Source organism: Carettochelys insculpta, chromosome 10 (assembly GCF_033958435.1).
Source record: "Carettochelys insculpta isolate YL-2023 chromosome 10, ASM3395843v1, whole genome shotgun sequence".
Classification (NCBI taxonomy): Eukaryota; Metazoa; Chordata; order Testudines; family Carettochelyidae; genus Carettochelys; species Carettochelys insculpta.
In genome coordinates this window covers 18,446,289-18,734,646 of record NC_134146.1, presented here as the reverse complement: position 1 = coordinate 18,734,646, position 288,358 = coordinate 18,446,289, and the positions used below count along the sequence as shown (strand labels likewise).

General features: G+C 42.5%; 1 protein-coding gene across 1 annotated transcript; it reads right to left on the bottom strand.

Moving 5' to 3' along the window:
* Window positions 1–70,325: 70,325 nt before the first annotated feature.
* Window positions 70,326–267,188, bottom strand: NYAP2 (neuronal tyrosine-phosphorylated phosphoinositide-3-kinase adaptor 2). Its single transcript, XM_075004545.1, has 7 exons — window positions 266,983–267,188; window positions 174,317–174,615; window positions 140,469–141,563; window positions 121,979–122,191; window positions 108,662–108,765; window positions 78,903–79,004; window positions 70,326–70,553 (listed from the first exon to the last, which is right to left on the bottom strand). The coding sequence occupies exons 1-7, from the start codon at window positions 267,186–267,188 to the stop codon at window positions 70,326–70,328; spliced, it is 2,247 nt and encodes a 748-aa protein (XP_074860646.1).
* Window positions 267,189–288,358: the final 21,170 nt, after the last annotated feature.

The window sequence follows — 288,358 nt, the reverse complement described above, 5'->3', positions numbered from 1 at the left end:
CTTCAGTAAAACACAGACTTTCAGGTCATTAGCAGAATGGCCCACTCCATTAAAATGCTGGCTGACAGGTTTGTGAATCAGGAGTGTTTTTAATGTCTGTTTTATGCCCATTAATTCTAGCCTAAGAGAGTTTGAAGTCTAACCAATATGCAAAGCATGTGGCATTGTTGGGACATGATGGCATATATGATGATAGTTGAGGAACATGAGAATGTGCCTGTGATTCTGTGAATAACCTGGTTAGGTCCAGTGACGGTAAACAATGTACATCTAGTTGTATGTGCAGGATGGAAGCTAGAAACATGTAGGTAAGTATAGCGATCAGTGTGTTTCTGGTAGAGTGTGGTAGTGATCAGGCCATCCTTGATTTGTACTGTAATGTCCAGAAAAGGTATCTCTTGTGTGGAGTAGTCACGGCATAAGTTGATGGTGGGGTGCAGATTGTTAACATCTCTGTGGAATTCTTCTAGAGTCTCTATACCATGCGTCCAAATCATAAAGCTGTCATGGATGTATTAGCATATATTTATGGCTGACCTGGAACAACGATTCCTCAGCTCTCGTCCCCTATTACCCCTCCTCTACTTACGATACATCAATGACATCTTTATGATTTGGATGCGTGGTATAGAGCCTCTAGAAGAATTCCACAGAGAGTTTAACAATCTGCACCCCACCATCAACTTATACCTCGACTACTGCACACGAGAGATATGTTTCCTGGACACTACAGTACAAATCAGGGATGGCCTGATTAGTACCACACTCTACCAGAAACGCACTGATCGCTATACTTACCTATATGATTCTAGCTTCCATCCTGCACACACAACTAGATCCATTGTTTATAGTCAAGCCCTTAGGTGAAATTGCATTTGCTCTGATCCTACTGACAGAGACCGAAAACTACAAGATCTCTGCCAAATATTCATAAACCTGAATCACTCACCAGGAGAAATACAAAAAAAAAAAAAAAAATCAACAGGGCTAGATGAATACCCAGAGACCAGCTACTCCAAGATAGGCACAAAAAATCCAAGAACTGAACACCACTGGTCATTACCTTCAGCTCCAAACTCAAACCACTGCAACGCATGATTAAAGACCTACAACCTATCCTTAATCAGGATGCCACACGCCAGAAGGCCCTAGGTGACAGGTCTGTTCTCTCCGACAGGCAACCTCCCAACCTTGTGAAGATTATCACCAACAACCACAGTCTGCACCACAGCAACACCAATCCTGGAACTTTTCCTTGCAACAAGGTCCATTGCCAACTTTGGCTAAGTACAGTGATGGGATCTCCAGAATAGATATGTGAACAGTTATTCACAAAATCATGTTCCTCAACTAACATCATATATGCCATCATATGCCAACAATGCCCACATGCTTTGTATATTGGACAGACTTCAAATTCTCTTAGACAAAGAATTAATGGGCATAAAACAGACATAAAAACACTCCTGATTCACAAAACTGTCAGCCAGCACTTTAAGTGAGTGGGCCATTCTGTTAATGACCTGAAAATCTGTGTTTTACTGAAGAGGAGTTTTCACAGCATTTTGGAAAGAGAGGCTGCTGAGCTCTCTTTTATATTCAAATTTGACATATTAAACCAGGTTTGAACTGGGATAGGAATTTTCTAGCTCATTATAGGGGCTCTTTTACATACTTTCTTATATCTAATTCTTGACTCCCTGCCCCACTCCCTTCTGCCCCTCTGCTCTCTGATTCGCTCACCTTGATAATATTTTTCTGATTTGTCAACCTTGATTACTACTTTTGGTTCTCTGTGCCTTAAATATTGAGCCTGCTCTGGTATGGTTATGGTCTGAAGAAGTGGGTCTGTCCCACGAAAGCTCATCACCTAATAAATTATTTTGTTAGTATTTAAAGTACTACTGGACTGCTTTTTTGTTTTGATAGCACAAGTTGTATGTTCTTTGTCACTATATGTTCTTTGTCCGTGTTCTAACTTGGTTCTTGGTGGTTTTATACAGGAGCTGGGACATGCTAATTTAAACCCCTGTAACATGTCTTTTTAAAGAATATAGCTTCTATGATACAGAAAAGTAGAAAAAAATATAGGTCAGGAATCTGTGCACTTCTTTGGGCAGTCTAATCAGGCTTTAGCCATTGTGTTCACTTTTTTAAGACTATTTTTGGGACAAATTCTTGGTTCCCATGAATATTTGAGAAGGCACTGTTAGTCATGCAAATACAGATATTTGTAAGTGACAAAGAGAATGGAAGGTGAATAAGCATGAATATGTTAGGAAATTAGGAAACTGAAAAAGAAAAAGAAAACCAAATGTAGAATAAATCTGGTTTACACCTTTCCCTCACTCTCTGAAGGGAAGGAACCCAGCTATTTTAAAATTATATTTAGCCATGTCTATACCAAATATAATGCTCTCTTCCATGGAATAAGATTTTGTTTAGATGTTTGGAGGCCTGTTTTATACTTTAGGTCTCACCACACTCTCCCTGAGTTTTTCAGGTCACGCAATCAGGGAACAAGACCTAGGATGGTAATATTTGTTGACTTAGATGACCAATCACACAAAGGAGCATTTGCTTTGAACAGTCTCATTTTTCAATATTACAGCAGCTTACATATTGGGTTAGATAACAAACAGAGTCATCGTTTCTGACCCAAAAAGGTGATTGGCTTTAGCTCTAATTCCGCAAAGGCCGATGAGAATGCACAGAAGTGGACTTTGTTTACACACCCTATGTTAACTCATCTAACTTCAAAGGTGTGTGTGGGAAGTCAGAATAGAATCTGGGCTACATTTTAAATAGAGACTATTAGAAGGCCTAACAAGAGGGTGGGGGCCACAAAGAAAATGGAACTGTCTCAAGGTTTATGAATACTGTGACTGGTTAACTGTTTAGCTTCATTTTGCTATAGTGTGCACAATAGGGTTTTTTTTTTTGTTTTTTTTTGTAAAAATGGTCCAAGTGAAAAAGGCTGTATTGTGATTGACTAAAGTGTAGGTCTTGGACAGTTTGTTCCCTGCCAATATGCGGATTTTCTTAGAATTTTATCTAAATGTCTGTGTGATAGGGCTGTCCGTGGCTGGCTGGCCTAGTGTCTAGATTTCTGATCTTTTGGTGCAGAAGTTCAGAGGGGGTGGTAGGAAGAGTTGATCCCTTCCTCTCTACAATGTCCCAGCCCCGGGCTCTGCATATATCAATCCCGAAACAGGAGTGATGGGTCTTCTTTCAAGAGGGGTGTTAAGAGCCATTTCCCTGGACTGTTTCCTAAAGGTCTCTTCAGTTTGTGGCAGGGTTCCATTAATTCAGTTGTCCCTAGTGCTGGCCTTATATGCGCTCCCACTTTGACAGGGAAGCTCTTATTTGCCTCAGAAGGCTGCGTTGGCTCACAAGTCACAGACTGTCTCTTTGGGTAGGCAGACAAAGACAGCCTGTTTCCTCACCGGTCTGTCCCCAGCTGAGCCAAGCTCCGTTCTTTTCTCTGCCATCCCAGCAGACATAGTGGGGCAGTGTACTTTGGGTTTTCTTTAACCCCTGTTGTGCCAGATGGCTGTTTCTCTGCTCCCTCACAGACTGAATGAATACCATGAATCAGATTTTATCATCTGCCCAACTCATGTGTATTATAATTGAAAAAGAAGTGTACATTTAGCTTTTGATTGCTGGATACATTACACACTGGTAGGAAATTCCAAATACGTTATACAGAATGTGATGTCTGATAGCTGTTATTTTATCGTATTATAATTAGGTATGAGATCAAGGGCGGCGCCGAGGGGCCTCAGACATGCAGAGGAGAGGAAGGATGCACACTACCAGAGCAGATGTGGCTTGAGACATTATTTGTGTATGAGAACACAGCCAACAGGACATGCTACATTTTAGCTGAACTATCTGGAGAAGGGGGATTTCAGAGAGTAATACCAACGGCTTCCCCATCTCTGCGCTCCTCTCTACCTGAAGGCGAAAAAGTTAAAAAGACAGACTTCCCATCAGATCTTACCAATCAGTGCAGCCTCTCCACACATCATTCATAAAGGTAGCCTGATTTCTGCATATGTATTTATTATTCACAACTACTCAGTTTGTGAACAAAATCCAGCCTATTTGCTATATGTCGTACATAAACTACACAGTTTGGCATGCTTTTGTTCTTTGTTTTGAGTCCTGCATTTTTAAAACTGGAGAATAATGAACGTCAACCAACCAACAAGTACTATGTAGTGAATGACATATGATAAACAGAAACATTTTTGTTTTTGGGACACTGCTGATGGTATTGGCTCGGAGAAAGACTCTTCATATGTTTGAATGAGACAGATGCTGTGCACAAATCCGTTCATTAGTTTGCGATGATAATCTCTATATTTCTATATTTTTAAAAACTACATTTATTTTTGTGATCAAATTCAAGTGAACTCAGTTTTGGCTGTAGACTAATATACGCAGGAAATCACAGGTGAACGCTTGCCTTTTGCCATCAGCTTACTCACTCACAAAATGTGCATTGTAGACTGTTCAAGACAAGCCTTTGGCATAGGCAAAGTAGCCACCTGCCTTGGGGGGAAATAAGCATAAAGTCAACAGATGCCTAGGGACCTGTTGGAAATGCTGTAAAGTAATTTTAAGATACAACTGTTACCTAGTGATTTTTTCCTTAAGTTCTAGTTTATAATCTGCTCAACATATTTATATACCCTTTTCTATGTACATTTAGAAATTATTGATGTCTAACCCAGTATGGTAGACATATGAACATTTCAAGCATTAAGCAAAAAATCACCTTGGCCAATGCAGGAACAAGCCAAAGACATAGCAGTTCAAATTACTTGCATGAGAAGATGTAACCTGTAGAACTTCATTGCCTCATAAGAGGTTTCAATTTGGCTATCTTCTACCAAAACATTGTCCTACTAGTGTATAAAGTCATCACTGGTTTTTTGGTGGGAATAGAGGTCAAAATTCCAACTATGTCTACACTAGAAGCATCTGTCGACAGGGTAATCGACAGAACTTGTCAACAGATTGCATCTCTACACAACTTGCTCTGTCGACAGAGAACTGCCAGACTGCACTGCCCTCTGGTGCCAGAAAGCAGAATGGCAGCTCTGCAATGAGGGCTGCCGGGCAACCAGAAGCCCCCTCTGTCAACAGAAATGGCTACACTGCACTTTTGTCAATAGTACTCTATCCAGAGATTGTTATGCCTCAATTTTTGAGGGATAATACTGTCGAGGCAAATGCAGAGTTCTGTGGAGACTTTGTTGACCAAATGGTTTAAGGGTGTAGACATGCCGAGTTATGTCGATACGAGGCCCCTTCTGTCGACAAAACTCTGTAGCGTAGCCCCAACCCTTATGTTTTCTGTTGCAGGTGTTCCTGCCATAAGATAGGCAACCTAACCGAATAAAAGTGCCTAGAAAAGATGAGGCGGGGAGTTGATTACAAGACAATTGCAATCATTCCTCTCCTCTGCTTTTTCATCATTTCATTGAATTTGTTAAATTATACTAAAAACCATAGAAAAGAATGGCATGAGTTGATTCATATAAGGTATATATAGATAAATACAATAGATAAAAATCTAAGAATTATTATAAGATGTATTCTCCTACTGCCTTCTTTCATGGAAGAGACATACATAAACATAATACCATCTACTGCAAATTTTCTAATTACAGCAACAACTCTGTCATAATTCCAGCTGCGTGGTTGGGGCACCGGCTACCTCCCAGAAGTGCACAGCCAGAGCTGCACTGCTGCAGCAATTCAAAGGCACCATTAGCTCTGGCTGCCCATCGCTGCTAGCTTGGTGATGGTGGTGGCTGGAGTTCCAGGCAACTCTGAAAGGGTGGGTCCCTGGGGCAACTGTTCTCTTTACCCCCACATGGTGGGCTTGAGCTCAAATATTTATGTTCTATGCAAGTAGAGTCCACAGAATCTATGGCTACGTCTACACGTGAAGCCTACATCGAAATAGCTTATTTCGATGTAGCAACATCGAAATAGGCTATTTCGATGAGTAACGTCTACACGTCCTCCAGGGCTGGCAACATCGATGTTCAACTTCGACGTTGCGCAGCACCACATCGAAATCGGCGCTGCGAGGGAACGTCTACACGCCCAAGTAGCACACATCGAAATAAGGGTGCCAGGCACAGCTGCAGACAGGGTCACAGGGCGGACTCAACAGCAAGCCGCTCCCTTAAAGGGCCCCTCCCAGACACACTTGCACTAAACAGCACAAGATCCACAGAGCCAACAACTGGTTGCAGACCCTGTGCCTGCAGCATGGACCCCCAGCTGCAGCAGCAGCAGCCAGAAGCCCTGGGCTAAGGGCTGCTGCCCACGGTGATCATAGAGCCCCGCAGGGGCTGGAGAGAGAGCGTCTCTCAACCTCTCAGCTGATGGCCGCCATGGAGGACCCCGCTATTTCAAAGTTGCGGGACGCGCAACAACTACACGGTCCCTACTTCGACATTGAACATCGAAGTAGGGCGCTATCCCCATCCCCTCATGGGGTTAGCGGCTTCTACGTCTCACCGCCTAACGTTGATGTTAACATCGAAATAGCGCCCAACACGTGTAGCCGTGACGGGCGCTATTTCGAAGTTAGTGCCGCTACTTCGAAGTAGCGTGCACGTGTAGACACGGCTTATAAGGTGAAAGTTAACCCCCAGCATCAGGATTTAGACAAAAGCCTACTATGTCAATGCCATCCATGGTTATTATTCCAGCTAATGGAATGAAATAGAATAGCAGCACTAGCCTCTATGCTAGCTGAGTGAGTTACTGGAATTATCTGTGTCCCTGCCCCATCCATGCCTCCAGCCCCTCTCCAGTGTGAGCTTCCATGTCTTTTTACTCTGTGTGGTGTACTTGTCCACCTAACACAGTTGATATGACAGGTGAGCTCTAGCAAAAACCCTTGGTGCTATTTAAGTGCTGCATTTCACCCTAACTGAATGCAATGTAGTGCAAGAGAATGAAAGTCACAGAACAGAGACTAGGGAGGGCGGGATAGCTCAGTGGTTAGAGCATTTGGCTTTGTAAATCCAGCATTGGGCATTCAGTCCTCAAGATGCATTTCAAGGGTCTGGGCAGGTTAGATTTTTTTCGAAAAAATCTCTTGGGGATGGTGGTAGGTCCTGCAGTGAGTGCAGGGGACTGGCCTTAATGACCTCTCAAGGTCCTTTCCCATTCAATGATATGAAAAAAAAATCTGTAGAAGGAAGAGGTGTACAGTAAAATCAGCTAACAGAATGGGATAAAAGATGTAAGAAAAAATGTGCTTCATTTTTATTCCTTCTCATTGGTTTTCCTAACGTTGCTCACTTTCACTCCCTTGGACTGTAAATTACACCATTTTATACTCCCTTATACTAATTTACGGATGCAATATGTAACTGAGCACCCGTCTACAGTGGTGCATGTCAGCTTTTCCCCTAGAGCTGATTGAAAAATCCAGAAATAGATTTGTGATATATTTACTCTGCAATATTTGAAACAGTGCCAATTTGAAAACTTTTTTTCCAGAACATCCGGAATAATCAGTGCCTTTACCCATTGAACAATCTCCATTTAGTTCTTGACCTAGCATCCTTTTAGCTCCTCTCTTTGCAACTGAACATATATGGCAAAGGTGCCAAGAATGCAAAAGATTCTGTGAAAACAAAAGAGTAGAAGGAACCTCAACCTTTATCTTTGATCTTTAAAAGACATATATGCCTTCCCTGAATATACTCATTTAACTAAACCATTAAAATTATGATACTTCTCTTATAATGAGAAGTTAACACCTAATGCTATAGAATATGAAGTTCTGTGAGTTAATAGCTTAGAAAAGATGACAAGTATCAGAGAGGTAGCCGAGTTAGTCTGTATCTTCAAAAACAAAAAGAAGTCCTGTGGCACCTTATAGACTAATCGATTATTTTGAAGCATAAACTTTTGTGGTCAAAGTCCCACAAAAGCTTATGCTCCCCCCCTCCCCCCCCAAAAAAAAAGCTTATGCTTCAAAATGTCTGTTAGTCTGTAAGTTGCCACAGGACTTCTTGTTGTTTTAGAAAAGATGGATTATGTTTTCTCTCAAAGTACTAGCACAGTAGCCAAAGTCTGGAAACCTGGATGCCTAAGTTCAGCTCCCCTATTTAGACATTGATTCTGAGCCATGCTGAGAAGCCCATATCCTACAGTGCTCAAAGGGAAGCAAAAGATTTTCATCAGATTTGAAGAACAGATCACTTATATTTAAGTGCCTACATATCTGAGCTATTAGCATTTTTCTGGATGCCCCTTTTCCTTAGTAAACATTGATTTGATGTAGTCAAACCATTATATAAGATAGGTTGTTTTTAAAATGTTTCTTTTTTGGCTTTATTTTTCAACCATATAATAAAAATGGAAAAATAAAAATGAAATGTTTTGATAAGTTTATTTTGATGTTTTCAAAATGAAATACTCCTGAAATTACGTTAGTAGAAAAATTTCAAAATTTCCACATTTGTTCCAATTCAGGACAAAAGGAATTTCAAATGCTAAAAGTTTTTACAAAGCAGACAGACATTCTATTTTCCGAGCAGGTCTACTAAATAGGGATGGAGGAACTCAAATTTAGGCACCCAAATGTGAAAGCTTTGGTCCTTTTTGAAATGACCCCCAGGAACTTCAAAATCCCCTTATTCCTATCAGTTTATAGGAATAAGGGGATTTTGAAGGTCCCGGAGGCCTTTCGAAAAGAAGCCCCATCTGGATGAGCTGTGTGGCAGCAAAAAGTGACAATTTTGAAGAGCCGCGGCTGCCAGCATGCTAATGAGGCGCTGAATATGCATTTCAGTGCCTCATTATTAACCTTCGAAATGGCCATTTGCCCGTCCATTTGCCTGGCCATTTCGAAGATTTGGGCTCGTGTAGACGTAGCCCATGAGTCATGCCCTATAATGACTTTTTCTGAATGCAAAAGTCATTACCATCCCAGGCCAGAGAGGCAACGTGCTGGAATATCTCATGAACAAACTCTTCTGCTGAATTTTTGGCAATGAACAAATCTTGAAGACTGGGAGTGATGTAAACTGCTAGAAATTTAAATGAGTTAGTCCAGGGGTCTGCAACCAAAATAGCGAGAAGGGCCATTTTTTCAAATTCAGTTACAAAAATCAGTACTTCAAGAGCCGCCATGCATGTGAATACAAGACTGTCCTTAATAAATAACGTCAAACCATAGTTTTTATAACCCCTATTTTAAGAAAAGCGCACACAAAATGATTTGTACCAGTTAGAAAGTTTAAGTTACTTTCAACCCTGCATTGGAAAGCAAATGAGGACAAGGAAAATGCTGCGCCTGGGGACAGGCTCTTAAGCAGGAAGGAGCAATGTGCATCAACCCTCCATTCTCTCCCCCATTCCCAGATTCTATACCCTCAGTCCACAAACCTACCCCCACCCCCAGGCTTTACCCACCCCAGCCACCAAATCTGCGGCCCGTCCCCCGCCCCCCGCCCCAAGCTTTACCGAACATCCTGCAACCTGTTCCCCATCCCCTGGCTTAACCAATGAGCTCCACAAGCTGTGTGCACTGATACTGCTCCTCTGCAGCTGCCTCCTTCTCAGTACAGCTGCATGGCTCTAGCCGGGGCAGATTTGGCTACCCCTCCTCCCAGCTCTCCTGTGGGCCTGGCACTTCCTGCACCTGCAGCGTGGGTGGCTCCCTGCCCTCCCGTGATGAAATAATGGAACGAAATTTAATTGGCTTAACATTTGGATCCCTCCCACTGCCCTGATAGCCATTAAACCAATTAAACATAGTTCCATTATTTTCTTAAAGAGCCTCGTGCAGCTCCAGAGCCACAGGCTGCCAACCCCTGGGATAATCATATTTTGAGCTCTTTGCAAGCCTTTTTTGCTTCACACAAGACATTAGGTTACACATCTGGGGTCTGTTTGGTAAATATGTTTCATGCAGTTGAATGTCTAATCAGTATGACTGCATGGAGAACTCAGGTAGCTATACATGCAAATAATCACAGTTATCTTCCAGCACAAACCAAAACACTTGAAAATTGTGTCATGTGTACCTGCACAGTTTTCTTCATAACTTGACTAAAGTGAAGGTCAACAGAATTTCTTTTTATGTATGAACAAAGTTTCATGGATATTTAAGGCAAATTTATGAGCATATGTCTGATTCCACTGCATATTAACGTACCGAACATGAACACATCACAAAACAATAAATTACTTTGCTGCTCTTCTATATGAAAGAACCATGCCTCAGTGTGCTTTATCATGGCGGAAAGACACTATTCAAGAGCAATCAAAACCTTGCCATTTTTAAGTGATAGATGACAACTAGTTGTGAGAGCTCTTTGAACACCGAGGTTGTACTCCTCTAGTATTAATGACCCATTTTAGAGTTCAGTACTTCTCACAAAAAAGTGAGACTCTCTCAAGAACATGGAGAAACTGGCCAAATTCTCCTCTCGCACAGGTTTTATACTGGTGTAACTCTTGTCTTCACTTGGGTTACTCCTCGCTAATAAAAATGATGTTAACATGAATGCCAGATGGCCAAGCTGTTTTCGATGTCTAGCAGACACATTTCTACATTTCACAATCTGACCAAGAGCAACATAATATATCCAATTCCACATCTGCTTACAGCATTAAACTGTCATAATTATATTATGATTTGAAAATCCTCTCTGTGAGTTTCATAGAGTATCTGCTCTTTTCCTGCTTTTATGCAGCCCACATTTTTCATTATCTTTTTATCTTGGTAAATATGAAAAGTCAATTATGTTAGGATTGCTACCACCAGATTACTTACCTATATCATCTTGTTCAGACCTGGTTCATTCCCTAAATAATTTTTAATGATTTGTATTCATCATCCTCCTCCTCAACAGCCATGGGCTCAGCACCTGTTGGTGTCCGATGCCTCCTTCACTATTTCCTTCCTTTTTCCCTGTCCAGTGCAGAGTGGCTTAGTTTCTGTAGACTAGCTCTGCACCAATCTGCTATATCATTTACCTATTCTCTGTGGAATCTGCCTCTCTTATTCGAGCCATCCATTATGCCAAATACCAGGGTCTTGACTTTTTGCTCATCCATTCTGCAGATATGCCTGAATAGCTGTTAACTTCCATTGTATAACCTTCTGCAGTAGGTTCTTTTTCAGCTGTATCTTCCTATATAATTCCTCAGTGGTGACCTTCTGCATCCATCCTGTTCTCAGGATCTTTCTATAACAACACCACCTTTTGAAAGCTAATACCCTTCTCTTCTAATCTTCCATTATCACCCATGTCTCACATCCATACAACATGCTGCTGAATACACACATTTTTAAGATGCTCCACTTCTTTCCTAAGCTAATTGCTTTGCTTTCCCAGATCTTATCCATAACCTTCAAACTCACCCTTGCTTTCGTTATTCTAATCACTATTTCCTTCATATGATGTCAACAGTAATTGAAAAGGAATACAGTTCCATGGCATCTTTATTTAGTCATTCTATAATGCTTTCTCCAGCCAGTGTGAAACTAATGGACCTCTCCCAAAATCATTGTTCAAATCTCCTTTATCAAGCTGATCTTTCTTTCCTGGCTTGCAGATCTCCAACAACTTACAGGAACTATTGTTTTTGTATTTCTATTTTAAATTTCAGTATAAACAGTTTGCACTGTTGAATTCAGTCAATATGTGCGTGTCATTTGGATTTCTGAGTATTTCACCACTTTCACCACTATTTCCAGCCATTATCCCTATTATCCTTTGGAGCCTCTTCATCCTGTGGTCTTTCAATTCTGATATCCAATCTGTTGTCCTGATGTAGCCAAGTTTCAGTATAATTAATTACACCCTATTTCTTTTTAATATGTTTCCCTTAGATTACACTCCCCCATTGCCTGTGCACCACTTTTTTTTTTCAGAAGACCAAGAACTCAGTTTCCATTTCCTTTGTTTTCGATGTGATACCTTTAGCTTACTACTTAATTTCTGATGGAAAGAATGTGCATGCCAGTTGTTTCCTTTGCCATTCTCATATATATCCCTCTATAGTTTAATCATACTTGCTAATTTGACTAAATTCTTTCCTCTCATGTCTGCAGTAGGAATTCATAGACATATCCAAGGACTGAATTTGGCTTTTAATATTCACTCCTAGTCTTCCTGATCCCGGCTATGTTTGGAATACATCACCTCTATTTTTCTTATATAAATTTTCCAAAAGCTCAAACATTTCTCTTGTATCCTTTCACTTAGTCACCATTTAATGCACATACAACTGACAGAGCCTTTATCCAACTTAAATGTAGTCATTAATAATGCTCTGAAGTTCAGCTTTAAGGAAAATATATCACTGGTAGATTCCTCCCCACCCTGCATTCCTTTTTGGGAGGGAGGTCGGTCGGTCAACAATTGGGTTGAAACAGGGACTGGTTCTTCTCTCGTAACTGAAACTGAGGTAAACATCAATTACATGAATAACACTATTACTAATGAGAAGAGAAACAGTCTGATAGTCTGTAAGAACAACATCAGTTATGAGGACTTTCAACATTGGCACCATGGTGCCACAGAATCTTACCTTTAGATATCACCATATCACTAGATCTTTCCTCTTTCAGTTTCCTTGGCATTACCACTACCTGCTCTCACAAAACTAGATTTGAGGGGTGTTAGTCCAGTATAACTTGGATATCATGATTTGCTTTTGTTAACTTTGTCAGCCCATTATTTGAAAAAGTATTATATTAAAGTATTTTAGATAACACGCCTGTTTACAACAGCAAAGGGAACAACTTAAGAAGTTTGTTTAAAATCAGTCTTTTAGCCTTTAAAAATAATTAGTCTTTCAAATCTCTTATGTTTATCACCCTTCATGTTATAGACAGGCAGGAACTTATTCAGAGAAAAAGATGGAGAACAACGTTGCTTGTAAGTTGTGTGTGTGTGCAGCCCCTCAGGAGAAATTCAAATTCTTCTTAGCATATTAATAGAGTCCCCAGGGTTAGGTTTTTGTTACTACTGATGGTGCACATGGAAAAGATTAGAGGGAACATTGATGGAGACCCACTAGTTTGTATTTCACTATCCTGAAAAATGTTTACTAAGCTGACAGCAAAAAAATTAATCTAAGATCCGAGTTCTGGTTATGACTAATTCAATGAACTCACATTACAAACTCAAAAATCAGTCAAGTTGACATGGCCTTTGGATTAGGTCCAATACTTCTGGCACAGCCCAGCGCCTGGTTCACTTGCCTTTTAAAATCCATCTTCACATTGTTAGCCATAAAAATGTCCAAATATTTGGTAACAATAACACATTGTAATTGTCCTGTTATGTCTTTGAGTGTTTTAATAACAGCAGGACATAAGCATTTGGTATGGAAGGCATGCATTTTTATAATAAATCCTCCTTTGTTTTTGCTGCTGTTCTGAAAGCATTACAGTAGTTCTTAAGTAGACTGTTCACAAAAACTCTGGGGATTTGCATTCCTCCACACCATCGACTTTTTAATTCCCCATGTCTTCTATTTCACCTTAAAGAAAGTACAGCGCAATACTTCTTTACTGGCTGAAAACATCAGTACATTTAGCTACAAGGTATTGATCCTCAGAATTAGAAACACCATGGCAAACCCCAAAAGAAGATATATTTCTCTCTGTTGGGTCTTCTGTGTTTTTCTAATCATTCAGAAAGTTACCATCATCGTATTGTGAACTACTTCAAAAGAAAAATCAAAAAGCACAGTAGCTTGACTCTTGAGTTCAAGGATAAGTAACGTAGACCCAAAGGAAACTGCACAGTGTGAATTATCTTTCATGAAGAGTTGTATCATGAGACTTTATAAAGCCAATACTCGAGTAGTAAGCCATTTCCCTGACCAGGACAAATAGTTACAAATTTAGCTTGTCACTAGTTAAAGGCGTAGTCAAAGATAAATAATAATCATAGAAGCATAGAACTGGAAAGAATCTGCACCCTCTATAGGCAAGTTATTGCGATGCTTAACTGCCCTGACAGATTTTTTGTTTTTTAATGTTCAACCTTAACCTCCCTGGTTCCAATTTATGTCCATTGCCTCTTGTCCTATCCTCAGAGGTTAAGAAAATAATTTGATCTGTCCTCCTTGTAATAGCCTTTTAGATACTTGAAAGCTGTAACCATGTCCTCGCTCAGTCTTCTCCATTCCAGACTAAACAAACCCAATTTTTTCAATCTTCTCTCATAGGTCATGTTTTCTAGACTTTTAATTATTTTTGTTGCTCTTCTCTGGACTTCCACCTATTGCCCGCAGCTTTCCTGAAATGTTGCTGTACCCAGAGCTGGACACAATACTCCAGCTGAAGCCTAATTAGCACATAGAGTGGAAGAATCATTTTTCATTTTTTCTTTGTAACACTCCTGCTAATACATCACAGAATGCTGCTTGTTTTTCCCCCCCTCAAGTGCATCACACTTTTGACTAATTGTTCCTTCCATGGTGAATAGTCCGAGTTTCGACACTTTGTGACTTGGTCTTCATAGAGGTAACAATTCCCTCATGCATTACAAAGATGGCTTCCCCATCTTTGATATTCATAGTAATCTCAGGCATATCACTTTACTTAACAGACGGCTGCAGTAAATAATTTTCTTCCCCAACTTTCACCCCTCTTCTTCTGTAACTGATTTGTCAGTTTTCATTTCATTTTTTCTATCTCTCTGTTATACTTTCATTGTGCCAGTGTACTTCCATCAGATTTTCCAGATTTGAAGACGTGGGTCTGTCCCACAAAAGCTCATCATCTAATAAATTATTTAATTAGTCTTTAAAGTCTTACGCGACTGCAGTTTTGTTTTGTAATTGTTCTTTCCTAAGTGGAGTGTTTGGCGTTTGTCCCTGTTGCAACGTTCATTTTGAGGTTTATAAAAAGTCCAAATTAGGGTCAATCAAAAATCTTCCATCAAAACTTTTTGATGAAAAATTGGGTTTTAAATTAAACTATTTTTTCACAAAAAAAGTGTCCACTTTCCACAGAGCTTTTTGTCTTTGTCAAAAACAAACAAACCCATTAAATCCCCAAAACACTTTTGGCTGAAACCAAGAAAACAAAAAAAATCTATTCAGAAATGCCACCGTGATGTCATGTAGTACATGTGCCTTGTGCTTGTGTTCTTTATGGGCTGTGTTTCTTACCCAGACTGGATCTCCCATGCTGAGCTGTGGTGCTGCGGCTAAGCAGGGATTTTGATATAGGAGGAAAAAAAACCATGATGCATCCAAACTATCAACTCCACAAGCTTCCAGCATACCGCGGACAGCTACAAATAGGGTGTTCTGCTGGAGCAGCCATTCTTCAAACATTTTTTAAAAATTTGAAGGGTCATTAAGATGTAGCTGTCAGTTACACAATCATGTGGGTGAAGAAATACAATTCCCCAAACTATGTATAAAGCCTCTTACATTCATAGGAAATGATCACAAATATTGACGGATCTTGGTAAGCATGGCCCTATAATAATAAGTCCATTTTATGATTAATTATAACTTTGTTATTTTTGTCATTGCCCAGGGCTGTTAAATATGCCCAAGGTCCCTCTGTCTTAAGTGCTATAAAAAACCCTCGCTCTGGTGAGTTTGTAAACCAAAGATCACCTCATAGTTATACCCAACGTAAGGTATCAAAAGCTGGCTTCCATATTATATAATATGCAAAGATTTTTTTCCATCTAAGATAGTGAGAAATTTACTTTTTAAAATTAAAAATACGCAGCCGGTTAATCCATTTCCACATAAAGTGGCCAAGTTCACGTCAAGTGTAATTCCATTTACTTCAGTTGAGTTTATATCCAACATGAATTTGGCCATGAAGCTTTGTTTGGTTGCATCATTAAATGTTCCCATTTGGCATTCTGGACAACTGCCACACAACCCATAAAAGTTCATGTGAGTTATTTGAACACATATCCAATTCACATTTGCCACAGATTTTCGAATCTTAATTCAGCCTTTTGACTTAAAATGTCCAAAGAATTACAGGGCTAAGATTTCAAAAAACAAAAACAAAAAGTCCCACAGGAGATGCTGCATTTGTATTACTCAGAAAAAAAATGTGGGGAAATCTTGATATCAGTACTGAACATTACAGATTAGTCAAATTCCTATTTGACTGACTTGAGAATATTGATCAACCATGTTCTATAGCAAAAGTACTTGTCAGTAGTACAGGTAATTTTTTACTATTGCTATAAATTGCTAATACAGCAAGTTTGGCACTGATAAACGGCACTTCAGAGTGTTTCTAGACATTGAAAGTCAGCTAGAAACAGACAATCACAACCTAAGGTAAGTATTCGTAGTTGGATGCAAGTTAAGAAGCTTCTTTTTATACGATGGTGGTCTCAGAGATCAAGTGTTGCTTACCACCAGCAGTTAGTAATATAATAAAAAAAAAATCACATGCAATCCAAGAATATACTGTTCTTTTGAGTAAGAGCCTCTTGGCTAAAGTCTAACATTACTGTAAGTTTTAAGGATAGATTGAGTTTCCCAAATGGCAGGGGCTCGAGCAAGGGAGCTCTTCTCCTTTCATTATCAGTAGGTAACTAGACTGTATTTGCAAGTACACTCAAGAGGTAAGGCATCTAGTACGCCCAGCTGTGCTTAGTGCCATGTGTGGTTAGGGGCCTGCAGATCCACCCCCATATCTCCTGCTACCATTAGCAAGCAGTACTAGAGGGAATATCCACTACACCTGTTTTCAACACACTTCTTCTGCCTCCCAAGTCATTCCTACCCAACAGCTATGGCAGCTCAGGCCTTCATTCCCATCTCACATATACTAGTGAGACTCAAGAGTAACTCCATTGAAGTCAGCGGAGGTAAACTGCTCATAAATCTATCTTCATATCACAACTGTTAAGGTGAGCAAGGCAGTTGCCTTGGGTCCCACACCTTCAGGACCACTTGCTCCAAATGACTATAGCACCCACTGGCCACCAGCTGGGCCCTGCTGTCAGTGTGCTGACTTGGGCCCTGCCAACTGGCCAGGCCTCGTTGGGCCACTCTGACAATCATAATAGTTTGTACAAAGCATCATGTCTTTGTCTACTATACATACTTAGCCTACTGAGCACAGATAACCTTTATAACCATTCCACATGTATCTTTGAATGTGGAACTTCAACGTAAATTAGGGCATAGCGTGCTGCCTCTGTTAGATAACAGCATAGACCCAAATGGAGTTTCAGGGGATTTTTAACACCACATAGCAGGATTGCAGTGGGCTCTGCTGAGTTTTAAAATCTGCGGAGAGAGCTCAACCTCCCCTATTTCCAAGATAATATCTCTTAGGGACGTCATGTACCTAACTGAAACAAATAAAGTGTTTTAATTACAGCTAATACGAATCAGATTTTGCTTTCGAGTTCCATAATGTCAAATCTGGCATCTGGCACTAAGGAATCTGTACAGAGAGCACAATAGACTTTTCTATAACTCATTTAGTCTGTTTTGTTCATGTCAGTCTGACCCTGTAAAGAACTTGTTGTCCTCAGAGATTCTAAAATCACAGTCTGTAATCAAAAGTGTTGGCCTAGATAGAAAGACTTCTTCTGCAGCTTTAACTGCCATAATCTATTATACTATAGGACTAAGAGAGGCAGCACTATGTACTTTTATACTTAAGTTGTCCTGGTAAATCTAAAATACATCTTAGAAATTGTGGAGCTCCGTATTCATCAGCATTGCTGCATTTACTGAAGGATCACTGTCAATAGGTATCAAAATGTGAGATAGTAAGACTCCTAAACACCATCATTGTACAGTAAAGTGAGATTATGTCATAAGAATATTCAGGGGCTGATATTGCAAGAAGTCATATTTAAAGATTGTATTTGCCTTTTTATCTACAGCACCACTTTAGGAGCTCATGTTCAACTGACCAGCTACCATGATAGATAAGTCCTTTTCAGAATCACTCTTGTTTCACCTACCACCCTGTACTTATGACCTACATTCTTCTGATTTTACAAGGTACAGCATGTGGCAGCCTAAAGATGCAGTTTGAAGCTTTTGAAAATGTCATTGGGTATGTAGGTATCTGATGCACAGTGATTTCAACTCAGCTAGTTATGTTCATAATCTGGATGCAAGACACACGTTTAAGAACCTCCTCAGATATTGATGGAATAGACATGTCATTACTGCTGTAAAATATTAATAACTTCTGTCTTTTCTACATCATAAATATTAATTTTACCTCCTTTTTCTGTGCTATTGCTATGAGTTCATGTATTCTCAGCACAGTTAAGTATTCCTTCCTATTGTTAACTGAAATGGCTGTAATTTATTATTAATACGTTTAGTTTCTCTTTTCACTACCCTGCATATTCTAAATGTTGATTTGTACTCACTGCTATTAGTTTCCTCATTTTTCTTTGCCACATATACTTGAGTGTGAGTGTGTTTTATTTTTATTGATGCCTTCACCTCTATCAGTATTATTTTTAACCAATAAAACCTTCTTTCATAAGCAAGGATTTGTTGATTGGGTGTGCGTCTACTGCAATGATGAACATAGAATATAAGTTTAAGTTAGACTGCAAATCTACTAACTGCATCCAGATTCACCAACAATATGGTACAAAATATCCAGAGCAAAGAGACTGCTTTGTGTCATATTGTTGGTTAATCTGTCCCTAGCATGGATGAACCTGGCCCTGGAAAGCTTGAAGAATTTTCTAGTATTAGGGCACTGGGTGAGGTTTCTATGCCAGCTTTCTTTTCCAAGGCTTGAGAAAGTGTTTTCTTTCCACAAAACAAGCCACCAAAATAAAAACAAAAAACAAAAAAAAAAACTACAAACCACCTTGGAAATGAGATCGAGAGATTTCCTCAAACATGACATTTTAGCTTATCAAGAAAGGGAAAAATGGCAACTCCCAAAAATTCATTTTGAAGAAAACACCAAATTTTGATAGATGTTTTACACCAAAAAGTCTGTTTTGAAAAAAAAAAATCTATTTTTCATCTAACTACTTGGATGAAAAATTTTCAGTCAGATCTACTCAGAGTTGTTAGCTCCTAGCACAAGCTGAACTAGCCCTAAGGCCAATGAAATCTATCCCTGGGGAACAACCCTGCACACAGCAGGTGTAACAATTCTAGAATAATTGAATCAAATAACCCTCCTCTTTTCTGGATGGAGACTGGGAGGGAGAGGAGGGGAGATGAACCCAAGGGCTTTGGGGCTATGAGTAGAAAGCTCCACTTTCTGCTTTTACTTCTTCTTTGATTTGTTGCGTAGGAGATAACTGTTGAACTCACCAGTTTACAGAGAAGGCAGCACTTTGTGATCTCTCTACATGCTACAGCACACAGGACACACTTTCTGGTTCCACACATGCAGAGCTCACTGTGGCTATTGCAGAGAGAGCAGTGGGGGTGCTCATAATACCCAACATACCGAAATGGTTGAACAAACATTCATCGCTGGAATGACACCAAGTCCAATTTTTTGTGGTTTGTGTGGAAGGGGGTTAGGGGTGGGAGACAATATAAAGTTGTATGAAACCAGCTGGTTGGGACCTCAAACTACTGTGTTTATGGTTTTTTGAAAGAGGAGACAGACTTACTGAGACCCACTGAGGGTGTGTCAACTAACAAAGCTGTTAGGTACATTTGCTGCGTGCTTCAGCTCCTAACAGTCATTTAGGCATGGCCTCTCATTGCCTTTGGTATAGCTTTAACACATCCCATCATCGAGATTGATGGACACCCAAGCTGTTTGTGTGTCTGAGCTTTCCAGTCTGAGACAATAGGAGATCAAGATATTGGGCAGCTAGGTTCGCACAGCAAGGCTTTCATTACAAGTCTGGATAAATTAATTACCAGCATAACCAACTAGAGCTCTGCACACTGTGAAGATTATATGTTTAATAAAGCCTATGCGAGGGCCACTGAGTTCTGACAAGGCGCTTTTTCCACACATGCCCTGCACTGCACAGCTGAATGCCTCCTGGAGAATCTGGGCCTTCTGGTGACCATCAGTCACTGCAAACACAGGACTGTGAAAGATACGGAGCAAATATCTGTTCCCACAGCAGGTGCCAAGGTGTGACTGACAGGGGTTCAACACTACATCTTGAATACTACTGTTCAGTACTACTGGTTGCTCAGGTGTGGCTAGTGACAGACCCCAGAAAAGAGCTCAAACACTAAGTTCCCACTGAAATCTGAGCTAAAATCTACATGCATCAATAGTAGGTGAGGTCTCACACCACTGATCTTTCACTTTGATCCTGTCTCTTCCCTTGTTTTAGTTCCAGTTGTTCCTGATAAAGACACACAAGCATAATCCACTTAATTTCCATATTTGTAATAATAGCAGTATTAGCAAAATGGTGAGTGATTGTACATCAGATTGACACTACAGGCCTGCCGCTTGCTTCATTTTACTTCTCTGTTGTCGCTTTTTAGTTTGCCTTTCAGATTTGTGCCCCCTGTTATATTGTTTACCAACACAAAGTGAAAAACACCGAGCAGTCACTGAGTAGCCCTCACACCTACTTCATGCTAGAGGGCTGCAGGGTCAATGTAACCCATATGCTCCAAGTGCTTGGTGCCGTTCTGACACGAATTGGCCAGGAATTGGTTTAACTGACCAGACAGACCAAATGTGCAGCTGGTTTTGTAGCTCTAGCATAGCATAAAGCACTCAGAGCATATTGGTGTAAACCTATTTATTGGACATATGAAAACAACTGATGGGCCACTCTTCCCTAATGGCTGTTTTCTTCCTGGTTGGCTTGGCTAACTCTTAGGATTGTTCACTTTCTTTTTCTGCTTGCATTCTCTAGGACAAAATCTGAGCTCCTTTTAGGATCCATTTCCTGGTCCTTCTCCCCAGGAAACATCACAGACAAGTCCCTGTCCACCCTATGTATGTAAAAATGCAATACAAACATGAATAAATACAGGCCTGTACATAGCCGTAATTATGGGTTCTATACTGGGGAATTATTTATATGTGAAAGGCATACATACAACCAGGACGTGTCTTAGGAGTGGCATTGATTCACTAAACAAAGAAGCATCTTAGCAGCACCTTCACTATTTTCATGCCTTTGCCTACTAAAATCTACTTCATTCCAAATACATCATCCTTTCGAGATCAATTTAGGGTGCATTTCTACCATTAAAGTACAATTCTCAGAGCTACCCTATGTACAAAACACTCTGAATGAAAGCCTGGTTCTAGGGCAAATCAAAAGCATTAGTGGCTTTTTCACCTGTTGCAGAAAGGTGATTCTGAGTAACAGAATAGTTAGCCTCTGATGCTGGCTGAAGTCCCATAAGCAGTAGTCAGATGTATCTGATAATGCACCACCAGCAGTGAGTTGTGGCATAAGAACTTAAGAATGGCCATACTGGGTCAGACCAAAGGTCCATCCAGCCCAGCATCCCATCTGCCGACGGTGGCCAATGCCAGGTGCCCCAGAGAAGGAGAGTGGCAGTGTCATTTGTCACCAGATCATCCCTCTCATTTGCCCGCCAGATATAAAAAGCTGTGCAGCACATAAAAGTACTTTGAAGTGAGGGTGACCATCATGCTAGCCACAATGAAAGAGAGTACTTGTAAGAAGTACATGATGGGGTTACAGGAAAAACAAACACTCTCACTCCTTGTTTTATGTCTCTAGTTCAAATAGGCCAAGCCTGGTTCTCTCCCATGGGGGAAGACAGACTTAGACCACAACACACAGATTGTCACAGCTCAAGTAGGCCAAGAATGTGTCAAGGAAGGAGCAAAATATAATTCTGAAGGGGGCAGGCAGAACATAAAGTGAAATAAATCAAGCTTTTATCAGCATCCCCTTCATCTTTGACCTTTTGCAATATTCAGAAACAGTTAATTAAAGTGGGGGGGAACCAAACCAAACCTCTTTTGTTACTAAATATTACAGCTGGGTTTATGGAAATTATAGCTAGGGCCTCTGGAAAATTGCTAGGGTGATAAAACTGCATGTTTCATAAGCACCGTTTTCTTTCTGCCCTGTGGCTTTAGAAACTCATCTCACTCTAGTGTTTGGCTTGTCTGAAAAATGTTACTACACGATGCTCAATGGTTAAGACTGTGGCCGAACTATTCTGCCCTGCCACCACCGCTTTGGAAAGCCGGCTCACATTGAAGCATTGCAAGATGGACTGTCTTTTATAGGGCTGGCCCATGAAAGGAGAATTTGAATGTTAGCAGCTTGGAGTCATGGAAGAAGTTCTTTAAAAAATTAGGAACTAGAGGAAGAAATGCACACAGGAGACACTGTTTCCCAGTGGTGCTGACTGCCACTGAGGGCCGTTGAATAAGTTGGTAGGGGGGCCCAACTATGAGCCCCAGAAGGGGTGAGTCCAAGAGGAAGGGGTGGGACCAAGGGCAGTCAGCCCTCAGAGCTGCCTGGACTACCGCGCCGGAACCCCTCACCACTGCCTGACAGCCACGCACATATGGAGCAACACTGTCATGGCATTTCAAAGGGGCTCAAGAACAACTGTCTCCTTTGCCCTGTCTCTCACCCATATTGGCTGGACTGCTCTTTCTTAATACAAGAACAATGAGGGAAAAGTGGGTCACTACCTTTCCCATGCTGTGATCCCGGGATAGCCAGGAAAAGATTTTGGCATATGACCCTTCTACATGATATGAAAGGTCTCAAGGGGTTATGGCCTACTAGATCAGGAAGTTAATTGTCTAGAAATGCATTATAGAGATGAAAACCATGATAAAGAAAGCAGGAGGAAAAAAAGATTACAAAGGGAGAGGGTAGAGAAAGGAAAGATGAGCAAAGGAGTGGAGGTGAGTGTTATTCCTCCAAGAAGTCTCACTGAAATCAAGATCTTCTTTCCCCTTCTTTCTACCTCTGTTGACAATTGTGCTCCCTCACCCATGCAAAATTGTGAATCCTGGATTCTCTGAAACCACCATGCTCCCTTCATAATATCACTTCTTACAGCTGAACAAATTGTAAGCACCAGGGATAATCCAAATACATCTGCAAGTGTCTGTCTGGTTTCACTGCGTACTGCTACACACTTATCGAGGGCTTGATTTGCAGTTTGTCTTCTTTGATGCAAGTTTCTGCCCAGTAAACCAAACAAAGCTTTTAAAACCATGTAACATGTTATACCTTGTCTTTTTCCTCCCTCTGCAGCATCTGTCTCAATGACTGTTTAGCATCTGTTTATTTACCATAAGTTGTTTCAGCAGATGCTGACTAGTTAGTGTTGGGCAAATGAAACTACTATCTGAAAAATACATGTTTCTTCAAACAGTTGTATGATCAACACTTTTACTTGGTTCTCATCCAAAGTATGAGAAGTCCACTTTTAATGAAGGGTTAAAAGAGCATAACAGAGCAAACAATCAACACAAAAGCCTTTACCAACTGTGAGTGACTACCATTCAGAAAGGTTACAGTAGTATCACTTGTAGCATGCTTAATAAGGCCCCCCAGAAGTGCATATTTAAAGGATGGATTTTGCCTTGTGAATTCTATATAATTAAGGGGCTTGAGTCTTTTCTTAAGCCACTTTTCTTTCTACCGATTTAAATTGAGTCACCTCTGATTTACACTAGTGTTAGAGGAAAATCAGACACAAAGCATGTAAAGAGAAAGTGCACCAATCTGCACTAATTACCCGCTTATTATAATTGTAGAGCCAGAGCCTACATTGTATTAGGAAACCTTTGTGATGGTCCTTTGCAGCAAAGCTTCTGTAAGGCAAATAAATCTAGCCACAGGAGGATACTGCTTCAGAAGAGAATCCCCAAGTGCTGTAGTGAATATGACCAAGGGAAAGGAGCAAGAACCTGTGCTGCCTGTGATCCTTTGCTGATGGAATAATCTCTGAGGGTCAGAGGCCATCACAGCACAATTTAGAGCAAATTAGCTCTGAATCAATACCTCCAGGATTAGAATGGCACAAAAGTGGCATAGGAGTATCTTGTCTCCATGCCTCCTCCTTAGCTGTGTGAGGGACCAACTCAACTATCTGGCTCCTAATGATAACAAAGCTTTAAAAATCTGTCATCTCTGAACACACAAATGCATCTTGAGCAGTAGACTACACTAAGAAGCATATTGCTACAATGGGGAATAGACTATATAGGATAAATCTATTACACAGTCAACATTTGTCAACTGTTACCAACCACTGGCCATCAATATTTCCCTTTCTAAGTACAGGGGGAAACTGTGTTAATATTAGACACTTCTGTGATACACTTCCCTTAATCTCTATGTAAAATGTATTCATCAAGCCAAAATGATTTGTTAGCCAAGCAGAAAGATAAAGGAAACCTACAGTTGAATTAATCACAAATTGTTAAAATGTCATATAGCTGAAAATTGGATATGCTTTCTATAAATAGATTTTTTACAGAAACAAATTTCATTCAGATTAACCAAATATTTTGGTTGTCACCCACAATATTTGCACAATCGGAAGTCACACACACATATTTCGATAGATAGATAGATAGGACTACAGATGCATGCCATCTGAGTAGAGAAAGACTCTAATGACAGCAATAAAATTAGTAAAGGGTCATATAATTTAAAGGTTATACAGTAACAAAAAAGAAAGGAGGGCACATTTAAAGCTGAGCATGAAAATTTAATAATCATTTCCTGATTTCTGAGTGTATAATCACACAGAAGTACATTTTTTTCTAATGTAAGTTAGGTTTATTTTTAAATGATAGGTCTCTAAGATTTGGAGATAAATCACGATTTTTTCGTGACTAGCACTTGCACCAGTAAAAGCTCATTGACAAATAGTTACACCTGCGTATTTTGCTTATGAAAGATTTTTCCAAATCCTAAAGTCAAAATACTTCCTAAAATCTGTATTAAAGTTTAAAAACAAACAGAAAAAAATCCACACATTCAGAGAGACAGCTTAGAGTAGCAAAACTCACTTCATAAAAGATGAATGAGTGCTCACTTATTCTTCAGGGAAGTTTACCTTTGTAAGATTTTATCAGAGCAAATCTAACCATGGTTTCTCTTCAGTGGCTGAGAGTTGAGCTTCATGTCATGTTAGCTATGTGGCATAACAAGGTACAGAAATGTGATTTTCAGATAAACTACAAAGCAGAAGTAGCTAATGTTATTGTAGATTTACTATTTTAGACCCAGAAAAAGATTCCTTAAGGGAAAGGAATTATGGAATATTTTCCTTACATGATACTTGTTTAATATTTATGTTAACTAATCCCTCAAATGTTGGAATATGTGTATGGTCTAAGGAGAGAATGAAAATTAGTCACACCATACATCATAGAATTCTAAAACTGGAAGGGACCTTGAGAGCTCATGGAGTCTATTTCCCTGCCCTTACCACAGGACAAAGCACCATCTAGACCATTACCTGATAAGTGTCCATCTAACCTGCTCTTAAATGTCTCCAGTGATGGAGATTCCACAACCTCCCTAAGCAATTTATTTCTGTGTTTAACCACCCTCCCAGTTACCAGTTTTCCTAATGTCCAACCTAAATCTCCCTTGCTTCAGTTAAAGCCCATTGCTCCTTGTCCTACCCTCAGAGACCAAGGAGAACAACTTTTTTCCCTCCTCTTTCTAACGCTCTTTTGGGTACTTGAAAACCACTATCATGTCCTGTCTAAGTCTCGGCTTTTCTAAACTAAACAAGCCCAGTTCTTTCAGTCTTCCCTTATACTCAAAATAGGTTGTTATTGCTTATAGTTGGACAATAAACGCTAATGTTTCTAAATCTTTCTAACCTGGACTCTACACAATTTTGTTTACTGCAATAATCCCAGAGATGTCAGTTTTCCCTTCTTAATCAGTCCCTAGATGCTATATAGTTGGTACATATCTCTGACCTAAATTGTCCCTGGCTGTACTTTCACCTAGAAAGTTTATCTTAGATGCACTTTGTACACATACCACTTCCTGTGTCTATTTCAGTGATTGTTTTTGCACAGCCACTGATTGCACAATATCTTAATGGGTGAACTGCTCATTCAACATGAATCATTGGCTTATTAACCACATCATCTTGGGTGATGGGTTTCTATAGATTTGGCAAAGAGCACACCATACATTTCAGTAGCAAAACAGTCTGAGTTTTCCCTTTGAAACTAAATGGAATTATAGCTCATTGCTTCCATATAGCATTCAAGCCCTGTTTAAAGTTTCACAGACCTTTCTCAGGCCTGTTTTGGCAGGTTACTTGGGGCTGATGGGGGTATCTGAACCCTACAGTTCAGAAAAAGTTGGGGAAAAGCCCTACAGGCCATTTGGTGGGGTTCACTGGGTTTTCAACCCTGCTGGAAAAGTATAACTAGTGGGGTTCTGCAGGGGTCTGTTTTAGGACCGGTTCTGTTCAATATCTTCATTAACGATTTAGATATTGACATAGAAAGTACACTTATTAAGTTTGCACATGATACCAAGCTGGGAGGGGTTGCAACTGCTTTGGAGGATAGGGTCATAATTCAGAAGGATCTGGATAAACTGGAGAAATGGGCTGAGGTAAACAGGATGAAGTTTAATAAGGACAAATGCAAAGTGCTCCACTTAGGAAGGAACAATCAGTGTCACACATACAGAATGGGAAAGGACTACCTAGGAATGAGTACAGCAGAAAGGGATCTAGGGGTTATAGTGGACCACAAGCTAAATGCGAGTCAACAGTGTGATGCTGTTGCAAAAAAAGCAAACATGATTCTAGGATGCATTAACAGGTGTGTTGTGAACAAAACATGAGAAGTCATTCTCCCGCTCTACTCTGTGCTGGTTAGGCCTCAGCTGGAGTATTGTGTCCAGTTCTGGGCACCGCAGTTCAGGAAGGATGTGGAGAAATTGGGGAGGGTCCAGAGGAGAGTGACGAGAATGATCAAAGGTCTAGAGAACATGACCTATGAAGAAAGGCTGAAAGAATTGGGCTTGTTTAGTTTGGAAAAGAGAAGACTGAGGGGGGACATGATAGCAGTTTTCAGGTATCTAAAAGGGTGTCATAAGGCAGAGGGAGGGAACTTGTTCTTCCTTGCCTCTGAGGATAGAACCAGTGGCAATGGTCTGAAACTGCAGCAGGGGAGGTTCAGGTTGGACATTAGGAAAAAGTTCCTAACTGTCAGGGTGATCAAACACTGGAACGAATTGCCAAGGGAGGTGGTAGAATCTCCATCACTGGAGCTATTTAAGAAGAGGTTAGATAGATGGCTTTCAGGGATGGTCTAGAAAATGCTTGGTCCTGCCATGAGGGCAGGGGGCTGGACTCAATGGCCTCTCGAGGTCTCTTCCAGTCCTACTCTTCTACAATTCTATGATTAGCTCATCACTGAGGTAAACTGTACCTCGATTAAGTAACTCAAAAGGCAGTCAGCAATTTGCATACTTCTTGTTGTGGGAATGTCAATCATAGTGTGCAATCAATATCACCAAGAACCTGTGTCTGAGCAGTGAGCACATAAACTATGTGCCATGGACTGTTCCCATGAACTGAGCAAAGCAATTTGGAGCACACTTGAGGTGTTCATGCAAACAGCATAATTCCTCATTTCCTGTTCAAAGAAAGGTATGTTTAATAATGTTAGCAAAGTTGCCAAAACTTGTTGGAAACCAAATAAAATTGACAAGTGGATTAACAATAAATCAGTGGACTTGAATCACATTACCCTGTAGGTGTGATTGGAATGGCACGTTCTGTAGAACCCATACCCCCAGCATAGCTCTTATTCACCTGAGGGTAAATCTCTCATTGTAATTGCAGTCAGTTCTTCTCCCCATTGTTCCTACAAGAGAGAGGTATCTGTGTTTAGTTCAAATATTTTTCCATAGAAGGGAGAAAAAAATGTGATTTTTGTTGTTGTTGTTGCAGAGGGTCAAATTGTTCAACCTGCTCTCAAAGTAGCATTTACTTATATATGTAGTCCCATTGGCTGTGTCTACACTAGCCCTCTTCTTTCAGAGGGGGCATGCTAATAAGGGATTTTGCCAGATGCTAATGAGGCACCTCCATGAATATGCAGTGCTTCATTAGCATAATAGCAGCCATGCATGATTTGAAAGTGCTGCTTTCAAAACACACGCTGCCCATGTAGATGGGGGCCTTTCGAAAGGACTTTTTGAAAGCCCTTCCTCCCCTTTGGTTTCACCATGAATATACAGCACCTCATTAGCATCTGCCAAAATCCCTCATTAACAGGTTCAGAGGGGGCCAGTGTAGACACGGCCTTTGTCTTTTATAGGAATACTATTTAATGTGAAAAAGGGTCACAGAATCACTCCTCAAGTGAAAAAAAGGTCTTCTTTACACTTAAGCAACTAAAGAAGAAGTAGAGTTTCACCACATCCAAGTTTACGAGAGGCAGCTTTGAGTGAGTTCCCCCTCTTTTAACAGAATGTTCTTTTCTAATAGATGTTAGCTAATTGGAGAGGCAGACATTTCCACTGTGAGTAGTTACCAGTATTGAGTGCTGCAGTCACCCTCATATTATGTGGCTACTGCACAGTTTGTCTTTTTTATGATGCTCCATTTAATAATCATTTTAATCTTTCAATCTGTAACCATTTTCAGTACTGATATAAAACACATTTGGTAAAAAAATATTGTTCTGATTTACAGCCTTGGGCTAGTTCCACATAATACAATCACTTTAGGGAGAAGGGGAATTCACATATTATATTTAATTTCAATACATTTTTTTAAATGTAGGAAACAACATTTTTTCTCTGATTATATTCATATTTCAGTGTAGCCAGACGGCTTTAGCTTAAGCCCATACAAATCCTGGCATTTTGTTCCATTGTGTAAGAATCCAGCAAAAGTATTTGTATTGATTAAAGTTTGCAGAGGAAGCACATTTATTTTGATTGATTCTTGAACTTGGTCATAGTAATGGAATACAGTATTGTTTATTTCTGTATTACATCATGAAAATCCATTAGAGGACATGGTAAGAGCTATTATGCACTGACTAACAAGCTTTCCACACCTCATTGTTAAATCACTAGAAGTCTAACAAAGAAGCAGAAAATATTCCATAGCCAAGACTTAAATCACATGGGGAAGGGGTGGAGACCAGGAAGAGGAACTCCCTGTGTTTACAACAATTGAAAGTCAATCCTTGCGTCTTGTAACAAGGGCTGAGACAAGCTTTTGCCTGATCTTCAAACTCTGGCACCAGATAATACTCTAAGCATCTATGATCACTTCAAAATATTCTAGGTCCTACACTCCATTTGCAAATGGAGTATTGTGCAGGGGGAAGACAGGCTGAGAATTAATGAGTCCAAGACTAAAATAAATATTCCCATGTGCTGAGCTCACTAGGCAAAAATGGTAAAGTTTCTCGTTATGGTCACGGTCATTCCTCAGTGCAGAGAAATGGGCACAGGGCCACCAGGACTGAGGACTGAATGAGATGAATGTGAGAGAGATATAACTGAAGAGGAAAAATTACAATGAACAGGAGCAGAGAATGGGTGAGAGAAAAATAAATCTGTCAACAAATATTCAAAATGATTCCTACTGCTGAGGAGCAGGAGGAGGTCAGGACAAAGGCTGTTCCCAGCTGATCAACTCCACAGAAAGCCACAGGAAGTGACCAATAAAAGCTTGAATATTTACAGCATATTGCTCCTTAGCAGGGATGGTTGGAATTTCTATCCCACAGGAAATTCTAGCATTTCAGTATTTATTTTCCCTGAAATGGAAAACAAAAAGTCAAATTCTCAAACTATGTCTTGAAGAAAAATTCCAAAATATTTCATTTTGAAACTTCCTAATGAATTAACCAAACATTTTGTTTATATAATACCAAAACAATGTGCAAATTAATTGCAAGTTAAGAAATCTGAAAAGAACCATTCAAAAAAATAAATTGGGAATGTAATGGAGTAAGATAGGCTAAATAAACAACATACTTGGTTTGAATTTAGAATTGTTTCAAAGTGTTTCTGCAAAATAGACATGTTCACACACCTTTCAATAGCAATGAAACAGTGTTTTCTGACACAAATCTGTTCCATTGGAAATGTTTGGATCAGCTCTATTCCTTGGCCAGTTCCTCCACTCAGGGTGGAATATCCTGACAATGTGTATTTAGTCATTCCTTAGCAGTCTATCTTCCTTTGGGTAGAGGGAGGCAGAAAGTAAGCATTTCCTCCACCCCTCATCAAACTGAAAACGAAGTTTGTGAGAGTTTGGGCTGGGTAAGAAGTAAGGCTCTCAGGAACAGGCTGAATGAGAGCTTTGCCTGAGCATGAACTTCAGAATCTGTTTGTATATTTTTATTTAAGTTTGTGTTGAACAGGCATCTCTAGGCAAGGCATTAGAGCAGCGAGTACTACACCAGTGTCATCTTCACAGTCAGTGTATTGCTATATATACAAATGTGCTGACTTTCTGTTGATCTCAGGGAAAGATTCATGTGTAGATCAAAGATAGTAGACAATATAGCATCATTCATCCTGATGGAGTCCATAGGACTTTACAGACAAAAGCCCTCACACCACAGCACAGACGGACCCCGTGATGACTTGGAGTTCCATTTGGTCAAAGGGTTCTGGAGGGGTATAAAGCTCATTTCAGGATGTGTATAGGTGCTTTCTTAGTTTGTACCTTGCAAACTGCCAAAGAAGTTAGTAGGAGTAAAAACAAAGTCAGGATTAGTTCTTACACACATTGTATGCGATGGGGGTTATTGGCAACCGATTAGCTTTTATAACACACCTATGTTCTTGATATCTTAAGTCTTAGATTGACTGGGGAGGCGACTAGACACTCATCACTGAATAACAACATTTTGGGAAGAAGGAAGAGTTCTCCCCCAGCCCTCAACAGTGGTGAGGACAAAGCTGTAATCCAGTGAAAATCTCTGCAGACTGTTCAGTCTTCATGCAGAGGAAACAGTACTTTGTTATTTAACAAATGATATGAAAGATTCCTTCACAGTAAATGGCAGGGTACATAGCTGATCTGCCTCAGTGTAAGGGATGACAGGCCGAAGAACTACCCTGCAAGGAACTGCTCTTCTGGCCCCACAGAATGGGATATTTCAATACAGGAGGTGTAGAAGTTTTCATATCCTCTCCAGTCTAACACACACACTATGTTATATAAAATTCTTATGAAATTAACATCGGTATTAAGGAATGATTCCAATGCCTAATTTACAGTGGTCACAATAAACACATGGACAATTAGCAGGGGTTACCACTCTGGTATCTAAGACTCTATATAAGTCTCGTATAGAGGAGTTTAGACCATGAGCTGGCTGTGACCACTCTATTACACTTACTGGCACATAATGGTTTTATATGTAACCCTTCTGATAGAAGGAGTCAGCAGCAAACAGGGCTGGGTTCAACATCTAGGGGTTCCTTTTCATCCATCCCACACAGAACCAGCTCGAGCCCTCACCCAGTAGCCTGAGAAATTCATACGCCCCTGGGCACCTCGGCGAGGCAATGCTTCCCCACTCGCAAGCACAAAGTTTCAGTGTAGAAAAGAAACTTTTAATGAAAGACGCAGAAAAGTCAATTGGAATAAGCTTTGGAAAATACCGCACCCAGAGGTCACAACCAACCCTCAAGTAACTATCCGAGTTCAAATGGATTGAGCAGGATCCTTGGCTTTTCAGGCTCACCAATCCAATACTGTAAACAACCAATCCACGCACCCAAATTTTCTTCATACTCCCACTTCAAATCCCCCACTTACAACTCGGCCCAGTCTGTGCAGGCCCTGACACAACACCCCGATGCATTCCTTCATTCAACCTGAGGCAATGCCCCCCTTATACTGGTCCAGCGTTCTCTTTGCTCCTTGCCAGCTGCCCCACTGGCCGGCCACTGGTCACACCATCCGTCCATCTGCTGCTGCTCCTACCAGCCATTCACCAGTCATGCCTGCCCACTGATCCTCCTACTATCTGCCGGTCACACTGTCCATCCGTCTGCTGCTCCTCCTACCAGCCAGCCACATCATCCATCCATCCATCCACTGCACCTGCTGCCAGTCACACTGTCCATCTACTGCTTTCATGTGGTTTTTGTTGTTGGCAAAACCCCAGAACTTCAGCTCATGATGGCATTTTGCTCTGGACCTAGCCACAGCATCTCAGTATCCACCAGGGTGGATTCTCACAGAATAACTATAGACCCATCTTTAAGCTTACCTGTGAGCAGGAAGAACTAGTCAAACCAGTCTTACAACTATAGAGGCAAAAGACCTCCAGCCAGCTGATTCATCCAACATACCTGCCACTTTCCTCACACATGCTTTGAGGAGAGGAAGCCCTCTGTAATCCATATCTTCCACAGTAGTGATGACTGCCCTGTACCCCCACAACTTCAAGCATTGTTGAGATTGGACAATTCTTACATTGGCTGATAGCATGAATTGTGACTTTACAACAACATGGTGTTTACAATAGACAAAACCTCAATTGCTTCGCCTGCTCCCATGAGGCTTTGTTTACAAGGCATTACACATGCACACCATTGTATTTTTATGCAAATGTTCTCTGCACAACACATTCCCCAACTCCTTCAGCAGTATTGAGCGCCTGCTGGCACATTCTTTACATATGTGTCATTCACTCTTGTCCAATATGCTGCATTCTGATCAGCCAGTAACCAAGCTGGGAAAACCAGTAAAGCTGTATTATAGGGAAGACTTCATTTAGCTAACCAGTGAATATTTAGAATACTGAAGTATAAAAGCAGTACATTAAGCTATACCTGATGCTGGATTTTGGAGACAGACATGAATTCAGCTATTCTAATGAGCAAAGCTAAAACAAAACCAAATCAATTGTAAGGTTTGATCTTGAACTTTCCCAGCATTTGGGAGTGTTTGGATCAGGAGCTTAAGCTTTGACCCGTATCAAGTGTTGCATATAGTTTATCCATCCTGTTGGCAAAATGCACAAGACATAAAAGATATAAACTGTTTATTATTATAATTTTCAGATATCAATTTAGCAATTCAATTCAGATTTCGTAACTAGGGCTGCTATATATTTACAGTCCTTCCCAAGACCATTATATCCCAGAGGAAGAGTGTTTCTGCCATCTCATGGATTTTTTTGATAAATGACTGCAGGGAGACTGGAGAAGTTCATGTCAGTTGGTAGCCTAAACATAGCCCTTAGAAAAAGCTCCTACATGCAGAAGCAATCATATGGGTGAGTGCCCTGGAAAGATAACAACTGCTGTAATAAGTATATCCTTATCTATAGCTTTACAGGGAAATGAAGAGATACAGAGCTATAATCATAGTCCTGGCTTTCTTGGGAAAATAAAGGGGTTTGAGTGTCTGCATCAGACTATTCACTGGGAAGGGATCAAAGGAGGTGAGGCCTCATTCATAACCAAACTCTCCTGACTTTAGAACCTCTTGACCTACAGAAACCTAAATCCCCCAAAGACTAAATTTTGTGTTTCAGAATGCCATATGGCTGCTCTCCTAACGTAAATAAGACTAGGCTTCGTGTAGCTGTGGTTTTATGGTACGTTTGAGGACAAAGACAAAATAAATGCACAAACAAAACATGAGATGCCACAAGGTTTTGTGAAAGGAAGATGGATTTGACTTCAAAATGTGCTGGTAAACCACAGGGAGATCTAAGCATTTAAAAATATAGGAGCACCAGTGGGTCACTGCAACTGTACAACACTATCACTGTGCAGGTGTCCAGAGTTGTACCTTTCCCCAAAAATGTTGCTTTCAAATGTTGCTGAGAGGATACGTTTAGTTCACAGCTAAATTTTTCTATGTCAGATAATATGAATTTTAGATATGGTGTCAGCCCATCATGGCATGAACTCAATTTTTGTTGTTACTTGTGTGTATGTACCTAATATAGCAGGGCTGGGACCTGTAGGTAGTACTGTAATAGAGGTCCATATATCATGAAAAGCTTCCCCCGTAAATATCATTTAGGTAAGCGTGTTCTTTGCAAAATTTACGAACCTCCTAAAGAAATGTCACCCTGTTCACTGTGAAAATAGTTCTTGGTAACAAAAGAAAAAAAAATCCAATAATCCTCAAATTCAAAAAAAAAGGCAAAAAAGGGATTTTATAGGGAAATAAGTACTTACCAAATAAATGAATAAGGGCTAGATTCCAATATTCATACTCATGATGAATCCCTTACTCCAGTAGAACTATTCACGGGACTAATAATCACCAGAGTGACTCCTCTCTGGTCCACAGTCAAAGAAGACGCAGAGGAGGACAGGAAGACAGCTTGTCAGATCATGGACTCTGTTACATCAGTGAGAGCAGGATGGGGCCCACATATATTCTACAAAACCTGTCGCTCCCCATCAGTTTTGCTAATGGGAGTACGCACACACGGACGTTCCAGTGGCAGATATTTTTGGGGTCTCTGCTACCCACGTATATTTAAGGTGATGATCTGGATGATGAAAGCCTCAGCTGAGTTCAGGGTGTGCCTGTATTAAATACATTTTTCAGAAAGTCTCTACAAGGATTTTTTTTTAACCTGGAAGAAAAATAGTGTCATCTTATCTTTGTGACTAATGGAATAGTACAGGATGTACTTCTAAATGTTATATTATGTTTTGACAGCAAGTATAAAGGAAGCAGCAATGTTTTAGATTAATAAAATAGAGATGAACTAAGGGAAACCAAATTTAAATGACCTACTGACAATTTATGGGTGTATTCAAAAGTTGAACTAGAATCCCAGTCAAAATTAAGCATACATCTTCTTTCTATAGAATGGGCCCAAACCCACAATTCTGCATTGAAAACCCTTTAAGTTGGAGGTACTCCATATCTGGATCCAAATTTCGTATCTAATTTCTAAACTAACTTGATTTTGGCTAAGTAGCTAGCCTCTACCCAGAAAAACACTTTAAGCACCTGGATCATACCACTGAAATCAATAGGACTACAAGCATAATTAAAATTAATTATGGGTGTGTCTACACTAGCCATCTTCTTTGAAGTAGCTGTCACAACGTTGAAATAGCACGCGTTGCGTCTACATGCACCGTGCGCTATCTCGACATTGAAATCAATGTTAAGTGGCGAGACGTTGAAATCGCTATTCCTATCCAAAGATGGAAATAGTGCCCTACTTTGATGTTCAACGTCAAAGTAGGGTGTGTGTAGACTGATCTGCGTCCTGCTACATCAAAATAGCTGGGTCTTCCAGGGTGGCCATCAGCTGAGGGGTTAAGAGATTCTCTGTCCAGCCCATTCAGGGCTCTATGGTCGCCACGTGCAGCAACCCTTAGCCCAGGGCTTCTGGCTGCTGCTGCTGCTGCTGCTGCAGCAGCAGCAGCTGGGGGTCCATGCTGTGTGCACGGGGTCTGCAACCAGTTGTCGGTTCTGTGGACCTTGTGCTGTGCAGGCTGAGTGTGGCTGGGAGGGGCCCTTTAAGGGAGCAGCTTGCTCTTGCCCCAGAAGGGCTAGTCCAGCCTGTGACCCAGTCTGCAGGCTTTGCTGACTCCTTATTTTGATGGAGAGTGCTCTTGTGTATGGACGCTCCACTTTTCCTTCCGGGGCGGCTCCTTTCAGTGTTCCCCTTTGCTACTTTGACATTGAACGTCGACGGCACCAGCCCCAGAGGATATGTAGATGTTACGCGTCAAAGTAGCCTATTTTGATGTTCTTACTTCGAAATAGGATACTTCGACGTAGAGTGCTAGTGTAGACGTAGCCTATATGTTTAAGGAGCAGATTTCCCATAAAGCATACACCCAATGTCCTGAACTCTAGAAAATCAAGTCACTCATTATGAGGCTCAAGTGGGCACTAACTTCCTTTGAAAATCTCGTTCCTAGTGCTTTGCCAGGACCGGTGAAATGATGTCATCATAGCAGCAAGTACTTATTGGCTTAGTACCCAAAGCCAACACAGAAGACTTTTAGTCTAAGAGAAACAGTATTTTAGTGTTCCCATGGCACCAATTATTAATGTTAGTGTCTTGTGTATTGCTTTGCATATGTACAGTGTCCCTGAATGAGGCTGATGCTCGTATCATATCTATAAATGCTCTCTATGTCAACTTTACTTTATTGTGGTGCTTTGTATTATGAAAATGGGTGTTCAATTATAGTCAGTCTTTTGGGACAAAGATTATTTAGATAAACTAGCATCTGTTATAGTTTTCCCGAAAAAGTAAATACATTATTTTTGTTGATTAGTTAAAGTATTTTCCATTTAATCCTATCCTGTAGTGGCAAGTTTCAAATGGACTAATTAAGAGTCCAGCAAATAAAAATCCCAAATTTCTCTGTGGTATTAAAGTTGAAAGAGGGTTTAATATTTGTTTCAGGAAATCCATGTCTTTTTAGCACATTATAGGCTAGAGAACATAAAATGAAGTCGAGCCATTGAGGCATTTAAATGGAGGAAAAAGATAATTTGTCAACAACTCAGTAGTTCCTCATATTGCTGCTAAAATTGATTGAATAGTTAGAGTATAGCATATTGTAAAATGTTTCATGTGAGAATACAGTTGTCTATTTTTGATGGGATACTGAAATGTTTAATTTAGACTTGTTATAATATGCTCAACATTTTTGACTATACTATAAATCACAAAATTAAAGTTATAATGAAATATTGACCTTGTTCAGTCTTCTAACTCTTATAGTATTTTTGAATATTTCATGTTTAAAAATGTTAAGTTATCTTTGTCTCATTTCAAGATTAAACCAAATTTTTGGTGTCTCAGAATTTCCAGCAGCACAGCAATTCGGTTTTTGACCAGTTCTAATTAGATTGGATAGGGAATACTTTGAAGAAGCTGCAACTTGCATATTAGCCCCATATCAGGGTTTGTTTGTTTTTTTTGAAGCAGGACAGGAGAGGTGTAAAAAGACAGAAAAATCAGCTGATAAACTTCTCAAGTGCTACCTCTTAATGTAGTGCTTGAGAAATGTATCTCTTGTGGCCTGACCCAGTGTCCATGGAAATTAAATGGGAATCTTCTCATCAGTGCTTATTGGGCTTTTGAGCAAGATCACTAGAAACAGCCCTCTGCTTCCTGACGTGGTTTGATAGCTGAGAAATCATCACTGGGCACCTGAATTAAGAGGAAGAGGGGCAATTCCTGCTTCTCACAGGCATTATTTCAGGCTCTGTGCAAATCCAGGAACATACCACTGAAGAGTTTACAACTTGGTTCGCACCTTGAAGGTTTTTTTCGTATCCATAAAGGCCCAGAGGCTTGACTAGATCTTCAGATGATGCCAGGGATCTTACATTAATTTATACCAGGCTTGTAGTGTTTGAGCTTTGTAAGACTGCAGCCCGAAAGTAGGAAGTAGCTGCGTGTTCAGCAATTTATGCCACTACTCCCAGAATAGGGTGCCATTCTTCATGAGTAAGGAGGGCCAGAGTTACGTCTTTACACATAGAAACAGACAACTGTCACATAGCTGTTTTAATATGAATATCTTACCGCAGCATTCTCAATTTCTTTACCCTGTAATCCCATCTTCCAAAAAAGATTACTACATGACCTCTGGATCGGGGACCAAAGCTTGAACCTGCATGAGCCCCACCACCCTGGGTGGGGTGTGTGTGAAGACCAGGTCTTCAGCCTCTCAGGGGACAGAGGGCTGTAACCTAATCCTGCCATTCCCAGAGATGAAACTGAAGTTTGAGTCTCCCTGGTCAAAGCTGAAACCCTCGGGTTTCTGCTTTGGCCCCAAGCTGTGAGGCTCAGGCTTTGACTTTAGTCCTGGGTTCTAACTGTCTTATATCAGCCTAAGCAACCCGTTGAAACAGGGTCAATACCCACTTTTGTATCCCGATCCACAGTTTGAGAACCCATGCCTTACTAAATAGGGAAGGGAAGGATGTCAATGTAATGCTATTATTCTAATTCCCACTGGGATTGGCCTTGGAACTGATGGCATTTTGTTTGTATTGTGCTGGGGAGAGGAGGGTTACCAGGTGTCCTTGTCTCCCTCTTCTCAGGTGACGTATCCTGCCAATTGCCTTCGTCTGTAAAGGGATATAAATGTGTATTAGAAAAGAAGAAATAAGCTTAAGAATGATGTTTCAGTCACACAACTTTCTTGTTTAGTCCTCCCAAAGAAGGAAAAGGTGGGAAGGGAACCACCTGAATTTTGATGAATGAGCTGGTGCAGTGTAGATGGAAATAGCTGAAGTTGGCTAAAATAAAAGAGGAGTTTGCAATAGAGCTCTTAAAACTCAACAGTATATTTCATAGTTGCATTGCTCACTATCGGGATGTTTCTGCAACTCTCTGTCATGCTGAAGAGTATTTAGCCTCAATGGAATTATCCACGTGATTAATGAGACTGCACCTGCATCAGTATCAAATGTCTCTTACTGACCTTCAAACTTTGTGCATTTGGTGGTTATGTCAAGTACAACAGAAGACAAAATTCCCCTTTTAATGACTGGGAACAGGAGAATAACACACATACACACATCACCCCTTTTTCAGGCTTCACAACACTCAGATTTTAAATGTTAACTGTTCCCACTTTTCCTTTCCATAATGGATATGCCCAAAACTTTTTATTTATATTTTTTGAAGTTTCCTAGGAGGACTTTTCAAGAAATTTTTATTTGCCCAGTCTGTAATCCATTTCCATTACACTACTGTACTCAGGATTCTATGGTCTTGTTGCTCTCTTTGACTGAGAATGACTGAAGTCTCATTCAGATGGTGAAATGTTTAAAGCATCTTAATGTGAAATCTACAGATTAAAATTCCCATAGAAATCCCTGGGAAAAGATTGATTTATCAAGTGGGTGATTACAGCTATCAAGCACTTTTTAGCCGTGTCTACATGTGCACGCTACTTCGAAGTAGCGGCACTAACTTTCTAAATAGCGCCCCTCGCGGCTACACGCGTCGGGTGCTATTTCGAAGTTAACTTTGACGTTAGGCGGCGAGACGTCGAAGTCGCTAACCCCATGAGGGGATAGGAATAGCGCCCTACTTCGACGTTCAACGTCGAAGTAGGGACCGTGTAGTCGTTGCGCGTCCCGCAAATTCGAAATAGCGGGGTCCGCCATGGCGGCCATCAGCTGAGGGGTTGAGAGATGCTCTCTCTCCAGCCCCTGCGGGGCTCTATGGTCACCGTGTGCAGCAGCCCTTAGCCCAGGGCTTCTGGCTGCTGCTGCTGCAGCTGGGGATTCATGCTGCATGCACAGGGTCTGCAACCAGTTGTCGGCTCTGTGGATCTTGTGTTGTTTAGTGCAACTGTGTCTGGGAGGGGCCCTTTAAGGGAGCAGCTTGCTGTTGAGTCCGCCCTGTGACCCTGTCGGCAGCTGTGCCTGGCACCCTTATTTCGATGTGTGCTACATTGGCGTGTAGACGTTCCCTCGCAGTGCCTATTTCGATGTGGTGCTGCACAACGTCGATGTTGAACATCGACGTTGCCAGCCCTGGAGGACGTGTAGACGTTATTCATCAAAATAGCCTATTTCGATGTTGCCACATCGAAATAGGCTACTTCGATGTAGGCTTCACGTGTAGACGTAGCCTATATGTCCTGAGATTAAATTCTTCACAATTTCCATCCTATTCTAGGGAATACAGATCTTCCAATACATGAACACCTAACCAATATACTGAGATTCTGACAAATCCAGAAGACTGTTTTCAGCTTGCAGTTTAAGGGGGCCAGGGCTCTAAAATTCAAGGTCCTCCCTCCACTCCAAAGATTAATGGTGCAATGTGGACAGATGCCGGCATTCCAAATGAAGCGCTCATCAAGGACACAACCAAAGAACTTATTCATCTTTCACCTCCTTGAGGATATGATCTACTTGAATTGCTGCTAGACATCATGTGGTGGATGTGCCTACCTTCTCCATAAATGAGGACTGACATAATCTTGTTGTGCCTGCAGAAGCAGGCTTTAAACTATAGAAAACCTTATCAGTGTCATAAGCGGTATTTTTGCTGTCCACTTTGTGTCATCTAGGGTGCGTCTACACTAGCCGGCTACTTCGAAGTATATGGTACAACGTTGAAATACTACACATCGCGTCTACATGTGCCGTGAGCTATTTCGATGTGGAAATCGATGTTAGGTGGTGAGATGTCAAAATCAATGTTCCTATCTGAAGATGGGAATAGTGCCCTACTTCGATGTTCAACATAGAAATAGGGCGCGTGTAGACGATCTGTGTCCCGCTACATCGAAATAGCGGGGTCCTCCATGATGGCCATCAGCTAAGAGGTTGAGAGATACTCTGTCCAGCCCCTGCAGGGCTCTATGGTTGCTGTGTGCAGCAGCCGTTAGCCCAGGGCTTCTGGCTGCTGCTGCTGCTGGTGCTGCAGCTGGGGGTCCATGCTGTGTGCATGGGGTCTGCAACTGGTTGTCAGCTCTGTGGATCTCATGCTGTGCAGGCTGAGTGTGTTTAGGAGGGGCTCTTTAAGGGAGCGGCTTGGGGCTTTACTGGCCCCTTATTTCGATGGGGAGCGCTTGTGTGTGTGGATGCTCCGCATTCCTTCCGGAGTGGCTCCTTTCGATGTTCTCCATTGCTACTTTGACGTTGAATGTCGATGGCACCAGCCCTGCAGGATGTGTAGACGATACGCATCGAAGTATCCTATTTTGATGTTCTTACGTTGAAATAGGCTACTTTGACATAGTGTGCTAGTGTAGACATAACCCTGGGGTGTGTCTACACTAGCCGGCTACTTTGAAGTAGCCGGCACAACGTTGAAATAGCACGCATCATGTGTACACGTGCCGTGTGCTATTTCAACATTGAAATCGACATTAGGTGGCGAGACATCGAAATTACTATTCCCATCCGAAGATCAGAATAGCACCCTACTTTGATATTCAACGTCGAAGTACGGCGTGTGTAGACGATCCACATCCCGCTACTTCGAAATAGTGGAGTCCTCCATGGTGGCCATCAGCTGAGGGGTTGAGAGATGCTCTGTCCAGCCACTGTGGGGCTCTATGGTCACTGCGTGCAGCAGCCTTAGCCCAGGGCTTCTGGCTGCTGCTGCTGCTACTGCTGCAGCTGGGGGTCCATGCTGCGTGCACAGGGTCTGCAACTGGGTGTTGGCTCTGTGGATCTCGTGCTGTGCAGGGTGAGCACGTCTGGGAGGGGCCCTTTAAGGGAGCGGCTTGGGGCTTTGCTGGCCCCTTATTTTGACGGGGAGCACTTGTGTATATGTGGACGCTCCGCATTTCCTTCCGGGGCGGCTCCTTTCGATGTTCTCCGTCGCTACTTTGACATTGAACGTCGACGGCACCAGCCCTGGAGGATGTGTAGACGGTACGTGTCAAAGTAGCCTATTTCGATGTTCTTATGTCGAAATAGGCTACTTCGACGTAGTGTGCTAGTGTAAACGTAGCCCTGATGTAGTCAAGTGGATTGCCAACCTAGACTTGGACATTTAACATTTGTATTCATAAAAACATCAGCAAAATACTAGAAGCAGCTCCTTGCACTAGTTTGCTTTCTCATACTAGCCAACAGCTATCTAAGAAGCAGCAGTTCTCTGTAAGCTGATGTTGTCGCTGTTGCAAATTCTCTTCTTCAGCAGGAGATAAGCTCTAAATGCAAAGCCACTCTGGTCTCCTATATTCTGTAACAGATCTAATAAGCCTTGTGAATGAGTTGCCCTCGGAGCCTACTCCAGAACAGTCAGCCCATGCTGTGTTAGTTCAAAATTCAATTTCTTCTTGGAGTTTAGCTTTACTATCCTGTCACCCAAGACCATCCCTCAGACAGGGTTAGCTCTAGGCTATCTTCCTGTGAAGCTACTCAGCCTCCACACTAGAATCCTGTGACCAGAGGGCCCACTCATGCTCTCCGTATATCCAGGATAGGTTAGTGGAGTGCACTTGTCACAGTGAGCCATCAACTGGCATCTCATTTCAGGGTTCCAATGTCTGCTAACAGGTTGGGACAACATTAGGGTTACCACCTCTTAGGGAACAAAAGAAAATCCTCAAGACATCCAGTATGGGCCCAAGTGCCTAATACGGGAGAGCTGGCAGTGTGTACTGAGTACACTTACAGGTTTTCTGGCATAGCTAGCTCAAAAGATGGATAATCCTGGGAAAACCCCAACAGGTAGCAACCATAGGTCAAGAGAAGAACTTAGCCATGTCCACTATGTTATGCTGCCCTCTCCATTTAACCCTGTACTAGCAATCCAGACATGTGAGTACTGAAACTGCCACAGAAGATAAATGTCTATATAAACCAATAACAACCACCCCTATTTCCCAGTACATCCCTTCTGTCTGGTGCTATTTGTCTTCCTGTAAAGCAGATTTCTACTCTTTTGGTACTCATCTGCTTCTTCCCTTCCTAATCAAACTAAAGGTGCTTCCTGTTGACCTTGCATCCATGTCCCTTCCTGTATGTCACTTGTGATGGTTAAAATAATCCCTTCTATTTAGGCAAAACCTATGTCTCCATTATAGCTTAGGATAGTTACCACATGTCATATTTATGTAGTATGAGTGAAAAGGTGTTAAGAACCATCTGTTATTTTAACAAAGGAAAATATCTATCAGACTACTATATTTAAGATTGCCTACTAAATGCTCCTTAGGAATGGATGGTGTTAGCATGAGACTACCCAAATGAAAGTATATCTACTGGGGAATGCAATGAGACCATCCAGTCATTCCAAAGAGCGTTATTCAACATTCATCAAGAAGTGTCCATAACACTATTCTGGAATAATTGTCCAAGAACCTTAGTCACCCAGCCCACAGCCTGAAACAAACACTATCTTAAGTAAAAGTTATCATATTGATTTGCTCATTTTTAGAATAACCATGCAGTATGTTCTCTAATTTATGCAATTCTGTTTCTTCAGCCGTGAGTTTTTACTTGCCTTCTACTACCTTTCATGAGAAATTAAATGTGTGCTGAAGAATCCATTGGGGAAAAAGTTCCTGCCTATTGATTGAGTTTTATATTGTATTATTGCCTATTTGAGCTTTTGTAAAATATCTAAATTCAGGCATTTATAATGAAGGTTTTCCTCAAGTATCTCTCATAAGCTGGTGCCATTGTGTCTGTACAGAAAATTAGTATTTCTGGATGTTTACGTTGCATCTCAGGTCTGCAAATTATTCAAGTGTTGGTGATGGATGCATTTTATTGTCAGTCTCCTGAGCATTAGCAGATTTCAGGGCTTTGCTATCTATCTTCTTTTTGGAGAAATCAATAACAAAATCTGAGTATATTCTTTGAGTAACTTGTACGCGTGTGTAATGTAACTCAAACATCCTGGAACATAGGTATAACGTAATGCTTTATTTCAGGAATCTCAGTCAGTACATCAATGCATGTATTATCACCCTCATCCCCTTCATATCTGAACACCTTCTGGAAGGTGCATTCGGTGAGGTTTGTTCACTCTCACCAGTGAACTGGGAGAAACGTGTGTGCAGGGGAGTGCTTTCTTTCAGCAGGAAGTTAAACTTAGAGGTGACTGCACGCTTACATTGAAGAAGCCAACTTCAAAGAAATGCACCCTGTAGCGAATGGACTGTGACGAGGTTTGCGATGTTCTTTAGCTCCCAGGTAAGATCATTTCAGGCCAAAGAAAGCTGTCTCTTGCACAGATGAACTTTACCTTTGTCGTAATAAATTCCATTGTGCTTCTGAGCTGTTTACCACAGTTTTCGTCTGGGGGATTCAATCTCCCTTTAGGTACATAGGGCACAGGCCATGAAAGACCAAGACTGAAAACTGGCGCTTCAGTTGATATTTTAGCAAAAAACACTGTAGAGAGCTGATGATGGGCATGATGTCTTTGCAGTACCCAATATTGCTGAGGAGACTAGTTGGAGTTTCCTAAGGATTGATATCTTCATGCCCAGGTATATGGGACTGGTTCTAAGGACCATCTCTACTTCAGGAATTCACTCTATTTAGAGTGATTAAGACAGAATGATGCTTGCAAAAGGAGCACTAAAAAGACACTGCAGCACAAGAGTAACAAAGCAGCATTTCTTCAGACTATGGTGCTTCATGCTAAAAATAAAGACTTGCAGACTAGGACAATATCTGTATTTGGAGCAAGAAGTATGACTGTCACCCCATCTAACCAGTTATGCTTGTGCTCATCTGGACAAGCATGCTGAAACAAGCTGGGTATCTGACTGGCAGTGACTAGATGTCCTGAGATCAAGCACACTTGAATCCCATGTGTACATACATGGCACACCTAGCCCATGCTGCCTCTGTCCAAGCTACTGTGGTTAGACTAGGAGTTTTAGCATGCTAGGTTAGATGAGTGCAAGCATGAGTACATCCATGTAAGCTGGGAAACACACCCTTCACTCCAAGTGTAGAGCTATCCTAAGGTAACCTACATTTGGAGTGACTAGTCTGTGTTGTTGCTGTGGCTACATTATTTCTACAGTGTTAGCTCCTAAGCTGGGAACCACACATACAGCTCAGAGTACACCTTTAGGGAGTTAAACTGTCCTGGAGCTCATGCAGCCCTCACAAACTTCTGAGTTTAGAGTGTTAGAATGAGTATGTCTTTTTGAGCTGGGAGTCACATCCAGCTCAAAGTGTAGACAGACCTCATGGGCAAGAGAGCCATCTGGTGACTTACACATTAGCAATGGAATAAAACCTGTAGGAAGCTACTAATACTGACCTTTGAGCCAATAATCTTTGCCACAGCTAACTAATCCAGGCACAATAAAACTCTTTCTATTTCATGTTGCTTTTACATGGTTAGGTAATCCCCAAATAAGGTGTGTTACATATTCAAGTTTCCATATAGCCATCATTTTTATACTCCACTTTAAAAAATTGATTGCCTAACATTAGGTAGCTACATATGGCTTTAGACACACACTTAATATTTTCAATGTTAGAATTCAGCAAAATATCAGGATATATAGTCCACCATATCAGGATATATGGTCCAATGACATAGACAGAGTATTTACTATTTTTCACATATCACACTGTTTAAAGATGGCCATTTATCTGAGTTGAAAAAATGAAATATTTAGAAGTCAGGAAAAGGAAAAAAAGGCTTTAGAAAATAGACAACTGCCACTGTCTGTAAAAACAACAATAATAAAATACCCCCACACAGGAGAATTACAAAGAACAGGAGCCATTATTTTAAAAGTGGCTGAGATATTCGAGTTTCAAAGTACAGAACTGAATTAATGTTCCAAAATACTGCCAAGGAACATATTAAAAACTTACATATTGAAAACAAATTTTCACCCTCTCCTTGTGGCAAAGATAGAAAAATAGACAAATTTCAGTCAAGTTATAACTGGTCCAAATAAAGAAGAGATGAAATTGTGAGGCATTCATAACATTTAATGTAACAGAACTTAATGCTCTTGGAAAACATAGCATAAGGTTCCAAGCACACAACAGATTGTTTATTTCAATCAAGTATAGATTTATTATACACTCCATTAACTCCGGTACAAGCTATACATTGTAGTGAACACCTAGAGGCACATATAAATGGTCATTTCCTAAATGTCCTTAAGCAGTCCCAATGAAGTGCTTAATATCTTGTGTGGTAAACCCGGTGGTAGACCCTTACCTGAAAGCTTCCGGAGCCTTCTAGAAGGACAGTATACTGGGTGGTGGGCCAATGCATTTCTGTTCCCTGTGTAGACCCAGACCTTTTTTTTCTTTTTTTTCAGGGTGGAGGGTGGGTTTGGACTCCCCCCACCCTTCCCCCGAGGGATCACTTTACTGGAGCAGGTGAGGGCCTGCAAGGGGACTGGTATTATTCTCCCTGTACTGGTCCTGCCTATGATGAGGATGGCTCGCTAAGCGGAGACCCCTGCCTTTGGAAGGGCCTGGGCAAAAGGGGGGCCTCCATGAGTCTCTGAGGCAGCTCAGATCTGCCAGGAAGCATAGGGACCCAAAGAGGCTGACAAGGGACTTTGTCACACTTGATATAAGTGGATACAAAATGAAATGATAGATATCAGTTTTGTTTCATAAGAATCAACCTTGAAATATTTCAAATCTACATAAAAGCAGGGATATGAAGATGAGTATTCATGCATGAGAGTAATATGTGCACAATACTCTACCTAATGCTTTATTTTTAGCATGAGCATAGATCATGAGCTCAAATCAAATACTAATTAGCATGTTCTGGGCGAACTGGGAGTAAGGGAATTTTCCGAGTGTGGGGTTTATTTTGAAGTGCCCACATCTATACAGCCAGCCTGCATTCCGAAAGCAGCACTTTCAAAGTGTGATGGGCTGTCATTATGCTAATGAAGTGCTGAATATACATGTCAGCACCACATTAACCTGTTCTAAAGTGCCTCATTAACATGCCCCTTCCAAAAGGCAGGGGCATGTGTAGACAGGGCTCCTGTTTATATAGCCCTTATTCTGAAATATCTGTTTCAGAATAGGCAGTGTTCCTCGTAGAATGAGGTTTACCAAAGTCAAAATAAGCCATCTGCTTTTTCAAAATTACTCCAAACTAGCAGTTGCATTGCTGTTATTACAAAGCAACTTCCCTGTATAGACATACCCTAAGACGGGCTGTCTACCTCCTTGAGCACCTGGGCATGAACAGCCAGAACTGGGTCTTTGATACATTTTTAGACTAGCTGAAAAGACACCTTGCCCCAAATCCCTCTGACCACTTTTACCCTGCAACGCTGGCAGATTCTCACCCTCCATCTGGCATAACCAGCCCTGGGATTCTCAGCCTACTGCGCTGGAGCACCTCAAAAAGATATCTGTAGTGCAGACTTCTAAGCAACTTTCTCCCAGCTGGCTATGTAGAAACAAGAGACCATCACTAGCTGGTATGTACACTGCACCCGTTGGTCACTGTAGTTTCAGAACCGGGAGATTCATTATCTAGAGTAGGCTTAAAGTGTCTGTTGATTCTAACAAGCTATCCTTGCATATAGCCCAAGTTCCAGGAAATGCAAAGGTAAGCTTTGTGTCCTTGGACTGAGATACGTCATCACCAGTGTATTCAAAGATCTGACTCTCTGTATGTGGTTACCGCTATTGCTGGAGAATGTACAGCTGGATTCCCTCCCCAGTGAAAAAAAAAAAAAAACTTCTATGTATTTTCCAACTGAGATTGTTTCCTTCCCTTGTACTTGGAGACTAAACACCTGGATCCCTCTAGCAGGTGCTATGACACACCCTAAACTGTTTTCATCTCTCGCAGCTACTCATGCTAAACTGGGAAGAGTGTGTACAACTCTACTGAGCCTGATGTGAACTCCAGAAGGGACCTGAATGTACACCAGGGTCTCTCAGTGCCCGGCAGGTGAAGTACACCCATGAGTTCGACTCAGCAGACCTGTGCAATTAATTCACAATGACAGCATTGCCCAGGACCATTTTCAGAGATGCACTCATGCTGTCTTCATGATCCAAGAGATTTTGGACTTACATAGCAAGCTGCATTGACAGACACCTTAATGACAAACTGCTGCAAGGGGAAGAAAACTGAATGAGAATAAGGCTCTTAGGAAGAGGATCATAGCTTCTTTCACTGATGGCACTGATTATATTTTATCAACTCTTAATTTCCCCTTTTATCACTTACTCTATAGATGCCCTATGTATATTCTGTCTGATGAATTAGCATGTCTTTATATTTTGCTGTGGGGGTCTACTCTGTGTGTGCTGTAGCTGAAGGTGAGGCAGGTTAGTAAGATACTTTGCAGATTTATGATCTTGTCAGTATCATGTGTCATTTATTATTAGATTGAAGTCCCACCAGAGGGCAGCATAACAGCAGATCAGAACAGCTAAAATGTATAACTGAAAAAATATTACACATACAAAAAGGAGAGAGAGAGAGAGAAAGAGAGAATATTCTATCTTGTAATAAACATTTAGAGAGACTTTTGTTGAGCTGGAGTTCTGGAGAATTATTGAAACAGGTGGTTGCACCCTAGAAATTGTACAAATTATAATAATTCTCAGAGTATTTAATGTGCTTCACTAATAATGTTTTTAAATAACAGGCTCACACCAACCACTGGTTGAGTCATAGATGATGCAATTAATTAGTACCTGGGAATTTTGAACAACTTTTCCATGACACTTTTGTTGTTTGCCTTACAAGGGAACCTTCATTTTAAATTATGCAGTATAATACTGCTGATAATAATATTTTAATGTTTTGTTGTCAAAGACATTTTTACACTGCAGGTTGAACCTCTCTCATCCGGCACCCTTAAGACCTGACTGGTGCTGGATGAGAGAATTTGTCAGACAATGGAAGGTCCAATATTTTCTAGCACATAGCAACACTTCCACTGCTTACTGGGCTCTTAGAAGACATTAAGGGGTAAATTACAGCTAAATAACAGCAGAGAACACTGAGAGCCAGGCCTGGGGGCTGTGAACAAACTTTATGGGACCACAGGAAACATGGACACACACCCATGATAAGGGGTCATTTGGCTAACTAAAATCATGCTGGATTATGGAGTTTGCCAGATGAAAGCGTTCTGTGTTAGAAGGGTTCAGCCTGTATTCGAACGTGTTCAAAGTGCTCCATAATACTCCCACAAAAGAAAAATTGGGATCCCTGTGATTGCTTATTAAAGTGGAAAAAGTACAAATCCAGTCCCTGAGAACATCTATGAGCACACAGAATTGCTGATGTGGTGCAGTGCAGGAGCAGATTTGGGGTAGTCCATGCATGAGCAAGGATGCTGGAACAATGAGGATTCTGAGAGCCATTATGCCAAACTGCAAACCCTGCATATAACGGAAACCACTTAAAGCTGGGGTGTGCACCTGTACGAGGGTGGAATACAACAAACAGGTGGATTTTACAGAACCCCACATTGCAGAACTCATGGAATTAATATGTTTGCTTTAGGAGTGACCTACTGGTCACTGAGCAGTGGAATTGGTGGAGAGTATTCTGTGTTCTAACCGCCAGGATGCTCTGGATCACCTTATCATTAACCTTTGTTTGAATCCAGTTTTCCAAAGTGTTGCATGCTTCAGAAAAAATCATGGTTATAGTATATAATTATGGGTTACAACATTTAACTTTGTTCTATAGTTAGAGAGTTTTTAAAGTTTTACTTGGTTTAATTAGGTTATTTTTCATGGTATTCATTTTCTAGCAAATGCCATGTATGTTCAGTTTCAATGAGGCTGCTGCTGCTTTCTTCATTGTATAGGTGTGAAGGAAACTGATGCCCCATTTCATGTCGAATCATAAAACTGACAGGTGTTTGTCTAACCTCCTTGCCACAGAGATGATACATCCCGTCACCTTTTGGGGCAGGCAAGAGATGGATTACAGCCATGCCACCATGTCCAAAAGGATCTCCAACATCAGGCCCATCCTCTCCACCAAGTTCTAACCCATTTCTCCAATTTGTCCAGATCATTTTAAATGTATTCTCCAAAGCACTTGCAACCCTTCCCAGCTTGTTATCCTCTGCAAATTTTACAAGCATGCCCTCTATCCCATTATCTAAATCACTGATGAGGATGTTGAACTGAACCAGACCCAGAAATGATCCTTGTGGAGCCCAGTTCATTATGGTTTTCCAACATGACAGTGAACCACTGATATCTACACTCTGGGAATGGTTATCCAACCAGTTATAGTAGTTCCATCTAGGCTGAATTTCCTTAGTTTGTTAATGAGAAGGTAATGCAAAAATAGATCAAAACCTTTACTAAAACTGAGGTATACCAAATCTACCAACTGGCCCTCTCCACAAGCTATAATGTTGTTTTGACAAGATGTATTTTTGACAAATTTATGCTTTTACTTATCTCCTTATTATTTTCCAGAGGTTTGCAAATTGATCCCTTATTTATTTGGTCCATTATCTTTCCTGGTACAAAGCTAACTGGTCTGTAATTCCCTGGGTTTCCCTTATTTCCCTTTTTTATAGGTGGGCACAACATATGAACTTTTCCAGTCTTCTGCAGTCTCTCCTGTCTTCCATAACTTTTCAAAGATACTAGTTAGTGAATCACATAGCTCCTCAATCAGCTCCTTGAGAATTCTAGGATGCATTCCATCAGGCCCTGTCACGTGAAGACATCTAACTTGTCTAAGTAATTTTAACATGTTTTTTTTTTCTATTTTAGCTTCTGAATCTACCCCATTTTCACTGCATTAACCATGTTAGGCATCCAATCATCACCAATTTTCTTGGTCAAAACCAAAACAAAGTCATTAAGCACCTCTGCCATTTCCACACTATCTGTTATTGTTTCTCCCTGTTTGCTGAGTGAACTGCTTTGAAAAATATTGAACAAAGCATCTGAATAACAAGTATCTACAATGTAGCTAAAAGGTCCAGCAAGTGGAATGTTGAAGTAAGGAAATAATGATGACTGAGACCTCTGACTTTTCACATTTCATTGTTCTGTAAAATATTGGACACAGAATGCTACCGAACACTCATTAAAGCCTTGATTTATGTCTGACAATTAGAGTCAGCCAACACAGACCCATCGAGAGATAAATCAAACCTTTTATAAAATATTATCTGTCTAGAGTAAATCCAAAAGGGTGTTCTTCAGAGGTAGCATACCAGAAAACACACCATTAATTATTCTTCCCTGTTGTATTATCTAGTGCTCTTCCCTTGTATTTGATGGGCAGAGGACACCTTGTTGAAACCAAATTTCAGAGTCAGCAGTCTATCTTATTTTTAGTGTATCATGGAAACACTGCTGAATTTTACTAGGATACAACTTTTAAAAATATTAATTTAATAAAATAGTCCATGACATCATTAAATAATTAACCTCTCTTTAAAGGACAATAATATATGATTATAAAAAGAAAGCTAGTATAAAATGCATACATGTTCCTTCTTTCTTTCTCTCCCTGATAGATGGGTAGATAATTAGATACTGACCACAGTTTACAGAGCCAGTTATTAGCCTTTTTGAAAAGGCAATATGAAAGAACTCACTAGTAAGAAATGACATTATCACAGCAAAAGCCTGGAACTAAGCTTTAATGCCCTGTAGTTGAGATCATGCTCATAATCAGATTGGGGATTATGATGTCAGAAATCTAAAGCTTCAGAGGAAATAACACATTACCATTATATGGCCATGGGAGGTATTAGTCAGTGGGCATTCGTTTCACTTTTTAGACAACCACAGAATGAATTCGGGTATATTACTTCACCTCTGTGCATCTCTCTATTTCCACTGTCATCTTTATAAATATTGCATGAGAGGTGAACTTCCTAGGAGAAGTAAACTATCGTGTGTGTGTGTGTGTGATATATATGTTTGAAAGTTTGTGCATCTGTCTTTCCATCTGTCCATGTGTGTGTCCTTTTGTTCAAGAACTCCTTCTAAACGGTAAGAGCTAGGACCACCAAATTTGGTATTCAGCTTCCTCTTATCCTAACTTAAAGTAACGTTGGGGTTTGGTTATGCCAGGGAAACAGGATGCATCTGGAATCTGATTGTTTTCCATAACACAGAGAGGGAGGGGCTAAGGCTACAGACAGTTATTCTCTGCAATGACCACAGGGGGCAGCGAGCAAGGGGATAGTTTTACCACAGAGTGACTACAATAAGGGCTCTCCAGTGTTGCCAGCCACTGGCCTGGGTAAGTGGCTCCCCTGTCCCAAAGTCTTAGGTCAAAACACTGTCCCCTGGCCCTTGGCCACAATGCTGGATGGGGAGTGGAATTTGCCCTCCGCAGAACTGCCAGCAGCGGCTAGGCAGTGAGTCCCACCCCCTGCCCGTGCTCCCAGAGATGCAACAAATCAGGTCAGCCAGTGCAGCCTCAGCTCCCTTCCCCAGAGGAGCCACCCATGTCACCCCATTTCGATCCTTTGGACTCTAGACATAACTCCTGCACTCCCACCCTTTGCCCTGAGCCCCCCCCAAGGACCTCTGCAATGCTGGGTAAATACTGTAGTAAATAATTAAACAAACAAAAAATTAATAACTTGTCTCTGTAGGTTCATGACCCAGCCTGTACTGACAGTCCAGTTAATTATCCTCTTGAGGGATTATGGTCAATTTATGATACACAGTTAGTGTAACAAGTCGATGTTTGTCTCCACAACCTAGCCCCACCTATGAGCCAACACAGCCCAAAAAGTGAGTTTTGCTGGCCAAGGAGGCCTCCTCTAAACAGGACACACATTGGAACTCTGTGTTCCCACCACCACACTGAAAATCCAGATGCAGGGCATTGGCAATCCTGCTGGCTGCTTTTCTTCTCTGATTCCACCATGAGATGCAGGAGACCAGAAAAATGTAATTTACCCCTTCGTATGTCAGCTTCAGTAGACCTGAACCTTCAGCTAAAATGTGTACCATCATGCGTTTTCCTGCTGGCTTACTGCAATGCAGTGAGCACAGAGCTACCCTCTCAAACTAGTCAGAAATGGTACCTAATGCAGCATGCCGCCTTATAAAAACAGGCAGTCTTGCAGGAGCACGTTGTTCCACCTGGGATCTCAGATCTGCATTGGCAAATCCTTAAAGTGTTGATTTTGAGCTTTAATGTCCTGGAAGATTTGGATTACAGCTATTTGAAAGACTTTCTTCTCTCTTCACAGCATTAGAGATTATCACAGATGCATAAACTGGTGGCCTCATCTTAGTACAACAGCAACAAGGCTGCAGGCAAAATGTTCTCAGCGAGACCTGGGCTTCTCCCACTTTTCCGCCAAAGCCTAGATACTGTGGCCTTCAGGACATGCTGCCAGATGTACCTTTATTCCTAGGCTTTTCCCAGGTAACAGGAGAGGTGATTGGGGAAATGGCCTGGGATGTGGGGAGCGGGGAAAAGGATTATTTGTCATACTGGGTTAGGAAGTAGTATCCAGTGTTGGGGAGATGCCAGGGGAGGTTAAGCACCATAACATTTTATATGTTTATAACAAGTTGCAGGAGTAACATACGTGTGGTATTCTTGACTTTCTGAATTGGTTTTACTTTTTGTACAATCTCCAAAGGATTGGAGTGTGCTTTGGAAACATGCATTGACTATATAAATATATCCAAAATATTCCTCTGCTCTGCCCTACTGAAGTCTTTTCCCCTCTCAGTTAACAATATGCTGTTATTACTCGAGTATGTTTAAGCAAGAGTCTAGAAAAATAGGTGCATTTCCCTGTCATTTTCCTGTAATAATTCCACTTTTATCAGAGGTAGGCAAGGTCTTGTGCAGAAGCAGCTTTACAGCCAATTCATTAATCAGCCGAGACAAAGGTCTGAACCAATGTATGATAATGACACCCTTTCACAAATACATCATCTTTGTTATTGTGAGTGCCAGCTCCCATTTGTTCTAGGTCACTGGAACTATGTCTGGGTGGATGCAGAGGTAAATGAGTGCTGCTGTCCTTGCAGGTGCTCAGCGCTGTACAAATGAACAAGCTGATAGCATTTAGTCGCAATAGATTCAGCCAAGAGTAATGCATCCAGTAAATCTCTTATTCTGTATGTACAAGGTGTCACAGCATAATTAAGCTTCTGATGAGTTGGAAAAGACAGGCAGGGAACATCTTTATGTAAATAATTGCACCTCACACTTGTAGAAGTGCCATATTTTTCATAGAAATTGCATGACACAATCTAGACAAATTGTGAGGGAGCCTAGAAAACTGGTTAGGTCCCGGAGACCTGGGCTACATCTACACTAGAGAGTTTTTTTGAAAAGCCAGGCCTTTTTTGAAAAAACCTGTGGTGCATCCACACACAAAGTGTGTCCTTTCAGTATCAAATCAAAAGAATGAGGCACTTTTTCTGACAGTCCCCTTCTGCTCCCAGATGAAGAAGAGTGCCTTTTCCAAAAGACTCTTTCAGGAAAAAAAAAAAGAGGTTGTAGATGCTCCAGGGGCCTTTTTTTTTTTTTCAAAAGAGGAGTCCTCCATGGCGCTGGCCAGCTGGAGCTCAGAGATGCCCTGGGCAGCACTATTGAAGCTCTGTGCGCCCTTGCATCCAGCTGCTTTAAAGGCATAGGGAGCCCCAGAGACCCTGTGGCAGGAAGCTGAGAGCATGGAGGCGGCAAGGAGCTGAGCCGAGCGGCACCACATTCTCACAGCCATCCCCTGCAGTGCACATTTGCACAATGGCTGACAGCCAGCCACTCAGTGAATCCCAGGGGACCCCCCAGGAAGCTGGCTGAGGGGTCCCAGGAGCCCGGTCTGGTTACCAAATGGAGGGCCCCCTCATGGGCAGAACCTGAGCTGAGGGACGTCCTGGGCCTCTGATGTGATGAGGACAGCTTGAGGGAGACAACTGGGAAGAGGTGGAAGACACCTGCCTATAGCCAGCTGGCCACTAGCCTGGCAGCCCAGGCACACCCCACCTGGACCCTGGAGCAGGGGTGCTCCAAGGTCAAGGAGCTGCAGTGGTGGTACACCCAGGCCAGGGTTGCAGCCAGGCACTTGGGGGCAGGACTGTCCACATCCCCTTCTATCAAGAGTTCCACAGCCTCCTTGGGGGTGAGGACAGCTTCCCCACTTGGACCCCACTGGACACTGTGCTGGAGGAGCTCTCTGCAATGACCGAGGAGGCACCAGGGCTGGAGGAGAACCAGCTCAGGACCCTGCAGCACCTGGAGCCAGAGGCAGAGCTGTCCTTGGATACTGAGTCGAACAAAGGAACCTTGGTGATTGCTATGCCCTTCGGATCCTGGAGCTGAGCAACATCAAGCACAGTGTCCCCAGACCTCTCTGATGGACCCTCCAGTAAGTACCCAGCATGTCATACACCCTGAGGCATGTGGGAGATGCCCACTCCTGCCACAGCTGGAAGTGGGCCAGCCCCATGGCTGCTGGCCCCAGCCCAGAAACACCCAGCAGGCTGCAGCTCCAGGCTCGCTGACACGTCCACAGGTGACAGTCAGCACCCACTTCCAAAGATAGTTCTGCAGGCCACACATGCAGGGAGGGAGTTGGGGGTGCCTGGACTGCACTCAGCATGTGCCCCACTCATGCAGGGACCCCTCAGTGCTTGGGATCTACAGGGCTGCTGTGCCGTTGGACAGGGGCAGTGCTGCCCACAGAGGGTAGCAGGAATAGCCATTGGGGCTTGGGTATGGGACTGACCTGCTGTCTCTGTTTCCCCTTCCACCTTCCACCTGCACTGTCCAAGCATGGGTTAAGCCCCAACCTCATCTCTGGGGCTGACCAGACCTGTCCAGCTTGTCAGGCTGGGAAGGCCAGGAGTGGCAAAGGAGAGGGCCAGGGCCGGAGCAACCCCACCACCATTGCCCTGTCAAGCCCACACCCAGAGGGCCCATCAGTGAGCTGCAGATGATTCTTCTACCTACACAGCCATCCTCTGCCACCAGAATGACATGTTGGAGCGGCGGATGCTGGTGGAGGAGGTGGACCTGCCATGGCAGCGAGAGGCTTTGGCCGAGCTCACGGTCAGCCTCAGGACCATCACCAACACTGGAATCCTCAGGGATCAGGCAGCCCAGCCTCCTGCCCCTGCCGCTGCCCTGCTCCCACCCAAATGCCATCTGGCCGTCATGCTGAGCCTTGCCTGGTGACTCATGACCATGGTGAGCTTTTGTGGGAAGGACCCACTTCTTCAGATATGGAAAATCCTGATGAATGATAATTATCTCTTGACAAAAATTATACCAATGAAACATAAGACAGAGTAGTCTTCAATAGGTAAATGGTTTGTGAGGGATCGTAAAGTTGGGTCACACATATCTAGCTATTTTTCAATGCACATTAACCCATTGATGACCCACATACTTGGTAGCTATACTTTGATGGAGGCTTGGCTGCTGTCTACTGATTCATAACGCTGGTGTGTTATGCTCTAGAGGCACTATCATGGTATACTCTGTGGTCCACCAAATTCAATTCCTAGCTATCCAAGCTTGTATTAATTGAATGTTTGTGTAATTGTTTATAAGCTCCCAGATACACATTGATAAAGGTTGATTCAACAAAAAATAGTAAAGTTTGTTAGAACATTTTTCTGAACAAATGGAACTTTACTCTTCAACAATTTAAATGTTGGTGACATTTCCTACCCTCAAAAGATATGTCCACAGGGCCAAGACCATTGTATTATAAATTAGGAGTAGATGGGCTGTTCCTCCAACCCTCCATGCCAAGAGCAGTCAGGCAGCCCTACTGTTGTATCCCCTTGTTGGACAAACAGGGGAAACAAGCTATTATTTTGGAGATTTCATAAATAAAAGAACTTTACAGCTAAACTTAAGCTTTGAGAAAAGAGTGAATGGGGAGTCAACGTGAGACATAGGTAATGTAGCCAGAATTGCTAAATGAACTAATAGTTCCAACCAAGCACAACCTGTAGCTTGGTGAAGAGACACACCCCTTTAGATTTTAAATTTGGTTTAAAAGCAGAGTAACTACAAGCATTTACTGCACTGTTGCTTACAATATTTACTCCAGTGCTTCCATGGCTTCTTTTTATTAATCACTAAATTCTACATTCTAGGTCACCTGATTCAGCAGCTAAACTTGACAAGAACAACTTCTCATTTTCAAACCTTCACCCATAATCCTGCCACAAGAACGGCCCTTCATATATTCCATTCAAACGTTTAAAACAAAGACATGTCCTGTATGCCGCAGGAACCAGTGGATTGGGTAGATACTGAGCTGTATCATGAGAGGAGCTCTATTAAACTGAGGCAAGTCAGTTCTCTAGGCTCAACAAGGATTCCTGTGTGTCATGTCTCTGTCACAAGGTCTGGTTGTTGCTTCTTCTGTCCCCTGTCCTGACACAGGAGCAATTCTCTGCCATAAAACTGCTGGTCCATCTGTGTGGTGGTCCCCAAAAAAGGCTAGGTCACGCTGCTTTAACCCCAGGGATACACCTTTAATTTTCCTCTTCCCTTTGAATGTATTGATCCATTTGTCCCATGGTTTAAAAACAAATTTTGGGAAAGGAGAATTAAAATGAAATCAGTTAACCAAACAAAACTTAACAAAACCAAAAAGCTCCAACACAAATAAAAATGCAGAGGATTTTCATTATTCAATGCTTCCTTTGTTATTAGCAGTTATTAGTACTATAAAAACTACAACCTCCATCTGAGACCGGGGCCTCCTGGCACTAGGCCATAGAGACACTGTCTGAGGTACGAAAAGAGGTTGCAATCTAACCAGACAACACAGAGATGGGGTAGAAGAAATGAGCTATTACTGTCCAATGTATCTGCTGGAGAACTGAGATACAAAGAGAAGAAGGTCCTACTCCTGCAGAGATAAACCCACATCCTTAACTACACAAATGTAAGTAGTCACAATGACTTCAAGCTTAGGGATTCTTCTGTCTGGAGGTGTAATTTCAGCAGCTCAGGGAGAGACCTAAGTTATTCCTGAATGAATTTGCACACTAAAAAGATGTGGTAGCTGTGATAGTGTGAGTGGTGGGAAGGGCTAGCTGCCCTGTGCATGCAACCATCTGAGACTTTAGGTTCATATCCAGAGAAGCTAGCCCTTTCCTTCTCTTATGTTGCCATGGCTACACTCTGTCTTTTGTAGCTGATACATTATAATCATTATTCATTTTTTGTAACACATCTACTGGTGTAACCTAGTCAAATATCCTCGCAGGACTTTGGTCATTCTGTCGAAGGACCAGCCACGCTAACCCAAACTCTAACCCAAGTAGGAATTTCCAGGATGTCGATTCTAAATCCAAGGCTCAAAGCATGACTAATATTTTCTTAGTTTGATTTTGCTGTGCACACACTGTGCACTGCCACCTCCCATATTGTGAAACCAGCGCAGAGCTGAGTTCAGTGTTCATGGGCTTCTCCATACACATTCAGATGGCAGCCACACAGTGCAAGGAGGGAGCAGCAGGGAATGTAAAAAGCAAGGAAATGCAGAGCCATGACATTTAACTGGCCATAGGGGAATGGGATAGACATATGTGTATCCCAGGAGTGAGAATGACTTCGTAGAAGCCTCAGGAGACAGACAATCCTCATGCAATTTTCAGACCAGTTTTGAGATTTCCGAGAAGGATCCTGAGGACAATTGGATGGGAAATCAAAAAATTTGAGCACTGCTCCCAGCTCTGCCATTGACTTACTGTAGCCTGGGGGAAGGTAATTAAACTTCTGTGTCTGAATTTTCCCACCTATAAATATAAATATAAATATAAATATAGGTGGGAAAATTCAGAATTTATTACAATTGTTATCCCCCCACCACCTCCTCTCTGTCCTATCACTTCCAATTAGTATTTTCTTTTTCCTTGCGGAAAGATAGTATAAGAGCAGGAGGAAGCTGGTCACAGGAAAAATTAAAAACTAATTGGGAGTGATAGGGCAGAGAGGAAGTGGTGGGGGGATAATAATTATAATAAATTAAATATACAGAACAAATCCATTACCAAACAACATTAAAAATGAGACAGAAAAGTAAAGAGAAAAATGGACAGAGATCAAGAAATAAACAGAGGTGGGAAAAGTATCCAAAAAGCTACTTGATTAAAAGTGCAGCTGCTTTTGGCATGGGGGAATGTACTTAAGCGCAAGTCATTGGTGTCCCTCTGCAACTTTTTGGGTCCTTTTTCCACCTCTGGAAAGGAAGAGAGAGAAAAAAAATCCACACATGAAGAAAAGAGGAACACAAATGTCACAGAAAGAAAAAAATTCAATTTAAAAGAGCCAGGTGTGTAATTTTCTTTCCGAGAAAAACTCTAGCCCATAAAAGAGGTGTCTTTACATTTAAAAAGTAATTGCCAAATGTTTTCAGTGGTGCCTTTGAGCAGTGTTTCTTTTCAGTTCTCTTTAGTTTTTGTAAATTTTATTTAGCTTCATGCTGTTTCACGCCAACACCCTGTCAGCTATCACCACAGTACTGAATAATGTTGGCCCATTGCTGCTCTACTGGCTATTCAATTTTTTGCCTTGCTGGGGGCAGTTTACTTATTTCTAAGCAAGACAGAGCACAATATATTTTAATTGATATGTAGGCATTTTGGTGACAAGCTAACCTAAGCCACACTGATTTGTATCACATTGATGACCAGTTCTCTACCCAGGGTTACACAGATCATATTTAAAATGCAAAAGCAATGTCATTGCCCAGGCAGCAATATAATGAGAACATCCTGTAGAACCTGAGTGATGGAAAAATTCATCAAACTCCAGCCACTGTGTTTAACAGTCTATTTCCCAGTTAATTTATTTTAAACTTCATTAAGTTATACACACTTCTATAGGAAAAAGAACACTTCTGGGAACTTGGAAAGGGGACATTCATAAAACTAGTCTACTGAGCTAAAAAAAATTCTCAGGTGAGAATAAATAAGGTACTCTATTGCATTTGGGATTAAATATTCCTCTTACCAGCTCCATACCCAACATAAGTGCTGAGATTTCTAAATTCAGTAGAAAAGGTGCAATTCTGATGAAAATGTTGGGGCAAGCTAGGAGGACCCCCACTCCCTTTATGGCAAAATCCTACAGAACTGAACCAAAGAAAGGCATTATATTCAAGGGAAGACTGTTCTAGGAAAAGGAACAGAGAGTGCTTTCCTCTCTGTAGGGTGGTTCTAAAACCAGAGTTCATTACAATTTCAATTCTGTAATTTTCAGAATAAAGTCTGTGGAAACTTATTGGTTTAATCTGTTTTCAGTTCTGCAGGGCTTTTCAGCTAGGGCCTGCGCACGTGCTGTGCACCCTCCGCTGTTCTGCTGTGGTGCTTAGCTCCGCATGGGCTCACTGAATATCACTGAAGAGAAGTCACTAGGGTTATTTTGAGGTGAGAGAGCCCAGTGTGACAATTTCCCCTGTCAGCCCCTGTGGGTCCCCATGCTTTTCTGTTGTGCCTCAGAGACTCATGGAGATTCCTTATCTGCCCAGGTCTTTCCAGAGGCAGGCATCTCCGCTTAGTGAGCCACCGTCATCCTAGGCAAGTTCAGAACGGGGAGAATAAAGCCAGTCCCCTTGTAGGCCTGCATCTGCTCAAGTGGAGTAACCCTCTGGGGAAGGACGGGGGGGAGTCCAGACCCACCTTCTCCCCTGGACTCTAGCCCAGGGTCCCTTAGAGGATAAGAGGAAGCTGGCAGTGCCTTCACCCCTGCCCCAATGTAGCAACCTCACCCTGGGCCACTTCACCCACTGCTTCCCCGTGGTACTGTCTCATTTCATTTCACTTCGCTGTGCTTTGCACCTTCCAAGACCCTCACCCCTGCTACCAGGCAGGGAGCCTTTTATAGGGAGTCAAGGGCCTTAGCTGGCCATAAGTGCTGATTAGACTCAGCTGTGGCTGATTCCTAGCAAGGCCCCAGCTGCCTGCCCTAATTAGGCTCACTCAGGGAACAGGAAAGCATTAGCCCACCCCCTGGCATACCTGCCTTCTAGCAGGCTCCTGCAGCCTACAGGCAGCAGTCTGCCACAGTGGATATACTCCACTACAGCTGTGTCTACACGTGCATGCTACTTCGAAGTAGCGGCACTAACTTCGAAATAGCGCCCGTCGTGGCTACACGCGTCGGGCGCTATTTCAAAGTTAACTTCGACGTTAGGCGGCGAGACGTCGAAGTCGCTAACCTCATGAGGGGATCGGAATAGCGCCCTACTTCGACGTTCAACGTCGAAGTAGGGACCATGTAGACGATCCGCGTCCCACAACGTCGAAATTGTGGGGTCCTCCATGGCAGCCATCAGCTGGGGGGTTGAGAGACGCTGTATCTCCAGCCCGTGCGGGGCTCTATGGTCACCGTGGGCAGCAGCCCTTAGCCCAGGGCTTCTGGCTGCTGCTGCTGCAGCGGGGGATTCATGCTGCATGCACAGGGTCTGCAACTCGTTGTCGGCTCTGTGGATCTTGTGGTGTTTAGTGCAAGTGTGTCTGGGAGGGGCCCTTTAAGGGAGCAGCTGGCTGTTGAGTCCTCCGTGTGACCCTGTCTGCAGCTGTGCCTGGCACCCTTATTTCGATGTGTGCTACTGTGGCGTGTAGACGTTCCCTCGCTGCGCCTATTTCGATGTGGTGTTGCGCAACGTCGATGTTGAACATCGACGTTGCCAGCCCTGGAGGACGTGTAGATGTTATTCATCGAAATAGCCTATTTCGATGTCGCCACATCGAAATAGGCTACTTCGATGTAGGCTTCACGTGTAGACGTAGCCTACATGGGCTCAGGTCATTGGCTATGTCTACACTAGAGTGATCTGTCAACAGAAGTTACTGTCAGAAGATATCTTTCGATGAAACTTCTGTCAACTGATTGTGGCCACCCATGAACGCGGATCACTCCGTTGATCAATCTGTTGGTAGAGAGCAACCAGGCTGTCCGGCTGCTCTCTTGACAGAATGGCCAACTTGAAGCTCGGCAAACAAGGCTACCCAGTGACCTGGAGTCCCTGCCTGTTGACAGAGGCCCCCTGAAGCATCCACATGGCTTTTTTGCCAACAGATTCTGTCGAGAAAGGCGTTCTGCCTCAAGAGGAAAGGCAGACGTCTGTCAACAAAAGTGCTGCATTCTGTTGATTTACTGCTGACAGAATGCAGTTTTAGTGTGGATGCTCTGTGAGTTTTGTCAACAAAATTGGTGTAGACAAAACTTGCTAGCGTAGACATAACTATTGAGTCTACCCCCGCTAGAGATGGGGTAGAGAGAGCTAATGAAACTTCAGTACAGAAGTTATGCCCACGTAGTAGCTCTGTTGCAATTCTGTAACCTGGGAGGAGATAAATGGCTTAGTCTGGGGCCTAATGTATATATATAACTCCTGGAGCAAACCTGCTTCTGTATCTTCTATATCCTGGGTGTACTCTAGCTCATAGAGAAATCAATGGAAACACTTTTGTTTGATCAGGTTCTTTGTGTAAAGCAAAGCTGAGCTGACAAACCTGGATAGTATATTAACTGTATACTTGATACTAATGAGTTGCCCATTATTACTGTAAACTCTAAAATCTTGCTTTCAGTAATTTTTTTGTTTAAAATGAAGCACTACTTTAACAAGGACACTGCTACCTCCCTTTGTCAATTTAAGATTTGGGGGGAGATTTGGACCAACAAAGAAGTGCTAATTCGTGTTCCCTGTAATAGGAGGATAATGGGTTTGTCTCTACTGTGGGGTGGATCGATGCTGCAGCAATCAGTCCACCAGCAACTGACTTAGAGAGGCTAGTAAAGACCCACTAAATCAACTGCTGATCACTCTACTGTCGATGCTGGTAGTCCAGAAGAATGGGATGAGTAAAAAGAGGTTTTTTTTTTTCCTGTCAACCTCCTGCATTGTGGACTCCCTGGAAATAGATCTAAGCTACATCCACAAAAAATAACCGACATCTGTATGAGTTATGCTACTAAAGTAACTCAAACTGGGTAGCTTAGATCAACCTGTCCTTGTAGTGTAGCCCTGCCAAGCCTTTGACAACAAATATTTTAAAATAAAGTCATAGCCTTGTGGTGGTTCCACCAGATTTCTGCTTGTGGATGGTAGCAGGAAGGACATGGTTAACCTGCTTGTGGAATGAACAGCTCCCAAAGCCTGCAAAGCCTCGGAGAGTATCACTATTGCCAAACCCAAACGTTCAAACATTATAGCTACATCTACATTATAGAGATCTTTTGAAAGAAGCCCTTCCAGAAGATCTTTTCTGAAAGAACTTCTTTCAAATGGGTGCATCCACACACAGAAAAGTGGATCAAAAGAGTGATCTGCTCTTTCAAAAGAGAGTGTCCACACAGCCCCTACTCTTTCAAGAGAAAGGGCTGGGGATCAAAAAATCAGGCCCCAAGAGGACTGCTCTTTTGCAAGAAAGGGTCTGCACAGCATCTACACAAGCTTTCGAAAAGAGGTGCTCTTCCTGAAATGGGAAAGGAAGAGCAATTTTGAAAGAAGCACCACATTCTTTCAATTTACTTTCAAACAAACACTTATAGGCCGTGTCTATACTAGCCAAAAACTTCAAAATGGCCATGCAAATGGCCATCTGCTCATAGGAATAACGGGACTTTGAAGTAGCTGGGGTCCTTTCGAAAAGGAGCCCCGTCTGGACGAGTCGTGCGGCGGCAAGCCATGTCAATTTTGAAGTGCCACAGCCGCCCACATGCTAATGAGGCGCTGAATATATATTTCAGCGCTTCATTTGTAAATTTTGAAATGGCCATTTGCATGGCCATTTCAAAGTTTTTGTCTAGTGTAGACATAGCCATAGTGTGTAGATGCTCTGTGGGATCTTTAGAAAGAGCTCCCTTCTTTTGAAAAATCTTTTGAAAAATCTTGCTAGTGTCGAGTCATGAGACTGGCTTAAAATTTAAAAGAGTTTAAAAAATAACTAAATTTACTTCTTTTTGTTTGTTGTCTGTTATCGGAGTGGTTACTTTTATATTTTCAAGTTGTGAGATGAGGTTTAGAAATATTTTTCTTTTTCCCATAAAATGGAAGATACTCTCAGTCACAGGACGTCAGAATCTGGAGCTTTAATAGAGTATGTCAAGAATTAGCAGTAGCAAGCAGGGCCATTCACATAGAGGCCATGGAGTTCTGCATCAGCTTAGGAGCACACAGGACCCTCCCTCTCCATCACCTTTGCAGCATGATGAGCCTCCCCACAACTGTTAATATGGAATTCTCCTGCAGATGCTCTGTTTCACATTCACTAGAGCCTAAAGCTGACAGCAGGGTGGGATCAGTTGAGACTGCCTTGACTTTTAATTTAAGATTCCTAACACTGTTGAGGGGCCCAAGATGCATTCTTGTCCTGCCTCACTTGTGGATTCTGCAGAATATGGCATCATAGAGACTTGGTGGGGTAATACACGACTGGAATATTGGTACAGAAGGGCACAACTTACTCAGGAAGGATAGGCAGGGTAAACAGGGAAGAGGTGTTGCCTTATATGTTAAAAATGTACACACCTGGATTGAGATGGGGATGGACATAGGAGATGGATGCAGTGAGAGTCTTTGGGTTTATTTAAAAGGGATAAAAAAAACCAGGGTGATGTTACAGTAGGAGTCTACTACAGACCACCTACCGAGGTGGATGAGGCTTTTTCTAAACAACTAACAAAATCATCCAAAGCACAGGATTTGGTGGTGATGGAGGACTTTAACCATCCAGACATATGTTGGGAAACTAACACAGTGACGCACAGACTATCCAATATGTTCTTGGGCTGCATCGAAGACAGCTTTTTATTTCAGAAGGTTGAAAAAGCTACTAAGGGTGAAACTGTTCTAGATTTGATTTTAACAACTAGGAACTGAGTGAAAATTTGGAAGTGAAAGGCAGCTTGGGAGAAAGTGATCATGAAACCAGAGTTCATGATTCTAAGGAACGGTTGAACGGAGAACAGCAAAATTGAGACAATGGATTTCAGGAAGGCAGATTTTGGTGAACCCACAGAGTTGGTAGGTAAGGTCCCATGGGGAGCAAGACTAAGAGGAAAAGCAACCAAAGAGAGTTGGCAGTTTTTCAAAGGGACATTATTAAGAGCCCAAAAGCAAGCTATACTCCTGCATAGCAAGATAGAAAGTATGGCAAAAGAGAGCCTTGATTTAGCCAGGAGATCTTGCATGATCTCAAAATCAAAAAGGAGTCATGTGAAAAGTTTGAAACTGTGACAAATTACAAATGAGGATTATAAGCAAACAATATGTATATGCAGTGGGAAGATTAGAAATACAAAGGCACAAAATGAGCTCAAAGTAGCTAGAGACTTAAAGGGTAACAAGAAGATATTCTATAAATATATTCAAAGCAAGAGGAAGACCAAGGACAGGGTAGGCCTTCTGCTCAGTGAGGAGGGAGAAACAATATCAGAAAACTTGGAAATAACTTCTTTCTTTTGGTTTTCACCAAGAAGTTAGATCAAGGGATGCCTAAAATACCGAATGCTAGTGGGAAGGGGGGTAGGTTTAAAAGATAAAATAAAATAGATGTGTGCAAGTCACCAGGGCCTGGTGATATGCATACTAGAATACACAAGAAGCTGATACAGGAGTTATCCGAGCCTTTAGCTATCATCTCTGAAAAGTCAGGGAAGCTGGGGGGAGATTCCAGAAGACTGGGAGTAAGTTTTGGGACTAAGGGAACTTCAAAGTTGAGCTTGCACTTGGAAGTGCCTGTGGCTATACTGCCTGTCAGTGCTTCGTAGTTCCTGTGGAGGCCATTATGCTAACGAGGTGCTGCATATACATCACAGCACCTCATTAGCCTCTTCTGACCTGCCTGCTTAGCATGCCCCCTTCAAAGAAGGGGGCTAGTGTAGACGCACACACAGAATGGGAAGTGACTGTCTAGCAAGGAGTATTGCAGAAAGGGATGTAGCGGTCATAGTAGCCCACAAGCTAAATATGAGTCAACAGTGTGATGCTGTTGCAGAAAAAGCAAACATGATTTTGGGATGCACTAGCAGGAGTTTCTGTGAGCAAGATATGAGAAATAATTCTTCTGCTCCTCTGCACTGATTAGGCCTCAGTTGCAGTACGGTGTCTAGTTTTGAGCATGACATTTCAAGAAAGATATTGAGAAACTGGAGGAGGTCCAGAGAAGAGCAACGAGAATGATTAAAGGGCACCTGAACTATGAAGGAAGACTGAAAGAATTGGGCTTGTTTAGTTTAGAAAGGAGAAGACTGAGTGGGGACAAAATAGTGGTTTACAAGCACCTAAAAGAGTGTTATAAGGAGGAAGGAGAAAAATTGTTCTCCTTGGCCTCTGAGGATAGGACAAGAAGCAATGGGCTTAAACTGCGGTAAGAAAGGTTTAGGTTGGACATTAGGAATAAAACTTTCTAACTGTGAGGGTGGCTAAACATTGGAATAAATTTCCAAGGCAGGTTGTGGAGGTCCCTTCCAGTTCTAGTTCTATGATTCAATAAGTCTATGAAACCCCTCCTTCCACCTAGAAAGGATGAGAGCAGGAGATAAAGAATCTTTCCATTTGCAAATTCATACGGTAAATTCTTGCCTTTGGCTCAGAAGAATATTGCTCTAGTGATTGCCCAAGTTCAGAATGAAACTAATGGCATTCCATGAAGCCAGGTTTGGCCAGATACTATTAAAATAATCAATTCATTGCTCTCTAATAAAATGGACAATAAAAAGGGATCACAATAAATCAAGAGCCCATGATTTCACTTTTCCTCAAGAGAGTGTTTCATGCAAATCCATGATAAACAAGGAGGTTTAAATTAGATACCAACAAACAGAAATAAAAGGCAGGGTATTTTAAACTATTGCTTTTATTATAATTACACTGGAGCACAAATAAATAAGCACTGAATTATTGTAAAATATTGTCAATGCACTAAAGAAAGCGGAATCTCCATACAACATCTTATTACTTCAGAAGTATCAAAGTACATTTAATTACATCATACTTAAAAAAATCAAGTACAAAAATGAAAAGAAAATTAGTATGTATTTATACCGTGTATATAGAAATGGCTAATAATATATGATTACAGTTATCCTCTAGCTACTCCTTACTCCTACACAATCTCAGGCACATACCTGACATTTCTAATAAAATATGAAAAAAGCAATATGACATTCAGTTTTAAGATATTGGTAAACATATTACATTGGAATGAACACAGAATGGTTTCTTCTTATTTAAAAACCCTGTAATTTAATAACATAATGCCATATTCCACTTAAAGAAAAAAATACTATTTTATACCATTTGCTTTAATTGGTTAAAAAGAGCAATAAAAGTAAGCATACATTTGCTAATATACGTAAACACATTTTTAGTGCAAGAATAACAAGACCTGTGACTTTACTGTGCTTTCTTGAAATCACAGTGCACTTTACACAAATTGCTACACTATAATGTTTAACGTTAGGAATTTAAAGCAAAGTAAGTGCATACCCAACAATTTCATATATACAGTCTTCATAAGTGTGTGTGTTTATATGTGGCCTGTATGTATATACAGATTGCATATTTATATAACTGCAACTTGAATGAGCATATGTTACGAAACACACAGAAACTGCTGAGACAATAAAGGGTGTAGAAAATGTTTAGACAGCATTTTGATGGTATATTCTCTGCAATACATACGCACCTTTTATTCTCTGGTTGTGCACTCTTGCAAACGATAGACAGGGACCCACTCTGAGCTCTGGTTTTGATTCTGCTTAGGCAAGTCACTTAATATCTCTGCTTCAGTCTCACCTTCTACAAAATAAAATGTATCTTTCCTCACATAGGTGTGCAGCTTAATTCAGGTTTCTAAAGTGCTTTGAAGATAAGTGCTAAATTTTATTTTATTTTTATGTGGCATTAAACAATAATAAACATAAGTTATTGTTTGCAGGGGACATAATGGTGGTCTGCAGGCATTTGAGCAAATTAGGAGATGATGGTTATGGTGCTGAACTATATAAGCAAAGCAGTTGGAGGTTTTTGTGGTAGTTAAATGGCCAAGCAAATCTGTTTATAAACAGAAGGCTTCAATGCCATGATAATTATTCCTATAATAACTGACTACGAAAATAATACTGTAACTGTAATTTGTGCCTCTTTAGAAGGTTTTCCACAATGTTCCCACTGGAGGCATCAGTGTCGGCGATGAACAACTGCTCTTGAGGAATGTTTCCAAAGTGAATATTAATTTTTTTTCAAATGATGAAGTGCTTGAGTAAGAGGTCAGTGTCTACGAGAAGTATCTGGTGCAGTTTGTGAAATGGATCAAGCAAAAAAATATTACAAACCGATTATGTGAAAGTCTTTTCTTGGCACGCAAATGCCTATTAACAAGGAAGATGCTGCATCTCACCATGACAATAATTTTCAGGGTAATGAACCTGTTATCTCAACACATTCTGCATTACAGTAAGTCTTTCTCTTTCCAGCAGATTCTAGAACACTGCAAGATCTCTTGAGCTTTTCTTCTGCCATTTTTGTCTTTGTAGAATAAAAAGAGTAAGCAGCATATACCATTGGTGCCCGTTGTGTACAATATTTATATAAAGATTCCCTTAGGATTTGCAGTTTTTGTATTTTTTATCATTTGCTTGGTGGAGGTCTTTTTTTAATTTTCAACTGTACTTTGCACCCATTCCTGTCACTGTATATCCACCAACACATACACCATGTACATATAAGCTACAACTACACTACAGAGATCTTTCGAAAGAAGCCCTTATGGAAGATCTTTTCTGAAAGAACTTCTTTCGTAAGAGTGTGTCCACATGCAAAAAAGTGGACCAAAAGAGTGATCTGCTCTTTTAAAAGAGACTGTCCATACAGCCCCTGCTTTCTCAAATGGACAGGTGGAGGATAAAAAAATCAGGCCCCTTGAGGATTGCTCTTTTGAAAGAAGTGCCCTGAGGACCATCTACACACATTTTCGTTTAGAAGAAGCTTTCGAAAGGGGGCGCTCTTCCTGAACTGGAAAAGGAAGAGCAATTTCGAAAGGAGCACCACATTCCTTTGATTTACTTTCCAAAGAATGCTTTCTGTGTGTAGACACTCTGCCGGATCTTTCGAAAGAGCCCCATTCTTTCGAAAAATCTTTCAAAAGAGCTTGCTAGTGTAGACGCATTCATACAGTACACACAAGCACCCACCCACATATATCTATTGAAAATGAGTGTGTATGGGTGTCTATATGTTCCTACATATACACACACATATCATAATGCTTATAGACATATAAACACACACACTTCTTAGTTTATCTTCTACAGAAATCCTCAATTTGGACATCAAAATATACATTAGCTCATTAGTTATAAAATATTTAAAAACTTTATTATTTCAGAGGTTGAAAAGAAACTACAACCAATAAAGCCTTACTCAAACTTCAGCAATATAGATTACAAAAAAATCTCCTAAAATTGGTTATTTTTGGCTTTTTTGGATCAGCAGAGATGCCACAGGGCATTGCTGCAATATAATTTCAAAGAAATGCCAAAATGACAATAAGTTCAAACAACACATCTTTTCTTCTCAGAGAATATAATTTTCAAAGACTATTAAAGAGGAATTTTCATGCTGCGAAATTTCAGGAGCATAGATAGAATTTTTAATATACAAAATATATGTGATAGCATGATTTTTATCCCTCCACGGCAATACGGATATTGTTTACCCTTTTGGAAGATATTTTAATACACAGCTCTCACCCTCGTATGCAGTATAAGCCATCTTTCTCCTATTAAAACCAAGAGGTCATAATTCTTTGGTCATGACAAAGCATTCTGGTAGGGTGGGTGTGATGTCACAGAGGACTATATGATCAGACAGGAATAGGAAATGGATTACTTCAGAGAAAGGTGCTCTATGGGTCTGATCCTAAGCCAAGTGAAGCCAATGGGAGTCTTTCCATTGATGTCAATTGAGTTTGGATCACGCCTCTGTAAAGAACACTTTCCAGTCTACTACAGATCCCACTAGGAATGTTTGGTGTACTTACAAATAATGTAAACAGATCTTGCTATTTTTCTTTCTGGACCAAAGACAAATGTAGACAGGAATTACGGGTGTGTTGCCACTGTTTTAACCTGCTAAACAATGGGTTAACTCATTATCATGTGATGTACAATTCTTAGTCACAGTGAACCATGGTCTCCTCTATTCAGCTGAACAAAAGAAGGAAGAGTGTCTATTTTAGACCATTCAGCATTAAATTTTGTTATCTTGGTTAACCAATTGTAGCCTAGGAACTATCACTGGAGACTTTAATAACTGATTGACATGAAAAGAAGGGCAATTTATAGCAGTAAATTTACCAAAAATCTGATGCAGAACAGAACTTTTTGAATGCAATTTGGACATCCAAATTAAGCATTTTTATTTGCATTGTTCACAGTTTTTATGACTTCCTGCCGAAACCTTTCCCAGACGAAGAAAAGCAACGGATGTCTCTAATGAACATGATTCTAGTGAACTTCTACAGCCCTAGCACCAAGTCGATTTGTACATTGTTCTTGTTAAACATAAGTACAACCACATGCAGGGGCCAAATCTAGGCAGGGAAGATAATTAAAAATGACAACAACAAAAAAGAGCTTTAGGATACCACATATAAAATACTTAATAAAACAATATAACAGTGATTGTATTATATAGTAAAATTCTTCATAAATTTTTGAATTATATATTTTAAACAGTGTATTATGTCAGGTGTTTTCAATAGATTGGCAAAATATTTACATTTAAATATCTTATGGATCCAAAAAAATCCTTAATAAATACGTATGCCTTAACCAGCTGGAAATTTAGATTTTTCTTTAGACTGACAGGCTGACAGGTGAGCACCACATTGGTATGTTTTTCACGAGGCAGTTCACCTGCAGATTAAGCTTTATGTCACAGGAATTGCCTTATTAAGAAAGGAGGCTACTTGTGTATTTTGCAACATTGTGGCGATGGCATCAGGAACAATCCCCGTCATATAGCTGTGTCCCAGAAAACAGTTTGTTGCTTGGAATAAGGAGGGGGGCTGTACTTCTTGGTCCCAGTGTTCTTCTTCCAACTTGGCAAAATAGGCATGCTGTCCTGTTTGCAAAGTCCTTTCTCCGATTTCTGCCGAGCCTTTATTTCTTTGCACAAACAACGCTTCTTCTCAATCATTTCCAGCATTGTGTGGTCCCCATGCAACCACTGCATACATGTCACCTACCAAAAACAATGCAAACAAATAACTGCTTAGCCATAGATAGTATTTCAAGCGTTGGTGCCTTGTGGTTACCATAACATTTGTGAAGCATTACCAATGGTTGTATGGACACAAAAGCTTTATGTACTAAAAGGAATAATAAACACAAAAGTTCACTCACTTATATTCAAGAAAGCCATAAGAGGAAAATCAAAATAATCCTTGTTAACATTGCAAACCTAAGGCAAGTTTATAGGCTATGGTTACATTAGCAAGTTTTGCTGACCAACCCCTGGTTTTGTCAAAAAAACTGGTGGAACGTCCACACACAAAATATGTTTGGTAGACAGTTTGTTGACAAAACTCAGCACTTTTCGTCGGCAGTGTTCTGCCTCTCGGCCATGAGCATAACGCTGCTGTCAACAGAGTCTGTCAACAAAAAAGCTGTGTGGATGCTCTGGGGGGCCTGTTCTTGACAGACAAGGCATTCAGAACAATGAGCAGCCCTGTCTGCTGTGCTGCTGGGTGTCTGTTTTGTCGAGAGAGCAGCCAATTGGCTTTTGTATGTGGCCACACTGTCGGCAGAAGTTTTGTCAGGAAATCTCTTCCAACAGTGATTTCTGTTGACAGATTGCTGTAGTATAATCATAGCCAAAAGGTCAATGTTTTTGCCAAATGACAGCTATTTATTTCTGGAATTTAAATCACACAGTAGATCTTTAAAAGACATACTGAACTTTCCAATATCATGCAATATTGAAGGTAAAAATTCTATCCACTCAAAACCATGGTTTATAATGCGTGCCAAATCCAATTTGTCATGATAGAACTGTAGTGTTAATGTTTCCCAATGTAAAGCTAAACGAGTTGTGGGGGTTTATATGATTTAACAAATCCTACTCCAATCAGATTGTTTAACCTATACTGTTTTTTGTAGCATAGAAAGTTGTTTTAAAACTGAACATCTTCATTGATATTGTTTCAGGAAGAAGGGTTCTTTTGAAAACGAGGTTTTATTCCAAAGGAACGTGCTCTACCCAGCTGTTTTTGCTTTTGGAAAAGTCTCTTCCGCAAATGCAATCATGTGAGATCATGCAAATGGAGCATGAGATTTGTAAATCAGTACTTCATTTGCATTTTCAATCTCCCTCATTTGTGTTCCTCCTTTGAAAGGGGAATGGCATGTAGATGCAGCCTAAGAGAAAACAGGAGTGAGAAAGGGAGAATTTAAAAAATGCTGCACCTGCTTCTGAGTTCATCAAATGGGAAAATGGCAGACTTAGCAGCAATATTTATTATGCATCAAGAGCTCTCTGTCACACAAAGTAAGCAAACCAAGAAAAAAAAAACAGAGACCCATCTATTTTGATTTTCTCCATAAGAGTATTGTTACTTGCAGTACTGGCTTAAAGTATTTTCGAAAACCAACTTTCCTTTAAATTGACACAACAAAGTCTTCATCACGACTTTTAGCTAGGAAAAGATTTTGTGCAGTGCTATTTCTGGAAGAGCTAATGATAATGCCATCCTAAACCAGATGAGAGAGGAGATGTGGCATTGAACATTCTTGCAAACCTAGAACAACTTTTACAGAATACCTTTGGGGAACTGACAGAAGTTAAAAGTCAACTATGAGCTGGAGCTGTGTTACAGTTTCTATATAAGTTTATGGTTCTCACTTTAGATATGTTTGTCATTTATGGCAGACTTTGTGTGGGAGATGTCATGGCAATTCAATAGTTATTAGACTCATTATAAGACTTTGGGGTCTGATCTAAAGCCTGTTGAAATCAGTGGAGAGATTCCCATTGGCTTCAATAGACTTTGGATCAGAACCTGTGCGATTAAGAGATTTCCTGCTATTACGCTAAGGGCAATGCTTTAAAACTTACACAGGAGTGTCTTCTTTTTTGGTGGACCCCTCTATATGGCAGGCCAAGGTGCATAGTCTCCATGCAATTAATTGAACAGACTACCCAGTACACAGGCATTTACCCATCCAATAAGGAAAATGGGCAAGTTTCAATATGTAACAAATACTTTACACTGCCCTCATTAGCTGTCATGCACAAGAAAGCCATCAGCAGCACATAGTCACATGCTCTCTCCATTGTGCTGCGTTAGAGTTTTCCTGTTTCTCTATCTTTTAATGGCGAAAGACTTTCAGTTGCTTTGAAGGAACAGAAACTGACTCTCTACATCCTCACAGGTGGTATTCCAGAATTTGTCTGCATGTTAGTGGCTATACAACAGTTCTGGAATTCCCTGTAGCACTGGAGCTAAACTCAAGAATAGAGAATGCAACATTCTTTTGTAATGGTTAAAGCTAAATGAATAGTTTTTGAGAGCAATTTACTGAAGGTCCAATCTATGAGATGGTTGAGTGCCTTCCTTCAGAGGATGCTGCTCTGTAAAGAAGAGTTCTTCTCTAGGATAAATCATGTGTTTGGAAGCCAAGAAAGAAAAGAGGGGGTCCTCTACAGTCAGCCATACATCATTATTTGACAAAAGAAATCTGCCAGTAACGTAAGTTTTTCTAAAACAATCTAAGTCATGCAAGTATCCTTTTATTTAAACAAGATCATTTACCACAAGTTGTGTCATCCCTTAAGCAACACATATTTGCGTATACAGCATTTGTAAAGAAACACATTGCACAACTTGCATTACACAACAAAAATAGATGATCAATACTAATGTGTGAGTGTTTATATAAAAATAAGTCACAGATGTCTGAAACAATGGGGCAGGAAAGAATTAAAAACTAAGGTGCATGCCAGTTTAGTTTGGTTTAGGGCCAAGTTGTCAAAATGAGGCCTCTAATTTTGTGCACATACTCATTTCTATGCAGGCCTCCATTCATAGTAATTTGCGAGCACACAACATTAAAGCATACAAATGATATGGAAATAATACATGGGTATGTGAATAGCAAAATATATAAGAAAAATGATGTGTACAGATGATTGTTTGAATGGATTGCCAGAGCAAAATTGTAAAATATGGTCTCAGATTTCACCATTACCGTAAGAATGCCACACCATTTTCAAGGGCCTGATCCTGCACCCATGGAAGTCAGGAGGAATTTTTCTATCGATTTATACTTGAGCAAGTTCAGCTCCTTCATGTGACCATATGCCCTATAGAATGCCCTGAAATGGTGACTAAAAAGAGCTACATAAGAGGCTTTTTGAAAATGAGAGGAAGAAGATCACATTTTCGGCCCTTTGATTCCAAGAACTTTTTCTGAAGGGGTCAAAGTATCATGAAAGTTTTGAAAAAATAAATCACTTTCTGAACATGTAGCCACATGGCAGAAGAGGCTAAGTTCTAATGAAATCTCTTCTCATTAACATAAATCTGGTCACTTGCAGCTTTAAACTAGTATAAATGGTGAATTCCATTTAACATGAAATCTTTAATTGTTTTTCGAGAACTTCAGTTACTCAGCCAGAGGTTAGATGTCTGTGTTTAGGAGCAGGTGAGATTCTATGGCCTGTTATGTGCAGGAGGTCAAAGTAGATGATCATGATATAGTCTTCTGACTTTCAAGTCCATGAATCAATACATTTTGACAAGAACTGTACCAGCGTACCTCATTGGAGAAAAAAAAAGTGACAAAAGCAGAACCCTCCATCAACTTCATATAAGGGCAAAGCTATGGATAGAAGTACAGGTTTGAGTGAATGGGCTGGAGCCATTTTTCAATTAAACATGGCCAAAGTGAAACAATTTTCTTTCCAAAGTAAGAAGTGTGGGCCAGTAGATAAGGGTTAGGGACTGGGAATGCAGAGGATTTGGATCTGTCTCCCAAGGTGCCATTTTTTTTTTGCAACATAACCCTGTTCAGCACTATTTGGCACTGGTGAGGCCACATCTGGAATATTGTGTCCAGTTTTGGGCCCCCCCAGTATAAAAAGGATGTGGATATGCTGGAGCAGGTTCAGCGGAGGGCAACAAAAATGATTAAGGGGCTGGAGCACGTGACCTATGAGGAGAGGCTGAGGGATTTGGGCTTGTTTAGTTTACAGAAGAGAAGACTGAGGGGTGATTTAATAGCAGCTTTCAACTTCCTGAAGGGAAGCTCTAAAGAGGATGGTGAGAAACTGTTCTCAGTGTGACAGATGGCAGAACAAGGAGAAATGGCCTGAAATTACAGAAGGAGAGAAGTAGGTTGGATATTAGGAAAAACTACTTCACCAGGAGGGTGGTGAAGCACTGGAATGCATTGCCTAGACAGGTGGCGGATTCTCCATCCCTAGAGGTTTTTAAGTCCTGGCTTGACAAGGTCCTGGCTGGGATGACCTAGTGGGGGTTGATCCTGCTTGAAGCAGGGGGCTGGACTAGATGACCTCCTGAAGTCCCTTCCAGCCCTGTGATTCTATGACCTTCAAGAAGCTACTCTGTGACTCAGTTTTCTTTGTTTGTAAGTAAGATGGTAACAATACTTACCCTCCTTTGAAAAGTGCTTTGAGATGCATGAGTTTAAAGCTTTACATAAAAGCTAAATATTATTGTTATTGATGTGTTGGGTATTTGGATATCCTATTTCCTCTGTATTCACAATACTCCATCTTGCTTTTACTGTAACGGTTTACTGCATTATAATGCATCTCATTAAACAGATGCACTCAAAACGTTTGATTTCTAAAAGAACAGCAATGCAATCTAGTGGTTAAAAGGAACAGCTTGTGAGTCAAGTCCCATAGGTTCTATTTTAGCTGTGTTACCATATTTCCATATGAGCTTGTGAAACTCAAATAACCATAATGCCTCAGACTCCCCAACTGTAAAAATTTACCTCATAATAATATATTGGTGTTTACTCATTTCATTGATATTTGCAAAAGCTACAAAAGTGAAATAATAACTTTTTTCAGCTGAGAAAAAAACATACTTCCAATATTAAACTCTAATTGGTTTTTGGAATTAAGTTTTAAAACTACCATGTTGCATTAAACATATTATTCATGGGAGAAGCTTGATGAATTGAAGATTTATCCCTTTCTCAGAACAAATGTCTTTTTCTCTTTTATCTTTTTCTTTTCCTGACAGAAACTAGTCATGTGGCTAAATTCTGCCTCACTGATATGGAATGTGGAGGAGATCATTAACCTTCCTACAGAACTGCAGTAAATTGTCATCAAATCTGGTTCATAAGCCCTGCAAAGCTTTGGGTGATATCCAAGCCCCATTTAAGTCAATGGCAAAACTCCCATCAATTCAGTGAAGCCAGGATTTCTCCATATGTCACTAGGCAGATTCTCCATTATGAATGTATTTGTAAGGATATTGGACCCGATCCAATGGCCCTCGAAGTCAACAGGAGACTTTCTGTTAATTTGAGGGGACTTTGGACCAGGACCATGATGAAATGAGATTTAAAAATCTATGTTAATGCAGAAATCACATGCGGGAAAGCCAAACTCTAGGCTGATATGGGAGGCAATTGCCAGGGTGCCTGAGGCTCTCATTTTGAACAGGAATTTTATTGTTGTTTTATTTGGTGTCTGTAACTTAGTCATTAGCTAAGGAGGTGATTGCATCAAAGAGAAAGAGAGGGAGAGATGTAGTTCCCCAAAACTACAGTACAGAAGTCGTATTTATTTCTCACACATATGCAACAGTTGTAAAGAATTACACTTTATGTGGCCATGCAGACTGAGGAGGGTTGTCTACACCTCGCAAGCAAAGGAAAGATCACAGGCCAAATACCCCAAACAAATGTATTCACATTCATTGTGAAGCCTTGCTTATGAGGCTTCCCGTGCCTATATGTCATCAATAAGGCGATGACACAGCTCTGTTGTTCACATCCCTTGATATCACCATTGTTGCCCAGTTTTCTCTGAATTTAGCTACAGTAGGTCATGGGGAAGTAAGAGCTGGCTGAAATTAAACCATGCTGAGATAAAAGTTATGTATGTTGATGGCTAAAAGAAACTCTTCACCCAGCTTGCTCACACAGCGCTGCATCAGGCAGTCAAAGATGTGTGTCCGCAATGCATCAACAAAGACCAAAGTTTGGTGGTTGTTTTTTTCAACTTCTCACGGCCGTAGCTAATACTGGACATGCCAGCTTCTGTGAGAAATGCTCCCCTTTCAAGAATGCGGGTTTATAGATGTGAAAGCATCAGCCCTGAAGAAACTCTAACTGGTACAGAACGCACCTCCTCAAAAATGTGGCATACTGAGGGTAGATTTCCTGTGCTCTACACTGTCTCCCTTGGGACAGAACATCATATCACGCAGCCCCATTCTTTATTTTAGAGGTACAACATGGCCAGGGACTCAAGATGCCTAAACATTTACCTTTCTATTCTGGAATTCGATCCTCTTGGCAAACAATTTCCCTTAACAAAACTGCTTCCATCAAGACAAACTCTAATGAGCAGGAGACAGGCCTTCCTGGGAGGTGGGCTTAAAAATGTAGAATTCACTCCCACCAAAACTAAGAATGACAAAAAAGCAACACTTTTCAGAACAAGTGCAACACTCACAGTTTGACCTTGCTATGTTTTGTTTTGCTTCGTTTTGTTTTAAATATGATCTACTGAAAGAAAAAGGAAGGAAGGGAAGCAAAAGGCATCCCCACGATTATTCTTGGGGAGAAGGAAGCATAGGGAACGGCATCAGACTGTTGTCTAACTGGTTATCCACAACTTGAGAAAGACCTCTGAGTGATGGGGAAAGTTCAATCATCTTAGCAGAAGGAAATTCTAAAGGAAAACATGAGGAATATTTTCCTAGTAGTGGCTGTTGCAGCAGATATAAACTGTAAATAACTGGGGCAGAGTGTCAGCCACCATTAATGGGCATAGTGCTTATGAATCCTGTGGAGCTGCTTACACCCATGCCAACTAAAGACTTGGACCCTACAGTTCAGAGTGATAGGCAAATTGGACAGATGAATAAGAAAAGCAGGTACAGGGGTGTGTGGCATTAATTACTACAAAGAAAGATTTTAAAGCAAGATAAATAAATAAATAGATGCAGCAATTCTTTTCCTTTGTTAAACTAAGCAGGTTAATTTTGTTTTGATAGAGGGAGTAATAATTACGCATGGAATAAGGTCAGAAGGAAGTATTTTTGACATTCTGGCTGGTAATATCAATGAGTTTCTGCTACAGACAGCCCACATCGCCCATTTGCTATAGCCACTAGAAATAGTTATTCCTCCCTGTCTATTCTTGGTAAATAATACAAAGTCTTTTATTTTAATATGAGACATTTCTCTGCTGCCTTTTCAGTCTGGACATTCAACATGTATCACAAGGCAATTTGGGTTAGCACACAAAACAAACACTTATTTAGTACTTAGCAAATACCGACACATAACTGAAAAAATATGGAAAAAATATGGAAACACCTTCAAGTTACATACATACAAAACCATATCCAGCAAAAGCAAAAGCAAAAGCATGAGGAAAAGTATAGATGTGTGTGAGAGAGAGAGAGAGAGAGAGGAAGGTGGGACTGAACATATAACACGGAAAACTCTCAGTATATGGCCTTCCAAAATTTGTCTAATCATGTAATCTCTGTTGGTGAATTTCACCCTTATAGGAAGGCCTCTGTGCCTCCTAAGTCCCACAGAAGTTCTGTTTTGAGGATTCAATGATGTGTAAAGTAGGCTCATGCTCATTCTCTGCACAGGGTTCACACTATGTACCATATTTTCCTCGCTCCCTGAAAAATGGGATATAATTTCCACAAAAATGATCATGAGAACCAGATTTAATTTTCATTGAAAATTCATGATTTAAAAAAAAAAAAAAATTTACAACCAGCTTTACTGTAGATCACCAACAGTGCTCACTGTAAGCTGAGGGCTCGGGCGGCTCCTCAAGAGAGATTCAGGTACCATCCAACTGATTAGCAGAGCACCCACAGCCCCTCACAGCCAGCAGTATGCATTTCTATTGGTGGTGCACAACCGCACATGGCCTGGTGCACATAACAAAATTTATTCTGCCCCGGATGGTAAAAATAGAGGGAACCCTGGTCATAAATCAGGACAAAAATGTTGACATTATTTTAACTATTAAAATTTTGATGAAAAGTATTGCAAACATTTTCAACCAACTCTAGACCTCATACTTTGAACCTTTTTTACCTCGTGTGGACCATGTCCATGATTCAAACAGAGCATTCATTACTTATATTGTGGCATTGTGAAGAACAGAATAGATTGTGTAATTTTCCAATTTCTTATTTTCTTAGAAGAGAAGTCTTTGCTGGCGGGAAGCTTGATTATTTTAAATATGGTGGGATTATTAGGTGATATTTGAAGCTCTAGCCAAAAAGTCATGCCCACACTGCAGTGGGTGTTTCCATATTTTTCCCCAGTTCTGCATAATCACACTTACTTTGCTGTAACTGTACAAGTTATTAGGCTGAGGAAGAGGTTGTTGTCTTGTGGTCCTTGGGGTTTTCTTCCCTCTCCTGTTGGATGGGCAGAGGGGCTGACTCTTCATTTATGGAATTATGGGGGAAACCAAACAATGCTTATGTGATCACCAATGTCATGCAGAGATAGGCTCTTTTTTCATCATGATTACTGTATATCAAATTAAAAATGACAGCCCAGCATCTCATGTAAGGATATGGAATGAATGAAATTAAAAAACAACTACAACGTTTGTTCTGAAGTGATTAGAAATGGCTCCAGCATTTGAAACAAAGCAACTTACCTATGCAATGTAGTATGTGAACAGTGCAACAAATGATTTCAGCACGGTAAAGCATCTTCCTATTTCCATCATACTAATGATGGGGGAAGAAGAAAGGCTGACTGAAAGCCACTTACCATCCTGTATGAGGAACTGTGAATGGACTTAGCACTGGTCCCTCCCCATTTGCTTGTTCTGACATGGCACTCTCCACATGCTCTTTCCTGCTGATAATCTAGGTGATGGTTTCTTGTGCTTTCCAGCCATGTTGTCAACTGACGTATTTCCATTTGGAAAGGTGTGGAATCACATGACCACTGATATTGTCTGGGTCCCATAGGTGGGTGGGGCTATGCTATGACACAGCGGTTATTTCTCATTCTATGATCTGACACAGTTGGCTTGACATAACACAGATTTCCTAACCTATTCACAAGCAGGGTTAATTTTCTACTGCAATTCAGCAGCCATCCCCTTTCATGAAGAGAGGAGGTGACACCTTGACACTTCAGGAGTCAGTGAGTTTGGTCATTAACTTCACCTGGGCCAGGATGTCACCCATAGTTTGCTAAAATAAATATTAATAAAAGCAAATGTTTCAGCAGGTTTCCTGATGATCTTTTTGAACATTTATATTATGTTCTGTTTTGTCTGGTTAATCTACTAGAATGACTGCACTGTATTAGTTTACTCCCATTAGTTATAAATCCAGGCTAAGGAGGATCAGACTCTTCTCACACTTCTGCATCTATAAAATCAGAAAAGTATTGTTGCCATTGATGGAGTTACTCTGATTACTCTTACATAAAGGAGCATATGCAATTATGTGCTTGGCTTTGGGTTTGTTAAGTAGTCATCCCACAGCTGTTATATTTAAACATTAATTGGTTATTAGCACAATGTGACTCAATAGTGACAACATATGCAGTGATGCACAAAGAACACCAAGTGAATAAGGAAAGCACGTAGTCTCCACACAATAGCTACTGCATGTGAAAAAGTTCCCTCAGGAGCTGAAGGCTCCCCTACTTGAACGTCTCTAGGACGCATTCTGAGTGAGCGCTTGGTTAAATCAGAGAGGAAGCCGTGCTAGTCTATACGCTATCAAAACAAAAAGCAGTCAAGTAGCACTTTAAAGACTAGCAACTATTTTGCTAGTCTTTAAAGTGCTACTTGACCGCTTTTTGTTTTGGTTAAATCAGCGTTCGTGTTACAATGTTACCTATGCTTCCACAGACTGACATAGCATTCACAAACACAAAGAATGCATTATGCAAAACCAGAGAAAAGTCTTTGGCTCCAGTATTCACAAATAGTCCTTTCTTAAACAAGCCCAGTGAATAATCTCTCCATTGATATTTGACTTGTGTAATCCAAACATGGAGGGATGTGGGGCCATAATAGCTGAAAAGGAACTGATTTCTGCAGAGAACCAAATGAAGCTTTATGAATAGATGATAGTAAGCAGCTGTTATATGGATTTTGATAGCAGCATATGTCTGATTAACATTTGGGAGTAATTAGACATTAGAAGTTTAAAAAAAAATTCTCCTTCTCTTAAGGCTTTTGTCTTTTGCTGTCTGGCCTTCTCATAGAATACAAGCCAGCATAACCCTGTTTGGTGGTTTTGTTTATGAACCAGAATCTTCTATGTTGCTAGCATAGATCTGCAAATAAAATTTTGCTAGCTAACCTGATCAACAAAGCACACAAACCTGTGACAATGGTATCTCTTTGTTTCTCGTACCTGGGTGATAGAAGGTATATATTTTACAGCAGATTCATGCATTCTGGAGGTGATTCTCCGAGCACACCAGCCAAAATTTTAACACCTCGATGAAAAAAAAATTATGAGATTTTTTTTGTTTTCTGTTTTTCGTCCCCCTCTCACTCCCCATCAAGTACTGCAAAAATTATGTATGTATGTCAAACTTTCTGCTACAGGGATATTTTACAGTGACTTATATGAATCATTCTTCAGGGCTTGTTCAGATCATGGCATGGGCCCTAATTCAGCAAGATACTTAGGTGCAAGTATAACTTTAAGCAAATAAGTAAGTATATCAACTTCTGTGGAAATAATTATGTGATTAAGACTATGACATAAAAATTAAACTTTAAATAAACCCTAAATATCTTGCTTGAACCAGAGCCATTGAGATTAAAGGAAATTTAACCTACATGTAATTTTACACAGTTGGTTGTGTACTTTCTTGTTTGCCTTTCTCTGAAGTGTTTGATTGTGGTCTGTGATCCAGGAGGGCAGTCAACAGACCAACGGTCTTTTCTGATATGGTAAATCCTGCCGCCTTAAAATGCTGCAAATTGGTTTTTAAAATAAACGATATTGCCAGAAAAGATATGCAATGTCCCTATACAACAACTGCTGCACCATTTGCTGTAAATCCTGACTTATAATTTGATAAACATGCCTTTTATAACCTTTTATGTAAAAAGGAGCCTCTTGGTGTACTGTATATTACCAAAAATATGAATGTTACCAAAAATAAAGAAGTTAAATAGTCTTGTTTTTAATTGTTGAATTAATGAGAGTAGACAAAAGTCTTTGTATCTTCCTGAATTCCAGTAGATAGTGTCATATACAAATAATTTTTATTCTCAAATGTAATTATCCAGTGGCTAAATCATTTAGCATATCTGATCTCAGTCTTCCAGTTTCATGATTCAGATTTCCAATTGCTAACTGTCACAGTTACTTCATACAAAGTATAGTCCGTTATCCCTAATTAGCTCTTCTTTCATCTTTAAGATCAAATTAACTAGTTACCCTCAGATTGTAACTATGCTTTTCAATAAAACAAACATTTTATCGATAAATGAACATTCCTTCGTTCCATTGCCATGATACATTAAATATACTTTTGTGACACGGATCTTCTTGATATGGTATTAACGTATTTAGAAACATGACTTTTCCTTATGAAAGCTAATCTTGCTACCAAACAAATAGCTTGAAATATATTATCTGGCATAGTGTTATTTCACACAGCATGGACTGCAATTACTACATATGTGCAAAGTAAGAATCTATAGAATAGCAAATGTTAAGAAAATTATGTAAAGTCATCTCATGATATATAATTTATGTGACCAAGAAACTTACAGTAGAGTCCTATTGAGGCCCCTCATGAAACCCAAAGCTTAGTCTGTGCCTTTCTACACAGAGCTAAGAAATAAACACAGGATTCAAGCTTACTGTGTCATACACATTACTATTAACCTTAAAAATTAAAAAGGAAATATGTTGGGACCACCAAAGGGAAGGGAAGGGAAGGGAAGGGTCAGACTACCCAGACTTTACTGAATTTGAATGAGATACAGCCTTTTTATATGATCGCACAGCATTTTGGCCTAGAAACAAAACTACTTCAAAATTGTAGAGCTTGGAAAAGAAGCAATATAGAAAAAAAAGTTAACATTTCTGAATCTAATTAATTAGAGGTTCAGAATAAGTGCCTGAGCCTTTAGCTTTTACTCACACAAGCAATTCTTACTCATGCATCTAGTATGATGTGAATTAGTAGGTTCCATTTATGAGTAAGGGTTGCCTAAGGCAGGCCTTTTATATTCCTAGAAACTACTCCCCCTGTATTTTGGGAAGATGCTAACATAACAACGAGTTACTCAACAAAAGGGAGCTTGAGTGTATGTTAGCTGATTGCTGCCTCTCACCCACTGGCAGTCAGTGAGGGACCCAGATCCCAATATGTAGCATTGAAGTGCACGGGAGTTTTGTCATTGACTTACAGTGAGCAAGAACAAGCCAGTGGGACTTGGAAGAAATGGATACTGTTGCATCTTGATCTTTCACATCGTGTTACCACCTGAGCCAAGATCTTGGCTATAGAGTAGGTGAGAGTTCCAGAGCACTGTGCTGATGTTGTAAATTGTCCAGAAAAAAACTCCTGATTTCTAAGGAAGAGTCATATTTTGTGGACCTCAGCCCATTTTAATTGTACTCTATCCTGAAAACTGTTAAGAGCCTCCACAACTGCTCCTATTGGCCTCAGTGGCAAAGTTTACATTGCCTTCTGTGAGAAAAGATTCATTCCCGGGAGCAATAATTTCTTTCTTGAGGCCTGGAATTAGAATTATAGTAAGTCACTATCCAGAGTGATACTGATAAACAGCATGGAAATCCCAGCCTTTTTTAAAATGATGCATAATAACCTCTTTGTAATTTACACCTTGAAAAGTACCAGGCGATTGAGCTAAACCTGATTATTGTTTCGGCCCTCTTAATTGAGGGTAAAAGCCTCTTTTCCCTTTAAATCTTTACGTTTGCATAAAATATTCTCAAAAACGGACACAAAAGGTTCTCCCTTGTCTAACACAATCATTTAAAGAGTGATGGAAGTGATACAAGTTAGCATACTGAGCCCATGGAGCAAATGCCTCCACACATAAATTCCTGGTAAGTTAGAATTCCCTGGCAGTGTGCTCATGTAGCTTGGCAAATTTACAAAGTCAATGAAGCCATGCACCTGTACAAGTACTGGCAGGGCTGGGGTCTCACATTCTAAAGTTGTCTTACATGTCGGTAATCTAGCACTGGCTTCAGTTACATTTCTTCTGTTCTTATGGCCAAATCAAGTTAATTATCATTTTTTTTAAATGAACATCATTTGTCAAAGGTGGTAACATTACATCAGGGGAAAAATTTATCTAGAATAGTAACACATTTAAATGAATCAGTCTGTGTGAGTGGAAAATAACACTGAGCTATTCAGAGATGGCAAAGTTTTGGCATGTGGGAGCATCATCCTTCTTTCTACATGCTTAGAAGTGTCCTTAAAAAGCAAAGGTATCCCATGGCTTATTAGTTATGAAGACACATTTTAATCATAAAAATGCTGAATGGAAGATATTCCTACCCAACATTGGTATAGTACTTTTCATTCTGAAGGATCCCACAGAACACTTCTAACTACAGTGTACAGGAGTTAGTTCACCATTATCTTTAGAATGTGACTCAGGGCAACGTTATAAAACCATTTAGATCAGGAACTGTTAAATAATGTAGTAGCCAAATATAATACATGGGTGATTTATCTCAGTCCATAAGCACCAAGTACCATTATGGAATGTGTTCTTTATAAATGATTAGATTTTCTCCTGTTGTTGAGGGAAAAAAAACCAAACATTCCTTGATAATCTTCTGGGGCCTCTCAATTATAGTCTATGGGCGAAATGGGACTTTTGCTATTGAGTTCAACAGTCACGATTTCGCCCTCTGACTTTAAAAATGAAAGGGTTTTTTTTACATGTGACTTCATTTGAAAGGAAGGCCTCTCTCAGTGGTGCCTATGTCACTGCCAGTAAAACATTCTAAAAACTCCTCAGTATTTCCTCTGTAAAGATTTGTCTTCCTTCTAACAGCTTTCTAAGTAGCTGCTGACACTATGCTGCAAAAACTTATTATTCACTGTGGCCAATACAGCTGGACAAAAATCCCTGAAGAGAAATAACAAAACTAGCATTAAAGGGAAACAAAGTTACCACACTTAAAAATAAATATGGCTTATATAAGCATACATAATTCTTCATAGAAGGTTTATCCAGTAACCACATGCTCCACTTTAAGTATATTAGCACAGTGTTTCCCAAAGGTTAATTTCTGACCCAGCAGTGGGTTGTGAGAAGGTTCTCGACAGGTTGCATTTCCTAGTGCAATACTTCTCATGGCTTGGTGTGGTTGGGAGAAAGGATTACATACTCCCCCCATACTCTCCTCACAGCAGGGGTTCCTGGGTTCCTCTCCCTGCTCTAAGCAGTGTGCTCTGGCAGATGGTTTGGAGCTGGTCACAACAGTTTGACTGAGGCTGTGACACCAAGTGCTGGATTACAACTCCTGGAGGGGGGAACCTACCCCAGCTCCCCATATCAGGAGCCACCACTACAGGGTGGTTGCAGGGGTGTGAACGCCACCCCCTTACTGGGCTCTCCCTTATGCATTGAGCTGGGACTGGAGTCACAGTGCTGTGACAGTGAGCATTTACGTAATAGTGTGTCACAAAGAAAGAACAAAATGCAGTTGGTGGGTTGCCTTTTTAAAACATTTAGGAACCCCTGGCTTATAATTATCTATAACCCCCAACATGCTTTAACCTCTCCTCATCATTTGTTAACACTTTGTAAATTATGTATAGATATATTTTTACTATAAAGTGCAACTGACATTTTCACCTGATCCTAAAATTCCATTTAATTGGAAATGAGCTTCTTTCAAATGAAGAATACAAAAACATTAATCAGAACAATGTCTTGTTGCATATAAAAGCAGTGTAATTAATTCACTAAGGCCCTGATCCTACAAACATTTATGCATGTGGGTGACTTTATGCATAAGCTGCTTTTTGAGTTCATTGGAATGCCACACAAGTTAGCATTTGCAGCGTTGGCACCCAATTGTCCGAAAGCATTAGTTGAAAAACTGGAAACTCGTGATGAATGCAAGATGAAAAGAATTGAAAAGGGACAGAATGTTTTCAAACACTGTGACCTTTCAATCACAAATGGCCATACAAAGATGAAAAACAGTAAGCATTGCAAACTCAGGTTCAATAAAATACCTTTTAAAGAGCAGTAACGTGTAAAGCAACAGCAAAATAATCATTTTAAAAGTTCTCAGTTAAAATACAAGACATTTTTATTTCTGTAGTTCAACAAGACAAAATGAAGGTTATCAAAAGTGGTCACTGGCATTCATACTTCTTAGCAATCAACATACACTTAATGTATATGAATAGCCATATATTTCTAATGAAAGACTATGAACAAACACACATACATATACATAGATATATAAACATACTATACATACATACATGGGTGAATATACATATTTATGTGCATACAGTATACAGAAGAGATACTATACAGCTACAGTAAGTGCAATATACTGTATAAGACTATACAAACATTGAGGGACTCTGATGAAATCATGACAACCATGAGGGCCAATTTGAGTGATTTATGTCATTCAGAGATGGAATTCCTGTCCTGTGGCATGTTTTATGCAACACACAATTTGAACAGAAAAACATGGTACAGTACATTCAATTCATATACAAAAAGGCAAGACAACAGAGTGTGGGGGGAGAGCTGAAATGTACATGGTCAGACAAATAAGTGCTTTCTTAAAATACATGATCTTCATGTTCATTTACAGAGGGGCCTATATATACATCCATGCTTTCATGAATACTCTCTTCATGCTGTTGTTTGTAACTTCTATTTGTTTTCTTTATCACTACTACAAAATTCTTGCCCTGAGTTGAACATAAATATAGAAAGGGAAAAGAGGAAATTGCATGCTTTTTATTTTAAGATGTTTTTTGTTTAAAACCAAGGCACAGTGTCTTCAATAGTGATCGTAGTGCCATTTCAAATAAACACCACAATGGTTATTGTCCCAACACTACTTCTTTTATTAACATGACTGAATGAATTGTTTTGCACTCAACAGTCTCAGAACAAGTTTTGGAACTGATTTACATGGTTTTAATGTAAGTAAATTATAAGAGGGTGCCTTAAAGAGATGTTCCCTAAAGAGTCCAGGAGTGTTACAAGATAAAATTCAATTATAGCTAATTTACTGATGCTTAAACATAACATATTATTTTACTCTCTTATTAGCATACATTACAGTATAATGAAATGAAATTTTGAATGTAAGTTATTTCCATTTTTAATAGATCCACATACAAAGACCAGTTCAATATGAGATGAAGCACGTCTAGTAAATTTTTAGTTTCTCTGTGTAGGCGGGACAAAAAAGTGGTCTCATAAATACATTTCATAAACCTCAAGAGATTTAGCCTAACAGCATTAGCCCAAAGGAAACAATACTAATTTGAGGCTGCTCAGCAGCAATAATTGTATCCCTCTCCCATCTCAGCAATCTGGATGTTTTCCATTGATGAGGTCCTTTATTCTCATCTATGCCTTTGTGTCCATTAAATTAACAAGGTGACTAGCTAATTATACATGTGGTTATGTGAATGAATAGACATGAGTCACAGATCTTTCTACCATCCAAGTGGTGCATCTGAAGGCCCAGGGCCAGATCTTGAGCTGAGAAGGACTTGGTGTAGTTAGGGCTGAAGTTGTGGGGCGCACAAAGATGGCTTTACACCACCCCTGACCTTCGGTATGCCTTGCACTGGGCTGATCATTCCAGTTATTCTGATCTGTATTGGCTTTGGTTGGCCCCAAATGTCTTTGATGGCGGCCTGGAAGGATATCGCCGTTCCCATCTTTCTTCCAGTCACATGGTTTACTTACCCATGACAGGGACATCAGGGCTAGGGTCATATTACACTAGCTAAGGGATTTCCCCATGCAGGAAAGTCCTCCTTTGATTGCATCCAACAGTTCTGGGGCTGATTTGCACAGCTGGAGAAGCTCAGTCCCAAAGCCCCAGAACCCTGCTATGCAGAAGAGGTGAAGGAGCAGGGTGCATTACTCTTAAAGGTTCCCTGGAAACTGGGCTGCTCAGAGAGAAGTACATCATCACCCAGAGATCTTTCTGGACTGAAATTTTCCCCTTTGCAAAGGACCCCAATCAGACTTGTAGCCATCTGTATGAGTTATTTGTTGCTCGGGTTTCTGCAACATGAAAATAAGGGCTAGACCTCACAATTTTGGGGTAGTTTTCTTCACAAGAGCTGGTAAGCTAGGGCTGTACCATTACCTGCAGTTTACTGATTGGGAACTGAGAAGCTGAGTGACTTGGCCAAGGCCACATGTGGAGCCTAAGGTAAAGACAGGACTTAAACCAAGGCCTCCTTGTCCTAGGTTGGCACCCTGACTGCTGGACCAGTCCTCCACTTTGTTTTGGGGATGAAATGGGTCTTCTGCAATATAAAGTCTTTGCGCTGGCCCCCTGCACAAGTACCTCTTCCGATTTAGGCTGTACACTAGGAAGTGACCATTTATACACCGTAAAGAGTGATCCTCTGGTCATCAAATCCAGCCACTCACATGCACAAAACCACTACACAATAACCAACATTGGAGTGCCCCTGGCAAAGATCACACCTGCTACATGCCACCAAACACAGCCCTCCTCACCTCCTGCTTGCTTCCTCCCCAGCCCCCAGACCTCTGTGTTTTCAGCTCTCAGCCTTTCCTGATGACCTTTGAGGTCATCTGCAACCACCAGACAAGGCTGATTTGCTGATCATGTAACTGTGGTGAGGTCTGTGCCCATTTTGGGAAGCTGTGCTTCTTGCAAAGCTGCTTTCCTGTGGGCTGTATTTTGGCAACTGAATTTCCCTGCCCCTTTGGGTGGAAAGAAGCCCCATTGCTAGGTCATGGTGACTGTAGTGGCCTCACCAGTGCTGGCACAGCAGGCCAAACTGTGCTGCATCAATGCCCACCACATGTATCATTGGTCAACATCTACAAGGACCAGTGCAGTCACACAGGTCTCCTTAGCTGTCCAATTTAGACAATTTTCCCTGGGTCCCAGCAAAACATTGCCCTACTGAAGACACATTCAGCATTTCAAGTGAATCGCAACAAGCTGTGTAAACCCTCCTTGGCTGCGTCTACACGTGCACGCTACTTCGAAGTAGCGGCAGTAACTTCGAAATAGCGCCCGTCACGTCTACACGTGTTGGGCGCTATTTCGAAGTTGAAATCGACGTTAGGCGGCGAGACGTCGAAGTCGCTAACCCCATGAGCGGATGGGAATAGCGCCCTACTTCGACGTTCAACATCGAAGTAGGGACGTGTAGACGATCCGCGTCCCGCAACATCGAAATAGCGGGGTCCTCCATGGCGGCCATCAGCTGGGGGGTTGAGAGATACTCTCTCTCCAGCCCTTGCGGGGCTCTGTGGTCACCGTGGGCAGCAGCCCTTAGCCCAGGGCTTCTGGCTGCTGCTGCTGCAGCTGGGGGTCCGTGCTGCATATACAGGGTCTGCAACTAGTTGTTGGCTCTGTGTATCTTGCACTGTTTAATGAAAGTGTGTCTGGGAGGGGCCCTTTAAGGGAGCGGCTTGCTGTTGAGTCCGCCCCGTGACCCTGTCTGCAGCTGTGCCTGGCTCCCTTATTTCGATGTGTGCTACTTTGCCGTGTAGACGTTCCCTCGCTGTGCCTATTTCGATGTTGGGCTGAGCAACGTCGAAGTTGAACATCGACGTTGCCAGCCCTGGAGGACGTGTAGACGTTATTCATCGAAATAGCCTATTTCGATGTCGCAACATCGAAATAAGCTATTTCGAAGTTGGGTGCACGTGTAGACGTAGCCCTTGTCTGCAATGACTAATGGAATTCAACAGCTGGGCAATGCAACCCTCTCCAGAAGATCATTGCAAGCCCTGCTCCATCTCTTGTGAAAGTACAGTGGATTAGCTCCATCACACAGCTAGCAGAGCTGGTCAAAAGCAAGGACACATTTGTCCTGAAAAAGGAAACAGTTATAAAAATGCGTCCATGTCTTGGTGAAAATATTGTTACATTTGAAAAGTTTTGAGCCACTCTACTGCTGGGCAGCAAACATACTGCAGGTATCATGGCAGTGCTGGCTTTCAACTTTTCAAACTTCAGGCCTTGTCGACAAAACTTGTGTCGTTCCCTCTATGCCTTGTTGGGAAATGGATAGTAGGAAGTTTGAAATAGGCCAGCACCAAGTGCAAAATAACTTACCTTAAAATAACTTGTGCAATTTGCACAATGCAAATTGCATACATTATTTTGAGATAGGGCTACAGCGTCACGCTAGGCTCAATGTTTTATTGCCAAAAGGCAGTTTTTGGTGATAAAACTCGATAGCATAGACAAGGCCTGAGAAACACAAATGAGAAACTTTACAGAATAAATCAATTGTCACCTGCCCCATCTTCATTCCCAAATAGCAATTTTTTTCTTGAATGCCACTACCCATGTCGAGCATGTGGGGAAGGAGGAGCAGCAAAAAGTTGGAGGGGTGCCTCACATGGTTACTGAGGGACACTATGCAGAAGGGCTGAGGAGTGCAAGATTTTATCTTTCAGCACCATTCATTGATTCCCCTTCCTAGAGAAAAACCTTAAAGTCCACTTGATTGGTCAGATCTCCCTTTCCACAGTCACCACCTGCTCCAAAACCAGGCCCAGAGACTTTGGGTCATATTTTCAAAGGCGTCTCAGGATGTCATAGTCATTTGCATGTACAAATAATAAAATATGCACAAAGAAATCAGAAGATTGGATGTGAGACCACTCTATTCATGCCTGCCAAGGTAAGGTGAACTTTGAAAAAGTGGCCCGAGGTACACAGCAAACCAGCTGCTCAATATCCAAAAGTAATCCGTCTGATACAGGCCTACTTCTCACTTTGTTATCCCAGGTTTATGCCACTGTAATTGCATAAATAGACCCACAATCTATACGTTTTGAAGTAGTGGCCCTGAACCCTTCTTAGAGCATCTGGTACATCCAGAGTGTCCATGTGCCTTTGATCTGACCTTGCACCTACCGTAAACAGTGGCAAGACTCATGGTGCCTTCAGTAACAGTGAGGGCCTCACAGCGTATGTGGTCTCATGCTTTGAATCAGAGCCTCAGCAAAGCATAACAGAGCGGTGCGGCAACCTGCTTCTGCTTCATGACCATAACCGTACAGCACTGAAAGAAAAGTACTGTGTGCCAGCAGGAGATAACTGTGACCAATGACAAAGGCAGACGTTGTAGATGAAGGATGCTGGACTCTGGTGAGACTGGATTCCTTCTATTTCAAATTTTCAATACTTCCACTATGTTTATAGCTGTTTTTTGTTCGTTTTTTGTAACAATCTGTATCACTTCAGTCTAATTCTGTGCTTACATAAGGCCACATTTCGAGCTGAAACTCAGCACAGTGCAGTGTGGGGCCTTTCCTCCCTGTGCTCTTCCAAAATGTTGACAAGAGTATTTAGTTGGACAGCCCAGAGTAGAATTTTTCCTTAATGTGTGCAAAATAGTTGTCCATAGAAGAATTTTTTTTAAATAGTCCAGTGGCTCCCTCTTGTGCTCACAGTAAGGAAAGACATTGTAGTCACAGAACTTGTGTTGCACATATCTAGAGCTATGCAAAACTTACCCTGTGAATCCCAAGGTTTCATTAGAAATCCCAGGCCCATCTCAGATTTGTGAACCTTCTATGAGGGATGGGCCCAAGCCATTGCTCATAATTTGAGTGGCAACAGTGTATTTGTTGACTTGGGTCTGAATGTTGTTATTGGGGTCTGTCTACATTACACCAGACTAGAATCCCAAAGCCACACACTCCCAAAATCTGAATCCTGAGGCCCTCCCAAACCTGCACTGTTAAGCATACACAGGCCCATCTCCTCCCATGTATCACCAGCAGCTCCCCCTATGGCCCTATCCTTCTGCCATGTACCACAAGCTGCTCCCCTTATGCCCCATCCCTGTCTCATGAAACACTCTCCTCTCACCCTCTTTCCCCAAACCAGACCATAACTCTCTTCTAGTCCTTTCTCTCACAAATGTCCAGCAAAGCCCATCACCCACAGATCACCAGCCCAGAAACCAGAAGCTGACTTCCAGCAAACCCAAAAGAAATATGTCTCCTGTGAGCCAACCTAAAGGGATGAGTCTTCAGTTCACTGGATGAGGGCAGGGAATCTGAGGTTGTTGCTCAGTTTCTTAGTAGGGAGAGAGACACACAGGTGGAAGGGTGCGTGTAATGGGGAAGAGGATAGAGCAAGTGAGTAGATGGCATCTTAAACACCCAGGAGAGGAGGGAACATTTGGAAACACACCTCCTTTGATGTGTCTCTCACTTGCAGCACAGCATTGCAATCTAATCAGCCTGCTGCTGAGGTTTCCAGATTGCCCAGCAGCTCAGACATGGGCTGCTGGAAAGACTGCAGGGCTCCCTCAGTCCTGTTGGTGATTAGATAGGAACTAGCCTACAGTTGTAAAGGTTAAGTGACAGAGTGACAACCTCCCTAAGCCATTTTCTCTTGCAGCATTGCACTAACTATTACACAGTGGCTCAACGTGAGGCCCATCTGTGTGCTTTTCTCTCTGATATCCTGCTCTGTCCTCCCCAACCTCCAATTTCTATTCCATGGGATCAGCCAGAAACAGCCGCTTACAATTTGGAGCTGTTCTAGCTCCATCTAGTGGCAATCATGTGGCATGAGGGAACGTAATGTCTACTAGCTTCAGTAACAAATTCAACACATTTTTTTGTCATAATTGGTTTGCATGGGATCACAGCCCTGGCCACTCCACAGTCCACCACTGAACAAATACAGTTTTCCAGCAACCAGATCTCAAAGCCTTTGTAGGTGAAGCTTAGACTGGAAATCCTATACCCAGTGGTTTGGATTCCCTTTGGTTTGGCTGTGTCAGGGATCACTGAGCTGGAGTCTCCTTACCCAGCTCACTCCATTGGCTTCAGTGGGGTTCCTTCCGCCTCACTCCTGTGACAGCGCAAAGATGCTCTGGCTCACTACCATGCATGTAGTGCAAACAGCAGCCTCTCAAAAGCCCTACAAGGCAAAACCAGTTTGAAAGGACCCCTTGAGCCCCTTTGCTCTATGTTCCTTCCAGGAGAAGCTGGCAAGATCAACGTGAATTTCAGTCTAGCCCTTTTTGCAGAGCAAGGACTGTGATTGTATGGCTCCTGGCACAATATGGGCCTAATCTATGACTGGGCTCCTCAGAGCTACAGCAAACAAACTATTAATAATAATAACAGGTTCCCCCTCCCAAGCTTTATTCAAATAGCTTTTATCCCTTGTTATTGCCATTGAAAGTAAAAGCACCATGGCATTCCTAGTCAGAAGCAGCACGGCAGAGTGGAAAGTTTTCAAGATACTGCACTCAAGATGCAGTACTCTGCTCTTTAACACACCCACAATGAATATTTCACATGGACTCTAAGGCTAGACAAGTCCATGGTGAAATTCATGGTTGCTAAGGCCCAAATATTAGGAGTATTAGATGGAAGTTTTGACACTGACTGAAATTCACAGTAGCTGGAGGCACCTCTGGAAAAGATTAATTAAAATCACAGAATCATAGAATCACAGAACACTAGGACTGGAAGGGACCTCGAGAGGCCATTGAGTCCAGCCCCCCTGCCCAATGACAGGACCAAGTACTGCCTAAACCATCCCTGATAGACATCTGAACAACCTGTTCTTAAATATCTCCAGCGATGGAGATTCCACAACATCTCTTGGCAATTTATTCCATTGTTTGACCACCCTGACAGTTAGGAACTTTTTCCTAATGTCCAACCTAAACCTCCCTTGCTGCACTTTAAGCCCATTGCCTCTTGTTCTCTCCTCAGAGGCCAAGAAGAACAAGTTTTCTCCCTCCTCCTTATGACACCCTTTCAGATACCTGAAAACCGCTATCATGTCTCCCCTCAATCTTCTCTTTTCCAAACTGAACAAGCCCAATTCTTTCAGCCTTTCTTCATAGGTCACATTCTCTAGACCTTTAATCATTCTTGTCGCTCTTCTCTGGACCCTCTCTAGTTTCTCCCCATCTTTTTTGAAGTGCGGTGCCCAGAACTGGACACAATACTCCAGCTGAGGCCTAACCAGCGCAGAGTAAAGCGGAAGAATGACTTCTTGTGTCTTGTTCACAACACACCTGTTAATGCATCCCAGAATCATGCTTGCTTTTTTTGCAACAGCATCACACCATTGCCTCTTACTTTGCCTCCAGATCATTTTGGGTTATGCTGGGCTTGGAGGTATGAGAGGGAATGGGAAAACCTTCTGTGAACCTTGCATCCAAGTACATAGGAGTATGGGGGTGCTGTGTGTCATTTATCTATCTACCCTTGGTACTTGTTTGCCCTGCCCCCACATTTAGAGTAGTGCCTGAGAACTGTGCTGAACCCTGTGACCGAGGGCAGTGCTGTTAATCCCATTGTAAAGATGAGGAACTGAGGCACAGAGACGTCCTAAGTCACACAGAAAATCAGTGTCAGAGCCTGGGGTTTGAACTCAAGTATCAAGTACTACACTGTTGCTCCAACCACTGGTCAGTCCTTTCTCCTTCTAATCCCCACTGCTGCGCCTGTGGAGCAGGAGGTCAAGGAGGAATGATCAGGGAAAATGGGCATAGCCAAGACCCCTCAGTGCATCTGCCATGACAGCTGACTCAGGATGGGGATGGTGGGGGGATGCAGACCAGCAACAAATTGCGAACAGCCCCAGAGGAAAGGGGAAACAGGAAAGAGATCTGGCCTTTCAACACCATCCCACACACAGGGCTTCAGGCAAAGCCCTAGACTACTGAAGTATACAGCCTAAAGAATTTCTTAGTAGTCCTTAGGGATTGTAAAATCACCATTTTAAGTCTCAATCACATACAAAAAGAAACACACAAACCAAGGGCGCTCACAATACGCACTATTTGTTCTCTTCTACATAGATATTGAAGCAGTCTCCAAACACAGCACAACATGGACAGTAAAGGAATGAACCATAATACACAATGCCATGGTAGAGTACAGTGCATGTGGGTTTGTATTTTCAGTTGTTTAGAACATGCAAAACTAGAAAATATTTGCATGTGATTGTGTTAGCAGAGTATAAAATAGAATTAAAATAATCGTACAAGAAGGTGGGTTAACCTGAACGCTGAATTTCTTTGCATGTGTTGTTTAAGTCAGGATGTATAACACATCAAGGCTTTCATAGTGCCTCTGTGCCTTGCAATCCCTACCCACCAAGTCCCCTCTGTATCCACCTATATTGTCTCTCGCATTGTATTTAGACTGTGAGGTCTTTGATGTTTTTGAACAGCCCAAGCAGAATGAAGGCTTGGTTCGGGAGTGGGACTCTCAGGAACTACAAATAATAAATATTGCGATGTTGTGAGTTGTGAATTGTTGCTAATAAGTTGTCTTTGATCTATAGACAGACATAGATCTGATTAAAGCTGATGACTGCACTAATTTAGGCTAAATGCAAGCAGCAATTAAGGCTCTTTGTGGCGTGAGATAGCTGGAAACAATGGAGGCCACTGCTAATGGGAATAAATGCACAACAAGGTCTGATCAGAAGCTACCTTGTGTAGGTTGTAGGGTTTCCTGATTACAAACACAAGGACTTAGCAGCAGCGTGTGGTAAGTTGGAGAGAGAAAACGAGCAAACTCAAGAGGCACAGTCACAAGCATGGCCTGGCAAGGGAGCAGAGCCTGGGCGTTCCGGGGAGCAAAGGACTGATTAGCAGCACAGACTTGAAACTTGTGAACAAGAAAACTGCATGAAGGCTTTTGTTCCTACTGTGTTTATGGTGACAGAACTTTGTGCAGCAGCTTGTACCAAAGGATACTTCAGTATAGACACCACTTCTCTCATTACGCCATCTTACTTTTTCCTCCCAACATAAGGCTGTTCATAGAAGGGCTTACACATTGCCTAACTGCTTGGCCCAAAGGAGTAACAACAACAAATAATACCCCAGTCTGCTGAAGTTTATGGACAATCTTGACTTCGTAGCCAATTACTCTGTTGACACAACGGCCAGGCAGAAGCATGGCAGACAGGGCTGCCTGGTGTCCCAGAAGCCCTGTCTGTCGATAGAGGCCTCCTGGACCGTGCACACCAGCTTTCTGTTGACAGATCTCTGTCGACAGAGGACCTATGCCTCATGCGGAGTGGAATAATGCTATCAACAAAATTGCGTGTTCTGTCAATTTACTGTTTAGAGAACACCTTGGGATCTGGATGCTCCCTGTGTTTTGTCGACAAAATTCCAGTTTTGTTGACAAAATGCTCTAGTATTGACATAGCTGCACAGAGGTATTAAACTTCAATATCATTATGTCTTATTTTTCACTCCTTATCCCCCAAAGGACTTATGAGATCATTTGATGACTTAATTAAAATAATTTAAAATAATAAATGCACAACAAAAATACTTTAAAAAGTATAACACTCAATATTCTTTTGATTTAAAATTGACTACAGAATTGTTATTTTTATTAGGTAAATCATAGGTGCTCTAAGACTGTGAGCTTATGTGCTATTTGGCGCTAGAATTGGTTTGGTTTTCTTAACCTTTAAAATTTTTGAGTTTAAATTCTGTTTGGCAGAAAAAATAAATTAAAATAAAACGTCAAAAAGATAATTAAATATTTTTCTAATTTCAAAAGTTATGAACAACAGTTCAGGTGACATTCTTACATTCTCCAAAGAGGGCCGGCCATGCCTTAATTTGCATAGTTGGTTCTGAGTTACAGTCATTTACAAATAAGAGGTTACAGTGGAAACACCCACAGCTGGACAGTATGGATATGAACCAAATGGTCTCCAAAGGGCTGTAGGCTTTTGGAGGTAGGACCATCTTCTTGTTATAGGTAGCAAAGGGCTTAGAATAACAGGGACCTCATGGCCGAGTGGGGGCTTCTAATTGCTACAGACATAAAACATCACTCTTCGGGAAAGTATTTATAGTTAGAATATTCCTCCTTGAAGAATTTTAATTATTAACTGAATTCAGAGTGTTTTGTCTTTATTAGGCTGTGTCTACACTTTCCCCCTTCTTCAAAGGGGGCATGGTAATGGGAGATTATTAATGAAGTCCTGCAATGAATATGCAACACTTCATTAGGCAAATTCCATCCCCTGTCCCCCAGTGGCAACTTTGAAGTGCTGGCATGCGTGTAGCCACGGGTACTTAGATAGAAGTGTCCATGCGACTTGAAAGTGCCTTTACTCTTCAAAATTCATTTTAGCCCTTCATTAGTGATCTCCCATCACCCAGATTACCATGCTCCCTTCGAAGGGGGAAGTGTAGACACAGCCTTAGAGTGGCAAGATCAGATGCGCTGTGTGCAACATTCATTTATTTGGTATGTGTACGGCACAACCATAAAAATAAACAGAAAAATGCACAAAGACTCAACTAGTTTTATAACTGCCACTAGATGGAGCAATCAACCCACTCATAATTTTAAAGGCCTCTATTTCTTTATTTTTTTATACATAGAGACAAGATGAGTATGGCATTTTTGGACCAATTTCTGTTGGTGGAAGAGGCAAACTTTCAAGCTACATAGAACTCTTCCTGAGGTCGCTGTTATTATGTAGTGTTTTAGTTTACTTCAAGAGTAAACTGCCCTGCTCTGTGAGGGCAGGGGACTGGACTCAATGGCCTGTCAAGGTCCCTTTCAGTTGTAGTGATCTGTGGATTGAAGAGGAGCTACAGAACGCTCAAAACGTTTGGGAACAAAGTCACTCAGGAGCCTAACCTTGGTTTTGAAAAGTTTGTCCATGAACCCTCACAAAGTCATACTACAGGTGACGTGAACATTGCACTTTCTTCCCAGGCATCCTGGAATAGGGGTCAGCAACAAGCAAACAGCAAAAAGAGCCATTTTAAAAAAAAAGTTGGTAAAAAAATCAATAATTCAAATGTCGCAATGCATGTAAATACGAGATGGTCCTTAATAAATAATGCCGAGCCATACTTTCGTAACCCCTATTTTAAGAGCAGAGCATACAAAATGATCTATAATGTATTACATGTTTACTGCAGGATGTTCACAGACTTTTTACGTGTTCTATTTCGTCACACTTTGTGTGTGTTTGTACCACTGTCTTCCTGACTTTCACTCCCAAACCTACTTTAATTATGCCAATTTTACTTCACATTTAATTTCAGTTTTTTTCTTAAAATGTGTGTTGTCCTTCACAGCAGGAATGCCTCAAGGTTTCTTTTCCTTTTCAAAATCAAGACATGATTAGTAACATGATCAAAACACAGCTACAGTATCATATCCCACAATGCACTGCACATATTAAAGGGGGAGTTATCCAGTGTTTCAAGATCACATATTGTTTTCTATTTAGATATGACTTGTTCATTGGAGAGGTTTTTTGTTGTTTTTGTTTTTTGTTTTTTCTTTTTTTACTTTGCAAGTATAGTGTCAGGAGCCACAAAGAAGTCCTTAAAAACCACATGTGGCTCCAGAGCAGCAGGTTGAAGACCCCTGTCCTAGAAAGGGAACAGACTCCAAGACAACATCTACCACAAAATGTCTTTGGATAGGGAGGGTCCCCTACAATATTCAGATAATCTAATGTTCTTCCAGCTCATTAGCTGTATCCAGTCAGTCTAGATATGGTAGGACCTAGTATGTACAAATTTATGTAACCAAAGAATGAGGACTTTCAGATCTGTTCTGCTTAGCTGTAAACCCCAAACCTTATCTTACCACACAGAGGGCTCATCTAAACTAGCCCCTCCTTCAAAGGGGCATGTAAACGGCCTGATCAGAGAATAGCAATGAGGTGCTGCTCTGCATATGCAGCACCTCATTAGCATAATTCCTGCCACTTCGAGGTTGCTAACTTTGAAGCAGCAGCAAGCAGTGTAGCTGTGGGCACTTCAAAGTACCCTTACTCACAAAACGTTCACTTGAGAGTCAGTGAGAGAATCCTTCCCCTACCTGGGACATTGGGAAATGGGGGTCATTCTCTCCCCCAGGACTCAAAGATACATAAACATTCTCTGCATTTCATGCTCTTGGAGAAGCTATAAGGGTCACTTGATGGAGCTTTATGCAGAAGAAAATAAGGGATGAACTTCAGTTAGATAAGCATTTCTTCAGACAACTAAGAGAAGCTTCCAAATCATAGACCCTGTTTCCCAGGGGAGACTTTAATTACCCTGAAATTTGTTGGGAGACCAATACAGCAGCACACAGACAATCCAGGAAGATGTTGGAGAATACTGGAAAAACTTCTTGGATCAAGTGCTGAAGGAAGCAACCAGGGGCTGCACACAGCTTGACCTGCTGCTCACAAATAGGGAAGAACTAGTAGGGCAAATAGAAGTAGGTGGCAACCTAGACTACAACGATAATGAGATGGTGGATTTCAAGATCCGGACAAAAGGAAGGAAGGTTAGCAGTCAAATACAGACCCTTGATTTCAAAAAAGCAGACTTTGACTCCTTCAGAAAACCACTGTGCAGGATCCCTTCAGACGCTATTATGAAAGGGAAAGGAGTTCAGGAGAACTGGCATTATTTTCGAAAAAAAAAAAGAAAAAGCCTTGTTGAAGGCACAGGAAAAAAACATCCCAATGTGCAGTAAGAAAAGCAAATGTGGTAGGCAACCTTGCCAAGCTTAAACTCAAAAAGGATGAACAGAAGAAGTGGAAACTAAGACAGATGACTAAGAAGGAGCATAAATATATTGCTGGAAAATGCAGGGGAGTAATCAGGAAGGTGAAAGCACAATTGGAACTGCAGCTAGGAAGGGATGTGAAGGGTAACAAGAATGTTTTTTATAGACATGTTAACAATAAGTGGGTGATTAGGGAGGGTGTGGGACCATTACTGGATGAGGGAGGTAACCTGGTGACAGATGATGAGGGAAAAGATGAAGTACTCAATGCCTTTTTTGCCTCTGTCTTCACAGACAAGGTCAGCTCCCAGACTACTACATTAGGCAATGCAGTATGGGAGGGAGGGAGGCAGACCTCAGTGAGGAAAGAACAGATTAAGGGCTATTTAGAAAAGCTAGACAGACAAATACATGGGTATGGATTTAATGCATCCTAAGGTACTGAGGGAATTGGTAAAAGTCATTGCAGAGCCTTTATCCATTATCTCTGAAAACTCATGGAGATCAGGCGATGTCCCAGATGACTGGAAAATGGCAAATATAGTGCCCATCTTTAAAAAAAGTAAAGAAAGACAATCCAGGGAACTATAGACCAGTCAGCCTTACCTCAGGCCCTGGAAAAATCATGGAGGGGATCCTCAAGGATTTGATTTTGAACCACTTGAAAGAGAGGAAAGTGATCAAGAATAGTCAACATGGATCCACCAAGGGCAAGTCATGCCTTATCAATCTGATTAGCTTCTATGATGAGGTAGCTCACTCTGTGGATATGGGGAAGTCAATGGATGTGATATACTTTGACTTTAGCAAAGCTATTGATGGAGTTTCCCACAACATTATTGCCCATAAGTTAAAGAAGTATGGATTGGATAAATGGATTGTAAGGTGCATAGAAAGCTGGCTAGATGAGCCGAATGGTTAGTAATCAATGGCTCAAAGTCTGGTTGATGGTCAGTTTCAAGTGCAGTACCCAAGGAAACAGTTATGGAGCTGGTACCATTCAATATCTTTATTAATGACCTGCATGAGGGGATGGATTGCATCCTCAGCAAATTTGTGGATGACACTTAGCTAGGGGGACAGGTAGATATATTGGAGAGTAGGGATATCTAGAGTGACCTAGATAAAATAGAGGATTGGGCCAAAAGTAATCTGATGAAGTTCAACAAGAACGAGTGCAGAGTCCTGCACTTGGGACAGAAGAATCCCAAGTCTTGTTACAGGCTGGGAACCGACTGGTTAAGTAGCAGTGCAGCAGAAAAGGACCTGGGGATTACAGTGGATGAGAAGCTGTATATGAGTCAACAATGTGCCCTTGTAGGAAGAAAACTAATGGCATATTGGGGTGTATTATGAGGAGCATTTCCAGCAGACCTAGAGAAGTTATTTCTCTCTATTCAGTACTGATGAGGCCACATCTGGATTATTGTGTCCAGTTCTGCCCCCACCCCCCATAGTATAGAAAGGATGTGGATGCATTGGAGCAGGTCCAGTGGAGGGCAACGAAAATGATTAGTGGTCTGGAGCACATGAGTTATGAGGAGAGGCTGAGGGATCTGGGCTTATTTAGTTTGCAGAAGAGAAGGGTGAGGGGTGATTTGATAGTAGCCTTCAACTTCCTGAAGTGGGGCTCTAAAGAGGATGGAGAAGGCTGTTCTCAGTAGTGACTGATGGCAGAACAAGGAACAATGGTTTGAAGTTCCAGAGGAAGAGGTGTAGGTTGGATATTAGGAAAAATTACTTCACCAAGAGATGACTTAGGGTGGGTTCTGCTTTGGGCAGGGGGCTGGACTCAGTGACCTCCTGAGGTCCCTTTCATCCCTATGATAACTGAAAGTCATTCAACCTGTTGTAGACATCATCATCATGGCAGGAAGACTGCTTATTTGCACTACTGCCTTTTTATCTATTTACCATGACTATTCTGAGCTGAGGAAAGAGCCATGAAGAATTCAGAGCAAGACTGTTTCCTGAATGTTGTGCAGTTTTCTAGTGCTTTCTTCATTCTTGTTTTAAATGGAAGTTGAGGCTCCTGTAGTCAAAGGTAGCCTGGGACCTTCATTTCCTCTCATTATAACCCTAGTAAGGGATTTGATTTCTATTATGATCAGTACTGAAACATTTAAAGCTTCCTTCTCCATTTATATGGAATTTATTTGTCACCAACCCCATTCATAAAGAGACCAAAATTTAGGAGCCCTACACACCAACTGCAGATTGGAGACAATGATATGGGAGCTATGCTTTTGGCTTCCGACTAAGCAAACCAAAACAAACAGAGCAAAGAGTAAAATGGCAGTACGACAGATGCTGTACATTTGCAGATAAGCTACAAACTTACAAAAGTAGGCCTGCAAGAAAGCTCTGCTTTGCAGATGGGATGAAATACAGGAATCAAAATTTTAAAATGATTTTTTCTTCAAGGTTTTCTGCTCCTTCAGACGATGAGCTTTCTATATAATTATATGCTAAAAGAACTGCTAGAGTTATGCAACACAGTACAAGGAATTTTGTTGTAATAGCCCTAGTCTAACAAAGAGAACAACCAGAAAAAAATCAGTTCACCGAATCAATTTGCAGCAACAAATTAGCAATAGATGAGCTTCCTATTTTTAAACTGCTACATGAAATTCTTTTCTTCTTCACAAAAAGGACTGCGGACATTATTATGTTTTTTAACTAAACTGTTTCTATTGGGAACCCAGTAGTATACTAGAGGAGGCGTCTTATGTAAATTGAAAATATGACTGGAAATAACCAACCCTCCTACGCAGCAATGTGACATCTACTGTGCAGTTCACTTTAAGTTCATCGCTTTGTACATAAAATAATACATTATGTGTGTATGTGTATGACACAGAAGATGGCTCTTGTGATGCCATTAATCTTTCTTTATCCTGAGACAAATGTGGGGCATGGATTTTTATAGTCCCTTAAATGAAAAAGAGTGAGATGAGTCTGGGGAGCATAGTTACACTGTATCATCTACTTATTTCCCTTTATATCTGAATCCTGCTGGCTTTATATATGTAAGAAGCCCCATTCATTTACCATGAATCTGGCAGAGAACTTGAGAAAAAGATTCAAGAGGCAGTGTGGTGTAGTACGCAGCCTGCTAGACTGGGACCTGTACACAGGAGAGCTAACAAACTTGCTGGGCCCCTGGGCAATGGTGGGGGGAGGGGTTGTTCTGTGCTCCTGGAAGGGGTGTGGCCTTCGTCTGAAGAGATGAGGTGAGGGACAGCCAGCCTTCCTCATTGCCCGTAGTGTGCCGCACTAAACCCACCCCCAACCCTCAATCTTCCTGGAGCACAGTGCTCTGCCAGCGATTTAAAGGGCCCAGGGCTCTGACAGTCAATACCTCTGCAGTAGCATCAGTAGCCAGGAATCATGGGGCCTTTTGAAGCACTGGACCCCAGGGCAATTCCCGATCCCATCCTGCCCCATCAGAGGGCCTGCCTGTATTATTTTCTATTCCCAGCAGTACCCTGACTTGTCACTAATGGTTTGTATTCCATCACACTTTTGAAAACTGCACCTTTCCTATACTGAAGCTTGACTTCTCTTGTAAGATGGTCAGCTGATGCTGAGATGCATTTTGTGATGTAGACTAGGAACTGAAGTCACTATGCAGTCAGCATAGTAGTCCTCACACCGCATGGTCATTTGTCCACTTCCAATCTAGGCTGTATTTCAGGTGTCAGTTTAACAGCAATAGGTTTAGAACCCCTGAACTACCAGCTATTTGCCAGCATCCATCTATCTTTGCTGCATTTTCTGTCCCACAAAAGCTCATCACCTTGTAAATTATTTTGTTAGTCTTTAAAGTGCTACTTGACTGCTTTTTTGTTTTGATATTCCGTAAAATGTTACACCTGAATCACTGAGCTGAGGTCCAGGGCTCTTGCTTTGGGCCTCTGAGAATTCTGGTTACTGGACTTCTATCTTTTGTGCCAAACTTCCTGCTTCTTTAACTGCTGTTGCCTACTGCACTAGATAATTTATAGATGTTCTCCATCAGAGGACGGGCTCTTAATTCCTCTCCGTCTGTACAGAAATTCCTAGTTTTCCTTTTAATGCTCTAACCACTAGACATGCCCTCCCCATCTTGTGCCAAAAAGACTGTATTATAATGTAGGTAGGGTTTTGTGAAATATTTAACTACAATGTGAACCTACCTGAAATCAGGTACTGGGTTTAGGATCTACTTCCACTGAAGATCATCAGTACAAATCTATAGCTGTATGGGATAATTGGGCTAATGCAGTAATCTGTCCCTTTCCCTGTTTGTTCTTCCAGCTTGGGGTCTGGTTTGTAAAGGGCACTGGGTGGTGCTCATACCACCTCTCACTTTTCTGACGTGCATGCCACGCAAAGCTCCGTGCTTCGTAGTCCTGAATCATCTTTGGGAAAACCTGTTTCTGCCAGTGCTATGGTGAAGTTAAAGAACATCAGTCTCACTACTCTAAGCCAGCTGTAGCCTAGGATTATAACATCACCTAGTACAAAATTCTTCTGACTCCCTGTGGACTTGACCACCCCCTAGCCTTCTTCACATATATTTCACCTGATCCAGGCTGTTGCATACCAGGTAATAAGGGAACATGACTCTCGGGAAGGGATTGAGTTATACCAGGGATTGAGTTATACCAAAAAATCTCAGTGATGTCTGTCTGCATATTAGAATTGCTTTGCTTCCTCTCCTCTGGCTTCTCATTGTAACAGCTCAGTGGGATTTTTCCTCCTCTACCCAATTCCAGCTGGATTTGACACCACTAAGCTCAGAGTGAGTTTGACAATTAACTCTCTGGGAACTAAGTTAGGTTAAGGCTCCTTGTATCATCATTGCTTTCTTGGCTTTGCATTTCACTCAGGCAATGACAAGGGATTTAAGTGCTGATTGAAACTGATTTTGGAGTTCTGTGTGGATATTTATCAAACATAACCTTATAAGAAACCTGCCAATAAGGTCACTCACCCAGCAGGGCTGCCATATTTTCTATTCTCACAGGAACCCAAGCAGCATATCCCTACCTGACCGTGTTCCCATACAGCATTACAAACTAGCATTGTTAAGTATTATTTTCTGCTGCCTCTGGGCCCTGCTTTATCTCACTTTTTTTTCAACCCTCCTGTTCATTGCTGATCCTTGATGCACTCCTGCCTCCCTGCTTCATCAATGTATAAGTTATACAAGAGCAGCTGATGCCTGTTTATGTTCATTCATCCCACTGTTTGTCACCTCTGAATTTGGCTCATGGTCTCTAAAATTTCCCTGCAATCACATCATGAAAGCTGATGACCTACGAAATGAGTTAGTCTTAAAGGTGCTACAGGACTTCTCGTTAGGGTCGAAGATATTTCACTGTCATTTCTTTACAAGGGTTGAATGAGGTTCTAACATCTCATTGGATAAAGAATTTCACATGGAACAAAACAGAGGGCCAAAAAGAAGTGGACTATAAGGTCTGATCCAAGAACTAACAGAAATGAATAGAAAAATAGTTTAGTAAGCTTTGTGTCACAGCCACAGAAAGCAGTTCCCTCTACCTCTTTGCCTTTCATAAATGAGGAATGGGTGTTAATGTCAGATGACAATATTTGCAACAAAGTTGCAAAGTTCATTTTCCTTTCTCTATTTGCAGGGTGTGATTTAATATGTAGTTAACTTCTTTTGGCTACTCTGGGCCTGATCCTGTTCCCTTGTACATCCAGGGGTGTTTTGACAGTCAATAAGAGTAGGTCTAAGCCCTCTCATTTATAATTGTACCATCATCAGAGATTATTGTGACACACCAGTACTTTACTTGTTATTTATTTTGCAACCACTCAGTTGAGAGGGAACATTAATATTGAGTGAAGGCTATTAGGATGGTGGTAGGGGTTTATTTGGGGAGAGCCACACTATACATTACACTATTAGCAAAAATATTTTCTGTTGTTTACTTGATATTTTTTCCCTCTCATCTTTACTCCCTTCTTCTCTCTGGAGTGAAGTGAATTCTTTCTCCACAGTTCTAATCAACCCTGGCTACAGCTTCTGGAAATCTCCTTACCTCTTTTATCGTACTAAGTTCCATTTTCAGGGTTTTCTGTTATTTTTTTTTTAATCCAAACCAAAATACTAAAAATCCTTCATAACATTCAAGGTGTCTTTGTGACTGAATAATTAGCAACATGTCTCATTGGCCATGCACTGGATCAGTCATAAATCATGTTCTGTATTTCGGGTACATTGAACCATGCAAAAATATTCAGAAATGCAGTTGTTTTGATTTTTTCCCATAGATGAAAGAACACTCTACCACTATTTAATTCGCCTGTCATTGTGAGTCACTACTAAGGGTTTAATTTACTTATCTAAAATTATTTTTGGTAATCTGAAAGGGTATTTTTAGGCATTATGTCCAACAGGATGCAAAATATAGTAGACACTCAGTAGCTGTGTCTACACGTGCACGCTACTTCGAAGTAGCGGCACTAACTTCGAAATAGCGCCCGTCACGGCTACACGCGCCGGGCGCTATTTCAAAGTTAACTTTGACGTTAGGCGGCGGGACGTCGAAGTCGCTAACCCCATGAGGGGATAGGAATAGCGCCCTACTTCGACGTTCAACGTCGAAGTAGGGACCGTGTAGTCGTTGCGCGTCCCGCAACTTCGAAATAGCGGGGTCCGCCATGGTGACCATCAGCTGAGGGGTTGAGAGACGCTCTCTCTCGAGCCCCTGCGGGGCTCTATGGTCACCGTGGGCAGCAGCCCTTAGCCCAGGGCTTCTGGCTGCTGCTGCGGCAGCTGGGGATCCATGCTGCAGGCACAGGGTCTGCAACCAGTTGTCAGCTCTGTGTATTTTGTGTTGTTTAGTGCAACTGTGTCTGGGAGGGGCCCTTTAAGGGAGTGGCTTGCTGTTGAGTCCGCCCTGTGACCCTGTCTGCAGCTGTGCCTGGCACCCTTATTTCGATGTGTGCTACTTTGGCATGTAGACGTTCCCTCGCAGCACCTATTTCGATGTGGTGCCACGCAACGTCGAAGTTGAACATCGGCGTTGCCAGCCCTGGAGGATGTGTAGACGTTATTCATCGAAATAGCCTATTTCGATGTCGCTACATCGAAATAAGCTATTTCGATGTAGGCTTCACGTGTAGACATAGCCAGTGTTACTAACGCACTGGGAAAAGAGGTTGCTCATAACTCTGAAGTGTCTGTAAGAAAATGTTATGGTTGTTCTTTCAAACATTTACAACTGAACATTGACTGAATACAGGTTTGAAACATTACTATGCAGATACATCTGCTTTTAAGTATCAGAAGAATTTTAAATGATACAAGCACAGAAACTTTCCTTACCTGGTCAAACCTTTCTTTTTTAACTTTCCCTTTATTTTCAGTACTTTACATGTAACACTTTGCTGTACAGTGTTTGCTTTGTGTGTGTGTGTGTGTTTCTGATGTTGCCTGATCGAGTACTTCCAGTTCCAAATGCCATGTGTGGTTGACCAGTCAGTTCATAACTTGAGGTTCATAACTCTGCAGTTCTACTGTAGGAGAACCACTCTTAAGCAAAGTTAGAAAAGTTCAAACAATATGGATTCACTTGCCCAAATACAAGGTTACAGGAAAATAGGCTGAGTAGATTGGCATTACTTCATTAGTTGTGCCAGTTTTCACTAGCACAGGCTTTGGAGCTGAGCTCCTTGCAGAAACTCATGAAGCTGCAATGCAATTAGGTATGGGAATTGCAAAAGGGCCCTAAAGGGATTAGCCCCCAAATTTCATTGAAATTTAATGATATTTAGGAACCCCATTCCTTTAAGGTCATTTGGAAAATCACAGCAAGGTGAACACAAATGAAATACATAAGTATAAAAGAAAACCATCCAATATCAAAATAATTCATTTCTGATAGAAGACATGAACAGTATGGCTGCATCTACACTTGCATTCCTCTTTCGAAAGAGGCACGCAAACAAGGGAAATCGAAAATGCAAATAAGACATTGATTTATTTATCTGGTACCTCATTTGCATAATCTTTTTTTGGAAGAATTTCTTTCGAAAGGAAAAAAAAAACAGTGTAGATGGGGCTTTTTCGAAATAAACCCCATCTTTGAAAGAACCCTTCTTCCTGAAACAAAATAGGAAGAAGGGTTCTTTCAAAGATGGGGTTTATTTTCGAAAGAGCCCTGTCTACACTGCTTTTTTTCTTTTGAAAGAAGCTCTTTCAAAAAGAGGTTATGCAAATGAGGCGCCAAACATATAAATCAGTGCCTCATTTGCATTTATTTCCTTCATTTGCATCTTTTGAAAGAGGAACGCAAGTGTAGACACACCTTATATTTGAATATTGTCATTGCCCCTGTAACTAATCTTTGTAGTTAGTTCTGAAAATTAGTAAAACACCACATCATATGTGTGCACCAACATGAATGAGCCCTCCACATTAGCATATGAAACACAGTTACTTGTGAATTTGGCCATGTCTTTATTCCTTATCTCTTTTCTCCAGGTACTAACGTAAGTCTCATTTGGCCCAATCAGACACCAAGTTTCTTTTGTCAAGTTTCCTTCTGGTATATTTTGTTATTGTTGAGAAAAGTAGCTTCATATAAAGTAGGTAGGTTTTTTGTTTGTTTTTTTGTTGAATACCCGCCCCCACCCCCAACCTTGCCTTTTTTGTACAATTTACAATGAATGTAACTATAAAAGGCTGCTTAATAGTCCCATTTTGCTCTGTATGACCTTAGGTTGCGGAGAGGCTAGCTGCCATATTTAAACAAAATAACTCACTGTGTGGGCAATTTTAAGGACAATGATAATTCACAGTGTATATAATCATGCACCAAGCTCAAAACACATGTAAGATTGGCACAATTATTACAGTACAGCAGGGCAGAAGTTAAAAGGTATGCACAGGTCTTTTCACAAACATTGGTGCAAGTGCTTTAGACAAGACATTTAAAAGAAACATACACTAAAACAACATAGATTAAATTTATCAAAGTTTGATAAATTTTAAAGACAGTAAAAAAGTACACAATGCATGAAAAAAGAAAAGAAAACCCAGCCTATACATATAGTGCAGCTTTACTACATCTGTATTCCAGAATGAAGGAAATAGGAGACAAAAAAAGATCTAAGAATTCTTAGCAAAGAAAGTTCTACCAGCCTTGAAGGATAGAATTTCATTGCCAGTGAGAAAGACACACGGGCACACACACCCACAAAAGCAAAAAGAAACACAAAAGATCATTTGCTGTAACACATGACAGACACAGAGGTGTGAAACATTTGGCATGTTGCATCACATGAAGTCATTCACGATTGGCTAACGATGGTACCTGGCTCGGCTGGAGATCACTGGCTTGCCTGAGAGGGGTAACTGATGGTGGAGGCACACCTGATGTGGATGCAGATCGGCCTAATCTGCAGCTTGCTTTAGGCTCTGGGAAGAAAAAGAAATGAACACATATGCCCAGTTAAAGGGATTGTGGATGTGGGAGCAGTAAATTTAAATGTGAAGTTACATAGAGAACTAAAGGTCCAGTGAGTGCCTGTGAGATGCCTGCCAGCCACCCCAGCACTTTCCCATGGTATGGAATCCAGGTACAGATTCCTGGACAATACCTTGAGCAGTTAGCTGACTCGTGAAAAATAGTTGTCTTCTAGGCACTAGCCACCAGTATCACAACAGAGAGGCCCAGAACTGACTTTTCCCATGCCTCACTGTCACAGCCTCTTTCATTTTCAGTAACATCTCTGCAGCTGAAGAATAGAGCAGTGAGCTGCAGAGATAGGAAACATGTCCAATTTCCCTTCTGCTCTCCACCCATCCTTGTTAGCATCCTCCATATACAACTCTCTCATCTGCATCATGTGGCAGTGATTGCTGAGGGGAGACTCAGAGACGTAGCTTGTGGCCCAATACCCTCGCTCAGTGGCTGAATGGGATAAATACGGAAGAGGACAACCGCCTTGCTCACCTTGCCCTAAGGCCAGCCTGGCCCCCATGAGTACGGTCTTCCATGTGTAGTTTTGATATATGTCTCTTACAGATATTAGCTGCCTGTGTCTAACTGAGAGAAACATGTCCTTTCACATCTGGTTAAGAACTCCTTCCCCACAACACCACGCAATCTATGCTTATAATCTCTGTCTATATCACCAGAACACCAGGCCACAGGCCTTTAGGAATCTGCAGTAGCTGGCTGCCAGGGCCATTTCCTGCGTTTGATATTTTGAGTGAGTCAGCAGGACACTGTCCTTCCATCTCTATCACCTGCTGTTATTCACACATCTCTTCCTGGAAGCTCCAGAATAGCTGGCAGCCTGAACCAGTACATAATCTGATGTTTTGCCTTTCTGGGCTAGCACTGTACACTGATTCGTTGATATAGATTGGTTTTGAAATTATTTGTTATTATAGATCTGAAACTGCCTGATTTTTCGTCATGTTGTCTGTCTGCAAGGCACCTGCATTTTTTTTCTTTCACTGGAGTTTTTGTATTGATTTCTATGAGAGCAAAATTGGGGCTTATTGTTATTTTTTATCTGTTAAGGACAGACACTACACTGTCTCCACACTAAGCAAAACCAGATTTCCAGCCAGCATAATTTTGGTTAGCTTTGTTGATGTCAAAAACTCTAAGGCATTGTCTCCCGTTGCTACTGAGTTGTTTTCTTTGCTTTGAGAAAGTAGAGGAAAATGTCATAATTTCTAATTTGGATATATGTGCTGCAATGAGAGACCATCACTTCCTTGCCAAAGACAATCCTTTCATCTGGCATCAAAGAAAAAAAATCCATCCTACTCTGATGAAATATTAGTTTCTTCTTTATCTCCCCAGCAATATATTCAAGTGTCAGAAAATATTGCAGATTCCAGGGTGGTTGTTACTATGGGAACCACCAATGGCCATCTAGCTTTAACATACAGAAGTTTAATTGAATAAACATTTTAAGGGGCAGTTTTACTGAGATCAATAGGATTATTTTATGCTGAATGAACTGGGAGCATGCAATAGAAATTTTTGCTAGGGGTAACCTCTTCATGCTGTGGCATGGAATGGAATTTTTCCCCTAAGTAATCTGTCGGGTATGGGCTGTGTAGTTATGTCCATTGCATCTAGTTCTATGTCTTAACATTGTTTGTCTACTGTGCACTTCATATTCCCTGTACTCTGCTAACCAGACATGGAGTACAATGACCATTTTTATTGGATAAGGAACTCTGAATAGGGCCCCATAACAACTATAAAAGGACTCTAGACTAACAAAATGATTTATTTGGTGATGAGCTTTCGTGGGACAGACCCACTTCATCCGATCAATTTCATTTCCAATACAGACTGTGATATATAAGCATAGAGGACAAAAAAAAATTGCAGTGAAAACTGACACATCAAATAGAATTGGAGGAAGCGGGTGAAGTTTGGGGGGGATGTTAATTGTCCTGACTGAGATAATTTTGAGCTTCAAAGGAAGGGACAGGACAATTAACACCACCGACTCCACACCTCCTTCCTTCAATCCTATTCAATTTGTCAGTTTTTATTGCAATTTTTTTTGTCCTCTGTACTTATAAATGTCAGTCTGTATTGGAAATTAAATTTATCTGATGAAGTGGGTCTGTCCCACGAAAGCTCATCACTGAATAAATCATTTTGTTAGTCTTTAAAGTGCTACATTTCTGCTGCTTTCTTTCATTGGAGTACAGACTAACATGGCTCCCCCTGTTACTATTCTGTGTATAATGACGGCCAGCATCCTCTCCTCTTCAATACATAGTGCTCTGTGATTCTGGGAGGATACAGGCAGCGTTTGTCTGAAAACTTCCCCATTGATGTTCCTAAGGGGATCTCAAATGGTTTGCCAGCAAAGCAGAGGCTGGCATCCAAAGAAAGCATGATGGGGAACCGGAAGTGGAGAAAGGCCAGTGTCAAGTGTTAACATAACCTTGTTAAGTTCCAAATGTGTCCCTAAAGCAGGGGTGGGGAACCCACAGTCTGTGGGCCAGATCCAGACCATGACTTGACTGCATCTGGCTCCCAAGGCTGAGAGCTCTTCTCCCCAGCACCCAGCCCACGGCAGGTAGGGGCTTTGGAACCCTGAGCCTAGCAGGTGGAAGTCAGACAAGCCAGGGCCAGATCCAGCCCATGGGCCTGGTGGGGGCAGGAAGTGGCTCTGGGCTCTGAATGCTGTTCCTCCTCCTGGACCCCAGCTAGGGAGCAACAGCACACAGCTGCCTGGAGAAAGGGTTGTGCACTGCTCTGATTGGCCAGGATTCCAACCAAGCAGAACAGCTGGGGAGTGGGTTGGCAGTGGTGGCAGCACATTCAGAGGTAAGACCCCATCTCCCAGATCCCCAACTTTTATCCTGCACCCCCTCCTGCTCAGACTTCCCATCCTGCTCCTGCACCCCCTTCTGCCCACAGCCCCACCTTCACACTGTTACTGCACCCTCCCTTCAGCCCAGACTCCACACCAGCTCCCCCTCAGTTCTGGCCCACACACTGAACACCAATCCCTCATTTCTAGGTCTACCCTGAGCTTCTAGAAAAGTTAATCAGGCCTGGAGGAAACCCTAGACCTCAGTCTCCCCGTCGCTATGCTCCTGCCCATGATGCTCAGAACTTGGAGGCCTCTCCAGTTCTAAATAACTTTGTCCCAAAGGATGCACCCCATTCCATGTGCAAAAGTCCTGTCAGCGTGCAGAGCCAGTGGCCGTGTGACACTGCTGCTAGCCAATCAGCTCCTGACAAGGCCTGAGGGTCTCCTGCTAGGCTAGAGAAATCCCAAGCATACAGGTAAGTGCTTTGCTGGATTGGAGCCAAATTATGCCATGTACGAGATGCCCGTTGTAATCAATGGGCACCTCATGGCTTGAAGTCAGCAGGTCAGGTCAAAAATGTAGAGTTGTTTTCAAGACTTGGGCTATACCTACACTAGCCAAAAACTTCGAAATGGCCATACAAATGGCCATTTCGAAGTTTACTAATGAAGCTCTGAAATACATATTCAGCGCCTCATTAGCATGAGGGCGGCCGCGGCACTTTGAAATTGATGCGGCTCACCGCCACGTGGCTCGTTTAGACGGGGCTCCTTTTCGAAAGGACCCTGGCTACTTTGAAGTCCCCTTATTCCTGTGAGCAGATAGGAATAAGGGGACTTCGAAGTAGCCTAGCCGGGGTCCTTTCGAAAAGCAGCCCCGTCTGGACGAGTAGCGCGGCGGCGAGCTGCATCAATTTCGAAGTGCTGCGGCCGCCTGCATGCTAATGAGGCGCTGAATATGTATTTCAGAACTTCATTAGTAAACTTCGAAATGGCCATTTGCATGGCCATTTCGAAGTTTTTGGCTAGTGTAGACGTGGCCTTTACGTCAAACACAAATATTTTTAAAAAGATTTAGTTGCTCTTTTTGTTAATTCAACATTTGTGGTGATAGTTTTCTCAGTTGGAAAAGCTACTTCCTTCACATTGTGTCACTCATAAGGTGTGAAATGAAGCCTTCACTAAGGGCCATACGCACTGAGTGAATTAGAGTAAGACTCCTATTCAGTGGTTTTAATCAGACCCTGATCCTGCAATGGGATCCAAGCAGGCAGACCCTTAAGCTTGAACAGGGTTCCAGTGGTGCTCATGGAACATCACATGGACATAAGTGACCATGTTGTCGGACCAAAGTCTGAGGCGCAAACACTGATTTCTCATACAAATATAAGGCATACATTGGCAAATATTGGCACCTAAAAGTAAGCAACTAAATCTATATTTATGTTATTTATAAGTGGCCTCAGCTTCAAAGATGCTGAGTACCTGCATGATTCATTGCTCTCCATTAAAGGTGTACTTTTTGCTAACATACCAGTCATCTCTGTGCTAAGGCCAGAATTTTTTCTGAAATAGTTCAGATTTGTTTATAACAACATGAGGTGGTTTCCTGCATTCATCAGTTACACAACCGTTCAGCAGAATTTTTATTTCTGGATTTTACCAGAAGAGATCTCTTTTACGCATCCCAGTGTGTCATCATTCTGCCTGTCCTAAACTTAATTTAAAAAAAAAAATTCTGGCTGTCACTTACACTAGAGACACTTCTTATCATGCCACAGTCTATCCTTTTGCACACAAAAATAGAAATATTACTTATGCATTGCCAAGAAGCACATCTTGAATTAAACAATAAGACATGACAGGGTGTATATATTTTGCAAAATATTGAATATGCACATTTAAAATGAATTGTATCACTTATATTGACCTAACATCACTAGTTTCCTGACAAATATAAATATTCTGAAATATAACTCAAAGTTGCCTAATACCATAGGGAAGAAATCATTCAATATTTTTCTTTCTTAAAATTACTTGACATGATACTGCCTTCAGGAGGCACTCTGTTGAAACTGAAGATGTAAAAAAAAATGTTTGTACTGCATACATGATAAACCCCTGGAACTCACTGTCACTGGATATAACTCAGGGCAGTATACTAGAATTGAGATACAGGATTAGACATTTATACAGAGCTAACAAAAACTCCATTATATAGATTTTAAAATTTAGATGGGGGTATAAACCCACACATTCCAGGACATATACCAGCTACTAACTGATAGGGACAATGAAAAGACAGCCCGTACTGGCTAGTTATTCTATAACAGCTCACTAAAGGTTTCTTTCAGCTTCCTGTCAAGTATCTGGTGCTGGCCAAGTCAGAGGACTAGATGGCTGCTTCTACACTAGACCCCTCCCTTTCAGAAGGGTGGCGGTAATGAGGCATTTCAGCAGATGCTAATGAGGCACCTCCATGAATATGCTGCACTTTATTAGCATAGTGACAGCCATGCATGATTTGAAAGTGCCGCTTTGAAAATGCATGCCGCCCGTATAGCCGGGGGCCTTTCGAAAGGATCCCCTGATTTCGAAAGCCCCTTCTTCCCAAAACCAAATTTCAAACAAATAAAAAAACATGTAGATGCTCCACGGCCTGCTCTTTCAAAAGAGGAGTCCGCCATGGTGGCAGCCACTTGAAGTGCAAAGATGCTCCTGTCTGCAGCAGTAGGGCTCTATGATCCCCTGCATCTGGCTACCCTTGAAATAATAAGGACTCGGAAACATCTTGGCAGGAAGCTGAGACCATGCCAACAGCAAAGCCATGAGCTGAGTGCAGCACGCCCCCGGCACCTGCCCTCCAACTTTGAAAGAAGAAAAATGACCAGCAGCCATCTGCCACCGGGGCCCCAGTTCCTCCTCAGAGCCCTCGCAGGGCTTGCGGGGGCCCAGGACAGAAAAGAAAAAGACGTTCCTGGATGGAGCGAGAGCTGAGAGACCTCCTTGGCTTCTGGAAGGAGGAGGGGGTCCTTAGGGAAGGGTCAAGAGGTGCAATGCTGCTGCCTTCGCCCACCTGGCCTAGGGCCTCTTCATCCAGGGGTACCCGGAGCACACTGCAGACCAAGCCCGCAGTAAAGCCAAGGAGCTCCGGCAGGGCTATTCCCAGGCTTAGGATGAGGCTGGCCACTCTGGGGCAGCTCCATCCACCTACCCCTAGTACAGGGAGCTATGGGCCATCCCTGGACAGCTCCCCACCACCAGCTGTCCTTGACATATCTGTAGATGACCTGGAGAAAGAGGCAGAGGAGCAGCCCAGACCAGGGAGCCAGGAGCCAGACCTGACCATGGAATGGTTGAGCAAGGAGGGGGAACTTCACCATCCATGTGCACTCCTGCTCATCCAACCGGGTGACCAGGAACAGGGCATCGCCGGATGTCATTAAGGGACCCGCAGATATGTACATGGTGGGGCATGTACCCTGGCCTGTGGGGTGGGGGCGATGCACCTGCTAGCCAGCCATACACAGGACCAGCTGTCCCAGCCTGGACACTTCCTGGCCCAGCATGGCACATGGCACCCGTGACAGATGCCAGCAATGGCCAGCACCTGCCCCTGGTGGACAGCACCATGAGTGATGGGTAGTTGGGGCTGGACGGCACCCAGGGACCATTCCAAGTGGGCTGGGAACCCCCCACCTGCCTGAGATGCCCCATGGCTGCCATGCCATTGGATGGGACACAAGGCCCCTGCATCGTCTGAGGGTGAGGAGAGCCCTGCACCCTCCATCACCCCAGAGAGCCACACGGTGGAGGTGGAGAGCTCCCAGGCATGCCTCCCCATGCAGCATGCTGTTGGGGCTGTGGCTGGAGAGACCCTTGGCAGGCAGAAGAAGACCTGGCGAGCTGCCACCAAGCCAAGGTGGCTGAATGATGCTTATGCCTCACCAAGGCTGACACGGAGTGGTGGAGGGCAGCCTGGGTCAGGCTCCTGGCCAATCTTGAGAATATTGGTGACAACCTGCGGGAGCATGTGGCCAATGTTGCCCACCACCTTGTCCCCCTTGCTGCCCCCTGTTGCTCTCCCCTGCTGCCTCCCACCACTCCCTTTGCTGCACTCCGTGACAAACACCTGCCAAGCCCCTCCCACAGCCATACCTCCCAATGCTCCCCACCCCATCCCCATCCTGCCAAGAACCCTGGATCTGGGGTGTGGTACAGGGGATCCTGGGGCTGACAGGGCTTGTGGCCTTCCACCTCAGCCCTGGACTGATACCTCCCACTCCTCTCCCTCCATGTTGACATCCCCCCACCCCTCCTGGGTATATTGTTGGCCCCGTCCTTCCATACATAGGTTTTTGTTCTCAGTTAACAGTTTAAGTAGTGCGTAGATAAATGGTTTATTTGCAAACACCCCCCCGTGTGTCATGCTCTTTGGGGAGGGCTGGTGAGTGGTGGATGTGGGTGTGGGATGGTAAGGGGTGGATGTGTGTGGGGGTCACTGGAGCCCATCGGTGGAGCTCTGTCAGAGGGCCTCCCTGAGGCAGGGGCCAACTTGGTGGGTCTGGTGAATGGGGGCGGTGCCCAACTGCCCGTACCCAGGGCAGGCCTCAGTCACCCACCCCTGGATGCAGGTATCCTTCTCTCCCTCCCCGATGTTGTGGAGGACGCAGCAGGTGCCCATCACCGGGGGCACATTCAGCATCCCAACCTCCAGCCATGAGAGGAGGCATTGCCACTGCCCCTTAAGTCGCCCAAAGGCCCACTAAACCACGTTGCAGGCCTGGTTGAGGTGGATGTTGAATGGCCTGTATAGGGCTGCATTAACCACAGATGCAATGGGTAGGCGGCATTCGCCACCATGCAGAGCAGCATGGTGACATCCCTGACTGGAATCTCACACTGGGGGAAGAAGGTGCTGGCCCCCATGCACTGGCAGAGGCTGGAGTTCTGGAAAACACGGGCATCATGTGTCCAGCCAGCCCAGCCCACATAAACATCTGTGAACCAGCCCCTGGAGTCCACCTGAGCATGGAGGAATCCTGCATGGTAGCCCTTGTGGTTCACATACTGGCCAGCACTGTGTACCGGGGCAGGGATGGGGATGTGCATCCCATCTAGGGTGCCGAAACAGTTTGGGAAGCCCAGTGAAATGAATCCTGCAATGGCAGCATCTGGATGCCCCAGGTGGATGACCCTATGCAGCAGCATGGCGTTTATGGCTTGAACAGCCTACATAGGAGGGAGGATGTTGTAGAATGGAAATTTCTGAGGCAGGTTATGGTATTCTGCTAAAGATCCCCTATTCGAATCCTAAAGTCTGGAGTAGGCCTATAATCCTATCGTTCAGAAACCCAGTTAGCATGAGTGGAAGGTTATCCCTGCTGGCCCCCCCTCCTCCCCGCCCCTCTTCTCACTCACAAGACCCAGGGAAGGCTGTCCCAACTTGGACAGGGCCTTGGAGTTGGGAGGGAGGGATAGTTGCCCCGGCAATGACATTCCAAGAAAAGGCCATACAAGTGAGAGCCAGGATATAGCACCATTCCATTTGCCGAGACACCTGGGGGGCTGGACCAGTGGGGTCCTGGGTGGGGGGACTCCATGGCCGCAGGAGGGGTGCTCAGACACCTGAGTAGATGGGGAGTGGCCGTGATGACTGTGCACAGCCGTGTGAGCATCGTCTCCATGAGCAACATGTCCTCAGCCAGGAGCACCAGCTGTGACTCCATGCTGATGCACGCTGAGCTCTGCTTGGCTGAGGGCAGCTGGGCAGCACTCAGCTCATGCAAACCAGAGGTGTTGGGGAGGAACCCTTTAAGGGAGTGGCTGGCTGCAGACCCAGAAGGGCTTGTTGGCCATGAGACCCTGTCCATGGGGTTTCTGGCTCCCTTCTTTCAAAAGAGTGCCTGGATCCATGTAGACGATTCATTTTGAAAGAACACAGTGGTCTTTCGAAAGAATGGATCGATGTTTTGATCCGCTTTTTATGTGTGTGGACGCTATCCTTCAAAATCCACACTTTTGAATGCTCTCTTTTGATTTACAGTCTTTTGAAAGGGTGCTTATGTGTAGATACAGCTTATTTATTTGTTTTGGCCAGAGTTTAAGAGATTAAGAGTTGATTATACTTCGAAATCCAAACGACAGAAGGTGGTTAAGTACAGTATACTCATGCCTTTCCTGATCATCTGCAGAGTATTCCGCCCGAATGATAAATGTGTTGGCTGAGTGTCTAATAGATGGTGATTATAAAACAACACCCCCTCTGCACCCAACAACCAGTTCTATATTTAAAATGCAATGCAGTGCTTCTCTGTCACAGCAGGTGGCAATGCAAAATACCACATAGTAGCAATGAGAGAGCAACATTCCAGAAAATGCTTTTTAAAGCTCCTGGAATTAAATTATATGTGCCTCCCATTTTGTAAATGTCTGGTAGCTCTGCACTGAAATCACAAGGACATGTTTTGAATGCTGGTGAGCATAAAAAAAATCACTGACGCTGCTTTCCAAAAGGGACCATCTGGTAGAGCTGACAGAAACCATATCATGCAGATCAGATGCAAGTGTCCCTGCAAAATTACCTGAGAGTTGAGAAAATGACCCAGTGCTGTGAAAAATGGTATTCAGGTGGACTTAGTGACTAAGGTCATTTAAACTATGCATGTTCACCAAACGGGCCCATGATCTTTTCTGGAGGGGACCAGGCTCTGATTCCAATCTTACTAGCACCATTGGAGCTCAGGAGTATCCCACCATAATAATCAACAGTGTTACACTGTGTAAAACTGGTATAAACGAAATTGGAATCAAGTGCAAGATTGTAATTAATCTGAGTCCCAGATTCCCAGCACAGATCCAACAGTAAATGCAATAAATTACATTGCCTTGCTCATGTATCTGTACCTATTCAGATACAGATGAACCTTACAGTGTTTTTCATTGGACTGCAATTCTATTTTGTTTGCAACAGTTGCAAACCACATGAACAGTACACAGCACTTGGGATTAAGTGCCACAATGGGGGGCAGCGGGGAAGGTAAATTATTTCTGGGGCAAGAGCTACGGAGTCCACCCAGGGGAAAGTGTACATGGCTAACTGGGGTGTGCACCTCAAAGGAACTGCACTAAATACCACATTTCAGAAAACCACAAAGGTATTTTCTTGGGAGGAGAAAGAAGCTTAATTCAGCCAATAAGGTATTTGTATAATACTAACAAATGCACTTGCCCTCTGAAGCTTTGATGGGCTTTGCAATAAAACACAAGACACAACACAGGTACTGTAAGGCCTGCTCTGACACCCTTTGAAGTCCAGGGAGCTACCCTGATTTATACCAACAAAGGAATGGGTTTAGCTTGATTTCACTGAGTGATGAATCAAGTCTGGACACTTTGGTATCTGCGTAAGGGCAGGATGGAAGTGAAATATTTTGTTTTATGCTTTCTTCGTATTGAAGGATGGACAGTGACTAGGGTTCTCTGTTTAATTTTCCCTTTTCTTTTTTCTGACCATTATTATTGTCCTGCATGAGGAAAGGGTTTGGCATGTACCTTGGGTCTGAGCCTTTGTCGTCTTGCTATTCTGATCTGGTAGCATTTTGCTCTGGTCTAAGTGATACCATACCGTGCAGGATGAAGTCCCGTGAATTTATTTCGAACATTCAGGCCGTTTCTACACGGGCCACTTCCTTTGGACGTGGCATGCTAATACACAGAGCGAAAGATGCTAATGAGGTGTAGATGCAAATTCCCCGCAGCTCATTAGCATAATGTCACTTGTTTTGGAGTCTGGAAGACCGTTCTTCCAGATGCCAAAATGCTGTGTGGAAGCATGGCCCTGGGGGCGCTTCTGGAAGGAAGTCCTTCTTCTGGAGGTCCCTTCTTCCTGAAAATTTTTGGGAAGAAGGGGCCTCCGGAAGGAGGACTTCCCCCGGAAGCCCCCCAGGGGTCATGCTTCTACACAGCATTTTGGAGTCCAGAAGAACGGTATTCCGGACTCCAAATCATGTGACGTTATGCTAATGAGGCATGGGGAATTTGCATCCACGCCTCATTAGCATCTTTTGCTCAGTGTATTAACATGCCACTTCCGAAGGAGGTGGCCTGTGTAGAAATGGCCTCAGAGTTTCTCGTCCTTGTTACTTGACAGAGTACTGGGCAGGCACATTTTAAAAAAAATCCTCATAAATGTAAACAAATAAATAAATACTTCTGCACACTGAGGAGGGATGTGCATGACTGGATCCATAAAGAAGAAATTTTTCCCCCAGTGGGAGAAATGGTCTGCAGAACATATAATTTTAAATGTATAATTTAAAAAGTGCATGAAAGATTGTTGCAAACCTCTTGTCATCTCAGCAAACTTGTTACCATTCTACATTGAGTTCTTGTTGTCAGAGCAACAAGCGAGAGTTCTCTGGGAAGCAAGACACATGTTGAAGCTGTGTTTTAAGTGAGAAGAGAGATCATATTCCTATTGTTATGACAGTACCTAGACACCTATGTCTGCTACCGATCACTCAAAAACATCTCTTCTGCAGAAATGCTTTGCTATCGCTTTCAGTATGAGAATCTATCCACAGTCTTTACTCTTGTAATGATTGTAACTGAGATTACTGAACTCTTCATGTCAATTGCTATGAAAGTGGATATTTTTGGCAGAAAAACAAGCCATGAAACTTCATTTTTAGTGATGTGTAAAATTTCAAAAGAATAACACTATTGATTATTTGTAGTGTTATATATCTAGCAGCTATATTCATCTTTCATAGACATTTTACAAAACATAGGCTTTTTATTTCACTGGATTATATCAAGTCACTTATGTATATAATAGTTTATGTGATAACATTGATGAACTCTAATTTTGACTTTGAAATCTATCATCAGTTTTGGACATATTTACAAGTAGGCATAAAACAATGGACCTTGTTTTCATCTGCTGTGACTTGCAATATGGCAGTTTTGTTTGTGCTGTAATAGATTCTGCTCATTCCTTCATGTGACATTTGAACTCATTACAGTCACTCCTCAAAGTGAAACCTGGGGGATTATTAGCCTCAGTCTCTCTCATAATTAAGTGTAATTTACAAATTTTGGTCAAATATTTTAAAGTTACCACATCATTTGCTATCATTAGCTACTAACGACCTAATCATGGCTAAATAAAGAAAACAACTTTCGGGAATTTAAGGCCTGAACCTGCAGGCTGCTCAGGGCCAGATTTCTAAAGATATCTGAGTGCCTAAAGATACAAATAAGTGGCTAATGGGATTTTCCAAAGCAGCTCAACATCTAGTTCCTATTGACTTCAATAAAAATACAGCGCTATAGAGGAAAGGCTGATATGAATGGGGGTTTGGGGCATATATGCATCTTTTGGCAACTAAATATCTCAAAGAACTTAGATTTTTCAGAACTTAGTCCTTAAGAAACTTCTTTAGTAAGGAAAAATCAGTTTCACGCATGCAAAATGGGAAATGACTGTCTAGAATATAGTACTGCAAAAAGTAAAGTTGAGGCCATAGTGGAACACAGATTAAATAGGAGTCAATACTGTAACACTGTTGGGGGGTTGGGGAGGAAGCAAACCTCATTCTGGAGCCTATGAAAGGGAATGTTATAAGGAAGACAAGAAAATCAATTATTCTGCTGTATTCTGTGCTGATTAGGCCTTGGTGTAGTGTGTTAAGTTCTGGGTACCACATTTCAAGAAAGACATGGACAAATTGGAAACAGTTCAGAGAAGAGCAACAAAAATGAATAAAGGTCTAGAAAACATGACCTTTGAGAGAATATTGAAAGAATTAGGTTGGTTTATTCTGGTAAAGAGAAGACTGGGGGGGGGGCATGATAATAGTTTTCAAGAACCTAAAAGGTTGTTACAAGAAGAAAAGAGAAAAAATATTCTCCTTAACCTCAGAGGATAGGACAATAGGCAATGGGCATAAACTGCAGCAAAGGGAGGTTTAGGTTGGACACCAAGAAAATCTTCCTAACGGTCAGGGTGGTTAAGCACTGCAACAAATTGCCTAGAGAGACTGTGGAATCTCCATCCTTAGAGATTTTTGAGAGGAGGTTAGGTAAACATCTGTTAAGGATGGTGAAGAAATTTGTGCTTGGTCCTGCCATGAGTGCAGGGGACTGGACCTGATGATCTCTTGAGGGTCTTTCAGTTCCAGTATTCTGTGATTAAGAAGTTCACACTAAGAACCCTCAACTTGCAATTTTTTTAGCTCAGCTCTTTGCAGGATTGGGCCCTATAATTGGAATGGTATCATGAGATTTCTTCCCTGGCACTGCTTGTGAACCAAACTTCCACATACCTGAGCTGTTGTTTCCTGCCAACATCGTTGGACTAACAGAGGATCTTCCCAGTCTACTGGACACAACTGGTGGTCCTGGTGTTCCATCCCATTCCTGAGCTTTTATTGGCTCCCTGGAGGAAGTTGTCCCATGGTGACCTCCTCTCTCTTTGCTTTCCAACTTTGGTAGTGGCTCAGTACTGTGGCTCCTGATCTTCACCTCATCTAGTGGTTCTACAAAATATGCAAAGTCCACATTCCATTATCTGGTGTATTTCAATTAAATTCATACGACGGCATTTTCTCCCATACATATACCATTTTCAGTCACCATCCAGTACTGTGATGGTATATAATCAACAGAGTAATATACACCAGGATTTTACTTAGAGAGAAGTATAAAAAAGTGATGATTCCTAATTATACTTCTCATTTAGTGATGAACACCACAGTGTGAGAGGTGGGTAAAACAGTCATTTTTAATTCACTTATTTTTGTTGAACTATCATATGAAAATACTTATTGTGCCAAAATGTACGTCCTAATCAAAGCTCTTTAAATTACATTTTAAACATTAACATTTAAGGAACTGATCTGCATTTTTTATGGCTGCCTTGCCCCTGCTAATTGGGGCTTCTAGAACTCTCCCTCACTCTTTCTATGTGAGTTGTTTTCAAAGGTTTATATTGTTTAGTTGATGAGCTTGTGACTCCCAGAAGAATTAATGCAAGCTACAAACAATGTAACATGCCCAACTAATTGAAGTATTTCTAGTATGCCCAGCAGCATAATATATGAGCTAAATCCTGCTCATAAAACGTGCTTAAATAATCCCCCTGACGTCAAATGACTGGCTGCTCCATTTGCAACCACGAGAGTTGGTGCAGGATTCAGAAGGCAGACAAATGAATGAACAGGTTTCCTGCAGTGAAGTCAGGGTTTCACCAGTTTATTCCATGCTCGGTGAATTATCTTTTCCTTCCAGAGCTCCCTCTTGCAACTCGCTCACCTCTTCTACGACAGACCATGAACACGGTGGGGTACAGTATTTCAAAACTAACTCACCTCTAATGGAATTGAAAGGTCATTTCCATTTCTAATTTTCTATGACCTATGAACAAATTATATTAAAACACACAAAGGGAAAGCTTTTAAAAAGACTTAAAATGACAATGGTTAATTACTCTTCTGTCCACTTACTCAAAGCCTGATGATTCCCACCTGCCCCCCGTCCGCACACATACCTTATTTAATGCAAAAATCCCTCTGGAATTCTACGCTACAGATGCATTCCCAAAGGTATTCCTATGCCATATTCCTGATTTATAAACATTCAGGATTATAATGGAAATTGTAGTGCTTCTGTATTTCAACACTACTGTGTTAACGAGCTATACAATATGGAGAAGAGAGAGATTTGCCAAATGCCTATACGCAAGTCTACACCAAATTGTTTATTGTACCTTGAACAACAATACCTGGTTAGATTTTTGGGTCCCTTAATATTTTAATCTACTGATGAACTTCTTTATGAGAAAAACAACATTTTCTTTGTAAAATCCATCAAGAAAACATCAATGAGAAAATAAATTTCTAATGAGCAGGTACACTGTACTTTGTGGAGTCATTAAGATACTGTATGAATTAGTGTCAGTTTACAATCTTGCTACTGAAAAGTGAAGGGAGTAAAAGGAGATTAATGATGTTTCAGACAGGCACATTTTTCATCCTCAAGCATTAAGATTTTCTGAAGTCCCAGTAATAAAAAAGGCAATAGACTATCATAAAATAATTCCAAGCTGCCTGTTCCAATACAGAATATTTGGAGTTGCCTCAGAAGCATCATAATCTCAAAATCTCATGACTATTTAAGGCCCTTCCTTGAACTTTTAGACTGCCTGCTTTAATGAAGAACTCTTGTAACCTGAAAGGCTATATCAGGAAAACAATGAAGAACAGCTTGCTTCAATATTACATGACACAGGCTTTTCATGGACTTTCAGCATGGGATGTCTGCCGCCAAGCCTTGTTTATGCATTCTTAGAAGTCCAGGGTGATGCAAGGTGCCATGTAAAAAAAAGTAATGATGCAGGGCTTTATTAATTTAACATTTACACATAATTATACCAGAAATACATCTACTAACTGATAACATATGCGTCCTGCGATGGCACGTTACTGGGAAAGTGGAACAGGAGAACAACTATCAGAAATTCACTGAAAATATAAAACACTGAATAAGGGTCCAGTCCTGGGAGGAGCTAACCACCTTCTTCAAGGTTTGTAACACTACTTTACAACAAAACGAACAGAAATTGAGAGAGGCCCATGTACTCTCATAGGTTCAGGTCCTAACTAATGGCAAATGTACACAGTGAAACTATGTAACTTTACCAAAACTCCACTATGTTACCGCAACTTTCAAAAGAATTAGTTCATAGTATCTTTCAATACTTTGATTGTGTTAGCCTGTAGCTTCACAAAAAAAAAAAGAAAATAGGTTGCCCTGTAGAACCTTTGAGACTAACACACTTACTTATTAGGTAATGAGCAAAGTGTGCATTACCCACAAAAGCTCATTACTTACTACATAAATTCGTTAGTCTTTAAGATGCTACAGGACTGCTTGTTTTCTGATTATTTTAGTGAGTGCCTTTTATATTAGCAACTTCATTTTGTGAATTGAATACAGCCACTTGAAATTTCACACACGATAAAGTCATAGCAGAAGCACTCGGGTTGCATGTGAAACAATGGGGATCAAAACACTTGAGTTCACTTTACAGAGCAGCATTTGTGCTTATTATTTGACGCAAACAATTCCTCTGAATGCCACCTCTTATTTCAATTATCAGTTGACTCAAATGGCAGCAATTTTCTGCAAACAAACTGAGTTGTGGAAATACTCAAAGGCCATTTAAAACAGATTGATTAAGCAATGAGACCCAACAGGCAATCCATTTTGCATGATGTTATAAGGGAACCTGATAAAAGAGTGAAAGAGGTGCAATGCAATGCTCTACTCCTGCAAATACTTGCTACTGCGTAGCCTCAGTGAAACTGCTTACTTCAGTGGCACCACTTCTGGTCAAAAACATCACAGAAAGTAGCATTTCCAGAGTCAGGTTCTTCCTGTTAAGTTGGAGAGGCAGACCTAAGGGACACTGTTCTATTTATTTGGAACACGAGGGGTGCGCCTACACTAGGAATTAACTTCTAAGTTAACTTCCAAGTTAGACACTACTTCGAAGTAGCCAGTAGCCAGCCACACATTTTCCCTTACTTTGAAGTTAACTTCCAAGTAGGGAGCCCAACTTCGGAGTCCTTACTCCATTCCCGAAAATGAAGTAGTGCCCTACTTCAAATTTTAACTTCGAAGTAAGGTGTGTGTAGATGCTCAGCTTCGAAGTTGCTTACTTCACAGTTGTACTTCAAAGTAAGTAACTTCAACATTATTTTTGTAGTGTAGACACAGCCTAGAAGTAGGGTAATGGGACTGTATCATCATTGGTATTAATCAGTGTTGTTGCCTTAGAATTGGAGGAGCTATGCCATTTTACTCCATCTGAAGAGCTAATCTCAGTTTATTTCTTTGGGTTTTATAGAAAAATCAGTTTTCACTTTTCAGCCTAAATTTCATCTTTCCACTCCCCTATCCTTTCCTTGAGAGCTTCAGCTCTAAGATTATCTAAAAACTAATAAATCCTAAAAATGAAAAGTAGATTGGATCAGACTATAACCTCATGCTGCCCAATAAAGGGCCCAAAACATTGTTATTGGATGATCTTTATCACTAATGCTGATGCACAACCAGAAAAGCAATATGCTGATATTTTCCATGGCCCTTTGGAATATTGGGTTTCACCTGGTTTTGCAAAATATAAGGCAAAATTAATTTTCAGTAACTTCACCTTGAAGATGGTCCTATTTTAGCTACATAAAAACCGGAGATAATTTCAGCTTCAAAATTTTGCCACTATATTATTAACATATACGTTTATTTTACATGTAACACCAAAGGCATCCTGATTCCATACTCTTATTTATAAACATTCAGGATTATAATATCTATATACAGATTTAATGTATATAGTTCTAACACCTTTTTTTCTTTTTTAAGGTTACCGTACTACTTCCTGTAAGAGGTGAAAAATAACTTATTTTTGCAGGTCCCATGAACGCCTGAGAGGGACAGAATGCTTCTCTTCCAGGCCATAATTGAAACCATTCCATGGTTACTATAACAGCTCTACAGTTATCTGACCTGTTTCATGCCACCTACTGTACTATGCTATTCTACACCACTGCAAATGGAACTCCATGGACCATAGCTCGGTGGCCCACATACTAGTTAATAACTTGCTCAATGCATTGTATAAATGCCTCAGGCACAGATCCTGCACTGTATGGAAAGCTGCACTCATGTGGAGCCATGAAGAAGTATCCATATGGAGATAACATTATTTTAGCTAAGGCAAAACACATGCTTTTATGGTTGTCTTGAATACTGTAGTTGCGACAAGGCAAGATTTAAAGGAAAAGTTGTGCAATCCTGCACAAAAACAGTGGCAGGAATTAAATGCTCAGTTTACCCAACTTGACAACAGACCATATACAGAGGGCTCATCATCTATTATTTAGAAGTCACAGTATTATGCTACTGTTCTCTCTTTGAGATGCCTGGAGTTAGGAAGAGCCATAGAAGCTCTGTGTTGCATGAGTTCTTTGCATCACATGGCTGAAGGTAAATCTTTTCACAGTGAAATACTGAATTTTGAAAGTTGAACATCATTATGCCTTTATTGGTCAATAATTCTTAACCCATAATGGTGCATATGCTGTAAATTTCACAAAGTCATTTGAGGCTTTAAATATTTATGGATGTCCCTTTAGTGAGAGTCCCAAAAAGGAGTTCAAAGGCTTGAAGAACTTCCATATGCCATTGCATTTCAATATTCAGAAATTTGTACTTTCCATGTTTATTTCATCTTCTGCTTTGATGAGAAATATGGCAGCTAAAATCTCTGCAGGAGCACACATTTTCTAAGTAATGACATGCATGATGTGAACAGTACGAAAGATTTCTTAATGGGTGCATGGAGCAGACAAGGTTTTGATGTGATTTGTGGTTCTGGAAGACTGGTAAACTCTAAACAATCTGAGAAATACAGCTAGTCAGCCATAGCTGAGACCAAACTGATCTGGCACTCAGAGCTAGGGAAAACATTTTATCTAAAAATCTATTATTGCAACAAATATACTTTATGTGGTCAGCCTGCCACAAGCTGCTTAAACACATATTAATTCCAGGTCATGATGCCTTCTTATTGCAATGCTAACTGACAAACAGCAGCGTTATTTTTAAGGAGGCAAACAAGCAGTAGCGTGAAGAAACTGCAAATAAGGGCTGCTCTGCTAACCTTTTCTCTCTGTAATGAAATGTAATAATCCGTGTTGTATTCATTCTTTGGTTTTTGTCTGTTATAAAACTAAAATATAAAAAAAACAAACATCGCAAGCATAGAGCTCTGTTATACTGGGAAAATACATTTTTCTTTTCACAGTACTTTAAGAAGCAAATATGCTAAGTCTTTGAAGGAATTGGAGTGTTGACATGTAAACCAGGTGAATCACTAGCCGATGGATGTCAAAAACGTTAACTTTGGCTTTACTTTTCTCCCTTTGAAATCAATGAGAGCTTTACTAAGGACTCCAGAGACAACAGAGTTAAGACTTTCACAGGGGCTGGGCACCGGCCCACCTCTTTCTTTTGTGTCTCAATTTATTTAGCTGTACATTGGGTATACAACTGTACTCATTCTTAGAAGGCACTTTAAAATCTTGGCATAGATGCTTCTTTGTAATGTCAAAGTATTATACTTACTTCTTGATGCATAGCTATTTGTCTGATTGGCACAGATCATTGTATACAAAGACATATTCAAAAACGCCACAAAGGAAAAAAACAGGATAAACATTTCAAAAGGAAATATTCTATTCTCTAAGAAACGATATTTTTAACAAACAATCATGAATATATTGCACTGCCAATGAAAGCCTTTTTCCTGATCATCATTAGGCTTGTGGCTTGTCTAGTCTCTCTTTATCCGGTTGCTAATTAAGCAGAAGTTTGCTTTTCATATCAATTTTTAATATTCATTTCTTGCAGTTAAGTGAGAATTGGTGTATCCAGCTTGCTCAATTAAAAGCAGTTTTGACCTACTTCCATAAAAAATCAATAGAGAGCCTTAAAAAGACTCAAGAACCACCCAACACTCAAGGAGACAAGACTGAAATGCATCTAAATATTAACTGAGTACATGCAGCCATGGAAGAAAGCATAGCAGAGCTAATGGGGAGGCAAACCTTTCCTTTCCCTCTGACTCCTGGAGTCTTTAGCCATTGCATTTTCCCTAGCCACTAGGTACAACTGAATGCGGTATCAGCAAGGACCCATGCACATGGCTGGCTCTGCCACTGCTCAAATTCTAGCTCTGTTTCAGGAATGAGGCTTTACTCCTATATACCTGTATTGGAGAGGTACTCTGCCCATGCCAGCTGACAGCCACTCTGGGCACCAGGGCGGAACAAACAATGGACACCCTATCATTGTGTAGGGGCCAATTTCATTACATGGACCTGCAGTGCCAACAGGTAGACACACCCTTTTTTCTTTCTTCTTCATCTTCTCCTACCTCCTCAGGCCTCTCCCTGGCCTCACAAGCAGCTCCCCAGCCCTTGCTCTGCTATTGGTGATGGAGGTGAGGTGCGGCCCAGACCGGGCAGCTCTCTGTGCAGGCACCTGACCTGCATGGAGGCACCATCCCTGCAGCTCCCATTGGCCAGAGTCAATGCCTGGGGGTAGGAAGAGGAGGCAACGTGTCCCCACATGCTGTCATTGGATGAACGTCCCTTTTGCCACCGCCCTGCTTGTTTCCCACCCTTTTCCCTCACTCCCTTGGCCTCCCCCACTGATTTTGCCAAGAGATTAGTGATGGTATGTCTGTCCTTTCCCACAGCCAATGGGAGCTTGTGGGGGGCGGGGGTGGAGCAGAATGCCTGCACAGAGGCAAGCTGCTGTGTGGTTGCACTCCTGTGCCAGCAGGAGCTGACTGGGGACATTCACCTTGGAAAGCTCAACTCCCTGCAATACCAGGGACCAGCAAGACTTTATGATGGACACTTGTATCTGTCTATGGACACGTTACTGAGTCCAGCCCTTGGGAGGGTCCAAGGAGCAGCAGGACTGAGCAACATGTGGGGGCAGGATCACGTGATTCTCTCCTGAGCTCTGACAGGCCGTCTGAAATCTCTTGGGCCCATGGGCAGTTGCTCCTTCACTGCCCCATCCCCCATCAGTGGCTCAAACTCTGCCTGCTACCAAAGAGAGTAGGGAAGGGGCAGAGAGATTTTTGGAAACTTTGAACTGGAGGATACCTGTTGTTTGGCTGATTTTCTGTAGTTATCCCAAGGCCACAAGTGGGTAATCTATAGGATGAACCTCTCTTGTCCAGCACCATTGGGACCTGGTCATCACTGCAGAAGAGAATTTGTCAGACCACAGGAGGTCAATATTGTGTAGCACATTACCAACACTCCCACTTCTTACAGGGCTCTTAGAAGACATTTAGGGTAAATTACAGCTAAATAACACCACAGGACACAGAGTCAGGACTGGTGACTTGAAAACTTTATGGGACCATGGGAAACTTAGCCACGCTCATGGTAAGTGGTCATCTGGCTAATTAAAATCATGCTGGATTACAGATGTCACTGGATGAGAGAGTTCCAGATTAGAGAGGCTTAACCTATACTGGTATGAAGGATAGTAAATGAGGGCACTTGAGTACAGTGAGTCATTCAGAGCCCTATGCAAGGGTGACTTCATACAAAACAAAATCAAAAGTAGAAATAGGAGGCTAATTTTGTGAAAACAAAGGGTTCATAACAATTACATAGTATGGTAATTCAAAATTAGACATTAGGGAAAAATGAAAGCTGAAATGTAAAAATAGAAAACAGGGAAGAACATTTCCAGAAATACTCTGAAAACAGGTAACTTTTCTTTAAAAATAGAAAAATAGATACATTTGAAAAATAGGTAATGAATTTCCAAATAGAAAAACGGGTCCAGATTCTGACAGCTTGGCTGCTATCGTGTAAGCACCTTATTTAAGAACTGTAATACCTTGAAAGTGGTGCCAATGAATTTACTGGGACTATTTATAGAGTCAAATACTCTTCACTGGGCATAAGTGAATGAGATCTGGCCCCCAGTGGTTGCAATAAATAATAGCATACACGAGGTTTAAAACTTAACATAAAGGGAAACCAGCAAACAAAGACCTAGCTAGCAAGACATTCATTAAACCTCATTAAACATGTTTCTTGTTTACTGCATGTCTATTTTTATGATCATTTCTCTGGTTTATCTGTTTTGGCCCCAATCTTGCATGTGTTAAACTTTGCTAGCATGAGTAATCCCATTGGAATCAAGCTGAGCACATAAATCTTTTCAGGATGGGGTCTTTATACTTTGGGGCAGGTACTGCTTCCTCCTCTCTATATAGAATATCTGGTTGTACCTTCTGGCTTGTGCTCTATGACTCTTGCGGCACCTAGCATAAGAAAGTAGGGGCTGGTCTTTTGACTCTTTAACAATAATAACAGTTGTAAACTTAACAATAGGTGGTTCTGTTGGGGCTGAACACAGTGCATATTATGCTGTCAGAAAGTACTGCTGAAAATTACTGTTAATATATTTTGATTTACCCTGTTCTGAAAATAACTAGTTTCTTATGGGTTGTTACCATAGATACACATATTATCCTGGGGCTCAGAGAAAGTGTTGCCATTTTAGGAATATCAAATCTCATGCTTCAGGACTTAAACCAGCCTCTAACAATTTGAGACCTATTGTGGAGGGTAGATGATTCCAACATTGCCTTCTGCAAAGTTCCCTTCCTCTCAAGCATTTTGTAATGACCAGAGAGAGAGAACACTGGACCACAATCTGGCAATGACTATGTTCCTTGGTCATCAGAGTGGAGGGCTTTTTCCATCAACTCAGTGTCTGAATAACAATTGATATTAACGTTCACTTTGAACAAAAGCATTTGGTTAGCATCTACACTCCTTGAACTATTCCTGTTGTTCCAAACACTGTTCATCACACGCCACGCTACCTTTAATAGCTTACTTTTTAACTAAGGAGTGTGCCTGCTTTTCATTACTAACAGATATGTTCTGTTTGTATTTTGTTCCTTATACCAGTGTTGAGTGCTGGCTAAGACGTAAGGAAGGCGCTGCGGAGTCTCTGTGTGGAAGGGCCCATTGTGCAGTTCACGCAGAGCTTTGCTTCTGGGTCATTCCCATCCCTTGGACTTGGGGTGGGTGGGCTGGTTGTTGCTTATGGTGGGGGCAGGGCTTCAGAGGCTGCGTTGCATGAGTGGATCACCATCTCTCCTTCCTGTCTTCCTTACGGCTGAACCTATGCTCGCCCAGGACTAGGACAGCCCCACCTCACTGCCAGGATAGGCCACCCCCAGTCTGACACCTGGATGGGCCAGCCAACCCTACCCAACAATCAGGGTGAGCCTGCAGCCAGAGGGGCGAACGCCACGTGCAGGAGGACCTACAGAGGGACCACAAGGCTGCCCTCCGGAGGGTGACAGAGCTAATGAAGTGGTGGGTGGGGGGCAACTGGGAGGAACGTTGTGGGCCTGAGACCAACTCATGTCCCACTTTGATATGGCCACCAGTGACTGGCAGGGCATGACGGCCCCTGCCCCAGCAGTAGCTGTCAAGGGTGGTGAGATTCCAGAGGGTGACTGTGACTCACTTCTCCATGGGGATATATAGAAACATACCCACCTATCTCAGAGCTGGAAGAGACCTTGAGAGGTCATCAAGTCCAGTCCCCTGCCCTCACAGCTGGATCTATCACCATCCCTGAGATATTTTTTTATCTATTTGCCCCAGATCCCCACATGGCCCCCTCAAGGGCTGAACTCACAACCCTGCGTTTAGCAGGCCCATGCTTAAATCACTGAGCTATCCCTCCCCACTAATGGTGGGCTGCCTTTGTGTGTCCTGTCTCCTGAGGGCAGGGGTGGGAGTGAGCCAAACCCAGAGCTCCAGGAATGTGGCTTTCTGCATGCGGAAGTTCTGGAGCCACTGCTGGTCATTGCACTACCCCATGACCAGCCAATCCTGCTAGTCGACACTTGCGTTGTGCCTCCAGATCTGCCTGTGCTCCTGGGGGCTGGGGCGGCTGGCACAGGTGTGGCTGTCTGGCAACAATGGCAAGCTCCTCAAAGGTGGTGTTGGGCTCACCCTCCCTGAGGAAGAGTAGGATGGCCATCAGGAGGTGCAGCAGGTCCTGAAGCACCTCCATGTGGGGCCAGCGCAAGCCCAGGGGCTGATCTGGAACCATGGCTCACTTGAAAGCACTTTCTCCCAGGAAGACTCAAAGCCCAGCTGTAGTAGCTGTGCTGTCCCTTGTGGAGGCAGGCATGCCTCGGCACGGGCAGGGAATGGGTGTCTGGGTGGAGCCCTGTAAGGGCACATCCTGCCAGGGGTTCCAGAAGGAAATGGTGTCCTGTGATCTCGTCTTCTATGGCTCTGGGTGGCCGTTTTGTCAAGAGAGCGGACAGGCCATCAGGCCGCTCTCTGGCAACAGAGCAGATTGAAAGACAGATCCACTTGGCAGTTTGCCTGCAATCTGTCGACAGAAATTTTGTCAGAAGATATCTTCTGAAAAAACTCCTGTTGACAGATCACGCTAATCTAGACCCAGCCTTGGAGACTAATAAATTGATCAGGTCATGAGCTTTCATAGGAAAACCCATTTCATTAGATGGGTGGAAGTAACAGTCAACTCAAGAAACTGTTATTCTTTATTATGTAGATCAAGATGGAAAAGGTATTTTAAGAAACATTAAGAAGAGCAATAGCAGCTCCAAGTGTTGCAAGGATTTCAGAGTTTAGGGCAGGAATTTCTCTCTTTTCTTTGTTCTCTTCACTCACACATATGATTCCCACCAACTTCTCTTTTGCAATAGCTTTACCCTAAGAAGTCCAGATTAACCTTGGTCTCTTGTCAAGGAGAAATGACAGTGGCTCAGGAGGTCATGGCGGTAGCATTCAGATCATGAGCAATGTTTGGAAAAGTGTTTTTTTAACAATGACTTTCAGCGCCTGCTCCAGTTCTGATGTATACATTCTCATTGCAGAAACTGAAAACAGACTTTTGCTTGCAAAATTAATTTTTGCTTATGGTAAAATTGGCAAAATTGTTTCAGCTCAGTTGCTTTTGGAAATGCAAAAACGATAATTCTACTTTCTGTAATGTACAATTGCCATATTATTTTTACCTCTCTTCACTACGGACAAGCGAATGTTGAGTGTATTCTGAATACACACACACACACACACACACATATATACTAGTCCCTACCATGGATGGTATTGGACATGTGAAAATCTGTGTTTTAAACATGCTGGTCCTAAAGAAAATTTTTGGTTATCTGTTTATTGGAATTTGGGCTGAAGGCGTCTTGGAAGCACAGTAATGCTTGAGTTCTACTGCAGTTTAGTGTACCCACAGCTTTGTGTACAGGCACAGCTGTGAAGTACTAAAAGAAACATATTAACGTTCTCAGAGGAGAAGACTCCCTGCATAGCTGATGGCTGCCAGAGGAACTGCCTGTTCTGTCACATGTCCAGAGGGAGGTATAAAGGAAGGTCAGACTCTGAAAGAGATGGGCTATTTCCACACTACGAGTTAGGGGTGTGATTCTCCTGCTTTAGTCCCCAGTACTCACGCACGGAGCGAGCATGAGGATCAACAGTAGCACAGATAGTGAGAGATGAGGCACCACTGAGCTATGTGACATATAAATCCAGTTGAAGATAGGGGGTACGGACGCAGCACGGCACATCTGTGCCCCTGCTTCCAAGCCCCTGTTATCATGGCTGTGTTATTTATGAGAGCTAGCAGGCACATGTATGCATAAGCATGGTCTGAATGAACTGTCCCTTGACATGGAGTCACCCACGGGGTGGGGGGGGCAAGACTCGAGAAGCTAACCCTATTTGCACAGACACACCCACTCTGTGTAGGTGTGCAGTGGGCAGACCTGCTTTGCCAATGTGATCAATTTTCACTAGTTTTGCAAGGCACTATATCTTAAAATGCTAATTATTGCTTCATTATTGTTTTTACTGAGGAATATATGGATACTGTACATTTATATCACCTCTCTAAGGGACTCAGAGATAAATTTCAACATATTGTATTTATGCAATTTAGCTGAAAGTAATGAATGTTTGGATTTTTGGAAAACAGCACAAGGTTAAATGTTTTTACATCTATTTTTATGGTTTCTAGGCACACATCAATCTGGCATGCATTCTGCAGTTTATATACTTAGAAAAAGCAGTAATAAACTCTCCATTTATGATGCACTGCCAGTGTTGCTAGACGACTGTACAATTTTGAATGTGGACTTTTATAATCACGTATGTCAGATTTATGTCTAACAGCCAGATGCACTGCTCCATAGATTTCAGCTGAGATATGCTGGGTCATAACAGCTGAGAATTTGGCTCTCAAGGACTAATTTTTACCAACATGATTGTTTTGTGGCTTAGAAAGCTCTGTAAAGATAAATGAGTAGCACTCAACAGTCAGAGCCCATCAACAAACTCCAGGTCTTCAAGTGCAGCAATTGTTGATTTGCTTATCAGTGACAGCTGTTAAATACAAGACAGAGTGAGTGCCTGTAATTTATTTTAAAAAATTATTCCTTTAAACATATTTAATAGGGCCAAGAAAAACCATATCCTACCTGTGCATGTAATCAACAAAAAAATAAAACCTGTTTCAATCTTGTGAAACATTGGTCAAAAAATTGAAGAAAGACTTTACTTAACTTACTTTTAACACTAGATTTCCAAGAGTTGTGTGTGTGCGTTTTTCCCATAAAAAGAAATGTTGATTGAAGTGCTAACCAGAAATTTGTACTTAGAGATCAAGAAGCTGAGGAACAAACACAAGGAATAAGAAAGGCCATATGCATCCATCAGAAGAAGCAGCTGTTTACCAAAAAACGACAAAAAACAAATTAAAAAAACAAAAAAGAAGGCAAACCCTGAGTAATTATTTATGAAATTATGTCTTCTTCAATGACTCTATATACTGTAACAGGCCCAAGGGAGCTTGATTTTTTCATGAGCCTAAATTGCTGAATTAGAAGAGGAGACAATGTCATGGTCCCAATTAACGAAATTATCATGTCATTTCAAAATATGTGTTTTCTATTTTAATGTCTCTGTCTAACAAAGACTTATTTCTTTCACTGAAGTACTACACTACTAATTCTTCTGCTTTTCTCAGACTTCACCATAGGCCTCACTTTTTGGCCCCCTCTCCTGTCTGTGTGATCTTTTCCATATTTATTTATAGGTACACAAGCTGCTGAAATACAAGCCTTCCTATTTTTTTCCTAACCTTATCTTCTTTTTCCTTCCATTTAATTCCTTTTATATCAGCAGATGGCAATACATTAGTACAAAAGTGAGGTAATTTAGTGGTAATGCTAAGGAGTCTATAACCTCAGGGCCAGATTTCAAATGAGCTCAGCTTCTATTTAGGCCTCAGGCAGAATTTCAAAAGTGCTCAGTTGTGATACTTCCCAAAATTTGGCAGTAAGAGTTCAGTACCCAACTTGTGGAATGTGTTCTGAAAAGCAGGTCAGGTGATTCTGGTGCCCAAAATGAACTGTTACTAAAATCGGCCTGATTGCAAGGGGTGTGCTCTTTTGAAAGGCAGGACAGTAGTGACCAATGGAGAAGAAGGCAAAAGCATGTCTAAGAAATGTGTATGTAAGAGTATGTGGTGGCGAGAAAAAAATCAAATGAAAAATAATCAGAAGTGCAAAAAAAGAAAAAAAAATGAATCAGAGCCAAGGAAAAGAAACAAACCACTATACAAAAGTGAAGACAGACATTAGCTTTAAGGAAAGTGGGGTTGCGAGAATCAAGTACTCAGACACAAAGTACAGAGGTTAACCATGCCCATTCTGCATAAGATAACTTACTAATGCTACCTAAAAACCGGCAGCATCCTATAAAATATAGCATATTTTAACCATCAGAAATTAGAGGGAAGTGCTGCAAAGAGCAATATTATTTGGTTATCCTGAGTTTCTTAGTTATCTAATGCATTTGGCAACAGTTTAAGCATGATCACTGTATCTAGTCTGATCACAGACTGAGTCAGTCACTTTGCCCAAAGCATATGCAATAAATATCTGTCATATCCATATCCTTAATGCAGACTGAATTAGAGAAATGAACAGCCTGCAGATTCTCTCATTTTTCCTGTATACTTCTCTCATGTTATCAAGTAGATCTGTAGCCAACCAGGATAATAATGTAGAACAAAGTGAGATGCACATGCACACACAACTATAGTTAAAACTGCTATACAGTCTTACGTATTATGCTTTTTTTTCAATTCATTAATTTAAGACCATTTGATATACCTGAGTGAAATGGTACGGAAAGCTATAATGAAGATCTGCAATTCCTATTTTCACATTATTTACTTCCATTTATTAAATATTTTCTTTCCCACCATAAATTTATAAGGGCTTCATTTTCATATGCATGCTTCCAACTAATGGGAAATATGTGTAGTTTACAGCAGAGAATGCTAAAAAGGCTAGTGTGTTTATGAGTTTCTGCATGTACTGTAAGGTCCTTGAATGCTGTGAACAACAGCTGTAGTGCCACCTTCCTTAGCTTCTCCATAGGCTTTTGTAGAGTCTGTGGCTTCTCCCCTATGGAGCATTTCACTTTACTCCGTGACAGATAGGAAGAGCATTTGTGATACGCTATTCTCAGAAGGTTTGGAGTTTCAGTTAAGCACTGATGATAATTATTTGAATTTTCTGATTCTCCTTGATGTCTACCAAATTGTGGGTTATAATATTTCATTATAATCTTTCAAATAATGTGTGTGTGGGGGGGAGAATGGAATTTATTCAGATTTCAAGCTGTCATAATCCACCCATGGAGATTTCAAATGTTGTATGTCAAGGAAATAGTTCACAAAGGCCGTGTCTACACTAGCCAAAAACTTCGAAATGGCCATGCAAATGGCCATTTCAAAGTTTACTAATGAATCTCTGAAATACATATTCAGCACCTCATTAGCATGCGGGTGGCCGTGGCACTTCGAAATTGACGCAGCTCACCGCCGCGCAGCTAGTCCAGACGGGGCTCCTTTTCGAAAGGACCCCGGCTACTTCAAAGTCCCCTTACTCCCCTCTGCTCATAGGAATAAGAGGACTTTGAAGTAGGCGGGGTCCTTTCGAAAAGGAGCCCCGTCTGGATGAGCCACGCGGCGGTGAGCCACGTCAATTTAGAAGTGCCGCAGCCACCCGCTTGCTAATAAGGCACTGAATATGTATTTCAGAGCTTCATTAGTAAACTTCGAAATGGCCATTTGCATGACCATTTTGAAGTTTTTGGCTAGTGTAGACATAGCCAAAGTGAGAGAACGAAAGCTGAAATTTTCATCCTACTGCTTTCCAGGGAGCAGGCATATTAATTTGGATCATTGTCAGACAGAAGAACATATGGGAAAAGAAAGTTAACAGAAATTTACAAGCTAAATGAAGAATTCCCTTATTAGATTCAGATAGCCATCTGAAAGTGTGCTAAACTCCTGCCAATGTCATTAGGAGTCCCCATAGGTAGTGCAGTGGTTCTCAACTACTGTGCTGCGGCACAGTGGTGTGCCATGAGAACTGTCCAAAAGTGTGCTGTGAAATGCTGTCAACTTCCCACAGAGGTCGGCTGGAGTGGCAACCATGTAGCTGAGTCAGCCTTGCTCCATAATTGCTACAGTACCTTCCTACTATGTTCAATTTGAATCTGAAGGTCTGTAACATGATTTTTTTAAGTACATTTAGAAGTGAGTACTTCAAACAAGTCACAGAAAGCCAAGTCGTGCAGACTTCAGTGACATTCTTTCCTGAGATGTACCCAGAAGAAATATATATATATATATTCAAGTTACACATTCGTTACTCTGTTGAGCTTTTATTTAATAAGATGGACACAACTTTCTCTTTTTTGCCCACTCCCATCTGGTTTCTAGAAATTTATTCAGACTAAATTATATTAAACCGGCAAAAATAAAAAAGTGCCTTGCTAATTTTCCATAAATTGCATTTGCTCTCCTCTTGTTCAAATAAATGTAAAGTACTATTTCCTGATTCAAAATTGCGTGACAGCATCAGGCGATGTATGAGTAAAACTTCTTAAGTAGATGTCAAGACAAGTTTACCGTACATTGTCTTCCACAATGTATTATTACACGCCACAAAATGTGACAAGTTTGGTCAGATTTTGTTTTCAAACTCCACATTTTACTCTAAGTTATTGTGGCTTTTTTCTCTGTAGAATTACATGAGAGCTAATGCTCATCTCATACTTGGTCACACGTCATTCTACAGAGGCTTCTGTTGCTTATAACCCCCTGTTCTTGCTTATTGTGGTAATCCCAGGAGATTAAATTACACTGTAAATACCAGATGAAGTAAGCAAGATTAGACTGACAGTCTGTTTACGGTCTCCACACAGCAGCACTCCAGAGTCTTTTGCAGTTAGCTTTGCTATATAGCAGGGATGATTTGTCCTAAAAGGAACCAGACTTGGTTTTTTTAAGCCTTGCTCTTTCTCACTGCTAATGGCCACTAACAAGCACTTTCTCTCCCTTTGGAAGGGCAAACAAAAGGCTTCTTGGGCAGCCAACAAGAAAGCTGCTTCTTATGAAGATGTTGAGGGCAAGATATGCTTTAATCTCCTGTCTGAAATGCTGCTTAATAGTCTGCAGTCCATTTCAGGCAGTTGGAATATAGAGAAGTTCTTTGAGGGTAGGGGGTCATCTGTGAAATGGCAGCATAAAGAGACATAAGGAACATCATTCACAGTGGCAATTTCTCAAGGTTCTAAGGCCAGCCCTTCTGTGCACACTAACTCATTCTCTGGAAGGACCTAGATTTCTGTTTGCTTATTAACTAGCAATAACATTTATTGCCAGTTTTACTCCTCCATAGTGTCCTACCACTTCACTTTAATTATTCATAAATGTTGTAACATACTTCACATTTGTCCCCTATTATAAGCTCTTTCTCTCATTCTAGAACCATGTTTGTTTCCCTCCCACACACCAATCTGGTGTTGTTGTATTTTTATTACTGTAAGTATTTGCAGCAAAACTACTGACTCATAGAACTAAGCTTTCATTGAATGCATTTATGTCTGCAGTAGACCAGCTATCATAGGTAGACCAGGCAAATTTCTGCACTGACTTACATTCTATGTATCCTACTGAGCCTGATTCCTTTCTCACTACCACAGGTTTAAATCCATAGATTCCAAAGGAGTTAGTCTTGATTTACACCAACATTTATGAGAAAAGAATTGGTCCCAAGGAAAGGTGTAAAACAGCAGGAGGGTTGTGAAATTGTGGAGTATCAAGGGCTGACTTCAGTGGGATACACAGATTATACATCTATTCAGAAAATGCCCATCTCTCTGTAAAGCTCTGGCAGCCTGAAAACAACCTAGATACCATCACTTATCAGGATATAAGCAAGCCCAGAATTTGCCACTTTTTTGTTCCATGTCATCCAAATAAATATAATCTATTGCCAGTAAAAACATGCAAGAGTGCTACAAAATTAGCTGTTCTTAAATAAAAGCATTTGAGCTATTCAGGCCTCAAGATGACAAAATCATAAACTAAGAAATAATAACAAGTTCACTTACTTTGTTCACCAATAAAAGTTTAGGGCCAAATTCCACCCTAAGACACTCTCTGGTTTCACTGGCTTTGAAGGATTTGACGTCATGTTAAGTGCCAAGCTTACCCTTACCAATGTTCACCTCTTGCTGACATCATTCAGAGTTACATCTTGTAGTCTAATATTGGTGTACTGTAAGATGCTGAGTACCCTGAATGTCCACAGAAGTTAATAGAAGCTGAGGGTGAGACCTTTAGTCAGGAAACAAAGCTATGGGATTCTTTTCTTGAAAACAACTAAGATGTTTATTATGGTCTAAAGTATTTATGGATCTGATTCCATGAGTTATGGATTCCACATGATTTTAGGGCACTTCCATGGGACTGGACAGTACTCAGAGGTGCAACAGAGACACTTAAGACGTTGCAGGCCTTCAATCCCTTACAGTTTCCTCTGGAAGCCTTCATAACATAGTATAAACAGCTTTGAAATCTTGATATATAAAATAAAAATATGAAATATTAAAGCAGTTTTCATCAGTAGTCAACCTTCCTCTGACAGCAGGAATCTGACGTATATAATTAATGTTGTGAAATATGTGGTTATTTTGCACAGTTCTGATTTAATAAAACATGACATGCGCTATAACAATGTAGATAAGACAGTTAAACTTTGTATTGAAAACTTACTTTCTGCAGGCTCTTTTGATCTTCTGCCACTGGATGACTTCCTCAGTAAACTTCGTCCTGAGGTAAAGAGGCTGGTTAATTCCTCTAAAGGACTGGTTGGAGTTCTAGAACGTGAACCACTCTGAGATGATGACCCATAGGTATTGACCGAGGCATTCACCATCTTTCCCCCTTCTTGCAACGTATTTCTGGCTGTAGAATGAGGCACTGATGGAGAACTTCTTGAGAGACTTCCTGAATGTACAGAATCATAAGGTGGAGGTCTTTTGAGGCTTAAGGGAGTAAGAGACCTACCCATACTGACAGGAGAGGGTGAGACAGAGTGGCTTTTAGGATAGCCATGTGGAGACTGTGTTCTGTACAAGGTAGAAGGATGAGGAGGTGAAGAGGAGTGCCCAGGAGTGGTAGTTCCATGAGATATTGTCTGGTCTTTCTCCACTTTTTGATGGCCTGGTGTATGAGATGGCAGTGAAGATGGAGAAGCTCCAGTTTGTTTGATGTAAGACACATTTTCTAATACAGGAAGCTTTGTGACTTCCAGTGGAGTTAGAGGAGACTCATCAGAATTTGGGGAACACTGAACTGGTGCTGGTGGGAACACCAGTAGTGGAGGTCTATGAGAAAGTAGATTTGGAAATGGTGGGGGGATGTCACAAAGCAAGCCCTTGGGAGTAGATGGCACTGAAGACTTGGTGAATTCTAGGTCAGGCACTGTGGGAGTAGCACACTGAGAAGAACAACTGTGATGGTCATATTCACACGAACACTTTGAATCTTGGCCTACATCATCAAATATAGGGTATTTCATCTCTTCATAGACTGCTTCACTTTGGTCATCCTCATCTTTTTTGAAGTCTCTTAGTATATTCCCTACCATTTCAATATAAACAGGCTCTTCTTCCTCTGTGTCTGGGGCAGGACTGCTGACCTGCGATAAAGAGGCATCCCTAGTGAGTGTTGTCTTCACAGGGCCATGCTTTTTGATATATGTTTCATCAAAAGATGTGCTTAGTTGAGTGTTTGGGTTTCGTTTAGGCTTAGGAGGAGGAATCTTCTTGGTATATTCATCACTGTGTGGTCTTGGTTTGGCCAACACTGAAAACAGAAGGTAATATAAAGTCATCAAAATTACTTAAATAATTTGGACACAGAATTTCTTAGAACTGTGTAATTCTAGAATGAAGTACTAGGGACTGTCTCACTTAGCAATACTCCAACATTATGCTAGTGCAACCCACTTAAAACAAGTTCCCATTCAAAAAACACCCTGCCCTGTCCCAGCTCTGCTAGGGTGTGCCATAATTATGCTCTTAGTCTACATCTACACTAGAAGCATCTGTGTACAGAAGTTACTTTTGGAAGAGATGTTCCAACAAAATTTCTGTTGACAGATCACATCTACACATACAAGCGGATTGATCTTTTGATGAGCTCTGTCAACAAAAGGGCCCTTGGAGCATCTACATGGCATTTTTGTTGACAGAGCGCTTCAAAAGATCAATCCGCTTTTTCTGTCGACAAAAGTCATCTTAGCCGTGTCTACACGTGCACGCTACTTCGAAGTAGTGGCACTAACTTCGAAATAGTGCCCGTCACGGCTACACGTGTTGGGCACTATTTCGATGTTAACATCGACGTTAAGCGGCGAGACGTCGAAGCCGCTAACCCCATGAGGGGATAGGAATAGCGCCCTACTTCGACGTTCAACGTCGAAGTAGGGACCGTGTAGTCGTTGCACATCCCGCAACATCGAAATTGCGGGGTCCTCCATGGCAGCCATCAGCTGAGGGGTTGAGAGACACTCTCTCTCCAGCCCCTGCGGGGCTCTATGGTCACCGTGTGCAGCAGCCCTTAGCCCAGGGCTTCTGGCTGCTGCTGCTGCAGCTGGGGATGCATGCTGCAGGCACAGGGTCTGCAACCAGTTGTTGGCTCTGTGGATCTTGTGTTGTTTAGTGCAACTGTGTCTGGGAGGGGCCCTTTAAGGGAGCGACTTGCTGTTGAGTCCGCCCTGTGACCCTGTCTGCAGCTGTGCCTGGCACCCTTATTTCGATGTGTGTTACTGTGGCGTGTAGACGTTCCCTCGCAGCGCCTATTTCGATGTGGTGCTGCGCAATGTCGATATTGAACATCGACGTTGCCAGCCCTGGAGGATGTGTAGACGTTATTCATCGAAATAGCCTATTTCGATGTCACTACATCGAAATAAGCTATTTCGATGTAGCGGTCATGTGTAGACGTAGCCCTTGTGTGTAGATGCTCCCAGTTTTGGCTACAAAATTCTCTAGTGTAGACAGAGCATTAGTGAGCACTTCTTCCTCTCAAAAAAGCTGCCCTTTGGACAGGGAACCTTTCACATTTATATATTCTCTGCTGGAATACCACTATGGTTTATAAAAAACCCTGGAGAGGCAATGGGTGTACATAGGATGAACTTCTTATGAACATGAAAGAACCAAGACACCTAGACAATCACACGAGTGAAAGCGATGAGTGTCTACACACATAATGCATTTTGCTGACAGTCTGTTGACAACTTGGCACTTCTGCTGACAGCATTCTGCATCTCCGTGATCAGGAATAATGCCTTTGTCAGCAGTTTCTGTCAACAAAAAACCTGTGTAGATGCTCTGAGGGGGCCCTCTGTCAACAGACGGGCTTCTGGTTCACTGGGTAGCCCTGTTTGCTGAGCTTCCAGTTGGCTGTTCTGTTGAGAAAGCAGCTGGGCACTCTGGCTACTCTCTGTCGACAGAGTGGATTGCTCTTTTGGTCCACTTTTGCGTGTGGATGTGATCTGTCAACAGAAGTTTTGCTAGATGATCTCTTCCAACAGTAACTTCCATCAACAGATTGCTGTAGTGTAGAGGTAGTCCAAGAGAATTTTCAAAATACCATCTGCTGATCTGTCTGAAAACACTGAGTGTGTTTCTAATGTTAAACGAAACAGGCAGCACTTGTATACTTAAAGGACCCCTTCAAGAAGCTCAGCCTCAAATGAACTACTAAATTCAGCAGCAGTGTGTTGTTCTGTCAGCTGGAAGACCATATTTTGACAATTTACTTATGAATTCCATTTCTGGGGTAGGAGAGAATAGCATTATGACTTGTGAATGAAATGTTTGGTTTATGGGGGAAAGATTCTAGCATGCTATTATTGTTATCTTGTCATACATGTGCTTTGATATATAAAGTATAATTACTGCTCCTGGCTAAGACATATGCCTCATCCACTACATGGAAGATGTAAGAAAGGTTGGCATTAAATAGAACATTAGGTCTGTTTAGGACTAAGTAGAGTTGGGTTTATATTGAATATTGAGACTACATTCATGCCAATAGTCTCTGCATAAGCATAATGAGTAGAAAGAATTTCTTCTGAGGGGAGGGAATAGGGATTTAACCATTTTGTATATTGTAAGAGTTCTATTACAACGTATTCAACAGTGTCAGAGGTAAAATTTTCAGAAGGGCTTAAATGAGTTATGGCTAGTCTAGTATTTCTGTCACCATAGCTACATTGGTTAGGGGCATGAGAAATGCACATTGCTTGAACATCACTAAACACAGCTAGATCAATAGAAGAATGTTTCATGGTACCCCCCTTTCCATGGTGATACCCCCCTTTCCATGTCTATAAGTTGCCTCTACACTGGGGGATTATGGTAGCATCAGTACAGTGTCCCAGCTATGCCAGCATGGTTCCCAAAGTGCAGGCATATGTATAGGCAACTAAATCCCATTTCCAAATATCTCTTAGGACAAGTCTTCAGAGGGACACTCAGGAAAGTTAGACTGAATTCAGTAAAGGTGTGAATTTAAAGTGCCTTATATATATGTAAAGAATGCAAAGAACCCTGATGAGTTCAGGTCACTTGGTCCACACAAGCGATAGGATGTATGACCTTCTAGTTAATATAAAGGAAAATAGAGACAACAGACAGCATTTTCAGAGGTGACTTAGGTTTGGTCTTCAATTCACACTTATTCAGACACATCTATATCAGGCAGGGTTTGAAAAAACCATACCACGAATGGAATGCTTCAGTCAGCATAGCTACTGTCACTCAGGGATGCTGTGTTTCTACTCAGGCAGAGAAACTCTTTGTACCTCCAAAGGTCTCCTTTGCCACACGCCTGGGGCTGTGTCCCCAATTGTCATTCGTGACATACCTGGGTTCCCCCATTTTCCCTGCCAGAGGTGCTGTAGGGTCCCCTGCAGATGGGAGGATGGGCAGAGCTGAGGTGGCATGCTGAAAGCTGTTAATGCAACCTGTTCTAGACAGTTACAAAGAAGGCTGAAGTGCTTGGGTCTGTAATCAGTTTCAAAGGGTCTCTGTTTCCGTACTTTATCTCCGACCATTTTTTTCTCAATTTTCATCAAACTCATTGGGTTCTTTTTACCCATCTTTGCACAGAACTTTCCCTTCAGTTTTTGCATTGATCTAATGTAGCAAACAAACGTTTTCACATTACAGATAAATAGAGCGGGTAGAAAACAAAATTTCAGTACTGTGAAAATGTTTGAATTTTTGGAATTTAAGGACCAAAAGTGGGGAAAAAGAGCCTGTAAGTCAAGAAACCCTGTAATATTTGTTTGGAGAACACCTAAACATGAAATATATTCCCTGGAATTTTCCTGGGGAGTCAGCTGGACCAAGAGTCTGTATGCTAAGGCTGCCCCAGAGCAAGGGACCTTGAAAACCCCCAGCACTCATAAGGAAGTCAAGTGGTCTGGAAACTAGGCAGGTTTCTGATGGAACACTCCCTGCTCAGTAGGGAGTTTGTAAAAATCTAACCTTTTCCACAAAACTTTACTATTTTTGACAAATCTCTCAATTGTGACAAAACAGATTATTTTATCTTCACACACTCCAAGTAAAAAGCCGTTGTGCTGTGCACTAGAAAACATTTATTCGTGTACAGGTTTGAAATCAGCTACAACAGTGACATGTAATCTTTTTGCAACTGGCATAATGTCATATTGCATTGGTCTAGCATATACAGATACCTTTGCAAACAGAAAGGTTAACTGACCCAACCCTCCCGTACATGGTGGAAGGTAAATTCCTATGGGGTGATTTAAAAAAAAAAGGTTATTAATTTTTTTATTTTCTTCTCTTTCACCATTTAAATAAGTTAAGCAGGGGTTTTTTTTAGTAATTGAATGGCAACACGTGACTGAGATGTTCCACACCCAATGCCACCACTGGCAATCTGTAGGACTTTAAATAAACCTTTTTAAAAGGAACCTATTTATTACTTCTACCAGGAATCTATAGTACTATAAGACACAAGAAAAACTAGCCAAATAAACTAGTGGGGGGCAGGGGAGTGGGAAGAGACAGCGGTGGCCTCTTGGTGAGAATGGAAGTGAGGAAGCTGCTACACATCTATATGTGGTACCCTCATTCAAGTGCAAGGAAAGCAGACAGGTGTCAAACTGAATTAATATCACGGTGATTCAGGCTTATCATTATTATTAATTATTTTTACTATTATTTCTAAAGGCTCGGAGTCTGAAGCCACTTCTGTAGCAAGAGATGAACTTTGTGGCAAACTCTGTAGCTGCAAATTCATGAAACACCTATTTATAGATTGTCACCCAAGGAATTTTAGATGGAACACAAGAACGCTGCAATTAGGAAAACCGTGCAACTGTAATGAAAGGCGCAGACAATGTGTCTGCAAATTTATGTGTAACCCACATTTGGCAGGGCTAGCTGTACATGAGGAGCTTTGCCAAAGTCCCATAGTTAATGAAAGTGGATTATTTGGCAATCCCTGTGAGTGGAACAGGCGGCATTGCCTTAAATACTTGACATTTACTAGGCAGGGAAAGCAGTCAGCATGCCTACTGGGAACACAAACCCCTATGAAAAGCAACCATGGCTGACATATTGGTGATACACCCACCGTGCAGCGTTGGCTGCTATAAACGTGGAATAATTACATGTTTTTCAAAACAGATTACTATGCCACTGGTTACTTGCTATTACTAATCTGATGCTGCTACCTGGCTACCATTACTACTTCTGAAGTACTACCTAATCTAAAGCTCACTGACAGTAATGAAAATACTCTCATAGACCTCAGTGGGCTTTGGATCAAGTCCTCGTATCATACTGTGAGGATTCTTATTTCAACAGGCACAGCGCTCTCACAAATCTCATTGGACTCAGTGGGAGTGGTGGCTGCTCAGCATCTCAGATCGTTGGGACCTTCTCTAAAACATTCCAGCATTTGTTCATCTTCTGAGGCTACTGTGACAAAGTGAGAATATTCTGTAATGAAATAATTCATTAATCTTATGTATGCCTCAGTTTCCATCTGTGCATGGTGTTGCTAATCAGTGAGTGTAAAAGGACTAACACTGCTCTTGGAACTTGGCTGTCTCAGGTGGGAAATCATAGATTCATTGAACAGGAAAGACCTCAAGAGGTCATCAAGTCCAGCTCCCTGTATGGAGGGCAAGACCAAGTACCACCTCGACCATATCTGGAAGGTGTTTGCCTAAACTGCTGTGAAAAATGTCCAGTTATGGAGATCCTACGACCTCTGTAGGCAAATTTATCACAGTGCTTAACTAACCTGACAGGAAGATGTTTTTTCCTTGAGGGCTATGTCTAGATTACAGTGATTTGATGACTGAACTTTTTGTCTGAAGATATTTTGCGATAAAACTTCGGTCAGCAGATCACATCCAGACAGCAAGTAGATTGAAGGAGCAATCCACTCTTTGATAGAGAGCAGCCAGACTGCCCAGCAGCTCTACTGGCAAAACAAGCAACTGGAAGCACAGCAGACAGGGCTGCCCAGTGTCCCAGAAGCCTTTCCTGTCAAGAGAGGGGCCCCTGGAATGTCCTGACTGGCTTTTTTATTGACAGATCTCTGTTGACTGAGGCATTCTTCCTCATGGCTAGCAGGGTACAGCTGTCAACAAAGGCATGGCATTCTGTTGACCTAGTGTCAACAGAATGCGCTTGGAACTCTGGACACTCTGGCTACGTCTACACGTGCAGCCAACATCGAAATAGTCTATTTCGATGAATAACGTCTACACGTCCTCCAGGGCCGGCAACGTCGATGTTCAACTTCGACGTTGCTCAGCCCAACATCGAAATAGGCGCAGCGAGGGAACGTCTACACGTCAAAGTAGCACACATCGAAATAGGGATGCCAGGCACAGCTGCAGACAGGGTCACAGGGCGGACTCAACAGCCAGCCGCTCCCTTAAAGGGCCCCTCCCAGACACAGGTGCACTAAACAACACAAGATACACAGAGCTGACAACTGGTTGCAGACCCTGTGCCTGCATCATAGATCCCCAGCTGCCGCAGAAGCAGCCAGAAGCCCTGGGCTAAGGGCTGCTGCCCACGGTGACCATAGAGCCCCGCAGGGGCTGGAGAGAGAGCATCTCTCAACCCCCCAGCTGATGGCCGCCATGGAGGACCCAGCAATTTCGACGTTGTGGGACGCGGATCATCTACACGGTCCCTACTTCGACGTTGAACGTCGAAGTAGGGCGCTATTCCTATCTCCTCATGAGGTTAACGACTTCAACGTCTCGCCGCCTAACGTCGAAGTTAACTTCGAAATAGCGCCCGACGCGTGTAGACGCGACGGGCGCTATTTCAAAGTTGGTGCCGCTACTTCGAAGTAGCGTGCACATGTAGACGCAGCTTCTGTGAGTTTGTTGTTGACAAAACCCTCAAGTCTAGATATAACCCCAATGTCCAATCTAAATTTCACCTGCTGCAATTTGATCCCATTGCTTCTTGTCCTATCATCAGAGATTAAGGAGAGTATTTTTTTCTCCCTCATCAGTTATGCATCCACCTCATAGTAGCCCCATCTAGGTTTCATTCCCCTAGTTTGTAAATGAGAAGGTCAGGTGCAACTTTATCAAATGCCTTGCTAAAGTCTTCATATACCACATGTAGTACTTGTCCCTTATTCACAGGGCTTGTTATCCTATCAAAGAAAGCATTCAGATTTGTTTGACATTATTTGTTCTTTACAAACCCATGCTGACCGTTATTTATCATATTATTCTCACAAGCACCACACTATCATTTGCAAGGCTAATTAAAAAGGAAATACAACCTTGCTACCAGCACCTCCTGATCTTAGCATGAGAAAGCCCCAAAAGCTGCAAAATCTGCATGATATAACTAGCAGGTATCAGTTATTGGCCTGCTGTGTGTCCAGTTGCCACAACAGCTCACATTGAAGAACGCAGAGAGCCTTGTTCATGAGTGTGTCAACTGCACAGGTTCACCAGCCTACAAAATCACATGAGACACCAGACATTCAGTTTTCCTGCTCGCATCCGATGTTCTACAACACAGAAAATCTCCAGCTCCAGCCCCAGCAGGAGTGGAGTGTGAGTAAGGATTCCATCTTTCTGTGCAAAGGACACATCCCCTTAGTGAGCAATGCAAAACTGTGTCTCGATTTAACATAATGATTAATTTGTCAGTTATCTTTAAAGAGGGAGATATATTATCATCATCATCCCCAGGCTTTGGTTACGCCTGTAAGCATTCGCTATGTAGCAGGAGAGTGCAGAAGTGTACCACCACCCTGCAAAAGCTTGCAAAGTAATATTACCTTAGGTGGTCGATATAGATAAAGTGGATACCAAGGCCAGTCCTAGCCAATTGGCGGCCCTGGGCAAATTTCAGTGGCTCCTTGAAAATGACAGCTCCCCACAATAACCCTGAACCTAGCACTCTGCCCCAGCTCTGCACCCAGAAGCTGGCCAAATGCTAGAGTGCATAGTGTGGTGGGAGCTGCCCAGGAGTGGACCGCCTGCCTGGGAGCAGAGCACTTGCCCAGGAGCAGAGCACAGGCAGCGTGGTGAGTGCCAGCCTGGGAGCGCCCTCCCATGAGCATGGGCAGCATGGCAGCGGCTGCCTGGGAGCATGGGCAGTGCAGAGACGGCTGGCTCAGCACCAGAGTGCCTACTTGGGAGTGCACAACGCGAGGGAAAGCCAGCTACCAAGACAGCAGCCAAGCCCGACACCCTGGACCAGCTTTTTGGTGGACCCTTGAAAATGGAAGCCCTGGGCGAGCGCCTGGCTTGCCAGCCCCTAAGAGTGGCTATAGTGGATATAGTGCTGGTTGGCAGCCTTTGAAAGCCTAGCAGAAACTCTGAACTGGGCTGGGCAAGGGAAGGCTAAGGAGTTGCCATGGTGGGTTCATATCATCTGGGGGGCCCTAATTGCTCCGAGGATCCTAAAAGAGCTAGATTTCCAAATTTAGTAGCACTTTGTGTAGCTAAGGGGGGTAGCTGTGTTAGTCTGTAGCTTCACACACATGCACACAAAGCAGACTAACAATTTTATGAATGAAGTTATGAGTTTTTGTGGGTATGGCCCACCCAAACCACCCACAGCTGGAGCTCAGAACCACTGTGATCATTGCTAAACTTAAGAAATAAGCTAGAATTTTAGTGAATCCAAAACAGTTTGGTATCAAATCTCCCTTTTGAATAGAATTCTACTACCCTGATTAATGCCTCTAATGACTGAACAAAGAAATATTGCTAATAAACCAAGATACACAGGCAGCTGTGCTCTAGAAACATGAAGCTTAAAATAACCTACTAGCAGCCCTCCTGAATAAGCAGAATGTGACATTTTTGAAATGAGATATTTGTAGCACAAAGGTTATGCATAGCTCTCAGACATGCCTAAATGATCTGCCTTTCACAGTTAATTTTGGAAATTCAGCAGACTTCTTGACATCCTATCCTTCTGAAGTCGTTTTCCTCTTTAAAGAGAGGCTGAACTATGAAATTATTGTATGGCATTTCTTTTCATTATTTGTTCGCTGTATGGAAAAAAAGAATTTTTTAATAAAATGAGTTTGTCATGTCGATTATGCCTTAGCTGTTTACCAGATCTTGAGACCCACACATAGTCAATATACAGTGCAGCTCAGTCCACTGCAAGACGAAAACTAAGTACATGGAAACAAATAAACTCCTACCTTTCTGTGTTTAAAAAATGCCACAGCAAATGCAATTTTAAGGCTGAATTTCTTCCTAAACAGAAGATTTCCAACTGCATAAACTCTAAACTTAAAAATCTTTTCCTTAACACATTATATTTGCTTAAGCAGTAGGAATTCCTCAGGCTGTATTTGCATCTCCTATAGAAAGGACTCACAGTACAGAAGGCTATCATATTCCTTGCATTAAACCCCTTAAATTACTGGATATCAACCTATAGATCACAGATTATTTTCTTCTGCTATAATATACGTGCAATTTAATAAAAGCAAATATGTCCCACCCAATCAATGAATCAACTGTTCACATGTGTAAATTGAAGCATTTCAGTAGCCCTATTGACTTCCATTCACCTATTTAAAAGTTACAGGTGCCCTTAGAGTGCACTACTGGATCAGGGTCTATGTGCCTGAGATTTCATTCTCCTTGTGGATGAACTTGGTGAGTATTGCGAGTGGGACAGTATTGAGAAAGCAACATGCTCCAATGGATAGCACATTAGACCTGTAATCAGGAGACCTGGGTTAAATTTCCAGCTCTTTCATAGACCTGCTGTGTGACCTGGGGCAATCATTTCACCATTTGTGCCTTTGTTTCCCCTTCCATCCTTTGACTATTTAGACTACAAGCTCTTTGCGGCAAAGACTGTTCCTTTTTTGTGTGTTTACACCTTGTCTAGCACAATGGGGTCCAAGTTTACTATTTGTAATGCCAAAAATTAAGAGGCTAGGAGAGCATGTATTGAACTCTTGCTATGTTGAACATCCTTCTTTTTCTTGCTGAGGAACATTCTTTATCATATGTTCTTGTTCTGTTAACATCAGTAACACATACAAAGATGTCTCTGGGCAGCTGACCAGCTAAACATCATCTCTGGTTTGGCTTTAGCACTAGGGCTTTAACATCTTAGTCACCAACCAAAGGTAGCTCTCAGAACACTATGAGAGTGCAGCCAGTTTTCAGTTTTCTGAAAATGAGCATATAAGAAAAAACACAGAGAGAAAAGGATAAAAGAATAAAAGAGCACACAGTGTAATGGCCCATCTAGCAGTAGGAGGTTTTGACAGAAATTTGATGTTGCTAATATATATTCCTTTCCACCAAATAATCTATGCCCTTCTTTTACTAGACTGTGTGTGGGTGGTTAAAGAATGACTCAAGCATAGTCAAGTGAGGGGACTGAAAAAAAAAAAAAGAAGAGCTTCATAAAATACCACTCTGTTGTTAATGAAGGTACATTTACACAGCAAGCCGCTAAACCTGGATCAAAAGACTCAGATTCATGCTACAGCACTAAAAGTTGCTGTGTAGAAATTATGGCTCAGGCATGAGTTTGAGCTCTGAAACATGGTGATGAGTTTCAGAGCCCAAGACCAGCCCTAGCTGTAACTTCAAAGCACTGTCTACACAGCTCTTCTTAGCATGGTAACGAGGCCCATGAGCTCAAGTCTGTCAACCTGGCTTGGAGGCTCACTGACATGGGCTTCCCCACAAGCCATCTAGATATATGCTCAGTGCCCTCAGGTTCTTTCAGGCTACAATTAAGGAAATTTCCTCAAGCATGTTTTTGTCCCAGATGTTGGTATAATTTACCCTGCTGTTAATCCATTAAGTCAAAAGGAGACAATAATCCAAATTTAACACCTGGGTAAATGCACAGAATTCTGCTCTTGATAATATGTTTTTTGAGTCCATCCAACAATTCCCTCAATGTTGCATAAACATATCAAAGAACGGATAAACACCAGGGCCTGAAGATATGCTCCTGTAAGTTGGACCTTACAGGTTTCTGTCCTCCCCTACACTCAAGGCCAATGAACATCAGCCATTCAGGTTGTCTTCTCCTCTCAACCATACGAGACCTCTGCTTCTTTGTGTACGCCTCTGGCATATTGATCTGCATTAATTAACCTATCTCAAAATGTGTCAGAGAGGTAGCCATGTTAGTCTGTAGCTTCGAGAACAAGAAGTCATCTTGTGGCACCTTGCAGACTAACATATTTTGGAGCATAAGCTTTCATGGGCAAAGACCCGGTTCTTCAGATGCATGAGTTGGGGGGGCGCATTTCAGAGGGGTATTTAAAGAGTGGGTTCCCAGTGAAAGGGAGGGCCAGAGCTGACAAGGTCTATTCAGCAAGGTGGAAATGGCCAAATATCAACAGTACGTATCAAAAGAGGAAAAAACAAGTCAGATCAGACAGGGGGATGTAAGCCTTTGTTAGAGTCTAATGGGGAGATATTAACGCCTAGGGCAGAGAAGCTGGTTTTGTAAACTGCAAGCCTCTCCCAGTCTCTGTTTAATCCTTGGTTAATGGAGTCAAATTTGCAAATGAATTGCAGCTCAGAGATTTCTCTCTCCATTTGATTTTTGAAATTTCTTTGTTTCAGAACTGTCACCCTTAAATCTGCCACTGAGTGTCCATATCTCCCCCTCTGAAACCAGCCCTCCCCACTCATGCATCTGATGAATCGGGTCTTTGCCCACAAAAGCTTATGCTCCAAAATATCTGTTAGTCTATAAGCTGCCACAAGACTTCTTGTTGCTCTCTCAAAATGGAGAATCTACAAAAGACTTCACAAATGTTATAGAATAACTGATTCCTCTCTCAACTACAGTCTTGGTGTCTCTGAATTTGAATTGTACATTCTAGATCCCTTCAAGACTTAATAACTGATCAACCTTAACTTTTCAGAAAACTCAGATAACACCAAGTAAGCAAATCACAAATAAGTCAATATTTGGGAACAAATGGGACATTTATGCAGTCGAGCCTTTCTGTGCTATTTAGCAGTGTTGGGAATTCTTGTTTTCAGGCAATGTAATGCCGTCAAAGTTAAAAGCAACTGTCAGTTTGAACTGGCCTCCTTGTCCAAAACGAAATGAAGGACAAGGCTCAATTGCTGGCAAATAACTAATTGCACATTTAAGAATCCCTCTACCTGCAGCCAATCCTGGGTAATGATATGAGGGAGGGAGATAAGAAGAATGAAATGCCCATATATGAAAGGCCAGTTTGTACTTAGTTATTCTGGCACAAATCTTGCACAATTCCAGTGGAATTAGTGGAATTATTCCAGCGCAATCAAGAACAGAGTTCTCTCCAGTGTTTTCAGATGATACATCCATCAGTTACATCATGCCACAGAATATGCATTACCTGTCTAGAACCAAACTGATCAGATATGAAAATACTGCACGTACACTATATGCTGGAAGACCTCTAGCTATAGATTATATAACCAGTATATGAAATGATCGGTATCACTAGATGAATTACACGAAGCACATGCAAATGAAACTACTGAATCATGCTCAGAAGGAAATATGTATGTTTGTTTTACAAGCTAGCTTGCGATTGTAGTTGAGCAATGTCTGCATCAGTCTGTTGCTGTACAGTAGCTAAACTGGTTGGTGTAGGGACTGAAAAAAACTTGCTGTAATCTCATCTACTATTAAGAGAGTATGGAACAGCAACTACAGAGAAACAAAGAGCACAGTTGATACATTTGAAATCAGCATGTATTTTCAGTGTTTGCAGGGAGATGAAACTAAGTGCATTTGCTGTTCTAGTATAAATTAACTTATCACTGTAGTTTCAAAGCTACAAGCAAACTGGCTGCAATACGTATTGAGAATTAAGGATTTGCAAGAGGGTTTTTTTTTCCTCACTGTGATGTAGCTGAGTTATTGTCATGATAGCTCAGATGAAGTACAAATGCCCTCCCCATCTGTCTCCTGCTATCTGTCTCTGGCTCATCATCATCGTTGCTGAATGCCTTTTCAAAAAATGTGTGTTCTTTGCTGGGGTGCTTTCCATTGGCTATGGAGTTTGCTAAGGCAAGCTTAACAAGACTTTTCCTGGCTCAGCAAGAGAAAGGATCCCTTTTCATTCAACTCAGTATTTTCAAAACCATCTAAAAGTCAGTGTTTCTTAAACTGTTTTCCATGGAACACAGGTGCTCCATGAACAACTCGCAGGTGTATATTTTCTGTTATTAGAACCAGATACAATGTTACTTCCTCATTGCTAGGATACCTGGTTAAAGTACTTGATTTTGTTTTTGCTGTATATGTTGCTATTTTTTTTGTTTGACAACAATTTTTTGAAGAAAATTTTCATAGGGTGTTCTGCATAAAAATATTATTTGGTGTTCCGTGGTCTCAAAAGGGTTAAGAAACACAGATCTAAGTGACTTAGACACCTGGATCACATGAAAATTCAAACAGAGACTTCACAAAATAACTCACTTGGACACTTTTGAAAATGGCAGGCTGTTTTGGAACCTTGGTCACAGACACAGGAAAGCCCACAATGCCCACAGGTGCATAACCTTTCTATTAGTGCATCTCTTCAGTCTGACCATTTACACAAAGACTCAGCTTGGCTCACTGAGTCTAGCCATTGCAATGAAGATTTTGCTGTAGAAAAAATTTCAACACTGGGGTCTTAGGCTACATCTACACTAGCCAAAAACTTCAAAATGGCCATGCAAATGGCGATTTCGAAGTTTACTAATGAGGTGATGAAATACATATTCGGCGCCTCATTAGCATGCAGGCGGCCATGGCACTTTGAACTTGGCGCAGCTTGTCTAAGGGGACTTCGAAGTAGCCAGGGTCCTTTCGAAAAGGAGCCCCATCTGGACGAGCCGCGCGGTGGTGAGCTGCGTTGATTTTGAAGTGCCGCGGCCGCCCGCATGCTAATGAGGCACTGAATATGTATTTCAGCGATTCATTAGTAAACTTTGAAATGGCCATTTGCATGGCCATTTCGAAGTTTTTGGCTCGTGTAGACGTAGCCAATGTGTCATGTGCAGGCAGAAACAAACATGGAGAATACATCCACGGGATGAGAGACTTTTCTACATGTTTATATCCACTTGTCTTCCATCTTCTGATGCCATGTCTGATTCAAATCTATCGGTAGTTTGGACTGATCCCAATGTGCTTGCTAAGCTTGCAAAGTAATTTCAGCCCATCAAATGACACTGCCAGATTTATTCAAATGACATTGTGCCTAAAACTGGGCAGATTACAGACTACAAAATGCATTAAATCTCTCCTGGTTATCACCTGGGTATGGCAGTCCTTAGAAATGTTTCTGCACTGCTTCAACACTTTCAAGCTGATGTCAACGAACAAGCAGCTTCCAGTAACCCCAGACAGAAGTTTTGTGCCCTTTGCACAATCCTTTCTCTTGAGGCCTTTGTTAAAAAGAAGCCACATTGCTGACGACGAATGATGCCTCTGGCGAATGTCTGTGTTGACACTTAGACTTCTGCAAGGCAGAATTACAATGAGAGGAGCACAATGCCAATCAAAAGGGCCAGCTGAGTTGCAACAGCAGAAGCGTCAGGAAAGAGAATTATACCTACTGACCAAGAGTTCATTTAAAAGAGCTATCCCATCTCTGTCAAAAGGACACAGGATAACCCCACAGCAATGGATTCTGCGGGTTGTCACGGAGCATTGTGAACAAAGCATTGTTAGAGCACAACTGTACTTCACAGGGATATGCAGCCTGCAGATACAACAACTCTGTGATTAGAGGCTGAGCAGTTCTCAAACGTCCAGTGTAACCAGGTTTTTCAAAAAAGAGGCTCAAAGCAATTTCATATTTCAGTTCCATCTTTAGAGTGATGATTCCGCCTTCCTTTTCAGGACAGAATCAATCACCACTAGGAATTAAGAATTGACAAGTGTGAGTTGTTCTCAGATAATTACATTTATCTCTGTTAGACACCTACAATAGCACCAATATGGTCAGACACTCTCCCTGTGGGACCCCAGCATGTGGGATCATATTTGTGAGGATACACTAGATTCCAGGCATAATTTTCTAAGTGCTCTTCACAATGTACATTTGGTCCATAGTCCAGATCTATCCTCCCTGCGTCATGTCCCTGATTGCCTACAGAGCAGGATCAAAAGACTCAGATTCAGATACAGAGCAGGAGAGAAGAATGGGAGAAGATGCAGGAAGTGAAGAGCAGAAGAAGAGAAGGGCACGACTACCATACCCAGACCCTCCCTCAGTGCTGCCGCAGAAGCACTCTCTCCCTGGAATTGGTTGGGATATCAAGGGATGAGAAAGCAAGAAAGAGTGCTGAGGCACATAAGGAGTCGGGAATAACCGAAACAGGTGAGGGAAGGGCCACCAACTAAGGGAGTAAACAGGGAACATGGCAGCAGTTGCAGAAGGCATCACTAGTGGCTAGATGCATGACTCAAGTTGCAGTCACAGAGAAACTCATGGTGTGGTTTTTTTTGTGGCAAATGCTGATTGTGCAGTGTGACTCCAGAGTGATGGGGAATTGTTTTCAGTTGAATGGGTTATGAAAACATTCTCTTGTTAACAGGTGCAGTCAACACATGACAGTGCCCTGCTTTCAGCAAGAGTGTGATTTTAAACAGATTTAGTTAGAGCCGTGCAACTTTCACGCATGTTTTTGCAGCAAGCTGAATTAGCTGGAAGTTACAGGTGAAAGAGTTTCATCTTATATAAAATATAACCACAAAGGGGCAGCAGGTTAACAATATCAATCTTGAAATCAGTGGAACTTTTGTGTTCAGACAATCCTGAAAAATACTGAAACTGATACAGCCCTTACTTCATAGGTAGTAAGGGCCTGATTTGGATCTCACTTACAATACTCTGGTGCAAATCAGAGCTCTTTAACTAATGGTGTACTTTCAGACCATGCTGGACGGGAGAGGGACAGTCTCTCTGTGGGGGAAAGTTCCCTATCTTTCTCTCCACAACAGCTGGAGGAAGGGAGAAGAAAGCCTGAAGCTGAAAAGCCAGTGCTGGAAGGGAGGAAGAACCAAAACCCAAAAGAAAATCCCCTTCTTTACCTGTACTGGTTCTTTGTCCTGTTTTTCCCATGGTGGTTAGCGCATCCCCCATCCTGTCATAAAATGTGGCCCCCAGATAAAGGAAACAGGCTTGGAAAGTAGAAATAAAAGTCTCCTTCTCCTTCCCCAGCAGGAAAGCATCATTTCAAGTGACGTAAGCTTTACCCTTCAGTTTTGTATTTATAGCAAGAAAAAAAGTCTGCCTAAAAAGCATGCTGGAGAGAGAGAGCTGAGAAATAGAACTTCAGGTCCACAGAAAAATGCGAGTCTCAAGAAACTTGTGTCCTGACCCATGTTTAAAAGTCAGACACTCAACATTTTTCAGAGCTGAAACACCTCAATATTTCACGTCTGCAACACCAAAACTTTCCCACAGCAAGAATGTAGGGTGGTGTTTCTGAAATGAAATATACTCCCCAATCTTTGCTCCTGCAGTGTAGCAACACCGTCAAGGGGACGTTACCTGGTTTCATGCTCAGGCCACATCTACACTTTCAGGAAGATTGACCTTGCTGTGGTCGATCTTCCAGAGTTTGATTTAGTGCACCTGGTAGGGACACGCAGAATCAAACTTACAAGGTATTCGTGTCAGCACCCATCCTTCTGCCCCTCCTTAGGGATAAGGGAAGTTGATGGAAGCAAATGCTCCCATTTCCCTATCTTAATGGGGACAACGTGGAAGCCCGAATTAAGGCATGTCAAGTCCAGCTATGCAATTAACGTAGCTGGACTTGTGTACCTTAATTCAATCTGCCACTGTAGTGTAGAACTGCCCTGAATCTAAAGCTCTCATGTATTGCCAAGTGGTGCAAAGGGGCTTTAGGATATATAAGATTCAGAATTATAATATTCTCATTTAAATCTGGTCTTTGCACCAAAATAGTGACAGCAGGGCTTTTTATTAAAGTCTGAGCCTCTTTCATATGAACTGCTCAGAATCTGAGATGACGACAGTCAAAGGAGAAAGCAAAATTCTCCTCTGAATTAAAGCCAGGCAGCCGCACAGATTTCATTGCATCTGTCAATGGGGTAGCCAAATTTGACCCCAAGTGCTCATTACAGAAATAAAGTTCTCTGTTATTTCCTTCTTCTGCTTAGATTATCATTGCTGTTGGCGCATCCTTCTTCCAACTGGATGCACATCACAAATTCATTAAAAAAAGAGAGATTTTTTTCTCCCTACCTATATAAAATGCATTAAAAATTCAAACCTCAGACGCTAACATTATTCACTTAGAACAGACTCGAAGGAAACAAAGTGGAGAAAAAGTGGAACACAGGCAGCTTTGGTGTGTTTCACGTGTCTGCTCAAACTGAAGCCATTGGCAAGACCCTCACGACTTTGCACAACCCTGCGTATGACATCTGTCACAGATCCACTGAAGCCAACGGCGCGATGACAATTTACATTATATGAAGATACATTACTGGGTGCTTCAGGCCATAATAATACTCTGATTTCAGGTTTCCCACCTACGGTGCATTAGCACATATGCATAAGGAAGGCTTTTCAATGACAGTAGCCCCTCTTCTGGCAAGCAAGATTCCACAGGCTAAGCACTGCCCTATAAGGTGCTGAGCACTTCCTGGGAACCACCAAGCACCCTCAGCTGCCACCGACTTTAATCGGTGTAATACAGGAGCTGTGTCACATGTTTGGGTCCTAACGCTGTGGGAGGAAAGAAGAAATTAGCTATCACACCGTGTTATATCCTGCTGCTACTGAAAAATGAAGGTCTTACTTACTATGGTCATAACCCATAGGAAAGGGTGGTACAGAGCAGCCTCCCTGCTGAGCTGGAAACTCTGGTCTCCTAGCACCATCTGTGACTGATTTCACTGGGAGCTGATGGTGCTCAACACCTGACTTGAGAGGCCAAGTAGCTTGCTGGATCAGGCTATGACTGTGGGTTAGATTTTGCCATCTTACTCCCATTGAGTAGCATCAGCAACAGGAGTATTGGCAATGAGGTCTTAAGCAATTTGTGAAATGATCTCCCTCTTCTGTTATGTTACTACAGACTTCTGTTTCCTTAGTAATTGAGAGAGAGAAAAAAAAAACGAAACTAAACCAAAACAAAAAGACCCCTAAACCCTTCTTTATGTTGAATACATTATTGACAGCAGTAAGAGGCTCCAAATACTGGGGAAAACCATTAGTTTTTCTCTGCCCTTTTTTTTTCTGTTTGGAATGTCTTTCTTCACCTATTTTCTGCTGTAGTTCCAGAAGCTGCCGTAGTGCCTGTCATCAGTGTATTAGTTAGCACCTGGTCCTGCACAGTTTTTATCTGGTGATTACTCCTAATTTACATTAATAATAGATAACAATAATACTTTATCACATAACACTTTTCCTTAGAGGATGTTAACCCTGCTTGACAAAGGACAGCCATATTACTGTACCCATTTTGCCAACAGGGAAACTGAGGCATAGAAAGATGACACTACTTGGTCAAGATCAACCAGTGGGCTAGTGGCAGAACCACAACCCAAACCCAGGTCTCCTAAGTCCTGGTCTAACCGCTGGGTCATTATCTAAAATAGGACTAATTACTTGTGTAGAGCAAAGGTTTGAATCTAAATATCCTATAATTACTGTCAACGTCAGTCATCTCAGCTTTGAAGAAAGACTATTAAATAATTCAGAGTAATGGATCAATATTTGGGGCTTTTGTGCTTTTCTTTTTGAAAATCCCTCATGTAAGAATATAAACTAGTTCCATGGGGTGCTCAGACTTGGGGTGTTGTCATTACTGGAAGCTTCAGAGTACACTTTGCTATCATTTCAGTGTTTTCTTGGCGCCCATGACTATCTGACTGAGGAGTGCATTGTTGCTGCTGTTGTATTATTTATTCACCCTAAGTAACAAAACTGAAATAGTTAAAAATTTCCATTGTTACAACCGCAAATCTAATTCAGTAAAACTGTCCCTGAGGAGGAGACAGTTAATCAGACGTGGGCTTTCTGCACCTGGGGCAGAATCAGATTCAGTGAAAGCCAGGAGTGATTCCCAGGCCCAGCTACTGTATTCTCAGGAAAGTGACAAAGGGCCAAGACCTCCTTGGGTATGGTGGGTGGGAAAGAGGATTCTAGGAGCCTTCCTCTTCTTGCAAGGCTCACTTTAGGACCAGGAGAGGAGGCAGTTAGGGCACTGGACTTAGAGCTGGGAACTGAACTTTCTCACACTTTGGGGGGGAATTTGGGGTAACTCATTTAAGCCCAGATCCAGAAAGGTTGCTTACTCCCATGGTAGTCAGAACCTAAATGCTGTGTGGCTTTTGGTGTTAGTCTTTCCACAAGCTGCTTCTTCACCTGTAAAGCAGAGATGACATTCTCTCCTGCTTTGTCTGCTGTGTCTGTTTAGATCGTAATGTCTCCAAGGCAGGGACTCTGCTTTTTGCTATACTGTGCTTAGCTTAATGGGGCCTGGTCTCATGTGGGACCTCATGCTATTGGAAAAACCAACCAACCAGATATATCACTAAATGACTAATGATAAAGGGTCAGATTTGACTGCAGTCAAAGGCTGTGAGCTGAGGTGGGAGTCTCTGCTCATGTACGTGTACTCACTAGCATAAGAACAGACAGCACTGTAGTTCAAGTTGCTCATGTAGTATCAGCAGAGGCATTGCTGAGCCATGCAGAGCACAGACTGAGGCATCTCAGGTGGATTTGTACTCAGCATGGCTCAGCTGAGCTTCTTTGCCTTGTGCCACTATGGTCACACTGCTATTCACACTCAGGCTGGTTCACCCGATGTTCAACCTGTACGCTTTGGAGAGCTGGAGGATTCCACAGAGCAGAGACTTTCTCTGTGCCCCACCAGTCCCACATTTTCCTACGACGCCCCATGCAGCCCCTGAAACAGAACCATACATTAGTGGCACCACTTTTGTGCTTAGTGTTAGGTACATGCAATTTTGTTTTCATTTTTCTGTGAATCCTCTGAGATTTAGGTGTAACTTATATGCTAACCAGTTCAGTAACAGTTACTGGAAAAATATTATATTTGATCATCTCAGAAAGGTGTTACCGAAATCCAGTGACAAGCATGATCACACCGCATCAAGGAATGGACTGAAAATAATGGACTTTAGTTCTTTTGACAACAAAGAGGTCAAATGTGTTATAAGCCTCTCTTACAGTCCCATGCAGGCCGACTGAAACTCCACAGAATAATTCAGTGTTAAAGATTGAACATGTGTATTCTGTTTGAGATGCCTGTAGTTCAAAGCAGTTGCTCTGGCACAAGGTGCATTATCTACACAGATGCGCCCCCTCTAAGCACAAGGAATTTGGCATAGAGGAGAGCATTTGAATGTGTTTAACACCTTATACAAGTATCACGCAGAAAGCCGTCAGTGCATTCCATCTCAAAAACCAAGAGTCCAAATGGCAACTCAGTATCAGCTGGCTTAGAATGAAACGTGTTCATTCCATAAATCCTATAGATTCTTGAACACACAGTGTCTTTCAGAAGATTGAACCCAGAGTTAGCATTCAAAACAATGCACTCAAAGTAAGCTGGTTACCCTAAAATGAAGTGTAGTCTTGGTCACTGTGCGATCAGCACTGGCACATTGTTACTCCTTCGGTGAGCATGAAGTCTGGGCACAATCCTTCAGGCAAAGAATGCTGAACCCACACATAACATGCCTGCAGCTATTGTATGGGATGCCTTAAGTCTACCCACATCAACAGCCGTTACATCCTCATAGGTATTAGCGCTCTGGATGTATTTAAGGAAGCTACAGTAGAGTTGAGCAAACAAAGCTAAAATGCAGATCTAAGACATCTGCTATATGACATTGGCTCCAAGTCGACTGAGGTCACAACAAAGTCTTCTTGCTATTGTTAAACTTCGAACATTGTCACCCAAACAGATTAATCTTCGGTTATGGCAAACAAAAGTAGAGAAAAACATCATAAGCCTGTTTGCTCCTACTCCCAGCAGTCAAGCAACTACTTGGTTCAGATCAGCCTTGCATTACTTGGCCTGAATTGATTCCATTGTGGGGTTGGCTGGTTCAGAAATGCAACAATCAAGTGGGGCTACATTACCAGCTCCCAGATCTGTGACTGCAGCCGAAAGCCTCAAAACATGAAGCGTGTCCTGAAACACCAGCTGCCAGAGCATGAATAGCGTCCTGGCAAAGTGCATTCATCAGATAATCACATGCACAGATGTGATCGGAAGCAGTTTGTTTTTTCTTGTTGAATCCTCAATCTCTAAACCCATGGCCAATTTTTTTTTGTGGTTTTGTGGCTGCATTTCTTAAACCCCCCTTCTGGCCCTTTTGACCTTGTGGAAGGGAGGATGTGCTCTGTTTATCTGTCACTAGTGTGCATGTTACTCTAACATAGCACAGTTTGCTGTATTTACTGCCTGCTTATAAAGTGAAATGCATGATGTGCCAAACAGAGCTGCCGCATGTCAGGCATATGCTGCTTGATGTCACCCAGCATTAATCTCCGTGGATGATATAGAAGTGGCAATTTAGTGCACCAAGCAAGAGGATTATATTCAAGATGTGATTAGCTACACATTTGTGACAGAGGGGAGACTGCTCAATTGAGTTACCTGGAACCAGGCATGAAATCTCTTAGGGCTCATTTTGGATGAGTCCCCCTCCCTAACTCCTGGTGAAGTGAGTTGAGGGTGCTCAGCACTTCTCATGATCAAGACCTTTGGAAAGAAATGCTTGGGATCCCTGCTCCATTCAGCTCAACGAGGTTAACGCTACACTGTGGTTTCTCTTTCGGCATATGAATATGCCAAAATAGAAACTGCATGGCCAAACACTGCGCTCAAACCAGCAGGGCGATTTTGAGCACTGTGTTTTGTTCCCGCTAACCCTTGTGATATGAGGGTTACCAGGGCATTCAAAATAGCCTCTTATTTCGCAGTGTTACCTGCACCGGGTTCAAAGTAAGGGAGCTTGAAATAACTTAGGCAATTTGCACACCACAATTCATGTAAGTTATTTTGAGCTAGAGCTACAGTGTAAACCCTAGCCTGAGAGTTTGGCTATTAGTTTTAATGGGAGTAAAATTAGTGCTTGATTGAAGAAAGAATGAGGATGGAAATCTAATTTGTTTTCCATGGAATGAGTGCATCTGTATTCTGTCTCTTTCCTGTAGCTCTCTGTGAGGTGTACAGGACATAAGTATTACAATAGATAAACTCTAAGGATATACATGGGATTTAATATTTGGACCGTATTCCGCAAACCCTTACTCAAGTAGTGTCTTGGCCTTCAGTATTTTCAGATCAGCTCTAGCCATGAGGCAATGGAAACCCAAGCTTTGTTTTTTCCAGAGGCTTTGAGTACTTTAGGAAGATGTTCAGTTGACTAAAATAATCCAAGATCTGGTCTTAGAGAACTTTAGCAAGGTGAGTGGAAATACTGTAAGAAAGCCCAGAATTACGTCTCCCTGAGGTGCAAGCTAGCCAAAGAAAAGCTATCAGCTGTGTGTGCCTATACACTAGGTGAAATGTACTGTAACCTAAATGTAATAAATACATTGATGAATGTGAGAGGCTGGCCACATATCTCATCTCACGCTCTTTTTGAATGTGGAATATCACCCTGCATAAACAAGCAATGTCCAGACACAAAACTAATGTGAAATGTATTAAGCAATTTTATCAAACTAAAAGAAGGCAGTGAGCACACAAATCCTACTGCAGGTTCCCATGTCATAGCTATAGCACTAATAATCCATTCCCCAGCACTGGGTAACTTTAATATGGCATAGTCTGTTCTCCATTCAGTGCTTGTGACTTCCACTAATGTTAATGAATACTCATCTGTGCCTCGAGTGGTAGCGATACTTCTGTAGGGATTCAAAACTTGTTTACAAATTCCTCAGAAAAAATCACACTGTGGTTATTGTTCTTGGCAGAAAGCTATTATAGCAGCATTGGAACCTCTGCCTTTGTTCCACTTTTTTCTGGTCAGAGAGCCCAGACAATACCCCAGAGCAGAAAGAAGGTGGTGGGGGATGCTGGGAAAAATAATTGAGCTCTGGGAGTCTGCCAGAGGAAATAGAGATTGCAGCAGAAAGCTGCAGTTCCCAATGTGCAATGGCAACCCCAGCTAAAAATAAGCAAAGGAGACAACCCCCAGTGACAGCATATCTTAAAGCTAAAAATGAAGTCAGTGCTCTTTGCTGTTAGTTCCTGTTAGCATCCAGGCAAGTGGGAACAAACAACTGTTGCAGTGTAAGGGCCAAACGGTGGCTACCTCTGCATGGGCAAATACATTCATGGTTACAGAGGCTGTTCCTTGTTCCCACCAGCAAAATCAGCCAGGACTTGATCCTGCTGTTTACAGTCCCTCAATAAAAGGGCAGTGGGGCTTTCTGGCTCAAAGGCTAAAGCCAGGAGAAAACACGTGCTGCATTTTGTTTTAGTTTTCTGAAGAGATGACTGCTAAAGGTACTGTGTCTACCTCTGCCCTATTTTGGCATGTTGGGGCAGATTTTTCAATGGCACAGATGTTAGTTTGGGAGCCAACTCCCATTAATTTTGAGTGGAAATTATGCACTTAACTGCCAGCTGGGAAATCTTTCCTTTTGTCTCCAGTCACCCTAACCTATGCCTTCTCAAACCCAAAGCACAGCCATTGCTTGGGGACGAGCTGTAATTTAGCTGTGAAAAGCTCCAGGGTAGTTCAGCTTAGCAGGGCGAGGATCCTGACAAAATAATACCAGAAAAAGCTACTTAGACACTGTGGCAAGGTACCCCCTTTTGTCATGCTTCAGGGCCCCCTACAGTCGCTGGGAGCTACAGGGCCTTTACAGCAGCTGGACTCCTTCCCTCCACCCTTGCTGCCAAAGCTGTCAGCCTGGCTAGGGGAAAGGAGCCTTCACTCTCTTGCACATACTCTCTTCCTTCCTAAATTGCTTCTGGTTTCTTATTTCCCTCAAGATTTCTCTCTCACTCCTCCACCATCTCCCTCTTTCTTTTCCCCTGCTCTGTTTACCTCGGCTGCTTTTAAGCCTGCTGGCAGTCAACTCAGCTGGTCAGTGTTAATTGAGTTCCTGCTGCCACACCCTATTGCTTCCACCTGGGAGCTTAATTAACTTTGTATGTTCTTCCCCTAGCTCAGGCTGGGTCCTGGGCTGCCTTCTTCCCTTCTTCCTGGGGTCTGCTGGCCTGATCCTGTTACACATCCCCTCCCTCTGCTGAACACTGTGGGGCTGGGCTACTTGGGATGGTAAGGCTGTCTGCATTGCCATGCTGGACCCTGGCTTTGTGCCTCAACTTTAAGAACATAAGAATGGCCATTACTGGGTCAGACCAAAGGTCCATCTAGCCCAGCTTCCTGTCTGCTGACAGTGGCTAGAGCCAGGTGCCCCAGAGAGCGGTGGACTGAAGACAAAGATCAAGCGACTTGTCTCCTGCCATCCATCTCTAGCCTCTGACAAACAGAGCCAGGGACACCATTCCTACACCCTGGCTACAGCCTTTTATGGACCTAACCTCCATGAATGTATCTTTGAACTTGGAAGTGGAAGGGCTATAGGGAGAGGAACCAGCAGGTCACACATGCATTTCTGTCCTTGTTTTGGTGCATCTACTGCAGAGGTGCATGGTGGATGACCAGGGTGAATTTCCATCCCTGTAGTTAGTACTACAGGTTCTCCATGGACCACTTCACTGCTAGGCACTTCTTTTCCACGATGCCGTAATTTCACTCCTTAGGTAGGAATTTCCAGCTGAGGTACAGGACAAGATGTTCTGCTTCCCCGATCATGTGGGGCAATACAGCTCTTAGCCCAACTTCGGAGGCATCAGTTTGTAACCCAAACTTCGTGTCAATGTCGGGGCTATGAGCATGGGGTCCCTGCAGAGAGCAGTCTTTAGATTGTTGAAGGCCCCTTCAGCTGCAAGGGACCAGTGCACCAGGTCTGGGCCATGGGATCTTGTTAGCTCTATCAGGCGATAAGCCCAGGAAGCAAAATCAGGGGTGAACTGCTGATGGTATCCTACCAGTCCCAGGAATGCTCAGACTTGCTTCATCTGGACTGGTCAGAGCCAACTCCGGATAGCCTCAACCTTGTTCAGCTTGGGTCTCACCACACCCGTCCCCACAATGTACCCCAGGTACTTGGACTCTGCCAGCCCAGTTGCACATTTGGTAGGATTTGCAGTGAGTCCAGCCTCCCTTAGGGTATCCAACACTGCTTTTGCTTTCTGTAGGTGTGTCCCCCAGTCTGGGCTATAGATGATGACATCATCTAAATAGGCAGCTGCATACTGGCAGTGAGGATGCAACAACTTGTCCATGAGCCTCTGGAACGTCACAGGAGCCCCATGTAGCCCGAAAGGGAGGAGAGTATATTGGTATAGGCCCTCTGGTGCGGCAAAGTCTGTTTTCTCTCTGGCCGCCCTAGCCAGAGGAATCTGCCAGAACCCCTTGTCAAGTCGAAGATGGACAGGTGCCTGGCCTTCCTGAGTTGGTCATTCGGCTCATCCAACCTAGACATGGGGTATGTATCTAATCTTGACACCTCATTTAGTTTCCTAAAGTCATTGCAGAACCAAATACTTCCATCCAGCTTAGGTACTAGGACAATTGGGCTGGACCACTGTCTGTGGGATGCTTCCACAATGTCTAACTCTAGCATCTTCTTCACTTCCTTACATACTTCCTTGTTCCATGCCTCAGGATTTGATAGGACCTCACATTCACCCTCACTCCCAGCTCTAAGAAATGTGGTGTTCAAAGGCAGTGGTGCTACTAGTCTTGGATGAAAACACATCAGTGTATTGAGCAATTATTCAGAGCACTTCCTCCCACTGTTCTGGAGTCAGTTCTGGGGAAATCCCTGTGGATTCTCCATGGGTGCTGGCTCTCCCAGTGCATTGACCTATAGCTCTCAGTCCTGCCAGGTTTTCAGCAGGTTCACTGTTGGTATATCTTCTCTGTCTTACAGCAGTCCAGTTGCCGCACCTTATAATCCACTTCGCCTAAGAACTCAAATACTTGTAAGTCCCCTGCCATTGGGCGAGGAACTTGGTCTCAGCTGTCAGGACCAGCACCATTACTCAGTCTCCCACCTGGCAGTTTCAGACAGTCATCCAATGATTACAGTAGGTTTGCTGGATTTCTGGAGCTTTCTCCAAGTGTTCCCAGACAATGCGGGTAACAGGCTATTCTGTCTTTCATTTGCAGTATGCACTCCACAATGTTGCACCCAAGGGTGTTGGTTGCTCCTTCCAGGCCAACTTCACCAGGTCTAGGATTCCCCATAGATGTTGCCAATATTACAATTCAAACAGGGAGAATTTTGTTGACACCTGCAGGACCTCCTGGATGGCAAACATAAGGTAAGGCAGGAAGGTATCCCAATCTTTTCTATCCCAGCTCACCACCTTCCACAGCATACTCTTCAGGGTTTGGTTGAACCTCTGAACAAGACTGTCCATCCATGCGTAGTACACGGATGTCCACAGGGCTCAGACATGGAGTAGGGCACACAAGTTTTTTGTTAATTTGGAAGCAAAGGAAGTACCTTGATCTGTCAGGATTTCCTTAGGTATCCTGACTCTTGAGAAGAGCTGGACCAACTCCCGAGGAACAGTTTTTGAGTTTGTATTTCTCCACGGAACCACTTTGGGATATTGAGTGGCACAGTTGAGGACCACTAGTGTGTGCTGATACCCCTGAGCATATTTCTCCAGTGGACCAACCAAGCCCATAGCGATGTATTCAAAGACTACCTTGAGTATAGGTAGGGGCACCAATGGGGGCCATAGGTGTGGTTAAGGTTCATGCAGTTGGCATTCCAGGCAGGAGGTGCAGAACCTCTGGACCTCCATGTATACTCCTGGCCAACAGACCCTCCAGAGGACCCAGTCCAGGGTCTTGTCCACCCCCAACTGTCCCCACACAAATGGCTGTGGACTAAGTCCAATATCACTCCCCTTGTTTCGGGGGGACAAGGAGCTGTTTTACCACTGACACTTGCTTCTCGCTGGGCACCACCCACTATAACAAGTCACTCTTAACTACATAATATGGTTTCGAGCTCTTACTTTTCCTTCCACTGGGACCTCATTTACCTTGACTACTTCCCTGTATGTATGTAGTCTGTATGTTGAGGAACATTTGCCTGATCCTGGCCAAAGTTCTCAAGCAGGGGCCCCATTTGCTGAAGCCCAGAGGTCTCTTCCCCAGCTCCTATTCCTGGAGGCCCCAGTAAGTTGGGCCCAGCCTCAGGCTCATTCACCTCCTAAGTTGCTCCCCTACTGGTCCACTCAGCCTGGTGTCCTTCCAAGGCTTTTCTGAGATTCTGGGCCAGTATACGTGTTTATAGCCCCTTGGCTGCCCTCTTTTCCTGCCTCATTTCCTGGGGCTTTCCAGTCCCTGAGAACAGGTCTTGGTCAAACTCCCAAAAGGCTGGAAGGGGATTTTCTCTCTTGGCATCATCCCCAGGGAGCAGGTCATGCCAGTGCACTTAGTCCTGGATAATTGTTCCCATCCAATCAGTCTCCCCAAGACTAGCACGACTGCACTGTCTGAGTCTACCACAGCTGTGGTCCCTCATCCATTCATTTTAACTGTCCGAATGTACCAATGGGTAGCTGTTGTAATGCCCACCAGGTTGATGAGGGAGCAGGGGCTTCTGAGATCCCCGAGGTGACACTGCATGGGTTCCCCTAAATTGGGGCACTGGGCTGCAATATGCCCCAGCTCCCCACATGCACAGAATGCTGTAATTGGCTTGACCTCCCCACTTTCTCTGGGGTCTACTTGGCCTGGCTCCCTGCCCTGTGTTCTCTCAGCCAAGTCCTTGCATGGCCTCTGGCTGCTCCTTGGTCTTCTTCCTCCCATACTCCACTCAGCCTGAGATTTTGGGCATCTGGGCCCTCAGGCTTGGGGTAGGCCTCCCCTTTCATCATGCCCCATTCCCAAGGGGCCAGAAAAGATCTCTGGCCACTATCTGCCTCTCCACAAGGGTCATAATCTTGTCATATGAGGAGGGGTCATTCTGGCTGACCCAGCCTCGTAGTTCAGGTGGCAGCCCCTTCATATATTGGTACAAGACAAGGGCCTCTATAATCTCCTTGGGACTGCGAGCCTCGGTCTGCAGCCACTTCTTGGCTAAGTGGATGAAGTATAATATCTGGGACCATGGGGCCCTGCCTTCCTGGTACCTACAGTCATGGAACTGCTGGGCATGGACTGCAGTTGTCACTCCAGACCTCGTCAGTATCTCTGTCTTTAACTGGATATAATCAGTGGCTGCCTCCTCATCCAGGTCAAGATAGGCCTTCTGGGCCTCCCCACACAAAAAGGGGGCTAGGATGCTGGCCCACTGGGCTCAGGTCCAATCTTCTGGTCGGATGGTCCTCTCAAACACGAGAAGATATGCCTCCATGTTGTCTTCTCCATCATCTCTTGCAAGCACCTGCCTGTTCACTGGAATCATGCCCTATCTTGGCCATGCACCTTGGCACTCAGCTGGGTAATCACCTCCTCCAGGGTGGCTCATCCCTGGGCTACTTGGCTCACCAACAGCTCATTGGTTTCCTCTTGAAGCTGAATGGATTCTTGCTGGGTGGCTGTTTGGACCCGCAGAGCCTCCTGCTGGTCTCCTGTGGCCTGCATGAGCACCTTGATCACAACCTGCATCTTGTCTCTACCTATTTGCAGGTAGTGTAGCCTACCCTGTATGGGTCTGCCGTGGGGGATGGGGGAGTCTCACCGCAGCAAATGATCCCATGCCTCCAGGGAGCTTAATTATTTCTTTATATTCTTCCCCTAGCCCAGGCTGGGTCCTGGGCTGCCTTCCACCCTTCTCCCCGGGGTCTGCTGGCCTGACCCTCTTACAGGCATATGGACTGAATAGTTATTGAGGAATAAATGCTACCCTGACTTACATCCATATAACAGTATTGATAGCCATAGGGTTAAACAAGGAGTAGCCAGTAAAGAACACTTCTCTGGAAATATGAAGCAGCAGCAGCAGCCAGGGAATGGGTAAAAAGTGCATTGCATAATGAGGATCTTCTGACATATTTTCCCTTAATAAGCACACAGCAGGTGGGATTGAAAGAGCTGGTTGTAAGCCATGAAACATCATTCTTTAAATAAATTATTAGCCAATATGGGAAGCAAAAGGAATTGAGAACTGCAGAAAACTACTGGAAGCTCTAATTCCATTTCAGTCCAACTCCTGTTTCACTCATGGTAAAAGTTCAAGCTCACCCCAGGGTGCAGCAGCGTGGGTGGATGGGTAACTGGGAATTTATTAGAGGCGCTACCTTTTGAACAACTCCAATTATAGTCTTACTAATTGCCTTCTCCAAAGCTAAATATCCTCCCCAAGTTGACTACTTGCAGAGGTTACTGAGTAGAAGAAATGCTTCTATCAGACAGAGTGCAGAACCGGGGTAGGTGCCTCACACAGAGGATTCAGGAATACTCTCTCTCTCTCATTCCCTCCTCCCAATCCCCCTCTAGTGGACCCAGTAAAGTGAGGACTTTCAAGAGTGAACTGACCCTGCATCCATTAAAGTTAATGGTAAAAACTCTCGACTTCAGTGGTAGCAGAATTAGACCAAGCTCAGCACTTTTAAATGAATTCTTTTTAAAAGGGTCTCTTTGTGATTCCGCCCCCCTTTTACTAACAACACTTGGAAAGATAACAACAAACTTAGCTTTTAAAATCTATTTTGCTTTTCCAGTTTTTTTAATGTTTTAATTATTTTACTTTTGCACAGCTAAGCACCACAGCCATGTACAAATACAAAAAAAAAAAAAAAAACCCAGAAGGCCCCCTCACTATTTACTCTGTACTGTTCCCTTCTATATTTCTTTAATCCTGACCAGGGAAAATAGATGTCAGCTGCATGCTTCTTTATATTTGTCACGTGCCATACAGGACAAAGAGCAAGATATGCTCCCCACCTTGAAGAAGATTACTTTCTAAAATCTCTCTAGGGCAATGATATAATAGATGGGTTGCAAAACAGGAATATCTGTTCAAATAAGCTGTTTAAACTGAAAGTTTAAATTCCTTGGAACGACAGTCAGAGATTCTATAAAAATTCAGTCTTAAAAATCCAAACATGGGGAACAAATGTCAACTGATGAAGGCCCTTTAATTAGTCAGGTGGCATAGGGGAGGAGGGAAATAAGGAACAATAGCCCCAGATCATGTAGACACAAGCTGTGTCTACGCTAGAAAGTTCTTTCAAAAGATTTTCAAAGAAGGGGGCTCTTTTGAAAGACCTCGCAGAGCATCTACGCACAAAAAGTGTTCTTTCGAAAGTAAATCAAAATAATTCGATGCTCCTTTCAAAATCACTCTTTCCTGTTTAAGGAAGACTTCCCCCTTTCGAAAGCTTCTTCCAAAAGAAAGCATGTAGATGCTCTGCAGGCCCTTTTTTCTAATGAGGAATCCTCATGGGGCCTGATTTTTTGATCCCTGGCTTCTTTCGAAAGAGAAGGGCTGTGTAGACACACTCTTTCAAAAGAGCAGATCACTCTTTTGATCCGCTTTTTTGTGCGTGGACACACTCTTTTGAAAGAACTTCTTTCTGAAGAGATATTCCTGAATGGCTTCTTCTGAAAGATCTCTTTAGTGTAGACATAGCTACAGATACCAAAATATACCACTCAAATTAAAGAGCGGCTACAGGAATTTCTTCCTCTTACAAGTTGCTCCTTAATATGCTGTGATGAAACACAAACTGAAGCATTATCACATTGCTGTATAATCAGGTTGGGCAAATGCATGTCAGCACAAATTTAAAAGGTTTTCGCACTACAGCAAATTGGGAAACAAGAACCCTTCTACAAAAGACAATTTATGGAGCCTCCACCTTTCTGTTTCTGAAGCTATTTATGTTTTAAAAAAGGAAGGACTTGCTGTCTCCCAGGCACGTTTCTCTTACCTGCTCTCAGCGTCATATTTAAAACATCTATTGCTATGGAAATTATGATGTGACAGATTCAATATTTTGACTTCATCAGAATCAGGCACAGGAAGAGAAAGTCACAAGACAGAAGTGCTGTTATTTTTTCAAAATGGATCATTATAGAACAGAGCAAAAAGAAAACACACAATACATTGAAGATGATGTTGGCAAATCTCTCCAACGGTTGCTTGAGAAGTTAATTTAATTTTCTTCTAAATTAGCCAGTAGGCCAGTTTATAGAAACCAGAGTTAGAATTATTGTGAATTGTCATAAAAGTATACCTGCAACATTTTTGTGCAAACATATTTGCTAAAAGTCCTCTATTTGTGTATCGAGAAAAATAGCTTTGTTTCATAACTTTCCATAGCTGAATCTCTGCAATACAATAGCACAAAAAAGCTGAAAGGTCACTTGATATCACACCTGTCAGTGATACAAAACTGACTATTGTCTCTTCTGGGCCTTGGGCCAGTGAAATATTGTGGGGATAAACTCTGGAGGAAATGAAGGTAAATTATGACAAACAGCTTAGTTTTAAATGGCAGCAGTTTAAAGCTTGGGTTTGGGTGGTGAGAAGCTGGAGCTGGCTTTGTGAGCATAGTGACACAATGATTATTTTACCAACATGTGAGAGAGAAATGCATGATCTAATTTAATCTCTGTCTATAAATAGGCAGTTGAGCTAGGAGTTTGTAGATTTTTGTACTACTCTTTTAAAAATACAATTGGCTAAAAAATGGGTTATTCTGACCATAAGCCAACAACCGTGGACATACATGTGAAAAGCAATGAAACACACCAAGGCTACACCTACACTACAACAATCCTCTGAAAGAAGTTCTTCTGGAAAATCTCTTCTGAAAAGCCTTTCAAAACAGCGCATCTACACACAAGAAAGCGGATCAAAAAATGAATCTGCTCCTTCGACAGTGAGCATCCACACAGCCTCCACTCTTTTGGGCCAGGGATCAAAAAATCCGGTGTCATGAGGACTGCTCTTTCAAAAAAAGGAGCCCCGTGGCATCTACACATGATATTATTTTTTTTTTTTGGAAAGACTCTTTCAGAAAAAAGGCTCTCTTCCTCATCTGGGATTGGAAGAGGGATGCTGGAAAAAGGGCCGCGTTCCTCTCATTTAATATCAAAAGAACACATTTTGTGTGCAGATACTTCACAGGTTTTTGAAAGAACCCTGTTTTAAAAAAAAAATCTTGCTAGTGTAGACATAGCCCAAGTGTCCTACCTGATAAGTAGTGTGGGGAGCAACAAACAAAAATAATTGGAGACATTCTGACCCGATTTATACCTGCCTCTGCAAATTTCCACTACCTGCATCTGATGAAGTGGGTTTTTGCCCACAAAAGCTTATGCTCATCCATTTCTGTTAGTCTATAAGGTGCCACAGGACCCCTTGTTGCTTTTGCAGATCCAGACTAACACGGCTACCCCTCTGATTCTGACCCTAAGGGCTCTCTTTTATATCTCGCATTATGGATCAGAATCATCTTAATGTCTCCCATCAGGGAGCACAGCTAGCTCTCCTGCTCCGCTACAGGCACTTCTAGAAGGCAGTGGACAAAAGAAAGATCCTAATAAATTGCCTCCTCTGGAACAATTTGTGGTGGAGAAAGAAAGAGCTTATACTCTGCCTTCTTTTCACTGTTTCTGCTGAAGGGTTGGGGTGGAGAGAGAGGGCACAAATTTTACCCTGAAGAGTGAAGAAAAGAAGAAGTGCAAGAGCTTTTCTAAATTAACCCATCTAATTATGATTCTTTTAGCGCTCCTTACAAATGCCAGTACACAACCCCTCTGGAACTATTTTTACCTGTAGGCAATACGAGAGGGAGGGAGAGAGAGAGAGAGAGAGATTTTGTGTATTAGTATACTTGTTCTGTAACATTGTCTGGGGAAACAGAACTATTATTGTTACATAAACTAAAAGTAATACAACTGCAGTATTTCAGGAGACCATTACTAAGAGGGTGACTTTGCTATTGGGTCATTCTATAACACCATGCTCTAATTAACTGTATTGTTTACCTTCAGTCCTGTCCGGTAGTTTCCCACTCTTACTTGTTCCAGAGTTGACAGTTTCAGATGAGGTGCTCAGTTTGGTGTTGGGATCTCGTTTAGGTTTTGGTGGAGGTTGTTTACGAGAGCAGCTACTGCTTTCATCGTCAGTACCCCCAACCGAATGAAGAGACTGGGATCTCACGGTAAAGCCACTAGAGCAAGGATGCGGCAGTCTGTCCTGAGGAGCAGGCATTGTCATAAATCCCATGCGGAAATGTTTGCCCACGTAGCTTCCTTCATTTCCTCTTGGGACTTCTCCACCTATGCTGTTGGAGAAAAGACATGCACATACAGATAAGGGATCTACCGGCATTTGAAATTTGAACAGCACCTAAAAATGGGGCCTCTGGACATTAATATTTAAGAATCAACATTGTCTTGAAAAACAAAAAGAGCATCCAGTGATATAAATTTCCATGTAATGTGTGTGTGTGGTTATTTATAGTCTTTTTTTAAAAAAAAAAATCTGTGCAGATAGCTAACTTAATCAGAGTCAACGAAAGTAAAAACAGATTGGAAGGGCAGTAACAAATCCACAGTAATTCTAAAGAGATACCTTGATCTAAAGTAGTGTAACTCGAACTAGCTTTAAGAATTAAAGGACTGAAATTTAAGATGGTCAACAAAAAGGGATAAAAATTACGAATTTTAATTTTTTCATCCTTTTTTAAATTTGAAACATTTTAACCAGCTCTGTTGGTCCGAAATTGTGTTCATGAGGAGGACAATTTGCAAAAGGACAATATTTTTTCTTGTTAATTTTTTAGAATTTTAAAACATGATTTTTTTCTAACTTTCCAAAAATACTGACCAGCTCTAAGAGAAATGGGACCAAACTGACAATGACAACATGGAGAAAGCACATGTCCTTAATTTGCAAAAGTTTCTCTTTGATAATATACTGGTCCTTCACTTTCACAGTTTCTTCTTGGTTCTTAAACTTGTTAGTATGTTATGGCTGATTTGGGCCAGATCATCTCCCTTCAGGGATCCTATCTTCACATTGGCTTCATTTTACAATCATGCTTTAATATGCCCATATGTATATATCAGTGTGAAAGCTGTTTAAACCTTTTATATTTCCCCTTCCAGCTCTTTTTGTTCTGGAGTCAGACACCACCCAAGGACAATGGGATCCTGGCCTTTATCCTGGACTCCCAAGTACTACCATTGTACAAGTAATAAACAATAATAAAATAATGTTAAAATACACATACCATGTTATTTTATGGTAACAAGCCATTTACTTCTAAATATTGTAGGCTGAGAGAACTAAAGCTGTCAAGTTATAATTACTGGATTTTATCATCTTCTTTCTATATCTAGTAATTTGTTTACTGTTGTATGCTTGAAACTTTAAAAGTACATCAGATTTTATAGAAATCTGACAAGATCCTACCCACAGGCAAATTGCAAACATCAGACATTGGAGCTAAAGAAGAGAATATTGGTCTTAGAAACAGCGCACCACTTACTGATCTGTACCTTCAGGTACTCACTTATGACTGAAAACATACACACAGCTCCGGAAATAAAAATCGTGAAGTCTAATCAATACCCTTGGCATAAAAAGAATGCAAGGGAAAATTCTCCAAAAATAACTCTCGTACAGGGAAATGTAACCACCAACTTATTATCCCATCAAATCCACAGGAATCCACAATGAGAGCAGCAACAAGGTGATGAGGTACTAGTATGAAAGAGAAGGAAATCATGGGGATGAAGCCCAGACTCTCAGGGGACAAAATAACACTGAGCAATTTAGGTAGGAGAAGGGAAACTCTGCTGACTTGGAATTGAATGCAAAGAGACAGATACTAAAATGCACTGGAGATGACAGTTCCACGTACACATTATGGTTTCTGTGGTGCTTATCGGGTCTGGAATGCTGCTCTTATTGATGCTCATGTTTATGGAATGTAAACACACAGTATGTTTCCATTAACAACCTTCAGCAGCCCAGTAAAATGAATGGTAATTATAGCTGCAATCGATATCGGAACCATTCAGACAGCTACGCCCCATACCCAGTTATGTACATCTGAACCACACAGTCTGCATCCCAAAACATACAAACTCTACTGAGTACTTACTCTCAGTGGGCAAAATGTTTAACTTGCTTCCACTGTAGTACCATTTTTGAAGTGACCCTTCGCTGAGCTAATACTCTGCGAGGGATGAATACCCCTCTGATTCCAAAAGCTAGGACTACTTTTCTGCAGTTCACTTGAGGAGTGAGCAAGCCCTGTGGATCACATTATGCAGCCCCCAATCACTTTTATTCCTAATAAATCATTAGAGTCCATCTTTTCTGGTGTAAATCACATCCTTGAGATGATTAGCTACAGCTTATACAAATACATACGGTGTACAAAAACAGATAATAGTACCTTGACGACTACATGCTCCAAAACCAGCAGTCCATGACATGACCTCAGGAAGATTTTCTATTGGTTCACAATACTATTTCCATCTATGTTCTCTTTTCTAACTCACAATCCTGGGAAAGGAAGGCAGGTCCACTACAACAGTTGAGAAAATGAATATATCTGATATATTTCATCCATTAGAGACAGTGATCCACATTTACAAAAACTACTCCGTGTTTACCACCAGCTTATTACTCACTTACAACTGGGGTCAATTCCAGAGGGATTGTCAATCAAGCAAGAAAGCAAGCAAGCAAAGGTAGAACTCAAAATTTTCCTTTACAATTTGAAGATTAATAATTAAACACTACAAACCAAAGCAACAGATGGTGGTTACTTTAAAATGATGAATAATGCTACTGTTTCCATAAATTGTTCTGAAAACATAATCCTCTGATTCTCCACCACAAAAAAATGCCTGCCACATTATTTAAGGAGGATTAACACTGAAACATATTGAAGGATGTAGGTAGGAGATTCATTTTAATCCTTAATTCTAGTGTGTGTATATAGCTATATAGCTGTTTAGCTAGATATGGGTATAGGTATAGATCTCCATTTGTGTAGGTACAGTGCTCTGAATCAAATACACTAATCACAAGTAATTATTTCACTTCCATATAGAAATATTTAGATTACATACCATAGGCCATATTCTGTCCTCAGAAATTCACATACATAACTTTCATTATAGGGGTGTTTTTCCTCTTTGGCTAAGAAAATCTATGACCAGGACAAATGCATGTAGATTTTTATCATAACTTTGATAAAAAAATCTGTTCTTTCTCAATTTTCAGGTCTTTATGTTATATGCCAAATTTACTTCTAAATAAGCAGCAAGTCATCAGAGGCTGACATTCCCAAAGATTTTGAATTATCTTGGGCTTTTTCCATCTTTAAAAGCTGTGGTATGCTGATAGTACAGTAAATCATGAAATGCTTCCAATTTGAAAGAGAAGTGGTCATTTGGAGGTCACTTTATAATATCGAGCAATCAGCACCTACTCTTGAAAGAGGTGCTTACTACTAGCCACACACATACACACCTACAGCTAAGAGTATGTCAGCACTATAAATTACATTGACATATTACACTATCCAATCCCCTGCCAGGGAAGGCAGTTCTTTCAATTGGCTCAGAGTGCACCAATGCACTTAACTGCATGCCAGTTAAATAGTGAATTTTATATCTCTACTGTATTTGCCTTGCAACAGTTTTCATGATTCTGACTATTAAAGATTTCTTGAGACTTGATCCTGCAGGAGGTGTGCGGTGTATTCACCTAGAACACAGAATTACGAACACACATATCTGGTAGAAACCTCATGTGCCCTGACCAACAATCCAAAGGACATTTCTTCATTTTATTTCTTACACATGAACACTACTAACCACCACAATGGCCTTTATTAGCCAGACAGACACAAAAGGCTGAATTCATCCCTGGAGTTCTCCAAATTATAAAACAAAGCCACAGCTTCTTCTGAAGTTACCCACGAAAGCTTATGCTCCAAAATATCTGTTAGTCTATAAGGTGCCACAGGACTTATTGCTGTTCTTGAAGACACAGACTAACACAGCTACCTCTGTGACACTTAAATCAAGGCTCTGACATGAATACTAGTGAAAAACTGGTCTGCTTCTGATCCCATTACATGACATACATATAAAAGATTAATACCCTTCACAAGCTATTGATGCAATTGTGTGCTCTTTATCAGCATAACTGGCACTTCCCCATTCACTAGAGGGAGCAAGCCAAATTTGGATCTCAGATAACCAAAGATAAAATCCAAAGTAACTTAGTCCAAGTGAACAGAGATACGCCAGACTTACACAAGCAGAAATGAAATCAGAATGATCCAGACCTGCCTACTCCTCCAGCACCAAAGAAATGAAATCGCTGAAGTTATTGTGGGCCTGAGTCTCCAATGTTTTAATACCCTGAGCTACCGATGATACATCACAGAGCCAGAGAGATTTAAAGGATTTATTTATGTACTCCTTCAACTTGTAAGTAAGAGCTGGCTGGAGCTATGCTGTCTTGATACAGCAGTGAGGACCAAGAAAGATTTATATATATACTTTGCCGCATAAAGGACTATTGAATCAGCTACTAGAAATAATTATGCAGATGATCTCGCTCCATTACTTTTGAGAGGAAAGAGCCTGTGCTTTCAATTTTGCTGACAATAGTTCCCTATTGTTTCAAATATGTATTATATGGGTTGCTGAAAATGTTACCGTTTATTAATATATGTGGAAACGCAGATTTAGATTACTGTACTGCCTTGGGAAATTGTAGACTGAACTGCTCAGGTTCAACATAAAAAACATGTCCATGATATAGAAAAAAGTGTGCCCCAGTAACATAAAAAACAAAACAAAAATAAAATGAGGCATTTGTTAGCAAAAAAACCTAAGGTAAGGGATGAATTGTACAGTAATAACCTTCAATCATGTAAAGTACTCACGTTACAAAGTAAAGTGTTGGCTCTCAGAGCTGGAGATGCACAGTGGGACACTGATAGCGCAGGTAGTGGGTAAGTATGTCGTGTGTGTTCCCTACACCTCACTTGGTCATGCCCCACTGAACATTGGCAGAACGTTAGCTACCTCCTTCTTTGATTAATTTGGGGGTACAAGGAGCTTCTCACTCCCCTAGAGACAGCTACAAATTAGAGTCCAATTCCAACACTCATATATGACAGGATTTACCTTAAATTAAGAGAAAATTAGTGGACTTCAATATCCACCACAGTTATCAGTCTTCAAGCTTGGTTTGTTTCTTTTTTCAAACACAAACTGTCATCCTTTCCCCACTGAAGTCAATGCTAGGATCAGCTGGGTAGCTCTCACACCTTACTCCCTTCTGTTCTCTATCTGTGGTATATAATTGTTACGTCTCTTGATGGCAAAACTACTTTGGTCTGTGCTGTTTGTTGGTTTTGATGCATTATTGGCTGGGTGATGTGAGCCACAGGAAGTCAAATTAGCTGATCTAATGATTCCTTCCTTCCTTAAATGCTATGATATCAGAGTTTTACAGCTGACTTTGGTGGGGCCAGGATTTCATCCAAATTGAGGAACAACAAATGAAAAAAGCTGACACGATGACAGGGAAAGAGCGGGAACCCACTTCAGAAGAATTTGTGAATATGACTGAACTCAGAACTTGGTGGGACAAGCTGTGGCCTCAGATATCAAATCAGAATTGGACTAAGCCTGGCCTGATTTCACAAACCTAAGTTCCCCCAGCAAATGCTATTAATAACAATAATCTGCCACCTTGAGGTTGATAGCCCTGGTACCTGGCCAAATAACTACTCTGCTAATAATAGTCTGTCTATTTAAGTTCTACCAATGTATTATTATGCAATAATTTTCAACCAGGAAAACACATATCCCTGGGAGTATGCAGAGGTCCTCTCTGGTACATAAACTCATCTAGTTATTTGCCTACTTCAGCAACAGGCAACAGAAAAAGCCCTAGCAAAGTCACTACAAACTAAAATTTCATACAAAGTCTTGTTTATACTGCTCTATGTACTTTACACTGAAATGGAAACACAATATTTACATTCCAATTAATTTATTTTCGAATTATATTCTGCAAACGAGAGAGTAAACTGTTTTTCAGTAATAGTGTGCTGTGACACTTATGTATTCTTATGTCTGATTTTGTAAGAAAATAGTTTTAAGTGAGGTGAAACCTGACAAAATGAGAAACAAATGAGACTCGTGACATACGTACAGTAGTCTGAAAAACCTGAGAGCCACTGTTAGAGTGTCAACTGACTATGACAATGTTCACTTTCTGACTCAAAATTGTTATACGGTATTCTTGAAAAGCTGCCGCCTTCTAACCTAGAAGTAGCTGCATTTCCTTGGTGGGTGAAGCTATCTTTCTCATTCTAATTTAGTTAATATTCAGGTGCTTGGAAAGATAGATGAAAAAAGCAAGTGAAGGGCTTTGACATGATTATTATGACTTATTTTATTACAAACAATAAAGAAAAGTGGTCAATGTCATGAACAAATATCTCACAGAAGTGTTCTTTTTAAAATTCCATTTTGCTTTACCAGTCACTCATAATAAAAAGCTTCTGAACTCCAAAGTTGGATGAAATAATGACCACTGAAAATGGGGACATTTGCTTAATATTTGGAGGCTGTTTACCAGACTGTGCAGTCTCTTGACCCTACTTTTTTTCCTATTGCGTATTACAAATAATGAGGTTAAAGTTAATCTATTAACTTTCCTTTAAGGAAATTATATCACTAATTACTGGCAGAAATATAATTAAAATGTTGTGCAACAGGCTAACACAATTATGTTACTTATTTTAGAAGCAGCAAATACCTGAGAATATCGCAGTTCTGAGTAAAGCTGGACGGATTTTGAATTATTCCAGTTGCTTAAATCCCAAGAAGTTCAAATACTGTAGAGTCACTTCTTCCCTAAGCCCTGCTTACCCGTGCAGACCTATAATCTATTGGTTTCATGTCTCAGGCACAAGTGTTTATTTTAGGTACTTCATATGCACTGAGCAAGATCTATTTTTCTTCTTCTGTGCTTCTGTATTTGATATTTTAACATTTTTTTCATGTTCTTATCTAGAAGATGCCATGGAATTGAAAGGTAACCTTTGCATGTAACTTTGTCATCCACAAGCATGAAGAGTTGTGCTCTGTCTCTATACAAAGAGGCTTCTTGTTCTGGCTACAGGAACCCAATCTCAGTTATGGGTCAGTGACAGGGCCTTCTTCTGAGTAAGGAGAGACACTTGAGGGCAGTTGCTGGCCTGAGTCATCTCTTGGGCTAGCTGGCAAATTTCCAGGCTGTGCTAAGACCCATGGGAGTGTGTATCTGTGGAAAAATGTACCACAAATCCTTGAAAGCCTGCTACCATAGGAAGCCTATAGACCCAGCTAGTTTAACCTGTGCACTAGGTCAGTCCAATTGAAAGGGGATACATGAATTCAGAGTCAGGGAAGAAAAGAAGATGTTACAGAAATGAACTATGGTGAGAGACAACAAAATGAACTATTGCACCTGCAGGGCTGATACTTGACTCAAGAATGGTGAGCATGATGTTTTTGGGCATTCTCTTGACTGACTAAATAGCAATTTACTACTCAAAGTTATGAGTGTTGTCACAATTAAGGAAAGAGTAGCTTCTTTTTGGATATTTTAACCCCTTGTTTGCTCTTATACCAATTAGTATGCAAATACTCTCCGTTCGTGTCAAATCTACTGAAGATAGAGGACTGAAGTGGCTTTGAAATGTCTATTCCCCACTGGAATAAATTACATAGGTAAAGATTAGGATGACACATTTAACTTGGTATCCAAGAAGCTTTTTCAAGATTAGCATAAATTATATTTGTAAATTGGAATAATTATTAGGCATGCGTGATTTTTATCATTCAGACTTGATTTCAGAAGTCAATGAGATGTAATACGCATAGATGAGAGGGGACAGGAAAGGCAGGACCACAACCAGGGATTCCAGGAACAGCACACACCAAGACTGTACTATATAACTCTGTTGCCTACATTGAACTATGTCATGTTAGTCACATGTGAACAACAAGAGGTTTCCAAAGTAAAAGGCTTCTGAAGATATAAACTTCATTTAGTTTCAACTGGATTTTCTTTTCTGTTTCTTGTCTCAACATTGCCCTTCCCTCAGAAGCATAGAATTTCTGCACCATGTTATAGCACAATCAAACTAACAGTTGTGAAGATTCTACATCAGCATCTTATCAGGATCCAGAAGATGATAAAACCTGCCACATTGATCCGTAGGCCTCAAGTGCTGCACCTGATGCAGTGAGAAGCCAACACAGACTTCCATTTAGATGAAATATTTTACTTCAGCCTCCTCGTTAGTGGCAAGAGATCAGATGCTGTTTAAGAAGTCAGCTCTCTTGTGATGCAGCAAGCAGTACTGCTGGAAACCACTGGCCTTGGTTCCTTTTTTACCAAAGCTACGTCTCCAAACATAGCATTTGATCCTGCAAACATAACTTGCATATGTAATCTCCCTTACCCACATGTCTAGTCCTGCTGAAGTCACTGAGATGATTCACAGCAGTTTCCTTTGATTTGTGCTATTATCCATGCCTTTTGTAAGAGAAGACTCATGCAGCCCAGAGCTCTTTCAGATACATCCAGCAAAATCACTTCCCTGAAGATTAGCATGTAATTCTACTAGCTGTCTCCTCATTAACATATAAAGCATCTCAAAATTAAGAGATGGATCTGATGTCAAAATATTTGGTTCCAGAGCCCAAAATTGATTCTGAATCAAGGGATATGGCTCTTCCATTTACAGAGACGGGGCAGTCATTCAATTCAGAGGCATTTAGCTTTGAGTCATAGACGATAGCAATGTCCACACTGAATTAGATCCCTCATTGTCAGAACATCTCAGTAGGCAGATGTGGGATTATGTGGTTTCCATATCAGGTCTCACCCAGCCTTTAAATTCCTACAGATCAGCTAGAGCCCTGTAACATGAGCAGAACTTAAATTCAGCTGGAGCTGCCCGGAGTGGAGCTCCAGTAATATTTCAGCCATTTGGGGCTACAGGTGCAAGCCTCCCCTACAACCCTGCAGCGAAAGCCCAGATTGCTGGTGCACTCCCAACTCCCAACCCCATGGGGCAGAAGCTCCAGCATGCCCTTTCCCATGGTGAATTGCCGGGGTGCGGGGAGGGGAGGGGACAATAGCAGGCTCCAGGAAATACTCTGTGAGAATTTAAGCCCTATGAGTAAGGTTTAACAGGTGTTTGAGCACTTTCCTTCCCTAGATGCACAAAGCTTGGGAGTGATCTTAGATTGTAGCTGGATCTAATTCTACTTACAACATCAATGCTGCTTTCGTAGATAAGGCACAAAGGCACCATTAGCTGCAATCACACTGCCACAGGAATCCTAGTGGAATTATACATGTTAGTACTGTGAAGTGTGACAGCCATGGCCTTCCAGCAGATTATATTTGAAGTCAGGGGCAGGGCAGTCAGGGAGTCCTGGTACTTCTCCAAGCCCTGGGCCAGGCAGCTCCTTTTCCTCCCTGACTGCAGAGTATCTTACAAGCTGGCAGATACCCATGCCCTGTGTGTTTGGCAGCGGATCAGCAAGAAGGGAGCTGGGAATGCTGCAGCCCAGACCCACCAGGGCAGCATGGGATCTGGATTTGCTGCAAACCTGGGGGTGGGTGGTGGGGCCATCCACGTATTTGATCTCCAACTCTGGAAGCAGAAGCAAGGTGCAGGCTCTGCAGAGAATCACTCCCTGTTCCCAAGGACTATAGAATCATAGAACACTAGGACTGTAAGGGACCTTGAGGAGTCATCAAGTCCAATTCCGTGCCCTCACAGCAGGACCAAGCACCATCTAGACCATCCCTGATAGATGTCTGTCTAACCTGCTCTTAAATATCTCCAGTGATGGAGATTCCACAACCTCCCTATGCAATACATTCTGATGTTTAACTACCCTGACAGCGAGGGAGTTTTTCCTAATGTCCAACCTAAACCTCCCTTCCTGCAGTTTAAGCCCATTGCTATAGGTAGCTCCGCCCACTGCCCCAGTCTTCCTGCCACCTCGCCCACATAGCTCTTAGCACCTTCCAGGCCTTCCCCAACTCCACTGCTCCACAGCCACCATCTTGGCTACCACAGGGCTTTGAAGCTGGAACTTTGGCATTAAATGTGGTAGCCTTTACAGCTTGAACTGGGCAGAGAAACAGACTCACTGGGCATAAAGGGAGATAAGTAACACACACCCACTCGATGATGGGTTACAAAAGCAAACATTTTTAGGCTACTAATCAGGACTGCTCAGAACGGCCATTTTTACACAGGCCACTTTCTCCAAAAGTGGCATGGTAATACATGGCCTGAAATATGCTAATAAGGCACAGATGCAAATTCCCTGAACCTCATTAGCATACGGTCAGTGATTTGGAGTCCAGAAGACCGTTCTTCTGGACTCCAAAACACCATTTAGAAGCGTGGCCCCGGGGGAGCTTCTGGAAGGAAGTCCTTCTTCCGGACGCCCCTTCTTCCCAAAAATGTTTGGGAAGAAGGGGCCTCTGGAAGAAGGACTTCCTTCCGGAAGCTTCCCTGGGGCCACGCTTCTAAACGGCATTTTGGAGTCCGGAAGAATGGTCTTGCGGACTCCAAATCACGTTACCATATGCTAAGGAGGCGCGGGGAATTTGCATCCATGCCTTATTAGCATATTTCGGGCCATGTGTTACCATGCCACTTTTGGAGAAAGTGGCCTGTGTAGAAATGGCCAACAGGTTTGAAATTCATGGTGGAAGAGTCTTTCTCAATAGGAAGGCTTACCGTGCTCCCACAGATTAAAAGCACTGGGAAACTTTGCAATAATTTTAATTTAGACAAGGTACTTTAAAAGAAAGTGTTTAAATAGAACCACTTAAGTTTAAGTTTACAGCAAATCTGATTTGATGTGCAGCTCTTCTCGGGACTAGGCAGAACTGCTCACTGACTACTCCCCAGGAAATGCAATGTGCTCGTAAAGGGATGGAAAGAGACGGAACAAGTGGGGTTTGTCTACACTTGCATTCCTCTTTCGAAAGAGGTATGCAAATGAGGCAAATCAAAAATGCAAATAAGGTATAAATTTGTATATTCAGCACCTCGTTTGCATATTCTAATTTCGAAAGAGCTTCCTTCGAAAGAAGAAAGCCAGTGTAGATGCTGCTCTTTCAAAAGTAAACCCATCTTCGAAAGAATTCTTCTTCCGATTAAACAAAGGGAAGAAGGATTCTTTTGAAGATGGTTTTACTTTTGGCAGAGCAGCGTCTACACTGGCTTTCTTCTTTCGAAAGAAGCTCTTTCAAAATTAGAATATGTAAATGAAGTGATGAATATGAAAATTTATACTTCATTTGCATTTTCAATTTACTTCATTTGCGTACATCTTTCGAAAGAGGAATGCAAGTGTAGACACATCCGTGGAGAAATGGATTGCCAGGCCTTGCTGCCAACACAAATGAGAACTAGATTCCCCTACAGGGATGAAGTTTTGCTAGCTCACTGATACCACGTCTACACTAGAGTGATCTTTTGAAAGATGATCTTTCAGAAGATCTCTTCCAGATCTTCTTTCAAAAGAGCACATCCACACACAAAAAAGCAGATCAAAAGAGCAACCTGATCTTTTGATATACTGCATCCACACAGCCGCCACTCTTTCGAAAGAACAGGCCAGGGATTGAAAAATCTGGTGCCATGAGGACTGCTCTTTTGAACAAAGGGCCCCCGGAGTGTCTACACGTCTTTTTCCAAAAGAATTTTTTGGAACAAGGTGCTATTCCTCATTTGGGAAAGGAAGAGGGCTTCTGGAAGAAGCGCCACATGCTTTTGAAAGGAATTCGAAAGAGCGCATTTTGTGTGTGGACGCTCCACTTGCTGTTTCAGAAGGGGGCCTGATTTTCCAAAAGGACTTGCTAGTGTAGATGCAGCCTGAGGGAAATGGTGATGCTTCAGTCTCACTATCTAGGCACAGATAAAAACCTGAAAATTTCCCTAGCTTTTAAACATAGGGGAAGCTTAATGAACATCACTGAAGCAGGTTCTGATTTTAAACTGTCTGCATGAGAGATGTGCAACTAAAAGCCAAGAACTGAGGCCTCCTACGCACCCTCAGAGAATGACTTCAGATTAGAAACCGACCTCATCCAATATTTAAACCAAGTGCAAACCTGTGTTCACTTTAACGTTTACATATTGTCAGAAATGGGTGGCACTATGACAAAATAGTACACTTGTCACATTCAATGGAAAATCATGTGGGGGCAGCATCCATTATGCCTGTGTGAGTGTGCAAGAATATGTAGTTATTGAAATTAAATATTAGTTAATTAGCATATGAAAACCTCTTGTGAATTTTAACTGCTACAATGCTTCTATGGCTTGGATTTGTAGACAAAGGATTCTTAGAGAGATGAGACAGTTTCTTATGGGGGGAATGTATAGAAAGGACTAAAGCTTGGAAAAAATGTAGACTTGGCATAAGCAAATAAAATATGGTGGAGCTCTCAGAGGTGGGATTTGGAAGTCAAGCATATAGGAGCTGGGCTTTGCTTGCCAAGGTATTACTTTGTTTCTAGCCTTTCCAGCTGCAGGCTTATTTCCGACCATGATTTACAAACACTTTTCCAAGGCCATCTAATCAATATCAGTCTACCTCCCTTTTAACCGTATAGCTCAAGTAGCAAGCACAAAGGAAAACATCAAGGCTGTGTCTACACTAGCCCCAAACTTCGAAATGGCCATGCAAATGGCCATTTCGAAGTTTACTAATGAAGCGCTGAAATATATTTTCAGCACCTCATTAGCATGTGGGCAGCCGCGGCACTTTGAAATTGACGCGGCTCGCCGCCACGTGGCTCGTCCAGATGGGGCTTCTTTTTGAAAGGACCCCGCCTACTTCGAAGTCCCCTTATTCCTATGAGCAGATGGGAATAAGGGGACTTCGAAGTAGCTGGGGTCCTTTCGAAAAGGGGCCCCGTCTGAATGAGCTGTGCGGCGGCGAGCCGTGTCAATTTCGAAGAGCCACGGCTGCCCGCATGCTAATGAGGCGCTGAATATGTATTTCAGCGCTTCATTAGTAAACTTCAAAATGGCCATTTGCATGCCCATTTCGAAGTTTGGGGCTAGTGTAGACATAGCCCACGGGTTTTAAATAGCATGCCAGTTCCCATAGCAGAAGGTAGAGGGCCAAAAAGCTGAGCCCATGTGGCCTCCTCCTGATCCATAAAGCAGGGGAAACTCCACTGGAGTCAACTCAGTATGAAATCCATCTGAGAACATAATCAGATGTCTACTATCTGTATAATGCTACTATTGCCACTATTAATTAAAATAACAATGGTAGTGCCTAGGGTCAACTGAAAATTGGGCCCCAGTTGTGCTGTATGGTTTTAGACTTAGAAACAGCTTGTGCCCTCAAGAGATTAAAAGCTACCCTGACATGTTGGAGAAAGGGTAGGGAATGGAGCTAGGCCATAAAAACAGAGGGATCAGCATTATAGATTTAAAGAGCATATTAGCGCTGAGGTTTCTTTGGTTTTGTGTTGCTATTTATGCCCTTTTAGTGGGGTTGTGTTAGCCAGGAAGAAGCTAGGCCGCAAGCAAAGGGAGGGAGAGGGTTGGAGCAAATAGCCAGTGGTAGAATGTTCAGAGGGAAAAACTGCAGAGAATACCCTTAAGCTACAGTTACTCCACAGCAATCTGTCAACAAAAGTCCCCATCATGACAGTCTTCCCGTCAAAATCATTGTCGACAGATCATGTGTACACACAAGAGCATATCGGGAGAGCGCTCCACTCTGTCGACCGAGTAGCTAGACTGCCTGGCTGCTCTCGCAATGAACCAGGCACCCGGAAGCACAGCAGACAGGGCTGTCCATTGCTGTGGATGCCCCGTCTGTTAAGAGTGGCCCACTGGGGGTGTTTACACAGCTGTTTTATTGACAGAAATCTGTCGACGGCAGTGTTCTGCCTCAAAGTTTTGAGGCAGAACACTGCCAGCAAAAGTGCTGGGTTTTGTTGACACCTTGTTGATGAAACATATTGTGTGTATAAAATCTCCACAGGTTTTGTTGATGAAACCCTCTAGTGTACCTGTAGCCTTCGACTTTAGCCTTCAGAGGGCCCGCTCCCTACTGCAACTGTTCCTCAGACTGCCTTCTCCCTGAAGCCAGGTGGGTAGAATGCTATGTGGGTCCTAGTGCTCCCAGTATCTGCATTGTTGTGGGTGAAGGAAGGCCCTCCAGGGCAGCCATGACTACCTGAATTGCTTTCTGCTGCTACTCTGCCTGATCTACCCTTTAATGCTGTCCCACACCCATACAAGCAGGTTTATTGCACACATGTTGGGTTGGCTGGTGCACAAACATCAGTGTAAATAGAAGAATACAGGGTTTTGTCTACACAAACAGGTGCCATCTCAAACGCTTCAAGTGCACTTTCAGATGTTGCACTGAAAACTGACTTAACACCGAAGTATCCAGTTCAACATTAAAATGAAAAGTCATTGATCTGCTGTGTTTTGGTAATTTATGGGACTACAAAATTGGGCTCATATATTCATCCATGCCTGCGGAAGGCACAGTGCAAGCATGAAGATCCTGCAAAGGTGGTATAAAGCCTACCTTGGTACTTTTCCAGATCATGAGGCCCTTGCTGGGGCTGATCTGCCTGCATAGTGAGACCTGGCTAGCACCTGCTCTGACTTATTAGTGCTGCTAACTATCCCCAGCATAGACACACCCTGGCTGCACCCCTGATCCCCTGGCCATATCCCAACCACTGTCAGAAGGAAAAGGCGGTATCTCTACCCACTTTCCACTGGGGCATTCCTTCTAAAGGTCATTATCTTGGCTTTATAGCCAAAATAATGCCACTGTACTTAATAATGCAAAGTGGCAGCACCATCCACCATCTGGGCCATTATATGATGAAACCTAAATATCCACTCATTCCTAGACAGCCACCATATGAAGAAATTATCTCAGATCTCAGCACTACCAGCATCTCGTACCTTGCAAAATTAATGCAACCTGTGAAAACTAAGCACATTTTTCAGATGTGTGACTATACATGAACATGATACAGCATGTAATGCACCTGGCACAAGGCACCTCAGATGGTTTGGAAAATAGGGGCTGTTCTCTCACTATCTCCTCTGGCTTGTCTCGGGCTCATAAAACAGCCAAATCAAATAGTGTACATCAATATTGGCAGCTTTCACAGTTGCTTTTGCATCCAAGCCTAAAAAGCCACAGGGGCGTGTTCACTAACATTTCAATTTCCCAATGAGCAGTTCTCTGTGTCTCTCTTCGGGCTGTGTCTATGCATAACAAAATGATAGTTATCACCAAAAGAGAGTATTAACATACTTCATGCCTAAATTTGAAAATAAGAAGACATCTTTCTCTGCCTTGATGGATGCCAGTTACTGAGACGGTTTTGTCAGATGTATGTGATGATAAATTAAGCACGTATGCTGAGAAAAAGTATGGGTGTGGGGATTAAAATTATATATTTATCAACGAAGTTCATTTAAATTGCATGGATTAATGTGAGACTACAGTTAAGGCTTAATGATTTAAATTAGCTCGTTCAAAGGATCTACCCTGGAAAGGATCATTTGTCATTTACATGGGCTTACCATAATGCTCGAGCATAAAAATTCATATTAAGGAGTAGAAGCTGCCTGAAATCTGACTTGTCTATGCCTCTGTCAAGGTTGATCCCTACTCTGACACTCCAAGTGCAGAAGGTGGGGGCCCACGAGGCACCTTAAAGATACCTTGCCTCTATAGGCTTCTGCTTAAAAGCTTCTCCAGGTCACAGATTCCCTGACCCTGGAAGGTAGGTGCCACCACCCAACCAAAAAAACCTCTCTTTAAAATCTAGAAAGATATATTTGAGATGTCTTCCTGTGGGGTAACCCCAACCTTTTAGCCCTCCTTCAAAGAGAGCTTGAAAACAAAGAGGAAGAAATCAGGTGCAATCTCACAGCTGAACTTTCAGTCTTAGGCATAGATATATGCAGACACTTCTCTAGAACACAGGAATCAAATAATGTATACAAATAAAGTGGTAAAGCATACTTGGTTGCTAGGTGTGAGAGAACAATTTTAAAAAAGGGTAGAAAAAAGCACAGAGAATTACTTCCCTGGTATGGAATTTAAAAGTTACAGTGCATGGGATTGGGGATGGGAAATGTGGTACATCAGCCAACCTGAGAATTCCCACACCAAACCCAAAATAAAAAAAATAACCTTATCATGTCTGACTAAAAATTTCCTTCCTACTTACATATCTGTATGCCTAGATTGTGTTGTGGTCTGAACATTTACTGGATTCTTTAAACCTGCTCGGGATTAAACATCTCTGTCTTTCTGCTCCAGCCACACCAAATAGAAAAAAACAAAAACAAAAAATAAGCCCCAAGTATTAAAGCTCTGAAAATGGGATGCTTATTCTCTTAAGTGTTATAGGCATGAACCAAAATCCATTGAGGTACCGGCTGAGCGTCTCTAGTCCAGCACCCTTGGGACCTGACCGGTGCTGATTGAGTGATTTGTCGGACCACAAAAGATCAATAATGTCTATATTACCAACACTTCCACTGTGTACTGGGCTCTTAGAAGAAATATAAGGGTAAATTATACTTAAATAACAGCACAAAAACTGAGAGCCAGGACTGGTGGCTGTAAACAAACTTTATGGGGCCATGGAAAATTTGGCCACACCCATGGTAAGTGGGTGTCCTCCTAACTAAAATCTGTGGCAAACTTCCTCAGCATTCCTGGTATTTCACAACAGGATTGATTTGTATCCCTTCCATTTAGGCCAGTATTCAGTTAGATCTATCCTGCACTGGGAGGCAAACCAAAGGGACCTACCAGTAAGCCACAGGAAGCCATAATGCAGGGAAAATAATGCTGAAGGCAAAATCTGAACTCACTCTGAATTCAGAAGTCAAATGTTCCTTCAGGGTAGAACAGGAAAGTCAAAGAAATCTTGCTGAAACAAAAGCCACAATGTTTTGAACAGAACAGCTTGGGACCCATATTACAACTGTAGGCACACACCACTACCATTGTTAACAGGTAGTTTACTGTCACACTAATTTCTTCAGAACACTCTTGATTTAAACCCATAATTAACTGAAGCAATAGGATGCCTATTTCATAAAAAACACAATATGTTGGAAAATATCACCAGGGAAATAAACATCCTTCCTTGTTAGGGTGAGACTCTGGATGGTCTAATGAGCCTTTTCCATGTCTACATCTATGATTTCTGAGTCGCTGATAAAAAATAAATATGAATAATAAGTTTTATAGCACTTATGAGTCCTTTAGGCATGTGCTCATTAGAGTGTTTATTCCCCTTCAAGCTAAGCAGCAGAACAGTTAGATTCTCTTTTAGCAACCATATTATGGAAAACACACACACACAATTTTGATTTACTGAATGTGACAGGTAATCAATGTGTGTCAGAGAAGACTCACATCAACGAAAAGATTTAATAGCTGTATTTTAATATTCTTTTCAGACTAGAACATGGCATTTTCTTCTTTCAGCAAATACACTAGGAATGTCAGACCACCTGAAATCTGTGCAAGGACCACATATGCACCCCTAAAATGTAATAAAAGTGAATAGTACTGACTTTAATAATTAACTCCAGGAGAAAAAATGTCAGTGTCTTCAATGGAATTGTTTAGTGCAGAAAAGAAAAAATGGAAGCAGACAGATGCTAGAGCCTGTTATTAGAACTTCCCACTTACATACGGCAAATAGTATAAAATGACAGCTAGAAACGCATTTTGTGTCTGAAATACACAGCATATGACAGAGATACAATAAAATTGTTTTGGGCCTCAAAAATGACGAACTGAAGCACCCGTCAAACAAAGAAAAATATAGAATATGAATTCTTACTAGTTTTATTCAAAGTAGAAAATACTAGAAATCAGTTAAAGACCAAATTAATGATGGGGCACGGTTATGACAGCGGTTGAAGATAATTTTTAAAAATACATAGACATGATTTTCAGATAAAGTTTAAATAAGTCATTACATCTTTTACAGAGACAATTCAGATAGCTAGTGGTTGAATGTCAGATCAGAGGCTACTGAAGAGATAGCCATTGGCTTCTCACATGTCAAAGTTGATTAAGTCCCTTGCATTTTGCTTTTTAGAACCAGATGTCAAGCTCATTTTATTACTCTAAACATGTATAACTCATCACTGTGTTCACGTATGTGGTTTTTGTAATATTCTCAATTCCCACTGACTACACGTGCTATGGACATCCATATTAGAGCTCTTGTTCCAACAAAGCTCAAAACTCCTACTTCCCAGAAGAAAATCCCAAATCCTTTCTACTGTTGCATTTATTCCATGCAGGGTCCCATAATTGGAGCTGTGCGTGAAACAGAATTTTCCTTTCTGGATCACAGTGAAACAAAGAATGATTTCCCATTATGTGATTTTTTCAAAACATCATTTCAGATCAAGTCAACACCTTTCAATAAAACACTTCATTTGAACTGACTTTTTTTAAAATGTAAAACATGTTTCAAAAACATTTATGTGAAAAACTGAGATATTGTATGTACCGAAAATTTCATAACTAGGTCTAAATCGACATTTGGGAGATTGATATTTGGACTGTTGATCTTGGTTAAGTGTGGACAAGCTTGAGGTACACAGTACTAAGACTGTTTATCCTCCTGCCTTTTGCTACATTTTGTACTTTTAGGTTCGCCTTTGTTTTTAAAATGCACATTTTATTTCTATGTTCGTTTGCTGAGCCTCTCTGCTAACTTCTCAGAAGAACAACTGTGGTAGAGGCTGTGTATTGAAATAAACTAATAAATAAACAAACATTTTAAAGCTTTCAATTCACTGTAAGCAATAAGCCCGAGAGAACCTATGAACTCAGATTGTTAAAATGAGCTTCTGCTTATGGGCTTGATGGACTCTGAAACTGAAGAACGAAGGCAGAAGGAAACTCATTTTGACAGTTTTAGTTTTGTACTTGGAAAATTGAACTACAGAGTAAGTAATCCTAGGTGCTTGAAGACTTATGTCCTCAGAGTGGCCATGTCCACATGAGCAGATTTTCCTGGCAAAGCCAGGCTTTTGCCAGAAAAAACCAGAGAGAGGCTGTACAGCAAATGTGCTTTGTTGACAGTCTGTCGACAAAATCTGGCATATCTGCTGGCAGTATTATACCTCTCCCCATTCAGGCATAACACTTCTCTCAACAGGGCCCGTTTGGCGACAGACAGGGCTATCGGTTCAGTGGGCAGCCCTGTTTGCAGAGCTTCCGATCAGCTGTTCTGTTGAGAGATGGACGGGCAGTCTGGCTGCTCTCTGTCGACAGAGTGGATTGCTCTTTCAATCTGTTTTTATGCGTAGATGCAAACTGTCAACAGAGTTCTGCTGGGAAATTCCTTCCAGGAGTAACTTCTGTGGACAAAGGCTTCTCATGTAGACATGGCCAGTGGGTTTAAGGGGACTAGCAAGATAATGTATAAAATCCTGCACAAAGCCCTTGTATATGTATGAAAAAGAGGACTGTAGCAATATTAGATATGCAGAGACTTCATATTAGCATATCAGAGGCTTCATTTTAGTGTATGCCTATTGTGAAATACACTGAAGTAACATTAAAATATAACTTCAACCAAATTTTTTCCTAAAACTAGGCCCTTACTACACTATTTTGAAGTTTCCATTTCAGCATGGCTAGGACTACTAAAAATAAACAAGTGTACGCAAGATACCAGCAGGTTTAAGACAGGACTTTTATCATCAATCAGTTATGCCCAAAAATTATTCATGTCTTGTGATTTAGTCATATTAATAATACATTGTAAATTTCTTTATGTATCATTTATTCCTTATACAAATACTCTGAAGGCTAAAATAAACCATGGCTAACAGGGATACATCATAAATAACAAGCAGTCCTGTGGCACCTTAGAGACTAACAAATTTATTAGGTCATGAGCTTTCATGGGTTTTTACATACTAACACTGCTACACCTCTGAGGTTTACATCATGCACATTTTATCTGTTTGTTGCTAATGCATTCAGCAACGAAGAGTGAATTTCTGCGAAAGCACACAGCAAAGGCGAAGACACTGAACTCAGCCACTGACGAAACAGTTTAGCTATAAAGCAGTGTATTGCCTGTAATTTCAATTCTGTAATTTATAGCAAGAAAGTTTTAGGTTTTAAAGTAGAAAGAGCTACTGTGGAAAAGACATGGGAAAATAAGCACTCAGCCTGTACTAGAAAACTTTGGATGGAGGCTCTTAGAGAAGTGCAAAGATCTCAACGAGCTTTGTAAATTGGATTGAAAGATTTTAAATTGGTAAATGTTGATTTCGATGTACAAACACAAACAAATGAAAAGTGTTTTTTTTTTTTAATAATGAAAATGTACAGATAGGCCAGGAAAAAGAGATGGACTAAAAATCCAGTGGTTCAGGCTAATGAATTAGTTACAAAGGAACTAGTGAAAAAATAGCAAATCAAGTATATTTGTTGACTTAAGGATATTTATTTTGTACATTTGACATGTGATGTCGACAATCTGTGTTTTAATAACTTGTAAAGCTTTAAAGTACCTATATGCTGAGATTTAACAAGTTAAACAATGGTCTGGCCTCCCTAATTGTGCAAATTCAAATTGATAAAACCTGAAAAAAGTGTTTTCCAATAAACATTATTATCTATCAAAAATATTTAAAAAAATCAAATTCTCTGAAGCCTATGTATCAACTGTAACGGCTTATGTGTTGTGGCTAATCCTATGAAGGTGGTTAGTGACTATCAAGCACATATTCAAGACATAGAAACAGCATGGAGAAGCTACGCTACATGCTCAAAAGTGTCTACTCCTTTTGCGTACCAAACCTGAGACCAGGTTTTAGCCACTAAACCAGTCTACCTTGCACCTTGTGGGGTCCAATAGCCACAGCAAGCCTGGGACCAGGTGCTGGCTCTGTGCTCCCAGAAGAGGTGGAGCCTTAGGCGGAAGGGACAGGTCTGGTGGCAGCCAGACCTGAGCACCACCCAGACTGTGATGCCTGCCCCCCCTGCTCCGTCACAGCCCTCACAGCCACACTGAGCACTGGGTCCAGCACTCCAACAGCAATTCAAAATGGCCCGGGGGCAATTGCTCTTTTGCCTTCCTTACATGCCTCGTTGGCAGGTTTGCCTGCATCCCAAGGGCAATAGAAGTGGGTGTTTGAGTAAAAAGCTTCTGATTACAGTGAAGGGGAAATCCAGCTGGCAATCACTGTATTTTATAACCAAATGCCTAGCCAGTTTGCAAGAAAGTACCGCAGCAATTTGTTTGGCTTAGGTAATAACAAGCCATCATCTGTTCAGTATATTAATGAAATGTTTGGACACAGCAGGAAGCTTAAACATCACAGGGACTTCCCAGAGAGAACAGCCCACTGCTCTTTCTTGTTTCTCTTTAGGTTTGATTTTATTCTCATCAGCTCTGTTGTCCTTATTTACCCCCTACGCCCACAACCTGCCCATGCCACAGCCCCTTCCTCTCTGTTCTTTCCAAATAGCAGTTCACATGCATTTACCTGAGTTTAATACTTTAGGAAGAAGAGATGGGAACGTGGCACCCCATGGGAAAAAGAGGGAGTTGCTGAGCTCAGAGAGAGACACAGCTGGGGCACTAATTGTACTTGGTCAATTGGGAAGGAGTTGGGTCCAAGGAACCAAAGGATGGATCTGTCTGGGGAAAGAAAGGAGTAGAGAAAAAGGAATGGAGCAGAAAAAAATCGTGGTGAAATCCTTGCCTAATTAAGGCAGAGATTCTCCACCTGTCCCAGCTGCTGTCCACTGTCCAAAGCTCAAGGCTGAGCCTCACCGCTCAGACTGGAAGCCCAAACTGGTCACGTGTAACTTAGTTTCACGTGGCCCCTTGCCAAAAGGGGCCCTGGGCAACTGCCCTCCTCGCCACCTTCTAATGCCGACCCTGCACTTGTGACCTCCTAATCCTATCCTGTGATCCCCCAAAGATCATAACCCACAGGCTGAGAAACACTGATCTAAATGACAAGCTTCAGAGAGGGAGCCATGTCAGTCTGTTTCAGCGAACCCAACAAGGAGTCAAGTTTGCCATAATAAAATTGCTAGTCAGTCAAGTGCCTCTGGCCTCCTTGTAGATTTTGATCTAGATGAGTTGATGTGCCTGTTGGAAGATCTGTGCACCCCAAGTGTATGTGTACCATTTGCTGAGAACCACTAATCTAGGATACTTCTATAGTGTCCATCACCATAGTATCAGAACATTTCCCACACTGATATAAGGGTCTTTGCCCACAAAAGCTTATGCTCCAAAATATCTCCAATAGTCTATAAGCTGGCACAGGACTTCTCGTTGTTTTGAAGCACACCGATGTATTTATCCTCACAACAACCCTGTGAAGTAGGGAAGTGCTTTTACCCTGTTTTACAGAATGGGAACTGAAGCACCAAGAAGCCAAGTGATTTATACCAGGTCACACAGAAAGTCTACAACAGAGAACTGTTTCCCAACTACTAGGGTAGCACCCCACCATGGAGTCCAATATTCCTCTCTGGGCAAAGCTCACGCTGAATTCAGCTAGGCCAGGATTTCCCCCTTACAATTCAGCAATGTATCTGATCACTTTGTAGCTTACCCAAACTCAACCTCAAAGCCTCTCAAGCTCTGGAGAGTCATTTTAATTTAGCCAAATGTCGTTGACATTACAAAGCCAAAATAGAATTTTCAACCATTTGACAGGATTCATAGTGGCAGTCTCTCAGGGAAGGCCAAGCCTGAGAGCATAAAGGGGGACTACAATGAGGTCTCTCATTGGAATGCAAGGGCAGAATGAGCTTTTGGCTTATCTGCTGCTATCTAAGCATCCCATCCCTTTTAGTCTTTCTACGTTCTTCAGCCCAGGCCAAATCAGGCAAAAAAGAAGGCAGTGAGTAAGACACATGTTCTGTATTCATGAAAAACACACACACACACACACACACACACACACACACACACACACTCAAAATGACATTGCCCCAGCTCAATAAAATCTGATACATAATGACAATGCTGGAGTGTTTGGTACTTCTGTTATGAAGAGAGAAATCTATGGCAAAGTACATTGTGTCTGAAGTGGTACATTTCCATCATAACTACACAACGATGGGCCAAAATTGAGAGAGGAGCAGTTAAGCATCTGGAGAGAAAAACTCCTTAAGGCAGGAGGCTTGCTTGGTTTTGCAAAGTCAGAGGTGGAAAATACGGTAAGCACGCTAAGGTGTTTCATGGACAGGTCCATAGTTGCTGCACTGTGGATGACCTGAAACAGATGTACCTGCTTGTTTTAATAACAAAATATTTACACCCAGCTTATAACCAGTCCAAAAAAGCAATTATGGAGAATTGTGAAAGTATGAACCTATTAAAATTGTTGAATAGTAACAGAGAGGTAGCCGTGTTAATCTGTGTTCTAACAAAACAAACCAGCAGTCATGTAGCACTTGAGAAAGTCTGACAAAATGATTTATTAGGTGAAGAGCTGCTGTGGGTCAGGCCCACTTCTTCAGCTCAATAGCTTCCAGTATAGACTGACAGTTATAAAGCACAGAGGGCCAAAAAATTGCAATAAAAACTGACAAATCAAATACATAGGACTGAAGCAGCGTGGTGAGGAGTAGGAGATGTTAAGTGTCTTGACTGAGGTAATTATGAACATCAAAGGAAGGGAAGTAATTATCTCAGTCAAGACACTTAACATCCCCTACCCTTCACCCCACCTCCTTCATTCCTGTGTATGTGATTTGTCAGGTTTTGGACCTCTATTAAAATTATATCATTGACAATTGGACCTCTATTAAAATTTTTAACCCTCTATTAAAATTATATCATTGACAGCTTTCATGGCCTCCTTTGCCATTGCATCTGAGTTCCTCAAAATCTTGGACTAATTATCCTCAGACCAGGGAACTGGAAAAAGGTCTTCCACGTAACCCCTCAACCACTGATCATCCTTTTCTTTTCCCCATCACTTTTCATTTTATTCACTTACGGATTCTAGCAAAGTCTGGAAGTAAGAATAAAAGAATAAAAAAGCTATGTTTACAACAGTTCATTTCTAACTAAGCATGCTTACCCACAAAGAAAAGGAAAAATCACTACATTGTAAGATTTCTTTTCCGCCCAGTTTGGGTATAGCTGAATGAAGAACAACTGAAGACACATGCTGTGCACCTGTAGAAGCTGGTTTTCAAATGTTAAATACGTTGTAAGGCTTAATTCCACACTGAGGATGAAGGGCCAGATCGTCTACTGAGAGCTGGCTCCTTCACATCACAAATAGGCCCAAATCTGACCATAAGCAGACAGCAAGAAATCCCCTTAGCAGAGGAATCTGTGCTGACAGAGGTTTTTGTGTATCACAGAGTTGACCATTTCTAGCTGTAGAAGCACGCGCCAATCTTCTATTAGTGTAGCATCCATCCGGATACCTCTACACTGCAATGCCCTAGGACAACAGAATTTGAACTAGCAGTCTGTGGGTCTGTTAATTGAGGGCTAGAGCATCTACACTCATTTGTAATCCTTGATCAGGAATTATTGAACATTGTGTCCCACGCTTGAGCTCTAGCCTGTACACTGCATTATATAGGCCTGAATCTGACCACTCATGTTCCCAACAGCCCTCCCAAAATGTGGCTGCTGTAGTCCTTTGTTTATGGTGCAATGTTGGAAAACTTGATTGCTTGTCAATCTTGACTGTCCAAAAGACAAAGAAAATCATATCCCATTGGATTGTGAAGTACTTTCATCCCAGAAGGGCTACGCCTCCACTGCAAAGCAATCCTGAATCCCAGCTTGGAACCCTCCACTTCCATGGACTCATAGGACCCTGAGTATGAACCCTGGATTAGCATGATTTGATGGGAGATGGAGGGGAAAGTAGGCTTGAGCCTGAGTTTGAGCCTGGAACTTAGACTGCAATGTAGACATACTCTTAGAAACCCTATGGCAGCACACACGTCAGAGCAGTCCCTTAATTGCTCCAACTTTTGTTGAGAAGGGATAAGGGCTGATGCAGACCTTCCAGGAAGATCAGGGAGTTGGAAGCAGCTCTGTCATATCCCTCATCTCCCCAGTAAAGCTTGGCTGCAAGAAAGAACAAAGCCCTAAGGTTGCAGTCCTAGAGTCCTTTCACAGACAAAAGCTCACATTGGCATAAATAGGAATGTTACCTATAAAAAAAACTGCAAGATAGAACTTTAAGCACCTCTAGCACACTGACCTTGGAATTAAACTCGTGCAACCAGATGGAGTAAAAATGTGATGAAAGTCACCACCATAAAGCTCATGTTAGAAACTCCATTCTAAAAAGCCGCTTAAGTGAATTGTGAGGGAAATGGGAAGCAATCGGATGACAGAGTTGTTAAAGGAAATGGGTGTTTAGTGCAAATCGGTGTTTTGAGACCATGAACACTTTGCTATGACTATGCGACTACATTAAAGACCTGGGAATAAAAAGCTATTTTCTAACTCCATCTGCTCTTCTCTGCTTCTCTTTTCCCCGCTATAGTTATTACACAGTGCTACTGTTAAGTCAATGCTTCTGGGAACGCTACCGCATGGCAAGAGAAATGGTATTTCTAAGACCCGGATCCAAAGCCCAATGGAGTTAATGGGACTTTTTCCACCAGCCTACAAATTAGGAACCGTGTAGACAGGAAAATATTTGTCCTACCAGAGGACTTGATGGCAATCTCAGTGTTTAGTCGGACAAGAAGCCTCTCCAGCTTTAACGTGTATATAAATGCCAAACTACCTATGCTTGCTTCTCTGAGTACCTAGAACACTGAAAACAATTATACATTGTGTGGTTCAGTATGGCTAGAGTGACTAGATGTGGAAAAAAACTACAAAGTTCAGGTGAAGAGGTACAGAATTTGAATGTGATGTATTGCTGGGCACATTACAGAAATCATGGCCAGCATTAAGTTTGATCCACATCTGGATCAAAACTGTCCTACAGTTCAAGTATACATTTGTATTACGGTGGTTCAGATCCATCTCCATTAATGATCTGGTACATAAAATCTCACATGAACTAAAGTGGAATTCAATTGAGAACAAGGTATGTCAGAATGTCTGAGATTCCAAAAAGCCAGCTCTTGCCATCTGACAGAGTTCCATGACAGCTGAGAACATGTATATACTTCCCCGTTGTAAGCAAAGGAATGGTAATGATCGTATGACAGACACCATGATGTGGTAATTGTTGACTTTTTTAGTGGCACACATCAGTCCTCCATAGCACTCTCATGCACAGAAAGCGGCTTCTGAAGGAGAAATCTACCCTTTTACTATTCTGATGTACAGAGATGATCTGGTGATTTGGGTCATACACATGTAAATCAGAACCATGCCTGATTTAGAAGATTTCATTTACTATTATTTCCCCGAATTCTCATTTGCAGTCCTTATTTATTCTTGAGGCAAAGCCTGAGAACTTGTATCCTGGCTCAGATCAAATTGCAGGTGGTTATTTTGGGCAACCACACACTGTAAATGTCACTGTACATATAAATCAGTGAGGATGCGTCTTATATGTTTCTCTCCTTGATTCCTATGCATCATGATGTTTACAAGATGGTCAAAGTCAGATAAATCATTGTGATCTGTGCCAGGAGTAAATTCCTGATCGTTAACTTGGCAGGCTGTATTTTTTTTCCTAAGAACATAGGGTTGGTGGGACAGGGAAGATGTTATCTGAATAGCATTGTTAAAGACAAATATAAATTGTTAGGGGTATGAAAACCTCCATTATATTACCCGGTCTGAGTTCATTCATATAAATTATGTCATAGAAAGTTGTAGATTAAGATTATACAGGCTAAACCTTCGAAAACTGAGACTCTGTGGTCCAGCAACTCCCATGGCTGTGCAGGACCATGGATGTTTCTGGAGAAGAGAGTCACAGTGGACAGCCAGTGGCTGGGAGCCCAGCCAGGCTGGTGGAAAAGGAGCCAGTGGCTGAGCTCTGGTTAGGCCAGTAGGGAGGGGGGATGGCAGCCCTGCTGGGGCTGGTGGCTGGGAGCTCAGCAGGCTGGCATGGCAGCAGGGCAGGGGTCTGGGAGCCCGATGGGCAACCAGTAGCAGGAGTCTTGCTGTGGCCCAGATCCTAGCTGGGCCAATGGAAGATGGGAGCCAGGAGCTGAGTGGGGCTGGGAGGCTGGAGGCATGGGGCCAGAATTGAACTACCCTGATCCAGCAACCCCCCTTGTTCGGGATCAGTCAGGTCCCAAGAATCAATCCAAAGGTGACAGTTATGTTTCTTAAGTTTTCCTTGTATTTCATCAGTTTTAAATCTTCACAAAATAATCTAATGATGAAGGACTCGGCCCTTCAAGTGCTTATATACTTGAAAAAAATGTTTTCAGGATTGGGCCCTCTGATTGTGTGTATGCTCACGTATCTCAAAATGTGCAAGAGAAGTCTCTCTGACAAGCAATTGGGTTCCAATACACATTTAGCATTTTGAGTTGGAAAGAGAGTGAACATAAGAAAGCCATTTTTAAACACTGCTGTTTTCTTAACAAAACCATTAACTCATACGAGCTATTTCAGCTGCCTGCAATGAGGGCAAAGTTACCTCCTGAATGCAGAATGTAATGTGTTACTTAGCTGCACATGCTCTTGGAGGATCATGAATCTTATAGCTTTACCTAAGCCCTCAGCCATTTACCATAACAATATCGCATGGCAGTGAGTTCCACAGATTAACTATGTTACAACTTGATACTGTTTAATGCCTCTGTTTTAAATGTTTTGGTGTATATTATAGAAAAGGGCAAACAGGACAACATAGAAAACTCCCTGTAATCCATTAATTAAATGTAGCTTGAAAAGGAGGAAAGTCACAGGGAATAGGATCATTTCTATATCATATTTCCTTTTACTCCTCTTTCCAAATTGAACAGTCCTTGTCTTTTAGTTTTCCCGCACACATAGCTGTCAACAATTTGTTGAAACTATTCTTACAATGAACCACACAGCACTTTCTAAATGTCTGATTACAGGAATAGATAGAGATACAGTAAGCCATTTTGACATCTCAGATGAATAACAAATGGTTTTAAAACTACCTAAATATTGATTTAATGGCGAGAAAAGAATGGCTCTTTTCGATAGCGTAGTAAGTGATTTTAAATACTTCCTAAGTATGTCTTTACTGATAGATCAAATGGCAAAGAATCCACCTCAGTCTCTTAAGAAACACATAGTTTGCCCATTTTATAACCTAAAAGCTTCCCTGGAAAGTTACAAAAAATATTCAGTAATGTATTACATATTTATTACTAAACAGTGTAAATCGACCTGATTTACGTCACTTTGCAAAGCAGCAAATTCGGGCTGAGACGCCTTTCCAAAATTTGGGCAATCACTTTCCTTTTCCTCCCTGAGGTAAACATTCCCTGAATGAAATGCAGGTGCCAATGAAGTTAATGACAGCTTTGCCTTTGAATTTAGTGGGGTCAGGAGTTCACTCCTTGAATTAAAGGGTAATGTTTGTTTCCAGTCAGGAATTCCTTCACTTCTGTTAGTGTAGGTCAAATTCTGGAACACAGATCTGAGACTCACAGCCCACGGGCTGCCTATGGCCTAAGCAGTGACGCACTATGGCCTGCAAGACACAAGAGTGTGTGTGGGTGGGGTGTTGGTACCCTTCTCCCAAGCCCAGTCCCTGCTCTGTCCCTGCCCTGCTTCTTCCTGTCCTTGCTCTGCACTCACCCACCCTGTACCTCTTCCCCAAAGCCTTCTCCCCTAAGGGACATGGCCTCAGGGATTACTGGAGGGGTCTGACATAGGGTGACAACAGGGTTCAGCCTGCCCCCCACTCACAGCAGAGGCAGGAGCCACAGGGAAGCCAAGTAATGTAGCAGCCTGTGCTCCACTCCACCCCCATGGCCAGCCCCATCAGTCTGCTTCACCACGTGCAGCCCCAGCCCATGTGGTGGATGGCAGCAGAGCAGAATAGAGGCTGCTGCATCCCTTCACTTCCCTTTGGCACCCAGCACTGTGGTGAATGCAGAAGGGCCCTGGGTGGGCAGTGGCCAGCATCCAAGACTTAATGGTGTGCATTCTAAAACAAAGAGCCTGTAACACCAAATTACTAAGGGAGACATCTGAACTGGAATTCATTCTCAAGTTTGATACTTATCACCTCCGACTCCACAAAATACACCTCTGAAACCATCGCCCCACTCATGCATCTGATGAAGCAGGTCTTTGCCCACGAAAGCTTATGCTCCAAAATATCTGTTAGTCTGTAAGGCGCCACAAGACTTCTCGTTGTTCTTGACTCCACAGAGGCTGTGTCTATACTAGCCAAAAGCTTCGAAATGGCCATGCAAATGGCCATTTCAAAGTTTACTAATGAAGTGCTCAAATACATATTCAGCACCTCATTAGCATGCGGGCCGCCGCGGGACTTTGAAATAGATGCGGCTCACCATTGTGCGGCTTGTCCAGATGGGGCTCCTTTTCGAAAGGACCCCAGCAACTTCGAAATCCCCTTTCTCCTACAAGCAGATGGGAATAAGGGGACTTCGAAGTAGCCGGGGTCCTTTAGAAAAGGAGCTCTGTCTGGACGAGCTGCGTGGCGGTGAGCCATGTCAATTTCGAAGCGGCGCGGCCGCCCTCATTCTAATGAGGCTCTGAATATGTATTTTGGCTAGTGTAGATGTAGCCAGAGATATCAGTTACCTTACGCATTACAAGGACAATTTCCCCACCTTTGATATTTGCAGTGACCCCCCAGGCAGACCACTTAACAGACACAGAAACCTTTTTCTTTTCCCTTCCTTCTGTCCTATCTAGCTGATTCATCAGTTTTTATTTCATTTTTTTCCATCTTTCTTCTAAATCTTCCTCATCTCAGTTATCAGGTATACGGATTCTCCAGATCTGTAGAAGTGGGTCTATCCCACAAAAGGTCATCTCCTAGTAAATTATATTGTTAATTTTTAAGGTGCTGCAGGATTGCTTTCTGGTTTTGTGAAGATACAGACTAACACAGCTGATGTTATTTCCTGAGATTCGTGGCTTAGAGACTACAATTTCCATTTCTCATGCTGATAGAAGAAAGATGAAAAGTATGAGTTTAGTGTGCCCTAAAAGTTCTGAATAAGAGGAGACAAAGAGAGAGCCCAAAGGTTTGTACTTCTCATTATTTTAAGACAATTTGTGGGGAAGGGGCTAAGTCGTGACTTTTGATGCATGGAAGTAGCAGTACTAATTCTGGATTTTTCTTAAAATGTAATTTGAGATGCAAGTGCATACTCTCATTTTTTAGGAGGGAACACAACATACATGAAAGCCAGTAGGTTGTCTAGCATCCCAATAATCTGCATTCCCTCTACTTTGGGAAGTCACTCTTGGTGGATCTCATATCTGACAAACTTCCCAGGCTCTTCCTATGCAGTGATTATTTCTGGAGGTCGGGACGGGGAAAGACTAAAGGTCCAGATAGAGCCCCCCGACCCCCATGAGGGGGAAGTTGTAAAATCCCACAAGTATGGAGAAGGGCTCCCAGCACAAAAGCAAGCCAGGAGAAATGAGGCTTTCCAAGAGAAAGTGGAAAAAAGCCAAGACTACTCCTTCCCGAGGGTACTGACCTGCCCCACATTTCAGCAACCAGAAAATTCCCTTCCTATTACAACTAGTGGCCTAGTTGTAACCTCAGTTAATTGACTAGACTCCCAGGTGTTAAATATTTGAAGATTAGCCTTTCTCCTAAGGGTGAAATGACATGTATAGAGCATTTGAGATTTTTTTTCAGTGTAAGAGGTAGAGATATTACTCCATGACCGCCACATAGTTACGTGATCCAATCCCTGCATACTGCATTATGCAACTTAAGGTTTTTTAAACCAATTTTACAATTTAAATTGTGATTCAGAAGTCACAAACAGGCTTGTACATGACATTCTGAAAGCAGATTTTCAGGCAAGATTACTGCTAAGAGCCTACAGAGAACTCAGAAATAGGAGGCATGCTGAAATGGCACAATGATAGGACCAGCAAACAGGCAATGGGGGGAAAGGTCACTAAATCAAAGTAACTAGATTTGTAACTTCCAGAACAGAAACAAGACAAAACCCAAAGAGATGAGATTTTGCACTTGATCTCTTCAGAAAAGTACTGCATGGGCTTTTTCCTTATCTATAGGGCAACCATATCTCCCTGTCCCAATTACAGGACATAGAGCTATGTGCGGGGAAGGGCAGCTGCTCCCAGCTGTGCCAAGCCCCAGGGAGCCGGTGCTCCTCCCTCAGCCCCAGGGAAGCGGCGGCTGCAGACACTCCCCACCCAGAGCACCAGGGAAGTGGCAGCCATGGGCACTCCAGTCCCCGGAGCCCCTGGAAAGTGGCGCGCTCCCCGCGCAGTGCCCCAGAGAAGTGGCAGCTGCAGGGTCTCACTGCCTGGACCCCTGGGGAAACAGCGGCCGTGGGCACTCCCTCCCCCCTCCAGGGCCTAAATACTGGACAATTAATCCCTTTTAAAAAATAATTCAGGACACCCTTTTGGTCCAAATACGGGACCCTCCCACCTAGCTAGAGATGGATGGTCACCTTACTTATATAGGAGGTTTTTAACAAAAGCAACAACAAACTAAGTCTGCAGCTACACTAGCAATTTCTTCTGAAAGATTTTTCAAAAGAAGGGAGCTGTTTCGAAAGACCCCACAAAGCATCTCCACGCAGAAAGGATTCTGTCAAAAGTATAATGAAAGAACATGGTGCTCCTTTCGAAATCACTCTTCCTTTCCCATTTCAGGAAGAGCGCCTTCTTTCAAAACCTTCTTTCGAAAGAAAACATGTGTAGATGTTCCACAGGGCCCTTCTTTCAAAAGAGCAGTCCTCATGGGGCCTGATTTTTCGATCCTTGGCCCATTCTTTCAAAAGAGGGGGAACTGGGTGGATGCTCTCTTTTGAAAGAGCGGACTGGTATTTTGATCTGCTTTTTTGTGTATGGACACACTCTTTTGAAAGCAGTTTTTTGGAAGAGATCTTCCGGAAGAGCTTCTTTAAAAGATCTCCATAGCATAGACGTAGCCTAAATGAACAGAGTGCATGACAATATGCATCTGTGTGCTTCTTGAACAAGCCTCTTCAAATTGTGAGAATGAGAAGGCAATACTGAAGGGTAAAGTGACCAGATTTACTGCCCACCTCCCCCACAAGAGAATCAAGATGGTGAAAGGAAACGACGATAGATGAATAGTGTTTCAAAAGTCACTTTAGACCTAGAGGGAAAGGAAAGCACATTATCTGTGCAGAGTAAAGAATTTGAGGTTAAACTGCTGCTCTACCAAAGTATTCCTGGGTGATTTAGGGCATGCCACAAGGTCACATCTCACCTTGTGGCTCATTAGCACTCATAGAATCATAGAAGAGTAGGACTGGAAGGGACCTCAAGAGGCCATCGAGTCCAGCCCCCTGCCCTCATGGCAGGACCAAGCACTTTCTAGACCATCCCTGAAAGCCATCTCTCTAACCTCTTCTTAAATATCTCCAGTGATGGAGATTCTACCACCTCCCTTGGCAATTCGTTCCAGCGTTTGATCACCCTGACAGTTAGGAACTTTTTCCTAATGTCCAACCTGAACCTCCCCTGCTGCAATTTAAGTCCATTGCCTCTTGTTCTATCCTCAGAGGCAAGGAAGAACAAGTTCCCTCCCTCTGCCTTATGACACCCTTTTAGATACCTGAAAACTGCTATTATGTCCCCCCCTCAATCTTCTCTTTTCCAAACTAAACAAGCCCAATTCTTTCAGCCTTTCTTCATAGGTCATGTTCTCTAGACCTTTGATCATTCTCGTTCCTCTCCTCTGGACCCTCTCCAATTTCTCCACATCCTTCCTGAACTGCGGTGCCCAGAACTGGACACAATACTCCAGCTGAGGCCTAACTAGCGCAGAGTAGAGCGGGAGAATGACTTTCCGCGTCTTGTTCACAACACACCTGTTAATGCATCCTAGAATCATGTTTGCTTTTTTTGCAACAGCATCACACTGTTGACTCATATTTAGCTTGTGGTCCACTATAACCCCTAGATCCCTTTCTGCTGTACTCATTCCTAGGCAGTCCTTTCCCATTCTGTATGTGTGACACTGATTGTTCCTTCCTAAGTGGAGCACTTTGCATTTGTCCTTATTAAACTTCATCCTGTTTACCTCAGCCCATTTCTCCAGTTTATCCAGATCCTTTTGAATTATGACCCTATCCTCCAAAGAAGTTGCAACACCTCCCAGCTTGGTATCATCTGCAAACTTATCAAGTGTACTTTCTATGTCAATATCTAAATCGTTAATGAAGATATTGAACAGAACCAGTCCTAAAACAGACCCCTGCAGAACCCCACTAGTTATACTTTTCCAGCAGGATTGAAAACCATTAATAACTACTCTCTGGGTACGGTTATCCAGCCAGTTGTTCACCCACCTTATAGTAGCCCCATCTAAGTTGTATTTGTGTAGTTTATTGATAAGTATATTATGTGAGACCGTGTCAAATGCTTTACTGAAGTCTAGGTATACCACATCCACCACTTTTCCCTTATCCATAAGGCTCGTTATTTTATCAAAGAAAGCTATTAGATTGGTTTGACATGATCTGTTTTTAACAAAACCATGCTGGCTATTCCCTATCACCTTTTGTGGGGAAAGCAGTCACAAAAAAGGTGTTTTTTGCATTGAACTGTACACTCACCCTGATTTTGGGGCTGGTTCTGGTACAAATTCAAGTAACTTTAGGGTGGAATATAAGAGACTATTTGGAGAGCAAATGTTGATCTCCTGAATGGGGATAGTCAGGCTGGAAAATTAGCACTAAGAGTCATACACATCCAGGCAGGCTGAAAATAGACCAACTATATAACCTGATGCCAGTTGTAATTATTATTGAACAATTTCTATTGTAATAACACTTAAGGATCTAAACAATGATCAGGGACCCATTGTGCAAGGTGCTGCCAAACAAATAACACCTACAGTTTCAGTCTCCAACAGCTCTGAGTCTGCAGAGACTGAAATATTGAATAGAAAATACTCAAAACAAATTGCTCACAAATTGCTTAATAGACCAAGCATTATTTGTAGAATTTATCCCACAAATAATTTGTTTAAAGAATAAACAATATAATGAATACGTTTCTATGTTGCTGTCAGGCAATTTACAACAAGGAAAAAAAAGCAACATTTGTTTATTAGTCCAATTATTTTCTCAGCCCAATATTAGGAGGGTGCAGAGGAAGATAGATCTGGAATAAACTGATATTTTCTAGTTTTGCTCTTACATTTGAATTTAACTCTTAAAAGTCATATTTTTCTAATTCTGTTTTACTCCAAAACAATAAAAGGCAACATTGTTACATTTCTGTGATCCCCTACACAAGTGTTAAATAATAAATCCCTAATGCTGCTATTGACTACTGAACTGGAAACAGTTGGGAGCTAGCCAGTCCATCTAGAAGGGGAGAGAGTTAGGGCTAGAGGAGAAGGAACTGAGAGATCCTTAGGACATGTTGAGGATCAAGAAAAGAAGGGGTTTGGAATGGAAGACACGAGCCACGTCTACACTAGCCGGCTATTTTGAAATAGCTGGGCCAACTCTGAAATAGCGTCTGCTGCGTCTATACATGCCGAGCACTATTTCGAAGTTGAAATCGATGTAAGGCGGCGAGACGTCAAAATCACTATCCTCATCAGGAGATGGGAATAGCGCCCTACTTCGACGTTGAATGTCGAAGTAGGGCACGTGGAGATGATCCATGTCCCGCAACATGGAAATAGTGGGTTCTCCATGGCAACCATCAGCTGAGGGGTTGATAAACGCTCTGTCCAGCCCCTGAGCTCTATGGTCGCCGCATGCAGCAGCCCCTTAAAGCTCCCCACCCCCTTATTTCCTGTGGCAGGAAGCTGAGAGCGTGCAGGCAGCAGCACAGACACGTGCACAGCCTGCACGCCCTCCAGAAAGCCCCAACCCACCACCCAGCACCCATGGCAGCCAGCCAGCCCCCCAAGCACCCACAGGGCACCCCCCCTCCAAGGGGACCCAGGGCTCCCAGCCATCTAGCCAGCAGGGGAAGAGGCAGCAGGGCCCCTCCTGGTCCGACACTGAGATCCAGGACCTGCTGGGGCTCTGGGGCAAGGAAGAGGTACTACAGGTAATGGGGAGCAAGTGGCAGAATGCAGATGCGTTAGCCCAGCTGGCTGAGGGCCTGGCTGCCCGGGGTCACCCTGTCCGCACTCCTGACCATGTCAGGTGTAAGGTAAAGGAGCTGCGGCAGGGTTATGCCTGGGCCTGGGACACGGCCAGCAAATCTGGGGCCGCCCCCGCCACTTGCCCCTTTTACAGGGAGCTCAGGGAGATCCTGGGCCCCCAGTACACCTCCTCCCCCCCAACCACCCTTGACACCTCGGCCGACGAGCCCCAGCAGGCCCCGGAGCCGTAGTCTGGCCCGGAGGCCAGCCCTGCACCCTAGGGGCCCCAACAGGAGCCCACCCCGGGACAGCGGAGGAGGAAGAGGAGGCCTCCAGTGATGGGGGGCTGCTCATTGACCTACCCTCCCGCAGCTCCAGCAGGGCATCCACCCAATGGGTGTCCCCCAACCGTGGGAGCGGAGCGTCAGGTATGTACCCCAGTGCACACCCCCGGGTTAAGGGGCAGGGACAATGGACATGACCAGGGACCTCCACACACCCAGCTGACCATAGCCCTGAGGACAGCAGTGGCATGTCCCTCAGAAGAGTCCATAAGCCCCTGCACCCCCCAGGACAGCGCCGTGCCCCATCCCTGGGGATGGGGGGGGAGCAGAACCAGAGGGTCCACGCGGGGGGGGATACCACACCCATCAGCAGCATCTCTGGGGGACAGAGATGGGGAACCAGCAGCAGAGGGGTGATGCGCCATGGGTCAGGGCCCAGACTAAAGGCTATCTCCACTCTTCCCCCCTCTGTTCCACAGTCGCACCATCTGAGGGTCCCGAGAGCACAGGCGCTGTGCCTGTTGTGCCGGACAGCCCACCCGGGCCACCGCAGCAGGCCAGCCCAGCGGCGGAGCAGGGACCAGCCCCAGGACGAGCCCGACAGTGCCGGAGCCATCTCCGGGCGTCTGCTGACCCGCCGCTCCACCTGCCGTCCCTCCGAGCCACCCTCCGCCAGCTGTCCTGAAGCCTGCCACAGAGGGGGACCGTGGGCCTCAGGAACCAGCCTGGCCATATCTGCTGGTTCTCCTGTCCCCCACCCAGCCTTGACGGGGCCTCCGGCCCAGATGTGGTCTCGCCCCCCCTACGCCAGGCACAGGACAGTAGGGGCGCAGGAGGCCAAGGACTGAGCCCCCAAGGCCCCCCCTTTGTACATGTTCTCCCCCATTAATTGTAAATAGTTGACTTGTCCCGCCCCCCTTTGGCAGCTGTCCGCCCCATGTACATAGTTCCCCCATTAATGCAAGAGTTCATAGTTTGATTTCAACAAGGTTTTGGTTTATTTACAAAAAAGAAACATGCAGGTGTGTGCTCTCTGGTGCTCAGGGGTGTGGGTGTGGGGGTAGGTAGTGTTGTGGGGGGTGTGGGGGGGCAGTGGGTGGCTCATCAGCAGCTGGCCCTGGCAGCATTCACCCCACAGCCTGCTCAAAATGGGCCCGCAGGGCCTCCGGACCTGGATCCCCTCAGGGTCAACCTGGCGACTGAGGGCAGTGGGTGGCTGTGCGTAGGCCCTGCCAGCCTCCACAGCCCAGCCCTGGACAAAAGCCTGTCCCTTGCTCTCCACCAGGTTGTGGAGTTTGCAGCACGTGCCCACAACCTGGGGGATGCTGGGGAGCCCTGAGTCCAGGCGGGTGAGGAGACACCTCCAGAGCCCTTTGAGGCGTCCGAAAGTCCACTGGACCACCTGGTGCACATGGTTCAAGTGGGTGTTGAACCACTCCTGGGTGGCACTGACGTGGTCCGTGTAGGGGCGCATGAGCCAGGGCCGGAGGGGGTACGCCATGTCTGTGATGCGGCAGAGGGGCATGGTGGTGTCCCACAGAGGGATCTCCCACTGGGGGATGTAGGTCCCCGCCTCCGGCCAGCGGCAGAGGCCTGAGTTCCTAAACGCCCAGGCGCAGTGGGTGCTGCCAGGCCAGCCAACATAAATGTCCAAAAAATGGCCCCGGCTGTCCACCAAGGCCTGGAGGACCACGGAATGGCATCCCTTCCTATTCAGGAAGCATCCTCCGCTGTGCTCCGGGGCACGGATGGTGATATGGGTCCCATCCAGAGCCCCGAAGCAATTAGGGAAGCCCAGGCTGGCAAACCCCGTGATGGCCACATCCGGGTCCCCAAGCCGCATGAGCCTGTGGAGGAGCAGGGCATTGATTGCGCGGACCACCTGCAGGGGAAGGACATGAGAGCACCCATGAGGGGTGTGCAGGGTGTGTCTGGCCTCTCCCTGGGCTCCCCCTCCCCCCAGGGATCCCCCCCGAGCTCCCCCTCCCCCCCCGGGCACTCCCTCCCCCAGGCTCCCCCCTCCCCCTGGGTTCCCCTTACCTCCATGACGACAACCCCAACGGTGGCCTTGCCCACACCGAACTGCTGTCCTGCGGATCGGTAGCTGTCTGGAGTGGCCAGCTTCCAGACAGCAATGCCGACCCATTTCTCAACGGTGAGGGCATGTCGCATGGGGGTGTCCAGGTGCTGTAAGGCGGGGTGAGCCACTGGCAGAGCTCGAGGAACATCTGCCGGCTCATCCGGAAATTCTGGAGCCAGCGGTCGTTGTCCCACTCGCCAAGCACCAGCCCCTCCCACCAGTCTGTGCTAGTGGGGTACCTCCATAGCCGGCGGCGTGTCCAGCGGGGGGAGGCTGGGAGGGCAGCAAGATCTGGGGCTGCTTCTTCATCCCCTGAGGACAGCTCATCTTCCTCGAATAGAAGATGCTGAGCCGCCTCCTCCATGGCACTGAGCAGGGTGGCCTCTGCTCTGGGGCGGGTGTCTGGGCCTCTGGCTGCTGCTGCTGCTGCTGCTGCTGCTGCTGCTGCTGCTGCTGGGGGTCCATGCTGCTTACACGGGGTGCGCGTGCTTGTGGCTCTGCAGACTGAGTGCTGTGCAGGCTGAGTGTGTCTGGGAGGGGCCCTTTAAGGGAGTGGTTTGCTGTTGCCCCGGAAGTGCTAGTCCGCCCTGTGACCCTGTCCACGGCTTTTTCTGGCACCCTTATTTCGATTTGGGCCACTTTTGTATGTAGACGCTCCCCTGCGGTGCCTATGTCGATGTAGTGCTGTCCTACATCGACGTTGAACGTCGACAGCACCAGCCCTGGAGGATGTGTGGATGCTACTCGTCGAAATAGCTTATTTCGATTTCACGACATCGAAATAAGCTATTTCAATGTCCCGTCCCAGTGTAGACATAGTTACAGGGACAGATAATTGATTTTGAAGGCAGGAATGAGAAGAAAATGGAGAAAGACAATATGGAAGGAAAGGAGGACTCAAAGGTTTGGATAACTTCAAAATAAACATTGTGAAGATCTGTAAACTGGAAAGCATTTACCATGTACATTGACAATAATTTCATTGGATTTACAATTTTTGAATATTACTTTTTATGGGCCATTTTTATATCAATTATCTATATTCACACTGGTTTTTTGTATAAATCCCCAAAAAAATGTGAATTTTTTTTGCATATTTTGATGCACTACTTGAATTACATAACTTCTAGAATGGATGTGCTTTTGATATGCAGTGTGAAATAAATGAACTTAAGATGTTATCAGAAAAATAAAGCAGTTTAGACTCAATATATGGAGCTAGCTACAAATTGCAACCAGAGATAAAAAGCATGATCCTCTTCTCATTTATACTACTTCAGTTCCTGTGACTTTGGAGATACTCCAGATGCACAGTGTCACTGAGAGGAGAGTCAGGCCAACAGCGTAACACCACCAATGCATTCCTAATAGAACCAAGCATCTTTTAAATTTTTATTTCCAGCTAATTAGTGTTGATATTCTATTATTAGATTAGGAATGCTTTTGGATTCTTCAGTAAAGAATGATTCACATCTTGAGTCAAATGAATTATTCAACAAAATTAGACACAAATTAGAGCTACTTTTTCTTTGTTTACAATGCTGACAAAACCTAGCTTAAGAAAAGAGACTAATCATATGATACGCTGACAGTTTGGGCCTAGCATAAGCGCTATTGACAGCCAATCAGAGAAATTATACTAGAAAATCAAAAGGAATAGTCATTTAGGGACAAGTATCAGAGGGGTAGCCATGTTAGTGTGTACCTGTAAAACATGAAGAAGTCCTGTGGCACCTTATAGACCATGGCTACAGTTATGCTACAACTGTCTGTTGACAGAAGTCACTGTTGGAAAAGATTTCCCAACAAAAACCCTGTCAACCACACACAAAAGCCAATCGGATGAACACTCCACTCTGTTGACAGAGTGGCTGGACTGCCTGGCCATTCTCTTGACAAAACAAGCAAACAGAAGCACAGCAGACAGGGTTGCCCATCGTCCTGGACCCCGTCTGTTGAGAGATGGCCTATCCAGAGCATCCACGCAGCTTTTTTGTTGACAGAACCCGTAGACAAAAGGTGCTCTTCTTCATCTGGGAGAGTCAGAAGGTTGTCAGCAGAAGTGCTGACTTTTGTCAACACACTGCACTTCGTGTGTGGATGTTCCACCAGTTTTGTCAGACGCATCTGCCGAAGTGGGTCTCTGCCCACGAAAACTGGTGCTCCAATTCATCTGTTAGTTGACAAGGTGCCACAGGACTTCTAGTCATTTACATGTTTTCTTGGCAGCTAAGATTCACTTTCTGCCCTCATATAAATAGACATATTTACCCTTGTGGAATAGCAACTATGGTTCTCTGCACACAGAGCTAAAATAATGCCACTAAATGGTATCTGGGGATAAGATTTCTTCCCCCTGCTTATGTGGAGCAACCAGGCTCTGTGCTGGAGAACTGCATGAGGCCTGAGGTGGGGAGAAGAGAACACACACTGCAAAGTCTATTTATCATGATCACAATCATTTGTGGGTCCAAGAGTGGCAGTCAGGCTTCCACAGACTGCCTGTGGTTTTTGTGAGCGGCTCTTACAAGGAAAATAATCAGCAGAAAATTATGAGCCAGAAATTTGCACGTGTGTAGCCACATCTGCATCCACAAAATCAACTTTTGATCATGAAGCTGGATAACTACATGTATATGTGGTCTTTCTCATGTATAACATGGGATGTGTATATGTACAATCACCTAGGCTCTGCTCCTGATCCACCCTGGTACTTTATTCTGCCATGCAGGTCATGGTGCAGGTTCCAAGCCACAATATTTGACAGAATTTAGTCCTCCAGAGAAGATTTAATTGGAAAGTATTTTAGCTGGTCAGAAGAAAGTCAGAATGTATTTTACAAGTACCAACTGAGATGCATTGACAGAGGTACATGGAGAAAGTTTCACAACTCCTATTCCTTACTATTTTTTTTAAATAGGTAACAAGCAAATTTACCTGGTGTGGCTTGGGGATCTCAGTAAAGTAATGGGAAGACTGGGACTTGGCTCTTTGCTGGCGGGGGTTGATGTGTGTTCCCCCGTCCCAGCTTGAATTCGATGGCGGGTAGCCAGGACTGGAGACATGTGCTTTTCTCCAGTCCTGAGCAAGCTGTTCAGGCTGGGTCCTGGGCCATGATGATTTTTGCCAGGCACCAACAAAAGGAGACAAGTGGGGATGGGGCTGAGGTTGGAACCACACCACTTTTCCCTGACCCTGGAGAGAGGTGTGGTAGTGGGCCATGGTGGGGGGTGATAGGCCCACAACATTTTCCCTAGCCGTGGTGAGTGGTACATGAGCAGAGCTAGGGCTGTGGCTGGGGCCACAGTTTCACTGCTTGTCCCTGCCATTCCCTGGTCCCAGCCTGAGCCTGGAGTGGGGGCATGCCAAGGCTGGGGTTCCTGGTCCCAGTATCTAATTGCATGGGGGGAATTGTTGTGGGAGGCTGCAGGGGTCCCCTTGTGTGGTGCTTTGGCCGAGCACTAGGGTGGGAGGCGTGTGGACAGGGGGGGCACTGATGTGACCAGAGGCAGGCAGGGTGGAAAGCCCTGTCTCCACATGGCCATTGTTTTTCTGCTGTGGCTGCGTGGCTCCCCTGTGGTCACTCTGCAGTATCACTGTTCCCTTTGCTCACCTAATGGTGAGTCTGAAGTATGTCTTGGCACCCCTCCCTTTCCATGCTCTGGAAAGCCATGGTATTTCAGGCACTTTGCACTTTCTGGGCCCAACCATACCCTGATGCTGGTTTAAGTTAAGGTAATGGGAAGCTGCATGCCTAATTTCATGGTCGCAGCTCTTACAGTTTAAGATATGTTCTTGAACAAATATAGCACTGACAAGCTGTGTCTACACGTGCACGCTACTTCAAAGTAGCGGCACTAACATCGAAATAGCGCCCGTCGTGGCTACACGCGTCGGGCGCTATTTCGAAGTTAACTTCGACGTTAGGCGGCGAGACGTCGAAGTCGCTAACTTCATGAGGGGATCGGAATAGTGCCCTACTTCGACGTTCAACGTCGAAGTAGGGACCGTGTAGACGATTCGCGTCCCGCAACGTCGAAATTGTGGGGTCCTCCATGGCAGCCATCAGCTGGGGGGTTGAGAGACGCTGTCTCTCCAGCCCGTGCGGGGCTCTATGGTCACCGTGTGCAGCAGCCCTTAGCCCAGGGCTTCTGGCTGCTGCTGCTGCAGCAGGGGATTCATGCTGCATGCACAGGGTCTGCAACTCGTTGTCGGCTCTGTGTATCTTGTGCTGTTTAGTGCAAGTGTGTCTGGGAGGGGCCCTTTAAGGGAGCGGCTGGCTGTTGAGTCCGCCCTGTGACCCTGTCTGCAGCTGTTCCTGGCACCCTTATTTCGATGTGTGCTACTGTGGCGTGTAGACGTTCCCTCGCTGCACCTATTTCGATGTGGTGCTGCGCAACGTCGATGTTGAACATCGACGTTGCCAGCCCTGGAGGACATGTAGACGTTATTAATCGAAATAGCCTATTTCGATGTCGCCACATCGAAATAGGCTACTTCGATGTAGGCTTCACGTGTAGACGTAGCCACAGACAGACACACACACACACTGTAAAATAGATAGATAGATGTTACTCACAAAAGCATTTAAGAGTTTAAAAGCCTTACTGCAGGTGCAATCACAAATGGCAAATAATTAGGAGACATTGGAACAGTTGTCCAGAGAACTGTCATAACTAATTGCAGAGATAAAGTATATTGAATATGTTGTCCATTTAGTAGTTTACTAAAACCGTTCTAATGCACAGTACAAAAAATAGCAACAGCAAGAAAAATCATTTTAATATAATTTCATTGTATATAAATGTCCAGATGAACATAACATTTTTAGGGCTTTTTCCAGCTGCCATAGCAATAAATGGAAAAGATTCCATTGACTTCAACGATAACATGGGCATCCCATTTGCATCCATCTCTCATCACTTACTATGGTGTCAGAAATACCTCTCTTCCTCATCTTATCCCTTCTCAGATGGTGTAAAATTACTTTAATTCCACTGGTCAATATAAATATTCCAGTTTACACTAGCTGATGATCTTGTGCATGTTGGAAGGAGAGAAAAAGGAGGAAGGGGAATTAATAATTTAACTACTTTCAAATACCATTTACAATTTTATGAGAGAGAGAGAAGAAAATATTCAGCAGTTTATCAGTCATTTACAAGGAGCAATAAAAGTCCTGAAATAAAACTACGATGATTTTCCCCTCCTCATATGTATAACAGCTAAAATACTTTAAAATAAAGCATTGATCAGGATGGTTTGGAGTCAAATAATTTTATTTTCCATTTGCTGAAAAATCATATCTTTGTCATCCTAGCTTTAATGATCCTTTGTTTAATCATTCAGTTTCCTGTTACCATGAGTCTTTTTGATTTTACCCTTCTGGATCTGAGCCTGGGATGAAATGGGACTGATGCTTGTCAGAAAAGTCAAATTAATTTATCATTAAATGAAATTCTTTATTTTTACCTCCATAAATATTAGCTGGGTAGGGTAATGAATTATAAACCAAAAGTGAAAATTAAGCCCTTTTAATGAGTTCCTTAATAATGAGCTACAGAAACAAGATGGAATATTAAATGGTATCTCATAAATTACATTGTTCCATTGTAACTCGTAAGTAAAAAAACTGGTATGATATACTACAAGGGGGTGGGCATTCTTTTATTTCACCTGGTAGACCTGTAATCCGTGAGCAACAAGAGTCCCTCTGGAAGTCTTAGCCATGGTGCATGCCAGAGCAGCATACAGTAAATCCTGCTGCTGGATGAAAATATTCAGCTAACTGTTCACTCTTCAGTGCCAGTACAGACTGATTTTACATCAGTTTCATAAACTGATGACAAGTCAATAGTAGAACTCCATTTAATTCAGTGAAGCTACACTTTGGTTTACCATCTAGTGTAGGTGAGGTGAAAGTCATGCCTGGGAGCCATTCTGAAAGCTAGATAGTTATTGTTTGAAGATACAGATAACATTTTTCACTCTTACGTACTCCTCCACAGCAATAATCAGTTCAGTGTCTTCACCTAGAAGAAGCGATCAAGGAAGAGAAGAAAGAGCTTTTGACAGTCTGCCAGGAATCATGTTTGGAGCCATGGTATAAGGAAACCTTCACTCTCTCTGGTGTTGGGAAGGTGCAAGGATCATTCCTCCTCACCTCAAGATGATTGGGGAGGAGATGGAGCTAGCATCTGGAACACACCAGACATATCAGTGTGATTGGAGGGAGAATAAGGCCACACTAACCAAAAGCTGCAGCCTCTTCCTGAAGTTCAATCCCTCCTTGTGCCTTCACAGCACAATCTCATTCATAATAGTACGAATGAGAGGTTATTTCCAGTTATGAAAAGGGCATATCTGAAGCATTCTCCTTGTACAACATATTAAATTATTTTTCATAAGAGCCACTAAGTCAGTCAGTCAGTAAAATAAAATTGGCCTGAATTCCAGATTGGGCTTGCTTGCAATTTTCTAAGGCTGCCATGCCAGAACCCTCATATATTTTCCCATGAAAATGTTAAGGTATGATCCCTACAGACATGAAATGCAGGAATTTTGTCTAATTAAAGCTGAGAACATTTAAAGACATCTTCCTTAGAGAAACTCCATCTAAAATCATTAGTTTATCCTTTCCCTTGGACAGCTTCTTTGTGTTAAAAGAGATTTCTGCCTTATAGGATACTTGACATCTATATGGCGGGCACAGAGATCAAGAGTGCAAGATGGGACAGAACACAGAAAATGATGCTGATGTCCATGTGCATGTCATTCTGACCTCTAACCATCTGAGGGACACGGTTTGCAAGAGTTGGGCTAGGCCACAATAGCTATATTGTTGTTATATGTCTAATACTAGTACTCAGAGTATATGAAATACTTTTCACACCAATCCAATGCTTCACTTGTAACTCAGCAACACTGGTGGGATATGAAGATATTCCACATAGTGATGTACATCTCTACCATAAAATATTCTCTAGCATCTAAATACAGGTTTCTTGTTCTCTTACATGTTCAAACTCAAACAAAAATTCTACATGCAAAAATCTCTTTTAGGGTGTGATCTGATTTTCCACTGTCCAATCAGTCTGTTGTATGTAATATATGTTATTTCATACACAATCTATTCTTCTCCAGACACAAGGCTTTATCCTGATGGTATCTTACCAGGTGATCATGCCATTACACCCTCACATTGGGCAGTCCCAATGAAATCAAAGGTCCAGACCCTCAGTTGGTAGCAGAGCTCAAATGAAGTCTATGGGACTATGCCTAATCAGACCAGATGGGACCTGGGTCAATGGTGCTACTTCTGGAGTAAGAACCAACTCACTGCAGCAAAATCTGGCCCAAAACGACAATTTACTTTAAAAAATAAATAAAAATCACCCACCCCCACCTCCATAAGGAAAATGGAAACTCTATGGTCTTGTAGAACAGACCCCATGTGGAAACATTACAATTCTCTTTAGAGGAAGATTAACTACTCTTCTCCCACCGTGAAGCTGGAATATTTAAATCCATATGATGCCTAAAAATAACATTCTGAATCTGTTTGTTTCGGCCGGCAGACTCCGGTGGTGGTGGTTTTCATTTCATGCAGCTATACCTAATTTGCTACAGATAAAACCCATTTGAAACATGCTGAGCAAGAAAAACAAGCAAGGTGTCCCCTGTCCTGCAACTTGAAACGCCACACTAAATCTTGCCAGTCCTTGCGCACATCTTCTGTCCTAAAGGTCACATCTGGCCAAGTCATTATTAATCAAACATCCATGCAATTTAATCAGTTGGAATGCAGATTATATTGGTACTGCTCCTGTAGCTGCATACACATTTTCCTGTTGTAGCTGCCGCTCCCTTTTAAAATCAAACTGATTCAATCTTCAGCAAAATAGCAAAAAAGTAATGCTCCTCTTTTAGGCGAGATGAATATAGAATGTGTCTTTTTTGTTTTGTTTTCATACTTAAAGATCAAGGAGAACCTACATCAGTTACATTTTTGTTTAATCATACAGTAGATAAGGAGATAGGACTCAGTCTCTTTGAAGTGCTTTAACTTCTGTGCTACTTTCTTAAGTGAAATACACACAAAAGGGAACGTGTTCATCACTTTGAATACTATCAGCTTAGATCTGTGTATATATAGTAAAGGAAGCCAGATATATTTTCCAGTTGATTAATGAAATGTGAACACTTAGATTAGAATAGTAGGTCAATTTCCTGAAGATGGTTGTCAATACTGGCTAAGATGTGGAGATTGGGAGAGATCCCAGATGATTGGAAAAAGGCAAATGGAGCGTCCATCTTTAAAAAAGGGAAGAAGGATGATCCAGGGAACTATAGGCTGGTCAGTCTTACATCAGTCCCTGGAAAAATCATGGAGGGGCTCCTCAAGAAAGTCATTTTGAGGCACTTGGAGGAGGTGAGGAATAGTCAGCATGGATTCATGAAGGGCAAGTCATGCCTGACCAATCTGATTAGTTTCTACAATGACATAACTGGCTCTGCGGATAGGGGAAAATCAATGGATGTGATTTATCTTGACTTTAGCAAAGCTTTTGATATGGTCTCCCACAATATTCTTGCCAGCAAGTTAAAGGAATGTGGACTGGATAAATGGACAGTAAGATGGATAGAAAGCTGGCTGGAAGGTCAGGCCCAGAGGGTAGTGATCAATGGCTCTAATGTTGGGGTGGCGGTCGGTTTCAAGTGGAGTGCCCCAAGGTTCGGTTCTGGGTCCTGTTCTGTTCAACATATTTATCAATTACCTGGTTGAGGGGTTAGACTGCACCCTCAGCAAGTTTGTAGATGACACTAAGCTAGGGGGAGTGGTAGATACGATGGAGGGTAGGGACAGGGTCCAGAGTGACTTAGACAAATTGGAAGACTGGGCTGCAAGAAATCTGATGAGGTTCAATAAGGACAAGTGCAGAATCCTGCACTTGGGCCGGAAGAATCCCAAGCATTGTTACAGGCTGGGGTCCTACAGGCTCAGTAGTAGTTTTGCAGAAAAGGACCTGGGAGTTGTAGTGGACGTGAAGCTGGACAAGAGTCAACAGTGTGCCATTGTAGCCAAGAAAGCTAATGGCATATTAGGTTGCATCAAGAAGAGCATTGCTAGTTGATCCAGAGAAGTGATTATTCCTCTTTTTTTGGCTTTGGTGAGGCCGCATCTGGAGTACTGTGTCCAGTTCTGGATCCCCAATTACAGGAAGGATGTGGATGCACTGGAGAGGGTCCAGCGGAGGGCGACCAAAATAACTAGGGGGCTGGAGCATATGACTTATGAAGAAAGGTTGAGGGAATTGGGACTGCTAAGTTTGCAGAAGAGAAGACTGAGGGGGGGCGGGACTTGATGATAGCCTTCAACTTACTAAAGGGAGGCTGCAAAGAAGCTGGAGAGAGGCTGTTCACAGTGGTCACGGATGGCAGAACACAGAACAATGGTCTCAAGATGCAGTTGGAAAGGTCCAGGTTGAATATTAGGAAAAGCTTTTTCACTCGGAGGGTGGTGAATCATTGGAATGGTCTACCCAGGGAAGTAGTGGAGTCTCCATCCCTGGAGGTGTTTAAGTCTCGCCTCGACAAAGCCCTGGCAGGGCTGATCTGATGGGTTTGGTCCTGCTTCGAGCAGGGGGCTGGACTCGACGGCTTTTTTAGGTCTGTTCCAGCTCTATTGTTCTATGAGTCTATGATTCTATGTTTATATTAAACCTGAAAATGCTGAAAACATCTTTGGGACCTGATGCTGCTCGCAGCTGAGCTAAAGGGATTTTTTGCTATTAATGTCAATTGCAACAACAACAGGCCCTGGAGAGACTTTATGGTAACTATCTCTTTTTTTTGGGGGGGGGTTACTTCCTTCTTCATTGGTTGCATTCACTTTATGCATGAATATATTTAGCTTCCACCACATAATAACATTTCTGGTCTCACTGGCAGCTTGATCCACTCCCTGCCCTTCCATTTAAGTCAATGAGAAAACTTCCATTGACTTGAATGGTGCAGGATCAAGACCTGGAAGAAGACAGTGTTTCTAGAGAGTGACTCCGATAAAAACAAGAGTTTCAGTATTAGGCATGCATCCCTTTTTTAAATCAATAGCAAGATTTTCTGAGTGCTTATGTTAGAAGCTGCAACCAGCTAATCTAAGGGTATATTTTCCATGCTCTTTACTTGCCTGATGATTGCAATAATTACTTCTGCATTCTAAATGTACTGAAAATATTTTTTTCACTTAAACATCTTTATAGATGTGTTTTAAGCATGCAACCCACAAACTGCATGAAGTGCCTTACACCAGAAAAGAAAACCTGAAGCAAGAACATCAAGAAGACATAAACTAAGCTCCATTGTCTCCACAATTTATTGAACTGAGACCTCTCATTTTAAAATCTCCAGCTGTGAGGTTTCCCAACCCCCAGCCCATATATTTTTTTCAGACATCAGGATGGCAACATTTACTAAAAGATATTGAGTGATAGCTTTAGCAATGAAAGTGTTGCCAATTCAATTACACAGATGATTAGTACTCAGTAAAGCAAGAGAAGAGGGGAAAGATTATCATTTAAGCACAGTAAGTCAAAGAACAAACACTGATATTTCTTCTTGGATTTCCACATTTTAACCTGAAACTTTTATTTATGGAATGCTGATCCTTTGCTATATATATTTATGGAAATATATTTTAGAACAACAAAAAGGTCTGTGCTATTTTGAGAGAATGTTGCTTAAAGAAGAAAAAGGGGGGTTTAAAATATTTTATACCTGTCATATGACACACATTGCTCTTGATAGTAATAAATCACATATATCTCTGTGTACTCGCGAACACTCCCTGGAGACCAATAAAAAAGCATGTGGCATAATGGAGTCATCAGCTCAATTGAAATCATTATTGTGGTATACGTTAAATGCACTGCTCTGAAGGTGAACTCAGGGCCTGCAAAAGTGCTATAGCCTATGAGCTTACATTTTTTATTTGCTTTTTTTGTCTTATTTTACCTGAATTTAGTACTCATGAAAGGTGGCAGATTGGTCACATTCAGGGTATGCCGACTCTGCAGTCTTGAGCTATGTCTACATGGGGATGCTACATCGAAATAGCTTATTTCGATGTAGTGAAACCGAAATAAGCTATTTCGCTGAATAGCATCTACACGTCCTCCAGGGCTGGTGCCGTCGACATTCAATGTCAACGTTGGGCAGCACTACATCCGAAGTAGGTGCTGCAGGGGAGCGTCTACACACCAAAGCGGCCCACATCGAAATAAGGGTGCCAGGAACAGCTGCAGACAGGGTCACAGGGCGGACTAGCACTTCCGGGGCAACAGCAAGCCACTCCCTTAAAGGGCCCCTCCCAGACACACTTGCACTAAACAGCACAAGATCCACAGAGCCGACAACTGGTTGCAGACCCTGTGCATGCAGCATGGATCCCCAGCTGCAGCAGCTGCAGCCAGAAGCCCTGAGCTAAGGGCTGCTGCACACGGTGACCATAGAGCCCCACAGGGGCTGGAGAGAGCGTCTCTCAACCCCTCAGCTGATGGCCGCCCTGGTGGACCCCGCTATTTCGATGTTGTGGGATGCGGATCGTCTACATGTGCCCTACTTCGACGTTCAACGTCAAAGTAGGGCGCTATTCCCATCTCCTGTTGGGGATAGCGACTTCGACGTCTCGCTGCCTTATGTCGATTTCAACTTCGAAATAGCACTCGCCACGTGTAGACGTGACGGGTGCTATTTCGAAGTTGGCACGGCTGCTTCGAAGTAGTCGGCTCGTGTAGATGCAGCTTTGGTGTGCTAGATGGACCCAAACTAGTTTTAAATCACCAGAACCAGCCACAAAGCTGCAGCAGTGCAAGCTTAAGCACTTCCATAAACGACCACCAGGAACCACATTCACCAGCTGCTGCACATTTGCTGCTACATTAAAGATAGCTAGGTACATCAACCCATGCTATAATAATACAGGTGACTGAAGCATAGACATACCCAGAGAATGAAGCCCACTATTTATAACACAGGTGTAACATGGACAGAACAAGCAGTAATTAGGAAAAACTTAACTACATGGAGAATTATTTATACACATGAGAAAGTATTCTCCACTCCCGTTCAATCCCACTCTTCCAGAACTATTGGTCTGGTTTCATTTGAAGAGCATAACTTTGCTTCTGTGTGTGTCAGTGACTGGCACTGCCAGTGAGGGTGACAAAAAGGCCAAGAAATGTAAATCCAGTTAAGTCAGCTGAGGATTTTTGCCTGAGTTCAGGTGGTTGTATGAATTTGAAGGGCTATGTCTACACTACAGCAGTCTGTCACTGTCACTGTCAGAAGACAAAGCGGCGGAAATGTAGCACTTTAAGACTAACAAAATGATTTATTCAGTGATGAGCTTTTGTGGGACAGACCCACTTCTTCAGATCCATTTCATTTCCAATACAGACTGACAGGTGTAAGTACAGAGGACCAAAAAGAAAAAAAATTGCAGTAAAAACTGACAAATCAAATAGAATAGAAGGAAGGGGGTGAGAGGTGGGGGCTGTTAATTGTCCTGTCTGAGATAATTATGAGCATCAAAGGAAGGGAAGCAGTCCTTGTAATGTGTGAGGTAGTTGATGTCTCTGTTCACACCACGTATTAGGCCGCGTCTACACGTGCACGCTACTTCAAAGAAGCGGCGCCAACTTTGAAATAGCGCCCGTCACGGCTACACATGTTGGGCGCTATTTCGAAGTTGAAATTGACGTTAGGCGGCGAGACGTCGAAGTCGCTAACCCCATGAGGGGATGGGAATAGTGCCCTACTTCGAAGTTGAATGTCGAAGTAGGGCACGTATAGACGATCCGCGTCCCGCAACATCGAAATAGCAGGGTCCGCCATAGCAGCCATCAGCTGAGGGGTTGAGAGATGCTCTCTCTCCAGCCCCTGCGGGGCTCTATGGTCACCGTGGGCAGCAGCCCTTAGCCCAGGGCTTCTGGCTGCTGCTGCGGCAGCTGGGGATCCATGCTGCAGGCACAGGGTCTGCAACCAGTTGTCGGCTCTGTGGATCTTGTGTTGTTTAGTGCAACTGTGTCTGGGAGGGGCCCTTTAAGGGAGTGGCTTGCTGTTGAGTCCGCCCTGTGACCCTGTCTGCAGCTGTTCCTGGCACCCTTATTTCCATGTGTGCTACTTTGGCGTGTAGACGTTCCCTCGCAGCGCCTATTTCGATGTGGTGCTACCCAACGTCGAAGTTGAACGTCGACGTTGCCAGCCCTGGAGGACGTGTAGCTGTTATTCATCGAAATAGACTATTTCGATGTCGCTACAGTGTGCACGTGCAGACATAGCCTTAATGTGTCAAATTTGAATATGTACTCTAACTCACAAATCTCTCATGCTAATCTGTTGTTAAATTCTCTTTGTTGCAGGACACAAATTCTCAGGTCTTTAACAGAATGGCCCACTCCATTGAAGTGTTCACTGACCGGCTTATGTATATTGAGTTTCTTGATGTCTGCTCTGTGTCCATTTACTCTTTGGTGAAGGTTTTGCCCAGTCTGTCCAATATACTTAGTGTCAGGGCATTGTTGGCACCTAATAGTATATATAATGCTGCTGGAAGTGCATGAGAATGTGCCTTTGATCTTGTAACTAACCCAGTTAGGTCCAGTGATGATATCCCCAGAATAAATATGTGGACAAAGTTGGCAGCAGGGTTTGTTGCAAGGAAAAGTTCCAGGATTCATTCTACTGTAGTGTAGCCTGTAATTGCTGGTGAGACGTTTTCTCAGGTTAGGAGGTTGTCTATAGGAAAGGACAGGCCTGTTACCTAGAGCTTTCTGGAGTGTAGCATCCTGATCCAGAATGGGTTGTAGATTTTTAATGATGCATTGCAGGAGTTTGAGTTGGGGGCTAGAGGTGATGACAAGTAGTGTTCTGTTGTTGATCTTCTTGGGCCTATCTTGAAGTAGCTGATTTCTGAGTATTCATCTGACCCTGTCAAGTTGGTTTTTTTTACTCCACCTGGTGGGTAATTCAGTTTTATAAATGCTTGGTGGAGGTCTTTTAGTTTTTGGTCTCTATCAGTAGGATCAGAGCAGATGCAATTGTATCTAAGGGCTTGACTGTAAATGATGGATTGTGCGGTATGAGCTGGATGGCAGCTGGAGGCATGTGGGCAAGTGTAGCAGTCAGTGGGTTTCTGGTAGAGGGTGGTGTCCATGTGGCCATTAGTGATTTGTATTGCAATATCCAGGAAGTGTATTTCTCATGTGGAATAGTCAAGGATGACCCCACAGGGGAAGGTTCCTTGATGTGTATGTCAGGTGATCAGGCCAGGCAGATGAGGCATAGGTGTTCTGCAACTACAGCCAGTGCTGGAAGATGGAGGTAGGCACCTCACGGAGCTGGCAGTCAGGAATGTGCAGATGCCACTCTGCATCATGGGCAATGCGGCCTAATGCCTCATGCCTTGGGTCTTGAGGCTGTACACTGGCCACCTGTACCCAACCCAGGACCTGTTTAATGCCCACCTAAATCAGCCACAGAATCAGGTTGAGTGTGCCTTTGGCTGCCTCTAAGCACATTTTAGGTGCCTCATCACCCATCTGGACATGGGGGAGCACAGTGTCCCCCAGCTAGTAGCCACATGTTGTGCCCTGCACAACTTTGTGCAGGGGAAGGGGAAGACCTTCCTCCCAGGGTGGGAGACAGATGTGGGCCATGCCTATGAACCACCAGGCACAGCTCCCGCCTGCCAAGCCCGCAGCGATAGAAAGGATGTGGATGTGCTGGAGCAGGTTCAGCGGAGGGCAACAAAAATGATTAAAGGGCTGGAGTACGTGACCTATGAGGAGAGGCTGAGGGATCTGGGCTTATTTAGTTTTCAGAAGAGAACACTGAGGGGTGATTTAATAGCACCCTTCAGCTTCCTGAAGCTTTCAAGAGGATGCTTTAAAGGGGAGCTTTAAAGAGGATGGAGAGAAACTGTTCTCAGTGGTGTCAGATGGCAGAACAAGGAGCAATGGTCTGAATTTACAGAAGAAGAAAAGAAGGTTGGGTATTAGGAAAAACCACTTCACCAGGAGGGTGGTGAAGCACCAGAATGTGTTGCCTAGAGAGGTGGTGGATTCTCCATCCCTAGAGATTTTAAGTCCCAGCTTGACAAAGTCCTGGCTGGGATGACTTAGTTGGGGTTGATCCTGCTGGAAGCAGGGAGCTGGACTCAATGACCTCCTGAGGTCCCTCCCAGCCCTGTGATTCTACGGATGGTGTGCAGATACAGGAGGCCCTATGAAAGAGCTTCTCCCAAGGACCCCAGTAACCCTCCAAAATGCATTACCCACAGGGACCCACAGCACTACCCTGATCAGACCACAACCTCTCCCTTCTCCTACTCACCCCTCTCCGATCCCTCCCCAGTAAAGAGGGGTGCAGGGGTGTTGATCAAACAACTTGTTTACTGAAAACATATGAACATGTGGAAAATAAACATGGTGCAAAAAACTACTTACATTGTGCAAATCATAACTATATACAGTGGGGGGGCTTGAGGCACAGGATGGGGGCCATCTTAACATGCTGGGGGTCTTGGGACAGGGAGTTGGGGGGCATCAGTCCAGGAAAGGGATGGAGACTGTGGCCTCACAGAAGAGAAGGACCGTGAGTGGCGGTGGCCTTGGGATCCCCTTCTGCCATGGGCCCAGAGTCCCTGTCAGGGCTGAGTTGGGGCCAGTAACACAGAGAGGTATGGAGGTGGGGGGATGTGGTGGGGTCTTGTTTGGCAGGAGGAGCATGGGGTGGGGCTTGGTAACAGGGAGGGAGGGAATGGTGGGGGGGTTGGGGAGCAGGGGCCTTGGCCATGGCCATTGCCCACTAAATCAGCTGCAGCATACCTGGGAGCAGGACAGCAGGGGAAAGGAGGGCAGGGACAGAGGGAGCGGTGGCAGCAGGGAGAACAGGGACAGCAGCCATGGGTGCCTGGGCCAACAAAGCCAGCTGGTGGTGGTAGCATCAAAGTGGGCCATGGGTTGGTCCATCGCCCACATCTACCACTTTTGTTCCCATACCCGCCATCCCCGGTCTTCCCGCAGCTGCTGTTCCAGGTGGTCAGTGAGCCTTGAGAGGGCTGCGGCGTGGGCACAGAGGGGGTCTTCATTGGGCCAGTAATGGTCTCTCTGTCCACAGGGCTGCTCCCATAGTGGTGGGATGCCGGCTCTCCCCAGTCCTGGTCCCAGGCTGGCCCACTCCAGTTCCTGCCAGGGCCAGCCAGCCCCACCCTGGGAGGTGGGGCTGGCCAAGCCCTCAGATGGTGCAGCTATAAGGAAGACTAGGAGGAGGGATGGTGGGTCATTCATGCAATACAGCCTTTAAGGCCCTGGACCCCACCACCTGTGAGCAGCAGCCACCAACCACCAGCCCAAGGGATGGGCATGTCCTGGGAGCACAGGAATGTGTGCTTTGCATGGTGGGCCCTGTCACACAGAGATGCCTCAGTGCCTTGGAGATGAGGCTGACAGTTGCAGCCCTCTCCTGTTCAACAGGTTAGAGGCTAAGGGGGGTGTCTTCCACACAGGGGTCCTCGCATGGGGGGCAGACAGGCTGGATGCAGCCTTGCCTTCCCTGGGGCCCCCCACATACGTGCACCCAAGGCACTGTCTGTGGGAGCAGATACTGACTTCTGCCTGTGGGCATGCCAGCGTGTTGGGAGCCACACTCCTCAATGTGTGTCTGGGGCCAGGTTGTTGCCTGTGGGGCTGGTGGGACCCACTCCCCCAGGGTCCGGGGCTCATCTGGCCTCCTGTGAGGCTGGCAGCAGGGTGGTGTTCGTGCCCAGGGTCTGCCTGCTGGGTCTGGGTGTGATGCACTACCCTGCACATGGTTGCATGGGTTGGGACCACAGCAGGAGCTTCTGCCCAAGCTGGCCTGTTGATCCTTGAAACATGCCCTGTTTGCGTCCACCTCCCATGCCCTGTATTGTGTGATGCACAGGCTACTTTCCAGAGGGTCCCTCGAAGAGGTCCAGGGAACCCCTAGAAGTGACCTGGCTGATGGGGCCTGAGTTCAGGGCAATCACCAATGTTCCCTTGCTGGGCTTGGATGCCATGTCTGGCTCTGACTCTGGCTGGGTCCTGGGCTGCTGCTTCTCTTCTTTCGGCTCCAGTGGCAGTGGGCTCCTCCTGGCTGTGCCCACAGCAGCAGTGAGGGGGGAGCCATCCTCACCCCTCAGGAGCTGGTGGAGCACCTCAAAGTAGGGACAGGTTGAAGATCCTGCCCTGACCTCTGGTGACTGTCCTGAGTTCAGGCCCCATCAGGTGGTCCTTGCCCACAAAGCTGGTGGCTAGCCAGGCATACACCAGGGCATTGCAACTCTTCACAGAGGTTTCCAACAGAATGTTCCAGAGACAGATGGGGGTACTTAATCTCTGGACCACTCCAAGAAAGAGCCTGGTGTTTTATGCCTGGTGGGGGCACTCCTGGGACCCCTCCTGCAGCTTCCTGGAGGGCCTCAGGGGATTGCAGGATGGCTGGCTTGTAGCCATCAGTGTGAAATCAGGTGCAGGGAGTGGCTGTGAAGGTATATTGCACAGTAGCTTGTAGCTTTTTGTTTTGATAGGAGCTTGAAGCTCTGCTATTTGCACACTCTCAGCTTCTTGCCATGGGTTTTCCAGACTCCCTGCACATTTAAGACTAGCTGGAGGCAGGGAGCATAGAACTGTGATTGTGGTGGACAAGGCATTTCCTGGGGCAGCTGGCTGGCACAATGGAGGACTTATCTGTAGACAGAGGGCCCCCCTGGAGAGTCCACACTGCCTTTCTGTCAACCAGTTCTGTCAACGAAAACATTCTGCCTCATGGGGGACAGGCAGAAAACTCAACAAAAGTGCCATGTTCTGTCAATCTACTGTCAGCAGAACGCTTTTGTCCTGTGGACACTCTGCTAGTTTTGTCGAAAAAAAATCTCTAGTGTAGACATATCTGAAGGGTTTTGGTTCAGGCCAAAACCAAAAGTTCAGTTTCTAATCTACCATCTTGGAGAATGAAGAACCAGTTCAGAACTATCACCAAGTAATGACAGTAGTCTTTTCTCCATGAGGAACTTTACCAATTAAATCAATTAATTTCACAGGGGCCTCGACATTGACTTCTGCTGGTTAGGCGAGAGAGAGAGAGAGAGAGAGAGAGGGAGGCTACCGGTCACTACTAAACTAAGCCAGTGTATAAGAAGAGATACCTCCTACTCTCACTTTTCTCACAATTCTGATGAGATAGCCAGTCACCCACAGCATTCTTCAGTGAAAATATATAGCTACATTGAGAGATATTTGGTGGAAATACTAGCTGGAAAGATTTCTCATTATACTTCTAAATTCACTGCTTTTAAAATTTCATTAGATGTCAGAATTCTACCATCTAAAATCCTTAAATCTCAGTTCACAGTAAGGTTTATTCTGACAAGCTGTGACTTACCTTGAATAGCTATCTATTTTTTTCTACAAAGCACAGCTGGAAATGGAATTTGTCAGTTACACAGATCAGCTACGAAGTGCTCTTTCTTTGCAACTATTGTTGAGACGTCAATTGAAAGTAAGACTTTATCTGCTCTTTTTGACAACTTGTTTATACTCTATAATGAAAGGAAAACCTGATAGACTGTTTTCAGTCATTTATTCCAGGCTGCTGGGGTTACCCTGGTATAGAATACTAGTTGTTCAAGGAAGAATACTATTATTATTTCATATTATTAATATCACAGTCGTCCCTAGCAGCCTGTTAGTAGGTATACTGGCCATTTAGGCCAGATGTTGAGACACTAAGGCCAGGTCAGCCCACTGCAGGAGTTCTGCTCCTCACAGAGACCCAGATACCCAGAGCACAAAGGAAGCTATTGAGAGATATGAGGTAAATCTGGGGTAGCAGTCCATGTCCCCAAAGACTCCAAGCTATTGTCTTGGTGAAGGCTTAGACTAGGGTACTTTGCATGGTACTGGGCAGGGCTGCCTTTTCATTTAGAGAATGAAGGCAGATTCCAGGAAGGTAGCACAGAATTTGCCTCTTCCTTCTTAGAAACAGAGAGGAAGCCGTGCTAGTCTGTACACTATCAAAACAAAAAGCAGTCAAGTAGCACTTTAAAGACTAGCAAAATAGTTTATTAGGTGAGCTTTCGTGGGACAGAAGTGGGTCTGTCCCACGAAAGCTCACCTAATAAACTATTTTGCTAGTCTTTAAAGTGCTACTTGACTGCTTTTTCCTTCTTAGAGCGAGAGTTGCTGGTAGGCATAGGAGTGGCTGCTAGCCTCTACAGGGACTCTACCACCTTTAAGGACTCCCCACCCACACACACAAACATGTCCGAGACTATACAACACCACCAGATGCCTAACACGGAGGAGGAAGAATGCAACTAGGAAGTTCGTTCCATATCTCTAGATGGTGAAGGAGAGGTAAACAAAATTCACACCAGAAGGGATGGCTGGGGAGAATCCTCCAGCCCAAGATGCAGCCAGCTGAATTTGATTGAAGGGCTTGCTACACATGGGCACTTCTGGCCCACTGCCTATTATAAACCTCAACCTTTGCACTAGGCACTGTACAAACACTGTAAGACAAAGTCCCAGTCACAGTGAGCTTACTGTCTAAGTAGGCAATGGGTGGGAGAGGGGGGAAAACAAAGGCAAAGTGACTTGCCTGAGGTCACAGAGTAGATGAGTGGCAGAGTCAGGAACAGGTTTCCTAATTCCTACTTCAATACTCTGCCCACCACTTTAGGAGGTCAGATTAAAATAAAGCTCCCAAAAATTCTAGTTCTGGGACTGAAATCTAGCGGTAGTAATGGATACAACCTCACATTGTTAAACCTACATGGTTATTGTGACATTATTTTCAAAAGCCTTTTATTTATTTCTTCCCTCCCCCCCCACTTTGAAAAAGAGACAGATCATAGGTTCAAAAAGCTGTCTCTCAATTAATATGCCAGAAATGCACCTGCATAAATCTGAATAGAAAAAAGGCAGCAATGTGTCATGGAAACAAATGCCTGAGCAGAATTACGGCATATGGAATTGTCACTCTGGTTGGTGAGGCTGAACCTGTGCCTCTTAAGCAGAGTTGGTCATTTATTGCAAGAAGTGTTCATGGAATTTTGCTCAGAACTCTAATCAGCTGTTGAATTCTATTATACTTGCAGCCTTTTTGAATTGCTGTTTATGAATGAGATTTTTACTCCACTATTGATTGGTGATTGATGATATGGATTTTCTTAGCTTCATATAAACAAGATTGTTCGCTATTTTTTAGCATTTATACAGCGTTATCCAGTAAGCTTCTATTTAAAAGTTTCAGTCATCCAATTTGTAGCAGCTCCGGTTCCTGTGGCTTAGGTAATGAGGTTAAATGATTAAAGGCCCAGAAAAAAAATGGCCTATGAGGGAAGATTGAAAGAACTGAGTTTGTTTAGTTTAGAAAAAAGAAGACTTAGAGGGGATGCACCAGTTTAAAAATATCTAAAATACTTACAAGGAAGAGAGAGAAAAAATATTTTCCTTAACCTCATATGATAGGACAAGAAGCAATGGGCTTAAATTGCAGTAAGGGAGGTCTAGCTTGGACATTAGTAAAAACTTCCCACCTGCCAGGGTGGTTGAGCACTGGAATAAATTGCCTAGGGAGGCTGCAGAATTCCCATCATTGGAGACTTTCAAGAACAGGTTAAGCAAACACCTTACGGATGGTCTAGATGGTTCTTCCTCCTGCTATGAATGCAGAGGAGTGGGCTTGATGACCTCTCAAGGTCCCTTCCAATCCTGTCATTCTATGACCGTTCACTTACTGGAAATAACCAAGAGGAAACAAACAACACAGTGATACCCCAGAGGCTGAACTGTACTTGCTATTCTGTGAACACTTATGAACAAACATAAATTTGCAGAAATTAGGATCAATTCACTAATGATTAATGAAAAGAAAAATGGGCTGAATTTGTCAGAGACCTTATTCTCCACAAATAATTTCAACTACATCTTAAATGAAACAAAGGGGTTTTCAAATATTCATACATGCAATATGACATTTCTGTGACATGAGATGAGCTATTTTTCCTCTCTGTACTAAAGTAAGTCCTTCGATGGGATTGTCTGTCAAAGCTGCTCTCAGAAAAGGAAGTGATTAACTCCTTCCAGGACCAATTTCTCATACCACTCTATGGACTAAATACACAAAGGCGATAACTTGCCAGATTGGGGCTCACTCTACCAACTCTGACCTGAAGAATGAATATGGATAAAGCTGATCTGTCAGAGTATCCTGCATAGACTGGAAATAGCCATGATGGTCTTTGCAGTTAAAGGAAATGATTTAAAAGTGAGTTGGCCAGCAAAGAGAATGGGACACTATGAGTGAGCAACGCCAGTGATGTTAAAATTCTTCTGTAAGTTACAACACAAAGTCATTTTAAAATATTTATTAAGAGGTATCTAGCTATGGATTACTAATTTAGTTATGTATTTTCATTGCAACTCAATTTTTAGAGGATTTCATTCTGTGGCCAATTTAGCCAAGTAATCTGAGTATAATTAATCAACAAATCAATAGAAAGAATGCATCCAGCCATGTGCTGGTTTTTCTGATGGGCTTGGCAGACAGTGTGATATACAGAAATATCAGAATTGCTAGAATGAATCTGCAATTCACTCTGATGTTCTGTTTCTGACAGTGATCAGTGCCAAATGCTTCACAGGAATGTGAAGGAAGCCCATTGGAAGCAGACATGAAATAATCTGCCCTTCTCATTGGTTAGAAATAGGTTTAATCTATGAAGCATAAGGCCTAACATCCCTTGTTCAAATTTTAATATTTATTATAACAACCATGGAGAGTCCTGATATCCATATAAACATCTCTGTGAGAATATTGTTAAATTCTTGGCTTCAACAACTTTCAGTAACAGTGACTTCCACAATTCAGTTACACATCGTATGTAAAAAAGGAGCTCTTTTTCTGTTTTAAATTTCCCACCTTTTTGTTTCATTGACTGGCCCCTTGTTTTTGTATTATGAGACAGGGAAAATATACATTAGCCATCTACCTTCTCTCCATATTTTACATACTTTTAGCATGTCTCCTCCTATTAGTTTTCTTTCTAAGGTAAGCAAGCTCAATCTTTCCAGGAAGGGAGGATTTCCTGTATTAATACAAACTGCAGGTACTGCTTTCTGCCTCCTTTAGAATGGTCACAATGGGGCGAATGGACTCTTTGGGTTAGTCTCCACTATAAACTGGCATTGGTATAACTACCTAACACAAAGGAGTGGATAATCCACACCCCAGAGCGCACTTATACCAATTGAATTCTTAGGTTAGCTAGTGTTATGTCAACTGCTGGCTTCTCCCATCAACATACCTACAACCTCTTAGAGAGGCGAGTACCTACATCAGCAGGAGAAGCTCTCCCTGTCAGAGAAGCACTACAGTGGTGCACCTACTTCAGTGCAGCTAAAACACTTTGGCTATGTCTACACTAGCACACTATGTTGAAGTAGCCTATTTCAAAGTAAGGACATTGAAATAGTCAACTTCGACACGTATAGTCTACACTTCCTCCAGGGCTGGTGCCATTGACGTTCAACATTGAAGTAGCGACAGAGAACGTCGAAAGGAGCTGCCCTGGAAGGAAATGCGGAGCGTCCACACACACAAGTGCTCCCCGTTGAAATAAGGGGTCAGCAAAGCCCCAAGCTGCTCCCTTAAAGGGCCCCTCCCAGACTCACTTGGCCTGCACAGCACGAGATCCACAGAGCTGACAACCGGTTGCAGACCCTGTGTACACAGCATGGACCCCCAGCTGCAGCAGCAGCAGCAGCAGCAGCAGCAGCAGCAGCCAGAAGCCGTGGGCTAAGGGCTGCTGTACGCGGAGACCACAGAGCCCCGCAGGGGCTGGACAGAGCAGCTCTCAACCCCTCAGCTGATGGCCACCATAGAGGACCCCGCTATTTTGAAGTAGCGGGACGCGGATTGTCTACACATGCCCTACTTCGACGTTGAACGTCGAAGTAGGGCGCTATTCCCATCTTTGGATGGGAATAGCGATTTCGACATCTCGCCACCTAACGTCGATTTCAACGTCGAAATAGCACATGGCACATGTAGACATGACACGTGCTATTTCGACGTTGTGCTGGGTACTTCGAAGTAGCCAGCTAGTGTAGATGCACCCTTTATGTGTAGACAGACCCTCCGAATTGCCCTTATTCCCTGAGCATCCCCACTGGGCATGAGAGGTGCCTCTATGCTATATTCATGTACAAATGGCAGCTGATATAGCATAGGATTACCGACACATGCAATGTGTTGCGTATCACCTTACTTCCATATTCATAATTTCCTGACTAAACATAAGAATGCCCAAAACTTAGCCAGCCATTACATGGACTGTCAGGAGTCAATTCAAGCATTTCTTCATAGTCTGTCACACTTTGGCCATGTCTACACTAGCCAAAAACTTCTAAATGGCCATGCAAATGGCCATTTCGAAGTTTACTAATGAAGCGCTGAAATACATATTCAGTGCCTCATTAGCAGGTGGGCGGCTGCGGCACTTCAGAATTGACGTGACTCGCCGCTGCGCAGCTTGTCCAGACGGGGCTCCTTTTCGAAAGGACCCTGGCTACGTCAAAGTCCCCTTATTCCTATGAGCAGATGGGAATAAGGGGATTTCGAAGTAGCCGGGGTCCTTTCGAAAAGAAGCTCCGTCTGGACGAGCCGTGCCAATTTCAAAGTGCCGCGGCCGCCCGCATGCTAGTTTTTGGCTCGTGTAGACGTAGCCCTTGAGTGAGAGGAGGTGCATAACAACTACTACTTGTATAAGATCAAGCAGGAGGTATTCTCCAGCTGGAATTTCACCTTCCCTGCAGTTAAACGACCGCACAAAGAAAGACCATTAATAATTTTGCAATGCAAAATATAGGTGCTGACAAAGAGGAGGTTGGTTTGCATGATATATTGGTTACTTGCTGATGAAGTCTAAAGGAAAGCCGAAGTACTAGTATGAGATCTATGAGGCCTGTGACGTTTTTGTCCCACTTCTTGTAAACCTGATGGCATGTACGTTCTTGATTAGCCATCAACTACACCAGGTGCTATCAAACTACATTGCATGGTGACCCTTATCTGACAACAAAAATTAATTCATGGCCTCAGGAGCAGGGACTGAAGCCAGAGCCTGCCTGAGCCCCACTGTCCCACGTGCAGGACCAGGTTTGCGTCCAAACCTATTCAAATGGAGCTCAGAATGGTGGAATGTTGTGTAAGGACTGAATAGCTATCACTGTCATTTTTATTATTGTAACAGCACCCTGGTGTGATGAGCAATTTGTAAACAAATCAGACCTGGAAATGAAAAATAACTCACTGATTTCTTTCAGATAACAAACAGGACCAAGTTTATCCCAGGTGTAACTCTGCTCAGTAAATAAAGTTGCACCAGAGCTGATGACAGCCCTAAATAGTTGAGCGTGAATTGTGATTTTGTAGTAACATTTCTTGTGAAGTTGTGGATCCACTTATGGTCCGCCTTCTATGCAAGAGCAATAAAAACAAAGGAGATCCAAAGCTGTTCTGTAGTATATGGACGCCGAACTCTCTGTTGCAGAAAATATGTTTCTCTAACTGTGGTTTATTATGTGAATTGATTAACAATGTATTTATGTCACTGCACAAATCTTAGACTACATTAACTTTAGCTGGACAGTTGGTGCTTAGAAAAGGAGCACTTGAGAATCACATTTTTATATGATGACTTCCATTTCTACTATCATAACACCTAAGGTCACTGTGACTGTAGAATGAGAGAAAAAACTGGTTGGTTTACTTTTCATATTTGACAATAGTTTGCATATTAGTCAGCTACCTTTCTGGTCTCATGTTCTTATTGAGTACCTCCCTCAGACACTCTGCTCTGAGAAGTTTTACATGTGCTCCCGCTTCTGGACCCCAGAAGAGAGATAGCAGCAACAAAACAGACAATGAAATGGCAGCAATCAGGACATATGAACCAATATATTTGATAGCTTTCTTGAGCCTACCCAAAGGACACCAGAAGGAGAACAGAAAACCCCTGATGAATATTTTATGAATGAAGATTAAATCAGAAATCCAACTAAAATTATTAGCCAGTTTTCAAAAGCAGCAGCTTATGGGGAGAAGTTATGTTGTAAACTAGCCTCCTGAGATTGTTTTAAATATATTTGATTATAGGGTCTGGTACAGTACTCAATCACAGAAATGTAGGGCTGAAGGGGGTTATCTAGTAACATCTCCCAGTATCAATTAATTCAGGATTAAGTACCATCCCCACAAAAGTCTTTCTAACATGTTCTGAAAAACCAACCCTGACAGGACTTCCATAATCTTCTTTCATGAAACACCCTGTGTGACAGGGTCCACATGTCTCCTGGGCCCCAGTCCTCTGCTTTGGCCATGGGCCTGCACGTGAGGCCCAGTTGCCTGTGCCCGGGAGCAGGCTTTGGTTCCAATGCCCAAAGTGAGGAAGGTGAGGACCTGGTCTGGTCTGGTTCCCCAGTCCCCTCAACCTTTGGCTGAGCCATCAGGTTACCTGTGGGAGCCACTCCCCATCTCTGCTGTCTTGGGGTGGGCATCCAATATCTGAACCACTCCAATTCCCACCTTGTTTGTCTGAATCTCCAACCTCCTAACTAGCCTCCTCCTACACTCTCTCTCCCACCCTACTGGAGAGAAGGTTTTTATAAAAGGCAGCCTCAAGTGAGACCCACTGGCCCTAACTGATTTAGGGCAGCCTCTTCCCCAGCTGCTTGCACTTGGCCTGATTGCCAGGGCTGTTTCAAACTCATTTTGCTCTTGGAAGTTTCTCCCTGGCTTCACCCTGTCACATCTGAGAGTCAGAAAGTTATTCCTAATATCTAACTTGAATCTCTCTTGCTGCAGTTTCAGCCAGTTACTTTTTCTCAGCAGACACAGAGTGCAATTCATCCCTGTCTTGATGTACTTGAAGACTTATCAGGTGAGTCCTCAGGCTTCTTTTCTCCAGACAAAATGTATTTTAACCTTTAGTCATCGGTCAGGTTTGCTAAATCTTTAACATATTAGTTATTCTCTTCTGAACTGTCTCCAATTTATCCATCACTATCTCGAATCATGGTGCCACAAACTGGCCACAATACTCCAGCTGAGGCCTCACAATGCCAAGTAAGATAGGTATCAGAGTCCAGCAAGAGACCACATTCAAGTTAATAGTACAATCAATCTTTTCCACACTGAAAACCATCTTCATCGCCACATGCTAATCAGAAATCCATGTAGCCAGGGGCTGTGTATTAGGGTTAACACCACTTGATGTAAACAGCTCACGTGACTAGCTCTAGTTACTGTATTAGGATTCTAATTGAAATCCAATAGAGTTTTCTTCAAATCCTGGCAAGTCATATAGAGGAGCTAATACAAATTGCTCTCAAGTTACTGTATTTCTGTTCACTATTTGGCTATATAATCCCCTCAAAAATTTAACTTTTGGGCCTTCTCACCATATGTGAGAAAAGCTGCCTGTTATATACAAACACTGCAGTCTTAGGGATCATCCATTCTTACAGGAGAGTTGATGCTCTGGAGGTCAATCTTTTGGGATTCATTTTAGTGGGTCTACTAGGGACACACTAAATCTAATGCTGAGGGTGTCCAGATCAACTCCAGTAATCCTTGTAGTCATGCGGAGAAAGTGAAGTCGGCAGGAGAGTTTCTCTCATTGACCACCCACTGTGGGGATGGTGGAGAAAGTCAGTCTAAGACACTTTAACTCCAGCTATGCAATTCACGTAACTGGAGTTGTATGTCTTACATCAATTGTCTCCCCTACTGTAGACCTGGTCTTAGTCTAATCATGTATTTCTAATTTCATTCAATCTGTTCAGGGTAAAGTTAGTTCTCCAAGGGCTCATCTACACTAGCCCCCTCCTTTGAAGGGGACATGCTAATCAGCCCAATCGGAGAATAGCTATGAGGTGCTGGCACCTCATTAGTATAATTCCTGCCATGCAAACTTCAAAGTTGCTAACTGTAAAGTGGCAACAAGCAGTGTAGCCAGGGGCACTTTGAAATACCTGTGCAACTTCGAAGTTCATTTTGGGAGCATGGGAACTTCGAAGCCGCACGTGTACTTCTAAGTGAAACTGCTTGCCGACCCTTTGGAGTTAGCAACTTCAAAGTTCACGTGGAGGGAATTATGCTAATGAGGTGCTGCATATGCAGCACAGCACCTCATCGCTATTCTCCGATTGGGCTGATTAGCATGTCCCCTTCGAAGGAGGGGGCTAGTGTAGATGAGCCCCAAGAGAATCAAACACTGAATTATAAAACAGACGTGCAGACCCTTATGAGTACGTCTGAATTCAGTGAGCCAGAATTCTGTGGTGGTTTTAAAACTGCATATAGTTGGGTTCCATAGGCTTCAATAAGTTTATTAGTTTTGGTCAGTAGAGTGAGTGTGTTATGCTTCCATGATCTTTAACGTCTGTGAAGTTTATTCAATCCTGTTCATGTAATGGCTTAAAATAGAAATGATCATCAAGAGTTAAAAAAAAAACAAAAAAAAAACTGCACTCATGCATTGTGGCATTCAGGCCCAGGCAACACGATAGCATCAGTACTTTAAAGTCCGAAAGGTACTCATATAATAGTTTGTGTCCTAAAGCCTTGCAGTTGTTCAAAATGCAGCACTCATCCTGGTACCAAGGAAAGCAACTATATAACCATTAACCTACAAGGGTGGGAAGACAGGAAATTTGCAGGAACAGCTGAGAAGCAGGAACAGGCCTTACATCAATGCCTTGCCAGCCACTCCCGGTGTCACTTGGAATTACTGGTACTGGCCAACAGCAGCTCCACTACCTTTGGAATGGCCATGGGCCATCAGGCATTCATTAAATCTGTGCCCCATTCTCCCTGCTTTGCCCTCTGTTCTAGAACGGCTTAGATGCCCCAAACCCCACTCCCTCTGTGAAAACAAATTGGGTACTCAGAGAAAGCATAAAGAGCTACAAAAGGAGATTTGCTCTCAGGCCCAAAAATCAAAGGTGGCAATGCATGAAAAGAAAAATGCTTAAATGAAAGAAATCCTTAATTTATTCTATTAATTTTTAAATAGTGGCCTTACTTGACTTCATGGGAGTTTCTTCTTCTACCATCCTACACCAGTTTGCTGAAGAAAGACTGAGCTGTAATAATATCACCAAGTTAATGTTTAAACATTAGATTTTCTTCTGACCACAGATCACTTTTTCCTTGCTTTGATGACAGTCCATGCAGGGGTTACTGGTAGCTCAGAGGTAATGAGAAGAAATAGCTTCCAGACACCACACCAAGAAATATGATGGGCATACAGCAAGCTAAGAAGCTGCAGATGGCATAGAATTACATCTGACCTCTGCTTTTTATCTTTTCTTAGAAGAGACTTCTTGAATTTTTGATTTTTGCATTTTCTAACTCATGCTATTCCCTCTTTTCTTATTCTATGGCATTTGTTTCCTCCCCAAAAGGAGAACAATAACAAGAAATAAAGACTGATGACTCTTACGGTGGCTCTCAAACTGTGATCTATTGATCATAGATGGCCTACGTAATACTTCAAGGTGGCCTATGGAGCTAGTGCTGGCTATTTCAAACTTTTGTTGTTGTTGTTGTTGTTGTACTGGACAATTCTGTCCTCTTCAGGAATTCTTACGGATTTTTAGGATCAGCTAAATTTAACAAACCAAAAGGCTTTATTCATGGCCACTTCATGTCTTTGGTCAAAATTCAACCACAATCAAAATTTTCTTCTTGTCAACAACACAGGAAGTATAACAAAACATGCAAGGCAGAACAAAACATCAATGTCTTCGAGTGATTACAGCAGTGGGGGGCTAATAAATGTACAGCTCTTCATTCAGGGAGAAGAAATAAAAAGGACAGAACGGTGAATTGTAACAAAGCTGCATAAAATTCATGATTACTTCCACAATGCTTCATTAATTATTATCCTGATATTAATACTTGGGCTGGTAGAAAAGAAGCGTTCCATCAGAAAATTTAACACAACCTTGTGAGAGCATATCACAGTTGATTGTTTTTTACCGGAATACTCCACATTTTGATTTCAGAATAGAACATTACCACCCCTTCATCATGGCCTCCTAGTGCTCTTTGTACGTCAGTCACCTCCTCTCTCTCAGGTATGGTTCATTCTGTAATAAGTGTTCACTAGCTCCAGCCCTTAAGGGGCAAGCAACCCTGTTCCACCTCCCCATTGCGAACAGAAAAATCTGGTGATCCTTGTTGTAGCTTTCAAGCTCAACCCAAGTCATGCATGGAGCTCTGTTTCATTCTCCTGGCCACTAGTCCCGCCATCAGTCAGACTGAATTCGATTGCTTGAGGTAGTGAAAAGTAGTGAAAGCAGTTCGTTGGAAGCTGAGAAGAAATAGGCCACTCACAAAACTGGCAAAATATCACCCCGGGACATAAGTCCATCTCTGTGCCTGATAAGCACATGGCAAAAGAGCTGAAATGGCAGGATTTCACTGTGGATATTTTTCACCCAAAACAAGGAAATGAGAGTGATGAATTAAATGGATATTTTAATTGTAGGCTCTTTATTCTCTCTTGTCCTAACTGTTGGAGAAAATAGTACACACTACATATGGCAAGGAATACCTACAAATGCTACTGTTTCCTGCAGCGTGGGCTGCAGAACTCTATTGTTTTAAAAGTAACAAAAAAAATCATTCTCTTTTTAACCAAACAAACCATTAATAAGTTGCTATTAATCTACTACATTTTTTGCCATAGTTTTCCTCTTTTAAACAGCTCTGGTATCTCATACTACCACCTGTTAACTTAGCCAACGTTCACAATAATGAACTCTTAATAATAAAGAAGGCACCAGTCAAAGGGATATACATAAGCAATAATTACTTCTCTCACATGTATAAATCCATTCACGATGACAGGCAGTAGGTGCATGGATTAATGGCAGCCCATGCACGGCTCATAAAGTGACTGCTTAATCCTTGCCACTGCTTATGTAAAAACAATATGTTTAACATATGCAATATAGACTATGCCATTTTCCTAATGAATATAAAAGATACATGTATATTATATTGCACATTATGCTTGTGTAGATTGCATGTGCATGCATGCTAGAACAGGAGTGCAAATATTCTCCACTGAGGCCACTTCTGAGATCACCGACGGGCCATGTCTACACATGCCCCTCCCTTTCAGAAGGGGCATAGAATCATAGAATCACAGAACAACAGAGCTGGAAGAGACCTCAAAAAGCCACTGAGTCCAGCCCCCTGCTCGAAGCAGGACCAAACCCATCAGATCAGCCCCTCCAGGGCTTTGTCGAGGTGAGACTTAAACACCTCCAGGGATGGAGACTCCACTACTTCCCTGGGTAGACCATTCCAATGCTTCACCACCCTCTGAGTGAAAAAGTTTTTCCTAATGTTCAACCTGGACCTTTCCAACCACAACTTGAGACCATTGTTCCATGTTCTGCCATCCGTGACCACGTGGGCACTTCGAAATAAGCGCCACACTTCAAAACACCTTTATTCCCAAAAGGAATTTGGAATAAGGGAATTTCCAAGTGTGGCAATTATTTCAAAGCGCCTGTGTCTACACAGCCAGTCTGAGTTTCGAAAGCAGCACTTTTGAAGCGCGACTGGCCACCGTTATGCTAATGAGGTGCTGAATATGCACGTCAGCACCTCATTAACCTGTTCCGAAGTGCCTCATTAACATGCCTCTTCTGAAAGGGAGGGACGTGTATGGACACAGCCACAGTTTCTTGTCCAGCTCTGATCTGTTGCATCTGAAAAAGGCTGTGGGATTGGGCTGATAGCAGGAAACCACGCCTAGTTTCAGCATGGGGGTGTCTGGAAGAGCATGCTCTCCTACTTTTAAAGTAGACCAGATAGTTTACTACCCTGCATAATGTGTTATTTCTGGCAAGTATCAGTTTTTAAATAGTGTTACATTCAGGAGTGACATCACACCACTAGATATAAAATTTACTTTGAAGACAGTTAAGCAGCTCAGATACTGTAAAGTCAATGCCAGAAGGATTGTTTCCAGAAATAGTAGTTTCAGAAAGAAGGGGGGTAAATTGTGACTTCAAGCAGAGAAACAGCAAAATAATCCATTTCCCTCGGGTCTCCAGTGACTCCAGCAGATCTGGAGAAACCCAAAATTTCAAAACCAAAAGATTAATCTGTTTTTTAGAAGTCTGCAGCAGTTTCTTTTGACTTCAAATTCTAGTCAGTCTTATTCAAGCAAGTGGCACAAGTACTGGGTAAGGGACAATTGGCAGTGTTGTTCCAGTAGGTAGAGATCTGACATATTTATCTGTCCTCATATTCTTGTTTTTGGCTTTCTGTTGCTCCTTGAAGCGTAAAAGGAGTAGAATTGTAATGAGCTGCTGTCTTTCGCTCGAGGTAGTACTTTGGCAAGTACTCATGCAACAGATCTGGATTTTAATTCTTTTCACACAGGAGCTAGCTTCTCCAGAAATTTAGTGAGTTAATTTACTACAATATTTCCACTGTGAAACAAGAAGTCACTGATATAATGCAAAAACATACATGTTTATTAGACACCGTTCTAAACTGTTGCAGAGACGCATGTTATTCCATACCAAAAAAGTCAATACTTTTAAGAGAAATCATTGCTTTGCTGAGGACCTTCGTGGGTCTGATATCAGGACCTCATTGTACAGGTTGAAAATCTCTCACGCGACTCGTTCTCAGCCAGCAACAACCATGGTCTGTGATGATCTTAGTTAGCTAGATGTCCAGTTATCATGGGTTTGGCCAGGTTTCCTGTGGTCCCATAAAGTTTGTTTACAACCACTAGTCCTTGTTCTCAGTGTTCTGTTCTGTTATTTAGCTCTAATTTACCCCCTAAATGTCTTCTAAGAGCCCATTTCGCAATGGAAGTGTTGGTAATATTGACCTCCTGTAGTTTGGCAAATTGTGTTGTTCAGCACCAGTCAGGTCCCCAGGCTGCCGGACTAGAGAGTTTCAGCCTGTACTAGGTGATCTCAATACACATAAAAGATAACAGTCCCTCAAGAGTTCACACTCTGAGTAATATAAATTGCCATTCAGAATAAATTCCACTCCTTTAGAGCCTACAAGCCTGTGAACAAGTGGCATCCTCCTGAACACCCCTGTGTGACAGCCCTGCAAGTGGTCCTTTCTGAATCCCAGTAACTCCCCTGAAGCTTATCTACTCAGACATGGTTCATTGATAAAAGATGGTGTAAAAGTCCCAAAGCATAATCCATATCACCCCTTTAAACTCATGTATCCTCTTGGCCATGGACATAAGACATACCATATTATGGTGTCTTCTGCCACACCCAGTCTCTTTATCAGTTCTCCTCTATCTCTCTACCAAGACAGCTATTCCCACCTTCCTCCTGCACTGAAACCACACTCTTCCTAGCAAGAACCTCCACTGCCTCTCCTGGGACCCTCTCTCACTTCCCCTGGTTATTTCACTGTTTCCCAGTGTCCAATTCTCCATCAAGAAGGCATCATCAGGTAACCCATCCCTGTTCCCTTTCTCTGGCTTTTGATGCCAGGACAGAGCCAACAGGCTTCGCTTTCTGCTGTTTCTCCTACCTCCAGCTGGCTCTCTGCCTGGAAGACACCCACCAGCAAACCCCTCTTATTGCACTCCTGTCTTTAACCTTTCCTCTAGCAGCTCTCATCTCCTTTCCTTTCTCACTGAACCACTCCACTCCATCTTCCCCACCTGTTTTTCCCTTGGCCTCTTATAGCCCTCAGATGATGCCTGCCCTTTAGACTGGCCCAACTGAAAACACCTGGACTAGAACAGGAGCCCTGAGCCCAGTTTCATTTAAAGGACAGGCTACCCTGCGATAAGGCCTACATTATGTGATAGTTCCCTTAATGATGCTCTGGGCAGCTACTAATGTACTATACATAAAATAGGCTAGATTTCATTTTGTGCAAAGAAATGAGATATAATTCTCTTTTGGCTAAAGGCATGCATGTTCTCTACTACTCCCAAAATGGCCCCCAGTGAGACACTTACAGGAACAAGATGATGTTTTATTGCCATTGGGGTTTCTCTGTTAAACCACTGCTATTGGATGTAGCGTCTAAGAGGGAAGCATGAAGTTGTTTCTATCATTACCAGCCTGTCTCTAGAGGGCAAGTATGGAGTAATTTCTGGGTTGCTTCCAAAGGAAGAATCTTTTGTGAGGAATCAAAGGAAATACCTTCCTATCTTTCCTCCAACACAAGATAAAATTCTTAAGTCTGAAATCATTCCTGCTTCAATGCCTGAGAAGAAAACAGAGTGCGGACAGCTTGCGCATCCTTGCTCCTTGGGCTGGCAGGGGCTAATCTGGCAGCAGCATTGGTTAAGCCAGCACTTTCTTGCACTGAATGCCAGAACCCCAAGGGATTTCCAGCAGCTGGGGAATAGCTGAAGTGTAAAATTGCCCAAGACATGTATTCTTTACCTATAGTGTGCATCCTGAGGAGATCACAGAGCCAACCATCTCTGCTGGCATAAAACAGCCATAGTAAAAGGGTGAGTTCAGCTCCAAGCTTTCCTACAGACAGTGAGCCACTGTTATGCCTACCACCCAGGAATTTAGGGCTACAATACTTAATTTACATAAGGATCTAAAAATGACAATCAGGTATAGTAAAAATAAAGGCTCAAACTCTGGAAAGATTGCCTACTTTTCACATGGAAGATGAGCATGAGACTAAGAAATGTATAAACTAAGTTAATGCAATTCCATTCAGTGCAGCAGAAATGACAAAGTACCAACAACAACAAAATGAATGTATGTTTAAATGCCTCAGATACAGGAGTATCTATTCCTAGTAATAGATTTCACCCGGCAACGGAAGTAAAAGCATTTCGTGTTGTCTAAATGCAATGGGCCGTGATCTAACCACATACATTAAAGGATGAAAGTGGTTCAAAAAAAGGTGTAGGAAACTAAACCACAGTAGGAGTTTATTCTGTGGGGATTAAATGTGGAAGCCATCATGCAGTGTGTGCAAAGACGAAAAGTATGTAAAGCGTAGATAACATCAGAAGGTGCTTCTTAAGAAGATAAGATTCAAGAGCTAACCAGACAGCCTATTGCAGCAAACACATACACTTGGCACTGCTAATTCCCTGTCCCTGTGTCTACATGTGCTCCTTCCCTTCGAAAGGGGCATGTTAATGAGTGGGTTCGAAAGATGCTAATGAGATGCTGTAATGAATATGCAGTGCCTCATTAGCATAATGGCGGCCACGGCGATTCAAAAGTGCGGCTTTTCTGGTGATCGGAAGAAGGGGCTTTCAAAAACTGGGGGGGTCTTTTCGGAAGGTCACGTCTCCACGCGTGGCACGCAATTCAAAAAGCCGCACTTTCAAATCGCCATGGCTGCCATTATGCTAATGAGGCGCTGCATCTTTCGAACCCGCTCATTAACATGCCCCTTTCGAAAGGAAGGGGCACTTGTAGACCCAGCTTGTGAGTGTGGGCATGGAATTGTGATTTGGCTTCTGAATGCAATAAAAAAATAAGCAGCCTCCTGGAACCACAGATTTCATCAAAATGTTTTGGTTCTCTGTTGCAAATAAACACCATGTAAAACAGCTGAATTTCATAATGAACTATGGGAGACAGGAAGATCTCAAACATCTCAAAACAAAGGATAGAAGAGACAGCCTTTGGCTCTGTCATTGTTACCTTATCTTTTGGGTTGCTTTTTTTTTTTTTTTTTTTTCCTGTTAAGTGCTGTGGAAAACTGCTGGCGGCTATATAGTAAGAACTGTCTTGGAAGTACCACATGCTCAAAGAACAAAAAGTGTACACATACACACCATTTGCTCATACTTAGCAATGACAAAACGGTGATATTCAGAATTAAAGAACTCTGGAACTGGAAGGCACCTCGAGAGGTCATCAAATCCAGTGCCCTGCCCTCACAGCACAACCACGCACCATCCAACCCGTTCTTAAATATTTGCAATGAGGGACATTCTAAAACCAGCCGAGGCAATTAATTCCAGTATTTAACCACCTTGACAAGGAATTTTTCCTAATATCCCACCTAAACTGCAATTTAAGCCTATTGCTCCTTGTCCTGTATTACAAGAACTGCAAAGCTGCACAAAACATGGAAATTATTTTATCAAACAAGCCAGTAGACCCAGATACGTTCCTGGATGGTCAAATGTTCAAGGAAATTCCTATTTATTTATGTATTTATTTATTTATTTTGAGTAACTGAACATCTCCAGTTCAAAGCAGGGAAGGGAATATGATTTCCCCAAAGCTGTGAGTTTTCCCTGACGACATAAAGTGCAGCAAGAAGGAACATAATATTCTACAGCACACGTAAATGACAATGAAAAAAAATCCATTATGAAAATAACTGCAAAATTCAGTCTCTCTATTTTCACCTTTTGGGGATTCAGACACGTGTTTTTTCATACCAAGTTTGACGGTTTTTGCCTAGCCTTCATTAGCTGACATTCTCTTTCCTTTACAGTTTTGTCTGTGGCCTAGCTCCCACATATAAGCCAATGAAATCAGCCCCGAAAGAGAAAGTAACCAGCCACCAGGAAGTCCCCTTTGAGCTCCTGAGATCTAGCAGACAGTTTGCCACAACACACTTGCTCAGCATGTGTCATTCGTAATATGACAACTGGGACTTAATCCTTTGGCTATTTATGCTGAGCACTGCCTTGGGGGCTGCCATCAATGTAAGTTAAAAAAGATGATTACATGTGAAATGGACCATTGTGGCTGCAGCTTTCTTGCTTGTGACATACATTCAAAAGACGGATTTAATTAGATTTTAACTTAGCTCTCCCTTGCAGCTAAAGACCCGGAAAACAAGTTTGGTGTGTAGGGAGACTGGGATGTGTCCTCCAAGTGGACTGGGAGGGTGTTAACTGGATACATATTGGATTATTCTAAAAGCAGAGCAGATTGGCTTTCAGATAGGAACTGCCCTTAGTGGCTTGGTAAGAGAAGAGCCGACTGAAAATTATTTACATTAAAAACATTTTAATAAAAAGCAAAACAAGTTTTTCATGAAAATATTTTCCATTTTATGGTCTGCTCTCGATAACATAGGCTTTGTCTACACGAGCTCCCAGCTTTGAAGGGAATATGGTAAGTAGGGTGTTGGGAGATTGCGAAAAAAATGATGTGGTGCATATTCAGCTCTTCATTAAGCTAATTCTCCCCTGAGGCAACTTTGAAGCGGCAAACTTCAAAGTGCAGGCATGCGTGTTGCCATGGCTAACCCGCGGGTACTTTGAAGTGCCTGGGCACAAAATTTTGAAGAGTAAAGGGACTTCAAAGTAGCCCGGGGAACTTTGAAGTACCCCCAGGTTAGCCGCAGCAACACGCATGCCTGCACTTGGAAGTTGCCGTGGGGGAGAATTAGCTTAATGAAGTGCTGCATATGCACCACAGCACTTCATTAGTAATCTCCCGACACCCTACTTACCATGCTCCCTTCGAAGCTGGGAGCTAGTGTCGAAATAAAGGCTAACACAATACAGTGCAATTCTTCTGAGGAGGATAAGAAAAGAAAGAAAAAAAGGATTTTGAATTCTAGAATTGCAAAAAGGAGTGTATGCAAGTGTGTGCATGTTTTAATGGGAGTGGGTAAATGGGGCGTGATCTCCTGTGAAAAACCAGCCCCACTTAAGGGTGCTGAACACTTTGGGAAATCTGGCGCTTGGATCAGATGTCAAAGACTCAAGATCTTTTCACCATGCTAACTCAGATAATAATATGACTTTCAATTTCAATGGTGTCTTCACTGATAAAATTGATTTGTCCAAAATCTTTGTTGAATGTCTGCTATTGACCATTTGGACTGTGAATGACTCTTGGCTTTGTTTAGTGCCTCAAATTAGGCCATAATGCTGCAAATTGTCTTCCTAAAAGGCTGATGTAAGGACTCACCTGAAGGAGATCATAACATAATCACCAAACGGTATTATGAAAGCAGTATTCTCACACATATGACCCTACTCAATAACAAGGTACTATCTTGTTTTGGTGCATATTAAAAATGTCTCCTTCGTGAAATGTTGGTTTTGCTTCTCAGTTCTAACTTATACACACATGCACGTTCACAGAAATGTGTGTGTCAGTGTCAGGATATTCAACTTTTCCAGGGTAATAAATATAACATTGCTACCCCTTTAGGTAACCTTGCTAATGTAGAAGTACAGTTGCAAATTGATTCCCAGACCAAGCTGATGCAGTCGCATTGTGGACCACTTTCAAAATGATTACCAAAACACAATGAAACAAGGATTTAGACAGCCACTTATGCACCGGTGCTAATGAAAAACATTTCCACATAAATGTGACTGCCTGGGAAATGAAAATGAAAATGTGATTGACTTGAACTGGAAATCGAAAACAGGCTTTCCTCAAGTTCAAAAGCGACGCCACAAATCAGTGGAATCATTAATTCCAGCATACAGGGACTTGAGAGGTGTCCTCTTTTAAAATGGGTTGCTTAAATGATAGCTGCATAGCTGAAGCAAAAGGCCAAATAATTGATTTTTTATTCATTAAACTAACATGCTCTTTATACAACTTTGTCACGCTGCCAAATTTCCCCCCTTTTTTGTTGATGCAGCACATTGCTCCACATAACTCCTCCACTGTAACGATGGGGTCACATGTGGTGGCTTTGACTTTAATCAAAAAGGATAATCATAAATTCTATTGTTTTGTCTACAGTGAGCCAAACTGATAAAAAAAATCAAAGTCAGGTAACTGTTTTGCTTTTGCTTGCATTTTACTGTTTAATAATAAACTGCTACATGTGCATAGGAGAATTTAAGTCCTACGTTTCCATTTTATGCAAGTAGACACACTTTGAGATATACTTTGATTCTAGCAAAGTAATGGGCAAGCAAATTAAGGTCCTCATTAAACCGGGAATAGAAAATGCACTGCCATTCAGTCAGATCTCATTCTCCTCACTGACTTTTTCCCCAGTGTAGATTGTGAAGGCAATACAGAAAAAATCTGTGTCAAATCTGGGGCAGGCTTTAAGTGGCCATAAATACCAATTATATACCATGTGCTCCCTACCAATATGCAATGTGTAGCATGACAAATGTAGCACTAAAGACTGTCCCTGCGGAGGCAGGAGACTAGCAGCTCAACAGTGTACCACCTGCTGGTCTGCTCATCACAAAGGACCTCCTGTGTACGCATAAGCATGCATGCTTTAGTGGAGCTGGATAAATGGGAGGTGATCTTCCTTGAAAATCCAGCACCGTTTATGGCTCTTTTGGGGAGCAGAGACAGTGCCAAAGAGCACACTGCTCCCTTCATAAGTTGGTAGTGCTCAGACCACCAATGGCTTCCCCTGTGAATCTGCCAGCCAGCCAGCCTGCTCTTGCTGGGGTTTGTCCCAGTTTGAGCAGGGGGTTGGACTAGACGACCTCTTCTATGAGTCTATAAGGATGACTTGGAACATGCATGGTCATGCTTCACTGCCCTCACATACTTTAAGTCAGGCCTGCCAAGAGTGGAGGGCAATGGGGACAATTGCCCAGGGGACTGGGTGATTTAAAAGGGCCCAAAGACAGCCCCCATCTGCCAGCAGCACACCTCCACGAAGGCCTGTTTCCTGCCCTTCCTTGCTCCACATGGCTCCCGGAAGCAATTGACATGTTGCTGCAGTCCCTGAGGTGGGACGTCTCCACATGATGCCCCCACTTCAAGCACTGACTCCTCCCATTGGTCAGGAATTGTGACCAATGGGACCTGGGGGGCAGTGCCTGGGGGCAGAGATATGCGGGGACTCAGCAGCTCCCTGCCTAGGTGCTGTTGCCACAGGAGTGTGCTAGTCATTTTTGGGAGATGCCTAAGATAAGCACCAATCCCCTCACTCCCTCTTGCAGCCTCACCCCAGCCCCAGCCCCAGCCTAGAGCTCACACTCTGCACTGATGCTCCCTCTCACAGCCTAGAGCCAGCACACCGCTCTTATACTCCCTCTCAGAGTGAACATCCTATGCCTGCTCCTGCACCCGCACTCCCTGCCCCAGCCAAAAGCCTGCACCCCACACTCAAACTCTCCCCTGCAGAGTGCATCCTGAACCGCCCCCCACAACCCCACTCTCTGCCCCAGACGAGAACCTGCACCCAATCCCTAAACCCCTTCCCAGAACCCACATCCTCTTCCACACTCAAACTCCTACCGAGAGACTGACCCCTCACCCTCTCCAGCATCCCAGCCTCCTACGCCAGCCTGGTGAAAACAAGTGTGGGTGGGAGAGTGCCAATGACAGAGGGATGGGATTTGGGGCAGGAGGGGGCATAGCCTCAGGGATGGAGGGGGGCAACTGGTGGGGCATAGGTCTTTGGGTCTGCACATGTAGGCAGCTGGCAAGTATACCTGGCAGGCATGTGGAAGCCATGGCCATGCCGGAAGAGTGCACTCAGCACCACAGGCAGCAGCTTTCTGGCCACCAGCCAAGGCAGGCACAGCATTGCCCAAATGTCAGGCGGCCAGTGTCCGTGTGGGTATGGCTTGTGATGCATGGGAGCCCATTGATTGTTCTTCCCTGGAGCCAGGAATTGCTGTCGGGAATCCTAAGGGAAGTTCACAGACGCTCTGCGCATGAGCCCAGCAGGGTTTCTGCAGTTTGTCCTGGCAGGTTGGCGCGTAAGCTGACACTGATACTGACTGATAAATATTCCGACAGTGCTCCTAAGAAAAGGCCCAATTTCTGATGTCATATATACTCTTGAATCTATAGGGTTTTACATAGGAAACTAAAGGTAGAAAATTGGCCAGAAAGGTGTGCAGTAGAAATGTATGTAATGGGCTAAATATCTCGCACAGGCCCTGATTGGGTTGATGTGGGTGGGAGAGGCCAATTAACGTACCTGAGAGCATCTGCATAGGGAGAAAACCAGGTTTACCTGATGGGAGGGGGTGCTTATGAAGACAGATAGGTGAGAGCAGAGGGAAAGAGTCTGCCATCGCTCTCTGGCTATGTCTAGATTGCCGAGAACTGTCAGCAAAAGCTACGCAAATTGCACAACACATTTGCATATCTCCTGCTGATAGTTGTGTTGGGAGAGGCTTTCCTGACATTTGGCCCATCCATGCGGGGCCAAATGTTGGGAAAACTCCCTCTGTCAAGACATCCCTTCTTCTTCATGGAATGAGGGGTACAGGGATGTCAACAGAGTGTTCCCAACTGCCTGAACTCTTCTGACAGATCTGAAGTCTGGACACGCGCTCTGTCGACATAACTTCTGTCAACAAAGGTTTTGTCGACAGAAGCCTGCAGTCGAGACTTAGCCTGTGCAACAAGGTGTACAGGGATGTCGTCAGAATGCTCCCAACTGGCAGATCTCTTCTGAGAGCTCAGCAGCCTCGAGGCATGCAGATCTGCATCTTGTAGCCACACTTCCTGCCCCAGTCGAAAGCCCAAGCTCTGGAGTCTGGAAGCCTGCAATCTAGACATAGCCATCTATGAACAGAGAGGTGACGAAGAGGAAAGCCCTAGGGAAAGAATAAGCCTGTGGATCCCAGCGTGGGTGGAGAAAGCTGGCAGGCATTTGGAAAAGTATGAAGCAACTACTGGGATGGAGCAGGCTATTGTGGCACACCTTGAAGGAAGAGCAGGATTTGAACTGCCAGACAGCTTTGTTTCTTGAAGGAACATTGTTAGGGGAACATAAGAATCGTGAAAAAGCCTGCCTGAAAAAAGACTGGATAGCTGGATAGGAAGAACCTCAGAGAAACAGTAGCAAGGGCTAGAAGTGCTCAGATTCTGTTGATTATAGGGTCCCTGGGCTGGAACTTAGTATAGTAGGAGCACCGGTGGCCTGTCATTTTACTGACATTTTTTCCTTTACAAAAATCTGCAAAGATCACATGACAAAATGGCAGCTGTATGTTTGTTTAAGAAGCCACTCTGTTCTTTGGCTCTGACCCAGAATGTGTATCATGTGATCCAAGGGTTGCCATGGTAAATACATATGCAATTTTCTGATCTGTCCCATCACAGATGCCTCAGAATTGAAATTAACATTGTAAGAATTTGTATGAGAATGCATGCCTAGGCTGGGTTTAAGTCTGCATATGAATCTGACAGATTTTTAAGTAACATATCTGTTAAACAGTGATCCATATAAAACAGATAAAGCCTGTTTTTATCTCAAACAGAAGCCATTTACATTACAGATTGCCAGTCTGATCAAAAATAATGTAATTTTAACACATAGACATTACAGCACATGAGTATCAATGTGCTTTCCCATTTAAAGTGTACAATAAAACATAATATTCTAGATATCAAAATATGGTTCTAATTTGTATTCCAGGAAAATGTATTTTTTTCACTACTATAACAAGACCAACACATCTAAACACAAGAGTTCAACAGGTGCTTTTTAATTACTGTAATCTACGGATTGCCCCTCTGCTTTAAGAAAATGGTGTGAAATCTAGATCACAGACTTTATGGAATTTCTTTAACATCGGATGCTGGGGTTATGGGCCTGGCTAATTCAGTAGCCTGAAAATGGGCTACATAGCCTTTTACTTCTAGCTGATTGGTTGAATGTGGCTGAAATCATAGTAACAGAGGGCCAGATTTTCACAGGGTTTTAGGCATCCAAAGATGCACATAGCTGCTCAGTTACTTCTAAAAATTCTGAGTTACATACTTATTTCATGCTGAATTTTCAATAGGAGTTAGCTCCCTATTTGCATCTATATGCAGCTATATACATGAAATATGGTAAATATGCCCCTCCCCAAATTTTACCGTCTAATTTATGTTCAGCTGTTTGTGCAAAATGAGTTAGCATTCTTAGTCCAGCTCCAAATGGAAAGATTGCTAAATCCCAAGGCTAAAAGGGATCATGATTGTCTAATCTGACCTGTTGGGTAACACAGGCCATAGAACTTCCTCAAAATAATTCCCAAAATGTTTCTTTCAGAAAAAAATATAAATAAAAACAATCTTGATTTAAAATCTCTCGGTGATGGACAATCCACCCAGACTCCAGTAAGTTGTCCCAATGATTAATAGCCCTCACTTTTTGAAAACAAACATATGCTGATTTCCAAACTATTATGGGGAGCTTTCCATCAAATTCTTTTCCAATGTGTTTTATCCAATGACCACAATGAGTACTTGCACTGCACATCTACTGTAAGGTTTATATGCTAAGTGGCTTTATTATAATCTAGCCCCTGTCCCATCCTACTGGCTCCTAGACCTGATGTCAGCAAGCCAAACCAAAAAAATAAACCCACCACCCTGCTTCAGATGGTGTGGTGGGTGAAGAGGGAAAAATTCCTTTTTGTCATCCCCCTGACCCCCCAGCCCCAGGACAAAAGGATACAGAGGAATAACGGGGGGGCCGGGGATTGGGGAGCAGGAACCAGGCTGTGGACACCATCGCCTACTCCAATAATTGGCAGGAGCACAGAACTCTTCCAGCCCTGGAGAGGAGCTAACAGGTTCTCTGGCTGCATGGGAAGAGTGAACTCCTCCAGTCATGCTCTTCCAAAAGTGGTAAAATGTTTGGTCCAGAGCAGACTCCTGAAAGTCCACAGAAGTTCCTGAGGAAACCTGGGCCTTTTGCAAATTTCTTTGAGATGTGGCTGAGTGCTGCCAGCCCAACACAAGTGAAGGCCTCCTCCAGACCTGCTGCCCGGGGATAGAAATACCCTTACATGTGGTCAGCAGATAGGGTACCATCTCCATCCTATTTGGCCAACTGCTTCCTGCCCTTCTTCACTCTGTCCCTTTCAATTTTCCTCACTTGTTCCTCTTTAACACTTATTGTAAGGGGGGGGGGGCACATAAAGAGGAAACAACTTTTTTCTTCTGGCCAGCTTTACAGCATTCTTTGCACTGAGCTGAGGTGAGCACAATACATATCAATGGGGCAAAAGAGAGGAGAGGACTCCCCAGTACAGTCAGGGAACAAGAAGGTGCTGCAGGCTTTTTTCCCCACCTCTGTAAGGTAAGAGATACTGTGGGAGTTAGGGTACTTCTAGTCTGGCTCCTTTTTCTCTGTTAAAAATGGTAAGCTATGCTCTTTTTACCATTCATATTTTCTGTTTCCTTTCTAATGTGGGCAATCTACCTTCTCTCCCAGAGCAATAAAAGAGAAATAAATCATTGTAGTCAATGTCCTGATGGAAAAGGTTCCCAACAGTAAAATATAGTGCACTATAGTTATACAATATGGCATTCTGCTCACAGTAAATTGTAGTCATCATTGTCTGTTTTTTGTTTTGCTTCATTTTTTTTAAACCTGATGTCCTTCTAGTTGACATCCTTTTCACTTTCTAATATAGAAAGCTCTCTGATCATGAAACTCAGAGGTGACTGTGTGGATTTAAACAAAGAGGAACTTCAAACCATATCATTTTTAAACCTTGATATCCATTTTCATTTCAAAATTACAGAGCAAAGTTTCTGGAAACAAATAGCACATTTTCTTTTTTTTTTTTTTTTGCTTATTGTGAAAGTTCTGACACTTCTTTCTAGTTCATTTCACTTCCAAAATTTGGGACAATCAAAGCACCACAGGTTGAACCTCTCTCAGCTGGCACTCTTGGGACTAGACAGGTGCCGGACAAGAGAATTTACTGGACCACAGGAGGTCAATATTGTGTAGCACATTACCAATACTTCCACTTTTACTGGGCTCTTAGAACACATTTAGGGGTAAATTATAGCTAAATAACAGCACAGAACACTGAGAGCCAGGACTGTTGGCTGTAAACAAACTTTATGAGACCATGGGAAACTTGGCCTCACCCATGCAAAGTGGCCATCCAACTAACTAAAATCATGATGGATTATGGAAGTTGCCAGACAAGAAAATTCCGAATTAGACAGGTTCAACCTGTAGTTAGTTTGCACTAATGTGATTTTTTGTATGCACAGATGCATTTAAATTAGTCTCTTAGTTTACTGACGTTTTGATTTTGCATAATCTGGGACTGCTGCAATATTGTTGGTTCTGGTATTATAACGCTGAGTGAGAGAAAAATAACTTGCGTTGTATACCAACACCTCAGTTTCAGCCCTGAGCTTTTTGCATACAACAGGAATTTTCTGTCCCTCAACAGTGCAGAGAAGTAGAACTATCTTTATGTTTTATATTGGAGATTGGTCTTTTGATGAACTGCATTTTGAAACAATCCTACTCCACAAGTAAGAGTTACCACACCTTAATTTCCTTTTTTCTTTAAAAATTCAATTAAAAACATGTTTCAGAAATTAAATTACAGTATAGACTTTGCAAAAAGTATGAAATACTGCATTTGCTCTAGCATTCACTGAGAATCTGTACTAAGCAATTCACTTAATGTCACATGGGATTTTAACTTAATAACTGAAGTGCCCTTAGTTAGCAGAGAATCAATTGGTGAGGTATGCCTAGTATAATGCACCAGAGAATGGAAGGGATTAAATGTAGGTAAATATTATTAATTATTAGCCAGCCACATAATTGTTCATATTTTCACTATTTTAAAATGATGCTTGTCTAACAGAATCCATTTTCAGACAAGAACAGTGGTGTTGGTTTTACATGTATAGCCTTTACAGTCTGGACTTTTCTTAACGCTTATTCAGATTTCAGATTATTTCAGATTTCAAGCTGTTCCAAAAATAGTTATTCAATAGAACTTCTCAGTATATTAAGAGTTCTACCATCAACAAGGGAACTGTTTTAACTTACCCAGTGCTGCACTACAATACCACTGATGTGCCCACTCATTCAACCCCTATATCATCAGTCTGTTTGCCTGTTCTGTATTGTCTACATGTTAAATGGTGAACTATCTCAGGCCAGGAATTTCTTTGCATTATACATACCCAGAGGAGTGGGCCCCTGATTCCTATTTGGGGTCTTTGGGTACTGCTACAATAGAAATAAACAGCACCAGCTCTCTGCTTTTAACTTGATTTCTGCTATGGAAGCTGAAGTAATTTAATTTATTCCTTTCAAAGGCTACCTGGTACCCTAGGGATTTGCAGTGTTAGTTCTCCTACAAGACAAGAGTCCACCAGAACTCTCAACCCTGTACTGAGCTGTTCTGATTCTGTGGAGCTCAGAAGTCATCCTGTTCTCCTATAAGCCGAGTTGCAGCCTCTCTGAAGACCCTTTAAACTGACTGCACTTAGGATTTCAAGTCAAAGTGGAATGGAAAACCTTAGCAGAAGAAAAGGTTTGCCACTAAACCATTCAGCTTCCCCAAGCCCCATTTCCAAAATCAGCATCTGCTTCAGTCTCTCATTTCTCATGTTTTAATCCCACCACACACAAATCTACTCTGCACACGAAAAAATAAACCTCTGCCCGCATTAATGTTTTCATATAATTTCAGTCCTCCATCTAGCATAGAGCCCACATATAATGCCCTTCAACATATGTCAGCTTTTGTTGCAGAGAAGGCATGTGACATAATTTCTTTTCTGATCCATGTTGGAACGGGACCCCTTCTCCTTGTCACTAGTAGATGAATTCACTGATTAGATTATCATAGGGGGTGTTCAAACCAACTCTTCTTAAAAAGAAATCACAACAAATATATTTGTAACCTGAAAAAGAGGAGAGATGCTAATGTCTAGAGAGAAGGTAGGGCACAGTTATCAGCCAGTTGGGTGGGTTGTGATGTAATCCCCTCTATTATTAATGAGTGCAAAGTAAAGATGGAACGTACAGACCTGGAAAAGGGAATGACCTGAAATGTATTTCAAAAGCGATTTGCCTGTTGCTGTTTTGTTCAGGTTTACATGTAAGTGATTATAAATGACATCAGTGCATGAATATGAAGCGCTCATCTTATGCTAGTCAGCATACATGTTTGGTTCTGCTTTTCCCCCACTCTGTGCTGAGTAACACTTTCCCAGTTCCACATATAAGTGACAGGTTTTTCAGCAGCTTGTAAGTGTGTGTTTGTGTGTTTTGCTATTAATTGAATTTTACTGCTTCCAGATTCTAAGGGTTCTTTTTGTCCTGTCTTCTACAAATACTACTTCCTTGGGCTGTGTCATCTTTAACTGTGACCAGTATTGCTCAAGCAGTATGAAATGACTTTGTTTGTCAGAAATCCACGGAACTTGACTGTGGCACATATTACTGAAATTGTGATGTTTTGTTTTTTTGAATGGTAGGAGATCAATACTTACAAAGTAATTTTTCCATCTGAATTGAACTAACTGCTCATGTATGTGATTCTCCTGTTCTCCAGAAAGTACTTCTTTATTCATGAGATCCATTCTGACTTCACTAAGGACTATAACTGGGTACCTTTGAAAATATGCTCTACTTTTCCTGCCCAGTCTCTATTTGATAACATTAAATCCCCTTCTGGAAGAATCCTATGAAGTTTAATAGATAATGATAACACTTCTACCATGTTTTGACCCATTTAATTTTTTCACTTTGTAATCTCCTTTCTGCAGAGTTCTGTAGCATGGTTCATAATTAATGAATTTTCTAATTAATTCTGCATGTGCTCAAAATAATTTCTATACAACCCTGTAATATTTCTCAGCTCCCTATTGTTTTAATTTCTGTAAGTTCTATAGCCCTCTCCATAAGTGACTCCAATACTTGTTTAAAACATTTTCCCATTTTCTTCTTCAGGTTATAAATATCCTTGCTATATTTTTAAAACGTCAACAAAAGAGAGCAAGGAAATGTAGAAAGTATGAGAGGAACTGAGAGAACGAGGGATTAAAAGCAGCCCTGCATGATTCTTGACATACTCATCAGTGCACCTCAGCTATGATGTGCAGGGTACCACAAAGAGTGCTGGAGACATGTAGTCTCCATGATAATTCAGCCATGCAGAGTGCTAGCCAGGCTGTAAGTTAGTTATCATGTGAGCACCTATACACTAGAAACTGTAATGAGGCCAGCAGTCCATTTCACACAGGTTAGTACACAGCAAACAGGTATCAATAACTTTCATCCACACTTGACTTGGGCTCAAGTATCAGAGAGGCAGCCGTGTTAGTTTGTAGCTTCAAGAACAACAAGAAGTCTTGTGGCACCTTATAGACTAACAGATATTTTGGAGCAAAAGCTTTCATGGGCAAAGACCCGCTTCATCAGATGCATGAGTGGAGGTGGTGGTGGTTTCAGAGGGGTATTTAAAGAGTGGGGTCCTAGTAAAAGGGAGGGCCAGAGCTGACAAGGTCTATTCAGCAAGGTGGAAATGGCCCAGTAGCAACAGCACTTATCAAAAGAGGAAAAAACTGTTGATATTGGGCCATTTCCACCTTGCTAAATAGACCTTATTAGCTCTGGCCCTCCCTTTTACTGGGACCCGACTCTTTAAATATCCCTCTGAAACCACTCCCCCACTCATGCATCTGATGAAGCAGGTCTGTGCCCATGAAAGCTTTGACTTCGGCTGTATTTTAACTGGTGTCTTCAAGAACAAGGGCTCTTGTAACCCTTTACCAGACCTCTGAGCTATCTATGTTCACTCGTGTGCCCCATTATCTTTTTAAATATGGTGAATGGAAGCCAAGTCAAAACTACTTCACTCGATTTTGTGGGGTGATGAAAACTGGGGAACTTGCCTTTTCACATTGCAAGTTCAACATTAGAGGAAAAGTACACTCCAAACTGTACATTTACTTGGAATGAACCTCATGATTTTCACACAGTAGCAATCTCATTGTTATTTTTTTTTTCTGTCACTTGGGATTGTCAGTACTGTCACAGTTCTAGTCAGGAAGTAGTTCTTTGCCTCAGCTGGTAAATATTGACTTGTTTTGCAAGACTGTGCTAAGGTACTAGTTCTAGGAAGGATAATAATAATACATTTGGTTTGTGGTTTGTTTGTTTTGTATTGCACTAATATGGGTATCCATATGGATCTGAGCATGTGGAAAGGAGGATTTATCAGCTGAATCATCCCATCTATTTACTTACAAATATAACAAAATACATGCAGAGGGGGTCAATAGTGTGACTGTTTTACTTTTTATCAATAGAAGAGCTGTTATACACTAATTGAACTATACAGTGATCAGAAGCTGATTTGAGATTTTTACATAATAAAAATTTCAAACTCATGTTAAACTGAACTCTCTTACAAAACCTGAGTTAAGTTGTAATGACTAGCTCCACCAAAATATGATTTGCATCCCTGCATAAATTCCATAGAGCTACGATACAGCAGGTAAGAAGAATTCATGAAGAAATCAAGAACTTTTACTTGAGTTCCTCAACAAAACATACCTCTTGATTAAAAACCAGGTTAGGTCAGAAAATGTCTCTTGTCACTGAACGCTAAATGTATTGTAAAGCAATAAACTGATGAGTTCAAAATTAACAGCTTCTCAACCAAACCCCACATCTACACTTGCAGATATTTTCACTGAGCTTGTCACCCACAATGGCTACATTTATTGCATTTTTGTGTTTTTCCTTGAAGTCTGGCTGCAACTGTTATCTGCTGAGCATAAATATTCTACCGTGCATTTTGAAATTTGTAGTTGAGCACCATTTCAACAACTGGCAAATATTTATGCTTAAAAACCCTCTATTGTATGCATTCTTTTGCCTAACGCATTTTCTTGATAAGCAACATATTATTGAAATTAAGTTTATTGTGAACTGTAAGTTGGTAATGAAAAGATTTTCCTTAAGCTACTTTTATTTTGATATAAACATTTTGGTAGAATCACTTTAACGTGCCCATACACAGTGTTTTGTTACTTTAAGATTACACATTTTCTCTGCGAAATAGAGCTTTTAGCAGTAAATAACCCCTGGACCATATTTTTCACCCTTGTTTGCTATTCCATACATTTAGTAATGCCTAGCTTTCAGCTGAAGGATGTCCTATGTCTTATTTATAAAGAAACCTAAGAACATAACTGTTAAAAACTACAGATAGTGCCTCTATTAAAATGCCTCCAAATACTTTAAAATAAATATTTAGAGAGAGAGAAAATATTATCTTACATTTGCCGATGGGTTCATCTTCTGTGCATGATCTGCTAGGGGGAGGAGAGGTTAGGATGACAGCTGTTCATTACAATTCCTTCTTTATTAGAAGAGCTTAATTCTGCTTTGGGCTGGCTGGCCCATATCTGCTAGTTCTAACACAGCACAGCCCTACTAAAACCTCCTCCCTCATGTAGGCATCTGTCTATTTACTCCAAATAACAAGCAAAAACAAGGTTTTCCATGCTGACATTTCACAGTGCTAAACTGGGTGGTGAGCAAGGTTAACGATTTGAAACAGGAAGAAATACTCTTATGGCTATGCCCAAATTTCAACATCTGAAAATTCATGGTCACTCACCCCATATAATTAGCATGAGGGGAGTTACATTTTTACACGTGCGTCAAGTAAGTGCATTCTCTAGAGAATTGGTAGATGAGGAGTGGAAGCCTGAAAGACAAAACTGTTGAATGCCCTGACAGCATTTTTACACTAATTTATGTCATGTAACCCCAGTGACTATCTATGGCTGATGTAACTGTTACTTCACTTGTCATATGAGAATTTCTATTCTTGCATTTTAAAAAAAAAAGTTTTTTTCCAGAAGAGTTTTCATATAAGGAAGCTAGCATGGAAATGTGTGAGGAAGATTAATAGGCTTAACCCCCTTTGAATTTATGTTTCAATAATGGATGAGCTGGAAGGCAAATGCCTGATATCATAGGTTCCTGTGGAGAAACCCAGAATACCCTACCTTCCTTCAGGCACCTTGAATTAATGAGGAAATCAGGCATTTTATTCCAGAACTACTGCTTCTAGTAGCGGGTGTATTGTGGACTATAAAGGCAGCCAGCAAGCATGTTCCACCATTGCAACTAGATCTCTAATGTTTCCTAACTTGGTAACATATAAGCTCTGTAGGTGATATGGAAATGTTATGATAATAATTTCCTGTCATGCTGGACCTAACGGCCTTCAAACTTGCAGAAGAGCTCTGCGTAAACTCCAAAGTTTGTTTCTCTTAACAACAAAACTTGGTCCAATAAAAGATATTACCTATGTTGTCTCTGCCATAAGATAATAAGCCCAAAAATAAGATACAAAAGGTTATGTGCTAAATATGCATGCTAACCTCTTTATTACTTAATCTCAGGCTTCATCAGCTTAAGAGCTTTGTTTTCTTTAGGTAATCACTAAATACTGGACTAAATTAGGTAAATAAATTCAGATTAAATCAACTGACTCAGTCCAACAAAATTAGACAAAATTTTTGATCAGTCCAGTATGAGGTAAGTTTCATTTCTGATAACTTATACATGACCCATGAAGTATTTCTTTCATAATTAACCTACCCCCATGGTTTGAATTAACAATCATAACCAAGGTGCATCAGTAGAGCACAAATGCAATGATTTGCCATCCTTTGCCAAAGAAAATCTATTATAAACTGGCATATTAATTTTTGTAGATCACTTTTCACATTGTATTTTCAGGACATTGGCACCATCTAATGCATTGCACTGAGCTATCTTAGAAGGTTCTATCAATATAACTGAGAAAATATATAATTACTGCATGTTCTGTAAACAAACATGATTGACCTTCTACAAATATTTCATTAATACGAATTAATAAAGCCTCTCAAAAATGATGGTCAAACAAATGCTTCTAACCCAAACAACAGTACGTGTTTTCTGGTCTTCCCATGACTTTATGCTTCCATGTGTTCCCTAGCAACCGCTGTCACCCTCTAGTCTAGACCCCATGGGCAGGAATCAAAAGTAACTTAAAAGTCCAAAGAGTTTTAAAGCAAATACTTAGGGATAGCTGCAAGAAACAAGATCATCACAATTCTCAGTTTTCCTAATGAAAGGGGAGAAACCCCACCCTGCTCAGTCCTCTGAGAAAACCCTTATAACTTGTTCCCCATCCCAGGTAACATTCAGCATGAGGCCAGGGCCATTTTCAAAGAGTTTTGGTACCTCCATGTAGAGGTAATGGCCCTCAGACGTACCGACTCCTCGGCTGTGTCGCCCCACCAAAGCCTCAGTGCAAGCCAGCACCAGCTCCCAAGCGGGTCCCCACTGCAAGGGGTCTCCAACCAAATAGCAATGTAACCTCAGGTTTTACTATCCTTCTTGAAAGTGGCTGATACCGGGCAACTCCATCCCCAGACTGTACCCAAGACACTCTTGACTCCTTTCTGCGCGGGGTGACCATCTGTCCCTTTTTCTCATGGACAGTTCTGTATTCTAGGCAGGCCTTTTTATAACAAAACAGGCTTATTGTCCCATATATTCGCTCCCTGATGAGCTGCCCTTTCCCCAAGTCAGTGTTGCTGCAGCTGCAGGTAAAATCAATCAGAAGCTGACCAGACAGCACATGCAGCACGTACTGATCAGCCAGTATAGGCAGCAGCAGGAGAGGGAGCCAGGGGCCCTGCCATCGAGGTAAGACAGGGTATGTTGGTCAGTTTGGGAGTGTGTTTTGTGTCCCCCTAAGTTTTTAAGGGGCACCTGGTGCCCCAGCAGTGTGGGCAGCGCCCCTCCATGGAGTAGCTGCCCCTGCAGCTGGGGAGGCCCCTATAGGGACGTAGCCCAATCCCTGCTGCAGGACACTCGCCCCTCTAGCCACCCCCCACCCCACCCCCATGGGGGGAGCTGCCTCCACAGCTAGGGAGCCCTCACAGCTGGGAGCTCTCCTGTGGGGTGGCGGCCCCATTCCAGCACCGTGTGGCATGAGGCAGCCAGAGAGCTGCACTTGCTCGGCAGCCGCAGCCGGGCGGTCCTGTATTTGGCATAATGAAACATGGCTACCCTATTTCTGCCTGGGAAAGGAGAGATGATTAAGCCACACACCCACTTTGCCCAGAACACACCTCTGGGAAGCACAGCCTGACTGTAGGCTATCGGCCTGCTTCCTCAGCCCAAGAAGGACGCAGTCTGTTTCTGGGCACAGTTTGATAGTTTGGTAGCTGAACTAAAACATAAAACCCTCCAAAACAATTAGTTTAATTTGACTCAGGTGATTGTTTTAAATTCTATTTTTTATCACTGAAATTGAAAACTAAAACAATGCTGTATAGAAACAAAGTGTACAAATGGCTTGAACGTATTCAAAAGTTAAAACAATTTTTTTCCCAGCTGAAACAATTCACCTAACACTATTTGCCATCCACTAGCTGAAAACAACCCAAGAAATCAACACTTCCCTTGTTTTCTTTCCTACATCAGGGAAGTTTATAAAAAGGTTTCCCCTATTATTAGAGTCAGGTTTGCTCCACCAGGGGCATCTTTCTCTAGACTAGCTGCCTGCTGCCATGGCATGAAGGTGACAGTGAACAAGCATCCTAGTAACTAATAACTCATCTACACCAGAGCTCCAGGGCACTCAATATGGAAATCACCCTGCATTAGCAGCAAGTGGAAATTTTTGGCAGTATTCCTCTAGGGCAGGTGTTGCTTCTGCATCTTTTCTACCTTCCCAAGTGTGAGGTCTGTGGGCAGGGACGGTCTGTATTAATGTGTTGTACAGGCATTTGTCTGTAAAAATCCATCAGGGGGTAAGTTTATGTGTATGTGTGTGTGTGTGTGTGTGTGTGTGTGTGTGTGTGTGTGTGTGTACACAAGAGAGGAAAAGAACAATATATGCATCATATAGCTAGTTTACCCACATAGGGCTTGTCTATACTAGCTCCCTACCTTGAAGGGAGCATGGTAAGTAGGGTGTTGGGAGTTTATTAATGAAGTGCTGCACTGCATATGCACCACTTCATTAAGCAAATTCCGCCCCTCCCCGCCCCCCACTCGCAGCAACTTTGAAGTGTTAAACTTCGAAGTGCCAGCTCGTGTCTAGCCACAGCTAAACCGCCGGTACTTCCAAGGGCCCAGGGTACTTCAAAGTCTCTTTACTCCTCAAAATTTTGCAGGGGTGGGGAATTTGCTTAATAAAGTACTGCATACGCACTGCAGCACTTCATTAATAAACTCCCAACACCCTACTTACCATGCTCCATTCAAAGCAGGGAGCTAGTGTAGACAAGCCCATAGAGAAAACACAAAGAAGACAAAGATGGCACAAATTAAACAATAGCTCAATCAGCATACACTAAAAAAGAAAACTATTCTTCTCATCACCAGCTAATTTAATCTTTCTTTGTTCACGTTTTACACCTAAACCACCCAAAAGATTAAATTTTCCACACTCTATAACATACCTTGCAAATCCCTGTTGGAAAATCTTAGCCTCAAAAGTTTCTAAAATGAACACATTTGATTAATCATCACAATTCTCCTACCGTGTCACAGTGCCTTTCTCCCCTTCCCCAAAAGCAAAACAATAGGAAACATTGCAGTCACAATTTCAGCTTTTGTTGTTTTTCCACCCAGAGTGCTAAAGCTACTTCTCTTGCTCTATTAACATTCCATCAGAACTAATGGACTCTTAAAGTGTCTTTGGAATGTTTAGCAGCACAGCAGGTCTGTTTCACCTGTATAGTGCATGGTACATTTTGCAATATTTAATCACTTATATTACTATACTGAAGATTCACACTGGGGGGGAAATACTCAAAGGACCTCCTATCTGTGTCTGTTCAAATCATTTATTTGCATATCCAAGATTGGTACTTGGATGGTTACTTGGTTGTATTACACAGTTTGCCATTTCCCACAAAGCAATGTAAAATTTGCACCTGTACCTACAGGTTGAATCTCAATAGTCCAGCACCCTCAGGACAAGATCAGGGCTAAATCAGAGAATTTGCCAGACCACAGGAGTGGTCAATATTGTCTAGCACATTACCAACTCTTCCACTACTTACAGGGCTCTTAGAAGACACTTGGGGTAAAGTAACGGTAAATAACAGCACAGAACACTGGGAGCCAGGACTGATGACTGTAAATGAACTTTATGGGACCACAGGAAACTTGGCCACTCCAAAGTTAAGTGGACATCTGGCTAACTAAAATCATGCCTGATCATGCATGTTGCCTGACAAAAAAATGCTGGACTAGACAGGTTCAACCTGTGTGTCTTCTGCTCATCCTTTTTTCCTGCTCCTCAAAGTGCATAGTTCATGGTGACATCCATGGGAATTTGTGATTAAGTAAGCACTCTGTTCATAAGCTGCTCATTAAAATCAATGCAAAATATTTGTATAGAACATTTACAGAAAAATATTATATGAAGGTTTGGGATCTAAACCATTTTCTTTGAATGATTAAGGTTCTAATGGATTCAAACGGAGTAGAACGATGAAGAAATCTCATAAACAGCAAATAAGTTCTGTGAGTTCTCTGATATTATTAAACTATTTTTTATTCCAAAAGCATCAAATAAAAAATAATCTGTTTTGATCTGCAAGGAATGTTCTGTAATGTATCAATCCTACAAACACATAGGAATGTGTTTAACATTACAGAGGAAATATTCCATTGGTCTGGTTACTCATATGCAAAAGTTGCACTTTTGAAAGTATTTGCAGGATCTCCAGTCTCTCAAGAAAAGCAATTTAATTCACATCAATCTAACTTTTATTTATAAATCACACTAGTGAGGGCCCTGAGCATACTCAAGTACTAAACTAATACCTTTGCTTGGAGATGTATTCTGTTTGTTAAAATATGATCTTTCTCACACTTCTAAGGACAGAGCCATTCTACATCCATCATGCATACTGTAAAAGATATGAGATGAATACCTCATGGGGGGCCAGATCCACAGCTTGTGTAAATCAGCATCATTATAAAGATGTCACTACAGCCAGGCTGATTTGTACCAGATGAGGGTCTGGCCCTTTACTTTTCAATCCGCTTTATTGACTGTACAAAGGAAGCCAACAGTCAACGGGATTATTTGTCTCATGGCCACTTCATAGCAAACAATGTTTTTGTTGACATATTTACCGTTTTATTGCTTCTTCTTGTTTGCGGCGTTTTTCATTCTTTTCTTTCAAGTAAGCCAGGTTTGTTTCATTCCTCATGCGATCATTCTCTCGAGCAATGTCTGATGCATTCTGTATAACCAGGCCATCATAGGCCTTCATCCCCATATCTTCAATATAATGGAGAAAAGTGCCCAATGTGACCTCCTCCTGATTAGAACTCATCATCTTGCAGGAGATAATGGACAAAGGAACACAACACTTCCTGCAAATTGAAAGACACACGATAGCTTAAGCAGTGAGCAAATAGCCTGCAATTTATTACTGACATGCTTTCAGTAGCATTTTTCAATGCTTGGCCAGAAACATATTTGAGGCCAGCCTCCTGCGCAATATTATAGCTAACAAAGCAAAACAAAACAACCCCCCCCGCTTTTTCTTTCAAGGTATTCAGATTCAACAAATTATGGTTGTTGTAAACATGCGTTTTCATGTGATCTTCCTACACTTTCTCTGCTCCCTTTAACGCTCCTTCCAATTGTTTATTACGTTCCCTAAAGTGCCTGTCCTCCTTGAGTTGATTGTAAACTCTTCAACACAAGAACACCTGGGTCCCTAAAGGCTACATCTACACTACAGCGATCTGTTGACAGAAGTTACTGTCAATTCTGTTGACAGATTGCAGCCACACACAAAAGCAGGTTGCTCTGTCAATCCGCTCTGTTGCCACAGAGCAGACAGACTATTCAGCCGCTCTCTTGAGAAAACAACCAACCAGAAGCACAGTAGACAGGGCTGCCCGGAAGCCAACAGGAAGCCCTGTCTGTTGATATAGGGCCCCCCAGAGCATCCACACTGATTTCTGTCTACAGATTCTATACAGAGAGGCATTCAGCCTCCTGGGGGAAAGGCAGAACGCTGTCAACAGAAGTGCCATGTTCTGTCAATTTACTATTGACAGAACACATTTGTAATGTGGACACTCGGCGAGTTTTATTAACAAAACACCAGTTTTGTTGACAACACTCTCTAGTGTAGACATAGCCTTTGTGTTTGCACAGTGAAACCAGCATCCTCCTCAGGTCCTTGGTTTGTGTTACTTACCAATATTTTTAAAACGCACTTTGAAGTGCCATTTATAAAAAGAGTTAATACATGATCATAACATAATAATTATAAGAGGCTAGATTGTAGAAGGGGTTATCGTTGGTTGCATAAGGGCCTAGGTACTATGAGAAGGAAGGATGGTATCATTTCTCAGACAAGTACTGAGCCTATGCAATCATAATGCAGCATAAGAACGATGCCAGGACAGGGCGAATACCTTAACTGATCTCACTGATCAAGCTATGGGAGTTGTGTCTGCATGTGGATTGTAGCACAGGAGACACTTTTAACAACAGCGCAACACCAAAATATTTCCTCCATTGACGAGGTCATGTTGTTTCCCCACTCATTTCAGCATTGTTTCATGCTACTGAATGGGTAAAATTCTGAGTTTAAATTATTAGTTTTAACCAGGAAATGGAAATCTCTGAGACAGTCCAATAATCACCATGCACTGCATGAGACCTGGTGCTTTTGCATTCACAAAGTAAACAAAACTGGGAAAGGCAGAGATCCTTCCCTCCCCAGTGACCAAAAAAAACCTTCTTTTCTGTTTAGTAATTTTAGCTGGTACTGGTAGCAAAAGCAAGTGAGGTATCAGACAGAAATATGTCTGGTGGCCATGGACAATTTCATTGCTTTTACCTTGGTATTTATAAAACAAAATATAGAAATATGAAAATGACTTGAGTAGTATTGAAGTAAGGAATTTCAAATATTAGAAGTCAGAAATGACGAATATTCTATTTGTGCAATCTGTACCCCACAGGTGCACCCTTTGCATCCATGCTAATATCCCCCTTTTACATCCATTGGCGCTTTCTGTGGGCCCAGGAGCCTCTGCATAGAGCCATAAAACAAGACCAGCACCTATCTTAAGGACCCAAGAGCAGAGCCAAGCTGGAAACCTTGTTTTTCCTGTAATTTCACTGTGGTTTCTACAGAAGTGAATTCGGAACAACTCGACTACCTTTATAATATTATCAGATGTGGAAAAATTGGGCCTGATACTGAAGCTGTTCCTCAGACAAACCTCCTTTTGCCTTCACTTTTAAATTCTGCCTGACAATAGAACCCAGCATTAGGCTCAGAATTGCTCAATTTCAAAGTTCTCCAGGTTTCTTGAAGGGAATTTATTTTAACTAGAAAGAGAGAATCTTGTGCCTTCCCTAATTTTAAGGTCATTAACATTTAGACTGAAATGCTTTCTGGGTACATCTACACAACATTGTGGAATAAACAGGAGAGAGCAATCTGGCCTGGGTCAAGAGATTCAGGCTAACAGAGCTAACCATAGCTGTAGAGAGAGTGTTTTCAAGGAGCAGTTTAAGTTCTGAAGCCTAGAAAGAGAGATGGACTTCAGAACCCAAGTTTCAGTCCAGCTTGTAACTTCATAGCACTGTCTGTACAGCTGTTTTAAAACACTGACACCAGCCCCCCTAACCTGAATCTGTTCACCTGGTCTGGAAGGCTTGTTCCCACTCCATCCAAAATGCTGCGCGGACGCACCTTTTTCAGTGTACATAAAACAATATCACATGTGGTAGTGATAAAGCTTCTTTAACGTAAGGTAAAACCAACCATGAAATCCCGGCTCCATTAAGTCAAAGGAAGTTTTCCATTGATTTCACTGGGGACAGAATTTTACCCTCAAAGAACTGATGTATTGTATTCTGATGAGGCTTTAGGACATGATTCAAAGTTCAGTGGTCCCAGTGACTCCAGTGGACTTTGGATCAGGCTATAAAGAATTATTCTTTTCTTTTTTTCCACTGAGGCATACAGAATATTGTTTATTACAAGTCTGTCGCATGACAGGTTACTGCATTTCATTTCGGGTTCTATTTTTCTGAGGCCTAAATTTTGCAGGCACTTAATATGAAAAGCTCCTTAGCGAAAGCTCATGTTAAGAAGAATTTTATTTTTCATGGGAGTATATGAATCCCTAGGTCCAAGCAATATAGAGAACATAAACATACAGGGGCTCAATAGAGATGAGCCTGCTTTGCTGTATGCACTGGTCCAATATTTTGTCATAGAGTGTTATTGTAGAAGTTACTGTTTATTACTCATCGTGTAGATAGCACTGTACATTTCTGTAGAGTTTTAGAAAAAAAGATACATTCCCTGCTACAAATAGCTTACAGTCTAAGGATCCAGTTCAGCAAACTGTGCTGATCACAGTTCTAACTACTGTCACAGTCCCATTGGTGCTTACTCCTGGACTCACTTTATACCACATATTTCACTGTGTGCCTTCGATAGTGTCTCAGGATTCAGTTTGTTGTATTGACATCAGTGGCATTATGTATTGAAATAAGTAGTGAGATCAGTAGTGCTTGACAGATCAGATCCTAAATGTGTTGAATAATTTTTGAAATTTGTAATTTCATGACGTTTGCCAATATTTGAAAGTTATGTCTGTCATGCATAAATCAGGCATACATTTCCAACAGCTGGAAGTAGTAACAGCTTAAAGTGCTTATTACTGTAAACATTGATACTTTATTAATCTATTCTGTGTTATATGCCAGACTGGGTTTTTTTTTGTTTTGGTTAATACACAGTGGTGTGGCTTCAGACATTTTATTACCTAAATAAATATCACCATGCTGGTGAGACTGTGTAACCAAAAATGTGACTATTTGAGTCATTAAATGGATTGTCTGTCACTCTCTCTTTGAAATGCAGGTTGTGGACAACACTGACCAACTAATGACCTAAGGTTTAATTTCTGGGAAACAGACTACAAGCCATTTCTACTCATATGGAAAGGGAGATAAAAGTCAACCAAGTGTCCTCTTTGAGTACATTTACATTTGATTACGCATCTGTAAGTCTCTCAGTATGTAATGTAAGCCTGAGGTGAGGCAGCATTTTGGCACTCCTGTAGTTCATATAGTGCTCATGGATTTTTAATTAGCTGGTAATGAGGGGGAAGAGAATCAAAGGGCCACTTGCATAATCAACTTGTTCTCAGTGTGTTTGATTTTTTAAACTGGAAAATACTGGCTAATTGGTAATTGGAGGTTGTTTAATTTGGAAAATTCTCTTTTACCATTGTCCAACCCTCTCTGTATAGATATACAAATGGGAGGGGATTGTATTAAAATCACCTAGTGTCAGATGAAATAAATCATAGAATCATTGAATCCTAGGGCTGAAGAGACCTCAGGAGGCCTTCAAATCCAGCCCCCTGACTAAAGTAGGACCAGCCCTAAGTACATCATTCCAGTCAGGATGCTGTCAAGCCAGACATAAAAACGTCTAGAGCTGGAGATTTCACCACCTCTCTAGATAACATATTCCAGTGCTTCACCACCCTCCTACTGAAATAGTTTTTCCTAATATACAGCCTAGACCTCTCCCACTGTAACTTGAGGCCATTGCTCCTTGTTCTGCCATCTGTCACTACTGAGAACAGCCTCCCTCCATCCTCTTTAGAGTCCCCCTTCAGGAAGTTGGAAGTTGAAGGCTGCTATCAAATAAGCCCTCTGCAAACTAAATAAGGCCAAATCCCTCAGCCCCTTTTCTTCCATCATGTGCTCCAGCCTCCCTAATCATTTTAGTGGGCCTCTACTGGAACCACTTCAATGCAGCCACATCCTTTTCTATATTAGGGGCCCCATCCTTTCTATTCTGCTCCCAGTGAAGTCAATAGTATGGAAAGGTACTCTCATGTCAATGTCACTGATTTCATTAAGCAATTTTGGCAATCCATCCTACAGGGGGCATATAACTAGAAAGGCATCCAAGGTATACAATTGATTTCATATAAATTACATGAAGGGCACATGTGACAGTTACATGAGAAAACTGATCCTGAGAAAAGCTATGGCTCTTATTGTTCTCTGCTCACTAAAGGTCTAGGTGTTTTGAGAAAACAACTCAGTCCATCAATTTGTCTTCATTTTGTCAATTGCTTTTATGACTGCAGTAATTCTAGACACTTTCTCCAGTGTAGCTGTGTATACTGGTTGATTTAATAGTCCTACAAGCACTGGTCCTGTATTCATTACCATAAATGTGCTATGTTGCTGTGAATACTATATTTATTAAAGTAGACAATAGAATAGAATGCAAAAATGTTATATGTTGATGCTCCATAGTATCCGTGAGTAAGCACTGTGGGGAAAGCCTTGGAAGTTCATTGCTGTACATTAGTAGGACAGTTTTTGCAGCTCAGGATGGACAATCCCTTGGTCAAAAAAACCAAAATCTGAAAGTCTCATCACCTTTTCCTCTCCTCCACGTCAAAGTCATGTGACGTTGTCAGGCAACTTAGAGCAGCTCATATGCAGTCAGCTATCAACATGTAAGATATGAAACTAGAGATGTTTTTTCTGACTGATTTTCACCTAATGACATGGCAGACTATAACAGAATTATAATAATTCATCTGTGATTTCTGAAAATGCAGGTAACTAATGCAGGGTATTTCACAGAGTTTTAGAAACCAAGCTGCTATGACCTATGCTTGTATACCTTTAAAATATTATTTATTTATTTGATCTGATGCACAATGTACACAATCTTAGTATTAAAAAACAAACATCCATCCAGCAAACCCACAATCTGTGTGTAAGGAATGCTAAAGCCTGACTAGTAAGTGCAATGAGTGTGTGCAATATCATGCCGCTGCTGTGTTGTAAAATTCAGAGAAGTGGCTCCACCTTTATTCATGGTGGGGCCACTCCAAGGATCTTCACAGTTGCTTTTCACCCTGCTTGATAGTCTCAAAATGCAGCTGTGCTACATTGAAAACAGGCAATGTTGACATTAAACTGAAGGAGCTTGTTCAAATAGTGACAAAGGCACTGATTGCTCCTTCTCAAATCAATGGGAGGCATTTTGTTTTTTAAACATATGAGGCTTGAGGCTGACAACTCAAAAGTGTCAGAGAGGTAGCTGTGTCAGTCTGTAGCTTCAAGAACGACAAGAAGTCTTGGGACACCTTATAGACTAACAGATATTTTGGAGCATAAGCTTTCGTGGGCAAAGACCTACTTCATCAGATGCAATGATGAAGCGGGTCTTTGCCCATGAAAGCTTATGCTCCAAAATATCTTAGTCTATAAGGTGCCACAAGACTTCTTGTGGAACTCAAAAGTGGTGTAACATAGTCCATGTCAGGAATCCAACCCTGGATTTCTGGGGAATGTGTATTCCACTTCATTCCTGCTTTCCTCCCTGCATAGTCACACTCTTTACGCCCCATTCACTTGAGCCTTCCTTGTCAGCTCTCTCAGCAAACTGCAACATTTCAAAAGCATTTTGCACAGATGAAGAATGCTGTATGGCTACCCTGCCCTTTGAGTTTGTGCTGCAGTATTCTAGTTGTTCACAAGGTAACAAGTGCAAAGTAGACAGAACACATCCAATTTTCACAAGCTGATGACTACAGCCCCACTAATAAGGGCCTCTCGAAATTATGTGGTGGGGAGGGGGAGTACACTTCTTTTCCCTCTTCAAAACAAGTAACTGCAAATACATCAGCAAATGGACAGAGATGCTGTCTTCTGTGAAATCGCTTCTATGCCTATCGTAATATTTCTACCCGTGTCAGGTGTGCCTCCATATGTTCAATATTTGATCTGCTTAATCATTAAAAGGAGAAGCACGAACAAGGAGTGCAACAATAAAAGGCAAACAACGAGCAGGCATATTGGTTGTCGACGTAGTACTACACAAATGTCAAATAAAGACCCAAGTCTCCATGAATTAGACACTCAGACTTTCCCAAGTTGTACCATGCAGTCCGGTCACTTTTTAATGAAAGAGAGGTGAACTGAGTCTTAAAAATGCCAGTCATTTTCACAGGTTGTTTTCGCTAAGATTACATACTGGACATCGTGTGCTCATGGCATTGCACAAGATGAGCACTGGCATCTGAGTGGAAGCCACAGCAGCTCTGTGCTGTTAAAACATTCACTTAAAGAGATTAAAAGTGGATCTTTGAGAAGAAACAAAATCATTATGTATTTTTTTAAATAGCCTGTGTCTATAAAGTGACACTTTCCAAGTGTATAGGTCATTCTTTCAGTAGTTTAAAGAACTGAACCTTTGCCCATGCCCCTCCCTGCCCCATTCTTTGAATTTAGGTCACTTCTTGCTGGATTTTGGGCACCTTGCCTCCAATGTCACCTGTCTGCCTTTAGAATTTAGAGAGCTGTTGTTGCTGGTTTTTTTTTTTACTTTGCCAAAAGACAATTTGATCAAGGTGCCCTTTTAAAAGACAGAAATACACTTCATCCCAAATACACGTTGTCTTAAAACGTAACAAAAATCTGCATTCTCAACAGCAAAGCACTTAGTGTAATTAAGAGATTTAGATTATCCAGCTACTACTGGAGATAGTTAGAAAAAACATTACAGGCAAATAGAGACGTGTATTTGAACTCAGAAAAAAGAATCAGCTTCTTGTGTATGTGCATTTTTCTCCTCCCTTAAGAAAATGAAATGGAGACTTCACTAGTAAGAGTACTGTAAAATATTAATAGTGTGCCATGTCTGATAAGTAACTAACACAGATGTTATGAGTCATATCACTTAGTACATTAGAATATAGCAAAGAATGTTTTAATAATTTAGCATTGTTTTATACAAATGAAAAATCCAGCTCAAAATTAGTCTGTTATAAACACAGCTAATGTGTGTAGATACATAAAATAGACTAGGATACATTTACAGCATTGTTTAGTTAAGCAATGGCTTAATGAACGTGCCAAAAACAGAAAAGCAAACTTTTGCATTAGACATCCCTGACTACAAATTCTTCCAGTTTTATAAGAATGCTTTTTCTTAACCTTCTCTAATTCGCACTGTATGCTATTAACATGCTTAGAGAATTTTTAAAAATGTGTACATACCAAAATTTAAGTCCACGGGGACTGCTAAGTGCAATAATCAAAGGTGACTTTTGTTTGTCAAAGCCCTTCCCTGTGGTTATCTCAGTGCAGTCTGAAGGAATATTTCAGCACCATAAGAAACAGATTTGCAATTAGGCTCAGTTTTTCTTCAGTTAAAGTGCACTAAATCTTGTTGGCAAAGATGCCCAGATTGTAGAATTCTGCATCACTAGAAGTCAGTGAGTTACGTTAGAGATCTTCTTAATCTAGGATTAAAATGGCCTTTCAAGTTTGGCTTTTAAAAATGCAGTGGCAAGAGAAGACAGGTGCTTGCTTCTTTAAATCCACATTCAGAGAACAGAGGGCATAGATAATGGGAGGGTACAAACAGCACCCTGCTTTGAGGTCCAGCTGAGAAGAAATTGGATGATGTTTACCCACTTTACAACGCAGAAGATTACACCACCATCATATGCAATAGCACCCAGATTGCTAAAGTGCCTCATTTGAACGTATTCTGTGGAGACAAAAACAAATGAAAACAAGGCATAGAAAACATCCTATCCAAATGGCTTCTTGCAGCTGAAAAGATGCTCTCTCTCTCATTGCCACTTAGATACAGAAGGCTTGAGACAGTCTAGTTAGTGGCATCGTCTCTCTCCCCCGTGACTACAGGCAGGCTTGCTCTCTCCAGCTGCCTTAGTCTGTTGCTGCTGCTGTTGATTAATCAGGGATTCTCAAACAAAGAGCAAGCCTACCTTCTGATACAAGCTGTAATCTGGTGCTCCTCTCTTCCTGCAATCCGTTTGTGTTCAGCAGCCAAGCAGCCCGCATTCTAGGACCTTGGATAGTTCCTGCTCGCTAGGCCCATTGGAACAGGGATGAGAAGAAGGAGGTGAAAAAATGACAAGAGACCAGAAAACGGCATCATTCTAGTTCAGATTCCAGCTCCCAGGGGTTCAGTTGCTCATTAAAGCCAACTATCTAGGCAACAGATTCTCTCTTTTATCTCCACTGTACTGGAGTCTGATTAGCAAATAATCCAGAGGGGAAAAAACCCTGCATTCACAACACTGTACATCATATTTAGCCTCTGTAGACAGAAAAGCATAGGAAACACACACACCTTGAAAGAAAAAAGAAAGAAAAAGGCTGTTCTTCCGCAGAGAAGGTGTAAGTTAACCTTTAGCCCATGTTATGGCTCAAGGAAATGAGCAGTCACTTAAACAGAACATCTAAGTCTCAGTTTGATACCTCATATTGATATATCTTTTACTCTCACCCTCACTGCAAGGCAGTGCAAGGCACACAATTACTGCTGACGCAGATTCAGCTGCTGCTTGGGGAAAGAGGGGAGGAGCTTTTTAACCTCATCAAAACAACCTTCTACCACCTGCTCCCAGTGCATGAGAACAAAACTATCCTACTTGGACAGAATAAGCATGGTCTATATGCTGCCTGACTTTTTTTTCCCCCTCCATGAGGGATGCACTCAGAAATCCAGCATGCTTCATTGTCAGTATCCAGAATGTCACTATGTCATTTTGTAGCTGTCTAAATGTGCAAGCTCACATTCTCAAGGAATACTTTTATTTCTCTTCCTCTTAATTTTTACTATCTAGTTTTATTTGTTCATATTCTATTTGCTTTTCCTGGAATTAATGCAGTTCATATTTGTCACCCAGATCAGACAAAAAGCAAAGGTACTCAGTCCTAGGCTGTGAAACCAGAGAAAATGGAGATGTCAAAACATGCACAAGAAAGTAAGTCACGGTATCGGGTAGCATGAGTTCCTTCCCTCTCACCCTGGCCCCTGCATGCTGAACCACGGTCATATTCTTTACCTTACATGAATTTTAAATCTAATGTTACACTAATATTTGGAGTGATTTTTAGAAGAAAAGTGAGGCTCACTGGATAAATTCCTATCAAACTGGTGTGGTTTGCTTGTAAAGCAGTATAACTATGCACCTGAGTGCCAGCCGTTAGCAGCCCCTTATACAGGACACCCACATAACTTACTGGTAGGAATAATTTGTGCAGATTCATTATGTCTATGCTGGGACATTTTGTATGATTGCTTAGCTTTAACTGGTGAAAATCTCAACTGGTAAGCTTCCTCAAAATTGTTTAAATAATAATAATAATACATAATTGAGTTAAAAAGTACTTCATGAATGTTGCTGTAACAGCACATTGAGCCTTGGGGTGTGTACCTGTTTGGCTCATGGACCTTTTAAAACTGGGAGCAGTAGTTTGTAGGTCATATCATCATCATCATCAACCATGGGCTCAGTGCCCATTGGTGTCTGATGCCTCCCTCGCTATTTCCTTCCCTCTTTCCCTGTCCAGTGAAGAGTGGCTTCGTTTCTATAGACTAGCTCCACATCAATCTAGTATATCATCTACTCATTCTCTATGAGGTCTTCCTCACCTATTCGAACCATCCATTATGCTGAATACCAGGGTCTTGGCTTTTCATTCGTTATTCATTTTGCAGATATGCCTGAATAACTGTAACTTCCATTGCATAATCTTCTGCAGAAGGTTCTCTTTCAGCTGTATCTTCCAGGAGTGTGTGGAGAAAGGGCCAAGGACAAGAACCTGAGGGGCAATAACTCTGTTCGGCTTCTAAATTCATAAAGAAAAACCCATGAGAAAAGGAAGTGAGACCATGCTGCTTGGAGCATTATTTTCTCTTCTTCAGAGCTGTGTCTACACGTGCACGCTACTTCGAAGTAGCGGCACTAACTTCGAAATAGCGCCCGTCGCGGCTACACGCGTCGGGCGCTATTTCGAAGTTAACTTCGACGTTAGGCGGCGAGACGTCGAAGTCGCTAACCTCATGAGGGGATCGGAATAGCGCCCTACTTCGACGTTCAACGTCGAAGTAGGGACCGTGTAGACGATCCGCGTCCCGCAACGTCGAAATTGCCGGGTCCTCCATGGCGGCCATCAGCTGGGGGGTTGAGAGATGCTCTCTCTCCAGCCCCTGCGGGGCTCTATGGTCACCGTGGGCAGCAGCCCTTAGCCCAGGGTTTCTGGCTGCTGCTGCGGCAGCTGGGGATCCATGCTGCAGGCACAGGGTCTGCAACCAGTTGTCGGCTCTGTGGATCTTGTGTTGTTTAGTGTAACTGTGTCTGGGAGGGGCCCTTTAAGGGAGCGGCTTGCTGTTGAGTCCACCCTGTGACCCTGTCTGCAGCTGTGCCTGGCACCCTTATTTCGATGTGTGCTACTTTGGCATGTAGACGTACCCTCGCAGCGCCTATTTCGATGTGGTGCCGCGCAACGTCGAAGTTGAACATCGACGTTGCCAGCCCTGGAGGATGTGTAGACGTTATTCATCGAAATAGCCTATTTCGATGTTGGCTTCACGTGTAGACGTAGCCCAGGTGTTGGATCAGTACACAAGCTAACGGTGGAATTCAAGTTGCTGCCAGACTGAAATGCCTTGTGCTCTGCATGTCCTTCCAGCATTTCAGAGCCCCTACAAAATCTTGCACTGGGGAACTAAGACATGCTCGTTAAGATCCTTCCACAAATCTCTAAAACAATACCACTATGAACTTATTAAAACATGAAAAAAACCAGGAACTACACAGTCAAGGGAATGCTGGCAACCAGCACCTCAATGAACCTTAACTCTGTCCTTAAAAGCAGGGAGAGGAGAAGAGATGCTCATGACACTGGCTCAGGAGCAGAGCTAGCAGCTCCCTCCTTGAATAAGCTTCTTCCATTTCAGAGCATGATCTTCAACTCAGAGAGCAGTGTTGTGATGGAATTCCTTTCCTCCACTGGAATGGAATGGCTAGGAGAACGGGAAAGCCTTCTCCAAGACCAGCGGAAGGGTGTAGCCGAGGGATCAGCAGGGAGGTTCAGTGATTATTCATGGGAGTACAAGGATCTTTATCCCTGCATCTTTGCCACGTCCAGGCACACCACCCTTTGACAGAGAGCTAGGAGCTTAGCGCTGACTCCGCACTGGTGCTAACTCATGCCCTGCCCCCAGAGTAGACTTAAATGGGAGAAGGGTGTTCAATGGCTAAATTAGGCAGAGGTCTGACAAGCTAATTAGAGCAATCAGCCTATCAGCTGAGAATAGATAAAAGTCAGATGGAAAAGAAGGGGGAAACTGTCAGTGGCACGGAGATAGAAGATCTCAGAATGAGGAAATCTTTCCTTTTCCTCCCTAAAGTGTGGGCTATGGGGAACTTTATGTCACGTTACAGCACACGACTGGACCTTTGAATGGTTGGAAGGGAACTAGTAAGTAACATAAATCTGGAAAGTGTCCAGCCTTCTGGCATTGGTCCAAAGGGCCGAGAAGGGAACCCATTTGCCCCTTTCTCCTTTTCAAGGAATACTTTTCCATTCCGGAGGATCTCGCCTTCTAAGGACATGACTTTTTTCTGTAGCCATTATAGGCAGCCTGTAGCCATACTGGAAAACCTAAAGCCTTCATCTGCAGCAGACTGAGAGAGCAGTAGTCATTAGCTGTAAAGCAGGGAGTCACACCCTCCAATTCCAGCTAAATTGAATTAAAATAACAGAATAGCAGGCTGCTGAGGAGGACTTGTCCTAATCGCACCCAGTGTCACCAGAAAAAGAAACATCTCAAGATGCTTAAAGAAACCTCAGTGTGACATTTTATCTGACAAGAAACTCCTCATCAATAGTTGGGTTTGTGGAATCCTCATTCTTTTACTATGGTCCCTCTTTTCTATTGGTTGTTTCCATAAGCCCTGTCTGTTTTTTAAATGTTTCCCTCTGCCTTACAATTAGTTTTGCCAGGTGTAAATCAGTTAAGGTAGTGGGGTATGATTGGTGTTAAGTAATTCTGTTACAGTATGTTAGGACTGGTTAGTAAAATGTTAGCAAAATAATTGGTTGTTATAGCTAAGAAGGACTCAAGTTTCACTTTGCAAACTGGGGTCCAAGAAAGAAACTAGCAGGGAAAGGGGAGGAAAGGAAAGAAAGGAAGACCTAGAAGAACTCATCTCTAAGACTAGAGTTGCGAAGAATCCTCTGCACAACCATGACATGCAGCAACTACAATCCAGAAGAGACTGAACTTGCCTGGCCAACAGCATACGTTTGCCTGCCTTGAAAAGGATTGGTGAGCGTGGTTCTATATGCTTAGCATGTATATTTTGCTTGCTTGGTAATTGTCAGTATCAGAACTAGAGGACATCAAATTAAATTAACAGGCTGCAGGTTTAAAAAAATAAAAGGAAAGTCTTCTTCACACAGCACTAAGTCAACTTGTAGAACTCCTTGCCAGAGGAGGCTGTAAAGGATAGGGCTATAACAGGGTTTAAAAAAGACCTAGATAAATTCATGGAGGTTAAGTCCATTAGTTATTAGTCAGGATAGGTAGGAATGGTGTCTCTGGCCTGTTTGTCAGAGGCTTGGAAATGGATGTCAGGAGAGGGATCACTTGGTGATTCCCTGTTCTGTTCTCTCACTCTGTGGCACCTGGCATTGGCCTCTGTTGGCAGACAGGAGACTGGGCTGGATGGACCTTTGGTCGGACCTAGTATAGCTGTTCTCATGTTCAAAACAGAGAATAGGGATATTACTCTGTAAGGCTTTTTCACTGGCAAAAGGTCCTGCAAAACCACAGAAAGCTACACCCTGAGCCCTAGGACTTGGGTAAGGATAGGTATTTTAAATAACAGGGTTACCCCTTGAGCCCTAGGAACTGTGTAAAGGTGTGTGTCTCTACAGAGTGTGGGAGTAACAGAGAATTTTATGGTGGTAACAGCCTGGCTTCAGGACCAAGTCCCAGTCTGATGAACCATCTATGATTGGTGAGCTGGAACAATTGCTGATGGAGTTGAGCATTAGGTGCCCTCTTGATAGAGCTTTAGCACCAATTTCCTCAATTGGAGCACAACAAGGACCACGGAGGAGATGAGACAGGGAAGCTGGTGCTGAAATGGTCTAGACATCAGCTGACAACTCAGCGATAGATTGAGATGTATAGGCCGCCCATGTTCCACAGAGAAGGAAGTAGCATGGAGCACAAAAAACAAGTGACTGATATTTTTTTAATATTCCACATTGTACACTTTTCCTAGTGGTATACACTAGTCCCTACCATGGAGAAACCAGGGATATACTTTTTCCTCCTGCTCACTATTTTTAACTGAGATGTATGAAGAAATGTGTGAGAAGATGTCTGAAGTGTTAACAGCTCAATATTAGGGTGACTTGCCTCAAAAATCTATATTTCTGATGACTTTATATCCCTCCCTCCAAAATCCTACCCTGGCACCACACCTGGCCGAAGAATTTTCAGGCCTATCTGGCTTCTTTTGTGTGTTCCTCTTGCAGGGAGGTACAATAATCAACTTTAAAGAAAAACTTACTCCCAGCCTGGATTGTGCAGTGGTTTGCTGCCACTCCTTAATGATGACAGGGGCTACCATCAAGACTGGAGCACACATACAACCAAATGTGCTCAACATTTCAATGGTGGATCTCCTGCTGAAATCTGTAGGTATATGGGCTTCACATCAGTCAGCCCTGCAGTAGAACGCTCCCCTCATGAGGTCCCCACCTCCCTTGTTCTGTGCAACATTTCTGGTAGTCACTTACTGTACAGCACGTGCCTGATTCTAACACTTTAACATTAATTTAATTTACATGCACTGAACTTCCACCTACCACAGCTCCCATTATACAGCATACTAAACATACTTTGTGTTAGAGTAAGGATGTATCACCAGATGTGAAAACCCCACGAGGCCCGGGCAAGAAAGGGTTAATAGTCTGCCATGGAAACTAGGACTGAGATTAGCGCTTTTTTGCAACACCTGCCAGAACCCGCAAGCCCAGGAGGGGAACTGCAGTGAGCAATAAACGTCCCAGTGGATAAAGGGGAGGGGGCACGCTTCAGCCTCAGGCTGCTCTGCCAAAGGGATGACATCCTCTCCAGACTCCAAGCGGAGCCTGAAGTCCGCAGCCAGCAAATCAAACCAAGGGCTTCTCGGCAGAAAGGAAGGCTCATTTTACAGGCTGTTTGACCACTTGAAGTGGGGCAGACTGTCCAGCAATACCTGACATAAGGAGAAAGCCGAGAACAACCTGCTTATGGGGTTTTATGGTTTGGACTAACGGGGCCAAGCTGTACCAATATGAAAAAAACTACCATCTGCACATGCTCAGTACAACCTCTAAGATTTTAGCAGCAAAAGCTCAGCGGTTTCCATTCTCAATAGGCATATTCAAATATCCCTCAGTTCCTTGTCCTGACCAGGCTGCACATGATCACCCCAAAAAGATCAGCTAACCATGCTCCATCTCCTCACAGCTCCTAGCTGAGACAGGACTACACACAGGCCATCCCGACACAGTGACGGTGCCCAGGGAAACTGGGGCAAGGCTAGCTTCTGCCTGTAACGGCTGCGCCTGGCTGCTTGGGACCAGGCACTGGAAACAAGCACAAGAAGACCATCTGTCCTGTGCTCTCAGTGACCCCTCTGCTGGGCCTAGCCAGCATGGAGGAAGAGGCTTCTGGAATCCAATGCTGAGAGGTCCACAAGCAGTTCAGCAGGTAGGAAAAGGAGTAGGTTGGAAAAAGACTTTTAAGCTGAGCTTTGAGAGGCCTGGGATTGAGACACACTCACTGGATAAGGCAATTGGGATGAGGAGCCCAGTGGGAGAAATGGGGGTGAGAGGTGGGAAACCACTGAAGTTGGGCAAGGAGCTGGAGGAACAAGGGGACTGGGACTGGTAAATCAAGGAGATGGTAACTATAATCAGTGGGGAGGGCAGGGGGAACAGCAGAGCCACCCCATTCATAGCACAGTTTGGGTGGCTGCCCCTGCCCCTGCCCTGGCTCTTTTGGCTGGGGGCCGGGGGGAGGGTCCCACATTTCAAGGAGCCTGGAGCCTGGGCAACAGGGGAACCAGCAGCAGCACAACTGGCTCCAGCACTTTCCGCCCTGCCTCTGCTTCATGGGACATGGGGGCCTGGGTGGTACAGGGCCAGCAGCAGTGCTACCTCACTGGCTCCTGGTGTTGCTCAGGAAGTGATAGGACAGTTGCTTGGGGAAAGAGGTGGAACAGGGGTAGGGTGGGAACAAGGGCAGAGTTGGGGTTGGCCCGGGACCTGAACCTCCCTGGGGATGACCCTGAGAGAGAAATAAAACAAGGAGCTGGGATGGAGGGCAGAATTGGGACTGGCTGTACAAAGAGCCTATGACAAGAAGTCTGTGGGGAGGGCGATTAGGGCCAAGAACCAGGAAGGGAGATAGAAATGGTGGATAAGTCCAGGGAAGGTGATGAGGACCAGCAGCCTATTATGGGAAAGAGAATGAGACAGGTCAGACAAGGCACCGGGAGAATGGAAGCTGGGACTGGCTGGGCGAGGACACTGGGACTGGGGTCAGAAATGCCTGGAGATTAAGTAGTCAATGAGAATGGGGCTTTGACAATGAGCCAGGGACAGTGAGATATAGGTTGGAGAGGACCGAGCAGATGAGGTCAGGCTTGAGAGCAATGGGCAGAAAAGTCTATGTGGCTGAGGGCACACTCTCCTCCAGAGCCGGGAATGGAAATCAAGATTCCTAAATCTCACATTTCTTTCTGCTGCCAGGAAATGGATAATCCCATCTGTAAACACCAATTAAACTCCAGTTTGAACCGCTCTAATCCAGAACTCTCTTGTCCGGCAACATCTGTAATCCAGCATGATTTCAGTTAGCCAGACAACCACTTATACTGACTGTTCTCAAGTTTCCTGTGGTCCCAGAAAGTTTGTTTACAGCCACCAGTCCGGGCTCTCAGTGTTCTGTGCTGTTATTAGCTGTAATTTACACCTAAACATTTCCTCAGAGCCCCGTAAACTGTGAAACTGTTGGTAATGTGCTAGATAATGTTGACCTCCTGTGGTCTGGCAAACTCTCTCATGCAGCACTGGTCAGATCTCGAGAGTGCTGGACAAAAGAGGCTCAACCTGTACCTTCTCTGGGTGGACAAATTACAGATTTACCTCCTTGTTCCAAACCTACCTTCTTCTGTTCCAACTAAAATCTGAACTTGTCACTCTGACACCTCAGCATCAGCTCAAAGTGAACATAACTAAACCAGCTCCGAATCTCTCCCTCCAAACCCTCTGCCTGCCAGCTACTTTTTTGTGGACATCACCAGCATACTGCAACTTAAAAACCATCCATAAAATATTTTTCCCACAGTGACTTTATCAGAATAATGAGCTGAATTAGCAATCATCAAAAAGGCATGTCAGGGCCAATGGTAGTGTAAAATACAGTTCAGTGCATCATTCTCAACTCATTCTCAAAGAAAATGCACAATACCTGGGCAATATATCTTACAAAAAGGAATTTGCAGAATATTTACACCATCCAATCAACAAAACTAACTCAAATTCACCCAACTCTCCTCTACCACAATATCTAGGGGAAAAAAAAACCTTGACACTGGTTAGAATGCTGATGTGCTGAGGCTGAAGCTTATCATCTCGATCAATAACAGCTCATTGTTTCCTTGTGAACCCCGTTCAGTCTATATCCAGCCTTATGTTGTTTTATGCTTCAAATGTAAGCTGCTGGGGGCAGAATCTGTCCTCTGGTTCTGTGTAAGTACAATACCTAGCACAATGGGATGTGATTATTTCTTGGGTTCTTCACACCTACAACACTGCACATAACAATCATAATGTCTCGCCATTCCTCTGCTGTCAGCAAATGTCATCTTCAGATGTAGGACAAAGATTTGCAGCTCCACGGGGCCCCTAAAATGCAAAAAGCTGCAGATTGTTTCCACTAAAAAAAGGCTGTTATACTTTATTTAAGCTCAAACTGAGTTAATAAGTATTTAAGAACACTAGTAGGCTAATTAGAGGGGGAAGTATAGGATACAAATGAAAGCTTCAGTCTATATTATGCACCACTGCTTTGTATTACATCCCTTTTCTTTAGCTAATCTTGGCAAGGCTGTCTGAGATGGTTGTTAGATGGGAAAATTCACCTACGCTGCAGGGTTAAGGAAGAGGACAGAATTCCAAATGGGACTTTACTGAATCCAAAGAGAGACATAACTACTGCTCGTCAGGCATTTCTAAATCTTAGTTTGCATCATTACCTATTTAAAAAGCCTGCAACAACGTGTCCGGAACATACATCCACAAAAGTCTGTGCTATCTGCACCAGTCTGTCTGAATTTAAATTATGATGTGAGTTTTGCTTTTGTGCTGGGCAATTGGTAGCACTCGCTAACCACAACAGAGTTCAGTGAAAATCTAATAACTCCATTCTGCACTGAATTCTACTGTATAGTGCATCAAAAATTATCGGGAGGAAGCTTGATAGCAACTCTGTAGTCACTCTCATGCCATGTGGTAAGACTGACGGAATAGCTTATCATTTGTAAATGTTACATCCTCTGCTATTCAGATATTAAACATTTTAGTATTAATGAAGCCCCAGAATATTCATCCAAACCTTTCTCTTTGCTCAGATGAGCTGATAGCAAAGCTCTCTAGGACACTGGCTTTCAAACTATGTTACATGCTTTGTGGCTTCTGTATGCAGAGATGTAGAAACCAAAAACAGAGAAAGCAGCATGTGAAGCCGCTGCCTGTGATGTGTATGCAGCAGCAGGGGGCGCCAGAGAAATCTGCAGGCTCACACACAAAGAACAAATGAAAACACAAGGGTTTTTCTACCTCTCAATCAGACAGGTCATCTTACTTGGGCCCTGTATCACTCCAACTGATGGCAGTGGCCAGCCTTCCATTGTGTAAGAGCAGAACTGTGGACCTTCTTAGTTTTTGATGCTTAGAAAGTTAAACTAGATCTGGCCACTAGAGCTGGAAAACTAAACTAGATCTGGTCCCTGCAAGAGACTAACTATCTTCTACACCCAGCGAGTCAATTAGGTTTTGGCCACACTTGGCCAAAACTTCAAAAGGCCAGGCCAATGGCCAAATCGAAGAATACTAATGAGGTGCTGATTAGCATGAGGCTTCATTAGCATGCTGCCAGCTGCAGAACTTTGAAAGTGCTGCTTTCAAATGCTCACAGCTTGGCTACAAGGGGGTCCTTTCGAAAAGCTGAACCGCATGCGTTCAAAAGTGGCACTTTTGAAGTGCCGCGGATGGCAGCATGCTAATGAGGTGCTGAATATTCATTTCAGCGCCTCATTAGTATTCTTTGATTTGGCCATTAGCACGGCCATTTCAAAGTTTTGGTCAAGTGTGGCCACAGCCTAAGAGTTTAGGGTCATCAAGGCATCATACTACTATCACAATCTAGCAAGAGACTGTACAGTGTACTGGGAGTAGTTTTAGGCACCTAATAGGCATAGGAAGCTAATCAGAGTTAAGTACCAAACTGTCATTTGTGCCTTTGAAAATCTCTCCCATTCTCCCTCAGTGGTCAAGTTGTCCATGTTGGCTTGATCTTGCTCTTATTGCTAAGGCAAACCGTCCATTAAAAGCCATGGAGAACTTTGCCTGATTAAGGAGTGAAGACCCAGGCCCCACATGTGTTTGTGTGCCCCACAAAGCTTATCCCCTGATGAAGAGGATTTATTCTACATGATATCTAGGGCAGATGGGCTACTTTCAAATTGAGCTGTGATAAAGAAAAATACTTCATTGTATTGATCATTTAAATTTTTTAAATGGATTTCAATGACAATGGATTTTTTTCTTTAATGAGATTAGATTCAAGGTTGCTGTCATAACACTTTAATTATTGGACAGTGTGTATTCAATGCTTTAAGTAGCACTTCCAGATCCCAAGAGCACTTACCTAAAAATCCATTAAAACTGAAAAGACACATTTCTACATAGGATCCTGAAATGTGTGTCAAGAAAATTTTAGTACAGAGTTTGTGTTAGGCCAGCTTGCGACCATGGTCCCCAGAAACTGTTTTTCTTTTAAAAACGCATAAAGTCCTAGTCCTACAGAGATTTCTGACTCAGGTTTAGCTTCATGTTTATGCCTAATTCTGTTCACCAGATTATGCACAGGTTCAAATCACTGCATGATGAGACTAAGGAAGCAGTGCTTGCCGTTGCAAATAAAGCCTTGAAAATGTTGTCTGATTGACTTTTCAGAAAGCCTGGCACAATGCCACCAGGCAGTACAATCTACTGCATTTATCTCTGTTAGTTATTAATTCATATAAAACAGGATAATTTAATTGTCAGTACTGTTCGCCAAATTTACTAATGATCAAAGCATGTAAGGAAGGAGAGGTGTAGGATCATTTTGTGAAAAGCTGCACAGTCTATTTGGGCACCACGGGTTCACTGGTGCTTATGAGAGAACCATAACTCTATATTCCTCAGTCCAGAACATGCAACTACTGAACCACACAGAAGGAGGGGAAACAAGGTGAACCACTGAGACCTTTCTCAATATTTAAAACTTGCACTGGCGTAGCTACGGTAGCCACGGTGTAAGGGAAAAATCAAAACGAAACACGGCCCTGACCGACATAATTATTCTGACAGAAACCCAAGTGCAAAGGCAGCCACGCCATCAGAAGAGTGTTTCTATCAGCACAGTTTATGTCACTGAGAGATGTGGCTGAAAAACTTCTTGTCTGTGTTAGATGCATGTGTTCTTCTATGGGGCTATACCAGACTGCTACACTGACATTGACTCCATAGTCTCACAGAACATAAGAATGGAGGTAGTGGGTCAGGCAAAAAGTCCAACTAGCCCAGTATCCTGTCTTCCAACAGTGGCCAGTGCCTCATGCCCCAGAGGGAGTGAACAGAACAGGTGATCATCAAGTGATCCCTCTTCTGTCATCCATTTCCAGGTGGGGGTGGGGGCCAGGACACCAGACAGGAGATCATGTAAAATTAAGTATTGTGGCTTTTCCTATACAATGGATGAAAGTGAAGCTCATTATTCCTAGTTTCTCATACCCTCTTATCCTCCAGGGTTCAGGGACAGTGTGTGTCTGAGGAGACTTAGGCTTATGTGATGGCTCACAGCAGGCAACTCAGGTGCTTAGTTATGTCACTCTTTGGCCTGCTACTAGGATTAAGTAACTTGGTGATGACCCATCACTTTTTCCCTTGTACTCACACATGAAATAGTCAATGCCTGCACTGTACGGCATCAGTGAACTTTTCTTTTCCATGTATATCGCTGTTTCTCAAAGTAAACAGCTCCCTTTGAGCAAGGGAAGCATACAAGACTAGCTGGTGGAAAAGCAGTGGTGAACCAGGGTTTCAGATTTCTTTTTTAAATTAAAGCAAGTCTCTCTCTGTTATGTTTGTGAAGAAGACCTTTAAAATGCAAAGGTTAATGGATTCTGAGCTGTCTGCATGAGTTTGCAGAGTGCCTCAAACAATAGCTCCAAGATTTGAACTTTTCTATTCATGGCAATGGAATCTCACATCCAGCTATGGTGATTTATCATCATAGTTAGCTGTGCCACTTCCCATCACAGT

Coding starts and splice junctions, on each gene's coding strand:
- NYAP2 (XM_075004545.1), bottom strand. CDS start 267,188: ATGATGAGTTCTAATCAGGAGGAGGTCACATTGGGCACTTTTCTCCAT. Junction 122,192..140,468: donor ATCAAAAGAGCCTGCAGAAA/GTAAGTTTTCAA, acceptor CATATTTTGTAG/AACCACTAGATGAGGTGAAG. Junction 108,766..121,978: donor GGCAGGAAACAACAGCTCAG/GTATGTGGAAGT, acceptor TTTTCTTCCCAG/AGCCTAAAGCAAGCTGCAGA.